General features: G+C 39.6%; 2 protein-coding genes across 2 annotated transcripts; both read left to right on the top strand.

Annotated features, from left to right (window-relative positions):
- Nucleotides 1-27,833: 27,833 nt before the first annotated feature.
- Nucleotides 27,834-31,430, top strand: LOC118482629. The gene is made up of 3 exons (XM_035978197.1): nucleotides 27,834-28,083; nucleotides 30,431-30,745; nucleotides 30,846-31,430. Exons 2-3 carry the CDS (start codon nucleotides 30,431-30,433, stop codon nucleotides 31,428-31,430), a joined length of 900 nt encoding a protein of 299 aa, XP_035834090.1. The 5' UTR covers nucleotides 27,834-28,083.
- An 846-nt stretch (nucleotides 31,431-32,276) lies between these two features.
- LOC110882017 lies at nucleotides 32,277-32,969 on the top strand. Its single transcript, XM_022130128.2, has 2 exons — nucleotides 32,277-32,394; nucleotides 32,467-32,969. Exons 1-2 carry the CDS (start codon nucleotides 32,286-32,288, stop codon nucleotides 32,943-32,945), a joined length of 588 nt encoding a protein of 195 aa, XP_021985820.2. The 5' UTR covers nucleotides 32,277-32,285; the 3' UTR covers nucleotides 32,946-32,969.
- Nucleotides 32,970-288,358: the final 255,389 nt, after the last annotated feature.

Genomic DNA, 288,358 nt, shown 5'->3' with positions numbered 1-288,358 from the left:
AGAAATTTAAGGTGTACCAGATGGATGTCAAAAGTGCTTTTCTACACGGAGTAGTCGAGGAGGAAGTATATGTCGAGCAACCACCGGGGTTTGAAGATCCATTACATCCTGACAGGGTTTTACTTCTAAACAAGGCGTTATATGGTCTTCATCAAGCACCTCGGGCTTGGTATGAAACGTTGTCTACCTATCTGCTCAGCAATGGCTTTAGACGGGGTTTGATCGACTGTACCCTCTTCATCAAAGAGAATGGTGAAGATCTTCTGTTGGTACAAGTGTATGTCGACGACATTATCTTTGGTTCTACCGATGATAAGTTGTGTAAAGAATTTGAAAAGGTGATGCAAGATCGATTTGAGATGAGTGCGATGGGTGAAATGACGTTTTTCTTGGGTTTGCAAGTAAATCAATCCGAATCTGGAATTTTTATTCATCAAACCAAGTACGTCGGGGACATCTTGAGCCGGTTCCAGATGTCCGATTCGAAGCCAATTTCTACTCCTCTTCCTCAGAATCATGGAATTACTCCGGATGACGAAGGAGATGCTGTGGATTCTTCGCTCTATCGTGCTATGATTGGATCTTTAATGTATCTCACCGCATCAAGACCCGACATTATGTATCCAACTTGTCTTCTCGCTAGGTATCAAGCGAATCCGAAGGTCTCTCACTATGCTGCTGTCAAAAGGATCTTTCGTTATCTGAAGACTTACCCTGACACCGGGTTATGGTATCCTAAGGATGATAACTTCGATCTTAAAGCTTTCAGTGATTCTGATTTTGGTGGCTGCAAAAAGGATGGAAAATCAACTACTGCAGGATGTCAGTTTTTAGGCAATCGCCTAGTCACTTGGCAATGCAAGAAGCAGACATGTGTGGCCACGTCTACATGTGAAGCAGAATACATTGCTGCATCTAGTTGCTGTTCACAGGTTCTATGGATCCAACAACAGATGCGGGACTACGGTTTTGAATTTCTAACTACTCCTATTTATGTTGATAATGAGGCTGCCTTACAGATCACTAGAAATCCTGTACAGCACTCGAAAACGAAGCACATCGATATTAAATATCACTTCATACGTGATTGTTTTGAAAAGAGACTTATCGATGTGGTTCATATTCATATCGACCACCAACGTGCCGACCTTTTTACCAAAGCATTTGATAAATCAAGATTTGATTATTTACTTTTGGTAAACGGCATTAAGGTGAAGCAAGAGTAACCGACATCAGGAAATCGTTTTTGTAAATATTTTTCTAAAAACCAAAAATACAAAAATATTTTTCATTTTCTTTATTTTTGAATTTTAGGGGGAGAAAGTTTCAAGAAAAATACAAAAACATTGAAAAACCACAAAAATACAAAAATATGTCTTTAATTTATTTACTTTCTGCATTTAAGGGGGAGAAAATTCAGAAAAACACAAAAACAATAGAAAAACAAAAATGAGTTTCTTGGCAATATAAGAGAAAGTGATATTACATCAGAGGTCGGTTGAAACATGTTTCCAGAAATCAAAAGAAAAAGAAAATGATAAGTAGCTCTACTAATGATGTACCGGTAGACTCACGATCATTTTAAAGTATGCAGGAGATATAAACATAACAGACTGAAAACCGCGTGGGAACCGTTCATTGGCATATGGTCTTGGTACTGAAATTTCGTTTGATAGATTGCCGAGGTTCTGAGATATTCGGGGTTTATGCTGTTTATCATCTGGGTATCATGGTTGTTTCTATAAAAGACAAAGTCTAAGTTCTTCCATGATACCATACATACGTGTACATATCTCATACTGCATTCGACCTCAATAAGTGATCAACAATCACATGTCCCAAAATAAGTGATAAAATATCACATTTATCCGGGAGTCAAGTTCGTCTCTCTGCTGTACGGAAGTACTGACCTGTTCACGGACTTGCTCCTGTGCCCTCATGCATTGAAACTCAAGTTCCTCATCAATAAGTGATTCTATCACATAGGGCTTGTTTTCAAACTCAAATAAGTGACTTGTTCACATTGTATATATATACGTCAAAAACGGATGATAAATGGTATACTCCCCAGTATGATGAATTCTCGTGCATACCTTGATACGGGAATGTGTCGTGAGTGGATGAACACCGGTCGGTAAGTATAAATCATACCTTAAACGTATCTCATTGTATTATGATTACACCTGATCGTTGAGTTTAAGTGGACAACAATATCGGTAATTGTGGTAGAATACTTATCCGCTTCTGTAAAAGAATTTTTTTTTTTTAAAAAAAAAAGGAAGTGTGTTTTGACAAAAGACCGCAAGCTGATATGATTCTCTTCGCCAGAAACTCGCAAAAATATTGTTGTGTTTGTACATATTTACTTTCTACTTAATTTACTGCTTTAATTTTAAACAGTTTTTGTCGTTTGGTGCATATCAGCACGACATTAGCGGTGATGTCGTTTGATAACATTCAAAGGATTTTAAAATTGTTGCCTTTTATTTTTATCAAACTTCAAAATCCAAAAGGATTTTCATCTTAACTTTATTTTTGATTGAATGATGTTGGTGCTCGATCCGATACCTGACAAGCCGAATTACTTCATAAAATTAACCTTGCTAAACTTCATAACGGACAACTTTTCAAAATGGTCTTTCATGAAAAACCTCAAAATTTGAAGGGTTAAATTGGAAATTCCCCAAAAATCCAAGTGTTGGTGGAAATCTGATCCTTCGAGGAAGCAATGGCCCTCGAAAGATCAGATGGTCAAAGGAAGTCTTTGAAAGTCAACAGTCTCCATCGAAAGATGCTTGGTCAACGAAAGATTTGACCAAGTGATCCTTCGAGTTGACCAAACTTTTTGAAAGATGGCTTTATATCGAAGGATATCTTTCGAAGAATTCATAAATATCTGGGATCTTTCGATCCAGATCCTTCAAATATCTGGATCTTTCGAACCATATATGGATCCTTCGAACAAATCAGTTATCCTTCGTGACAGCTGTCCATCTTTCGAGTAGGTTGAGTCCTTCGAGACGGTTCGATTTTCGAGGTCAGAGTATAAAAGGGTTTCATCTTCTTCATTGTTCATTATCAGTTTTCAAAAATCCTCAAAATCCTCTCGAAACTCTGCCGAAAATTTCAAAATCACTTGTTTGTTCATCAGTTTTCTCATAACACATTTGGTAGGATGTTTATATCTCAATATGTTAACAAACATCAAAACAATAACATCTTAAACATGTCATTGATCGTGTTCTTGTTAGATTATTGTTCTTGTTTTGCTTATGTAAAATCCGAATGTTTTGTGTGAATCAGTGATATTTGTTGATGTTCATGTGATGATCTTGAAACTGTTAGTGCAGGTTCTAACTGTTAGTTTTGAATCATAACAGGGGTTTTTGTCTATGGGTAAAACAGGGGAGGTTAGGGTTTGGGTAAAGCTGAAGTGCTTGGTTTGTGATCAGGATCTGGTTTGGTTTAAAATGATTGATGTTTTGAAATGGTGATGATGTTAGTCTTGTTTGACATAAAACTCACTTGAATAAAGTGTGTAACAAATCGCCGGAAAAACAATTAAAATCACCGGAAAACCCACCGGAAATTTCAACAGATGAACAGTCACCGGATCAGATCGAAGGAAGATGATGAGTCATCACCTCGAGAGATGTGCTAAACAGCATCCTTCGAGGTGAATTTCGAAAGATTTCGAAAGATAATGGATATCCTGAAAGATCATCCTTCGTTGGATCAGCCTTCGAAAGATCAAGGTATCTTTCAAAATATCTTGATCATTCGAAAGATGATCTTTCGATAAGTTTGACATCTTTCAAAATAAACAGCATCTTTCGAGCTGGATCAACATCTTTAGAATGTGATCATCATCCTTCGGACTGTTTTTCATCCTTCGTGCCACATTTCATCCTTCGATGGACATAGTGTATCCTTCGATAGTTTCAACACTTAGGAAATTTTCAAGAAATTGAAAATTTTTCTAAGTGTGAAACTCAATGTTGACTGTTTGACCCGTGCTTATTACGTGCAATTGTGATGTGCAGAAATGGCACCAAAAGTTAAGTTTGAACGGGCCAAACCCACCAAGAAAGTGAAATCTGAACTGGAAGCTATGTCTGAATCTAGACATAATATGGTGGCGTACTTACAACCAGAAGGAGGCATCAGTCCTGAGTTTGCTGGGATTATGGAATATCTTCATCGGGCGCGAATCAACTATGCTATCACCACACAGCATGTCGCCTATCAATCACATATCAAGGCATTCTGGAATACAGCTAGGGTGGAAACAGTGGATAATCAGGAAGTAATCAGGGCAATCGTCGCTGAAAAGCCAGTAGTTATTACTGAGAATTCTATCAGAGAACGTCTTCGTTTTGGTGATAAATCTGAAGACCCAACCTCTATAGACTTGCAGTGTCAACGTGGGTTATTGTTAAGGATCAAGTACAGCCAGAACGTCCTTACCAATCAAATCAACAAGAAATACCTACCGCTTAAATACAAGTTTCTTCTGCACATCCTCATTCATTGCCTAAGCAACAAGCGCTCTGGGTATGATTTGTCTCCTATTGATCTGACAGGATTGTTTACGGCGCTGATTCTGAACAAGCCGTTCAACATTTCTCGGTATATTTTCAACAATCTGAAGGAGAACTCTCAGAGGCCACTTCCGTCCGATAAGCAGCGAACTAACACCAAGTTTTGGTTATATCCTCGCTTTCTGCAAATGTTGATAGACGATCAGATTCCGGATCTTGCTAAAGCCGAGGCAGATGTATTTCCAGTGAATCCTATGAACGAGCGCACACTTCTAATTGTCAAGTCTATGGGGGTTTACACGGGAACGCATCCGGATAGGAAAATGATTGGTCATCTTGATGCTCCTGAATATGAGCCTCCACAGAACAACAGATGGCGACGTGAAGGAAGTGTGTCTGACGATGAAGAACCAAAATTGATTGCTATGGCTGATGAGCAACTCACAGCAAAGCATGGAATCAAAGCCACTAGAAGATCTGCTGGCAGTTCTGGTGCAGCAGCTAGTGCTAAGGTTGATGTGAATGTGACTGCTGAAGTGGCTCAGGATATGCCTGTTGATCCTGATGTTCAAGCTGTTTCTGGTGGTGATGGTGGTGCTGGTCAGTCAAGTGTTGCTGCTGCGACTGACAAAGGAAAGGGTAAGGTTGATCAGCCGGGAAAGCTTATCGATGAAAGCAGTTCATCTTCTGAAGATGAAGCAGGAGGTTCTGGTGATGATGATGGTGATTCTTCGCCTGATGATAATGATGCTACTCCTCCGGGGTTGAGGAAATACAAGGATAGTCGTGGGAATCCCAGGTTTGAAAAGATTAAGAAGACAGGAGATACTGGAGATTCTGATAAAGATGAGGATTATGTTCTTACTTCTCCAGGTTTCATCAGGAAAAGGAAGGCTCAACGACAGGGTGGTCGTGGATCAAAGAAATCTACTGCTGACACTTCTGTTCCAGTGTCAGTTCAGCCTTCATCTGATCCTGAGCAGCAGCTTCCTCCAATTGGCGATCAGTTAACTGCTTCTGAGACAATTGATCTTATGTCTTCTCCACAGAGGTCTTCGGGAGCTCATCAGGTGTCTGTTGATCAACAGCCACCTGAAACTCCCACCACAGGTACACAACCTCGACCTACTCTTGTTATAACTGGTCCTTCAGGTGGTTCGAGTCAGGCAGGTCAATCTGGTTCATCGAGACCTGAGCCCTCCAGGCCATCTCTGGCAGAAACCTTGTCAGGTTTCTCTGAAGCTGATAAGGTACAGTTCTTGATTGAACAAATCAGTGAACTGGGTGACATAGTTGGTCGACATACACGAACGATTGAAGAACATCGTGTACAACGAGTGAAGGATGCAGAGGCTCACAATCAGCTGTGTTCTATTGTAAGTGCTCAAAGTATGAAGATCAAAGAACAAGCTGAAGAAATTGATAGATTAAAGAAGGCTAACTTAGCAAGAGATAGAGAGGTGGAGATCATGAAAAGACACAGTACTAATCTGGAAAATTCAGCAAAAGCGTTAAGGGAAACAGTTAGCAGTCGTGATGAAAGACTGAAGATAGCATTCAGACCTATGCAAGAAAACTTTGGTAGGGTTCATAAACAGGTTGGGATATTATGGAGAGAGAGGTGCAACGCTCAAGGGATAGTACTCCCAAGACGTCAAGATGATCAGGATGATGATTCTGCTAATCCAGATCAAACAGCAGCCTCAGGCTCCGGTGCAGCTGCATCCGGTGCTGCAGGCGGATCTGGCACTTCTCAAGAGACTCCGTCTGCTCCTCCTACAGTCTCTACTGGTCCAACTGAACAGACTGAAACATTGGAAACGTCTGTAGATCCTTCACAGATCAGCCTAGAACCAGAAACTTTTACTGAAGATCCTCCTGAATCCTCAAGTGCTCAAAAGTTTCATCCTATCACGGGTGAACTACTGGAAGAGGGAGAGTTTGTATCTGGGATGACAGATGAACAGTTATCAAGGTTGTTTGAGTTGGATGACGTTGCTGAATGTTTGATTGATGCTACTCCACTGGTACAGGATCAGACTGATTTCTCCTCAATTGATGAAATCTTCATCAGTTCTGATCCTGAACGTCCTGTCTATGTTCGAGAGGACGATGCTGAAATGAATACTCTGGATGATAACTTTGTTGCTGAGAAGACAGCAGAGTTTGAAAATCTGTCTTCTGATTCGCCAACTGCTCAAGAAAGCCGTGAGAGAACTATTAATGAATGGCGAGCGGATTTCCTGGCTAGGAATCCTCCTCCGCTTGCCCCATTGGAACAGGCTAACTACATGTTGTTGGAGAAAAATCAGGCAAGGGGTCGCATCATCAGCTGGATGTTTGTGAAAGACTTACACTGCATGGTTGTGAAGAGAGAATCTGGTCTTCAATACTTCAGAACTCTCCTTAGTATTCTCACACTTCCATATTATGATGTGGCAGTGTTGGCGCAGCTTGATGTAATCAATCGAGCTAAAGAATCGATGGTAGATCTCTTTGCGAAGAAAATCAGGCTAGAAAGGCGTTTGGGTTGGAAGGATCCTCTATACAAACCTCAATTTCCAAGATACGAGCAGATCAAGTTCACTCTTAATCCAGAGACTAACACCGCTCGTTATCGTCTGGTATATGATCCTCCTAGGGTGATGAAGAAGATTCCGTTGTTGAAAATGAAGACCGACTTTCTTGGGAATTTCCGCTGCTGGGTTTATGATGCTGACACTGGTGAAGCTGTGATCTTGTTCAGAGACAATGCAGAGAACTTCAGGATAATCGATCCGATGTGGATTACAAACATGTCCAGATCGGATATCATTGTGTTGAAGGATCATGAAATCAATTACCTAGTTCAAGATCGAGATCAAGCCATGAAGTTTCAAAGGATGGCTCGATACTGCTTCAACTTGTTAATCAATGCAGGAAGTGCATGGTCGTCGCATCATTTAGCCGTGGAAAGGGCGTTAGAGACTTAAGACTTGAAGACGAAGACAAAGCTACAGCCAAGGGGGAGTTTGTTGGTGCACTTTGTGTCTGTACTTTGTCTATATTTTGTAATGTATAAAACGATGTCTTTTGTCGGTTGTGTTTACGTCTTTTATGTGTTGTAATATGTGTTGTATTATGTGTTTGACCAAGTCAACCATCCTCCTGGTTTGACTTGGCCAAACTTCAACACTTAGTAGTTGAAAGATGACATGTTTCGAAGGATGTCATCGAAGGATGTTTAGTATCCTTCGATGACTTCGAAAGATGTCTTTCGAAGTATCTTTGTGGACCTCGAAGGATATACCATCCTTCGAGGTATGCTTAGATCCTTCGAGATCTTTCGTTAGTCTTTCTGGTCGACAGATGATCCTTCGACCAGGATCTCTATCCTTCGTGCATGGTAATCTGTGATGGGTATATATACCCATGAGGGTTTCACTTTACAGTTAGTTCTGTCCAAAGTTTGTATTCACAGTAGAGAGCTTTTGTGTGTGAAACCCAGGTCTGTAATAGAGAGCATTTCAGTTTGGTCAAGGTCTGTAACCGTGTCCACTGAAATACAAGAGAAAACTTTGATATCTTGCGTGTCTATCTTTCTCTTTGTAATCTTTGCTTTCATCTAAACTCCGGTTGCACTCTAGCTTGGATTCCGCACTTGCTAGAGTGTTGAACATAACAAGGAATAGGTTAAACCTCAACCTCCGAGGGACCTACACCGTATACACAGAGAAAGTCCAATGTTTAAACAAAATAAGAAAAATAAACCAAGTTGAAATTGTTTAGGCTTTAACCACCAGGTCGATACTCCCGTATACGCAGAGGTGATCCAAAGCTTAAACGAAACACCGAAGAAAATAAAGCGGAACGTTTAGGCAATAACATCCAGGTCGATACTCACGTATACGCAGAGGATGTCCAATGCTTAAACAAAATAAAGAAATAAGACAAGTTTAAATCTTTGCAAAATAAAATGCACAATCACAGCGATTTTTCAGCAAAGTAGTGAAAGTTCACAAACTTAACCAGTTTTATGTCTTTTGACAATCAGCGATTACTGAGTAGGTACACAATCACGAAGGACAAAACTAAGTACTATGCTTTCAACCATGTTTCCCACTAGAACTAGGCTTTTTCATTTATGTTTGTATCGTTATCGCAAATCTACTAGTCTAGCTGAGCCTATCGTCACATCCTTAGTGAGACCGTTTATCACATTTGACATTTCATTTCTTTAGCGTGATGTGATAGTGTGATAGTCCACTGATGTACTATCATTTCCTTTTTTTACAACAAAACTCATTTTTGATTTTTCAATGTTTTTTATATTTCCAAATTTTCAAAAATTTTTTTTAAATTTTTCTCCCCCTAAAATCAAAATATGTTTCAATTTTGATTTTCTGGGAAAATTTGAAAACAAACTGTACAAGAAACGTGACAAACTGATATCAAATCGCTTCAATTCGTCATTCACTTGGCGTAAACAATCAGAACTCCCCCTGACAACAAACTATTTTCCCATTATGATTTCAAAACACTTAAGTTTGTTTTAATCAAAATGGTTTTTCTGGAAAATTAGTTTTGTTGATTTTCACAAACCATTTGTAGGTTAGGGGTTTACTTCATCACTTTGTTTTCCTTTAATCACTAGTCGAAAAGATAAATCAAGTACAACTTAATGTCCTTGATTAGTCTTTTGTAATTCGAAATATCACAGTTACCAACCTGTGAACTTCTCAAGAAAGATGTCGATACCTGTTCCACACTTACCAACATGGGACCTCCGGCAAGTCAGGTTTTTCATTTAAACAGTTTCACCTAAGCCTGACGGTCCTTGGGTGCTTTTGAATTCTCATTCAACAATGGTGGAAAATTTGCATCATCCATGGTTAAACCAGAATTCTCTACTTTTACCTCATCAACTGGCTCCTCTGGCTTTGATGAACCAGAATCATTGTGACAACTGTGCTCCTTAATCGATGAACAATGCAAAACAATGTTAATTATCAATAATATAATGTGTTTTGGTGATATTATATGTGTTTTATGTGTTTGTTGATTTCACGATTTGATTCGATTCGATTTCAAGCTTTAACTCGCTTTCTGGAAAAGTAATACGCAAACTGGTGCGTAAACACAGTCAATTTAATGCGAAAAACACTTCGGGATAGTGAAATAGGCTTAACATACCTTAAATAACCTTCACATAAATTAGAAATAAGTTTTGGATGGTTTGGTGTGTCGAAAACAAGTTTGTTCGATCGCAGGGACTATTTGTGTCAAACTGCGAAACTATACCGATTCGTATGATGTCGAACAGTCCGGAACTTGATCATAAGCTAAACATACCATAAATAACCTAAACATAGCTTAGACATAAGCTTTGAGGGGTTCGGTGTGTGAAAACATGCTTAATTGATCTTACAGGGGATAAAAGTGTCAAAAACGACGTAAGTTTGCATTTTCGCGCATATCTTACGTTCTGACCACATCTGGACATCCAAAATTTTTGTACACACTAAAATATTTTTATTTTAGTGATCGGCATGCAAAAATTCCATTCGTCGCTTAATTTGGATCATTTTCGCGTTCGTTACGACTTCCGTCGTAATTAACCGAACAACGCGATCGTACGACCAAACAAACCGACATCCGAGATGTTTTTGAGCATTTTTGAGTTCTCAATACTTTAACTTCATTTTAGAGCCTTGAAATGAGGTTAACGGGGCTTAAACGTGTCAAAAATGGGTCGAAATGCATGTTTCTAAGCTGCAGGGACTGAAATTGTCAATCTGCCAAAGTTGGCCAGGCGGCCCGCGTAAACCAAGCCTTACTCTTACACGGCCCGTGTCAGTGTCACAGTACAGAAACATTGAATCTGGTCATTCTGCTCGTTTTTACTGGTTTTGATCTCTGGTTTTCAATACTATGGACTGGTTTGTGTGTTCTCCAAGTCCCCCAATCCTTCCTTGACACTTGTATGGCTTGGATCATGCCCTCCTCTCCAAGGAATGATCCTGACGGTTTGCGAAAAACTATATATAGGCCATCCAATAAACTTGTTCTTCGCTCATTCATTCTTCTCTTCTCTACCATCTAATTTGGAAGGCTCCCTCAAGTGTTAGGAGCTCTCTAATCTGATTGGGAACTTGGTTTTCTTGTAGAAAAGATAGCAAGGAGCCATTGTGAGCATTCTTTCATTCTTTTTATTGTTTTTCTAGTTTGAAAGTCAAATATAGTTTGACTTTCAGCTTTGACCACGAGTTGGTTAACGAGAAGTTCGTTTGAACTTCGCAACGTGAGCGTAATCACCTTGGTTATAGTCCTTAGTGACTATACCCAAAGATTACCACGTTAATTAGGTGTAGTGACGAGTCTAAGTTTCGGTCAAAATGCGTTTTAGCACGCATTTTGCAAAGGAACTACTATTAGGTATCAAAACACTTTGTTTTGATACCAAATCAGTATGTTAAACATGCTTTGACATGTTTAACTCGTCACTTTTAGTTTAGTGCTTGTTTAGAGTCGTAAGTCAAGCGGTCTAAACCACCGCTTAGACTTTCGAACTCGACCCGTTTGGTTGATCTTTAGGATCCGACCAAGCATGTTTAGTAACCATAGTTGCATAGGGAATAATCTTCCGAGGTTATACCTAATGGTCACCGAGTTTAAGTAGTTGTATGATAGGTAGATTATATGCCTTAGGTAAATTACCAAAATGCCCTTTTCATGCATAATTGGATTTTAAGCCTATGTAACCTAAGCTTTTGTCATATAACTGATTATGCAACCTATTTAAACATGTTTAGGCATATAATACTTGTCATAGGACTAGTTAGACATCTCGAACACGCGTTTGCGCGCACGACGCGTTAAAGTAGCGTAAGCTACCTTAATGGGTCGCAATGGGTCGAAAGCACTTAGGTTAGGTTTTAATCTAGGATTTAGGCTGTGTTAAACCATATCACATGAGTTCCAACACTCATTTGGTTTACAAGACCTCATTCTATCCGATCTTCCGATTTGGGCGTTTATTATTTGACTAGTGATTCGATTACTAGGTGCTGCTTGAGTTTCCTTGGTTTGATTGAGCTTGTTGAGTTCTTTAGATTGAGGATACTTTGCACTTCAATGTGAGTACATAGTTCCCCTATTTTACTGTTTTCAATTGTTTTGGGGTGATTCATATGTACGAAACGAATTTCAAGGTTTAAACGATAATTTTAAAAACAATGGTTTATACTAAACTAATAACGATTTCAATAAGGTGAACAAGACTTGTTGGTTGTAATTACATAACGAATGACATTCATTAGCTTTGGCCGAGCCGACCAGTATTAGGTTATGGTACCATAGGATCTGACAAATCCCGTTATCAGACTACACCCATAGTTATGTGTGGGGGTTATGTAGGTAACGACCGAATCTGATGATTGTTAACTTACCCTTTGGTGGTTTGTTAATACGAGAAACGAGGTAGTCGAGTCATGAAGGTTTGAATGTTGTTAGCGAGACGACCAAAAGTAGTTTCACTATTAAAACGAATACGATTTTGGGACGAGATACACGATTTGAAACGAGTTAAACGAATTAAACAATTGATTTTGGGTAGTGATTGGATAATGGGATGGGTGTAGTATGATAGAATCATGTTAGATACGTCGCTGTTACATCTTATATATAAGTGCTTCTAACATATTACATTGTGTGTCATTATTTAGTTCACTGGGGAAACGATTTTGAAACAATGTGACACAACGAGGTTTTCAAAACGATATAAACCATAGGAGTTTTATTAACGGGTTTTTACGAGATGTTTACAAGTTGTTATACTAAAACAAATGTTTTTGGGTTAAGAGTCATGGCTACGAGATTTTATAAACTATAACCATCTTGATTTGAGTTGGTTAATAATGTTGCAATACACTTTTCAAAACGAGGTTTGCATTTTGACTCTTGTAGTCTAACGAGGTACTGCAACATATAAACGAGCCATGAATCCGATATTTCCATAAAACCTATGTACTCACCAGCATTTCTTTGCTGACTTTATTTTTACATATGTTTCAGGTGGTATTGCTTGATGTTGCTTGCTAGGAAGCTCGTGTCACATAGGACCTGGACGAGGCCTTAGTGACTTAAAAACAGTTATAAACAATATGTAGCATGTTTGTTTTGGTTTAAAGACAATGTACATTGCATAATATTTCAATAAAACGAAACTTTTAATTACCATGGTTGTGGAACAATAATTCTGTTGCAACACTCCCCGACGTTTCCGCCACAGTTAGTTGTTTTAACGTGGTCGGGGTGTGACAGAAGAGTTGGTATCAGAGCCAATGGTTATAGGGAATTAGGTTATTAGCAATGCTTTGACCTTGACTATAACTTTAGGACCCTAACACAAGTTTACTTGTGTTTAGAATTTTAAAACAATACCGTCACCTATCCTTAGGTGATAACCACAACGAGAACATAATAACGAATCTGCTTCGAAAATTAATCATCTATCCTTGGATGATTGATTACTAGGTTTTGAACCCTCTGTTATGTGGTTTTGAACCATGTGTTATAAGGTTTTGAACCCTTTTGAGTTTTCAAACTCTCGTCAAAGTTTGGGTCTAAATAATGTGAACACGTGCAAACTGGAAGAGTGAATGCCTGTACCCTGAGTTTTCTGTCTAAGGATAGAGTGTTCGTACAAATCCGCATTATCGGACCAGTCACTCTTACCTGGGAACTCTTAGGGTGAGTGTTCACTTATAGGCGAGCATGTCTTCGCGATACATTATTTTGACCTATTTACTTTGATTTGTCACTGCGTGTTGTTTGTTTGTTCAAGGTAACGAACGAATGATCGCTTTCCTTGTGTTTTGTCGATGTTTTCAATGCCTCTTTTGTTTCTCCAATTGTCAACCTCACTCGTTACCCATGTTTCCTTGTTAGACAATGCCTCCTGGACGCGATGCTCGAACCGATGCTCGAACTTTTACTGCCGAGGAAATCGCAGCTCTTGTCTCTCAGCAGATGGCTGCTGTACTTCCAGGCGTTGTGACCCAAATCCACGAACTATACAATAACAACAATAATAACAACAATAATGCTCAGTGTAATTTCAAGAATTTCAACTCTGCGAAGCCGCTTAAGTTTTCTGAGTCACAAGGAGCAACCACGCTCCTGCAGTGGTTTGAGAGTATCGAGAGCACATTTAGACATGTGTAGTGTCCGAATGCGCGCAAAGATGATTTTGCATCTAGTGTGTTCGAGAAGCAAGCTCTTACATGGTGGAACGGAGTGATGCGTGATAGGGGTGCCGAAGTAGCACTAGCACAAACTTGGGAAGAGCTCCGAGCTCTCATGATGAGAGAATTCTGTCCCCGTCATGAGATTCGAATTTTGGAATGAGAATTTGACGATTTGAAACAAGTCGGGGGAGAACACCGTGCTTATACGGATCGATTTGAGGAGCTCAGTTTGTTGTGTCCCACGATGGTTACCCCGTTGGATAAGGCAATCGAGAGGTATATCGATGGTTTACCCGATTCCATACAGGACATTATGACCGGTGTTAATCCTACTACCCTTCGTCAAGTAATCGAGTTGTCTACTACCCTGACTGAGTCTCAATTCAGGAAGGGTAAACTCACCCGCAAGGGTGATAAAAAGAAGTCAACTGACTCTGATAAGGAAAAGGGTAAGGGTAAGAAGCAGGGTGAGTCTTCGAAAAAGTCAAGGAAGCGCAAGGCTTCCCAAAACTTTGCTGTCACCAATCAAACTGTTCAGAACCCACCGACTCAACCTCCTGTGAAGAAAGCATACGCTAGTACCGCACCTCACTGCACTCAATGTAATGGTCACCATGTTGCCCAACAGGCCTATAAACAGTGTGCTACGTGTGGTAGACTTGGGCATTTGGCCAACATTTGTCGTTTTGGTCAAAATCAGGCTGCTCAGGTTCCAGCACAAGCTCAAGGGAATGCTGCGAGATTCCCACCTGGTTCGTGTTTTAATTGCGGAGAAATGGGTCATTTCCGCAACAATTGCCCAAGATTGGTAAACGCGAATGCGAATGCGAATGTCAATCCAAATGTCAACGCAAACGCGAATGTGAATCCCGCTCGTGGGCGAGTGTTTAACATCAATGAGGCAATCAATGATGCAGCAATGAACAGTTAGTATTTTATAATTCCTCTGGTTGTTATCTTTTAACATTTAAAGACAATGCGGTTGTTATATAAATAAAATTTGTGGTTTTATTTTAAACTACTGTAATTGTATGAATGTCCCATGATCACTTGTGATCTCCCCTAGAACCTTAAACGCTCGTTTCTTTTAAAAACCCACTGTTATTTAAGAAAAGAATTCATCCGTCTGAGTTATTCACCTTGGGGAGCTCCTGTCCTCTTTGTGAAAAAGAAAGATGGATCTTTTCGAATGTGTATTGATTATCATGAGCTTAATAAGCTTACCATCAAGAATCGATATCCCCTACTCCGAATCGATGATCTCTTTGATCAGCTGCAAGGTGCTACCTGTTTTTCCAAGATCGATCTGCATTCTGGGTATCATCAGATTCGTGTATTCGAAGAAGATATTCCCAAAACTGCTTTCCGCACGAGATATGGACACTACGAGTTCACTACCATGCCCTTTGGTTTGACAAATGCTCCAGCTATTTTCATGGACTTAATGAATAGGGTCTGTAAACCTTATTTAGACAAGTTCATCATTGTGTTCATTGACAATATTTTCATTTATTCAAAGTCTTGTGCCGATCACGAGCAACACCTTCGTTTGACTCTCGAACTCATAAAGAAGGAACAACTTTTTGCTAAATTCTCCAAGTGTGAATTCTGGCTTAAAGGATATCAATTTTTGGGGCATATAGTCAACGAGCAGGGTATTCATGTGGATCCATCCAAAATTTATTGCAATTAAGGATTGGAATACACCTACGACACCCACAGAAGTTCGTTCTTTTCTTGGTCTTGCTGGTTGTTATCGTCGTTTCATTACGAACTTCTTTAAGATTGCGATTCGCGAGAATCTATCTGTTGATAAACTCGCAAAGATTTATGTTGATAAGATTGTATCACGACATGGTGTTCCTTTGATATCATTTCTGATCGTGATGCTCGATTTTCATCTCATTTTTAGAGAACCATGCAATCTGCTATGGGAATACAACGAAATCTAAGCATTGCTTATCATCCCCTAACAGATGGACAATCTGAGAGGACGATTCAAACTTTGGAGGATACGCTTAGAGCATGCGTGATAGACTTTGGTGGTAATTGGGATTCTCATCTGCCATTGCTCGAGATCTCTTACAACAATAGTTATCATGCTAGCATCAATATGGCACCATTCGAAGCTCATTACTTGACCTGAGCTCATTCTAGAAACGACAGACAAAAATTAAAAAAAAAAATTCGCGATAATCTTGTGACAGCTAGAAGTCATCAAAAGAGTTTTACGGATTTACGACGCAAGCCCTTAGAATTTCAAGTCGGAGACCATGTCCTACTCAAGGTGTCACCTTGGAATGGAGTGGTGAGATTTGGAAGGAAAGGAAAACTTGCACCACGATACGTTGGACCATTTAAGATTGTCGAAAGGGTTGGGAAGGTTGCCTATCGACTAGAGCAACCTCTAGAGCTTGGAAATATCCATCCGACTTTTTACGTGTCCAATTTGCGAAAGTGTTTAGCTGACGCTGATCTTCACATCCCTCTCACGAGATCTAAATCGATGAAACGATGCACTTTGTCGAGAAACCTGTGGAGATAGTGGACCGTATATTCAAACAGTTAAAGAACAAACGGATTAAATTAGTCAAAGTTCGTTGGGAGTCCAAACGTGGCCCAGAGTTTACTTGGGAACGTGAGGACCAAATAAAGGAGAAATATCTGCAATTGTTCTCACAAGTTTCCTCTAGATAAAAAAATTTCGGGACGAAATTTCCTAAAGTAGGGGAGACTGTGACAACTGTGCTACTTAATCGATTAACAATGCAAAACAATGTTAATTATCAATAATATAATGTGTTTTGGTGATATTATATGTGTTTTATGTGTTTGTTGATTTCACGATTTGATTCGATTCGATTTCAAGCTTTAAATCGCTTTCTGGAAAGTTATACGCAAACTGGTGCGTAAACGCAATCAGTTTAATGCGACAAACACTCCGGGATAGTGAAATAGGCTTAAAATACCTTAAATAACCTTCACATAACTTAGAAATAAGTTTTGGATGGTTTGGTGTGTAGAAAACAAGTTTGTTCGATCGTAGGGACTATTTGTGTCAAACTGCGAAACTATACCGATTCGTATGATGTCGAACTGTCCGAAACTTGATCATAAGCTAAACATACCATAAATAACCTAAACATATTTAGACATAAGCTTTGAGGGGTTCGGTGTGCGAAAACGTGCTTAATTGATCTTACAAGGGCTAAAAGTGTCAAAAACGACGTAAGTTTGCATTTTCGCGCATATCTTACGTTCTGGCCACATCTGGACATCCAAAATTTTTGTACACACTAAAATATTTTTATTTTAGTGATCTGCATGCAAAAATTCCATTCGTCGCTTAATTTGGATCGTTTTCGCGTTCGTTACGACTTCCGTCGTAATTAACCGAACAACGCGATCGTACGACCAAACGAACCGACATCTGAGATGTTTTTGAGCATGTTTTGAGTTCTCAATACTTTAACTTCATTTTAGAGCCTTGAACTGAGGTTAACGGGGCTTAAACGTGTGAAAACTGGGTCGAAATGCATGTTTCTAAGCTGCAGGGACTGAAATTGTCAATCTGCCAAAGTTGGCCAGGTGGCCCGCGTAAACCAAGCCTTACTCTTATGCGGCCTATGTCAGTGTCACAGTACAGAAACATTGAATCTGGTCATTCTGCTCGGTTTTTGCTGGTTTTAATCTCTGGTTTTCAATATTATGGACTGGTTTGTGTGTTCTCCAAGTCCCCCAATCCTTCCTTGACACTTGTATGGCTTGGATCGTGCCCTCCTCTCCAAGGAATGATCCTAACGGTTTGTGAAAAACTATATATAGGCCATCCAATTCACTTGTTCTTTGCTCATTCATTCTTCTCTTCTCTACCATCTGATTTGGAAGGCTCCCTCAAGTGTTAGGAGCTCTCTAATCTGATTGGGAACTTGGTTTTCTTGTAGAAAAGATAGCAAGGACCCATTGTGAGCATTCTTTCATTCTTTTTATTGTTTTTCTAGTTTGAAAGTCAAATATAGTTTGACTTTCAGCATTGACCACGAGTTGGTCAACGAGAAGTTCGTTTGAACTTCGCAACGTGAGCGTAATCACGTTGGTTATAGTCCTTAGTGACTATACCCACTGATTACCACGTTAACTAGGTGTAGTGACGAGTCTAAGTTTCGGTCAAAATGCGTTTTAGCATGCATTTTGCAACAGAACTACTATTAGGTATCAAAACACTTTGTTTTGATACCAAATCAGTAGGTTAAACATGCTTGGACATGTTTAACTCGTCACTTTTAGTTTAGTGCTTGTTTTGAGTCGTAAGTCAAGCGGTCTAAACCTCCGCTTAGACTTTCGAACTCGACCCGTTTGGTCGATCTTTAGGATCCGACCAAGCATGTTTAGTGACCATAGTTGCATAGGGAATAATCTTCCAAGGTTATACCTTTTGGTCACCGAGTTTAAGTAGTTGTATGATAGGTAGATTATATGCCTTAGGTAAATTACCAAAATGCCCTTTTCATGCATAATTGGATTTTAAGCCTATGTAACCTAAGCTTTTGTCATATAACTGATTATGCAACCTATTTAAACATGTTTAGGCATATAATACTTGTCATAGGACTAGTTAGACATCTCGAACGCGCGTTTGCGCGCACGACGCGTTAAAGTAGCGTAAGCTACCTTAATGGGTCGCAATGGGTCGAAAGCACTTAGGTTAGGTTTCAATCTAGGATATAGGCTCTGTTAAACCATATCACATCAGTTCCAACACTCATTTGGTTTACAAGACCTCATTCTATCCGATCTTCTGATTTGGGCGTCTATTATTTGACTAGTGATTCGATTACTTGGTGCTGCTTGAGTTTCCTTGGTTTGATTGAGCTTGTTGAGTTCTTTAGATTGAAGATACTTTGCACTTCAATGTGAGTACATAGTTCTCCTATTTTACTGTTTTCAATTGTTTTGGGGTGATTCATATGTACGAAACGAATTTCAAGGTTTAAACGATTATTTCAAAAACAATGGTTTATACTAAACTAATAATGATTTCAATAAGGTGAACAAGACTTGTTGGTTGTAATTACATAACGAATGACATTCATTAGCTTTGGCCGAGCCGACCAGTATTAGGTTATTGTACCATAGGATCTGACAAATCCCGTTATCAGACTACACCCATAGTTATGTGTGGGGGTTATATTGGTAACGACTGAATCTGATGATTGTTAACTTACCCTTTGGTGGTTTGTTAATACGAGAAACGAGGTAGTCGAGTCACGAAGGTTTGAATGTTGTTAGCGAGACGACCAAAAGTAGTATCACTATTAAAACGAATACGATTTTGGGACGAGATACACGATTTGAAACGAGTTAAACGAATTAGACGATTGATTTTGGGTAGTGATTAGATAATGGGACGGGTGTAGTATGATAGAATCATGGTAGATACGCCGCTGGTACATCTTATATATAAGTGCTTCTATCATATTATATTGCCTGTCATTATTTAGTTCACTGGGGAAACGATTTTGAAACAATGTCACACAACGAGGTTTTCAAAACGATATAAACCATATGAGTTTTATTAACGAGTTTTTACTAGATGTTTACAAGTTATACTAAAAAAAATGTTTTTGGGCTAAGAGTCATGGCTACGAGATTTTATAAACAATAACCATCTTGATTTGAGTTGGTTAATTATGTTGCAATACACTTTTCAAAAAGAGGTTTGCATTTTGACTCTTATAATCTAACGAGGATCTGCAACATATAAACGAGCCATGAATCCGATATTCCCATAAAACCTATGTACTCGCCAGCATTTCTTTGCTGACTTTATTTTTACATATGTTTCAGGTGGTATTGCTTGATGTTGCTTGCTATGAAGCTCGTGTCACATAGGACCTGGACGAGGCCTTAGTGACTTAAAAACAGTTATAAACAATATGTAGCATGTTTGTTTTGGTTTAAAGACAATGTACATTGCATAATATTTCAATAAAACGAAACTTTTAATTACCATGGTTGTGGAACAATAATTCTGTTGCAACACTCCCCGACGTTTCCGCCACGGTTTGTTGTTTTAATGTGGTCGAGGTGTGATAATCATTGCCTGAACGTGGCTTGTCTGACTTTGATGAGCCAGATTCATCGCCGACATGTGGCTCCTTTGTTTCCGAAGAAACAGATTCATCGCCAGTAACTTTCTTCTTCTTCTTTCTCTCTTCTGTCCTCAGATTTGTATCTAATGAATTCATCTTGCTTGACTTTGCAGTCGAGGAAAATGATTCATCAGAACTCTTATTTTTACCAACAGATGAACCCGAGGACAAAATTTTCTCGAGATACTCTCTCGCCTTCTTCCTCTTTTTCCTCAGTCTGTCTTTCTGCCCCTGAGAAAGCTTCACTTTCTTTTCTAGAACTTTAGGTTCTTGAACCTTCTGTTCTTTGGGCTTGACATTGACTGGTTTCTTTTTCATCTACTTCTGAGATTCAGCCCTCGATCTTCTCATTGATCTCATTGAGCAATCTCTAGCAATGTGACCTATGATGTTACAGTTAAAGCATCTTCTCGTCTCAAAATTCCAACTCTGGTAGTTAACAGCAATGTGTCCTTGATAACCGCACCGGTAACACACCCTGTTATCGTACCAATCACCATTGTCAGTCCAAATGCTCAAATCAAAGCACTGTTTGGCTTGGTGATAATCCTTTTTCCTGTTGATTGCTGGATTTGACTTTTGAGCACTGTGGTCCGACCTGCACCACTTATTGCCAACAATTTTTGAATTATTATTTTTTACTTTTTGTAATTTTTCATTTTGATTGGATGATCGATCTGATGAGCTGTTATTTTCTTTTTGTACATTTTTCAAATTTTTATCTTTTTTTTTTCTGTTCCACTTTCTTCTTCAAAGGTTTTTGTTTAGAGCATTCTCCCTTTTCAGTCGATTGTAGAATAGTTTTCTGAAATTTATCTTTTAATTTCAAAAACAATTTTTGTTTTTCAATTTTTTCATTTTCATCATCAGATTTCTCATCGCAATCTTCAATTTTGACTTTGTCAAAATTTGTGACATCGTCACTTATTGGAACTGAATTGACCGGTTCTGGACACACATATGGTGCAGAAATCACAAAACCATTCAACATATTTTCTAATTCAGCAATTTTATTCTGATCACTTTCAGCTTCTTTTTCAAGCTGAATGATTTTAGCAAGATGAGAATTTATTGCAATTTGTTTTTCAAGATTATTTTTTGCCAAAAATATCTTTCTCATCTTCTAAAATCTTTATTTGATTTTGAAAATCTTTTTCTTTTTCTTTTAAAAATTTGTTTTCCAAAGTCAAACTCTCTAAATCCCTCAAGAGTTTGGCATTTTCAGATTTCAGATTTTCACAATTTAAGCACTTCTCGATCATCTTTACAGCTTCAGCCTTCTTCTTAGTCTTGATAGCTGAAATTTATTTAACCGGCTCCTCTACCTCTTGAACATTTTCCTCAGATTTGTCTTTTACTTCATCAGTTGCTACTTCATGATTCTTCTCTCTTGAATCAGACTTCAATTTTCTAATCTTTTGAAATTCAAGTTCTTGAGCTTGAATCTTCTCGACGAAATCGCTCAAATTAAAACTATAATATTCTCCGCTCTTCTTCCAAGCTAACAAATACGTTCCCCACACATCAATTGTTAAAGCATTCGCCAACTTGTCAACCCACGTCTCATCGATTTTTCTAATGTTCAAACGCTCCATCTCTAAATATAACTTGACATACCTTTCGATCAACTCTTCAGTTGATTCTCCCTTGATACCTGTAAAATTATCAAACTTGTTCAGTGCAATATAAATCTCAGAACCCATATTTCGGTATTAAAAGTTTCACAAAAACAGATTTTCAAACAATACAAAATTTCACACAAACAAATGACTATCCGATTGAGTAGCAAAGATCAGGCAATAGTGGATCGAGTAGGAATTCGCTCAGGCAAATATCCGATGCTTCACTAATCACCTCGGATCACGTGAAATCAGTACTGTCACATTTAAAGCGAAATCAGATTTTGAACTTTCAGCGGAATCAGAAGTGATAAGTGATGTCTTATGAGCGAAATCAAACAAGTCCCTATGAGAGAAATTAGAGAATGCATGTTCCTATGAGCGAAATCAATATATGACTGATAAGCGAAATCAGAAGAATGTCACAAAAGCGAAATCAACCAATTAAGTCCCTAAGAGCGAAATTAGGATGTATCTATGAGCGAAATTAGGTGTTCACTCGAGCGAAATCAGCGATTTTGACGCGAAATCGGACCTAAAACCTTCGATTTCTCCTAAACGGCTAGGAGTTTGGATCTGAAACTTGGTAGGGTTATAGATCAGGTGTTTTCGCACAACATATCAAAAAATCAGCCGATTCGGACCGAAAAAACCTTTTCAATTTGACGAAAAATAGTAAAAACGTGAAAGAATGAGTAGAAGATGAAGAAATGATGAAATTTGGATCTGAAATTGCTGAAATCTGGTACGAATCAATGTGTTTGATCAGTGCAATCGAGCTCCTGCTCTGATACCACTTGTAGGACCGGTTTTGAAATCGTACGATTGCGTAACGAACGTTCGACGTGCGGAATCCGTGAACGTGCGTGACCGAACACACAATAACGTACTAGAATCGTGAATCTATTGAAAGATATGACGTGTACGATACAAGAATCACATAGAGAGTACTTTCTCTCTCTAGACTTGAATCTTCTAAATCACCAAATGAGCAAAAGTCTTAAACTTTAAACCTAAGGCTCCTATTTATAGGCCTTGGAATTAATGAGATTTCTCATTAATTACCAAAATGCCACCTTGCTAATTCTATCTAATTATTACAATATAAGCTCGATTTCTTCGATTTCTCGCTATGGCTCGGATTGACGAAGGCGATAGACATTAATGCACTAACACTGTTCAACTTCTATATCCTCAAACCTCTGTTCAATTGACTTCCCGAGCATATTTTCAATCACTTTATTCATCATATACAGCTCATGCTCTTTCATTGCCTTGGCAGCTTCAAGTTCTTTGTTTTTCAACTCAAAGTACTTTTTTTGTTCGTCTCTACATGCCTTTTCTTTCTCCACCTCTGCTATTCTGACCTTTAAAACATCAATTTCAGTCTGATCTGATCTGCTTCAATTTTCTTCAGCAATGACTTATTTTCAGACTCAACTTTCTTAACACGCATTTCAAGAATCTTTTCACGATCTGCCAATCTCTTGTTCTCAACCAACACTGCATCAACATTCTTTTCTACATTCTTTACTTGTACATCACTAGCAAAGTTGAGATCACCAATTTCTTCTAGAGAAATACCTTCTTGTGGAATATTTGGAAAAGATTTATAGCCAGAAGAACCAGGTGTGGTTTGAACATGTGGTTGTGAAGGTGGTGGTGTTTGGAATATTTGTTGTGAAGTAAGTAAAGGTTGTTCTTGTGATGGTGTAGCAGTATGAATATGTGGTGGTGAAAGATGTGGTGGAGATAGATGTGGTGGTGATTGGATAGGAGATGGTTGTCTTGGTGGTGTAGGTTGTTTTGGAGGTGATTGATGTGGTGATTTTGGTGGTGAAGGATCATGTGGTGGTGAAGGAGGTTGTGTAGGTTGCTTGGTTTTTGGAGTATGTTTAGGTGCTCTAAGATTCAACTTTAACTTTTGTCTCGCTGCTCTTGGAGATACACTTTTCCGTGCACCTGCTTTCTTTCTTTCGCCAGAAGGAGGCGTTTGAGACTCTATTACCTCCTCAGGTGATGGAATATACACATCATCCTCTTTCTCCTGTCTTATCCTTTTTCTCAGCTGTTTTTCTTTAGCAATCTCAGCTTGAATTATCTTTTCACGCTCTGTCTCATCAATTTCTTCATCGAATGAACTTGAAGAGCCTTTATCACCATCGTCACCTTCTTTCTCACCAGCTGCCTTTTCTTTCTGAGCATTAAACGAATTAAGCTCTTTCAACAATCTTTTAGAATTAGGAGATAAACGAACATCAACTCCCACATTCACTTCAGTTTCAGCTTCAGCTTCTTTTTCAACTACAACTTCTACTTTTGGTTCTTCTTCATCAGGTTCATCAATAAGCAAAGTCTCAACAGCTTTCTTTCGTCGTTTCTTAGGTTGAGATGAAGAACCTTCTTCAGTTTGTACTTTCGGTGTTGTTTTCCTGCCTTTCTTCTTTTTCTCCTCTTTCAAGAACCATTCACTACCAGATTCTCTAAAATTCTCAAGAACTTTTAGCTCATCAGCATAACTCTGCTCTTTCCTTTCTTCTTCATTCCTCCAGTTCTGGTGATTAACTGGATCTGGATCTTGATAAGTCTTTTCTTTAATGAAGCCAAAAAATTCAACTGCAAACGATGGCTCTGGATGATTCGAATGATATCTTGCCAATTGCTTCAACGATTCATTATCCATATGATACAGTGTCAACAAATCATTCGCCTCATCTCTTTCCAACTGAGGATAAGCATGATCTAAAATCATCTGTATAAAACGTGGATATAACCAAGTCTTAACTTTTGCAGATGCATTCTCAACCATGTAATGAAACACAATCTTCGTGAAATTATACTTCTTGTTCAGTACTAAAGCTGTCACCATGTTCATCTGGTAGTCTCTCATCACGTCGTAACCACCTTTCCTGTGGCTGAGAGCTAATACAACAGAATGAATCAAGAACTTGTACAATCTCGGAAAGTTTTCCTTCAAATAATTTTCCTTGTTGAGATCACCGTTGTAACCCATCAGCAGCATACACCCTTTAACCATCCTCTCAGGAAACTTCGTTGGAGAGTTCTCATCATCAGGAAAATTCATCACTTCTCTCACAAGCTGTTCAGTGATGATAATTGGTTCATCTTTTCCATTCACTTCCTGTAGGATCGTTATTGACGATGAATTGAGTCAATCTGAGCTAAACACCACTGTTTATGCAGCGGAAATACATAAACAGCTTGGATCAAAGCAGAATAGAGTAGAAACAGACTGCAGATTACTTTAAACACGTTTTCTCATTAATCTTTCTCAGAAAAATTCGGCAGCTGTTCGGCTACACAGTCAACATTTAGATACAAAACGAGAAAACACTTACACTATTTATAGGGGCCTGATTTCGCTCCAAATGACATCGTATCATTTCAGGCGAAATCAGAACTTTGTGATTTCGCTCCAAGTGACACAATATCATTAGGAGCGAAATCAGCTCTTAACAACATAAAACTTACAAATCAGCCCCTATACTTTACCAAACATACATATATGACCCCTAGACCCTATACAAGCTTAACTAAGACTAAGACGCAGGCTTTAGACATTCGTGCACCAACAAACTCCCCCTTGGATACAGCCGCAGTCTTCAGTCTTGTCTTCGGATCTTCAGAGTAACTTGAACGTTTCTTCACGCTGCTTAGGCTTCTTCCTTAGCAAATTTCTCACTCTGTCATTCTCTTTCTTCCGTTTCTTCTCCTCTTCAGCTTGAATATTCATCCATTTTCCTCTGTTTTCTTCAAGCTTTTTACGTTCACGATCAGCTTTCCTCTTTTCTTTCTCTTCAAGCGACCACCAGGTTGACTTCCATTTACTTTCAGAATTTATGCCTTTCTGAAAGCAAAGAGTAGCAACTCTTTGAAACTGCATCGCCTGATCTTTATCTTCAGCCTGATAGTGAATCATGTTAATGAATAAACATTCAATATCTTTCGCTGAGCAGTTCACTAACCACATCGGGTCATAAACATGTATCTCTCTTATCTCACTACCAGCACGATAAGTAATGACAGCCTCAGTCGAGATGTAACTGTAAACCCAGCCCAAAAAGCCTTTATAGAAATCCTGCTCCATCTTCGGCACTAGTATATTTTTCATTGTCTTCGGCCTTTTAACATTAAGGATAGTTTCTTCAACCCCTGTTACCAGATCCACCCTTCGCACTCTCTTTGGATAATGCGGCTTCCAGTGTCTAAACTCTTTCAACGATTCAAACTTTATGTATCCCCACATCGGAACATCATTCTTGCGAACAGGATACCCTAAAGTTCTTACTTTCGACAGCTCCTCCACATCCCACCATGGTAATGACATTATGTCATATAAACGTTCAAAGTATTGCACTCCAAATTCCCTTCTGATCGCATATGCATTAACATGAGGCAAGAAACCCCAGCTAATGATGTCACCAAGTGAAATGCTTCGATCCCTCTGATAGAACTTCAACGGCCTTTTGAATTTTCTCTCGTGACTGTCTTTAAACCACTTTTGTCGTTCTTCTTTCTGCATATCCTTTGGAGTACCATCGAAATTTTTATCTTTTAAGATTTCAGCCACTTTCCTTCTTAACTCATCTCTATTCTCTTCAGCAAAGAACTCCATCAGCGTAGGATACTGAGAAGTATCTTCACTTACACTCTCATCATCTATGCAATCCTCAACCTCAACCCTGTCGTACATGTCAACATCCTCTACATACTTATACTTGTATTCTGGTTGGTAGTTGATGTCGAATGCATTTAATTCTTCCTCAAAATCAAATTTCAACTCAGGATCCACCATATGTGTCATTTCTTTAATCTTTTCCAATGTATACATATAAAAGTGTTCACCTTCTTCCCTATAAGTATCCAATCTCAAAATTAGCTTCTCAACATGTTCAACATTTTGAGCATCACCAGACTCCCCCTTTCCTTCAGCTCCCCCTGACTCTTCATTCACAGAACCATTCAGAAAATCATCAAATGTTCTTTCATTGGAAGCTTCAGTTACTTTAATTCCCATACCACCTTGAGCATCGTCATCGTCATTATCAGAACTATGACTGCTAGCAGAAAATACTTTCTCATCATCGTCATCACCCTCTTCCTCATCACCCTCTTCATCTTCATCCTCCTCATCATCTTCCTCATCGTCATCAGCAACAAGATCTTCTAGAGTTACAGGTTCTTCAAAGATTGCTGATATCGAAGATATAGGAACTGGATTCTCAATGACTAGAGATGGAACAATTGATTTCTCAATAGCTGCCACACTGCTTTCAGCACCCTTACCTTTATCTTTCATCTGTTCGTCAATCTCAGCTTGGCGTTTTTCCCTAAGCTCTTCAACTTGAATCTCTTCGAACTTTTGTTCAATTGACGTTCCGAGCATATTTTCAACAACTTTGTTCAACATGTAGAAATCATGCTCGTTCAATGCTTTTGCAGCCTCAAGCTCTTTGTTTTTCATCTCGAAATACTTGTTCTGTTCATCTCTACGAGCTTTTTCTTCTTCCAACTCAGCCACTCGCACTTTCAGAAAATCAATTTCAGTTTGATCAGTATCAATCTTTTTTAACAAGGCTTTGTTGTCAGACTCTAATTTCTTCACGCGCATTTCAAGAATATTTTCACGTTCAGCAACTTTCTTGCTTTCTGCTGCAATAACTTTGTTTTCATTCAACACTTCATCCATCTTTTTCTCTAACTTCTTAACTTGTTCATCATTTGCAAAGCCAAAATCTCCAATATCTTCAAGATTATCTGGAGGAATGTGAACACCTCTGTGGCCAGAAGAACCAGGAGTTAGTTGAATTTGAGTAAGTGGTGGAGTTTGAAATATTTCTTGAGAAGTGTACAAGGTTTGTTGTTGTGGTGGTGAGAGATGTAATGGTGAAAGATGTACTGGTGATGTTTGTCTAGGTGGTGTTGGTTGTTTTGGAGGTGAAGGTTATCTGGGAGGTGTTGGTTGTTTTGGAAGTGAAGGTTGTGGTTGTGGTGGTGATTGTATTGGTGTAGGTTCAGGTGGTGGAGTTGATGGTTTACTGGATTCTTTGGTAGGTTTCTTCTGTCACACCCCGACCACGTAAAACAACAAAATGTGGCGGAAACGTCGGGGAGTGTTGTAACAGAATCATTGTTTCACAACCATGGATTAAACAAATTTCGTTTTATTGAATTAAATGTGTTACAATGTCTTAACAATAAAGAAACATAACACAATTAACTAGTCTTGCATCTTTTAGGGTGTGTTTGTTTTTGCTTAAAATGTCTTCAAAGCTGCTTATGTCTGCGGGCGGGCAGACATAAGGGTTAAAGACTGTTTGTTTTTTAAAAAAAAGAAGACCTGAAAAGGGCTTTTATTAGCTTAAAAAAAGCACATATCTAATATCTTCAGAAACCACCAGATCTTCACATATACGCTCCCTAGACACACGCTCCCCACACGACTCCTTCACTTCTCCTCCTGCTGTCACAGATCGCCGCCACAGATCGCCGGCTCCCACCGTCACCGATCAAACTTCCACAGGTTCGTCTTATCATCTATTGAATCGTCTAATTTGTTCCGATTTTTTTGCGGTTTTCTAGAGAAGGTTTCGGTTTAAATCGTTTTCTAGGGTTAGGTTTTCGATTTGAATCGTTTTCTGCTGTTATATTCATGTGGGTCTTGTTATTTTTTTCATGGGTTATGCTTCAATTTGGTTTGAATCGGTTTGAATCTACTCTTTGATTTGGTGGAACTGTTGTGGAACAAGTCAACACTAACATCATCATTTGATTTACTTTTTTAGAGTTAAATGCTTGGTTGGTCCCCGTGGTTTGCAAAAATTGCAGACTTGGTCCCAGTGGTTTACTAATTACACGCGTGGTCCCAAAACTTGTTAAAAATGCACTCGGTTGGTCCCCAGCCCTAACATCAGTTAAAATTTTCAGTTAAGTCCATGTTAAATGACCAAAATACCCTTGTTTATTAAGAAAACCCAGCCTCACATCATCATCATCTTCATCACCCACAGAAGCTTAAGGTCATGCTCAGTGCTCTCTCTCTTGGGGGGGGGGGGGCGGTTAAGCTCTTGGGTCCGCCCATGCTTGCAGTATACTCAAGGTAATACCACTACCTAAAATAAGAAAAGACCCATAAACAAAACTGATATTCAATGAGGCATTTTCACAAACAGTTGGTAGCATATTCAAAATAATGCTCTACCCTAAACAATAAACACCCACAAACAAAACCGAGATTCAATGAGGCATTTTCATATACAGTTTGTAGCATATTCAAGGCTACTGTCTAAAAAAGACCCACAAACAAACTTGAAATTCACTGAGGCATTTTCACAAACAGTTGGTAGCACAGTTAAGGTAAAGCTACAATCTAAAACAAAGAAGACCTACAAACAAAACCCATATTCAATGAGACATTTTCACATACAGTGTTTATAATGTTAGTCGTAATACTACTATCCGAGCCCCCAGATTTAACCAAAACGATCCGATTGGAGTGACTTCTTTGGCCACCCAGTTGCAAAAGCCTGCATTGAGACCCCTGAGCTGAAATTGGGGCAGAAATTTGGGACATTTTGGAAGATTTGAGAGATGGGTTTGGTGGGTTTGCATTGTGGGGATGTTTGGAAGAAATTGGGGGTAATTTGAGGGGGCGTTTGTGGAGGAGATAGTTGCAGGAAACAATGGAGGATGCGGCCATTGATGGAGTGGTGATGGATCAGGAGAGTGAAGACGAGAAGGTGAAAACATTTTGGAGGTGAGATGGGAAGAGTGGAATAGGATCGTGTGGATGCGAGGAGATTTGATGGGGATGATGATGACTTGTTGAGAGTGAGTTGTGGTGTGTTGACTTTTTTTCAAGTTAACAGATGATGTAATCATCAGCGTGTTCTGTGGTAAGTTGTTTAATCTCCCCTTTTGATGGTAATGAAGATGATGGTGATGAAGAACTTGGTCCTGCTGCTGATAAAGATGATGATGGTAAACAAAAATTATAGAGTTAATAAGCAAGGGTATTTTGGTCATTTAACATGGACTTAACTGAAAATTTTAACTGATGTTATGGCTGGGGACCAACCGAGTGTATTTTTAACAAGTTTTGGGACCACGCGTGTAATTAGTAAACCACTGGGACCAAGTCTGCAATTTTTGCAAACCACAGGGACCAACCAAGCATTTAACTCTACTTTTTTATTTGAATCTAGTCTTTGATTTGGTGGAACTGTTAGAGTTTTTTAGATTCATTCTTTATATTTAATGGCATTTGTGTTATTGACTCATATGTACGTGAATTGGTGGGAATTAAAAAAAAAAGTAGAGAAAAGGATTCAAATCTCCAAAATAATCATCATCAAAACTATCAAAACTAGGAGTGAGTGTATTACATGTAACCCAAAATTACCTCCAACTTAAATCATCTATTCAAACTTGGCTGCAATACTAACACTTGACCCAGCCCCAATTACAGTATACTAAACACAGCCATATCTGATAATTATTTTCCTTACGTAACCTTTGACCCATAAGACTATCAGTAATGGTTAGTTATGGCTGCGTTTTTGGTAAGTTATGGCTGCGTTTTTGGTTAGTTATGGCTGCGTTTTTGGTAAGTTATGGTTGCGTTTTTTGTAATTTATGTCTGCGTTTATTATGGCTGCGTTTTTTGTAAGTTATGACTGCATTTTTTATAGTTATGGCTGCGTTTTTGTTAGTTATGGTTGCGTTTTTTGTTAGTTATGGCTGCCTTTTTTGTAATTTATGACTGCGTTTTTTTATGGCTGCGTTTTTTGATAGTTATGGCTGCGTTTTCTGTTAGTTATGGCTGCGTTTTTTATGGCAGCGACTGTATGTTATTTGTGATTGAATTTTAGATGGAAACTAATGATGGTCGACAACAATGGACGCATGAGGCTATCAAATGCATGTTAGAAATATGTCTTGAAGAAATAGGGAGAGTAGGTAGAAATGGACAAAGCTTGCGTAGAGAGTCTTGGGGTAGGGTAGGAGCGAAACTTAAGGAAGAGTTTGGATTTGTTTTGAATGAAAAGCAAATTAGAAATGCTTTTGATACCATGAAATCAAAATACGTAGGATGGTGCTATTTGAGAAACAAGACTGGAAATCTCTACAACCCACAAACAAATATGTTCACTTTAACGCCTCAAGAATGGGATGACTTTAAGAAGGTGTGATTTTTAGAATTTCAATATCTTGTTATATATTAATATTAATAAGGATAATGAGAATAAAAAAGTATTTATTATAGTCCCTGTTAATTTGGCGCAGGGTCACCCAAGGGCAATGTCATTGAGAACACGACCATTGCCTCATCCTGACCTTTTCATAGCTGTGTTTGAAGGCCTTAGTGCAACTGGTGGTAATCAATGGACATCCACCCAAACATCTGGGGTTTCATCATCCACACAAGTCCAAACACTTCAGATAGAAGGTGCTAGTGTTCATTTAGAAGATGATGATGGAGACTCTCATGAACAAAGTTTTCCAATGGGTGATGAAGATCCTATCAATAATGAGGGACCTAGTGTTCAACCCAATGATGATTCAGAAGTTAGGCCCAAGAAAAAGGCTAAAACATCTAAAAACTCCATTACCCTAGATGACTTGGCTAGTGATATGCGTGATGCACTTAAGCATATGGTGAAAAACATGGAAGGACCATCGATTGATGAATGTTATGAAAAGTTGAAATCAGTTGGGTTAGAGCCTATAGATCCCTTGTTTTTGGGAGCATTTAACATCTTTGGTCAGTCAACATACATGAGACAAGCATGGATGACATTGCCATCAGACCCTGAGGTGTTGAAAGAGTGGATTAAAATGACTGGGACGACACTTGGGATGTTCAAGTAGGGAGGGATATGGGTATTTGTTTTTGGTTGTTTTGGTATGACATTATGTGTGTTTGGTGCAATTTGAACCATTATGTGTTTTGTTTTTGGTTGTTTTGGAATGACATTGTCAAAAAATTATGTAATTTGAACCATTAAATGTTAAGTAAAATGGTAGTTTTTGAGTCTTTTTGCTTGTTTTTGACAGGTTTCTCATGGATTATAATCAAAGGTTATTGCTCCTCATTGTGATGTTCTTTTATCTTAGATACTTTTGGCCGAGACATCTTAAAAGAAAAAGAGATAATACATCGGTTATGTCTGGACACCATTTTACTTTAGAGTTGTTGCAAGGGAATGATACGCAATGCATTGAACTCCTACGTATGTCACGTGATTTTTTGTTCGACTTTGCACACATTTTAGACTAAAAGGTTGGCTAAAAGATAGTAAACATGTATCCCTTCAAGAAAAAATGGCTATGTTTTTTATGATGCTTGGTCATAATCAACGTTTTTCGGTCGTTAAGCGTAGATTTCAACACTCGAAACAAACAATTCATAAGTATTTTCATGAAGTATTGTCAAGAATGATGGAGTTTGCTAAAGAGGTTATTGTACCAACATCTTTTAATCCTAATCCAAATATTCCGGGGCATCATAAGAGATTACGAAAAGTTTTTAAGGTACGTTATACAAATACTTTTGTGATTTCCTTCCACGTATATTAGTAACTATTAAATTCTACATAGGGAGCGATTGGTGCACTTGATGGTACTTTGATAAATGCTATTGTCCCTGTTGAGAAACAACATTTATATAGGGGAAGAGGAAAAGGCGATTGCTATCAAAATGTTTTGGCTATATGTGACTTCAACATGATGTTTACGTTTCTCGTGGCCGGATGGGAAGGAGTGGCACATGATTCTAGAATATTGTCCGAATCTTTAACAAATGCAAATGCACCATTTCCATTTCCTCCTCCGGGTATATATCTATGATTCCAACTTTATTTTTTATATTATATAGTTTGAAGATTGAATTATTTTTTTTTTTCAGATAAATATTATCTATGTGATGCTGCTTATGCACACACTCGAGGCTTTATGGCGCCATATAGAAATGTGAGGTATTGGCTTGGAGATTTTCGTCGAAATCGTGCATTAAACGACAAGGAAAAATTCAACCACGCACATGCAAAGCTTAGAAATGTTATTGAACGTGCGTATGGTGTACTAAAAGCACGTTTTCCAATATTAAAGAAAATGGCTCCCTTTTCGTTGGTTACGCAACGAAATATTACCGTTGCATGTTTTGCGCTTCATAATTTTATACGAAAAGAGGGTTTAAGCGATGACCTTTTTGATGAATATGATCACCCAAATGTACGCCTTCAAGATGGAGATGAACATGTACAAGATGGTGGTGAAAATAGGGAAGAAGAAGTACCACGACATGGAAGTTCAGCGGACCGTGAATTTATGAGTCAACTTCGAGATCAAATAGCACAAGAATTAATGCAAAACAATGTACTTTGAGTTTATTTTACTATTGTTTAGGTTATTGATCCTTGGTGCTATTATGGTTTTTTTTTATGTAACTTGAATGTTGAATGACTTTTATCAACTGTGATAAGTATGATAGTTAAATAATTTTCAGCTTATACAGACGATATCCAGTTTATAAAACAAACAGTATTATATTTTCAGTTTACAGACCTTCAGACCATATCTTCAGTTGCAGACATAAAATCAGCTGAAATCAGACTGCAGACAGTTTTTGTCTGCAAAAACAAACAGCTCCTTAATGTCACTAAGGCCTCGTCCAATCCTATGTGAGCATGCATCAATAGTCATCAACTATAGTACCTGAAACACATGTGAAAATACATCAGCATAAAAATGTCGGCGAGTACACAGGTTTTATGAAAAATAGGATTCATGACCTAGGTTTGAGAAAATGTTTAACAAAAACTTGTCATGAATCCAGTTTAAGTGTTTGCTTTTATAAAATGTTTGAAAATCGATGATTTATATGTATAGTTAAAAAGAATGATGTAAGGTTAAATGAATAACCAAGTAAAAATGAGTTTCTATAAAACAAACTGTCTTGTAAAACAATGTCTTGTGAAAAATATGTTATTTGTGTAAAAATGTATAAATCCAAATGAATGATTCAAATAACGCTGCGCCATGTAATATAATACAAGCACTTATATATAGGAAGTACCGGCGGCGTATCCACCATGCTTGTATCACATCACACACGTCTCGTTACTCAAATCACTTACCCACATAAACCATCAATGTAAATTGCCCATGTCTAAACCGTTGTCAAATGTTAATCAAGTAATGTGTAAACAAAATGTCATGTATGGCAAGTGAAATATGTAACAACCAAACCATAAGTAAGAATGCACAAACAATGTACTAAGTATGCGACGGATGGACATACATAGCATGATACCAAGTATAAGATGTCTTTGTAAAACGATGTACTAAGTATGCACACAATGGGCATACATAGCATGTGATGTAAAATGTACTAAGTATGATGAACATACATAGCATAGAATGTTATGTAAAACGATGTACTAAGTATGCACACAATGGGCATACATAGCATGTGATGTAAAATGTACTAAGTATGATGAACATACATAGCATAGAATGTTATGTAAAACGATGTACTAAGTATGCACAGAATGGGCATACATAGCATGTGATGTAAAATGTACTAAGTATGATGAACATACATAGTATGGAATGTTATATAAAACGATGTACTAAGTATGCACACAATGGGCATACATAGCTAAAACATAATGAAATCATGTACTACTAGCGTACTAATGAACATAGCATGTATATGATATGAAATCATGAAAAGCATGAAAGTAACAAGTAGGCACATGTGTTTCACCCCAAAATGTTTGGAAAACAGTAAAAGAGGGGACTATGTACTCACATGAGATTGCTTAGAAGTCCTAGGATAACCACCAAGCAATGCTAGAGGATCACGGAATCAAACGACACCTATATAGGTATCTACATTAATAAACGGACCTGTCGGAGGATCTGGTAGTACGAGGGTTTGTAAACCAAATAAGTATGGGAACTTATATAATATGGTTTAACAAAGCCTACTTACTAAAACGAAACCTATCCTAAGTGCTTTTGACCCATTACGACCCGTTTAGGTAGCTTATGCCACTTTAACGCGTCGTTTGCGTAAAACGCATTCGGAACGCCTAACTAGTCCTATGACAAGCAAGTATGCCTTAACATGTTTAATATTGTTGTTAAATCAGTTTAGATGTCAAAAATTATGTTAGATATGCTTAAAATGAATTTATGCGCAAAAAGGGCATTTTGGTAATTTACCTAAGGCATAAGAACTACTTATCATACAACTACTTAAACGACGTGACCATAAGGTATAACCTCGGAATGTTATTCCCTATACAACTATGGTCGCCTAAAGTGTTTGGTCGGATCCTAAAGATCGACCAAATGGGTCGGGTTCGAAAGTATAAGCGATTGATTAGATCGCTTACCTTTACGACCCTAAACAAGCACAAATCTAAAAGCGACGAGCTAAACATGCTAGAACATGTTTAGTAAAGTTAGAAAACTGGTTTGGTTTCAAAACAAATGGTTTTGATACCCTAGAGTAGTTTGGTTACAAAATACGCGAGAAAACGCATTTTGGCCGAAACTACGACTCGTCACTGAGCCTAGATAACGTGGTAATCAGTAGGTATAGTCACTAGGGACTATAACCATCGTGACTACGCTCACGTTGTGAAGTTCAAACGAACTTCGCATTGACCATAAACTGGTCAAAGCAGAAAGTCAAACGCAGTTTGACTTAAACGCTAAAACGAATAAAAAACGCGAAAGAATACTTACAGAAGGTCCCCGCAAGCTCTTGATCCGATTTACTCTCAGGTATGAAGCATAAAATTCAACTTAGAGAGCCAAAATCCCCGCAAGCTCTTGATCCGATTTACTCTCTTGATCCGTACAAGTGGGCACATGGTATTTGGATACCATGGGCACTTAAAAACTATCAAAAATAGCCCATAGATTGATGAAAAACCATTAGCAAAGGTGTGAAACAGCTGGAACAAGCTGGAAACCAATTCTGCTGATCTGGGACATGCTTACGGACCATAAGCAAAGGTCCATACAGACCGTAAGGACCTTGCAGGTCAGCATCTTTTAAAATTGGCAGTTTTGGTCCCTGCAGCCCTAAAACATGGTATTTGATGCATTTTTGACACGTTTAAGCCCCGTTAACCCCATTTCAAAGCTCTAAAATGAAGTTAAAGTATAGGGAACTTAAAATGTGCTCAAAAATATCTTGGATGTCGGTTCGTTTGGTCGTACGGTTGCGTTGTTCGGTTAATTACGACGGAATGCGCATAAACGCGAAAAACGATCCAAATTGCGCGACGAATGGATTTTTCTTATGCCAAACACTAAAATAAAATATTTTAATGCTTACATAAATTTTTGGATGTCCGGATATATTCAGAACGTAAGTTATGCGCGAAAATGCAAACTTATGCACTTTTTGACGCTTTTAGTCCCTGAATGAGCATAAAGTTTATTTTTGCGCACCAAACACCTCAAAGCCTATTTCTAAGCTATGTAAAGGATATTTAGAGCATATTTAACTTATGATAAAGTTCCGGAAGGTCTGTTACAGTACAAATTGAAATACTTTCGCAGTTTGTCGAATTTAGTCCCTGTAAGCGAATAAACTTGATTTCGGCATACCAAACCATCCAAAACTTATTTCTAAGTTATGTATGAGTTATCTAAGGTATGTTAAGCCTATTTCACTGTTCCGGAGTGTTTGTTGCATTAAACTGGTTATATTTACGCATCAGATCGCGTATAACCATCCAGAAAGCGATTTAAGGCCCGAAATCGAACAAGAGTCAATATGTGCAAACGATACACATATTTATACAAATCCCAAGTATGAAATACAATATTTCATTGGTTTGGTATTTGTTTGATGGTTGTGGTGACACAGGTGTCACAGTCTCCCCTACTTTAGGAAATTTCGTCCCGAAATTTATTCGTAGGAGTCTATTTTGTGACTCTGGGTCAAATAGCCACCAAAGATATGCAAGGCAATATCCTGTCATTTCCTTAACAGAGACTTTTTAGAAATGGAAATGAAGGAAAAATCAGGGATATTCATTTCCCTTCGATGGAAAATTTTCAGAAACGAAAATGCACAGAATGAGTCATTTTCCTTAGTGGGTATCCTTTAGAAATGAAAATGCACGGAATGAGTCATTTTCCTTAATGGGTATCCTTTAGAAACGAAAATGCAGGGAATGAGTCATTTTCCTTAGTGGGTATCCTTTAGAAACAAAATGCACGGAATGAGTCATTTTCCTTAATGGGTATCCTTTAGAAACGAAAATGCACGGAATGAGTCATTTTCTTTAATGGGTATCCTTTAGAAACGAAAATGCACGGAATGAGTCATTTTCCTTAATGGGTATCCTTTAGAAACGAAAATGCACGGAATGAGTCATTTTCCACAATTTCTTCAGAAACGAAAATGAACGGAATGAGTCATTTTCCACAATTTCTTCAGATACGAAAATGAACGGAATGAGTCATTTTCCACAATTTCTTCAGAAACGAAAATGAACGGAATGAGTCATTTTCCACAATACGAAAATGAACGGAATGAGTCATTTTCCACAATTTCTTCAGAAACGAAAATGAACGGAATGAGTCATTTTCCACAATTTCTTCAGATACGAAAATGAACGGAATGAGTCATTTTCCACAATTTCTTTAGAAACGAAAATGAACGGAATGAGTCATTTTCCACAATTTCTTCAGAAACGAAAATGAACGGAATGAGTCATTTTCCACAATTTCTTCAGATACGAAAATGAACAGGGTTAACTCTAGATACACGACAAAACTTGCTGTGGTTTCTGTGCACTAAATTCCATAATTATGTATGCATCCATAATTACTTAATTCCTTGCACAGTCCGCACAGTTTGTTTTGTAATGTTTTGGGGAAGAAAATATCAAACTTGTGATGAGGGTGACTAGACTACCATAGGGTCCTTTTAATTAGATCAATATATGATCTCTTTAATTAGACCACCTATGGAGTCCTTTCAGCTATATCATCACATGATATTCCTAACTAGATTTTTGGATCAATCTGTTTAACTAGCCTACTCAGGGGGTCTAATTATGGAATAGTACAATATAATTCAAGGGTCCTTACTATCACGTAAAAGCCCATTGAGGATATAGTACCTTTGGATATCCTACTATGAATCCCTTATACGAAGATATGGAAGATTCTACGAGGATTTGGATAACAAAAAATTGGATCACAAAAACATAAAAGGGAACACATAAGCACATAATCACATAGTTGTTTAACTTGGTTATTAATTTGTTATTAACTTGTTATTGATTGAAAATGGATATGGAAACCAGTAGATGGACTTCAATGTCCTCTGGGATCTATCTGAAAAGATAGGAAGATATTCCAAAAATTTCGATTTTCGTTTCCAAAGAAACGTAATATTCGAATTAAGGAACACATAAATTTTTGGATTTATCGAAATACCCTTAGGTACCCTATTAAGGATTTATAGTGGTACTTTGGGTATTCATCCAGTGTTGTAACTTGTGCCTTGTACTTCGTTTTTCTTAGAAGAAACGAGTACTAAGGAACTTCATGGAAACGCAAGATATCATAAAATGGAAAAAATTTGGGTGGTAGTTTGCTTTTCAAGGAATACGATTCCTTAATTGTCGGTATTGAAGGGGATACATTGTTTATACATGCCATCACATTTGCACATTGCAATGTAAAATAAAAAGATTTATTTATAAACAATGATAACAACTGTTTCATGGACCTTGACAACAAAAGAAAATAATACACAAGACATGATTATTTCTAAAGGGTGTTGTCTTCTAGTCGGTCAGATGCTCATCACTGTGCTAGATTAGCATTAGCAAGCTTTGGGCAATTTCTTCAGAAATGACCCATCTCGCCACAATTGTAGCAAGAACCTGGTGGAAAGCGAGCTTGAGCAGGATTGTTGTCAGCTTGATTTGGTGCAACTGTAGTTCGGCAAACCTTTGCTGTGTGACCTTTAAGTCCACAAATTTGGCATTCGCGACACTTCACCCTAGCATGATGATGAAGGTTACATTGGTTGCACAAGGGTGAATTTCCATTGTATGGCTTCCTAGCAGGGGGTTGAGCTGGTTGGTTGGGGACGGCTTGATCATTGTGAGTAACCATGGCGAAGTTCTGAGAAGCCTTTCGCTTCTTTGACTTCTTAGGGGATCCAGTCTGTTCATCCATGGTCTTTGATTCCTCGATTGGTTTCGATTCCTCGACCGGTTTCTTGTCACCCTTTCGGTAAAGCTTACGTTTCGTGATCTGAGATTCAGTTAGGGTAGCAGATAATTCAATGGCATGTCTAACTGTGGTAGGATTACTACCAGTAACAATGTCCTGAACTGAGTCAGGGAGACCATCAATGTATTTCTCGATCGCCTTATCCAAAGGCGTAACCATGGAAGGACACAACAGACTCAGCTCCTCATATCGATCGCTGTAGGCTCGATGTTCACCACTGTCTTGCTTAAGATCGTCGAATTCCCTTTCCAGGGCCCTAATCTCATGACGAGGACAGAATTCCTTCATCATTAGAGCTCGAAGCTCTTCCCATGTTTGAGCTAGTGCCACATCGGCACCCCTATCTCTCATTACACCATTCCACCATGTTAGAGCCCGCTTTTCAAAGACACTAGATGTGAAATCTACCTTTCGCTTGTTTGGGCATTGAACATGCCTGAAGGTGCTCTCTAGACTCTCGAACCATTGCAGAAGTGCAGTCGCTCCTTGAGATCCAGAAAACTTTGATGGCTTAGCTGAGTTGGACGTCTTGAAGTTGCAAGGGGCATTATTGTTGTTGAGAGCTTGGTTGCATTGAGCAACGATGTTCGGGATTGCAGCAGTCATTTGCTGCGTAATGATAGCTGCCAGTTCTTCGTTAGGTAACGGATTGTCGCGTCGTGGAGGCATTCTAAAAGGGAAACAAGAGAGAGAAACAAGTGAAATGGCATTGGGTAAGAATAGGAAATTACCGACCAAAAGCATGGGTGATGGTCATTTGTTTGAACCACGAAGCAAACAAACGACACACAAAGGCTGAATCAAAGTAAATAGGTCTCCATAATGTATCGCGAAGACATGCTCGCCTATAAGTGGACACTCACCCCAAGAGTTCCCAGGTAAGAGTGACTGGTCCGATACTGCGGATTTGTACGAACACACCAGCCTTAGACAGAAAACTCAGGGTACAGGCACCCACCCTTCCAGTTTGCACGTGTTCACATTATTTAGACCCAAACTTTGACGGAATTTTGAAAACTTAAAAGGTTCGAAACCTTATAACTAAGGGTTCAAAACCTAGTAATCAATCATCCTAGAACAGATGATTAGTTTTCAAAGCAGATCAAATTTATGTTCTTGTTGTGGTTGTCACCTAAGGATAAGTGACGGTATTGTTTTATGACTAAACGCAAGTAAACTCGCGTTAGGGTCCTAGGAAGGTTATAGTCTAAGTCAAAGCATTACTAATAACCTAATTCTCTATAACCATTGGCTCTGATACCAACTTTTCTGTTACACCCCGACCACATAAAACAACAAAACGTGGCGGAAACGTCGGGGAGTGTTGTAACAGAATTGTTAGTGCACTACATCTGTTGATTACGTCTAGGTGTCTAGAATCAGGTCTTATATCGTATTGTATAGCATAGGGCACGAAATACGAGAAAACAGGAGTCTGTATAGGTTTTATATGTTAGGGTCGCTCATAGGGACATAGAAGTCTTGGGTCGCTTTTGTGTCAAGTGTGGATCGCTTATATGGACTTACCTGGTACGCTCATATGAACATCTGACAGATGAGCGGATCCAGTGGCCTATATATAGTTGTTGTTAGAGCGATCCTCAAAAGATGTATGTGAAATTCCACGCCGAAGCTCTGCCGGTGTGACGATCGAGCTGTAAAACGTTTGATATCAATAAAACAAGCAGTTAGAAAGGAGAACAAGCTACTTCTACTTGTATTTCTTATTATTCCGCATCTGAAACGCAAGAGATATCCTCTAAACGACTCATTCGGGTCAGCAATCGATCCTACAAGTGGTATCAGAGCTTGGGAGGAGGTTTTCTGCAGATTGTAGCTGTTTTTCATCGTATCTTCTCACTTCTACACCTTATTTTCTCATTTCCAGGAGATTTCACGGTTGAATTTCGTTCAAAAATTCACAGACTGTGTATAATCATACTTAGACAAACCCTTGAAAGATTCAGGTCGAAATACAGCTTAAAAACATATCAAATCATGTTCGTAATGTGGACCGCTCGTAGTGACGTCATCATGGATCGCTCATAGATCACTGTCTGGATCGCTCATCCGTACACATTTAAGTTTGGACCGCTCAAAAATTGATAGTCTGGTTCGCTCGAAGTGTATATTTTGTGTCTGGACCGCTCTTAGAACAATCTCTGGACCGCTCATTTGAACATTGTCCAAGTTCGCTCGAACGAACATTATTTCTGGATTGCTCCAAAATAATTTCTGGATCGCTTATTTGGATCAACCCGGTCCGCTCCAAAGGACATTTCTGGTTCGCTGTTCTGTCATCTTCATTGAAAAACGTGCTAAGTCAACATGGATTCCGAATTTTACAACGCATTTGCAACATCGACTACTCCAGCCGCAATTGTTCAAGCAATGAACTTAGAAAATGAGACGGGAACGACTCAAAAGCCTCCTAGATTGATGAGCATTGAGGAATATTATGGGTGGAAGGATCGGTTTGAAAACTGGGTTCAAGCAAACCATCTTAGATCGTGGGAGTGCATATTGAAGAAGTACACTTTGCCTAGAACAGAGTTGCAAGTTGTTAAAGAGATATCCGAGTTTACTGAGCAAGAACGAGCAATGTATAGAGCCGAGAAAATGATGATCAGTTTGTTGCAGCATGCTATAAAGGAGGATATATTCATCCTGTTACAGCACGACAAAACTGCTAGGTCAATATGGGATGCTCTTAAGGTTAAATTTGAGGGAAGTGAAAACATGATCAAGAGCAAGAAAGCACTGTTAAAGAAAGAATTCGATTTGTTTAGTAGTTTGCCGGGAGATGATACTAAAAAGCTAATCGAGAGATACTGTCATTTGGTGCGATCGTTATCGATGTTGGGAGTTAAAAAAGGTCGTGAGGAATGGGTGGATAAATTGGCTGACGCGTTACCTCAAAAAGAGTGGGGAACATATTTGATGATTTTAAAGAATACTGGTGTGTATGACAGGCTGACTATTTCACAGTTCATTGAGAAAATTGAGAGTCAGGATCTTGAACAGCAAAAGATTGCGAGGACGAATAGTCCGAGTGGTCAACAGGATGTGAAGATGTATTACAGGGGTCGTGTTCCAGTTACTGAATCTGAAAGAAGTCCGAAGATACAAACTGCATTCAGTGCTGGTGATTCATCTGAAAAGGCTGATCAGGATTCGAACAAGAGTAGCAGCGGGTTTTCATTGTTTCCAAGTGTGAATCCGAAAGAGACTAACACGAGTTTTCAGTCTCAGAGCACAAAAACCGGAAATGGATATGTAATTCAGTGCAACATAGCTCTTAACCTTCCAGAAGGCCAAAGTTTCTCTAAAGACACTGCGAAAGACCACATGGCACTTCTGGGTTCAGTTCTGTTATCCTATGAAGGTCTTGTTGCTGGTCGGATCGGAAATCCTATGCTTACCAAAGAAGATTATGATCAAATAGACGCTGAAGAAATGGAACTCATGGATATTAAATGGTGTCTTGCTAGTGTTCTTCGACGAGCTGAGAAATTCAAAACCATTACCGGGAGAAATGACTTTCTTGATGCACATGTTTCTACTTTAGGTTTTGATAAATCTAAAGTTACTTGTTTTCGATGCAGGGAGAAAGGCCATTTCAAGCAGGAGTGCAAAGGAAGAGAAGCTAGCGGAGCACAGAATCCATTCGGGAAAGCTGACTACTACCGTAAAGCTATCTATCAGCAAGTCGGCCAATCCCAAGAACCTCAAACAGCTCATGGGAGAAAGATTGAAGATCCCAAAAGAGCATGTTTGGTAGATTTCAGCTGGAGTGATTACATATCATCTGAAGCCACAGCAGCACGCATTATCGATCAAGATGATGAGAAACTACCAGAAGGTTTCAGTTGGGATATGTTTGTGGATAAAAAGGGAGAGTTCAAAGCTTTCATTGCCAAGATCGTCCGAGAGCCAGATTTGTTTGCTACTTGGATGAAATCTATTGGAGAGACTGTGAAAAGTGAAGAGGAAAAATCTGTGTCATCTGATGAAAGCTCAGACAATACTGATAAACTTTCAGAACATTCTGGGAGTGTTTCAGAAAGTTCAAATGAAGGTTTACAGGGCTCAGATGAAGATTTACAGAGTTTTGATGAAAATGTACAAAATGAAAATGTTCCAGAAAAGGATGTTGTTTTTGATAAAACACCGACTGATTCTAATATATCGGATGGTGATTCTGATAAGTCTGTAAAATTTGATCAATCACTAGATCACAGTAGCAGTGATGATGAGGAAGAAAAACATATAAATATTGCAAAAACTCATCTATCTCCTGAAAGTTTTCATTTCTATTTTGCAGAAAGAATGGAGAAACTAAAGGAGAAACGAGCTGCTAAAGAACAACAAGCTAAATCTGAAGGTGATAGTCAAAACGCTGAGAATGTTGCTGAGAAGATTACTGAGGTTGTGAAAGAAGAAGAAAAGGTGATTGAAGTTGAAAAAGTGTTTGAAGTTGTTAAAACAATCGAAGTTGAAAAGATTGTTGAAGTCGTCAAGCCGTGTGAGAAGTGCTTGGAAGCTTGCAAGGATTGTGCAGATAAAGACGACATCATAGCTGAGTATGAGAAGAAGAAGGAGCAGTTACTGTTCAACCTCAACTATGTGAAAGAATCTTACGATGTTTTAAATAAAACAGTAACTGGTCTTCAAAAGACAAACTCAGAGAGAGAACAAGCACTGACGATGTTGAATGCAGTTTAATGACAAAACAAAAAGCAATAAACTTCTACATCGAAGAGAGTGCTAAGTGGAAGCAAGAGTTGGAGACAGAAAAAATAGAGAATGAGAGAATTAGATGCTTATTGCAAAGTTATTCTAGTTCTGATTATCTCATTGACCGTATTTACCCAACTGTTGCAGGTATGGAAGCTTTCAAAGATGAGAAGCTAAAAGACAATAAAGACTGTGGTAAGAAATCAACTGTTAGTTACAACAAATGTCCACCTCCGATTTGGGATGGTTATTCACCTAGGAGACCAAATGAGGAGCAATTGGAAAAAGCAGTCAATATAAAGCTTAAAACTGACACAACTGATGGTTTACCAGATAACATAGATATCACGTATACCTTGTCCGATACTGATCATGAGTCTGTTCTAATCAAAAAGGTGGTCGATCAAGTGTTGGACACTGATGAGGAGTCTGAGTTGAAATCTGGGTCTGGAAAGTCAAAGTCATCAGTCAACAGTCAAAATTCATTGGAAAAACGGTCTTATAGTAAAGAATTTTTATTGTCAAAGGCAGATTTGAATGATGAAACATTCGAAGTTGTGTATACTTTGAATGGTTCGGACAAATTATATTACAATAAGGAGTTCCCAATAATGAGTATTAAAACGGAACTAATAAACAAAACTTTCAAACTTATAGAGGTGAATATTCCAGAATTAAAAGTGTTGAAAAGTTTTGAAAAATCTAAAAAATATACTTCTAGAGTTCAGCAACGTTTAAACAAGAAAAAAGGTTACAAATCTGGTCCTGGTTTTCCAAAGAAACCTAATCAGAATCGTAGCTACAAAAAGAAAGGTCTTGGTTTTATTCCACAAGAAAATGATAAAAATATGAAAAATTCTAAAACAAAATCTGAATTTGTGTCAGGTGGAAGTGCTGAGGAGGAACAGCAGAAACCGTTCTGGAGACAGTCTAATAAAGAGTTTCTTGCTGAGAAAAGGAAGAATGGAGAGGATATATGTTATCAAAGAGAGACTAGAACCTGTTATAGATGCAATGAAGCTGGTCACATTGCATGGAATTGCTCAAAAAGTGTCCAATCAAAACAGGGAGTTTCTCAGAAGTTGAAAGAGAAAGTTGTTGATGTTGACACACCAACCAATAGACCTAAAATTTTGAAAATTTAAAATTTGAGGTTGGCGAGTGTTCGGAAAAGAATTTTTACAAAAAGAAAGGAAAAGACAACCAGGTGTGGGTTGCGAAAAAAGGTGAAGTAAATGTCGGCAATGAATCTGGTTCCACAAAGCCAGAAGAGCCACAGGTTGAGGAGAAAATTTCAGTAAATGATGAGGAGTTTCCATCATTGAAATTTGAAGAAGTGAAAAAGAAAGTTGGAAAAACTGAGATTTCGAATCAGTTCTACAAAGAAAAGAATGATTTTGATGTCGAGAAAACATTCAATGGGAATGTTAAGAAGATATTTGGGAAGATGTTGAGTGGGAGAGCTAAAGGGGTTAAAGATTTTTATGCTACTAAAAAGGAAACATATAACCCTACAGCTCAAGAACTGAAAGCCATCAAGTCTGAGAAGACTTGGATGGAAGTCTGCTTTCCATGATAGTCGAAGGACTATGCCGGAGATCCCAAGTTTATATCGTGGATCAGGAATCGGCATCTTTCTAGTATTTGATAAGTTTGTTTGAAAAATTTTGAATAGTGTTTTGGATTTTGCAGGTGAAATGACTACGCCGGAGCTTCCAGGTTGGTAATTGCGAAGCAGGAATCGGCATCCTGATTGGTAAACTGGTGATGTAGACGTAACATTCCTACAAGTGGTAACCTTGATCTTGCAAATGGTATTTGTGGTTAAATTTTTGAGATGTTTGTATACTTTGAAGAGGTTACATTTACAAGTGGTACAGAAGGTTCTTAAATGAAAATGATAAATCAGGGACATTAAATTGTACGTGATTTATTATTCATGGCAAAAGAAGCACAAGATGATGAACCACATCCCCATTTTTAAAAGATAGACCTACAAGTGGTTGTTATCAACACAAATTCATTTTCCGGAAAAATCATTTTGATTAAAACAAACTTAAGTGTTTTGAAATCTAAATGAGAAAATGATTTGTGATAAGGGGAGTTCAGATTGTTTATGCCTAGTGAATGGCGATTTGATGTGATTTAGTGTCAGTTGTCAAGTTTCTGTATAGTTTGTTTTGCTTCATATGTTTCTAGTGGATTAAGAGTCTAGAAGTTTTTAATTTTTCTTTAAAATGTGTTTGCATTTTAGGGGGAGTAGGGAATCAGAAAATCCAAAAACATTTGAAAATTTGAAAAAGCCAAAAACATGATAAAATTCAAAAATGAGTTTTGTTGCAAAAAGAGGAAATGATAGTACATCAGTGGACTATCACGGCACGCTAAAAAATTGAAAAGTTTAAAAAGTGTTAAACAATCTTACCGTGGATGTGTCAGTAGATTTTCGCACATTTAGTAAATTGAAACGAGATATAAACCTAATTCAAACTTGCTTGATTCGTGGGTAACTATTCTTGAATATATGGGTAACCCCCGAAATCTTGTTTGAAAGGTCCCATATTCTGAGATACTAGGTCTTTATGCTTAGTGATATCTGGGGTATTATCCCGGGACTTCTGCTGTATGGAAGTACTGACCTAGTCCCCGGATAATACTTTCTGCAAATGCTTGAAAAAGCGCCACCCTCAGCAATCTGATTAAACAATAAAATTGATAGTCATTGCTGTTGTAATTCAAAAGATCCTCTAAAGGGGACCCACCAAAAGTCGAGCCGTCATCTCTCTTCTGAACGGAAGTTCTGACCTGAGCTCTCACAGTTTCGCACCTAACCCCTTTACAGATATCAGCTATGGTATACTCACCTGTAAGACTGAATATTTGGGATCTGGATACGGGAGTATATTCAAGTGGAGCGATACACAATGAAGTTTAAGTCTCTAAAACATTAATATCGTATCTCGAATCGATTGAAATTTGTGTTGAGAATTTAAGAGGACAAACATTCTGACAATCTAGGTAAATTGTTTAAAACTTAAAATGAAATCAAGCTTAACGGTGTTGGTGATTTGTCTCATAAACTGATATGATCCTCTTGCACGAACTCACAAAAATATTGATTGTAAATATTACATTTTTTTTGGAGTGTCAGGTAATATCTCTCAGAAAATCCAAAAAGATTTTGTGTGTGTTTTAGCATAATTTTTTTTTTTGAAAAAGTCAAAAAGATTTTCGACAACTGACGTTGGAAAACTGATGTTCAAAATTCCGAGTGCTAAACATGATGAGCTGAATTTGAGGGGGAGTATTTGTGTAAATCAAATTGTTTTCGTTGAATCTAACCTTCGTTAAGTGGTTCATCATAGATAGTTGAGAGAGAGTTTGTGTTGGAACACAATTATATGTTTGATTAATGCATATGAGAGTCATGTGATGGTACAAAATTGTTTGAAATATTTGTGAAAGAAATTTATTTCGGGGTTGAGATTGTACAGGTAGCCAAGTTTTGAGTCCTGAAGATCTGTTAGAGCCAGGTTGATCGATCCTGAAAGAATGAGTAGAGACAGATTTTGATCCTGAAGATCACGTTTATTGTTGATGCTAATGAATTTAAGGAATCAAGAGATCTGATCAAGAGAATTAAAGTGTTTTTAGAGCCAGGTTATTCGATTCTAAAAGCCTACAACGATCCTGAAGATGTTACTGAAGAACAAAAGAATGCCAGTAAATCGAGAGGGGGAGTCTGAAGATTGAAAGAAGAGAAAAGCCCAGAGACTGATCTAGGCTGCAGATGTGAAGACACAGTTTTACAGTCAAGGTGTGTTGGCGACTCCATCAACATCTGAGGGGGAGTCTGTTAGTGCACTACATCTGTTGATTACGTCTAGGTGTCTAGAATCAGGTCTTATATCGTATTGTATAGCATAGGGCACGAAATACGAGAAAACAGGAGTTTGTATAGGTTTTATATGTTAGGGTCGCTCATAGGGACATAGAAGTCTTGGGTCGCTTTTGTGTCAAGTGTGGATCGCTTATATGGACTTACCTGGTACGCTCATATGAACATCTGACAGATGAGCGGACCCAGTGGCCTATATATAGTTGTTGTTAGAGCGATCCTCAAAAGATGTATGTGAAATTCCACGCCGAAGCTCTGCCGGTGTGACGATCGAGCTGTAAAACGTTTGATATCAATAAAAAGGAGAACAAGCTACTTCTACTTGTATTTCTTATTATTCCGCATCTGAAACGCAAGAGATAACCTCTGAACGACTCATTCGGGTCAGCAATCGATCCTACAAGAATCATTGTTTCACAACCATGGATTAAACAAATTTCGTTTTATTGAATTAAATGTGTTACAATGTCTTAACAATAAAGAAACATAACACAATTAACTAGTCTTGCATCTTTTAATGTCACTAAGGCCTCGTCCAATCCTATGTGAGCATGCATCAATAGTCATCAACTATAGTACCTGAAACACATGTGAAAATACATCAGCATAAAAATGCCGGCGAGTACATAGGTTTTATGAAAAATAGGATTCATGACCTAGGTTTGAGAAAATGTTTAACAAAAACTTGTCATGAATCCAGTTTAATTGTTTGCTTTTATAAAATGTTTGATAATCGATGATAGATATGTATAGTTAAAAAGAATGATGTAAGGTTAAATGAATAACCAAGTAAAAATGAGTTTGTATAAAACAAACTGTCTTGTAAAACAATGTCTTGTGAAAAATATGTTATTTGTGTAAAAATGTATAAATCCAAATGAATGATTCAAATAACGCTACGCCATGTAATATAATACAAGCATGTTGGTGCACTTATGTCTGTACTTTGTCTGTATTTTGTCATGATACAAAACGATGTCTTTTGTTAGTCTGGGTTACGTCTTAAGTTTGTTAATATGTGTATTTGATGTAAGTTTGACCAAGTCAACCATCCTCCTGGTTTGACTTGACCAAACAGTTAGAACATGGTTGTAACATGTTTGTGTCGAAGGATGAGTCATCGAAGGATTATTTAGATCCTTCGATGAGCTCGAAAGATAAACTTTCGATGGATGTTGATGGACCTCGAAGGATATCATCCTTCGAGGTATATGTGGATCCTTCGATAGGTTACAGATCGATAGATGATCCTTCGATCAGTCTATCTGATCCTTCGACCAGACGAGCTGTGATGGGTATATATATACTCATGTAATGTGTTCACTTAATTGGGTGATAGTGAGAGAGAGTGTGAGTGAACTTAGTCTTGTAGAGAGCATATTTTCAGTTTGGTCAAGGGCTGTAACCGTGTCCACTGAAATACAAGAGAAAACTTTGATATCTTGTGTGTCTACCTTTCTCTTTGTAGCTTGTGTTCTCATATAAACTACCGGTTTGCATTCTAGCTTGGATTCCGCACTTGCTCGTGTGTTAAACATAACAAGGATAAGGTTTAACCTCAACCTCCAGGGGACCTACAAGTGGTATCAGAGCCGTGGCTCTTTTCCTTGTTAAAAACCGAGTTTATACAAGACTTTGGAGTGTTTGAACAAAACTTACATGGTTTAGCACCCGTTTTTAGTGTTCTTCTCGCATTTCTAGACGTAAAAACGTGTTCTAAACTAACCGGGTGTGTTAAAGGACGGGTTGGGTAACTTAAAAACTTGTTTTTAAGAAGTTTGGTAATTTCCGGCCAAATTCCGGCTTACTCCGGTGACCGGTTGTCTGGATAAGAACCTTCCTTTTTAAGTAATATTTTATTAGGTCAAATCTGGTTTGGTAAAAGGTATGGTTTGAACATACCTTTTGCCGAAAGCTTTCTACCAACCAATCACCTTTTCACCAACCTGTCACCTTTTGTCAACTGTGTCAGTACAGATCGAAGGATATCCTTCGAAGTCGAAAGATCATCTTTCGATCAAAGGAAGTTCGATAGATATTCATCCTTCGAACATCCTCTGTGACTTATCCTTCGATCCAAGGAATCTTTTCGAAGGATATATCTTTCGATCTACAGTTCTTATTTGAAAGATAAGGATCTTTCGATTGGAGAATCTTTCGAAATCATTGTTCGAATTTCAACAGTGATCTTTCGAACAATGTTGATCCTTCGAACAAGTATTGATCCATCGATCCTAGTCTGTTTAAGTTTAACAAGTTTGTGTTTTTCAGGTCTTTCGATCAGGGATCCTTCAGCTGGTTGTTATCATTCGAGATATTAACATAGTTTGTGAAAATTAATTTTTTTTAAAAAAAAAAGGGAAAACTTGTTTTTCAAATTTTAAATCAATTTTCACTTAATATATTAATTTTTATAAAATGGGAACAAACGGTCAGTGGGATCCAACTGCATGGACTCAAACAACTTTGACTCCACAATCATCAGCTACGCAATCTGCGTCAGATTTCGACAAAACGGCATGGATGCGAGCTATTGCCCCACCTCAAGCTGCAATGATAATTGCAAATCAATGGGCATTGGTCACAAATCAAAGCAGCAGCATTCAAGCAATGATGCAGAACGACAGTGAAACTGGTACAAGCACAAAACCGCCAAAACTAAATCACATCAATGATTGGGGATGGTGGAAAGAAAGGCTGAGAACTTATGTTCAGGGGCAAGGTCAAGATCTATGGATGTGCTTCTTCACCGCATTTGACAATGATTTGGAAGTTGCTGGATCTAATCCAACAACTTACAGCACTATGTCTGATGATGATAAGAAGAAATTTGAGTTAGAAAAGAAAGCATTCATGATTCTCACACAAGCTCTTCACAGAGACATTTACCACCAGTTTGTTTACTGCACGACTACAAAAAGCTTGTGGGATATGCTCACGTTACGATGTGAAGGAAATGCTCAATCTAGAAAGATCAAGCAAGAATTACTGAAGAAAGAGTTTGAAGGATTCACGTGTATGGAGAATGAGACTTTGGCAGAGTTATCTACAAGGTTCCATCACTTGTTGAGCGAGATGTTTGCTTTTAGAGTCACTGCCACTCTACAAGAAATGGTGCAGAGACTCGCTGATAGCTTACCAGCAAAGTGGAGCTGTTTTCTTGAAATTCTCAAACAAAATGGTGTTCTAGACACAATCACCGTCTATGAGTTAATTCAAAAATTGGAGAACAAGGATGTAGAAGAAAAGCTTAAGGCAAAAAGAACACTAACTCCTCAAAATCCAGAGATGTACTATGGGATTGCAGGAGGTATCAGTGGAGAAACACCAGCCTCTCAACACGCGAAGCTTCAAACAGCTTTCATCTCAAACACCGGACTTTCCACAACAAATCAGTTTGATCCTTCAGCATACACGAAGATGTATTCAAGACCAGATTCTTCTTCTTAACAACAGTATGTGCAACCGACAGCTCAGCAATTCACACCACCGCCTTTCTTAGAACCAAGCAGAGCTCAGCAGCAACAACCGCAACAGCAAGGGTTTTATGGAAGCTCTTCAAACTTTCAAGCCACTTCCAATCCGAACACAGTCAGATTAGACACTTCCAACTTTTCCAAAGTCAGTGTCGAAATAGCCAAGGAGCATATGGAGGTGTTGAACACCTTGGTTAGTGCTTATTGTGGATTGGTCGCAGGTCAAATTGGGAATATCAATCTAACCAATGAAGATTATCAGCAAGTGGATAGAGAAGAGTTTGAAATGATGGATATCAAATGGGCTCTTGCTAGTGCAATTCGAAGAGCAAAGGAGTTTATGGAAAGGACGGGGAGAACCAACTTGGATAGCAACAACAACACCAAGTATGGTTTTGATAAGAATGCTGTCACTTGCTTCAATTGTGGTGAAAAGGGTCACGTCAAGCGGGAGTGTGAGAAGCCTCCTAAGGTAGGAAATCAGAATCCCTTCAGGAATCAAGGACAGCCACAACAACAACTGAACAACAATTCTGCAAGATCAATAGTTCCCGTTGGAGGAAATGCATCTGGATCCACAAACACTAATCCCCACAGAGGATTGGTTGTTCAAGCTGATGAAATCTGCAACTGGAACCTTCAGCTGGGAGAAGGAGGAAATGGTGGAACAGCATGTTATGCTAAAGTGATTGAGAAGGTAGTAGAACCCGTGTCTGCTGGTGAATCTTCAGAAGATGAAGATAGTTCGGGTTATAGTGGGAGCATGGATGGGGAATCACTTGATGCTGGTGATTTATCAAGTGATGCTTTAGATTTGGAAGTTGATGAGCTTTTGGCTGAAGCTGAAGCATTATGCAAGAGGAGATCTATTCTCTGCCAGAAATCTGTTGGAACTTCCGAGAAGCTTGCTAAGTTCTTCTCTGAAGATAGATCTTTTTCTTTTCATACAGCCTTTATGGCTCACGTAGAAGGTCAGACTTCTCAGGTATGTGATACTAATTCTGACTCTATTTCTGTTCCTATTGAATGTGCAAAGTGTTTAAAATATGCTGAAAAGGAAAGTCAGTTTGAAATCACACACAAACACAATCAAGAATTGATTGTAGATCTTTCTAAAGCAATCGAAGCTAACTTGTTTTTAACCAGAAATGAAAAGGAATTTAAAGCAACAATTGCGTCATTAAGACATGATGTTTCAGAATTACAAAAGGCTGTTTTGCGAAAACAACATGCTAACAATAATCTTATTGACACTATTGAAAAGCAAATGGTAGAGCTAGCAACAGCTCGATGTGAATGTGAGACAATTAAGCAGAAACTGGAAAGCTATTCCAATTCCCGCTATGTATTGGATCACATCATTGACGTTCAAAAGAAAAAAGGGGGATGCAAAATGTATTGGATTCAAATCATGTCCTCCCCCAATGAATCACAATTACTCCAAATTGCCTGATGACGAGGATATGCCCCGTTTTGAACCTACTGTGCCACTCGGTCTAGATGACTTTGCAGCAGGCCTAGTGTTCACAACTGGTACATCATCCTCGGGTCAATCAGAATCTGAGAATGTGACAGATTCATCGTGTGTTAAGGAACAGAGTCCTCCCATTGTTGAGGATGCTGACTCTTCGGACGATGAATATGAAGAAATTGTGAAACAACAGTCTAACTCGGTTACAACAGATATTCCAATCGAGAATCACATCCTGTGTGATCCACCAGTGAAACCGAGTAAGACTGAAATGTCAAAAGCAATGGAGTCCCTTGTATCTAGCCTTGAAGGGAATAATTTGTTGTACACGCTCAAAGGTGATAGCAAAATCTACTCTAACAAAGATTTTCCAATTAAAAATGTAAATCAAGATTTAATTGAGAAAATTTTTGAAGGATGCACTGATAAGTTTTTGGGGAACAAAAGTGGCAAAGTTACCGTCACTCAATGTGATCCAATTCCGTGTGAACAAATTAGAAAACAATACGGAAATCAAAAACTACCAATTGAGCGAAAACAACAAGTCAACTCCGGAAAGGGTAAGGTACAGGGAAAGAAGGCTCAAAACAAGAATATTCAAGCACCTAAAGTTCAGCAGCCTAAGACTGAACAACCAAAGGTTCAACAACCTAAAGTTGAACAGTCTAAGGCTACTCAACCTAAGGCTGCACAACCTAAAATTCAACAATCAAAGGTTGAGCAACCTAAAGTTCAACAACAAAAGGTGCAAAACAAAAGACCTCCTGTTAAGAAACGAGAACCGAAAATGAACTTTGTTGGATCCACGGGTTCAGACAAACTTGAAACATTTCAGGATAAATCTAACGTTGATTTTGTAAAACAAGTCAGAATTTTAAAACGAAATGATCAGAATAATTACACCCAACACACCAACGGATGTGATTTAGGTCCAAGTACGTCTAGATCACAAAGTTCATTGTCTGGTTCTCCGTCTGGTCATCAACATGTTTCTCCGAAGTTTGTAGAGCGGAGAACATGTTTTGAATGTGGCACAGTTGGACATATTGTAAGATATTGCCCACACGTGCAAAAGCTGAAGTCAAAAACGAGTGCTCCCCAAGAAATCGATTACCAAAAACGATCAGTTTCCGCGAAACAAGACCCACGTGTCTTGAAAGAAAGGGAAAATAAGTTAAAGCAAAAGAATCAAAAGGTAATTGAAAAGGCCTTAAAATCAGAGGTCAAAGAAGAAAAACCTGTACAAGCAAAACCTGAAACTGTAAAACCAGTAAATGCTAAAACAATAAATTCAAATACTGGTAAAAGACAAACAGCTTGGAAGCAAAAGCAGGTAATTCAATCAGGGGGAGCACCACAGGTTCTTTTTCCTAATCATCAGGTGATTGAAATCACTTTCCTTGATGATCAAGGACGACCCAAGTCCACAAAGGCTTGGGTCCCCCTCTCAAACTGATAAGTTAGTTGCATGTGCAGGCGGCTCTAGGAGGAACTATTAATAGTCATTGGATTGTTGATAGTGGGGCTTCCAGGCACATGACGGGCGACTATCGTCTTCTTTTTGATGTGCGAAGTATAAGAGGAGGATATGTCGCGTTTGCTGGAGACAAAGGAGGGTATATCACCGGCGAGGGAATGATCTCAAATGGAGTTGTGAGTTTTGACAAAATCAATTATGTGCAACAGTTGGATCACAATCTCCTGAGTGTTTCTCAGATCTGCGACAAGAAGTTCACCGTGCATTTTGATGATGCCGGTTGTTATGTGCTGAAGCCAGGATTCAAGATTCCCGAAGAATGGATTCTCTTATCAGCACCAAGAGTTAATGATTTGTATGTCCTCGATATGAGCCAAGCAATAACTAAGTCCAAAGAAGTTACTTGCTTTATTTCAAAAGCCACTGAAAAGGAGACGATCTCGTGGCACAGACGGATGGGTCATATTCACCTCAGAAAAATGAATCACCCTATCAAAAACAATCTGGTGAGAGGTGTCAATGTAAAGAATTTTCAACTTCAAGATGTCTGTGTGCCGTGTCAGAAAGGGAAGCAGATCAAGAAATCACATCCATCGAAGAAGGTTAACACTGTAAGCATGCCACTCGAACGTCTGCATATGGACCTTTTCGGCCCAATCAAACACAAGAGTGTGCACGGGGAGGTTTTCTGCTTGGTAGTCACTGATGACTATTCAAGATTTTCATGGGTTGCTTTCATGGTCCACAAGAGCGAGACTCCAGAAATTCTAAAGAATTTGATCACCTTGTTGGAAAATCTTTATAATCTAAAGGTGAGGCGAATTCGAAACGACAACGGAACCGAGTTCAAAAACAGGGTTATGGATGAATTTTGCACTGCAAAAGGAATCCTGCATGAATACAGCACTCGGTACACGCCACAACAAAACGGAGTCGCTGAAAGAAAGAACAGAACCTTAATTGAGACTGCAAGAACCATGTTGGTTAAGTCTCAGCTTCCAGTTCGATTCTGGACTGAAGCTGTTGCCTCGGCTTGCTACACGTTAAACAGGGTTCTCGCAGTGAAAAGACATGGCAAAACGTGCTTCGAACTCCTACACAAGAAGACTCCTGACTTGGAATATCTAGAACCTTTTGGTGCACCATGTACCATGATTGAGCCTGACGAGAAGTTTGGTGCCAAAGCTATCGAAGGTTACTTTCTTGGGTATGCTACTCCTAATCTGCGAGTATGGAACCTGACTACCAAGAAGAATGAAGAGTGGGGTGAAGTACAAGTTCAAAGATATTCTAATCCACCGAAGCCTTCTGGAGATCCATGGATGTTCGATTATGATGGTCTTTTCGACTCATTCAATCTGCCGACATTTGATGATGACAATGCAATTGCTCAAATGTTGTCTGAAAGCGAGAATGCGACTGGCTCTCAGTTAGTTCGCCCAATCATTGTTGACTCACAAGCATCTTCTTCTGTCAACAATCTCGTTTCAAATGAGGTGTTTAATGATGCTGTCGACTACAATTTGTCATCGGAAGATGAGGAGTATGTTGATGCAAATGATGGTGAAGCACCGAGTCCGGTTCAAGGTACTTCAGAAGCAACGGATCCAGTGTCTGCGCCAATTGTGCAAGAAGAAAATGCATCATCTTCTACAACTCAACAGCTTAAGAATGATATCGGGAATTTAAATATCAATAACTTGAGGACCAATGTTGAAATTCCTCCAGTTTCTGAAACCCGAATTCATAACATTCATCCTCAGCAGAATATTATAGGTGATGTTCTCAGTGGTGTAAGGACAAGGAATCAAATCAGAAATAACGAAAATGCTGGCTTGTATGCTGAGATACGAGAATCGGGACAACAAAATGATTGGTCTTTCGCCTGCTATGTTAGCCAAGAAGAGCCTAGATCTTGGAAGGAGGCATTGAAAGATGATTCCTGGGTGGAAGCAATGCAGGAAGAACTGCAACAATTCCAGAAGCTAGGTGTCTGGAAACTCGTAGAGAAACCTGCTGGTTACAAGAAGATTGGTACCCGTTGGGTGTTTAAATGCAAAAAGGATGACCGCGGAGTTGTTATCCGGAACAAAGCACGTTTAGTCGTTCAAGGTTTTCGTCAGATTGAAGGGATCGACTACAACGAAGTGTATGCACCTGTTGCACGTCTGGAAGCAATTCGGATCTTTCTGGCTTATGCCTCATTCAAAGGATTCAAGGTTTACCAGATGGACGTCAAAAGTGCATTCTTACATGGTGTGGTTGAAGAAGAAGTGTACGACGAACAGCCTCCAGGTTTTGAAGATCCTATTCATCCCGATCGGGTTTGGTTGCTCAACAAAGCTCTCTATGGTCTTCATCAAGCACCGCGAGCTTGGTATGCAACCTTATCTAATTACTTGCTGGAGAACGGTTTTCGAAGGGGTCTTATCGACTGTACTCTTTTCATCAAAGAACAAGATGGAGATCTTCTTCTGGTACAGGTATACGTCGATGATATTATTTTTGGTTCTACTAATGATGTCTTGTGTAGGAATTTCGAGCGCATTATGCAGGATAAATTCGAGATGAGTGCTATGGGGGAAATGACCTTCTTTTTGGGCCTACAAGTACAACAAACGGAGTCTGGGATATTCATTCATCAGACTAAATATGTTGGCGACATCTTGAGCCGGTTCCAGATGTCTGATGCAACGCCCATTGGTACCCCATTGCCACCAAATCACGGAATTACTCCAGACTTGAAGGGTGAAGCTGTTAACCCCTCATATTACCGCGCAATGATCGGATCTCTTATGTACCTCACAGCATCAAGGCCAGATATAATGTACCCAACGTGCCTGCTTGGCAGATATCAAGTTAACCTGAAGGCCTCACATCTTGCAGCTGTAAAAAGGATTTTTCGTTATTTGAAGGGTTGTCCTGACACCGGTCTATGGTACCCTAGGGATAATAACTTTGACTTGATCGCTTTCAGTGATTCTGATTTTGGCGGATGCAAAATCGACGGCAAATCCACAACGGCTGGATGTCAGTTTTTAGGAAATCGCCTAGTCACATGGCAGTGCAAGAAGCAAACGTGTGTCGCTACTTCAACATGCGAAGCTGAATACATTGCTGCCTCAAGTTGTTGCTCCCAAGTCCTTTGGATCCAACAACAATTACGCGACTACGGTTTTGAATTCCTAACTACTCCTATTTACGTTGATAATTCTGCTGCATTACAGATCACTAGAAATCCTGTGCAGCACTCAAAGACCAAACACATCGATATCAAATATCACTTCATACGTGATTGCTTTGATAAAAGGCTAATCGATGTTGTTAAGGTCCACACCGATGACCAACGTGCCGACCTATTTACCAAAGCGTTTGACAAATCAAGATTTGACTTTTTATTATTGGTAAACGGCATTAAGGTCAAGCAAGAGTAAACCAACATCGGAAAATCATTTTTGTAAATACCTTTGTGTTTTAAATTTGTCTTAGTTTATTGATTTTAGGGGGAGTAAATCCAAAAATCTGAAAATCCAAAAACATCAAAAAATTTCAAAAACACAAAAACAATAGAAAAACAAAAATGAGTTTCCTGGCGAGCAAAAGAGAAAATGATAGTACATCAGTGGTCTATCCAAACCTCTTTAAACCTTAAATGAAAAATGATAAGCAGCTCTATATAAGATGTATCGGTAGGCTCACAATCATTTTAAAGTGTGCAGGGTGATATAAATCTTAAATCGATTGAAGACCAGGTGGGAACCATTCATTGGCATATGGTCTTAGTACCGAAATTTCGTTTGAGAGATTGCCGAGGTTCTGAGATATTCGGTCTTTATGCTGCTTATCATCTGGGTATCATGGTTGTATCTTTTACCGAAAAATAACGGGGACGCAAGTCTAGATCTTCCATGATACTATACATACGTGTACATACTGCATTCGACCTCAATAAGTGATAAACAATCACATGTCCAAACAAATAAGTGATAAAATATCACATTTATCCGGGAGTCAAGTTCGTCTCTCTGCTGTACGGAAGTACTGACCTGTTCACGGACTTGCTCCTATGCCCTCATGCATATGAAAATCAAGTTCCTCATCAATAAGTGATTCTATCACATAGGGCTTGTTTTCAAATCAAAATAAGTGAGAATCTCACATCATATACGGTCAAACAGATGATAATCGGTATACTCACCGGTAAGATGAATCCTCGTGCATACCTTGATACGGGAATGTGTCGTGATGTGGATGAACACCGGTCGGTAAGTATCAATTATACCTTAACGTATCCCCTTGCCATGATTACATCTGATAAGTTGAGCTTATGTGGACAACAATACCGATAATTGTTATAGGATGCTTATCTTAATGTTAACTAACTGAACAAAGAGAGTGTTTTGGCTTGACCGTGCACTGATATGATTCTCTTACCCTCGAAACTCGCAAAAAGAATGTCTGTATATATTTATTTACTGCTTTCAGTCTTTACATTAAAAAAAAATACCAAAAAGATTTTAGGTGTGTTTTAATATAAACTTTATAAAAGCCAAAAAGATTTTATTTCTACTTTATTTTCGATCGGACGATGTTGGAACTCGAGTCTTCGTTGCCTGAAACCTGAACGAAAACCGAATTGACTAAATCTTCATAAACGGTCGAAATTTGCAAGTTTTGAAAGTTAGAAACTAAAACTGACAAATTTACTAAACTTTCAAACTGTCGGACGGTGTTTGATTGTGACATGGTCATTCGTGTGTCATTTGTTTATATAAACTATATTCCAAGCAGTTGTTCTCATTACGCGTTTAGATTTCTTGCATGTGCAGATTATAAAGGCAAGGAGAACATGGTCGATGACAAGCTTCGGAATGAAGACACGACGTGAAGGCCCTCAAAAGATGAAAATGATCGAGTTGCCACTGACCATCATCAACACCACAAGGATCTCAAGCTATAAGGATCAAGTCTTTCACGAGCATAACTCAAGGGGGAGCTTATGTTAAGGGGGAGTTTGTCAACACACTTCATACATGAAACGGGGAGTTTGTTGATACACTTTATGCTTTCAAGACGTGAAGACTTTGAAGATCCTCCGACATTGAAGACTTGAAAGGACGTCAGAGACTTGAAGACACGAAGATCGAGACAAAGCTACAGCCAAGGGGGAGTTTGTTGGTGCACTTATGTCTGTACTTTGTCTGTATTTTGTCATGATACAAAACGATGTCTTTTGTTAGTCTGGGTTACGTCTTAGGTTTATTAATATGTGTATTTGATGTAAGTTTGACCAAGTCAACCATCCTCCTGGTTTGACTTGGCCAAACAGTTAGAACATGGTTGTAACATGTTTGTGTCGAAGGATGAGTCATCGAAGGATTATTTAGATCCTTCGATGAGCTCGAAAGATAAACTTTCGATGGATGTTGATGGACCTCAAAGGATATCATCCTTCGAGGTATATGTGGATCCTTCGATAGGTTACAGATCGATAGATGATCCTTCGATCAGTCTATCTGATCCTTCGACCGGACGAGCTGTGATGGGTATATATATACTCATGTAATGTGTTCACTTAATTGGGTGATAGTGAGAGAGAGTGTGAGTGAACTTAGTCTTGTAGAGAGCGTATTTTCAGTTTGGTCAAGGGCTGTAACCGTGTCCACTGAAATACATGAGAAAACTTTGATATCTTGTGTGTCTACCTTTCTCTTTGTAGCTTGTGTTCTCATATAAACTACCGGTTTGCATTCTAGCTTGGATTCCGCACTTGCTAATGTGTTAAACATAACAAGGATAAGGTTTAACCTCAACCTCCGGGGGACCTACAAAGCACTTATATATAGGAAGTACCAGCGGCGTATCCACCATGCTTGTATCACATCACACACGTCTCGTTACTCAAATCACTTACCCACATAAACCACCAATGTAAATTGCCCATGTCTAAACCGTTGTCAAATGTTAATCAAGTAATATGTAAATAAAATGTCATGTATGGCAAGTGAAATATGTAACAACCAAACCATAAGTAAGAATGCACAAACAATGTACTAAGTATGCGACAGATGGACATACATAGCATGATACCAAGTATAAGATGTCTTTGTAAAACGATGTACTAAGTATGCACACAATGGGCATACATAGCATGTGATGTAAAATGTACTAAGTATGATGAACATACATAGCATAGAATGTTATGTAAAACGATGTACTAAGTATGCACACAATGGGCATACATAGCATGTGAAGTAAAATGTACTAAGTATGATGAACATACATAGCATAGAATGTTACGTAAAACGATGTACTAAGTATGCACACAATGGGCATACATAGCATGTGATGTAAAATGTACTAAGTATGATGAACATACATAGCATGGAATGTTATATAAAACGATGTACTAAGTATGCACACAATGGGCATACATAGCTAAAACATAATGAAATCGTGTACTACTAGCGTACTAATGAACATAGCATGTATATGATATGAAATCATGAAAAGCATGAAAGTAACAAGTAGGCACATGTGTTTCACCCCAAAATGTTTGGCAAACAGTAAAAGAGGGGACTATGTACTCACATGAGATTGCTTAGAAGTCCTAGGATAACCACCAAGCAATGCTAGAGGATCACGGAATCAAACGGCACCTATATAGGTATCTACATTAATAAACGGACCTGTCGGAGGATCGGGTAGTACGAGGGTTCGTAAACCAAATAAGTATGGGAACTTATGTAATATGGTTTAACAAAGCCTACGTACTAAAACGAAACCTATTCTAAGTGCTTTTGACCCATTACGACCCGTTTAGGTAGCTTATGCCACTTTAACGCGTCGTTTGCGTAAAACACATTCGGAACGCCTAACTAGTCCTATGACAAGCAAGATATGCCTTAACATGTTTAATATTGTTGTTAAATCAGTTTAGATGTCAAAAATTACGTTAGATATGCTTAAAATGAATTTATGCGCAAAAAGGGCATTTTGGTAATTTACCTAAGGCATAAGAACTACTTATCATACAACTACTTAAACGACGTGACCATAAGGTATAACCTCGGAAGGTTATTCCCTATACAACTATGGTCGCCTAAAGTGTTCGGTCGGATCGTAAAGATCGACCAAATGGGTCGGGTTCGAAAGTATAAGCGATTGATTAGATCGCTTACCTTTACGACCCTAAACAAGCACAAATCTAAAAGCGACGAGCTAAACATGCTAGAACATGTTTAGTAAAGTTAGAAAACAGGTTTGGTATCAAAACAAATGGTTTTGATACCCTAGAGTAGTTTGGTTACAAAATACGTGAGAAAACGCATTTTGGCCGAAAGTACGACTCGTCACTGAGCCTAGATAACGTGGTAATCAGTAGGTATAGTCACTAGGGACTATAACCATCGTGATTACGCTCACGTTATGAAGTTCAAACGAACTTCGCATTGACCATAAACTGGTCAAAGCAGAAAGTCAAACGCAGTTTGACTTAAACGCTAAAACGAATGAAAAACGCGAAAGAATACTTACAGAAGGTCCCCGCAAGCTCTTGATCCGATTTACTCTCAGGTATGAAGCATAAACTTCAACTTAGAGAGCCAAAATCAGATCAAGTTTGAGTTGGAGGAATGAATGAGGGTGGGTATTTATAGGAATTCAAGAGTCGTTAAGATCGTTTCTCGAAGATTGAGCTTCGATCTAAGCCGTACAAGTGGGCACATGGTATTTGGATACCATGGGCACTTAAAAACCATCAAAAATAGCCCATAGATTGATGAAAAACCATTAGCAAAGGTGTGAAACAGCTGGAACAAGCTGGAAACCAATTCTGCTGATTTGGGACATGCTTACGGACCGTAAGCAAAGGTCCATACAGACCGTAAGGACGTTGCAGGTCAGCAACTTTCAAAATTGGCAGTTTTGGTCCCTGCAGCCCCAAAACATGGTATTTGATGCATTTTTGACACGTTTAAGCCCCGTTAACCCCATTTCAAAGCTCTAAAATGAAGTTAAAGTATAGGGAACTTAAAATGTGCTCAAAAATATCTTGGATGTCGGTTCGTTTGGTCGTACGGTTGCGTTGTTCGGTTAATTACGACGGAATGCGCATAAACGCGAAAAACGGTCCAAATTGCGCGACGAATGGATTTTTCTTATGCCAAACACTAAAATAAAATATTTTAATGCTTACATAAATTTTTGGATGTCCGGATGTATTCAGAACGTAAGTTATGCGCGAAAATGCAAACTTATGCACTTTTTGACGCTTTTAGTCCCTGAATGAGCATAAAGTTTATTTTTGCGCACCAACACCTCAAAGCCTATTTCTAAGCTATGTAATGGATATTTAGGGCGTATTTAACTTATGATCAAGTTCCGGAAGGTCTGTTACAGTAGAAATTGACATACTTTCGAAGTTTGTCGAATTTAGTCCTTGTAAGCGAATAAACTTGATTTCGGCATACCAAACCATCCAAAACTTTTTTCTAAGTTATGTAAGAGTTATCTAAGGTATGTTAAGCCTATTTCACTGTTCCGGAGTGTTTGTTGCATTAAACTGGTTATATTTACGCATCAGATCGCGTATAACCTTCCAGAAAGCGATTTAAGGCCCGAAATCGAACAAGAATCAATATGTGCAAACGATACACATATTTATACAAATCCCAAGTATGAAATACAATATTTCATTGGTTTGGTATTTGTTTGATGGTTGTGGTGACACAGGTGTCACATCTTCTTCAAGACAATCTTGGGCTTCGTAATCTTTGTAGTAACTTTCTTGATTTTCGGAGATACAATTCTTTTCTTTGCACTTGCTTTCTTTTTGCCGCTTGAAGGTGATTGCGATTCAGAAACATGCTCAGGTGATGGGACATAAGCAGCATCATCTTTTTCTTGTCTCTTCCTCGTCACTAATTGTTTATCTTTCTCTGTCACTTCCTGAATTCTTCTTAAACGTTTAGTCTCATCTATCTCATCATCTGAAGAACTAGAAGAACTTGTTGTACTTTTATTGACATCATCACCTTCGACATCATCAATAACTTTTTTCTTTCTGAACTTCTACATTTGCTGCTTGATCAGAAACTAAATCATCAACGTTCAACATCAATTGATCAATATCAGCATACGGGTCTTCTTCCGCAGCAGCCACCGGTTCTTCAACCTCAGGCTCATCAACCAATAACGTCTTCGCCGCTTTCTTTTGTTTCTTCTTCGGCTGTGACGACGACTCCTCACCCTCTTGTGATTTAGGAGTAACCTTCCTACCTCTCCTCCTCGTTTCTTTGAAAAACCAGTCATTTCGGGTAGTTTTGAACTCCTTAAGAGTTTTTAGCTCTTCAGCATATGCTGCTTCATTTCTTCTTCGTTTCTCCAGTTTTGATGATCAACTGGATCAGGATCAACATAGTTTGCATCCTTTATAAATCCGAAGAACTCAGCAACTATCTTTGGTTCTGGATGGTTTGGATGGTATCTGGCAAGCTGCTTGAGATAATCATTGCTCATGTGCGATTGAACTAACAAATCATTCTTCAAATCACGTTCAATCTCTGGATATGCATGATCGATCAGCATCTGTACAAATCTTGGATACATCCAAGTCTTGCTCTTTGTTGTGATATTCCCAGCCATGTAGTGAAAGACAATATGCGAGAAATTATATTTCTTGTTCAGAACTAACACAGTGACCATGTTCATCTGATAATCGCGCATTGTATCGTAACTTCCCTTGGTATGGCTAAGTGACATCAATATATAATGAATAATAAACTTGTAGGGTTTCTGGAACTTCGACTTCAAATAATTTCCAACATTCAATGCACCCTGGTAACCCATCCTAAGCATACAACCCTTAACCATTCGTTCTGGAAACTTTGTTGGCGATTCGGCATCGTCCGAAAAGTTCACAACCTCACGAATAAGCGCCTCAGTAATCACAATTTCCTTCTTCTCATTATTCACCTTCACAATTGACTGAATTGCTTTGTTTGCTTCATCATACTTTGAATGCTTCCAGAATCGTTTGATATGTGACTTGTACAATGGACGTTGATCAGTCAAAGCTTTCTGAATAGGAATCCGACTCATGAACTCCAGAATGCTGCTAAATTTTGCCAACTCTGAATTCTTTTGCACATTAAAATCACAACAGCTGTTGTGAATTGGATCAAAAATTACACTTGAACCCTGCAAATCAACCAAATACATACTGAGTCAAACACTTAGAAAATTTCAGCATTAACACAATTACAAGTGAAAACACATGTAATGACAAAGCATTACAAGAGAAATCACCCTAATTGATTTGGAGCTTAATCACATAAACAACAAATGCACTCAGGAGCGAAATCACTAAGTTGTATTAGAAGCGGAATCAAATTAGGTGACATAGAAGCGAAATCAGACATGATACATAGGAGCGAAATCTACCAAATCATGCTAGGAGCAGAATCAGGATATACACTTAGAAGCGAAATCAGCTAACTTCTCAGTTTGGGGCGAAATCATGTTCAAACTCTCAAAAACTCATCTAATCATGAAATTGAAATCATTAACCTGTTAATATGTTAATTCCGATCAAAGGGTTATATTTTGATTTTATTATTGACCCCAAACAAACCCTAGATCTAAGTCTGCAACACCCTCACTTCGTCAAACATGAAATCTGTACAAATCTGATACAATCAACACACAAATTCAAGATCTACACCCTAAACCGACAACATATGACTGATTTCATGTTTAGATTTAACAGATAAAGCACTAAAACTATGTTTCGTTCAACCACAATCGCCGACAGTTATGTTGGAACCTGAAGGTTTATTCATGTAGGTTAACAATGTTTAGGGGTTGATCTTGTAATTAGTTTGTTTATGTTTTGGGTTAAACACTTGTGGGTTGGGCTAGAATGGTAGTCGCATGGGCCTAGGTTTCGGCCTACATGTTTAGTATTTAAACACCCTTAATCTATTGATTAAGGGTTGTTGACATCGAGTAGAAGGCAGGCGACACCAAGCAAGTGGAACCGAGTTCCATCCGATCTTGTATCAGTCATCGTTCAGTTGAATGCAAGTTTCGGTTTGTTTTGTTATTCATTGTTTGTTATTTGATCTTTGATCTTAATATTACATCTTGAATCGCCTTGTGTTTGATTTCCGCGCTCTCACAAGGTTTAGATTGATATCATTGTGATCCTCACGGGTTTTACAATTGGTATCAGAGCCATTGAAGCCATTCAAGGGCTCGGTTTTGATATCAATCGGATTCAAGAAATTGCTTATATTACTGATCCGGTTTGTTGAAGTGTGTTTGCAGATTTGTTCATCGACTATTCTTAAAAAATTCATTGAAAAATCACTGATTTTGGTTCTGTTGATTTCAGCATTGGTGTTTGCTGATTTTTCGGGATTTCGGTGCAACAGATTCAAAGATTACAATATCTTTGAATTTTGGAAATTGCTGAAAAGTCGGGATTGCGAGTAAACAGTTCTTATCACTTTTGTTTTGCAGGTTACGACTCGCAATCTCTTAGTTGCGGTTCATCACGTTTCAGTTACGACTCGCAACAGTTGCTGGTTTCGGTTCATCCTGCCCAGTTACGACTCGCAATCAGTCTTGGTTTCGGTTCATCTTGCCCAGTTACGACTCGCAACCGGCTTGTTTGATCTTCACTCGCAATCGTGGTTTCGGCTCATCCTGTCTTGTTACGACTCGCAACCATTCCGGTTACGACTCGCATCCAAGGTTGACTTGACTCGCAACCATCTTCAATCACGACTCGCAAATTCGACTCGCAACCCCGTTTCGACTCGCAACGACACATTGTGACGGACATTTGGACTGTTGACTTTGGACTAAATAAAATTAATTAATTAATTAACTGATTAATTAGCAATGTCAACCACCAACAGTGAATTGTCTACCCTAACTCAGCAACAAGAACTTGATTCAAAGCTTGGGACCACATCACGCATTCCTAGGCTAACTGATGCCAACGACTTTCCCGAGTGGAAGTGGCGCTTTGAACAGCATCTTAAGGTTAAAGATTACAAGCTATGGCGCAGCATCTTGAGGGGACCTAGGGAAATTATGATGGAAAGTCCTACAGAACCTGATGTTAAAATAAAGAAGCCTCGAGAACAATACACTGAAGATGATTTGCTTATTGTTGAAGAAGATGATCGAGCTTTCTCTTACTTGACCATGGGTTTGGGTCCTAATATTGCCATGGGCTTTCGCACCTGCAAATCTGCCAAGGAACTTTGGGACTCTCTGGTAGAAGTGTATGAAGGTAACGAAGATATGAAAGAAAGTCGAAGGAACTTGCTGCAACAAAATTTCAACAATTTCAACCATATTTATGGTGAAACAGTAGATAATCAGATCCAAAGGTTTGTCAAGCTGGTGACTCAAATGCAGATGGAAGAAATTCATACCACAAACGCCTCCACCAACAGACAACTTCTCAATGCTTTGCCCAAGAGTTGGGATCATCATGTTGCTATGATCAAGAAGACCAAAGATCTTGCAAGATGCACCCTGTCTGAGATGATCTCGCATATCAAAGCTTGTGAATTGGATGACAAGCAGAGAGAGACTAACTACAAGAACAGCATGCTGGCTGCCGGTTTCTCAATAGCTCCAACCACGTCTAGCGACAGCAACACAGCTCTTCTATCACAAGGAGGATTTCAGATGTTTCGCAATAATTCCTCTGTCTCTCAATCTGGATCCTCAAATCAAATCGTCTCTCCAGCTTCTCCAGCTTCAGTTCAAAATGCTGGAAAGGCATCTGCTGCTGCCTCTGCTTCTGCTCACTCTACGAACAATGAGATGATGGCATTCTTCGCAAGTCAGTCAAAGGAAAAGCTAGAGATAGCAGCTTCTGTAATCAACTGTTTAAATGCTTTTCTTGCAGGGAAGCTTGATCCACCAAAGTGGAGTCAAGATGATTTGTCGCAGATTCATCCAGATGATGTTGAAGAAATGGATATCACCTGGCAAATGGCGATGGCGGCATTCAGAGCTCAAAAGTTTGTGAAGAGAACGGGTAAAAACAGGTGGGGTAACGCTTGGAATGGAGCTTCTAAAGTGCCATTCAATCTTCGCTGTTTCAACTGTCATGAGGAAGGACACTATGCTAGGAACTGCCCGAAGCCACCCATGAACAGAGATCAGAATCCTACAACTTCTGCACAACCAGCTACTCCTAATCGAGAAAGGGCTCTTGTGTCCACTACAAGTATAGCAGATGCAGCTGCCTCTGGAAGTCCACAGCCGCAGGGATTAGCACAAGCGCTGGTGGTGCAGCCAAATGTCAACTTTGACTGGTCTTCTGAGATTGAGCGTCTGAACATATCAGCTCCAGATAATCAAGCTGCAACTTCTAACATTGCTTTCATGACCTCAAACGAGCATGACCCTGAGCCACAGGAAGAGACTGCTGCTGACGATTTCGCTTTCATGACTCAAATCCTGTCAGCACCTGTCAAAGGTCTCACCAAAGAAGAGGTAATTTCAGTTTTCTGCACTCCTGAATGTAGGGAACGTGTTGAGGCTTATAGAATACACAACGCTGAGCTAATCGAAGATTACAATGAAATTAAAAGAAAAAATTTCACTTTAACGAATAATGAAAAACTTTTCAAAGAGAAAGTCGAAGCTCAGCGTAAGGACATCGTTCAACTAAAGGACGATGTCAGTGTAGCTAAAGCCCAACTCATGATAGTCAAAGAAAAATTATGTGAAGTAACTAAGGAACTGGAGAATGTAAGAGACAAATACCAAATCAATCAATTAAACATCAAGAAATTTGATTCCTCCAGTAAGTTAGTAAAAAATCTGTGTGATGAACAATTGGCTTACTCTAAAAAGAAAGGGTCGGGTTTGGGTTACAATCAGACTCCTCCTCCATACAATAACAATTACACTTATTTGCCAATGTCTCAGGAGGAGATCTTGAATGAAAGCAAAATGACTTATGGCTCATCTAGCAAATCGTCTGTTCACAACAAACCTGTTGAGCCACAAAAGTCCTCGCCTTTAAAGTTTATTCCTAAAGGCACAATTGATCCTAACATCTCGTTGTCATGTGCAGATGATAGCTCTGAAGTAAGATGTGATGATGTTCATGGGAGTGAACCAGTTATTGTTTCAAACGTTTCTGAACCTTATTTTGAACATTATTCTGAACCAACTGAGTCTGACATTGCTTTTACTAATTCTTTGTTTGCGTCGTTTTCTGCGTTTGTTTCGTCTTGTGAGCCTGCTGTTTTGGGCAAAACTGATAATGTTTGTGTGGATGATTTGAACAATATGTGTGGTGATGATTGTTTTTCAGCTAATGCTTGTGATGATAACATATCAAATGTTTCAGCTTGTGATAATGTTACAGGTGCGGTCCCCAAGGATGCATTCAGTGAAACCACTGAAACTATTTCTCAAGAAAATCAAGTGTATCCTGATTTTTCTTCTGAATCTGTCTCAGTGGGTGTCCCTAATGTTGAATCTAGTGGGACCCCATTGGAAACCGAATTACCAAATGAATCAGAATCGGTGTCACAAAGTAAATGCTCTGAGGAAATGCATGTTGATGAAACTTCTTCAGGATCAGAAAGTGAACCTGAACCAGTTTCACTCGAGAAATGCATTAAGGAAGTGCATGTTGATGAAACTTCTTCAGGATCAGAAAGTGAACCTGAATCAGTTTCACTCGAGAAATGCATTAAGGAAGAGCATATTGTTGAAACTTCTTCTTGCTCGGAAAGTGAACCTGAATCAGTTTCAGATGATAAATGTGTTGATAAAACGCATTTGGATGAAGCTCATACATGTTCAAATTCGGAATCAAGAGTAAGTGAAAAGGAAAAGGGGGTTGGTAAAAAGGTGAAATCATCAGAAGAAAAGTTGATTAAAGAAAAACCACAAGTCAAACATGGTCAGAAAACTAAAACGTTGAATCACAGGAAATCGAACAAGCAGAGACCTAATGTCAAAAATGTTCAAAATGTGAAGCGTCAAACATGTTTTAACTGTGGCATTGCCGGCCACATTGCCAGAAATTGTGGTAAACTCCCAAGGACACCAGACAAGAAACCATCAGGGCGAAATCAGAAAGTTACGTCTAATCGATCTAAATGTTCGGAGTCTATGAAGTCTGCTCGGACTAAGGCGATGAAGAGCAACGATCATCATAGGACTAGACCTTCTGATCAGGATTGGAATGCAGCCAAACGCCATAATCAGAACCGACAAACAAATTTTCAGCGTAATCGGAGAAATTATTTTGGTAACGCATTTGAAAGTTTAAATTCTAACTGGTCAAGACAGTTTTGGAAACCTAAGGTCAATGGCATGCAATCCAATCCAATGAAGTCATATCATCAAAAGGCCGCAAACAGAAATGTTTCAAAATTTCTAAACAAAGAGAATTTAGTGTGGCAGAGAGTAACGTATTTCGATGCTCAAGGGAAACCCAGATCCACTATGGGCTGGGTTCCTAAATCTAACTAATCCCGCTACTCGTGCAGGAACAGCTGTGGAGGACTACCGTGCGCCTCTGGTACATGGATAGTGGCTGTTCCAGGCACATGACAGGAGACTTATCCCAACTTGTGAATGTCAAAGAATTTAATGGTGGATATGTCTCATTTGCGGGAGGTGAATCTGGCAGAATCACTTTGAAAGGAACTGTTCAAAACGGTGTTCTCAGCTTTGAAAATGTCAATTATGTTCCAGAACTGAAACACAATCTGTTGAGCATTTCGCAAATTTGTGATAGAGGGAATTCAGTTCATTTTACGAAGAAGGGATGTCATGTTCTGAAGCCTGGGATCGTTATTCCAGAAGACTGGTTCTTGATGACTGCTGAAAGAAAAGGAAACGCCTACGTCATTGATATGAACAAGAAGCCGTGTGAAGAGATCACCTGCTTATTCTCGAAGATTTCAGAGCATGATGGTTTATTGTGGCACCGTCGACTCGGGCACGTGAATATGAAAAATCTGAATCGTCTAGCTAAAGGTCAATTGGTACGAGATCTTCCGATCAAGGATTTCATGTTGGTGGAGAAGTGTGTTGCTTGTGCGAAAGGGAAGGCTCATCGAAAACCTCATAAGTCTAAACCAGTACCCTCGACAAAAGCTGTACTCGAACTACTTCACATGGATCTTTTTGGTCCAGTGAATGTGCTGAGTATCGGGAAGAAAGCCTACTGTCTAGTAATCGTCGATGATTACTCTCGCTACACTTGGGTGTATTTTCTCAGTCACAAAAACGAAACTGCTGCACTGGTGAAACAGTTCATTACATTGGCTGAAAATCAAGCGAGTACTAAGGTGAAGGTTATTCGATCAGACAATGGGACAAAATTCAAGAATGTTACTTTGGATACGTTCTGCAGTGAAAAGGGAATTGATCGACAGTTCAGTGCGCCTCGCACTCCACAACAGAATGGAGTGGCTGAAAGAAGGAATCGTACTCTAATTGAGGCAGCACGTACAATGCTGGCTGATTCAAAGCTTCCTAGCTTCTTTTGGGCCGAAGCTGTTAGCACGGCTTGTTATATCCAGAATCATGCTTTAGTTAATAAACGTCACATGAAAACCCCTTATGAGATTCTGGAAGGACATAAACCTTCGGTTTCACACTTTCGTATTTTTGGTTGTCCATGTGTATTATTACTAATGGACTCAAATGGAAAGTTTGAAGTCAAAGGTGACGAATGTTACTTTGTTGGATATGCTAAAGGCTCTGCTTATAGGGTATACAACAAAGTAACTAGGAAAGTCGTTGAGTCGTGCAACATCGAATGGCTTGAAGAGAATGCTACGGACGCTAGAGTTGGTCCAGATTGGTTATATGATTATTCTGCTCTGTTTAAATCATTTAACATTTTGTCAAGTGATGTTTCAGTTGCAGGTGAATCAGTTCCAAAACAACCATTGTCGTTTGAAGATACAGAGGACGAAGTACAGATGGAAGAAATTGTGAAGCATCATACTGTTGATCCACCGGGAATGGTGTTCACGCAACATCCTACACCGACACCGATGGTCAATCAATTCCCTGAAGGTGCATCAACCAGTGACTCTGCAATGTTTCCTGATCCAATCCCTGAGGATTGTACAGTCACTTCTCCTGTAATTCACACTACAAGTGCACCTGATGAGGGGGAGTGTAGCAACACCACCACTGAAGAGGAGACGGTACCAGATTTGGCCATACCGACGAGCGTTCAACGCAATCACCCAATCGAAAATGTGATTGGTCCTGTAAATGCAGGAATTTTGACCAGGAGTCAATCAGGGACCATTAACACTTGCTTATATTCTAGTTATCTTTCTCAAATCGAACCTAAAACCATTGATATAGCTTTGTAGGAACCTGGCTGGGTAGATGCTATGCACGAAGAGCTGAACCAGTTTGAAAAACTTGGAGTATGGAAGCTTGTCAAGTTGCCAGCAGGAAAGCGTAAGCTTGGAACTAGATGGGTATTTCGAAACAAGCAGGATTCTGCAGGAGTCATCGTTCGAAACAAAGCAAGACTGGTGGTTCAGGGATTTAGGCAAATCGAAGGACTGGATTATGATGAAGTATATGCTCCGGTTGCACGACTTGAAGCCATCCGGATCTTTTTGGCGTACGCGTCATACATGGGATTCACTGTTTATCAGATGGATGTCAAGACCGCGTTTCTCTATGGAGATGTGAAGGAGGAAATTTTTGTCGAGCAACCGCCAGGATTCGTGCATCCAGATCATCCTGATTATGCCTACAAGTTAGACAAGGCACTGTATGGGTTACACCAGGCTCCTCGAGCTTGGTATGCCACCCTAACAGAACATCTGTTGGCTCATGGATATACACGTGGCACTATTGACCAGACTCTGTTCATCAAGAGGGTAGGCAGTGATCAAATCTTGGTTCAAATCTACGTTGATGATATTATTTTCGGATCAACAAGCGAGGATCTATGCAAGGAATTCGAGAGCGTTATGAAGAAAAAGTTTGAAATGAGTGCTCTGGGGGAGATGACTCTGTTTTTGGGCCTTCAAGTCAAGCAGAGTTCGCAAGGAATTCTGATTCATCAAGGGAAGTATGTGGATGATATGCTGGCAAAGTTCAAGTTCACGGATGCAAAGCCTGCTGAGACACCTATGGCTGAGAGACCATTGTTGACTGAAGATGACGAAGGAGAGTCTGTAAATCAACGTCAATATAGGTCAATGATCGGGTCATTGATGTATCTCACTGCTAGCCGTCCGGACATCATGTTCGCTGTTTGCAACTGTGCAAGCTATCAGGCTAATCCTAAAACTTCTCATCTTATTGTTGTTAAACGGATCTTTCGGTATCTAAAAGGCCGACCTCGGTTTGGTCTGTGGTATCCGAGAGATTCCAATTTTGACTTGTTTGCTTTCTCTGACAGCAATTTTGGAGGTACTGACAGTGACAGGAAATCCACTTCTGCGGGATGTCAATTTTTGGGTGATCGGCTCATTTCTTGGCAGTGCAAGAAACAACAAACGGTAGCGATATCCACAGCTGAAGCTGAGTATGTTGCTGCTTCTGCTTCTTGCTCTCAAGTGGTGTGGATGCAACATCAATTGCAGGATTATGGTTTGACATATCTTAACACTACTATTTACTGCGATAATGATGCTGCAATACAAATTGTTAGAAATCCTGTTTTTCACTCCAAAACCAAGCACATTGATATTAAAGTTCATTTCATTCGAGACTGTTTTGACAGAGGTCTGATTACGCTTGAACAAATCGACACAGATGCAAATGCTGCCGATTTGTTCACTAAACCTGTCAGCAGCTCGAAATTCAGAGTGCTTGTGGATTTTCTAAAAATGATCCGTTTTACTGATTGAGCATATTTTGTTTTGTTTTGTTTTTCGTAGGTAAATTTGTTCATAAAGTTTTCTATTCTTAGGTAGTTTTTATTTATGCACAAATTTAGGGGGAGAAAAATCGAAAAATACAAAAAAAAAAAAATTAAAAAATCGAAAAATACAAAAAGAGTTTCAAAAGGAAGTATGGCTGGACTGGGAAATGAAATGAATTTTCACTTTATGGTCAAGGGCTGACTCATGTAAGACCAGTATCGAAATTGTTTGACTCTAGTATGATGTGTTGGTAGGCTCTATCCTTAAGATTGGAAACAATGGCTGTTTCTGTTCAGAACTAAACCAGTACATGACCTCAGAAAAGAAAATCACTTGGAATTAGCTCATGTCTATTTGAATGTTTGTATGCTTTTCCCGATACACACAATTTCGGTCTGATTCTGAAATCTTATCTGAAAAAGTCGTGTACCTCCTCTGCTGCATCCAGATACATGCTGACCTGGAGGTGCTAGGCAACGTCAGCTTCTGCTGCATCCAGATACATGCTGACCTAGCTGTACGTTGTCGATTTGTAGATCAATTAACACCCGAAAGAGGCCCTCTAGTGCCCAAAAGAAACCCAATAAACCTATATCAAATTGAGAAAACTCATTTGATCTGTATATTATATCATCTCATTCTAAGATCTATTCTGTTCTTTTCTCAACCTATTCCCAGTTAAGATTTCAGAAATTTGGATTGGGCTTGTGAAATATGTGGTAGGGAAACTGCTTGCATGATAGAGTGAGCTGTGCATAATTCCGGGATTTGATTAGTATTTGTTTGGGTGCTCATTATTAAAATATCAAAACATGATAAAAAGAGATACAGGCAGTTATATGGAAAAGATCTAGGGAGATGAGTTTAAGAGGACAAATATACTGGCAATTGTCTAGATCATCCTCTAGTAGATCAGTGTTGATAAGTGAAGTCATGCCCGAGACCCTGTGATTTGATCCCTGAGCATCTATGCAAATTTCCTGTTTTATTTTGTAAATAATATTTATTATTTATTTTTGTTTAGGTTTTGTGTTGCAAGATAATGCTCAATGGGTTTGATGGGTTATTATTTGAAAATCAAATTTTAATTGGAATTGGGTTTGTTTAAATTACTATTGAAAAACATTTTATTAAACCCAAAATGCCGAAAATATTTTGCAAAGCCCAAGTCCATGAGGCCTAAGCCCAACAGACTTGGGCCCATGAGAAACAGTGGTCATATAAAAGGCTGATTACGAGTCATAACCTCATTATTCACTCGCAATCTTCTCTGAATTCTCTCTCGAAATTCCGGCCGTAATCAGATTCCGACTCAAATTCCGGTTGCGACTCGCAATCAAGTTAGATCATCAACAGGTAAATGTGACGTCATTCTTCAAGATTTTGCAGGATTGTTGAAGATTCCGGCGAATCTATGAAGATTCCGATGAAGATTTGATGTTTCCGATGAATTTTCCGATGACATGTTGAAGTTTCCGATGAAGTTTCCAGTCGCAATCAAGAACAACAGGACTCGAAACCAATGATTACGACTCGCAACCTCGAGATTGCGACTCATAGTTGCGACTCATTTTGGCCTGTTGCGACTCATGGTTGCGACTCGCAATCTCATGGTTGCGACTCAGTTATCCTGGTTGCGACTCATGGTTTCGACTCGAAACCTTGGGTTGCGACTCATGGTTACGAGTGAACAGTAACAGTGTTTGTTTTATTTTTAATTTTTATCACTGTGCTATTGGAAACTTATACGTTTTGTGTGGTGTGCAGAAAAATGGACCTAAAGTTTATTGCTTCTCACAATCAAGTTGCGTATTTAGCACCTCCACCTGTAAAGCACAAGCAGTTGTACACGTCTTTGATTAAAGGCTTAAATACTTGCCGTATTGTTCACGCTCTTCGAGACAATCCGGTTGTGTATGAAAGTCTTATACGAGATTTCTGGAAGACTGCAAAGGTGGAAATTATTGAAGGAAAGGGAGCGATAGCTGCTGAGATCGACGGAACGAAGATTATTGTGACAGAGCAGGTTATCAGGGAAGTGTTGCAGTTTAATGATCAAGAAACGGATCCAATCGAGCTTGCTGCTGGAGCGATTGAAGCTATCTTGCCACGTCTAAGCTATGAAGGAAGATTTCCTCCCCTGGTCAAAAAGTTTGTTCATCCATACTGGCGTTTGTTATTGCACATGTTCCTATTGTGCATGACAGAGAACCGAGGGGGAATTGATCAACTAAACTCAACGCAGACGGCTGCATTGATTTGCGTGATTACAAATGAGCCGTTCAACTATTCACGATACATTCTAGAAGCAATGAAAAGGAATGCTATTGGGCTACGAAAGGATAAGTTTTTGATGTATCCTAGATTTGTGCAGATGATTCTAAATGCTCGTTATCCTGAATTGAAGAGATTGGGTAACACGCTAGAGTTAAAGCCCATGGGTCCTTCCTGCTTTGGTACCCTTACAACAAAGAAAGGAACAGAGAAGAAGTTTGAGGGTTTGATTGAGTTAGAAAAGTTCGGTCAGTTTGCAGAGACCGAAAATGTTGTTGAAAATCCAGTCAGGGCACTAGCCGTACCTGCACGTGCCATAGTTGCTGAAGAACATGACATTCAGAGGAGTACTGAAAATGAGCCAGAGCCAGAGCGTATCACTATTAACTCTGACGATGAAGGTGTTGAGATTGCATGTGATTCTGATGATGATGACTTTGAACTTCCTCCTGAAGTCAATGCTGATGCTGTTTCTACTGTTAATCCGGTGATTTCTGCAGAGAATTTGGCTCTGTTGTTAAAGAAAGTGGCTGACACGATGGGTAATCCTCCTACCAATCTGTCAGTGTCTACTGAAGAGCCTGAAGAAAGCCCAAGGGATTCTGATGATATTCCGCTAAAAAGGAAAAGACGGGATCCTAGACCCGGAATGTTTATCGAACGAAGCAAAGATCAATCCGTAACTGTTGCTGATGATGCTGAAGGTTTATATAAGTTTGATTTCGAAACAAATGTTGATGACACCACCACTACTACAGATAATTTCTTTGAGTCTGATGCTGGAATTCAAGGTGATGATACAATTATGGCAAATGTTGAAGCTCAAAATGAAGCTGTGCCTAATGTTGAAGTTCAAATTGAAGCTGTACCTAATGTTGAAGCTCACACTGAAGCTGGGCCTTCTGAAACTGTTAGTGCTGGACCTTCTGGTACTATTCATGAAGAACCGGGTAGTTCAAGTGGTAAACGGCCTATTGAACCACTTAGAATGCCTTTCGACAGTGATTCCAGTGATGATGATGAGTTTATAAGTATGAGAGAAATGAAGAAACGTTTGGTTGTGCTCGAACAAGATTCTATTCATAAAGATGCAAAGATCATACAACTTGAAGACACCATTGTGAAGAAAGATCAACAGATTGAGCAACTGCAGGGAGATGTTGGTCTATTGTTCAATATTGTTTATGATCTGCGAGGCAAGCTTGAAAAGAAATTTGGTCAAGAGTTTTCTGATCCCACTGATGTAGAGAACAGAAAGAAAGCTTTTGAGAAAGATAATGCTGAAAAGGCTGCTGCTATGGAAAAGTACTTTGAAAGGGTTACTGATCCAGAAGCAGAGAAAGCGAAAGCAGAGAGGTTGAAGAAGAAGAGAGAGTTTGTAATTCTGAAGAACAAAAATGCAAATCCTGATGATGAAGATGCACGTGCTACACATCATTTGATGGATGTTGGTGAAACTCTCTACGACAAGAAAGGGAATCGATCTGGTGTTGTTAGCTGGGGTTATGATCATGATCGTAACAGGTGGTGGATTAAGAGAAAAGTTGGACCGGTCGAATGGTACAAGCGTTCAGGGCAATTTCAGTCATTCACTAAGGTAGATTTAACAGATTTGGTAAATAAACCTTATGTGGATGATAAGCTTAATGGACCTGGTCATATGTTCTTCGAGAGATTGAAAAGGGAAGTTGCAAAAGGTTTTCCCTCGATGCGTACAGCAGATACCACTGTTAAACCAGCAAAAGGGATCAGGGATCCATATACAAATAAGCGGATGAAGATAGTACACTGGCCCGCTAGTGACAAAGAAAAGACGATTCCTTTGGTAAGAAAGATTCCGAAAGGGGCGCTGAAGACAATGCACTTTTGGGCGTATAATGAACGTCTTGGTCAAGCTGTGATTGTTTGTGATGGAGATGAAAGCTACTGTTTGGTCGATCAGATTGATTTGTTGAATCTTGCAGTTGAAGATATTGAAGTACTGGCAAGCAACCAAATCAGAGCCACTGAAAAGTATGAAGAAATTGCTAAGGGGTGGACGTCTGCAGTAGCCTCTGTTATGCATATTCATAAGCGGGGATTTGGTGGATACAAGGACAATATGAGTGGTGGTCATCAAAACAGCTGAAGACAGAAGAACCTGCATGCATAAACCTAGGGGGAGATTGTTGGAACCTGAAGGTTTATTCATGTAGGTTAACAATGTTTAGGGGTTGATCTTGTAATTAGTTTGTTTATGTTTTGGGTTAAACACTTGTGGGTTGTGCTAGAATAGTAGTCGCATGGGCCTAGGTTTCGGCCTACATGTTTAGTATTTAAACACCCTTAATCTATTGATTAAGGGTTGTTGACATCGAGTAGAAGGCAGGCGACACCAAGCAAGTGGAACCGAGTTCCATCCGATCTTGTATCAGTCATCGTTCAGTTGAATGCAAGTTTCGGTTTGTTTTGTTATTCATTGTTTGTTATTTGATCTTTGATCTTAATATTACATCTTGAATCGCCTTGTGTTTGATTTCCGCGCTCTCACAAGGTTTAGATTGATATCATTGTGATCCTCACGGGTTTTACAAGTTAACATAATACATGATTTTGGTCTAATTAAGTTTCAAACTACCTTGCCCATGATTAAAAGTTGTGATTGACAACTAATAACACAAAATCTGAAGAAAAACGGGCAGCAATTCGTTTAGAAAACGATGAACAAGAGGTTTCGCTTTTAATCGCTGAGAGAAATCAGTTGGGGCGAAATCCGACAAGTGACGGTAGGAGCGAAATCAGTTGGCTTTTAAAGCCTGGCTGATTCCGTTCGAAATGGCCCATGTGTCCTCTCGAGTGAAATCAACAATAAAGCTACGAGCGAAATCAGATTTGAAAGCAGCTATGAGCGAAATCAACTTTTAGTGTGTTTAGGAGCGAAATCAGAATTTTTTTTTTTAATTTTTAACTTTTTAGCAATTTCTGATTGTTCACCGACACACCCAGTTAACTAAGTCCAATTTAATGACCTTGGTCAACTGCTTGACCAACCAAGTTCAAGTTAATGACCTTGGTTGACCAGATTATGAAGTACGCTGATGTTTAGATTTGAAAACAGTTCAAATTAATGAACTTTCGAACATTTTGAGCTTTCAAACACTTTTTCATCTGTCAAACATGTACCAATCACAGTTAAGCATCTCCTACTTACCCAACCCTCATCAAACATACATGATCTGCACAAGGCTTTGATCGTCTGATTCCCAACATCGGTTGTCGAAAGTAAGATGAAAAATTAAAATCTTTTTGGATTTTGAGTAGGATAAACAGAAATATGTACACACAATCTTTTTGTGAGCATGTTAGGGGATCATATCAGCATTTGACAAGACACAATCACCATTAAGCTACAATTTCATACCAATCCTTAAACAATTCGCGTAGATTGCCGATATACTGATCCTCTTAAATTTTCACAGAACTTTCAATCTGTCCGGGATACAGATCCCAATATTCAGTCTTACAGGTGAGTATACCTAGATGATATCTGTAATGGGGTGAATTGCGAGGGCCGTGAGAGCTCAGGTCGATACTTCCGTATACTCAGAGAGATGACGGCTTCGAGTTTTGGTGGGTCCCCTTTGGGGATATTCTTTACAACAGCACATGATTTTCATTTTGCAATGTTTAATCATTTTTTTATGCCGAGGGGAGGCTTTACAAGTAAAGCAATGCGTAAAGCATTATCCGGGGACTAGGTCAGTATTTCCATACAGCAAAAGTCCCGGGATAATACCCCATATATCACTAAGCATAAAGACCTAGTATCTCAGAATAAGGGACCTTTCAAACGAGATTTCGGGGATTACCCATATATCCTGGAGGTGTTCCCCACGTAAAAGCAAGTAAATTTTAGGTTTATATCCCAAACTGGTCTACTGATTTTGCAAAAACCTATCGGCACATCTTTAGCGAGACTACTTAATTGCATTTTAAACGTTACATTTCTTTAGCGTACTGTGTCCGTCTAGCTGATGTACTATCATTTCCCCTATTCGACACAAACTCTTTTTGAGGTTTTCTAATGTTTTTGGATTTTTTCATTTTATCATGTTTTTGTATTTTTCTGTGAATTTCTCCCCCTAAAACTAAAACATATTTTTGTGTTTTTGTTTTTATCAAAAACCAGAAAACAAACTATACAGAAATTTGACTACACAACATGGTTCACGTTTGATCGCCGCCCTCCTCGGCTTCACATTCTACTACCCTCCTAGAACTCAGATTTTTTAACCCATTCAATTTTAGAAGATAGTAAAATCTCTTTTTGTCTAAGGGTTTTGTATAAAAATCAGCTTTCTGATCATCGGTGTTTATGTGTTCAATCCGAATTAACTTCTTCTCCTGACAATCACGGATGAAGTGGTGACGGATTTCAATATGTTTCGTTTTTGAATGGTGAACCGGGTTTTTAGTGATGTTTATAGCTGCTTCATTGTCCACATAGATAGGTGTATCCAAGAAGTGCAAACCAAAGTCGCGCATTTGCTGTTGGATCTATAAGATCTGTGAGCAACAGCTGGAGGCTGAAACGTATTCAGCCTCACACGTAGAAAGCGCCACTGCAGTTTGTTTCTTGCACTACCAGGTAACGAGTCGAGTTCCGAAGAACTGACACCCAGTAGTGGTGGACTTTGCATTCTGCTTGCAGCTTCCAAAGTCAGAATCAGCGAAACCTGATAAGGAGAAGTCACTCGAGCGAGGATACCACAAGCTGATGCTTGGGCAGCCTTTCAAATACCGTAAGATACGTTTGACTATGGTCAGGTATGACTGTTTCGAGCTCGACTGGTATCTGGCACAGAAACATGTCGGGTACATGATGTCTGGACGGGAAGTAGTGAGATACATCAAGGATCCAATGATTGACCGGTACAGTGTCTCGTCTACTTTTGCTGCACTTTTGTCTGGACAAATCCCGGGGTTCTGTGCAAGGGGGGTTGCTGCAGGACTGCATTCAGTCATATCGAACTTGTCAAGCACGTCCTTCACGTATTTCGTTTGGTGAATGAATATTCCATTGGGCATCTGCTCCACCTGCAGCCCGAGGAAGAACTTCATCTCCCCCATCGAACTCATCTCAAACTTTTTCTTCATCACTTTCTCAAACTCTTTACAAAGATCGTCGTTGGTGGAACCGAAAATGATATCGTGAACATAAATCTACACGATCAACAAATTTCATGCCACTTCCTTTGTGAACAACGTACTATCTACTGTCCCTCTGATGAACCCATTGGATAACAGATATTGGGAATGCATCTCGTACCAGGTTCTCGGGACCTGGTGTAGTCCGTAAAGCGCTTTGTCTAGCAGATAGACCTTGTTTTTGTGCAGTGGATCTGTGAACCCAGCGGTTGTCCCACATACACCTCTTCTTTGATTTTTTCGTAAAGGAAGGCAGATTTGACGTCCAGCTGGTACACTTTAAAGTCTTTCCATGACGCGAACGCCAGGAAGATCCGAATTGCCTCAAGTCGAGCAACAGGTGCGTAAACTTCATCGTAGTCGATGCCTTCTTGCTGACTAAAGCCTTGTACCACCAGTCGTGCTTTGTTTGTCACCACGACTCCTCTGTCATCCCGTTTGCACTTAAAAACCCACTTTGTTTTGATTAACTTTTGATTTTGTGGCAGATCAACAAGTCTCCAGAAGGGCCAGCTTTTCAAACTGTAACAGCTCCTCCTGCATCGCATTTACCCAGCTATCCTCAGTCAACGCCTCTTTATAAGTTCTGGGCTCGATCTACGAAATAAAACACTTTAATGAGAATTCTTCTTGCAAATGAGCAACAGAAGAATAGAAACATGTAAGAGCTCGGTTTATTTGGTCTTGGGTTTTGACACCACTTTGCAGGTCACCAATTATTTGCTCTGACGGATGGTAAGACAAAGTTCTAGGCATCATGGTGTCAGGCACATTCACTTCCGATTGCAAGTTGGATATATCAAGATCAACGGTTTGATCCTTAGCTTCCGTCGAAGAATCATTTGGTTCCTCGTCAAAGGTCAGAGCGGGTTCCACCTCTGAGTTGTCAGAATCGTCAAATGATGGAGCTGGTTCCTCTGGTGGTTCGTGAGCTGTTCCACTCGGTCCTGCTTCATCATTGTGAGAACCCTCGGTGGGTGGAGGAACCACTAGCGGTCTAGGCACTTGCTCCTGTGACATATATTGCTGGTACTGGTACAGAAGTGCTAGTTCCTCGTCGCTCGGCTGAACCGGTAGATGAAACGACTCCCAGAGCTTGTCATAATCGAACAGGAATCTTTGTCCGAGAAGTTTTGGAGATGGAGTGTGCTTCTGACAATCCACATGCTGAACTTGTATCACTTTCCCCAAGCATGGTACGAAAACCCTCTTCAGCGGGCTTGCGTAACCTACAAAGAAACCCTCATTTGATTTAGCACCAAACTTTCCATTCTCATCAATAAAAGTACACGGAGACCCAAATGGCTCCAGAAATTCAAGATTCGGCTTATATCGGTGCAGCAGCTCAAAGCATGTCTTTTTGTACTTTTTGACAGTGAGTACAGGATTCAATGTGTAGCAGGCTGCAGATACTGCTTCGCTCCAGAAGAAGATTGGTAGTTTGGAATCGGCCAACATTGTGCGAGTTGTCTCTATTAGGGTCCGATTCTTTCGTTCAACAACGCCATTCTTGTCACACCCCCAAAATCCACCGGCGGAGTATCACCGCTTGGGAGCGTGACTGACCAGGATCAAGCCACCAATCATATAGAACAATATATAGTAAAAGTAATTGCTATTAAACCAAACCAAATCCATATGAAAGGTGTTCCAAAACATAAGTAAGTAATCATTGTTTAGCGGAAGCGTATAAATAAAACCCATCATAATAATGTATCAAATGTCATAAGTGTTTAACAAGACAATCACGATCCAAGCCCACAACGACCAGCTCCTCCCTATGCAAGCTCCATGTATCTAACGACCTGCAAGGCATGTAACAGAGGATCAACAACTAGTTGAGCGAGTTCACAGAAAGTAAATGCGTAATAGTAAGTTCGTTTGTAACATGTGGCTCTACTGGGCCGATAATACGTTCTATTGGTGGGGGCTTCCCATGTTGTATAACCACTAAACTATTCGTAACCATAAGTGTTCTACATATCCCGAGAACAGTAACACGTACAAGTTTACGTAGGTTTTACGTAAGTAATACTTCACAACCGAGGATAGGGGTACGCGGGGGTTTACGTAGGTTTTACGTAAGTGCCTGACACAACCGAGGCAGTAGTGAGTATAAGTTCACGTAGGTTTTACGTGAGTGTCCTTCGCAACCTGAGGACAATGAGCAATACAAGTATACGTAGGTTTTACGTATGTGTCCTGCACAACCGAGGACGATGGTATGGTAGTCTAGTAACAGTGTATGTACGAATCTATTCAATCTCATTCCTTCAATCCCATTCCCAAGCCCTGGGAATCCCATGCCTTAGTAAGAGTGTGAACTCACCTTGGTTTGCTCGGTATGTTATGCCCTAGGGTTTATCAAATGTCTAAGTTCGTTACACACGACCTAGGATATGTTGCACATGATACGATATAAGTGTTTGCATCAAATTAGGGTTTACACATCTTTGATATCCAAGCAATTGTGTTTTGTGTGTTTATTGTGTACAGGATCATACAGTTGCATTCAAAATCATACAATCATATATCGAATCATTCAGTTATAAGCAGACATGAACAGTTGCATGAAACTATATATAGAAGCATACAGAAAGCTTAATTACTGGTGTTTGTCATAACCCAGAACCCTTGTTTACTTATTCATTACATAAAATCAACAAACTTGGACTCCTTTGCATCATTAAAAAGGTCGGACAGGGCCTTGCCCTTTAAAAACCCGGACAAGTGTGTGGGGGGGGGGGGTACCCCTATTCAAAAGTCAGACAGGAAGTGTGGGGGCTTTAAAGGTCGGACAAGGGATCAAGTCCCAAAACTCGGACCCCCCTACATGTATAAAGCTCGGACAGGGATAAAGTCATGAAAGTCGGACCATGGGTTAGGGTTTGGGGGTTCAAAACTCGGACCAAAAGAGGTAGGGGTTCAAAAGGTCGGACATGGGGGTTTCTCATGAAACTCGGACCCCATGTCTTGTGTCAAAACTCGGACAAAACTCCCACCCCTCAATAAAGCTTAGACAACATAAGGGGGGGGGGGGTTAAACTCGGACATAGTGCAAAGGTCGGACACATCAATATATAAGAACTCGGACCATGTGTGAATTACTTAAAGTTTGGACCACAATCCTGTTTAAGAAACTCGGATCCCTTTCATCTTATAAAACTCAGATAACACATAAGGGTCATGAAACTCAGACAATGTCAATAAGCAAAAACTCGGATCCCTTTCATAGGGTTTAAAGGTCGGACAAGCTTAACAATTACAAAACTCTGACAAACATTTATCATACGTTCATTGTGATTATTGCAGTTACGTTTTCTATATTCAGCAAACCCTAATTTCTTTCATATCGACGGCAGAACCATAATTAATCAACCTATGATCAACAACAACAATCATTACAGGAACAATCTATCAATCATACAACTAATCATCATCATCAATAATTCAGAATCAAATCAAAATCACAGAAGTATCATATGAGAGCTAGGGCTTTTCACATATTACAAGCATCTAGAATTGATAAGAATCAAGCAATCAATAAATAATAATCATTTACCTTGTGTTGATTCTAGTGAAATGTGAAATCGAAAGTGATGAATAGCTTGCCAATGATGATGTGATGATTGCCAGAGAACCAAAGAAATGAAAGTACGTGCTTGGATTTTTATGTGAGGTTTAGTGAATGATTTAGGGTTAAGTATGATTTAGGTTTCACTAATAACTCTTTACACCCTTTATTATTATATTTTACACAAGCACACAATTTCACAACAATTTCACAGTTTCACCACCCAGTTCACATATTTGACAAGTCTTTCACAATTAACACATAACCATGCATAATCACACAATACACTTCATTGTATCAAAACGTTACAGTTCCATAGCCAATTATTTGTGCAATTATACAACCAAACAATACATGAACGTGCAATAATTGCGAAATAGGAATCTTGGAAATTCGAGTTGTCACATTATCCCCAACTTGAAAGAAATTTCGTCCCGAAATTTAGCATGCGGTTACTGAGGAAGCTAGGTAAGTTGTATCGTTTACTGATTTTCCTGGGGTGTCACATCATCCCCCCGTCGATTTGGAATTTCGTCCCGAAATTCCGCAGTAGTAGCTTCAGCCTCAGTAGTGGTTGCGTTGGTTTCGAATAACTGGGGGTACTTTTCTGTCATCTAGTCTTCGCATTCCCAGGTGTACTCTGGGCCAAGTTTGGAGTTCCAACGAACTCGAACAAGAGGGATTCTCTTGTTTTTGAGGACCTTAACATCCCGGTCCGTGATTTCAACTGGCTCCTCGACGAACTGCAACCGCTCGTCGATAGTGAGTTCCTTAAAAGGAACTATGAGGGTCTCATCTGACAGGCACTTCTTCAGATTCGACACGTGAAATACATTGTGAACTGCACCGAGTTCAGCCGGTAGGTTTAGCTTGTAGGCCACTTTGCCTATTTTCTCAATGATCTCGAACGGTCTGACATACCGCGGATTTAGTTTGCCCCGTTTGCCAAAACGAACCACACCCTTCCAGGGTGAGACTTTAAGTAAAACCCGGTCCCCGACCTGAAATTCCAACGGTTTTCTACGCTTATCCGCGTAGGCTTTCTGACGGTCGCGTGCTGCCGCCATGCGTTGTCGTATTTGTGCAATCTTTTCTGTGGCGTCCACTACAATCTCTGGACCCGTGATCTGACTATCCCCCGCCTCTGCCTAACAGAGAGGTGACCGGCATTTACGTCCGTACAATGCCTCAAATGGAGTGGCTTGTATGCTGGTGTGATAGCTGTTATTGTATGAGAACTCCACCAAAGGGAGGTGCTTTTCCCAGCCGTTGCCGAAATCAATAACACATGCCCGAAGCATGTCTTCAAGAGTTTGGATCGTTCGCTCAGACTGCCCATCCGTCTGAGGGTGATACGCTGTGCTCATGTTTAACAGTGAGCCGAAAGATTTATGCATCGCTTGCCATAGCTCTGACGTGAATCGTGCATCCCGATCCGAAATGATGGAGGTGGGCACCCCGTGCCTCGAAACAACTTCTTTAAGATAAACATCTGCGAGAGTGGAGAACTTATCCGTTTCCTTAATAGCTAGGAAGTGTGCAGACTTGGTGAGTCGATCCACGATCACCCATATAGTATCATTCCCACGCTGGGATCTGGGTACGCCTGTAACAAAATCCATGGAAATTTCTTCCCATTTCCATTGCGGTATCTTGGGCTGTTGAAGTAGGCCCGCTGGTTTCTGATACTCCAGTTTGACCTTTGCACATGTCAAACACTTGCCGACGTAAGTAGCGATGTGGGCTTTCATGCTAGGCCACCAGTATGTAGTTCTGATGTCGTGGTACATTTTATCCGACCCTGGATGTACCGAGTAGCGGGACTTGTGAGCTTCGTCCATTGCCAGCTCGCGTAAACCGCCAAAAAGTGGGACCCAAATACGCCCCGTTACATAGTAGGCGCCGTCTTCCTTTTGTTCCATTCGTTGCCTTGAGCCGCGTAAGGCTTCAGCTTTGATGTTTTCAGGCTTTAATGCTTCCATCTGAGCAGTTCGTATCTGTGCAGGAAGACTGGACTGAATAGTGAGCTGCAAGGCTCGTACGCGTCTAGGTAGAGTGTCTTTCCGACTGAGAGCGTCAGCCACAACATTGGCCTTGCCTGGATGGTACTTGATGGCGCATTCGTAATCGTTGAGTAACTCGACCCATCTTCGCTGACGCATATTCAATTCCTTCTGCTTGAAGATATGCTCGAGACTCCTGTGATCGGTGTAAATTGTGCACTTGATACCGTACAGGTAGTGTCGCCATATCTTAAGTGCAAAAACAACAGCTCCCAGCTCTAAATCGTGCGTCGTGTAGTTCCGTTCGTGAACCTTGAGTTGACGAGAAGCGTAAGCAATAACCTTATCCCGCTGCATCAGTACACAACCAAGTCCCTGTATCGACGCGTCACAATATACTACAAAATCGTCTGTGCCCTCTGGCAGTGAGAGAATAGGTGCGCTGCAAAGCCTATCTTTTAGGTACTGGAAAGCGGTTTCCTGGAAATCTCCCCAACGGTAGGTGACACCATTCTGTGTCAGTAGCGTTAGCGGCTGTGCGATCTTCGAAAAGTCTTTAATGAATCGTCTGTAGTATCCCGCCAAACCCAAGAATTGGCGTATTTCTGTTGGTGTACGGGGTGCAGGCCAGTTCCGTATCGAATCTACCTTGGATGGATCGACATGAATCCCATCCCTGTTCACCACATGGCCTAAGAAGTGGACTTCACGAAGCCAGAAGTCGCAATTTGAAAACTTGGCGTACAATTGTTCTTTCCGAAGAAGTTCCAAGATAAGCCGTAAGTGCTGCTCGTGCTCCTCCTGACTCTTGGAGTAGATCAGAATGTCGTCGATGAAGACAATGACGAACTTGTCAAGATAGGGTTTGCACACCCTGTTCATAAGATCCATGAAAACTACAGGCACGTTCGTAAGCCCAAATGGCATGACTAGGAACTCGTAATGGCCGTAGCGAGTTCTAAATGCTGTCTTGGAGACGTCCTCATCCCGGACTCTCAGCTGATGATAACCAGACCTTAGATCAATCTTTGAATAGTAACTCGACCCTTGCAACTGGTCGAATAAGTCGTCAATGCGAGGAAGAGGATAACGGTTCTTCACTGTGACCTTGTTTAGTTCGCGGTAATCAATGCACATTCTGAAAGTGCCATCCTTCTTTTTCACGAATAACACTGGAGCTCCCCAAGGCGAAGAGCTTGGACGAATGAAGCCCTTATCCAAGAGCTCTTGTAGTTGCTTAGACAGTTCTTCCAGTTCAGTTGGAGCCAAACGATACGGTGCGCGGGCTATAGGTGCTGCTCCTGGGGCTAGCTCGACTTGAAACTCGACCTGGCGATGAGGCGGTAGACCAGGTAAATCTTCAGGAAACACTTGAGGAAAGTCGCGTACCACTGGGATGTCCTCAATTCTTTTCTCTTTCGTCGATGCATCAGTAACTAGTGCCAAAATGGCAGTATGACCCTTTCGTAAACATTTCTGAGCCTTCAAGAAAGAGATGATGCCAACCACAGCACCACTCTTGTCGCCTTGAACTTCGAGAGGTTCCTTACCCGAACGAGGAATACGAATGATCTTCTCCTTACAAAGGATCTCTGCCTGCTGCTTGGATAACCAATCCATGCCAATGACGATGTCAAAACTACCCAGAACTATTGGAATAAGATCAATCGAGAAGGCCTGACCCGCTAGAACGATGTTACAACCCTTGACTACATGCGTGGCTTCTACACTTTTACCATTTGCTAGTTCTACGACATGTTTGGTGTTTAGAGGTGTTGGTGTACGTTTTAACAATTTACTCATTTTCAAAGACATATAACTCGTATCCGCACCCGAATCAAACAAAACAGTAACATAAATATCGTCGAGAAGAAACTTACCCATAACGACGTTGGGGTCATTTCTGGCATCACCCTGCCCCAACACAAATGCACGACCCCTTGCTTCATTGCCGTTGTTGTTCCCACCATTGTTGTTGTTGTTGTTGCCATTTCCCTGATTGTTGTTATTGTTGTTGTTGTTCTGGTTCCTGTTTAGCTGAAGGCAGTGCCTTTTGAAGTGACCTTCAGCACTGCAATGAAAACACCCCTTGTTGCCCTGTTGCTGATTCTGCTGCGCTTGAAGCTGCTGCTGATTCTGGTTAGCAGGCCGAGGGCTTCTACAATCCTTGGCCTCATGACCCATCTTGAGGCATCTTTGGCAGCGACCCTTGTTACACTGGCCACTGTGGTGTCTGTTGCAGTTGTTGCACTTTGGGAGGTTCCCTCGATATCCGCCCTGCGTGTGACTACCTGAAGAGTGCTGACTGGGACTCTGATAACTGTCAGTCTTCCGCTGCTGAACCTGAGACTGAACTGAAGCTGATCCTTTGCTAGAATCCCCATCCCATTTTCTCTTGTTGTCGCTGGGAGTAGCATGTGTAGCAGAGGTAGTAACGGTAGCAGTAGCGCTGATACGTTTAGGCAGCCTGTTCTGTTCCACTGCCTGATATGTGAGACGATACGCAAGGCGTTGAATAGCCTGGATATTATCAAGATTAGCCGATGTCACATGGCTCTGTATCTCTGGCGCTAATCCCTTGAGGTACAACTCAATGCGCTTGATTGGAGGGTCCACCATAGTTGGGCACAGCACGGCCAGCTCGTTTGACCTTTTGGTATAAGCTTCAATTTTTGATCCAGTCATTTTCAAATGATAAATCTCGTCTTCCAGCTTATGAATGTCTTCCCGAGTGCAGTATTCCCTTTTGATCAGTTCCTTGAAATCATTCCAAGGGGTGGCGTTAGCAGCCGCCAACCCTAAGATCTGCACTTGCGCGTTCCACCAAGTTAGAGCAATCCCCTTTAAAGTACCAGTGGCATACTTGACCCTGCGAGCCTCAGGGCATTCACACATCTCGAACACAGACTCGAGCTTTTCAAACCAGTGGAGGAGTCCAACCGCTCCTTCAGTGCCACTAAATGTGCTAGGACGACAATCCATAAAGTTCTTGAAAGTGCAGACGGGCTGCTGAGCGTGTTGACCTATTGTGTACGAATAGGACAAGGTTAAACACAAGAGTTAATATAGGATCTAAAGATCCTAGTGTGAGTCTAAACTGCAGGGTATACTACCTGCTTGAGCAGCTGCAAGTGCCGCAGCAACTTGTTCATTAACGAAAGCCGTCAACTGGGCTTGTGTCATGTTAATTCGTCCGGCCATTGATCTTCACATCAAAGGCAACATAAGTGAGAAAGGTTCACGAATAGTGCGATGACAGAAGAGTGTAAGCACATAGGTGTTCTCATGTAATAACGAATAGCAAGTAATGTAATCTAAGCATACCACGAGCAAAGTTCTTTATATTTCTAGCAAGCATGTAATAAACATAAACCTTATTACCTAGGATGTTGAGTCTTGCACGTGGAGCGAAGCGTCATTGTGGATCGTTGAGAGCACTGTTTCGGTTATAGTCTGGTTTTAATAACAACGTTTTCCCATATTAAAACCAAGTTCTCTATAACCAATGGCTCTGACACCAATCTGTCACACCCCCAAAATCCACCTGCGGAGTATCACCGCTTGGGAGCGTGACAGACCAGGATCAAGCCACCAATAATATAGAACAATATATATATAGTAAAAGTAATTGCTATTAAACCAAACCAAATCCATATGAAAGGTGTTCCAAAACATAAGTAAGTTATCATTGTTTAGCGGAAGCGTATAAATAAAACCCATCATAATAAAGTATCAAATGTCATAAGTGTTTAACAAGACAATCACGATCCAAGCCCACAACGACCAGCTCCTCCCTGTGCAAGCTCCATGTATCTAACGACCTGCAAGGCATGTAACAGAGGATCAACAACTAGTTGAGCGAGTTCACAGAAAGTAAATGCGTAATCGTAAGTTCGTTTGTAACATGTGGCTCTACTGGGCCGATAGTATGTCCTATTGGTGGGGGCTTCCCATGTTGTATAACCACTAGACTATTCGTAACCATAAGTGTTCTACATATCCTGAGAACAGTAACACGTACAAGTTTACGTAGGTTTTACGTAAGTAATCCTTCACAACCGAGGATAGGGGTACGCGGGGGTTTACGTAGGTTTTACGTAGGTGCCTGACATAACCGAGGCAGTAGTGAGTATAAGTTCACGTAGGTTTTACGTGAGTGTCCTTCGCAACCTGAGGACAGTGAGCAATACAAGTATACGTAGGTTTTACGTATGTGTCCTACACAACCGAGGACGATGGTATGGTAGTCTAGTAACAGTGTATGTACGAATCTATTCAATCTCATTCCTTCAATCCCATTCCCAAGCCCTGGGAATCCCATGCCTTAGTAAGAGTGTGTACTCACCTTGGTTTGCTCGGTATGTTATGCTCTAGGGTTTATCAAATGTCTAAGTCCGTTACACACGACCTAGGATATATTGCACATGATACGATGTAAGTGTTTGCATCAAATTAGGGTTTACACATCTTTGATATCCAAGCAATTGTGTTTTGTGTGTTTATTGTGTACAGGATCATACAGTTGCATTCAAAATCATACAATCATACATCGAATCATTCAGTTATAAGCAGACATGAATAGTTACATGAAACTATATACAGAAGCATACAGAAAGCTTAATTACTGGTGTTTGTCATAACCCAGAACCCTTGTTTACTTATTCATTACATAAAATCAACAAACTTGGACTCCTTTGCATCAATAAAAAGGTCGGACAGGGCCTTGCCCTTTTAAAACCCGGACAAGTGTGTGTGTGTGTGGGGGGGGGGGGGTTCCCCCTGTTCAAAAGTCGGACAGGAAGTGTGGGGGCTTTAAAGGTCGGACAAGGGATCAAGTCCCAAAACTCGGACCCCCCTACATGTATAAAGCTCGGACAGGGATCAAGTCATGAAAGTCGGACCATGGGTTAGGGTTTGGGGGTTCAAAACTCGGACTAAAAGAGGTAGGGGTTCAAAAGGTCGGACATGGGGGTTTCTCATGAAACTCGGACTCCATGTCTTTTGTCAAAACTCGGACAAAACTCCCACCCCTTAATAAAGCTCGGACAACATAAGGGGGGGGGGTTAAACTCGGACATAGTGCAAAGGTCGGGCACATCAATATATAAGAACTCGGACCATGTGTGAATTACTTAAAGTTTGGACCACAATCCTGTTTAAGAAACTCGGATCCCTTTCATCTTATAAAACTCAGATAACACATAAGGGTCATGAAACTCAGACAATGTCAATAAGCAAAAACTCGGATCCCTTTCATAGGGTTTAAAGGTCGGACAAGCTTAACAATTACAAAACTCTGACAAACATTTATCATACGTTGATTGTGATTATAGCAGTTACGTTTTCTATATTCAGCAAACCCTAATTTCTTTCATATCGACGGCAGAACCATAATCAATCAACCTATGATCAACAACAACAATCAGTACAGGAACAATCTATCAATCATACAACTAATCATCATCATCAATAATTCAGATTCAAATCAAAATCACAGAAGTATCATATGAGAGCTAGGGTTTTTCACATATTACAAGCATCAAGAATTGATAAGAATCCAGCAATCAATAAACAATAATCATTTACCTTGTGTTGATTCTAGAGAAATGTGAAATCGAAAGTGATGAATTGCTTGCCAAAGATGATGTGATGATTGCCAGAGAACCAAAGAAATGAAAGTACGTGCTTGGATTTTTGTGTGAGGTTTAGTGAATGATTTAGGGTTAAGTATGATTTAGGTTTCACTAATAACTCTTTACACCCTTTATTATTATATTTTACACAAGCACACAATTTCACAACAATTTCACAGTTTCACCACCCAGTTCACATATTTGACAAGTCTTTCACAATTAACACATAACCATGCATAATCACACAATACACTTCATTGTATCAAAACGTTACAGTTCCATAGCCAATTATTTGTGCAATTATACAACCAAACAATACATGAACGTGCAATAAATGCGAAATAGGAATCTTGGAAATTCGAGTTGTCACAATTCTGTTGTGGAGTATACGGCGCACTAAATTCATGAAGAATTCCCTTTTCATTGCAAAACTCGTACATCTTGTGGTTTTTGAATTCCGTTCCATTGTCACTACGAATTCTCCGGATTGGCAGCTTATACACCGTTTCCATCTTCTTGAACAACACCATCAACGACTCGAAAGTTTGATCTTTTCTTTCTAAGCACACGACCCACGAGAATCTTGTAAAGTCATCAGTCACCACCAAGAAGTACAAGTCTCCACTGATGCTCTTTACGTTGACAGGCCCGAAAAGATCCATGTGTAATCTCTCAAGAGGTAACCTGATCGTATTAAGTATCTTCGGTGGGTGTGACTTCTGAGTCTGCTTCCCCTTTTTACATGCAATACAATCATTATACAAGTGAAAATTTTTTAGATTTACACCTTCTACCAAATCATTGTGCACTAAAAAATTAATTTTACGAACATGAATGTGGCCCATCTTTCGATGCCACATAATTGTTTCTTTTTCTGTTGCTTTTGATTTTGATACAAAACATTGTTTTTGATGAGTTGTTGGTGTTGCAACGCTCATATCAAGAATATAAAGGTCGTAAACCCGTGGAGCGCGCAACAACACCACCTCATTAGGGATTTTAAACCCTGGTTTTAAAATCACACACTCATTCTTTGTGAAATGTACAATGAAAGATTTATCACATATTTGCGAAATACTAAGTAAATTGTTTTCCAACTCTACGATATAGTTCACTTTGTCGAATGAGATGACACCATTCGTCAACGTTCCCTGTCCAACGATTCTCCCACCTTGATTTCCGGCGAAGCCCACATAACTTCCATTTATTGATTTGACATCATAAAGAAGAGCTAGCGTCCCTGTCATATGTCTCGATGCACCACTATCCATGATCCACTTTGAAAGTATAGACTTGGGGAGCCCTTGCAATCATCAAATCAACTTATTCAAACAATGACGCCCATGATTTCTTAACCTCAGAAACACTGCCAAACACTACATCCACTTCTCATCTCTTTTAGGAAAGTTAAATGTGACATTAGAAACATCATTTTTCACAATTGATTTAACTTTGTTGTTAATCGGGGGAACCTCAGCAAGAAATTTATCATGTTCATTTTCAAACTCAATAACATCATCTTTTAAAACCTTTGTTCCATTTTTCAAAGCATTTTCCATCTTTTTGACCTCAACAGATGGTTTCGACTTCGCAACCCATGATTGGTTCTCAAAAATTTTTGCTTTAGGAAGATTTTTGAAGTCTTGCGAGACTTGGAAGATTCGCCAACCTCGAAGGTAGATTTTGGCTTATCCTTGGACTTTAAAGACTCTCCTCTTTTGAGAATGCGAATCGGAGAAACCATTGGTTTTTTACCTTTTGTATCAACCGGTGATTTTGGTCGAGGTTTTTGAACAGTTGGTTTTTGAACAGTTTGTTTTTGAACAGTTGGTTTTACAAAAACTGGTTTCACAAACACTTTCTTGCAATGTTTAGCCATGTGCCCGATTTCATTACAGCGATAACAGACTCTTTTGTCATATTCGACAAAAGTTGATTTGACTGTCTCCTCCTTCAGCTTTTTCGCTGCATTGAAATCGTCCACAACTTTTTGACAAAAGATGTAGTCCTTTTCATCATCTACACTCGGTCCAGCAACAAAAATATCATTCATTTTCTCTTTCGGTTTAACCACCTGCTTAGCCGTTTTCTTCTCAAAACCGATCCCTTTGTTTTTAAAGTTGTTCTTCTTGTTATTACCCTTACCTTCCCACTCTTTCTTTCCCGAACTGGTAGGACGTGATGTAACAAAAGATTTTTTAGGTTTTGAAAAGAATTCTTTGTTGTTAACCTCATCAATGTTCATTTCAACCAACTTGAAAACTTTCTCAACATTCTCAATCTTCACGTTCTCAAGAGGATACTCGAAATCGGAGTAAAGTTTGTCTGTTCCAATCATAGTGTATACCACCATAATCAGATCATCATTCGCACTCTTGTCCGATTTCGGTATGAAACGATCCAAGAAGTTACCCTCATCTTCAGACTCACTAACAGCTTTCTTAGATTGAGATTTTTCAGAGTTATCACTCTCCTCATCTAACACTTTATCGACAACGGTTTTGATGATCTGTGATTCGTTGTCGGTGTCGGATGCAGAGAATGTAACATCAATGCTTTCAGGAAAATCATCCTCAATCGATCTCAACTTGAGATTCAAAGCAGCTTCCACCCCATCTGGATATTTCTGTGTATAATGACTCCACATTAGGGGTGGAACGCTCTTAAAGACTGGTGCAGCATGTGGCTGCTGTGGAACAATTTGTTCAAGAACATAAGATGAAGCCACATAACTCATCAATTTTTTGTCAATCCTCTCATTTTCAATTTTAACTAATTCAAGCTCTTTCTTTAGTGAAGCGATCGTGTCAAGATGAAAGTTAACCTCAACTTGTTTATCAAAAAGTGTTGCTTTAGCCAATTTTGTTGCTTTGTCATTTTCAACACTCTCTTATCGGATCATTTTAATTGACCTGGCAAGAGTATCATAAGCCTCTTTGACTTGTCCAAGGTCAAATTTAAGCATATCAGCATGATGTTTCAATTCCTGATACTTAGTGTCTTTCTCAAGACACTCCATGCACGGTTGTAAACACTTCTGCCATGGTGTTTCAGGGATTGAAACAACTTTCTCAACAACAACCTGTTCATCACACACAATTTTCACATCTTGTTTACCGACATTTTTCAATTCAGACTCAGACACTTTGACCTCCTGAACTCCAGATTTCTGATCAGACTCATGTTTGACTGACACGGTACTGACAGAATCTGACTTCTCAGGTTCTGTGTCTACCTCTTTTATCTTTCCCATGAGAGCTTTATCTGCAATGTCTTTCAACTTCTCTCCAGTCATCTCTTGGGTCACGTCTATTATTTCCTCGACAACTTCTTTCTTTTCTTCGTATCTTGGACACAAACCAGTCTTCGGTTCTTTGAAATAACCTGCAAAAGATTCAAACACGTTAGGAGGCATTATTGATTTCATAGAACTTGCCAATACCTCCTGTTCTGACTGGTAATAGTAAACTTCTATACCGATTTCTTCAATGTCAATCACGTTTTCAACAAGAACATCCTCAACAACCATTTCTGGCTCAGTTACCATCTCTGGTACTTCAACAATTGTCACACCCCGACCACGATAAAACAACAAAACATGGCGGAAACATCGAGGAGTGTTGTAACAGAATCATTGTTTCAAAACACACGAAAATATAAAGTTTCGTTTTATTAAACATAAAACATTTACATCGTCTTGAAATCTAACAAACAAGTTAAACATAGTCTATCATTGTTATTAAGTCTCTAAGGCCTCGTCCCGTCCTATGTGCGCATGCATCCTAGCAATTAACATCATTCAACAATACCTGAAACATATGTGAAAACAAAGTCAGCAAAGAAATGCTGGCGAGTATATAGGTTTTATGAGAGTGTCGGATTCATGGCTAGTTCGTATGTAGTAGTACCTCGTTAGACTCCAAGAGTCAAAATACATACCTTGTTTTGAAAAGTGTATTACAACATAAATAGCCAACTCAAATCAAATTGGTTATAGTTTGTTATAAAATCTCGTAGCCATGATTCTTAACCCAAAACATTTAGTTAAATCAATTTGTAAAAATCTCGTAAAAACTTGTTAACAAAACTCGTATGGTTTATATCATTTCAAAAACCTCGTTGTGTGATATCGTTTTAAAATCGTTTCCCCCAGTGAACTAAATAATGACTCAAAATGTAATATGATAAGAGCATTTATATATAAGATGTACCAGCGGCGTATCTACCATGCTTTTATCATGCTACACCTGTCCCATTATCTAATCACATCCCAAAACCAATCGTTTAACCAAATTGTTTATCTCGTTTAAGTCATTTCAAATCGTGTAACTTATCCCAAAATCGTTTAACTCGTTTTAATAGTGAAACTACTTTTGGTCGTCTCGCTAATAACATTCAAACCTTCGTGACTCGATTACCTCGCCTTTCGCATTAATAAACCACCAAAGGGTAAATTAACAATCACAGATTCGGTCGCTACCCACCTAACCCACACATAACAATGGGTGCAGTCTGATAACGGGATTTGTCAGATCCTATGGTACCATAACCTAATACTGGTCGGTTTGGCCAAAATTAATGAATGTTATTCGTTATGTAATTACAACCAACAAGTTTGTTCACTTTATCAAAATCGTTACTAATTTAATATAAACCATTTCAATCGTTTTCAAAAATCATCGTTAAAACATTGAAATCATTTAACACATATGGATCACCCCAAAGCAATCGAAAATAGTAAAATAGGGGAACTATGTACTCGCCTGAGAATGCTTAGCGGTCTTTGAACAACAACCAAGCAAAGCTAGAGGGAGCACGGAATCAATCGGCAACCTAATAACTATATAAATAAACCGGACCTAAGTCAGAGGATCGGATAGGATGAGGTCTTGTAAACAAAATGAATTATTGGAACTCATATGACATGGTTTATCAATGCCTACATACTAAATTGAAACCTAACCTAAGTGCTTTCGACCCGTTATGACCCATTAAGGTAGCTTACGCTACTTTAACGCGTCGTTCACGCAAACGCGCGTTCGAGACGTCTAACTAGTCCTATGACAAGTATTATATGCCTAAACATGTTTAAATATGTTGTCTAATCAGTTAAGTGACAAAAATTTTAGGTTACATATGCTTAAAATTCGATTATACATGAATAGGGCATTTTGTTAATTTACATAAGGCATATAATCTTCCTATCATACAAGTACTTAAACTCGGTGACCATAAGGTACAACCTCAGAAGGTTATTCCCTATACAACTATGGTCACTAAACATGCTTGGTCGGATCCTAAAGATCGACCAAACGGGTCGAGTTCGAAAGTCTAAGCGGTAGTTTAGACCGCTTAACTTACGACTCTAAACAAGCACTAAACTAAAAGGGACGAGCTAAGCATGTTAAAACATGCTTAACTAAGTTAGAAAACAGGTTTCGATATCAAAACAAAGTGTTTTGATATCAAGAGTAGTTTGGTTGCAAAATACACCTAAATGCGCATTTTTACCGAAACTACGACTCGTCACTACACCTAGTCAACGTGGTAATCAATTGGTATAATCACTAAGGACTATAACCAATTGATTACGCTCACGTTGCGAAGTTCAAACGAACTTCTGGTTGACCATCTCATGGTCAAAGCTGAAAGTCAAACAAAAATTGACTTTCGAGCTAGGAAAGCAATAAAAGAATGAAAGAGGACTTACAAAGGTCCAAAGAGATTTGGTTCCAAGTATTATCAGGTAGGTAGTGAAGTATCACAACCACTTGGAGAAATCTCAGACCAAATGCAAGGAAAATAGAATGAAAGCATGGCCTATATATAGTTTTTCGCAAACCGTTAAGATCATTTCTTAGAGAGGAGGGCATGATCTAGGCCATACAAGTGTTATGGACTGATTGGGGGACTTGTTCCCCACACAAACCAGCCCATAGCATGAAAAACCATTGATCAAAACCATCAAAATCGAACTGAATGACCAGATTCAATGTTTCTGTACTGTAACACTGACGCGGGCCGTGTAAGGGTAAGGCTTGGGTTTACGCGGGCTGCCTGGCATCTTTGGCAGATTGGCAGTTTTGGTCCATGCAGCCCAAAACTTGTATTTCGGCCCATTTTTGACACGTTTAAGCCCCGTTAACCTCATTTCAAGGCTCTAAAACGAAGTTAAAGTATTGAGAACTCAAAACATGCTCAAAAATATCTCGGATGTTAGTTCTTTTGGTCGTACGGTTGCGTTGTTCGGTTAATTACGACGGAAGTCATAACGAACGCAATAACGATCCAAATTAAGCGACAAATGGAATTTTATCATGCCAATCACTAAAATAAAATATTTTAATGATTACATAAATTCTTGGCGGATATATTCAGAACGTAAGATATGCGCGAAAATGCAAACTTGTGCACTTTTTGACGCTTTTAGTCCCTGAATGACCAATAAGTTTATTTTTGCACACCAATCACCTCAAAGCCTATTTCTAAGCTATGTAAAGGATATTTAGGGAATGTTTAACTTTTGATCAAGTTCCGGAATGTTCATTACAGTACGTATCGGCATACTTTCGCAGTTTGTCGAAATTAGTCCCTGTAAGCGAATAAACTTGATTTCGACACACCAAACCTTACAAAACTTGTTTATAAGTTATGTATAGGTTATTTAAGGTATGTTAAGCCTATGTCACTATTCTGGAGTGTTTGTCGTGTTAAACTGATTACGTTTACGCATCAGTTCGCGTATAACTTTCTAGAAAGCGATTTAGAGCTCGAAATCGAACGAGAATTGATATGTGCTAATGATACACATATTTATACGAATCCCAATTATGGATACGATATTTCATTGATTTGGTATTTGTTCGATGGCCGTGGAGGCACAGACGTCACAGTCTCCCCTACTTCAGGAAATTTCGTCCCGAAATTTTAACTAGAGGAAACTTTGTGAGAACAATTGCGGATGTTTCGCCTTCATTTGGTCCTCACGTTCCCAAGTAAATTCTGGGCCACACTTAAATTCCTAGCGAATCTTGACCAAACGAATCCGTTTGTTCTTCTATTGTTTGAATGTACGGTCCACTATCTCCACAGGTTTCTCGACAAAGTGCATCGTTTCATCGATTCAGATTTCGTCGAGAAGAATGTGAAGATCAGCGTTAGCTAAACACTTTCGCAAATTGGACACGTGAAAAGTCGGATGAATATTTCCAAGCTCTGGAGGTAGCTCTAGTCGATAGGCAACCTTTCCAACTCTTTCAACAACCTTAAATGGTCCAACATATCGGGGTGCAAGTTTATCAGCAGATAGATCTTCGCGAGTCGGAATAAAATGAGCTGTCTTCGTTAATCGATCAATAACAACCCATAGAGCAATGTGACCTTTAGATGTATGCGGTAATTTAGTGATGAGATCGCTAGCAACGTTCTCCCACTTCCAAACCGGTATCTCTGGTTGTACAAGCAAACCAGAAGGTCGTTGATGTTCAGCCTTGACTTTGAGATAAGTTAGGCATTTCGAAACATGAAGTCGAAAAGATAAAACAACACTGGTTAGGGTTCTGAACTTCTAGTAACTTTAATAACATTATGCTTGCAATATAAGAGGGACACTTATATACAATTATATGAAGCGCCATTGGCGCGTCCGCCGTACCTCCATTACATTGTTCACGTTCCGTTATTGTTGCCACTGTCGGTTCTTACACATGATAATCTTACTGTGGTTTATGTGCACTGAATTTCATAATTATCTATGCATCCATAATTACGCAATTCCTTGCATAGTCCACACAGTGCACTTTATAATGTGTATGGGAAAACCCAATAAACAAACCTGTGATGAGTGTGACTAGACCACCATAGAGTCCTTTAGATCAATAAATGATCTTTTAAAACAGACCACTAAGGAGTCTTTCCAACTATATCATCACATGTCATTCCTAACCAGATTTGAATCAATCTTTTTACTAGACCACCCAAAGGGTCTTTTCCAAATTATGGATTGGTACTATAAAATTCAAGGGTCTTAACTACCACGTAGAAGCCCATTAAGGATTTAAGGTAGTACCTTTGGATATCCTACTATGAATCCCTCATATGAAGATATGGAAGGTTCTACGGGGATTTAGATGACGAATAACTCGGATTACACAAAAACATTAAAGAAACACATAATCACATAATCGTTTAACTTTACCTTTAATTTGTTATCTTTGGACACGGGTATTTAAAGCATACCAGGAATCCAATCCGTAGATTTCATTTGGCACTTTAAACACCTTCAAAAATCTAACTATGAAGATAGAGAGATCTTGATAGGAATTCGGCTTGTTCTTATTGAGTTGTAATGTACGTATTAAGGCGTACAAAGAATCCAATCAAGGGTTCCGATTTGAGCGATAATCATCCACAAGGATCTAATTGCAAAGATAATAAGATCCTATATGGATTTTGGAATTCAAATAGCAGGAGACGCTTTGAAACCTTGCACTAGACGTGCTTAAGTCGACACACGAGGTAGAATCCTCATAAAGTTGAGGTGCTAGCTATGCCAAGGCGACATATGAAGCAGAATTCGGAGGTTGGGTATAGATCGAAAAATACTCTTAGTTATCTAACCAAGGATTTAAAGTGATTACTCAAAATGTCACTTATATTCGGTACTTCGTTTTCTTGAAACGAGTACTTAGAATTTTTTAAGGAAATCATGAGCGATCACATGAAAGGGAGAAGTACAAGAGTAGTTTGTAAAGAACATAGTTCTTTGGTGTAGGTATTATAGGCGTATGCCATACACATGTCACACCCCCAAAATCCCACACGCGGAGTACCACCGCTTGGAGGCGTGACATGACCAGGATCAAGCCATCAATCATATCAAACATAGTATTTAATAATCATAAGTAGTTAATATAATTCATAAAGATATGACTGATGTTTCAAAACCAACATTGTTTAAGTAGCGGAAGCATAGTAATAAAATTCTCAAATGTAGTTATGAGTTCAATTAACGTTCGCGATCCAATTCCCACAACGACCTGCTCCCTCCTTGTGCAAGCTCCAATATGTACCTAAGGTCCTGCAAGGCATGCAGCAGATAATCAACATACTAGTTGAGCGAGTTCACAGTTAATAGTTTAGTTTGGGTAATAGTGCGTTTGTTAAATTAAGTTTCATATCGTATCAGTTCCATCGCGGCCTCCCAGGCATGTGTGCGAAGATTAGGTTCGTTAGTTCGCGACCGTAGTCTTTACCGACCAGGGTGTGTGCGAAGGCAATTGATCAGTTCGCGACCATAGTCTTTACCGACCAGGGTGTGTGCGAAGGCAGTTGAGTAGTTCGTTCGCGACCATAGTCTTTACCGACCAGGGTGTGTGCGAAGGCAGTTCGACAAGTATCATTTAAGCATGCACAAACAATCATCCAACCCATTCCCACCCTGGGAACCCATGCCTTGGCTGTGTGAACTCACCTTGGTTTGCTCGGTAAGCTAGGTTATGCACTCACAAGTAATTAATCACGTCCTATTGTATGCACGTATAACAAATCAGTTCATGTTCGCAATGATAAGCATGCAATTTAATGTTCACATAACAGTCAGTTTGCATATCGGCACAACACGTATTGTTTCACATCAAATCATCAGCTAGTGTACACGAATACCAATGTTAACATTCATCACCAAGCATGGCATGCCAAATAAATCAAGCATACATTCAATCATTCAAAGTATGTTCATAACCATATATCTTTCGATCCACTCTTATCTTTCGACACATTAGTGATCTTTCGACAAACAGTTATCATAGTTATCTTTCGGACCGAATGTTATGTTTCGAACCAGTGTCATCTTTCGGTCAATGCTATCCTTCGGTCAACACTACTATGGTTCGGTCAAAGCTATCCTTCGGTCAACACTACTATGGTTCGGTCAAAGCTATCCTTCGGTCAACACTACTATGGTTCGAATAACTACATCTTTCGACAAATAACAGTTACGTTTATTCCAAGTTTCCAAGTTTGTCCGATTATCAATTAACACCAATTTCACAAATCAGCTAACATCAACAAGATCAAACAAGCATAATTCCCATGTTTATCAAGAACCCTAATCTGAATAACAAGATCATTCAAACTATCCGATTTACACATAGGTGCCGATTACATAAACATGCCCGATTACAACATTCGGCCGATTATAAACCTGATTAACATAAACATCTTAACAACCATGACAATTCAATTCGTATATTATCCGATCATCGTGCAAATAATGTCCGGTTCTAACAACATTCTAACGATTAACAAGCAAGTCCGGCCGGTTATCAGGCATATCCGACCGATCAGCAAAGCTAAATTAACATGTTATCATCAAATCGTATTATCAATCACCCATTTAACAAACATCAATTCCTATCCGGTCGATCACCCTGACCTGATTAACTAGCCGATTAACAAACCAATTCGTAACATTGAACATGAAATCATTTAATCAATCAAAACAATACAATTAAACACTAACCGGAAATCTGGATTACGGAATGAAATCCTTCGAACAGGGAATGGGTCTGCTATGCCGTCACACACACACAAGGAAACTAGGGTTTTTGGAAGTAACTATCGGTTTACATGCATTCACGTATATAAACGTATCACAGGAATGGGCCAAGCCCATTAGAAAGACTGGGCCGAAAGATGTCGAAGGATAGAGTCCTTGGTCGAAGGATATGTTTCGTGATCCTTCGAACCGAAAGTTGATCCTTCGAATCGAAGGATATGTTTCGAGATCCTTCGAACTGTAGGTCATGTTTCGTGATCTAGACTAAGTGTTTTAATAATAATTCTAATATTATTTTCCACCACAGCAAGTAATCACATGCAGGCAAAACGACAATACGTTTCATTAAAACACAACGCGTACAATTTCAAGTCCACAATCCAAACAACTAAACAGTCAAAGTCAACGCGCATTTAATGCGAAAGTGAAAGTCAGAAACTCGAGTTGTCACATTATCCCCAACTTAAAAGAAATTTCGTCCCGAAATTTGGTACGCACTCACTGAGGAAGCTAGGTAAGTTACATCGTTCACTGGTTTTCCTGGGGTGTCACATCATCCCCCCGTTGATTTGGAATTTCGTCCCGAAATTCAGTAGTAGTAGCTTCAGCCTCAGAAGTGGATGCATTGGTTTCGAATAACTGGGGATACTTTTCTTTCATCTGATCTTCGCGTTCCCAGGTATACTCTGGACCACGCTGGGAGTTCCAACGAACTCGAACAAGAGGGATTCTCTTGTGTTTGAGGACCTTAACATCCCGGTCCGTGATTTCAACTGGTTCCTCGACGAACTGCAACCGCTCGTCGATAGTGAGTTCCTTAAAAGGAACTATAAGGGTCTCATCTGATAGGCATTTCTTCAGATTCGACACGTGAAATACATTGTGAACTGCACCGAGTTCAGCTGGTAGGTTTAATCTGTAGGCTACTTTGCCAATCTTTTCTAAGATTTCGAATGGTCCGACGTACCGCGGATTCAGTTTGCCTCTTTTACCAAATCGAACCACACCCTTCCAGGGTGAAACTTTCAATAAAACCCGGTCCCCGACCTCAAATTCCAATGGTTTTCTACGCTTATCCGCGTAGGCTTTCTGACGGTCGCGTGCTGCCGCCATGCGTTGTCGTATCTGCGCAATCTTTTCTGTGGCGTCCACTACAATCTCTGGACCCGTAATTTGACTATCCCCCACCTCTGCCCAACAGAGAGGTGACCGGCATTTACGTCCGTACAATGCCTCAAATGGAGCGGCTTGAATGCTGGTGTGGTAACTGTTATTGTATGAAAACTCCACTAAAGGGAGGTGCTTTTCCCAGCCGTTGCCGAAATCGATGACACACGCTCGAAGCATGTCTTCTAGAGTTTGGATAGTTCGCTCAGACTGCCCATCCGTCTGAGGATGATATGCTGTGCTCATGTCTAAACGTGAGCCGAAGGATTTGTGCATCGCTTGCCAAAGCTCTGACGTGAATCGTGCATCGCGATCCGAAATAATGGAAGTGGGCACTCCGTGCCTCGAAACAACTTCTTTCAAGTAGATGTCTGCTAAGGTAGAAAACTTATCCGTTTCTTTGATAGCCAAGAAGTGAGCAGACTTTGTGAGTCGATCAACGATCACCCAAATAGTGTCATTCCCACGCTGGGATCTAGGTAAGCCCGTAACGAAATCCATGGAAATTTCTTCCCATTTCCATTGAGGTATCTTGGGCTGTTGAAGTAGGCCTGATGGTTTCTGATATTCAACCTTGACCCTCGCACAGGTTAAGCATTTTCCAACATACGTAGCGATGTGAGCCTTCATACTAGGCCACCAATAAGTAGTACTGATGTCGTGGTACATTTTATCCGACCCTGGATGTACCGAATAGCGAGACTTGTGAGCTTCATCCATTACAAGTTCGCGTAAACCGCCATAAAGTGGGACCCAAATACGCCCCGTTACATAGTAGGCGCCGTCTTCCTTTTGTTCCATTTGTTGCCTTGAACCGCGTAAGGCTTCAGCTGTGACGTTTTCGGGTTTCAGAGCTTCCATCTGAACAGCTCGTATCTGTGCAGGAAGACTGGACTGAATAGTAAGCTGTAGCGCTCGCACGCGCTTAGGTAGAGTGTCTTTCCGACTGAGGGCATCAGCCACAACATTGGCCTTGCCTGGATGATACTTGATGGCGCATTCATAGTCGTTTAGAAGTTCAACCCATCTCCGTTGACGCATATTCAAATCCTTTTGCTTAAGAATATGCTCGAGACTCCTGTGATCGGTGTAAATCGTGCACTTGGTACCGTACAGGTAGTGTCGCCATATCTTAAGCGCGAAAACAACAGCTCCCAGCTCTAAATCGTGCGTCGTGTAGTTCCGTTCATGAACCTTGAGTTGCCGCGAAGCGTAGGCAATAACTTTATCCCGCTGCATCAATACACAACCAAGCCCCTGTATCGATGCGTCACAATAAACCACGAAGTCATCCGTGCCCTCTGGCAATGAGAGAATAGGTGCGCTGCAAAGCCTATCCTTTAAGTACTGAAAAGCGGTCTCTTGCGTATTACCCCATCTGTAAACGACACCTTTCTGTGTTAGCATAGTAAGTGGTTGCGCGATCTTTGAGAAGTCTTTAATAAATCGCCTGTAGTAACCCGCCAAACCCAAGAATTGGCGTATTTCAGTCGGTGTACGTGGTGCTGGCCAGTTTCTGATCGAATCAACCTTGGATGGATCGACATGAATCCCATCCTTGTTCACCACATGGCCTAAGAAGTGGACTTCACGAAGCCAGAAGTCGCATTTTGAAAACTTTGCGTACAGTTGCTCCTTTCGAAGAAGTTCCAAGATAAGACGTAAGTGCTGCTCGTGCTCCTCCTGACTCTTGGAGTAAATCAAAATGTCGTCGATGAAAACGATAACAAACTTATCAAGATAAGGTTTGCACACCCTGTTCATAAGATCCATGAAGACTGCAGGCGCGTTCGTAAGCCCGAATGGCATGACAAGAAACTCGTAATGACCGTAGCGAGTTCTGAAAGCGGTTTTGGAGACGTCCTCATCCCGGACTCTCAGCTGATGATACCCTGACCTTAAATCAATCTTGGAATAGTAACACGACCCTTGCAACTGGTCGAATAGGTCATCTATGCGTGGAAGAGGATAACGGTTCTTCACTGTGACCTTGTTCAGCTCGCGATAATCGATGCACATTCTGAAAGTGCCATCCTTCTTTTTCACAAATAACACTGGAGCTCCCCAAGGCGAAGAGCTTGGACGAATAAAGCCCTTTTCCAAGAGCTCTTGTAGCTGCTTCGACAGTTCTTCCAGTTCGGTTGGAGCTAAACGATACGGTGCGCGGGCTATTGGTGCTGCTCCAGGAGCTAACTCAATCTGAAACTCGACTTGACGATGAGGAGGTAAACCAGGTAAATCTTCAGGAAACACTTGAGGAAAATCACGCACAACTGGTATATCCTCCAGCTTCTTTTCCTTTGCTGATGCGTCAGTGACAAGTGCCAGAATGGCAGTATGTCCCTTTCGTAAACATTTCTGCGCCTTTAAGAAAGAGATGATGCCAACCACAGCACCACTCTTGTCACCTTGTACTTCGAGAGGTTCTTGACTGGAGCGAGGAATACGAATAACTTTTTCTTTGCATAAGATCTCCGCGTGATGTTGGGATAACCAATCCATACCGATGACGACGTCGAAACTACCCAAAACTATGGGTATGAGATCAATCGAGAAAGTCTGACCCGCTAGAACAATACTACAACCCTTGACTACCTGTGCGGCTTCTACACTTTTACCATTGGCTAGTTCTACGACGTGTTTGGTGTCTAGGGGTGTTGGTGTACGTTTTAATAATTTACTCATTTTCAATGACATATAGCTTGTATCAGCACCCGAATCAAATAAGACAGTAACATAAATATCGTCGAGAAGAAACTTACCCATAACCACATTGGGATCATTCACTGCGTCACCCCGACCTAGCACAAAAGCACGTCCACGAGCTTCATTGCCGTTGTTGTTGTTTCCCCCGTTGTTCTGGTTATTGTTGTTATTTCCGTTGCCCTGGTTGTTGTTGTTGTGGTTGCGATTCTGGTTCAACTGAGGGCAATCGCGTTTGTAATGACCTTCAGCCCCACACTGGAAACATCCCCGATTTCCACGCTGTGGCTGCTGCTGCTGATTCTGTGGAGCTGGCGGTGGAAGTTGCTGGTTCTGGTTTACTGGTCGCGCGCTTCTACAATCTTTGGCCTCATGGCCCATCTTGTGGCATCTTTGACAGCGATCTTTCCGACACCTTCCACTGTGGTGTTTGTTGCACCTGTTGCACCACGGATGATTTCCCTGATAACCACGTTGTCCCTGACTTCCCGATGATTGCTGACTCGGACCCTGGTAATCGTTGGTGCGACGTTGCTGAGTTTGGGACTGAACAGACACCGATCCCCTGCTGGAATCCCCATCCCATTTTCTCTTGTTGTCGCTGGGTGTAGCAGAAGTAGCAGCTGGAGTGACTGTAGCAGTAGCGCCGACACGCTTTGGCAGTTTATTCTGATCCACTGCCTGATCGGTGATGCGATGAGCGAGACGCTGTATTTCCTGGATATTGTTGAGGTTAGCCGAGGTAACGTGGCTCTGTATTTCTAGCGCCAAACCTTTGAGGTACAACTCAATACGCTTGTATGGAGGGTCCACCATAGTTGGACATAACACAGCCAACTCATTCGATCTCTTGGTGTAAGCTTCGATTTCCGAACCAACCATTTTCAAGTTATACAACTCGTCCTCCAACTTGTGAATGTCTTCTCTAGTGCAGTATTCCCTCTTGATCAGTTCTTTGAAATCATTCCAGGGTGTGGCGTTAGCAGCTGCCAACCCTAAGATCTGCACTTGTGCGTTCCACCAAGTGAGCGCAATCCCTTCAAGTGTGCCAGTGGCGAACTTCACCCTGCGAGCCTCAGGGCATTCACACATTTCGAAAACCGACTCGAGCTTTTCAAACCAATGGAGGAGTCCAACTGCTCCCTCCGTGCCACTGAACGAGCTAGGACGACAATCCATGAAATTCTTGAAGGTGCACCCAGGTTGTTGCTGAGCGGGTTGACCTATTGTGTACGAATAGGGCAAAGTTAAGTACGAGAATTAATGTAGGATCTAAAGATCCTAGTGTCTATACTGCAGGGTATACTACCTGCTTGGGCGGCTGCAACTGCCGCAGCAACGAGAGCCTCTAGCTGGGCTTGAGTCATGGTAATTCGTGCGGCCATTGATCTTCACATCAAAGGCAACATAAGTGAGAAAGGTTCGCGAATAGTGCGATGACAGAAGAGTGTAAGCACATAAGTATTCTCATGCAATGACAAGTTGTGAGCAAGGTAATGTAAGCATACTACGAGCAAAGTTCTATGCAAATTCTAGCATGTAGGCAATAAACATAAACCTTATTACCTAGGAAGTTGAGTCTTGCACGTGGAGCGAAGCGTCGTTGTGGATCGTTGAGAGCACTGTTCTGGTTATAGTCTGGTTTTAATAAAAACGTTTTTCCATATTAAAACCAAGTTCTCTATAACCAATGGCTCTGATACCAATCTGTCACACCCCCAAAATCCCACACGCGGAGTACCACCGCTTGGAGGCGTGACATGACCAGGATCAAGCCATCAATCATATCAAACATAGTATTTAATAATCATAAGTAGTTAATATAATTCATAAAGATATGACTGATGTTTCAAAACCAACATTGTTTAAGTAGCGGAAGCATAGTAATAAAATTCTCAAATGTAGTTATGAGTTCAATTAACGTTCGCGATCCAATTCCCACAACGACCTGCTCCCTCCTTGTGCAAGCTCCAATATGTACCTAAGGTCCTGCAAGGCATGCAGCAGATAATCAACATACTAGTTGAGCGAGTTCACAGTTAATAGTTTAGTTTGGGTAATAGTGCGTTTGTTCAATTAAGTTTCATATCGTATCAGTTCCATCGCGGCCTCCCAGGCATGTGTGCGAAGATTAGGTTCGTTAGTTCGCGACCGTAGTCTTTACCGACCAGGGTGTGTGCGAAGGCAATTGATCAGTTCGCGACCATAGTCTTTACCGACCAGGGTGTGTGCGAAGGCAGTTGAGTAGTTCGTTCGCGACCATAGTCTTTACCGACCAGGGTGTGTGCGAAGGCAGTTCGACAAGTATCATTTAAGCATGCACAAACAATCATCCAACCCATTCCCACCCTGGGAACCCATGCCTTGGCTGTGTGAACTCACCTTGGTTTGCTCGGTAAGCTAGGTTATGCACTCACAAGTAATTAATCACGTCCTATTGTATGCACGTATAACAAATCAGTTCATGTTCGCAATGATACGCATGCAATTTAATGTTCACATAACAGTCAGTTTGCATATCGGCACAACACGTATTGTTTCACATCAAATCATCAGCTAGTGTACACGAATACCAATGTTAACATTCATCACCAAGCATGGCATGCCAAATAAATCAAGCATACATTCAATCATTCAAAGTATGTTCATAACCATATATCTTTCGATCCACTCTTATCTTTCGACACATTAGTGATCTTTCGACAAACAGTTATCATAGTTATCTTTCGGACCGAATGTTATGTTTCGAACCAGTGTCATCTTTCGGTCAATGCTATCCTTCGGTCAACACTACTATGGTTCGGTCAAAGCTATCCTTCGGTCAACACTACTATGGTTCGGTCAAAGCTATCCTTCGGTCAACACTACTATGGTTCGAATAACTACATCTTTCGACAAATAACAGTTACGTTTATTCCAAGTTTCCAAGTTTGTCCGATTATCAATTAACACCAATTTCACAAATCAGCTAACATCAACAAGATCAAACAAGCATAATTCCCATGTTTATCAAGAACCCTAATCTTAATAACAAGATCATTCAAACTATCCGATTTACACATAGGTGCCGATTACATAAACATGCCCGATTACAACATTCGGCCGATTATAAACCTGATTAACATAAACATCTTAACAACCATGACAATTCAATTCGTATATTATCCGATCATCGTGCAAATAATGTCCGGTTCTAACAACATTCTAACGATTAACAAGCAAGTCCGGCCGGTTATCAGGCATATCCGACCGATCAGCAAAGCTAAATTAACATGTTATCATCAAATCGTATTATCAATCACCCATTTAACAAACATCAATTCCTATCCGGTCGATCACCCTGACCTGATTAACTAGCCGATTAACAAACCAATTCGTAACATTGAACATGAAATCATTTAATCAATCAAAACAATACAATTAAACACTAACCGGAAATCTGGATTACGGAATGAAATCCTTCGAACAGGGAATGGGTCTGCTATGCCGTCACACACACACAAGGAAACTAGGGTTTTTGGAAGTAACTATCGGTTTACATGCATTCACGTATATAAACGTATCACAGGAATGGGCCAAGCCCATTAGAAAGACTGGGCCGAAAGATGTCGAAGGATAGAGTCCTTGGTCGAAGGATATGTTTCGTGATCCTTCGAACCGAAAGTTGATCCTTCGAATCGAAGGATATGTTTCGAGATCCTTCGAACTGTAGGTCATGTTTCGTGATCTAGACTAAGTGTTTTAATAATAATTCTAATATTATTTTCCACCACAGCAAGTAATCACATGCAGGCAAAACGACAATACGTTTCATTAAAACACAACGCGTACAATTTCAAGTCCACAATCCAAACAACTAAACAGTCAAAGTCAACGCGCATTTAATGCGAAAGTGAAAGTCAGAAACTCGAGTTGTCACAACACACATGTAGCTACAATTGTACATCAGAATTGTAAATAACGATTTATTTAAACCAAACAGGTTGTTTCAGAGTTCAACAAAGGAAACAAAAGCATAAGTTTCCAATAATTTCAAGCAGCAGCTTCTTCTATTCAGCCTAATGCTCATCCGTGGGTCAGATTTTCATTGACAAATTTTGGGTATTCGTCCCTAAAATGACTCGTCTCGTCATAGAAGTAGCAAGTTCCAAGAGGAAAACGAGCTTGTGCTGGATTTGCTTGAAGTTGAACAGGGTTCTGAATAGTTTGGTTTAACAAAGCGACTGAACGATAGTCTCTTGCCAAATGACCAACAAGTCCACACTTGAAGCATCTTTGGCATTTGACACTAGCTTGGTGATGGAGGTTACACTGATGGCACAAAGGGGCTCTTCCTTCGTATGGTGCTCGAGCAACAGTAGGACCTGCAACAGCTTTGTTTTGGATGACAAAGCGGCACATGTTAACCAAATGTACCCATCACCCGCAGTGGGTACATTTGAAACAAGGTGCTTGATTCGGATGATGGCCATTGCATTGATTGCAGAAAGGAGCAGTTCCCAAGTACCGCTTCTTGGCTGGTGGGGTTGCCACCTGACCAGGTCCTGCTTGATTTGGTGCAACGGCTGGAGGATTCTTTGAGGTTTTACGCTTCTTTGACCTTTTTGAAGACTTGGCTTCTGCTTCCTTTGATGCTTCTCGGGTGGTTTCATCCTGGAGACGGGACATGGCAACAGCTAATTCAGCAATCTTCAGGATTACTTCGCCTATTCGTTGGGCAACTTTAGTAGCCTGTCCGGACATTTGAGCATCGTTGCGATGAAGTGACATTCTAGAGGAAATGGAAGACATAGGGAGAAATGAATGAAATGCTATCGGGTAATCAAAACAGAACGATAACGCATAAAAATTGCGATCATTTGTTTGTTACCTAAGGCAAACAAATGAGATGGTTATTAATCAAAGTAAATGGGTCATATTAATGTATTACTGAAGACATGCTCGCCTATAAGTGAACACTCACCCCAAGAGTTCCCAGGTAAGAGTGACTGGTCCGATACTGCGGATTTGTACGAGCACTCTAGCCTTAGACAGAAAACTCAGGGTACAGGCATTCACTCTTCCATTTTGCACGTGTTCACATTACTTAGACCCAATACTTTGATGAGATTTTGGAAACTCAGAAGCCACAAGGCCAATGATGAATCAAATTAGAAGGGTTCAAAACCATATAACAGAGGGTTCAAAACCTAGTAATCAATCATCCTAGAACATATGATTAATTTTCGAAGCGGATTTATTATTGTGTTCTCGTTATGGTTATCACCTAAGGATAGGTGACGGTATTGTTTTAAGATCTAAACACAAGAATCTTGTGTTAGGGTCCTAGGAAGGTTATAGACTTGGTCAAAGCATTACTAATAACCTAATTCCCTATAACCATGAGCTCTGATACCAACTTTTCTGTCACACCCCGACCACGATAAAACAACAAAACGTGGCGGAAACATCGGGGAGTGTTGTAACAGAATCATTGTTTCAAAACAAACGGAAATCTGAAGTTTTGTTTTATTAAACATTAAACATTTACATTTACATCGTCTTGAAATCTAACAAACAAGTTAAACATAGTCTATCATTGTTATTAAGTCACTAAGGCCTCGTCCCGTCCTATGTGAGTATGCATCCTAGCAATTAACATCATTCAACAATACCTGAAACATATGTGAAAACAAAGTCAGCAAAGAAATGCTGGCGAGTATACAGGTTTTATGAGAGTGTCGGATTCATGGCTAGTTTGTACGTTGTAGTACCTCGTTAGACTCCAAGAGTCAAAATACATACCTTGTTTTGAAAAGTGTATTACAACATAAATAGCCAACTCAAATCAAATTGGTTATAGTTTGTTATAAAATCTCGTAGCCATGATTCTTAACCCAAAACATTTAGTTAAATCAATTTGTAAAAATCTCGTAAAAACTCGTTAACAAAACTCATATGGTTTATATCATTTCAAAAACCTCGTTGTGTGATATCGTTTTAAAATCGTTTCCCCAGTGAACTAAATAATGACTCAAAATGTAATATGATAAGAGCATTTATATATAAGATGTACCAGCGGCGTATCTACCATGCTTTTATCATGCTACACCTGTCCCATTATCTAATCACATCCCAAAACCAATCGTTTAACCAAATTGTTTATCTCATTTAAGTCATTTCAAATTGTGTAACTTATCTCAAAATCGTTTAACTCGTTTTAATAGTGAAACTACTTTTGGTCGTCTCGCTAATAACATTCAAACCTTCGTGACTCGATTACCTCGCCTTTCCCTATACAACTATGGTCACTAAACATGCTTGGTCGGATCCTAAAGATCGACCAAACGGTGGAGTTCGAAAGTCTAAGCGGTAGTCTAGACCGCTTGACTTACGACACTAAACAAGAACTAAACTAAAAGGGACGAGCTAAGCATGTTAAATCATGCTTACCTAAGTTAGAAAACAGGTTTCGATATCAAAACAAAGTGTTTTGATATCAAGAGTAGTTTGGTTGCAAAATACACCTAAATGCGCATTTTGACCGAAACTATGACTCGTCACTACACCTAGTCAACGTGGTAATCAATTGGTATAATCACTAAGGACTATAAGCAATTGATTACGCTCACGTTGCGAAGTTCAAACGAACTTCTGGTTGACCATCTCGTGGTCAAAGCTAAAAGTCAAACAAAAATTGACTTTCGAGCTAGGAAAGCAATAAAAGAATGAAAGAGGACTTACAAAGGGTCTAAAGAGATTTGGTTCCAAGTATTCTTAGGTAGGTAGTGAAATATCACAACCACTTAGAGAAATCTCAGACCAAATGCAAGGAAAATGGAATGAAAGCATGGCCTATATATAGTTTTTCGCAAACCGCTAAGATCATTTCTTGGAGAGGAGGGCATGATCTAGGTCATACAAGTGTTAAGGACTGATTGGGGGACTTGTTCCCCACACAAACCAGCCCATAGCATGAAAAACCATTGATCAAAACCATCAAAATTGAACTGAATGACCAGATTCAATGTTTCTGTACTGTAACACTGACGTGGGCCGTGTAAGGATAAGGCTTGGGTTTACGCGGGCCGCTTGGCATCTTTGGCAGATTGGCAGTTTTGGTCCCTACAGCCCAAAACTTGTATTTTGGCCCATTTTTTACACGTTTAAGCCCCGTTAACCTCATTTTAAGGCTCTAAAATGAAGTTAAAGTATTGGGAACTCAAAACATGCTCAAAAATATCTCGGATGTTGGTTCTTTTGGTCGTACCATTGCGTTGTTCGGTTAATTACGACGGAAGTTGTAACGAACGCAATAACGATCCAAATTAAGCGACGAATGGAATTTTATCATGCCAATCACTAAGATAAAATATTTTAATGATTACATAAATTTTTGGAAGTCCGTATATATTCAGAACGTAAGATATGCGCAAAAATGCAAACTTGTGCACTTTTTGACGCTTTTATTCCCTGAATGACCAATAAGTTTATTTTTGCACACCAAACACCTCAAAGCCTATTTCTAAGCTATGTAAAGGATATTTAGGGAATGTTTAAGTTTTGATCAAGTTCCGGAATGTTCATTACAGTATGAATCGGCATACTTTCACAGTTTGTCGAAATTAGTCCCTGTAAGCGAATAAACTTGATTTCGACACACCAAACCTTCCAAAACTTATTTATAAGTCATGTTAAGGTTATTTAAGGTATGTTATGCCTATGTCACTATTCTGGAGTGTTTGTCGTGTTAAACTGATTACGTTTACGCATCAGTTCACGTATAACTTTCAAGAAAGCAATTTAGAGCTCGAAATCGAACGAGAATTGATATGTGCTAATGATACACATATTTATACAAATCCCAAGTATGAAATACGATATTTCATTGATTTGGTATTTGTTCGATGGCCGTGGAGGCACAGATGTCACAGTCTCCCCTACTTCAGGAAATTTCGTCCCGAAATTTTAACTAGAGGAAACTTTGTGAGAATAATTGCGGATGTTTCGCCTTCATTTGGTCCTCATGATCCCAAATAAATTCTGGGCCACGCTTAGATTCCCTGCGAATCTTGACCAAACGAATCCGTTTGTTCTTCTATTGTTTGAATGTACGGTCCACTATCTCCACAGGTTTCTCGACAAAGTGCATCGTTTCATCGATTCAGATTTCGTCGAGAAGAATGTGAAGATCAGCGTTAGCTAAACACTTTCGCAAATTGGACACGTGAAAAGTCGGATGAATATTTCCAAGCTCTGGAGGTAGCTCTAGTCGATAGGCAACCTTTCCAACTCTTTCAACAACCTTAAATGGTCCAACATATCGGGGTGCAAGTTTATCAGCAGATAGATCTTCGCGAGTCGGAATAAAATGAGCTGTCTTCGTTAATCGATCGATAACAACCCATATAGCATTGTGACCTTTAGATGTACGCGGTAATTTAGTGATGAGATCCATAGCAACGTTCTCCGACTTCCAAACCGGTATCTCTGGTTGTACAAGCAAACCAGAAGGTCGTTGATGTTCAGCCTTGACTTTGAGATAAGTTAGGCATTTCGAAACATGAAGTCGAAAAGATAAGACAACACTAGTTAGGGTTCTGAACTTCTAGTAACTTTAATGACATTATGCTTGCAATATAAGAGGGACACTTATATACAAGTATATGAAGCGCCATTGGTGCGTCCACTGTACCTCCATTACATTGTTCACGTTCCGTTATTGTTGCCACTATCGGTTCTTACACATGATAATCTTACTGTGGTTTCTGTGCACTGAATTTCATAATTATGTATGCATCCATAATTACGCAATTCCTTGCATAGTCCACACAGTGCACTTTATAATGTGTATGGGAAAACCCAATAAACAAACCTGTGATGAGTGTGACTAGACCACCATAGAGTCCTTTAGATCAATAAATGATCTTTTAAAAAGACCACCAAGGAGTCTTTCCAACTATATCATCACATGTCATTCCTAACCAGATTTGAATCAATCTTTTTACTAGACCACCCAAAGGGTCTTTTCCAAATTATGGAATGGTACTATAAAATCCAAGGGTCTTAACTACCACGTAGAAGCCCATTAAGAATTTAAGGTAGTATCGTTGGATATCCTACTATGAATCCCTCATATGAAGATATGGAAGGTTCTACGGGGATTTGGATGACGAATAACTCGGATTACACAAAAACATAAAAGAAACACATAATCACATAATCGTTTAACTTTACCTTTAATTTGTTATCTTTGGACACGGGTATTTAAAGCATACCAGGAATCCAATCCGTAGATTTCATTTGGCACTTTAAACACCTACAAAAATCTAACTATGAAGATAGAGAGATCTTGATAGGAATTCGGCTTGTTCTTATTGAATTGTAATGTACGTAGTAAGGCGTACAAAGAATCCAATCAAGGGTTCCGATTTGAGCGATAATCATCCACAAGGATCTAATTGCAAAGATAATAAGATCCTATATGGATTTCGGAATTCGAATAGCAGGAGACGCTTTGAAACCTTGCACTAGACGTGCTTAAGTCAACACACGAGGTAGAATCCTCATGAAGTTGAGGTGCTAGCTATGCCAAGGCGACATATGAAGCAGAATTTGGAGGTTGGGTATATGATCGAAAAATACTCTTAGTTATCTAACCAAGGATTTAAAGTGATTACTCAAAATGTCACTTATATTCGGTACTTCGTTTTCTTGAAACGAGTACTTAGAATTTTTTAAGGAAATCATGAGCAATCACATGAATGGGAGAACTACAAGAGTAGTTTGTAAAGAACATAGTTCTTTGGTGTAGGTATTATTGGGGTATGCCATACACACATGTAGCTACAATTGTACATCAGAATTATAAATAACGATTTATTTAAACCAAACAGGTTGTTTTAGAGTTTAACAAAGGAAACAAAAGCATAAGTTTCCAATCATTTCAAGCAGTAACTTCTTCTATTCAGCCTAATGCTCATCCGTGGGTCAGATTTTCATTAACAAATTTCGGGTATTCGTCCCTGAAATGACTCGTCTCGTCATAGAAGTAGCAAGTTCCAAGAGGAAAACGAGCTTGTGCTGGATTTGCATGAAGTTGAATAGGGTTCTGAATAGTTTGGTTTAACATAGCGACTGAACGACAGTCTCTTGCCAAATGACCAACAAGCCCACACTTGAAGAATCTTTGGCATTTGACACTAGCTTGGTGATGGAGGTTACAATGATGGCACAAAGGGGCTGTTGCTTCGTATGGTGCTCGAGCAACAGTAGGACCTGCAACAGCTTTGTTTTGGATGACAAAGCGGCACATGTTAACCAAATGTCCCCATCGCCTACAGTGGGTACATTTGAAACAAGGTGCTTGTTTCGGATGATGGCCATTGCATTGATTGCAGAAAAGAGCAGTTCCCAAGTACCACTTCTTGGCTGGTGGTGTTGCCACCTGACCAGGTCCTGCTTGATTTGGCGCAACGGCTGGAGGATTCTTTGAGGTTTTACGCTTCTTTGACCTTTTGAAGACTTGGCTTCTGCTTCCTTTGATGCTTCTCGGGTGGTTTCATCCTGGAGACGGGACATGGCAACAGCTTATTCAACAGTCTTCAGGATTACTTCACCTATTCGTTGGGCAACTTTAGTAACCTGTTCGGACATCTGAGCGTCGTTGCGATGAAGTGACATTCTAGAGGAAATGGAAGACATAGGGAGAAATGAATGAAATGCTATCGGGTAATCAAAACAGAACCATAACGCATAAAAATTGCGATCATTTGTTTGTTACCTAAGGCAAACAAATGAGATGGTTATTAATCAAAGTAAATGGGTCATATTAATGTATTACTGAAGACATGCTCGCCTATAAGTGAACACTCACCCCCAGGAGTTTCCAGGTAAGAGTGACTGGTCCGATACTGCGGATTTGTACGAACACTCTAGCCTTAGACAGAAAACTCAGGGTACAGGAATTCACTCTTCCAGTTTGCACAAGTTCACATTACTTAGACCCAATACTTTGATGAGATTTTGGAAACTCAGAAGGCACAAGGCCAAAGATGAATCAAATTAGAAGGGTTCAAAACCATATAACAGAGGGTTCAAAACCTAGTAACCAATCATCCTAGAACAGATGATTAATTTTCGAAGCGGATTTATTATTGTGTTCTCGTTATGGTTATCACCTAAGGATAGGTGACGGTATTGTTTTAAGATCTAAACACAAGAATCTTGTGTTAGGGTCCTAGGAAGGTTATAGACTAGGTCAAAGCATTACTAATAACCTAATTCCCTATAACCATGAGCTCTGATACCAACTTTTCTGTCACACCTCGACCACGATAAAACAACAAAACGTGGCGGAAACATCGGGGAGTGTTGTAACAGAATCATTGTATCAAAACACACGGAAATTTGAAGTTTCGTTTTATTAAACATTAAACATTTAAATCGTCTTGAAATCTAACAAACAAGTTAAACATAGTCTATCATTGTTATTAAGTCACTAAGGCCTCGTCCCGTCCTATGTGAGTATGCATCCCAGCAATTAACATCATTCAACAATACCTGAAACATATGTGAAAACAAAGTCAGCAAAGAAATGCTGGCGAGTATATAGGTTTTATGAGAGTATCGGATTCATGGCTAGTTTGTATGTTGTAGTACCTCGTTAGACTCCAAGAGTCAAAATACATACCTTGTTTTGAAAAGTGTATTACAACATAAATAGCCAACTCAAATCAAATTGGTTATAGTTTGTTATAAAATCTCGTAACCATGATTCTTAACCCAAAACATTTAGTTAAATCAATTTGTAAAAATCTCGTAAAAACTCGTTAACAAAACTCGTATGGTTTATATCATTTCAAAAACCTCGTTGTGCGATATCGTTTTAAAATCGTTTCCCCCAGTGAACTAAATAATGACTCAAAATGTAATATGATAAGAGCATTTATATATAAGATGTACCAGCGGCGTATCTACCATGCTTTTATCATGCTACACCTGTCCCATTATCTAATCACATCCCGAAACCAATCGTTTAACCAAATTGTTTATCTCGTTTAAGTCATTTCAAATCGTGTAACTTATCCCAAAATCGTTTAACTCGTTTTAATAGAGAAACTACTTTTGGTGGTCTCGCTAATAACATTCAAACCTTCGTGACTCGATTACCTCGCCTTTCGCATTAATAAACCACCAAAGGGTAAATTAACAATCACAGATTCGGTCGCTACCCACCTAACCCACACATAACAATGGGTGCAGTCTGATAACGTGATTTGTCAGATCCTATGGTACCATAACCTAATACTGGTCGGTTTGGCCAAAATTAATGAATGTTATTTGTTATATAATTACAACCAACAAGTTTGTTCACTTTATCAAAATCGTTATTAATTTAATATAAACTATTTCAATCGTTTTCAAAAATCATCGTTAAAATATTGAAATCATTTAACACATATGGATTACCCCAAAACAATCGAAAATAGTAAAATAGGAGAACTATGTACTCGCCTGAGAATGCTTAGCGGTCTTTGAACAACAACCAAGCAAAGCTAGATGGAGCACGGAATCAATCGGCAACCTAATAACTATATAAATAAACCGGACCTAAGTCGGAGGATCGGATAGGATGAGGTCTTGTAAACCAAATGAGTTATTGGAACTCATATGACATGGTTTAACAATGCCTACATACTAAATTCAAACCTAACCTAAGTGCTTTCGACCCGTTACGACCCATTAAGGTAGCTTACGCTACTTTAACGCGTCGTTCGCGCAAACGCGCGTCCGAGACGTCTAACTAGTCCTAATACAAGTATTATATGCCTAAACATGTTTAAATATGTTGTATAATCAGTTAAGTGACAAAATTTTAGGTTACATATGCTTAAAATCCGGTTATACATGAAAAGGGCATTTTGGTAATTTACCTAAGGCATATAATCTTCCTATCATACAACTACTTAAACTCGGTGACCATAAGGTATAACCTCGGAAGGTTATTCCCTATACAACTATGGTCACTAAACATGCTTGATCGGATCCTAAAGATCGACCAAACGGGTCGAGTTCGAAAGTCTAAGCGGTGGTATAGACCGCTTGACTTACGACTCTAAACAAGCACTAAACTAAAAGTGACGAGCTAAGCATGTTAAAACATGCTTAACTAAGTTAGAAAACAGGTTTCGATATCAAAACAAAGTGTTTTGATATCAAGAGTAGTTTGGTTGCAAAATACGCCTAAATGCGCATTTTGACCGAAACTACGACTCGTCACTACAACTAGTCAACGTGGTAATCAATTTGTATAGTCACTAAGGACTATAACCAATTGATTACGCTCCCGTTGCGAAGTTCAAACGAACTTCTGGTTGACCATCTCGTGGTCAAAGCTGAAAGTCAAAGAAAGTTTGTCTTTCGAGCTAGGAAAGCAATAAAAGAATGAAAGAGGACTTACAAAGGGTACAAAGAGATTTGGTTCCAAGTATTCTCAGGTAGGTAGTGAAATATGACAACCACTTAGAGAAATCTCAGAACAAATGCAAGGAAAATGGAATGAAAGCATGACCTATATATAGTTTTTCACAAACCGTTAAGATCATTTCTTGGAGAGGAGGGCATGATCTAGGCCATACAAGTGTTATGGACTTATTGGGGGACTTGTTCCCCACACAAACCAGCCCATAGCATGAAAAACCATCGATCAAAATCATCAAAATCAAACTGAATGACCAGATTCAATGTTTCTGTACTGTATCACTTACGCGAGCCGCGTAAGGATAAGGCTTGGGTTTACGCGGGCCGCCTGGCATCTTTGGCAGATTGGCAGTTTTGGTCCCTGCAGCCCAAAACTTGTATTTCGGCCCATTTTTGACACGTTTAAGCCCTGTTAACCTCATTTCAAGGCTCTAACATGCTCAAAAATATCTCGGATGTTGGTTCTTTTGGTCGTACGGTTGCGTTGTTTGGTTAATTACGACGGAAGTCGTAATGAACGCAATAACGATCCAAATTAAGCGATGAATGGAATTTTATCATGCCAATCACTAAAATAAAATATTTTAATGATTACATAAATTTTTGGAAATCCGGATATATTCAGAACGTAAGATATGCGCGAAAATGCAAACTTGTGCACTTTTTGACGCTTTTAGTCCCTGAATGACCAATAAGTTTATTTTTGCACACCAAACACCTGAAAGCCTATTTCTAAGCTATGTAAAGGATATTTAGGGCATGTTTAACTTTTGATCAAGTTCCGGAATGTTCATTACAATACGAATCGGCATACTTTCGCTTCCAGGGATGTATTTATTCCAAGTGAAACCTTCAGCTACTCTTTCATCATCTTGATTCACAATAAGAGCCTTCTCCGGTTTGTTTTCTATTTGCGGCCTCTGAAAAGCAGGTTGTTGGTTAGGTTGATGATAGATCGCGTGCCTGTAATAGTCATTTATGAATGGGTTCTGATGGTTGTTCACTTCACGGTTCGGGCATTCTCTCTTTAAATGGCCACGTTCCTTACACTTGAAACAGGTAACCTTTGATTTGTCGAACCCTAGTTTCTGATCAGGACCTGAGAGACTGTTTCTGCCTGTTATCTCCATAAAGCATTGTGTCCTTCTAACCAAACTTGCCATGCACCATTTTATATCAATCAATTCAAGCTCCTCGGGGTCGATCTGGTCATAATCCTCTTTTGTCATATCGGGATTACCAATCCTGCCCGCAACTAAACCTTCATACGCCTCTAAAATGGAAGCCAGTAAAGCAATGTGTTGTTTCACGGCTGTTTCAGTAATTTCATTTCCATTCTTAATATTCACCGCGATGTTACACTGCACCCCAGTAATGTAAGCCTGATTGTTGGAACTTGTGGAGCTTTGAGGTGATGACTGCTCCTGAGCTTTGAAGTTTGGATCATAGTTTGCAAACGGTGAGGGCTTGCTTGATTGTGGAGTGTTTGTAGAAGCACTTGAATTTGTATCAGCACTAAAACCCGTCTGTATCTTTGGACTTTGATTTGTTGCAACAGGAGTGCTTCCTTTGTAGTAAAGAGATACGTCTTGTTGTACATTTGCTGAATTCATCTTCCTGATCTTCAACAATTCCAATTCATGAGCTTCTATCTTTTCAATGAATGCACTGAGATTCCAATTCACAAAATCTGAGTTGTTTTTCAATATCATTAAGTACGTGCCCCATTCATCATAAGGTAATGCGTCGGACAACTTGTCGATCCATTCCTCGTCTGTCTTTTTAATATCCAATCTTCTCATTTCTACCACAAGATGGCAATATCGTTCAATCAACTGCTTCATCGTCTCACCCTTCATTCCAGTAAAGATGTCAAACTCTTTCTTGATTAGGGCTTTCTTGCTTTTGATCATAGAAACACTGCCTTGGAACTTCAACTTTAATGCTTGCCACATCGATTGTCGTCATCATGTTGTAACAACACAAGAATATCTTCTTTTATGGCCTGTTGGAGAATACTGACCATCTTCTTCTCCGCCTTAAAATCATTCTGTTCAGTCTCAGTCAAACTTCCAATGCCTTTCGGTAATCCCACTGCATCAATAGGTGGAGCACATTTTTTCTCTATCTTCGTCCAACACTCAAAATGGTTGGCTTGTACCCAATTCTTGAACCGACCCGACCATCCAGCATACTCGTCCAAGTTCATAAGCGTTGGCGGTTTTTGCATTGTTCCTAGCTCGTTCTCCATGTTGACATTTTGAACTATGCTTGCCGGACTTTGTGTTGCCGTCATGCCGCTACCTGCGAAAAAATTGTAAAAATCTAGATTTTCCATTTTAGGTGACAAATTCTGAAAAGTTTTTAACTTTTGACAAACAGGTTATTTTTACTGACAAACTTTCTACACAGACTGAATTCCCAACACGATATCACGAACGAAACGGACTTAAACCCTCAAACCATGTTTTTACACTAAAAATGAATTTTAGAGCGAAATCAGACTTTAAATTTCAGGAGAAATCAGTTATGTGAATTTGGAGCGAAATCAATAGTTGCTCTCTGGAGCCAAATCAGAAAGTTTTTCACTCGAGCGAAAGCACAACTTGACTTTTGGAGTGAAATCAGTAGGTAATCCTGAGCGGAATCACCTTTGGAGGGAAATCAGTGATGAATCTCGAGCGAAATCACTGATTTCGCTTCTACTGCTCGAGCGAAATTAGTTTTTTGGAGCGAAATCAACCAAAAACCTCCTGGAGCGAAATCAGGTTTCGAGACATTTTCTACCAATTTTAAGCCGTATTTTGATCTGAAACTCTCAAGGGTTTGTTAATTGTCAATTTTACACAATATATCCAAATTTTAGTCCATTTTGTCCGTGGCAATGTCTAGAAACTCAAAAAGTGTAGTAAAAAAGCTTTGATTCTGGTATTCTAGCTCATAACTGGCTCTGATACCACTTGTAGGATCGTTATTAACGATTAATTGAGTCAATCTGAGCTAAACACCACTGTTTATGCAGCGGAAATACACAAACAGCTTGAATCAAAGCAGAATAGAGTAGAAACAGACTGCAGATTACTTTAAACACGTTTTCTCATTAATCTTTCTCAGAAAAATTCGGCAGCAGTTCGGCTACACGGTCAACATTCAGATACAAAATGAGAAAACACTTACACTATTTATAGGGGCCTGATTTCGCTCCAAATGACATCGGGTCATTTCGGGCGAAATTAGAACTTTTTGATTTCGCTCCAAATGACACAATGTCTGTAAGATCGTTGTTGAACCCGAATGAGTCAATCAGAAGAGTTGTTTATCCGATTCAAAGGCGGAATCAATGAAACGGACGCTCAAACTAATTATAATGCCTCTTGGATTGATATACCACTGATTACAACCTGAGAACAATTTGGCAGCACTTTGTTACAATTTCTGAATCCGTGCCAAATGAACAAACGAATGCACTATATAGAGTTGAGATGATTTCGCTTTTATGACCTACCTTATGAGCGAAATCAGTAGCTTCTGATTTCGCTCCAAGGGACCAATATGCACTTTGAGCGAAACCATCATCTTAAACTCTAAACTTCGATTCTCGAACCTCGTGCACTGGTTATTCTAACCTATCCTATTACATTACATGCTACAAGACGAAGTCAATAAACGTAATGCACTAACAGACTCCCCCTCGGATATTGACGAAGTCTTCAGTGACAATCTTTATCATGACACCTCTTCAGTCTTGATCATTTTGCCTTCTTTTTCAGATTGTAACATTGTAAGCATCCATCACTTTCTTGATCAGCTTCACACTTTTGAATGTTATACCAGGATCTCATCACTGGCTCTATCATCAACAGCTTCATCATCATCAGGCTCCCCCTTTCCCCAAGCTTCCGTGCTTTTAGGGATCGACACCTAGCTTTTCAGCTTGTCTTCAGACTCCCCCTTAGACTCTGCTCTTGGGATCGTAGTCTGGACTCTTCCTGCAATCACTCATACAACTATAAGTAACAACATTTTAAACTTCCAGATATTGTAATCTGACAATTTCAAACTTTCTAACTCACTTCTCATGAATTTGGCAGTTTCATCGAAACGTATCGGAAACTAGCTCTATAACAATATAAGCATCCAAATCCCCCACAGTTAATCATCCAAGTCCAAATTAATGACCTTGGAGATATAACAAACTGTTTTTGAATTTTTGTTTTTTATATCAAGTTTCAAATTAATGAACTTGTTTTATTTACAGAAACACAAACAGCTTACTTAGATTTTGAAACTCAGCATCTCATACATTGGTTGTCGAAAATAAAGCAGAAATCAAAATCTTTTTGTATTTTCTGAAAATATAAAGCAGTAAAGAAATATGTACAAACATATTTACAGACAATATTTTTGTTTTGAATATGCGTCAGAAGATCATATCAGTTTTGACAAGTCACAAGTACCGTTGAGCTTAATTTCACTTTAAGAATTAAACAATTCACTTAAATTGTCAATATATTGGTCCACTTAAATATTTATACAAATTTCAACCGATTCAGGATACCATTTAGATGTTTTAAGAACTTAAACTCATTCATGCGTCCCACCTCTTGAATATACTCCCGTATCCAGAATCCCAAGTATTCAGTCATACAGGTGAGTATACCACAAATGATATCTGTAAGTGGTTAAAACCAGACTATAACCAGAACAGTGCTCTCAATGATCCACAACGACGCTTCGCTCCACGGGCAAGACTAAACATACTAGGTAATAAGGTTTATGTTTATTGCCTACATGCTAGAACTGCATAGAACTTTGCTCGTAGTATGCTTAGATTACATTGCTCATTACTTGTTATTGCTTGAGAACACCTATGTGCTTACACTCTTCTGTCATCGCACTATTCGCGAACCTTTCTCACTTATGTTGCCTTTGATGTGAAGATCAATGGCTGGACGCATTAACATGACTCAAGCCCAGTTGACGGCTCTCATTAACGAACAAGTTGCTACGGCACTTGCAACCGCACAAGCAGGAGGTATATCTTGTAGTCATAGTCCACACTAGGGTCTTTAGATCCTACACTCCTAAATTAACTCTCGTGTTTAAACTTAGCCCTATTCGTACACAATAGGTCAACCCGCACATCAACCTGTTTGCACATTCAAGAACTTCATGGACTGTCGTCCAAGCACATTCAGTGGCACAGAAGGAGCAGTGGGACTACTCCATTGGTTTGGGAAGCTCGATTCAGTAATCGAGATGTGTGAATGCCCTGGGGCTCGCAGGGTCAAGTACGCCACTGGTACTTTGGAAGAAATCGCGCTAACCTGGTGGAACGCGCAAGTACGAATACTAGGACTGGCAGCTGCTAATGCCACTCCCTGGAACGAATTCAAAGAACGCATTAAAAAGGGAATACTGCACGCGTGATGACATCCACAAGTTGGAAGTGGAGCTTTACCATTTGAAAATGACGGGGTCAGAAATTGAAGCTTATACGAAACGGTCGAACGAACTGGCCATCTTGTGTCTAACCATGGTGGACCCTCCAAGCAAGCGTATCGAATTGTACCTCAAGGGTCTAGCCTCAGAGATTCAGAGCCATGATACATCGGCTAACCTCGACAATATCCAAGACATTCAGCGTCTTGCTCATCGCCTCACGGATCAGGCAGTGGAACAGAACAGGCTGCCTAGTTGTATCAGCGCTATTACTACCGCTACCACTTCTTCTACTCCCGCTACTCCTAGTGACAACAAGCGGAAATGGGATGGGTATTCCAGTGAGGGTTCCGCTACCGTTCAGTCTCAAGCACAGCAGCAGCGCAAGAATAGTGATCACCAGAGCCCGAGTCAGCCAACTTCTGGTGGTCAAGGGCAGGGTGGATATCGGGGAATTCACCCAATGTGTAACAAATGCAACAGACACCACGGTGGTTAGTGCAACGAGGGACGTTGCCAGAGGTGTCTCAAGATGGGCCATGAAGCAAAGGATTCAGGAGCCCACGGCCTACAAATCAGAATCGCCAGCAGCAACAGCAAGCAGAAATCCTATGCAAAGAAAAGATTGTTCGCATTCCTCGTTCTGGCCAAGAACCTCTCGAAGTTCAAGGCGACAAGAGTGGTGCTGTGGTTGGCATCACCTCTTTCTTGGAGGCTCAGAAATGTTTGCGGAAGGGTAACAACGCAATTTTGGCTCTCGTTACTGACGCATCAACGAAAGAAAAGAAGTTGGAAGACCATCCAGTTGTACGCGACTTTCCTCAAGTGCTTCCTGAAGATTTACCTGGTCTACCGCCTCATCGTCAGGTCGAATTTCAAATCGAGCTCGCTCCAGGAGCAGCACCCATAGCTCGAGCACCATATCGTTTAGCTTCAACCGAACTGGAAGAACTGTCAAAGCAGCTACAAGAGCTCTTGGAAAAGGGGCTTTATTCGTCCAAGCTCTTCGCCTTGGGGAGATCCAGTGTTATTTGTGAAAAAGAAGGACGGTACCTTCAGGGTGTGCATAGACTACCGGGAACTCAACAAGGTGACGATGAAGAACTGTTATCCTCTTCCGCGCATAGACGACTTATTCGACCAGTTGCAAGGGTCGTGTTACTACTCCAAGATTGACCTAAGGTCAGGTTATCATCAGCTGAGAGTCTGGGATGAGGACGTCTCCAAGACAGCATTCAGAACTCGCTACGGCCACTACGAGTTTCTTGTCATGCCGTTCGGGTAAACGAACGCGCCTGCCGTATTTATGGACCTTATGAACAGGGTGTGCAAGCCCTACCTGGACAAATTTGTGATAGTGTCTATTGACGACATCCTGATCTACTCCAAGAGTCAGGAGGAACACGAGCAGCACTTACGTCTTATCTTGGAACTTCTTCGAAAGGAACAACTGTACGCAAAGTTTTCAAAATGTGACTTCTGGCTTCGTGAAGTCCACTTCTTAGGCCATGTGGTGAACAGGGATGGGATTCATGTCGACCCATCCAAGGTAGATTCGATCAGAAACTGGCCTGCACCGCGTACACCGACGGAGATACGCCAATTCTTGGGTTTGGCGGGATATTACAGACGATTCACCAAAGACTTTTCGAAGATCGCACAGCCGCTTACTATGTTGACACAGAAAGGTGTTACCTACCGTTGGGGTAATACGCAAGAAACGGCTTTTCAATATTTGAAGGATAGACTATGCAGCGCACCTATTCTCTCATTGCCAGAGGGCACAGACGATTTTGTGGTCTATTGTGATGCATCGATACAGGGGCTTGGTTGTGTATTGATGCAACGGGATAAAGTTATTGCCTACGCTTCTCGTCAACTCAAAGTTCATGAACGGAACTACACGACGCACGATTTAGAGCTGGGAGCTGTTGTTTTCGCGCTCAAGGTATGGCGACACTACCTGTACGGTACCTAGTGCACTATCTACACCGATCACAGGAGTCTCGAGCATATCTTCAAGCAGAAGGAATTAATCATGCGTCAACGACGATGGGTCGAGTTACTTAATGATTACGAATGCGCCATCAAGTACCATCCAGGCAAAGCCAATGTGGTGGCTGACGCTCTCAGCCGGAAAGACACTCTACCTAGGCGTGTACGAGCTTTGCAGCTCACTATTCAGTCTGATCTTCCTGCACAGATACGAAATGCTCAGGTAGAAGCATTGAAACCAGAAAACGTCAAGGCTGAAGCCTTACGCGGATCGAGGCAACAATTAGAACAGAAGGAAGACGGCGCCTACTATGTAACAGGACGCATTTGGGTCCCACTCTATGGCGGTATACGCGAACTTGTGATGGATGAAGCGCACAAGTCTCGCTACTCGGTACATCCAGGGTCAGATAAAATGTACCACGATATCAGAACAACGTATTGGTGGCCAAACATGAAAGCTCTTATCGCAGTTTACGTCGGCAAGTGTTTGACTTGTGCGAGAGTCAAGACAGAGTACCAGAAACCCTCAGGCCTACTTCAGCAACCCAGGATACCACAATGGAAATGGGAAGAAATTTCCATGGATTTCGTTACAGGCCTACCTAGATCCCAGCGTGGGAACGACACTATTTGGGTGATCGTGGATCGACTCACCAAGTCTGCTCACTTCCTGGCAATCAAAGAAACAGACAAGTTCTCCACCTTAGCAGACGTATACGTAAAGGAAATAGTCTCGAGGCACGGGGTGCCCACCTCCATTATTTCGGATCGGGATGCACGATTCACTTCAGAACTGTGGCAAGCAATGCACAAAGCTTTTGGCTCTCGTTTAGATATGAGCACGGCTTACCACCCTCAGACGAATGGGCAGTCTGAGCGCACGATTCAAACTCTAGAAGACATGCTTCGGGCGTGTGTTATCGATTTCGGAAACAGCTGGAAAAACACCTCCCTTTAGTGGAGTTTTCGTATAATAACAGTTACCACACCAGCATACAAGCCGCTCCATTTGAGGCATTGTACGGGCGTAAATGCCGGTCACCTCTCTGTTGGGCAGAGGAGGGGGATAGTCATATTACAGGACCAGAAATGGTAGTTGATGCTACTGAACGAATAGCACAAATACGACAACGCATGGCGGCAGCTCGTGATAGCCAGAAAAGCTACACGGATAAGCGTAGGAAGCCATTGGAATTTCAGGTCGGGGACCGGGTTTTACTTAAAGTCTCACCCTGGAAGGGTGTGGTTAGATTTGGTAAACGAGGCAAGCTCAATCCACGGTATGTTGGACCGTTCGAGATCACTGAAAGAATAGGCAAAGTAGCCTACAGACTAAGCCTACCAGCCGAACTCGGTGCAGTTCACAACGTATTCCATGTGTCGAATCTGAAGAAGTGCCTGTCAGATGAGACCCTCATAGTTCCTTTTAAGGAACTCACTATCGACGAGCGGTTGCAGTTCGTCGAGGAACCAGTTGAAATCACGGACCGGGATGTTAAGGTCCTCAAACACAAGAGAATCCCTCTTGTCCGAGTTCGTTGGAACTCCAAACGTGGCCCAGAGTACACCTGGGAACGCGAAGACCAGATGACAGAAAAGTACCCCCAGTTATTCGGAACCAATGCAACCACTACTGAGACTGAAGCTACTACTGCGGAATTTCGGGACGAAATTCCAAATCAACGGGGGGATGATGTGACACCCCAGGAAAACCAGTGAACGATACAGCTTACCTAGCTTCCTCAGTGAGTGCGTACCAAATTTCGAGACGAAATTTCTTTTAAGTTGGGGATAATGTGACAACTCAAATTTCCAAGATTCCTATTTCGCATTTATTGCACGTTCATGTATTGTTTAGTTGTTTAATTGCTCAAATAATTGGTTATGGAACTGTAACGTTTTGATGCAATGAAGTGTATTGTGTGATTATGCATGATTATGTGTTAATTGTGATAGACTTGTCAAATGCATAAACTTGGTGGTCAAACTGTGAAATTGTTGTGAGATGGTGTACTTGTGTAAAAAGCTAATACTTGAGGATGTAGAGGGCAATTAGTGAAATCCTAGTAATACTTAACCCTAAATCATTCACTAAACCCCACACTAAAATCCAAGCACGTACTTTCACTTCTTTGGTTCTCTCTGGCAATCATTACCATCATCATTGGCAAGCTATTCATCACTTTCGATTCCACATTTCTCTAGAATCAACACAAGGTAAATGATTATGGTTTATTGATTGCTTGATTCTTATCAATTCTTGATTCTTGATTGTGTGTTCATGAAAACCCTAGTTCCTCATGTAATATTCTGTGATTTTGATTTGATTCTGGATAATTGTGATTATGATGATGATTAGTTGCATGCTCGATAGATTATTCTTGTGATGATTGTTGTTGTTAAGCATTAGTCGATTTGTTATGAATATGTCGTCGATAAGTTTGTAATTAGGGTTTCACGATCATAGGAGAACTGAAACGTAACTGATACAATCTCATTGAACAGGAACATTCGTATGTTTAATTAGTTGTCTGAGGTTTGTGAGTGAATGTTTGTCTGAGTTTTATAATAACATAATGAGGTCCGAGTTTATGGATGGTCACATGTCTGAGTTTCAATGTTGATTGTACATAGCTATAGTCCGAGTTTTAGTGTTGAATTACTATGTCCGACCTTTATTAGGACATTCATATGTCCGACTTTTAAACAAAACATGGGGTCCCACATAGGGCATAAAGGGGTCCGAGCTTGTTCAACATATAGTGGTCCGAGTTTTGCTTGTTTAAGTTATCCGAATTTCTTTAATGGGAGGCTTATGTCCGAGTTATAAAGGGGAGTCCCCTTGTCCGTCCTTTAACACAATATAAGGGGTCCGAGTTTCCTTTGTGACATGTGTTGTCTGAATTTTGGCCCCCCAAACCCCTTGGTCCGAGTTTCACCCCTCCCCTTTTGTCCTTGTCCGAATTTTAAGGTAAGGAAGCCCCACCCTAGGTCCGACTTTCATGTTGTAAGGACCCTTGTCCGACTTTTGAACAGGGGAAACCCCCCCACACACTTGTCTGAGTTTTAGAAGGGCAAGGCCCTGTCCGATGTTGTGTGATGATCTCTTTGAATCAATGAACTGCATGTTATATAATGTAAATCTGTTAAGCTGTGTTTGACACTTTGTTAAGTCCCTAACTTCGTTAAACTTGTGAAGTTTAATAACGCTGCTAAATGTGCTAAGTATCTTAACGGTGACAATTAGGTTATTATCCACGTTAGATTAAACTGTGTAATAAAAGACGCGACGCATGAATTATGTGAATACGATTAACTGTTTACGTGATGTATGCTTCTGTATATAATCGTATGATACTGAATGCAACTGAATGATCTTGCATGTATGAATCATTCTATGTGATATCATTCTGTACACAATAAGCACACAAAACACCGTTGCTTGATTTCCAATAACTTGCAAACCCTAATTGGATGCAAACACTTATATCGTATCATGTGCAATATATCCTAGGTCGTGTGTAACGGGCTTAGACGATTAATAAACCCTAGAAGCAATAACATACCGAGCAAACCAAGGTGAGTTCACACAGCCAAGGCATGGGGTTCCCAAGGTGGGAATGGGATTAATTTATTTATTTATTTATACTTCTCTAGATAATGGAACGTAGTGATATGATCCTCGGGTGAGGAAGGTGATTGGTTAAGATACTGCTAGACTAGTGATGCTTATAGAACTGATCATCGCACACACGCCGGAGTTGGCTGCGATAATATGACTGATCTTCGCACACATGCCATGGTTGGCTGCGATAATATGACTGATCTTCGCACACATGCCAGGGTTGGCTGCGATAATATGACTAATCTTCGCACACATGCCTTGGAAGGCTGCGAACTGTACACTAAAACTTCGCACAGGTGCCGGGTGGCCGCGATACAAACATACCTAGTCTAGAATACTTGAGAACTTTCCCTAATCTTCGCATACATGCCTAGGTGGGCTGCGATACGAACTATTACGATACATGACTTAATGAACGAATACAGGGCTTACTATACTACTACAATTACTGAACTATTAACTGTGAACTCGCTCAACTAGTTGTTGACTATCTGCTGCATGCCTTGTAGGACCTTAGGTACTTATGGAGCTTGCACAGGAAGGAGTATGTCGTTGTGGAGCATGGATCGTGGATGTGATGTTAAACTTTATAACACTTGAACTTATTACTTACATTGGGTTTTCATACTTTTGCTTCCGCTACACTTTGAAACTATAATTACGTTTTGAACACCTATCGTATTGAATGATTGGGTTGCATTTATTCTACTTGATATTAATTACATGTTCAATATGATTGGTGGCTTGATCCTGGTCATGTCACGCTCCCAGGCGGTGATACTCCGCAGGTGGATTTTGGGGGTGTGACATAAAACACCTGCATACTGCTGATATTGAAAAGAGAGAGAAAAACTTTAGTCAAATTCTCTCATGTGTTCAAAGGCAAGTTGTGTACCTTCAAAAGGACCAAATCAACCTTGTCTAACACATATTGAAAAAAATATATAAAAATGTCAAAATAGTCCTAATCATAAGTAATGTGAGATCTGAACTAAAACATGCTCAAACATGGTCAGATTTCTTAAAACATTGCCTCAAAGTGATTATGGACAAGGTATGTTCAAAATATAATCTCCTAGTGAGTATTTCTGAACATATGAATAATAAGGATAAAAAGGGAAATAAAGAATCTCAAAGTGTGGCTATCTCAAAACTTTTGAAATCAAAAGAAAAGAGTATTAGCATAAAACATTTTTTAGGTTAAAATTAGATCATCAGTGGTCATCATACAACTGTGTGCATTCATCAATACAGAAATTGTTCTGGTAACAATGGCATAATCAGTGACTGTGCTTAAAAGAAATTTACAATCAATTGACAAGAAAATGACCCAAACAGTGGTCAGAATAACTTGAGAATAATTTGATCATTTACTTGAAGAAAAAAAAACTGTCAGATCCTTTTGATTGTCTCCAAAACATCCTTATTTTTTTAAAGGTGTTTTCCTTTTAATAAAACCAGATGCATTTTAATTTCTAAAATGTATTTTGTACTTTTACTCATTTTTAATAGTGAAAGTTCATCTCTGGTCAGGATGTAATCTCCTTATTTTTGTGTGAAATTGCTATCCTTAAAATTGGTCAAAAGGAAATGACTCACACATCAAGGTCATGTTAAGCTCAAGTTTAGTTTGTCACAGATCAGAAATTGATTGTAAATTCATTTTTTGAACTACTAAGACACTCATGTTCTAGTAATTAGACATAAAATGAGTTGTTCTAAGTAGAGCAAGACTTCATCATCTGGGATGCTAAACCACTGTCTGAAAAATAGACAGATGGCAAAACCTTGAACAAATTTCTGAAAATGACTGCTGACAACTTAATCTTGATATGATACATCTAAAATGTATCTTGTTAAGAATAGCATTTCTGTAAACAACAGATGATAGACAAGATATTGTGTTTTCACAAAGACAAAAATCAATATCTACATCTAAACCAACAGATGCTAAAATTATTTGTCAAATGTCAAAACACTGATGCACAAGCAGTTGCTAAAAATGATTTCTATCCACTGCTGTTCTTTAAATGTTGTTGTGCCTTAACATCTGCTCTCTAAAGTCTGTCCACTGTTAAAGTGTCAACCTCTGTTCTTCAAAAACACTGATGTTTAAAATCATTGTTTCATCCACTGTTACAACCACTGCTTCATTTTATTACCGTTTTAACTACTGATGCTTGATTCATCAGTAGTTGTCAAAACAACTGTCTTCCATCATTTTCCATTTCATCAGATGTTTGACACGTGGTCAGTTTTTAGCCTTCAGATCAAAATAACCGCTGCCACATCGGCAATCACTTTTTCCCTAAATAAAACCCTGATTAAATCCAAACAGAGGATTACACTGTCGAATTGAATTCCAAACATTCTCTTCACAAAACAGTTTCCCTCTCATAACTCCAAAAAAAATCTTCTTCGATATACATCATCAAAAATGACGAAGCCAAAATCGAAATCAAAAACAAAACCTTTATCATCTTCCTCCAAAACAGCAGAAGCCACTGAAATGGCCGCTGAAACCATGGAGATACGCTACAAAGCTCCACACAATTGTGTGGGTACACTCACAAAACCCACCGATAACCACACATTCGACTCCATCCTTGACATTCTCTCTGCATCAAAGTACAAAAATTTGATAACAGCAGACGTTCCTATTTACCTTGATACCCAGAGAGAGTTCTAGAAAAATGCCACCCTTGAAAAACAAGGAGATATCACCGCCGCTATCAACTCCTCGATACAGGGTAAGAAGGTAAAAATTTCTCCGAAATCCATCTCTGAAACCTTTAAACTCGATGATCTAAATGGAAAAACCTCTTTTACAAAAGACGAGTTGGTAAAGGATTTCATGAACAAGGGTTATGCAGTACAACCAAAGGTAGATACCCTACAAAAGGGTTACTTCCCTTCTGCACCCAGTTTTTTATTTCACACACTGCTCATGTGTGTTTCAAATAAAACAACGTCCTTCAATGAGATACCAACAAAAATCCAATGCCTGGGGTATGCAATTTTAAACGACAAAAACTTTAACTACTCCCAGGTAATATTTGATGATTTGGTAAAGAACGTTGATAATAAAGCTTTTCTGCTCTTTCCGAGATTTCTAAGCTACTATTTTGAACAAACATTTGTAGAGAAAGAAGCAGAACTACCCAAACAAGGTGTCTCATTCAAAATAAACTTTTTAATAAAAGAAACTTTTTCAAGAATGATGGCACCAATAAAATTAAAAACAAAAGAGGCAGAGCAGGTTTTAGAAACTGTGACTGACCCTGAAGCAACCACTGCTGAGCCCACTGCTCCAGGTGATCAAAGTAGCACACCCACTGCTTTGAAACCAACAACTGCCACCAAAAAGACCAAAAGAAAAACATCCAGAAAACCCACCAAACCCAAACCAAAGGCAACTCTGGAAGATGAGATCCCAGAGACAATGCCAGTGACAACACAAAAGTCACAAGAAACCACTGCTGCTACTTCCTCACAGCAGTTGGAAGAAAGATCTCAACCCCTGCCTAAAACTCCTCCTGCATCCTCACAAAAGGGTCAGGTTGTAAGCACAGGGACACCACATTATGAAGCTCTGTATCCACTCGGATCCATCTTCCACAGTCCTAATCCCAAGGACATGTCTCTTTCTACCCCCACACCCTCACCAATAATATTACCACAATCAATAATGCCCTTGTTGCATGCAGTTCATATGGCACAGACACAAACCAGTTCCTCTCAATCACCTATTACTGAGAGTATACCTCCACAAGTGACTGGGTCTGATGTGCATACCTCTGCTATCCCAGCAACAGTTGAGGATGTTACACCCCTTGAGTTACAAGTAACTCTTGGTGGTAGTTCAAGTGGAGCAGCAACTACAACTGATGGATAAACAGATCTTCAGTTGGACAGTTGTTTCATAACTAAGACTCCCTTGAAGGCAATTTCTTCCATGGCAACATCGGTAACCACCAGTGAGTTAAATATAACCACTGGTACCATCAAAGGTTTATCGATTGCTGAAGAAAGAAGTCCCCAGTACCAAGAACAAGGGGCATCAATGGATGATTTTTGGGATTCACTTCCTAAGTCAAACATTGATACAACCACTGCTGGTGGGGATTCAGATGATCCTGTTAATTCAGGTGATGATTCAAGATATAATGAATTGACGGCCAGAGTTGAAAACCTGGAATCTTCAGTTGCAGAAATAAAAGATATGGTGCAGCAGCTGTTACAAGCTCAAATAGCCCAATCATCTGCTCCTCCTGCTCAAGCACCTGCTCCACAAGCATTTGCTGCAAATGAGCTATGGAACATCCTCCAACCACTGCTTGAACAGCAACAACATATGGCTGCAAAAAAGCATGCTCTTCAAGTGCAAATGTTGACCAACATGGTTGAATTTCGGTTCAAAGATACTCAAGCTGATATCGAGGCTATAAAGGCCAGCATTCAACAGAATGCTCAAAGTGAGAAAGCTCCATCTGCCATTTTCTTCATGGATACACCCCTAGCAGATAATGCCAAAAAGGGGGAGAAAAACAGGTTGAAAAAGAAAGGTATAGAAGATGGGATGCACATTGAACCTGAGAAACCCAAGTCTTCAACAGCTGATAATACAGTAGTTTCAAAAACTGCTGTCAGTAGCCAAACAGCTGCCATCTCATCAACACACACACCTCCAACACACACCATCACAACTACCGTTCCACCATCATCTATGTCTACAACACAAAAATCCTCATCAAAACCAAAAACCACCAAACCACCATCATCCAAAGCCACACCACCACTGCCTCCTGCCATAAAGCAGAAGACAGCAGATGTTACAACATCTGCTGTAGTGACAACAGTGATTGAAGCACCAGTTGTTTCAACCACTGTTAGTCAATCACAATCCACTGCCATCCAATCTCAAACCACTGATCCACCCAAAACATCATCAGCCTCTTCTTCAAAAAGGAAAAGGGTCTTCATTCCTGATGATGAGTCACCATCACCATCACCACCTTCAAATACCATTTCACATTCTCCAACCCCTGCTCAAAAGCAGAAGACATTTGCTGACATATCAGCAGTTGTAATGACAACAGTGAATGAAACACCAGTTGTTTCAACCACTGTTGGTCAAAAATCCACCACTGATCTTATCACTCCAACACCAAAACCTACAAAGCTTCTCAAAAGAAAAAGAGAAACAGCACAGGCTACTGATGAAAAGTATGATCCTGTTGCGGCTAAGTATCCAATGGAATTAGAAGCTGTGAAAAATGAGATGAAGCAGTTTTACACCATAGATGATCTTACAAAAACTGCTGTCAGTAGCCAAACAACTGCCATCTCATCAACACACAAACCTCCAACACACACCATCACAACTACCGTTCCACCATCATCTGTGTCTACAACACAAAAATCCTCATCAAAACCAAAAACCACCAAACCACCATCATCCAAAGCCACACCACCACTGCCTCCTGCCATAAAGCAGAAGACAGCAGATGTTACAACATCTGCTGTAGTGACAACAGTGATTGAAGCACCAGTTGTTTCAACCACTGTTAGTCAATCACAATCCACTGCCATCCAATCTCAAACCACTGATCCACCCAAAACATCATCAGCCTCTTCTTCAAAAAGGAGAAGGGTCTTCATTCCTGATGATGAGTCACCATCACCATCACCACCTTCAAATACCATTTCACATTCTCCAACCCCTGCTCAAAAGCAGAAGACATTTGCTGACATATCAGCAGTTGTAATGACAACAGTGAATGAAACACCAGTTGTTTCAACCACTGTTGGTCAAAAATCCACCACTGATCTTATCACTCCAACACCAAAACCTACAAAGCTTCTCAAAAGAAAAAGAGAAACAGCACAGGCTACTGATGAAAAGTATGATCCTGTTGCGGCTAAGTATCCAATGGAATTAGAAGCTGTGAAAAATGAGATGAAGCAGTTTTACACCACAGATGATCTTACAAAAACTGCTCTCAGTAGCCAAACAGCTGCCATCTCATCAACACACACACCTCCAACACACACCATCACAACTACCGTTCCACCATCATCTATGTCTACAACACAAAAATCCTCATCAAAACCAAAAACCACCAAACCACCATCATCCAAAGCCACACCACCACTGCCTCCTGCCATAAAGCAGAAGACAGCAGATGTTACAACATCTGCTGTAGTGACAACAGTGATTGAAGCACCAGTTGTTTCAACCACTGTTAGTCAATCACAATCCACTGCCATCCAATCTCAAACCACTGATCCACCCAAAACATCATCAGCCTCTTCTTCAAAAAGGAGAAGGGTCTTCATTCCTGATGATGAGTCACCATCACCATCACCACCTTCAAATACCATTTCACATTCTCCAACCCCTGCTCAAAAGCAGAAGACATTTGCTGACATATCAGCAGTTGTAATGACAACAGTGAATGAAACACCAGTTGTTTCAACCACTGTTGGTCAAAAATCCACCACTGATCTTATCACTCCAACACCAAAACCTACAAAGCTTCTCAAAAGAAAAAGAGAAACAGCACAGGCTACTGATGAAAAGTATGATCCTGTTGCGGCTAAGTATCCGTTGGAATTAGAAGCTGTGAAAAATGAGATGAAGCAGTTTTACACCATAGATGATCTTACAAAAACTGCTGTCAGTAGCCAAACAGCTGCCATCTCATCAACACACACACCTCCAACACACACCATCACAACTACCGTTCCACCATCATCTATGTCTACAACACAAAAATCCTCATCAAAACCAAAAACCACCAAACCACCATCATCCAAAGCCACACCACCACTGCCTCCTGCCATAAAGCAGAAGACAGCAGATGTTACAACATCTGCTGTAGTGACAACAGTGATTGAAGCACCAGTTGTTTCAACCACTGTTAGTCAATCACAATCCACTGCCATCCAATCTCAAACCACTGATCCACCCAAAACATCATCAGCCTCTTCTTCAAAAAAGGAGAAGGGTCTTCATTCCTGATGATGAGTCACCATCACCATCACCACCTTCAAATACCATTTCACATTCTCCAACCCCTGCTCAAAAGCAGAAGACATTTGCTGACATATCAGCAGTTGTAATGACAACAGTGAATGAAACACCAGTTGTTTCAACCACTGTTGGTCAAAAATCCACCACTGATCTTATCACTCCAACACCAAAACCTACAAAGCTTCTCAAAAGAAAAAGAGAAACAGCACAGGCTACTGATGAAAAGTATGATCCTGTTGCGGCTAAGTATCCGTTGGAATTAGAAGCTGTGAAAAATGAGATGAAGCAGTTTTACACCATAGATGATCTTACAAAAACTGCTGTCAGTAGCCAAACAGCTGCCATCTCATCAACACACACACCTCCAACACACACCATCACAACTACCGTTCCACCATCATCTGTGTCTACAACACAAAAATCCTCATCAAAACCAAAAACCACCAAACCACCATCATCCAAAGCCACACCACCACTGCCTCCTGCCATAAAGCAGAAGACAGCAGATGTTACAACATCTGCTGTAGTGACAACAGTGATTGAAGCACCAGTTGTTTCAACCACTGTTAGTCAATCACAATCCACTGCCATCCAATCTCAAACCACTGATCCACCCAAAACATCATCAGCCTCTTCTTCAAAAAGGAGAAGGGTCTTCATTCCTGATGATGAGTCACCATCACCATCACCACCTTCAAATACCATTTCACATTCTCCAACCCCTGCTCAAAAGCAGAAGACATTTGCTGACATATCAGCAGTTGTAATGACAACAGTGAATGAAACACCAGTTGTTTCAACCACTGTTGGTCAAAAATCCACCACTGATCTTATCACTCCAACACCACAACCTACAAAGCTTCTCAAAAGAAAAAGAGAAACAGCACAGGCTACTGATGAAAAGTATGATCCTGTTGCGGCTAAGTATCCATTGGAATTAGAAGCTGTGAAAAATGAGATGAAGCAGTTTTACACCATAGATGATCTTACAAAAACTGCTGTCAGTAGCCAAACAGCTGCCATCTCATCAACACACACACCTCCAACACACACCATCACAACTACCGTTCCACCATCATCTGTGTCTACAACACAAAAATCCTCATCAAAACCAAAAACCACCAAACCACCATCATCCAAAGCCACACCACCACTGCCTCCTGCCATAAAGCAGAAGACAGCAGATGTTACAACATCTGCTGTAGTGACAACAGTGATTGAAGCACCAGTTGTTTCAACCACTGTTAGTCAATCACAATCCACTGCCATCCAATCTCAAACCACTGATCCACCCAAAACATCATCAACCTCTTCTTCAAAAAGGAGAAGGGTCTTCATTCCTGATGATGAGTCACCATCACCATCACCACCTTCAAATACCATTTCACATTCTCCAACCCCTGCTCAAAAGCAGAAGACATTTGCTGACATATCAGCAGTTGTAATGACAACAGTGAATGAAACACCAGTTGTTTCAACCACTGTTGGTCAAAAATCCACCACTGATCTTATCACTCCAACACCAAAACCTACAAAGCTTCTCAAAAGAAAAAGAGAAACAACACATGCTACTCATGAAAAGTATGATCCTGTTGCGGCTAAGTATCCATTGGAATTAGAAGCTGTGAAAAATGAGATGAAGCAGTTTTACACCATAGATGATCTTACAAAAACTGCTGTCAGTAGCCAAACAGCTCCCATCTCATCAACACACACACCTCCAACACACACCATCACAACTACCGTTCCACCATCATCTGTGTCTACAACACAAAAATCCTCATCAAAACCAAAAACCACCAAACCACCATCATCCAAAGCCACACCACCACTGCCTCCTGCCATAAAGCAGAAGACAGCAGATGTTACAACATCTGCTGTAGTGACAACAGTGATTGAAGCACCAGTTGTTTCAACCACTGTTAGTCAATCATAATCCACTGCCATCCAATCTCAAACCACTAATCCACCCAAAACATCATCAGCCTCTTCTTCAAAAAGGAGAAGGGTCTTCATTCCTGATGATGAGTCACCATCACCATCACCACCTTCAAATACCATTTCACATTCTCCAACCCCTGCTCAAAAGCAGAAGACATCTGCTGACATATCAGCAGTTGTAATGACAACAGTGAATGAAACACCAGTTGTTTCAACCACTATTGGTCAAAAATCCACCACTGATCTTATCACTCCAACACCAAAACCTACAAAGCTTCCCAAAAGAAAAAGAGAAACAGCACAGGCTACTGATGAAAAGTATGATCCTGTTGCGGCTAAGTATCCATTGGAATTAGAAGCTGTGAAAAATGAGATGAAGCAGTTTTACACCATAGATGATCTTACAAAAAGAAAATTTCCTTCCTCATAGGCTTCATAATTCCAGAAAACATGAATGAATATCTTGAAACAAAAGCAAGACAAGCAAGGATAAGAGCCAAAGTTGAATGCAAGGATCAAAGCGATGAAGCCATTCTGGAATGAAGAGAATTCCTGCTCAACAAGGTCAAACAAATAGCAGAATATGCAAGTGAATTGAACAAAGAGGTGTCAAGCTTATTTCCTGAAGCAGAACAACAAAATGAATTAAGAAAGGAATATCTTGCATACATAATGAAAGAAAAGTTCTATTCTGCTAAAGAAACAGAGTTCAAAGACTGGCCACTCATTGCATTGAAGCTTGAAGCTGACAGAATTGAAAAGATTAAACTTGATCCACGGAAGAAAAAGACAGCTCCAAATTGGAATAAATACAACAAATTTATAGCTGATCTTATTTCCGAGCATAAAAGAAAGAAGCATGAGTTGGTGGATGGAAAGGTGGATACTGCGGAAACCATAGCAAAATGGACAAAGCAGCAAATTGAAGAAGCTTATGAAATACTTGAGAAGCAGAGGTTGAAAGCCTCTAACCCTCCCAAAAAGTCTGACTACAAAAAGCTTCAAGAGCAAGTCAAACTTTTCGAAACACAGATCAGCACAGCAGAAGATTTTGTCACAAAGTTGAGAAACGAAAAGAAGGAAGTGCTATCTGCTGGAGTAGATAAAAAGAATGAAGCCGAACAGATTGAAGAAGCTATGAAGAAAATAGCTTCAGCTAAAGAATGATTGGCTGAACTACAAGCCCTTGCTAAAAAGGTTAAAGTAGTAAGCCAAAAGTCATCAGCAGGCATCACAAACAGTGAGCTGATTGACAAAGAAGTTGAAGCAGACATAGCTGCAGCCAACAAGATCATTGACCAAGCATTCATACGAGTGTCTGAAGCTCATGATACTGCTCTGCACTTCTTCTCTAGGCCATTCACTTCAAAATCATCAGATAATAAAGCTCTCCCAAGAAACCCATTGAGTTCAAAAATACTAAAGTGGATGTCTGATCAAAAGAGCCACGTATTGACTTTGCTCAGATTCAATGCTGAAGTGAATCATATATCAAGGAATCAGGCACTAGGCCTAAGTGCTGAAGATCTACAGGATCTCCTTGAGCTTACACTCTGCAGGGATGAGGATGATACAAGTTCCAAGGATTTTGAGAAAGAATTTAAAAGAAAAGCAATGGAACTTCTGATGAAAAATAAAGGTCCTGAATAAGGAAGGGTTTTGGCATTATCTGTTCCAGGGGGAGATTGTTGGGATTGAACCCTAACAGAGGAACAGATAATGTAAAGCCAAAACCGGATCCCATCAGTGGACTCCTAATAAGCAGCAGTTTACTCTAATCTCTCCTCTTGACAGTGGTTATCTAACAGCTGATAAATGTTAAGTGCTGCTCAACTACAACAACTGATAAACCAAACTCTGATGATTACCTAACAACTGCTGAAGACAAACTCTGTTGCTCTATCTACTGCTGTTTCCTAAGTGCTGCTGAAGATTCAAGCACTGCCCTCTCAAAGACTGATCACCTTTGAAGAAAGCACTGAAGACTCAACATCTGTGCTAAGGCTACAACAGTGGAACGTGAAGCAGTAGTTTTCCTTAGGTTTTGTATGTTAGTGAATATCAGATGTTACATAACAGTAGTTTGTATAGGAAAATATTTGTAGTTTGTTAGGTCGTTAGATGTCACTATCATGGTGACGTCAGATGAAGTATATCAGTAGTTTGGTTTTCCTATAAGTATGACAGTACTCTGTACTGTTACACTTGATCGTTTTGAGTGAGTTCTTCTCCTCAATTCATCCTTTCATCTTGCGCAACCAACTCTGGTGTATCAGGCTGAGGGGGAGTTTAGATTGTAAGCTTTTACTGTAATCATATGCTTTGTATTTCAATCATTTGACTCAATGAAAAGCAATTGTTTATCAATCTATACTTTCCTTTGCTTGTGTTTACTTTGTTTGCAACTCATTTCCGCTGCACTTATTAGTTTTATGCAAACAAACACGAATCATGACAGCCTCAGATCCTAACAACTGTTCCACTGCCTGGTCCGTGAGGCGATGAGCGAGGCGTTGAATAGCCTGGATGTTGTAAAGATTAGCCGATGTCACATGGCTCTGAATCTCTGGTGCTAATCCTTTGAGATACAACTCGATACGCTTAATTGGAGGGTCCACCATAGTTGGACACAGCACGGCCAACTCGTTTGACCTCTTGGTATAAGCCTCGTATACGGAAGTATCGACCTGAGCTCTCACGGCCCTCGCACATAACCCCTTTACAGATATCACATGTGGTATACTCACCTGTAAGACTGAATACTGGGATCTGGATACGGGAGTATATACAAGTAGTGGGATACACGAATAAGTTTAAGTAATTAAGACACTAATTGCATATATCGAAACAGTTGAACTTTGTGTGAAAATTTAAGTGGACAAACATATTGACAATCTAGGTAAATTGTTTAAAACTTAAAATGAAATCTAGCTTAATGGTGTTAGTAATTTGTCTCATAAACTGATATGATCCTCTTGCACGAACTCGCAAAAATATTGTTTGTAAATATTTCGTTTCTGCATTTACTTTCTTTCAGAAAATCCAAAAATATTTTAGTATGTTTTAGCATAAATTTTGAAAAATCCAAAAAGATTTTCGACAGCTGGTATTGAAAAGCTGATTTTTGAAATTTCAAGTGCTAAACATGAAGAACAGGTTTGGAAGAGAGTGTGAAAATGTTTTGTATCTACAAGTGGTTTTCAGAGATCAAATCGTTTATAAAATGTCTGACATAGTTTCTAAATTGTTAAAAGATTTAATCTTTAAAGAAACTTATGTGTGGGTAGAGATTGTGCAGGTAAATGAGTGTTAGGTGATGATCCTGAACCAGATGAGAGCCTGATCACGATCTTAGAATGAAGGAGAGAATTCCAGACTACGATCCCAGCAGATTGAGAGGGGGAGTCTGAAGACACCATGATATTCAACATTCGAGAAGAGAGGAGTTTGTTGATGATAAAGATAGAGAATGAGGATTCTTGCAATGACAAATACTTCAGAGGAAGATTGAAGACTGATAAAGACTGTAGGTTGACAATCGAAGACTCGACACTGAAGACTCCGTCAACATCCGAGGGGGAGTTTGTTGGTGCATCCGTCTGTCGACTATGTCTTGTATCGAGTCTTGTGTTGTATAGGTTAGGACAGGGCACGGAATCCAAGAAACATGTGTTAAGAGGTGATTTCGCTTGTGTGTCATAGTGATGATTTCTCTTGTGTGTCAAAGCCCTATTTCGCTCATGTGTCAAAGTTGTGATTTCGCTCATGTGACATGTATGAATGAGCGAAATCAGTGAGGCTATATATAGGGTGTATGAGCGAAATCATTCACATAGTTGTAGGTGTTGTCTTCCGGTGAGCCACGAAGTGCTGCCGAAGTGTTGTCAGAGCTTGTAATCGCATTCGTGATCAATACAACAACAGTTTAAAGTGAATACTGCTGAAATCGCACCAAAGCATTAGTTTCCACCTCTTGTTTTGGATAGGAATTCTTCTGATCGACTCAATCAGGGCCGAAAACGATCCTACAAGAGGTATCAGAGCTTGTAATCGCATTCGTGATCAATACAACAATAGTTTAAAGTCAATACTGCTGAAATCGCACCAAATCATTAGTTTCCGCCTCTTGTTTTGGATAAGAATTCTTCTGATCGACTCAATCAGGGTCGAAAACGATCCTACATTTTCCTTTCAATTTCCTTCTCTATTAATGCTTTCTAAGTAGATTTTGACAGAGTTTCGTCACCTAGCACAAGACCTGATTTCGCTCCAATGGTTACAAATGAAATTACAAGTCAAGTATTTATAGGCGTGGTCGTATAAGCGAAATCACCAGTTAACCCTATGAGCGAAACCCCCTTGCTAACCTAATAAGCGAAACCTACTCTAAAGTGTACATATGAGCGAAATAACAACTTGTTGGACCGTTCTGGTGACCTTAATCGTCAGTAAAAGTAGTTCATCTTAGTTTACAGAGGCGGAATCAAAGTAAACCAAGTCAAAAACAGCTTGTTCCTTTCAATCTTTCTTTCTATTACTGATTGTGAGCTTTTACAATGATTTTGACAGAAATCCGGCAGCACCTTCGCTCACACACACATACATGCATACTCTAACCGTTTGAAATGATCTCCTATTTATAGATACAACCCCTTCCGTTTGAATATGACGTGTTGTTCAAACGGACACTAGTTCAAACGACCAGACATGCTTCAAACGATCAGCATGTTTCAAACAGACAGGTGTATTTCAAACGGCTAGAACCATTTCAACTCTAAACAACCCTAATCTAAACACTTTTGAATTCTAATTTAACTAATCTAAACATAAGACTTGATAAGACGTAGTCAGCAGTCATATCATGCATCAACAGACTCCCCCTTGGATGTTGACGTAGTCTTTGGCTCCGAGTCTTTAGTCTTTGTCTTTGTCTTTGACATTGTAAAGCATCCTGTCTTCACAGACTTCAGTATCACATCCTGGCTCTAACTTCAATCTTCCCTTTAATCGCTGATCCAGACTCTCCCTTTCACAGACTCCCTCTCTCAGTATGCTAGAATCTGAGGTTTCTGGTTCAAGCTTTGATATTTAGCTTCCGTTGGGAATAATGAAGTCCAAACTTGTTACTCAACAAATAACATTACAATCTATCTATTCAAAAATTAAATCACAAACTCAATCAGCTTTAGAAATCCACTCAAGTATTCAGGTCCAAGTTAATGACCTTGATCACTTGATTAATCTACCAAATTCAATTTAATGACCTTGGTTGATCATTTGACGAATCAAACTGAAAAAAAACATTTTTCAAGCAATTTTTGAAAATAACAAGTATCAATTTAATGAAGTTGTTTTGATCTTTTGAAAACATTTTCAAACTCCAACAAAGTAAGCTCTCCTCATTCTTCAGCTCAGAATCTCCTGCGTCTGCTTCAAATCTCGAGAATCAGACAATCAACTTTCCACTCTGGTTTGTCTAAACCAAAACAGAATTTGAAAAATCTTTTTGGATTTTTAATGATGTGATCTAAACTAAGAAATGAAATACAGAAAAATTAAATTGCAGAAATTAAACTATTTACAAATTTATTTTTGGCGAGCATGTCAGGGAATCATATCAGCTTTTCAGAAAAATTACTAGTACCGTTAAGCTTAATTACATGCTCAGACTTAAACAATTCACCTCGATTGTCAATATACTTATCCATCTTAAATTCTCACACAGATTTCAACCTATTCAGGATACAATTTAGATGATTTATGAACTTAGCTCAATTCATGTGTCCCACCTCTTGAATACACTCCCGTATCCAGAATCCCAGTATTCAGTCTTACAGGTGAGTATACCACAGATGATATCTGTTAGGGGTTAAATGCGAGGGCCGTGAGAGCTCAGGTCGATACTTCCGTATACGCAGAGAGATGACGGCTTCGACTTTCTGTTGTGTCCCCTTTAGAGGATCTTTTAGTTTCAACAGCAGCGACTATCAATTTTATTGTTTCATCAGCTTGCTGAGGGCGATGCTATGTTTCAAGCATTTGCAGAAAGTATTATTCGGGGACTAGGTCAGTACTTCCATACAGCAGAAGTCCCAGAATAATACCCCAGATATCGCTGAGTATAAAGACCTAGTATCTCAGAATATGGGACCTTTCAAACGAGATTTCAGGGGTTACCTATATATCCAAGTAGTGCTCCCCACGAATTTCACAAGTTTGAAATTTTAGGTTTATATCCCAAATAGATTTACTAAATGTGTGAAAACCTATCAACACATCATTAGTGAGACTGTTTAACTCATTTAGACTTTACAAATCTTTAGCATACTGTAATTGTCTAGCCGATGTACTATCATTTTCCCTATATACACAAGCTCTTTTTCAATTTTATCATGTTTTTGTAATTTTTCATTTTTTACTGTTTTTGTATTTTTCTGAAAATATATCTATGTACATTCTACCTATACTCCCCCTAAATACCAAAACACGTAAAAAATCGACAAACCATTGCAGATTGTATCTCGTCTTCATCCGCAACAGTACTCTCATCAACGCTCACAATTCCATCCGACACCGAAAGCAATTTCATACCACTAAGTTTTAACACATATTGAAATCGATTTTTATCAAAAGTTTTGGTATGCAAATCAGCTTTTTGTTCGTCAGTGTGGATTTTCTCAATTCGTATCAACTTTTTCTCGAAGCAATCACGAATAAAGAGATGACGAATTTCTATATGTTTAGTTTTAGCGTGAGGTACTGGATTCTTTGTTATATTTATTGCAGCCTCATTATCAACAAACAGAGGTGTGTTAAGAAACTGCAAACCGTAGTCGCGCATCTGTTGCTGTATCCACAGGATCTGAGAGCAGCAACTGCTAGCAGAAACGTACTCCGTTTCACATGTAGATAACGCCACAGACGTTTGTTTCTTACACTGCCAGGTAACCAATCTAGGACCAAAGAACTGGCATCCTGCAGTTGTTGATTTAGCATTAACTTTGCAGCATCCGAAATCCGAATCGGAATACCCTTCGAGCGTAAAATCACCTTTTCTAGGATACCACAACCCCAATGTGGGTGTTCCTTTCAAGTAACATAATATCCTCTTGACAATGATCATGTGCGAAGCTCTCGGGTTAGATTGATATCTTGCTGCGAGGCACGTTGGGTACATGATATCAGGACGTGAAGCAGTTAAATGCATCAAAGAACCTATCATGGAACGGTAGAATGTTTCATCAGCCCTGTCTCCGGTGAGATCTGGGTGAATCCCATGATTAGTCGCAAGTGGGGTAGCAGCAGGAGTAGAACTTGTCATTCCAAATTTCTCTAGAATATCATGCACGTACTTCGTCTGGTGAATGAAAATTCGCTCAGGAAGCTGTTCAACTTGTAAACCCAGAAAGAATTTCATCTCCCCCATTGATGACATTTCGAATTTCTGCTTCATCACCTGTTCAAAATCTTTGCACAATTTCTCATTCGTTGACCCAAAAATTATATCGTCTACATAAATCTGAACGATCAGAAGATGGCCGTCGACCTCTTTAGTGAAGAGAGTGGCATCCACTTTTCCACGTATGAACTTGTTAGCGAGTAGGTGTTGAGACAAAGTCTCGTACCAGGCCCTCGGTGCCTGATGTAGACCATACAACGCTTTATCTAGCAGATAAACTTTGTTCTTGTGGATTGGGTCAGTAAAGCCCGGTAGCTGACCGACATAAACCTCCTCTTTGACCTTCCCATAAAAAAACTCCAATTTAACATCCAACTGATAAACTTTAAAGTTCTTCCAAGATGCAAATGCTAGGAAAATTCTGATTACCTCTAGTCGTGATACAGGAGCATAGACTTCTGTAAAATCAATCTCCTCCTGTTGACTAAAGCCCTGAACAACGAGTCGAGCTTTGTTCCTTACAACCACTCCTCTGTCGTCTCTCTTACACTTGAATACCCATTTTTTATTGATTTTCCTTTGACCATCCGGCAAATCCACTAACTTCCACACTCCCAACTTTTCAAACTGACTTAACTCTTCTTGCATCGCTATGACCCAAGAGTCTTCAGTAAGCGCCTCTTTATAAGTTCTCGGTTCGACCTGCGAGATAAAACAGCTTAATGAAAATTCAGTTTGTAAAGGTGCCACTGTAAAATAAAAACATGTTAAGCCCTGGTCTATTTGACGTCTTGTGCGAACGCCTGAATGCAATTCTCCTATGATCAACTCCTCTGGATGATAAGAAAGAGTTCGCGGCATCACTTCACTTGGAACATCTACATTTCCCTCCAGATTAGTAACATTTTGATCTGCATCTTGTTCACCAACTTGGTTTGTTTGACTTGATAACTGGATCTGCTCCCCCTCAGAGTCTGAATCACCATGATCAAAAACTGGCATGTTTTCTGCATCTTGATTATCATTCACCTCCGACTGATTTCCAGGAGCAACTTTATCATTATTTTCACCAGCATTGCTAGGACCTGCTTCATCATCATTTGAAGTTTCCTGAGGTCTTCTAGAATACTCCGCTGGGAACCTGAGCTGCGACTCATACTCTCGCAAAATATCCAGCTCATCAAAGAAATCTTCATCTTCCTCTGATTCTTCTCTCATGTCAAACGAATCCCAAAGTTTGTCATAACGATAACGCCATGAATCACCAGGATTCTGTGGCGGCATAGTGTAACCTTGACATTCAACATCCGCTGCTTCAATAATCCGCTTCTCACTTGGAACGAAGACACGTCGCATTAGATTGGCACAACCAACAAAAATTCCCTCGATGCTCTTCAGACCAAACTTTCCATGAGGCTCTATAACTGTACAGGGTGACCCGAACGGTTCTAGATACTTCAAATTCAGCTTGCGGTTATTGATCAGCTCAAAGCACGTTTTGTTGAATTTCTTGACAGTAAGAACTCTGTTGAGCGTATAGCATGTGGCGGAAACAGCTTCAGCCCCAAAATGAGTTGCTAACTTAGAATCTGCGAGCATAGTTCTAGCCGTTTCGATTAGCGTCCGGTTTTTGCATTCTGCGACTCCATTCTGCTGCAGAGTGTACGGAGCACTAAACTCATGCAGTATACCTCTTTCATCACAAAATTCTTCCATATTACTGTTTTTGAATTCAATACCATTATCACTTCTAATTCTACTAATAGGCCTCTGGTACAGATTCTCAATTCTCTTAAACAACGCCATCAAACTGTCAAATGTTCCGTCTTTCGATTTCAAGAATGAAACCCACGAAAATCTGGAATAATCATCAGTCACGACCAAACAGCAGTAATCTCCTGTAATACTCTTGACATTCACTGGACCAAACAAATACATGTGAAGTCTTTCCAAAGGTCTCGAAACTGAATTGACTTGCTTTGTAGGGTGTGACTTTTTCTTCTGTTTGCCTTTGACACAACTAATGCACTCCCCTTCCAGATGAAAACCTTTGACATAAACTCTTGTAACCAAATCAGTATGCGCCAAGTGATTCATCTTCCTTAGGTGAATATGCCCCATTTTCTGGTGCCACAATCTTGATTCTTTGTTAGTTGCTCTGGACACAAAACAATGAGCCTGACCCGTGGTTGTAATAGCTACGCTCATGTCCAACACGTACAGATCATTGACTCTTGGTGACCTCATGATGATCCATTCCTCAGGTATCACAAATCCCGGTTTCAAGATCAAACATTCTTTGTCGGTGAAGTGAGTAGTATACATCATGTCACAAATCTGGGAGATACTCAGCAGGTTGTTTTCCAGCTCAGCGATGTAGTTAACTCTCTCAAACGTTACGATTCCATTGGATAACGTTCCTTCACCTATAATCTTTCCTCCTTGATTACCAGCAAAACCTACGTAACCACCGTTGATATTCCTCACATCATACAGCAACGCGGTCTTCCCTGTCATATGTCTTGATGCTCCACTATCCATGATCCATCTGGATACAAGTTTTGGAAGATCCTGCACATAACAAATCATCACTTAAACAACTTCAAGAAAGATGCCGATTCATGTTTCGCGATCCAGGAAGCTCCGGCAATTCAAATTGTTTAGTCAAACATGGAGTCCACCCAGGCCTCATCAGCCTTAGGTGTAACTTTGACTCTCGCAATTTGAATTTTGAAATTTTTAGCCATGAGAGGTGGGAAATTTGCATCATAATCAACCGTAATTGATTCCTCAGCCTTTTTCACCTCAGAAGTTGAAATTTTCTTTTCACTTTTTGGCTTCCAAACTTGTTGAGATAATGCAACCCTTTTGTAAAATTTTTCGTTTTTAGCTACCAGCTTCTTTACAGGTTCATTTTTCACATTCTTTTCCTCAACAACGATTGGTGTTTTATCCTTCACATTAACTTTCTTCTGTTGAGTCTTCACAGTTTCAGTCTTAGACTTCACATTAGTACACTTTCGTGCAATGTGACCAACTTGATTACATCTAAAGCAAATTCGAGTATCAGCCATTCGACTTGTGCCTTTAGATTGAGACTGAGAAGCTTTTGTCTCAAAGAACTCTTTATTAGATTTTGAAAAAATTTCTTTTTCTTCATCAGCAAGTGAACTCGAACTGTTCACAAACTTTTTCTTTTCAGCAAACCTTTTGTTTGAAACATTTCTACTAAATGTGCGAAAACCTATCGACACATCATTAGTGAGATTGTTTAACGCATTTAATCTTTACAATTCTTTAGCATACTGTAAATGTCTAGCCAATGTACTATCATTTTCCCTTTTTACACAAGCTCTTTTTCAGTTCTCTATTGTTTTTGGATTTTAAAAATTTTATCATGTTTTTGTATTTTTGCATTTTTTACTGTTTTTGTATTTTCTGAATATAAACTATTTACATCTACTCCCCCTAAATACCAAAACAAGTAAAAAATCGACAAACCATTGTAGATTGTTTCTCATCTTCATCCGCAACAGTACTCTCGTCAACGCCAACAATGCCATCCGACACCGAAAGAAGCTTCACACAATTCAGTTTTAACAAATGTTTAAATCGGTTTTTATCAAAAGCTTTGGTATGTAAATCAGCTTTATGTTCGTCAGTGTGGATTTTCTCAATTCGTATCAACTTTTTCTCGAAACAGTCGCGAATAAAGTGATGACGAATTTCTATGTGTTTAGTTTTAACGTGATGTACTGGATTCTTTGTTATATTTATTCCGGCCTCATTATCAACAAAAATAGGTGTGTTAAGAAACTACAAACCGTAGTCACGCATCTGTTGTTGTATCCACAGGATCTGAGAGCAGCAACTGCTAGCAGAAACATACTCCGCTTCACATGTAGATAGCGCCACAGACATTTGTTTCTTACACTGCCAGGTAACCAATCTAGGTCCAAAGAACTGGCATCCTGCAGTTGTTGATTTTGAATTGACTTTGCAGCATCCGAAATCCGAATCAGAATACCCTTCGAGCGTAAAGTCGCCTTGCCTAGGATACCACAACCCCAATGAAGGAGTTCCTTTCAGATAGCGTAATATCCTCTTCACAATAATCATGTGCAAAGCTCTCGGGTTAGATTGATATCTTGCTGCGAGGCACGTTGGGTACATGATATCAGGACGTGAAGCAGTTAGGTACATCAAAGAACCTATCATGGATCGATAAAATGTTTCATCAGCCCTGTCTCCGGTGAGATCTGGGTGAATCCCATGATTTGTTGCAAGTGGGGTAACAGCTGGAGTAGAACTTGACGTCCCAAATTTCTCTAGAATATCATGAACGTACTTCGTCTGGTGAATAAAAATTCCCTCAGGTAGTTGTTCAACTTGTAGACCCAGAAAGAATTTCATCTCCCCCATTGATGACATTTCGAATTTTTGCTTTATCACTGATTCAAAATCTTTGCATAGATTGTCATTTGTTGACCCAAAGATTATATCGTCCACATAAATCTGAACTATCAGAAGATGACCGTCGACCTCTTTAGTGAAGAAAGTGGCATCCACTTTTTGTTAGTGCACTACATCTGTTGATTGCGTCTAGGTGTCTAGGATCAGGTCTTATGTCGTAATGTATAGCATAGGGCACGTAATACGAGAAAACAGGAGTCTGTATAGGTTTTATATGCTAGGTCCGCTTATATGGTCTTTGCATTCTAGGTTCGCTCGTATGGCATGTTGGTCCGCTTATGTGGACTTGACTGGTCCGCTTTTATTGTCATACGACACATGAGCGGACCCAACTGCCTATATATAGGAGTCGTTTGAGCGGATCTCAGGAGGTTGTTGTTGAATTCCATGCCGAAGCTCTGCCGGTGTGAAGATTGAGCTGTAAAACGTTTCAAATCAATAAAACAAGCAGTTAGGAGGAAGAACAAGCTATATCTACTTGCATTTCTTATTATTCCGCATCTGAAACGCAAGAGACAACCTCTGAACGACTCGTTCGGGTCAGCAAACTATCCTACAAGTGGTATCAGAGCTTGGGAGGAGGTTTTCTGCAGATTGTAGCTGTTTCTCATCGTTTCTTCTTACTTCTACACCTTCTTTTCTTATTTCGGAGAGTTTTCATGGTTGAATTTCATTCAAAAGCTCACAGATTGTGCAAAATTGTTCAAAGACAAACCCTTGAAATTTTCAGGTCCAAATACAGCTTAAAAACAGGTCAAATCATGTTCGTTATGTGGTTCGCTCGTACTGACGTCATCAAGATCCGCTCTTAGGTCACAGTCTGGTTCGCTTTTCTGATCGAGGTTGGTTCGCTTATTGGTACACGTTTTAGTCTGGTTCGCTCCAAATTAGTAGTTTGTTTCGCTCGAGTGTACATTTTTGCTTCTGGTTCGCTCCAAAATCAAGACAGGTCCGCTTATTTGTCAAAACTGGTCCGCTCTAAGGAAGTTTTTAGGGTTCGCTCCAAAGTACATTGTCGATTCGCTTTTGTGACCAAGTTAGGTTCGCTCCAAAGAACATTGTCGGTTCGCTTTTGTGACCAAGTTAGGTTCGCTCCATAGTGATTTGCTGGTTCACTTGTGTGTTGGTCTGCTCCAAAGACCAAGTCTAGTTCGCTCAAAAGTACATTTCGCTTTTGTGAACATCTAGTTCACTTATTTGGGTCTTTCTGGTTCGCTTTTTCTGTGATTTTCCTTGAAAAACATGCCAAGTCAATATAGATTCCGAGTTCTACAACGCTTTTGCTACATCGACTACTCCAGCCGCAATTGCTCAAGCAATGAATTTAGAAAACGAGACGGGAACGACCCAAAAGCCCCCTAGATTGATGAGCATTGAGGAGTATTATGGGTGGAAGGATCGGTTTGAAAACTGGGTTCAGGCAAATCATCTCAGATCGTGGGAATGTATATTAAAGAAGTACACATTGCCTCGAACAGATTTGCAAGTTATCAAAGAAATATCCGAATTCACAGATCAAGAACGAGCGATGTATAGAGCTGAGAAGATGATGATTAGTTTGTTGTAGCAGGCGATAAAAGAAGATATATTCATCTTGTTACAGCATGACAAAACTGCTAAGTCAATATGGGATGCTCTTAGGGTTAAATTCGAGGGAAGCGAAAACATGATCAAAAGCAAAAAGGCATTGTTAAAAAAGAGTTCGATTTGTTTAGCAGTTTGCCGGGAGAGGATACTAAAAAGCTAATCGAGAGATATTGTCACTTGGTGCGATCGTTATCGATGTTGGGAGTTGAGAAAGGTCGTGAGGAATGGGTGGATAAATTGGCTGACGCATTACCTCAGAAAGAGTGGGGAACGTATTTGATGATCTTGAAAAATACTGGTGTATATGATGGGTTGACAATCTCACAGTTTATTGAGAAAATTGAAAGTCAGGATCTTGAGCAGCAGAAGATCGCAAGGATGAATAGTCCGAGTGGTCAACAGGATGTAAAGATGTACTACCGAAGTAGTGTTCCAGTCACTGAGTCTGAAAGAAGTCCGAAGATTCAAACTGCGTTCAGTGCTGGTGATTCATCTGAAAAAGCTGATCAGGGTTCAAACAAGAGTAGCAGCGGGTTTTCATCATTTCCAAGTGTGAATCCGAAAGAGACGAACACAAGTTTTCAGTCTCAGAGCACTAAAACCGGAAATGGATATGTGATTCAGTGCAACATAGCTCTTAATCTTCCTGAAGGTCAAAGTTTCTCTGAAGACACTGCGAAAGACCACATGGCACTTCTTGGTTCCGTACTGTTATCTTATGAGGGTCTTGTTGCTGGTCGGATCGGAAATCCTATGCTTACCAAAGAGGATTACGATCAGATAGACGCCGAAGAGATGGAACTCATGGATATCAAATGGTGTCTCGCAAGTGTTCTTCGACGAGCTGAAAAATTCAAAACCATTACCGGGAGAAATGACTTTCTAGATGCTCATGTTTCAACTTTAGGTTTTGATAAATCTAAAGTTACTTGTTTTCGATGCAGGGAGAAAGGCCATTTCAAACGGGAGAGCAAGGGAAGAGAAGCTAGCGGAGCACAGAAGCCATTCGGGAAAGATGATTACTATCGCAAAGCTATCTATCAGCAAGTTGGTCAATCCCAAGAACCGCAGACAGCTCACGGAAGAAAGATTGAAGATCCCAAGAGAGCATGTTTGGTAGATTTCAGCTGGAGTAATTACATATCATCTGAAGCCACAGCAGCACGCATTATCGATCAAGATGATGAGAAACTACCAGAAGGTTTCAGCTGGGATATGTTTGTAGACGAGAAGGGAGAATTTAATGCCTTCATTGCTAAAATTGTCCGAGAGCCAGATTTGTTCGCTACTTGGATGAAATCTATTGGAGAGACTGTGAAGAGTGAAGATGACAAGTCTGTGTCATCTGATGAAGGTTCAGACAGTACTGATAAACTTTCAGAAAGGTCTGGGGAAATTTTAGATGAGTCAGATGAAAGTTTACAGAGTACTGATGATAATGTACAAAATGAAAATATTCTAGAAAAGGATGTTATGTTTGATAAAACACCGACTGATTCTGATGTATCTGATGGTGATTCTGATAAGTCTGTAAAATTTGATCAATCACTAGATCACAGCAGCAGTGATGATGAGGAAGAAAAACATATAAATATTGCAAAAACTCATCTATCTCCTGAAAGTTTTCATTTCTATTTTGCAGAAAGAATGGAGAAACTGAAGGAGAAACGAGCTGCTAAAGAACAACAAGCTGAATCTGAAGGTGATATTCAAAACGCTGAGAATGTTGCTGAGAAGATTACTGAGGTTGTGAAAGAAGAAGAAAAGGTGATTGAAGTAGAAAAGGTGGTAGAAGTTGTTAAAACAATCGAAGTTGAGAAGATTGTTGAAGTCGTCAAGCCGTTTGAGAAGTGCTTGGAAGCTTGCAAGGATTGTGCATCTAAAGACGACATCATAACTGAGTATGAGAAGAAGAAGGAGCAGTTATTGTTCAATCTCAACTATGTGAAAGAATCTTACGATGTTTTGAATAAAACAGTAACTGGCCTCCAAAAGACAAACTCAGAGAGAGAACAAGCACTGACGATGTTGAATGCAGTTTTAATGACAAAACAAAAAGCAATAAATTTTTACATCGAAGAGAGTGCTAAGTGGAAGCAAGAGTTGGAGACAGAGAAAATAGAGAATGAGAGAATTAGACGTTTATTGCAAAGTTATTCTAGTTCTGATTATCTCATTGACCGTATTTACCCAACTGTTGCAGGTATGGAAGCTTTCAAAGATGAGAAGCTGAAAGAGAAGAAAGACTGTGGTAAGAGATCGACTGTTAGTTATAACAAATGTCCGCCTCTGATTTGGGATGGTTATTCACCTAGGAGACCAAATGAGGAGCAATTGGAAAAGGCAGTCAATATAAAGCTTAAAACCGACACAACTGATGTTTTACCAGATAACATAGATGTCACGTATACCTCGTCCGATACTAATCATGAGTCTGAATTAATCAAGAAGGTGGTTGATCAGGTGTTGGATACTGATGAGGAGTCTGAGTCGAAATCTGGGTCTGAAAAGTCGTCAGTCAACAATCAAAATTCGTCGGATAAACGGTCTTATAGTAAAGAATTTTTATTGTCAAAGGCAGATTTGAATGATGAAACATTCGAAGTTGTGTATACTTTGAATGGTTCAGACAAATTATATTACAATAAAGAGTTCCCAATAATGAGTATTAAAACGGAACTAATAAACAAAACTTTCAAACTAATAGAGATTAATATTCCAGAATTAAAAGTTTTGAAAAGTTTTGAAAAATCTAAAAAATACACTTCTAGAGTTCAACAACGTTTAAATAAGAAAAAGAGCAACAATTCCGGTTCTGGTTTTCAAAAGAAACCTAACCAGAATCGTAGCTACAAAAAGAAAGGTCTTGGTTTTGTTCCACCAGAAAATGATAGAAATATGAAAAATTCTAAAACAAAATCTGAATTTGTGTCAGGTGGAAGTGCTGAGGAGGAACAGCAGAAACCGTTCTGGAGACAGCCTAACCAGGAGTTTCTTGCTGAGAGAAAGAAGAATGGAGCTGATATTTGTTATCAAAGAGAGACTCGAACCTGTTACAGATGCAATGAAGTCGGTCACATTGCATGGAATTGTAAAAAGAACGCTAACACAAAACAGGGAGTTTCTCAGAAAATGAAAGAGAAAGTTGTTGATGTCGAATCACCAACCAATAGACCTAAAATTTTTGAGAATTCAAAATTTGAGGTTGGTGAGTGTTCAAAGAAGAACAAATATGAGAAGAAAGGAAAAGACAACCAGGTGTGGGTTGCAAAGAAAGGTGAAGTGAATGTCGGCGATGAATCTGGTTCCACAAAGCCAGAAGAGCCACAGGTTGAAAAGAAGATTTTAGTAAATGATGAGGAGTTTCCATCATTAAAGTTTGAGGAAGTGAAGAAGAAAGTGGGAAAAACTGAGATTTCTAATCAGTTTTATAAAGAAAAAGATGAATTTGACGTCGAGAAAACATTCAATGAGAGTGTTAAGAAGATATTTGGGAAAATGTTGAGTGGGAGAGCTAAGGGGGTAAAAGATTTTTATGCAACTAAAAAGGCAACATACAACCCTACGGCTCAAGAGCTGAAGGCCATCAAGTCTGAGAAGACTTGGATGGAAGTCTGTTTCCCATGATAGTCGAAGGACTACGCCGGAGATCCCAAGTTTATATCGTGGATCAGGAAACGACATCTTTCTAGTGTTTAAACAGTTTGTTTTGAAAGATTTTGAATAGTGTTTTTAATGTTTTGCAGGTTGAAGGACTACGACGGAGCTTCCAGGTTGTTAATTGAGAAGCAGGAATCGGCATCTTTCTGAATAATTCGACAAAATGGTAAAAAGGTTTCTGTACAAGTGTTATTCCTACAGCATAACCTACAAATGGTAGTTTTTGGGTATCTTCAAGTGGTAATCTTGATCTTACAAGTGGTATTTGTGGTTATATTTTGAGATGTTTGTATTTTTACAAGTGGTACAGAAGGTTCTGAAATGCAAATGGTAAATCAGGGACATTAAATTGTACTTGATTTACTATTCATGGCAAGAGAAGCACAAGATGATGAACAACATCCCCGTTTTAAAAATGATAAACCTACAAATGGTTTTTATCAACACAAATTCATTTTCCGGAAAAATCATTTTGATTAAAACAAACTTAAATGTTTTGAAATCTAAATGAGAAAATGATTTGTGATAGGGGGAGTTCAGATTGTTTATGCCTAGTGAATGGCGATTTGATGTGATTCGATGACAGTTGTGAAGTTTCTGTACAGTTTGTTTTACTTTTCATGTTTCTATTGGGTTAGAGTCTAGTTGTTTTCAAATTTCCTTTGAAACGTGTTTGCATTTTAGGGGGAGTAGAAATTTTAGAAAATCCAAAAACATTTGAAAATTTGAAAAAGCCAAAAACATGATAAAATTCAAAAATGAGTTTTGTTGCGAAACAGAGGAAATGATAGTACAACAGTGGACTATCACGGCACGCTAAAGAAATGTAAAGTCAAAATGTGATAAACAATCTTACTGCGGATGTGTCAGTAGATTTTCGCACATTTAGTAAGTTGAAACGAGATATAAACCTAAATTCAAACTTGCTTGATTCGTGGGTAACTATTCTTGAATATATGGGTAACCCTCGAAATCTTGTTTGAAAGGTCCCATATTCTGAGATACTAGGTCTTTATGCTCAGTGATATCTGGGGTATTATCCCGGGACTTTTGCTGAATGGAAGTTCTGACCAAGTCCTCGGATAATACTTTCTGCTAAAGCTTTGAAACATAAGCTTCGCCCTCAGCATGCTGATGAAACAATAAAATTGATAGTCGCTGCTGTTGAAATTCAAAAGATCCTCTAAAGGGGACCCACCAAAAGTCGAGCCGTCATCTTTCTGCTGAACGGAAGTTCTGACCTGAGCTCTCACGGTTTCGCACCTAACCCCTTTACAGATATCAGCTGTGGTATACTCACCTGTAAGACTGAATATTTGGGATCTGGATACAGGAGTATATTCATGTGGAGTGATACACAATTAAGTTCAAGTCTCTAAAACATTAATACCGTATCTCGAATCGATTGAAATCTGTGTGAGAATTTAAGTGTACAAACATACTGACAATCTAGGTAAATTGTTTTAAACTTAAAATGTAATCAAGCTTAATGGTGTTAGTGATTAGTCTCAGAATCTGATATGATCCTCTCGGACAAACTCACAAAAATATTGTTTGTAAATATTACATTTCTGTATGTTTTTGTCTACTTGTAGTGTCAGATAATATCTCTCAGAAAACCCAAAAAGATTTTTTTGTGTGTTTTAGCATAAGTTTTGATAAAGTCAAAAACATTTTCGACAACTGACGTTAGAAAACTGATTTTCAAAATTCCGAGTGCTAAACATGATGAGCTGAATTTGAGGGGGAGTGTTTGTGTAAATCTAACTGTTTTTATTAAATCTAATCTTCTTCAAGTGGTTCATCATAGATATTTGAGAGATAGTCTGAGTTAGTGCAGTTATATGTTAGTTGGTGCTTATGAGGGGAGTCATGTGTTGATGCATAGTTGTTTGAAATGTTTGTGAAAGAAAGTATATTTCGGGGTTGAGATTGTGCAGGTAGCCAGGTTTCGATTCCTGAAGATCTCTGATGGAAGAGAGTCAAGTTTCGATCCTGGAAATCAATCCTGAAAGCATGAGTAGAGCCAGTTTCTGATCCTGAAGATTTCTTCAACCGTTGATGCTGATGAAATTAAGGAATCAAGAGATCTGACCAAGAGAATTAGAGTGTTTTAAAGCCAGACAACGATCCTGAAGATGTTACTGAAGAACAAAAGAATGCCAGTAAATCGAGAGGGGGAGTCTGAAGATTGAAAAAAGGAGAAAGCCCAGAGACTGATCTAGACTGAAGATATGAAGACATAGTTTCGCTGTCAAGGTGTATTGGCGACTCCATCAACATCTGAGGGGGAGTCTGTTAGTGCACTACAACTGTTGATTGCGTCTAGGTGTCTAGGATCAGGTCTTATGTCGTAATGTATAGCATAGGGCACGTAATACGAGAAAACAGGAGTCTGTATAGGTTTTATATGCTAGGTCCGCTTATATGGTCTTTGCATTCTAGGTTCGCTCGTATGGCATGTTGGTCCACTTATGTGGACTTGACTGGTCCGCTTTTATGGTCATACGACACATGAGCGGACCCAACTGCCTATATATAGGAGTCGTTTGAGCGGATCTCAGGAGGTTGTTGTTGAATTCCACGCCGATGCTCTGCCGGTGTGAAGATTGAGCTGTAAAATGTTTCAAATTAATAAAACAAGCAGTTAGGAGGAAGAACAAGCTATATCTACTTGCATTTCTTATTATTCCGCATCTGAAATGCAAGAGACAACCTCTGAACGACTCGTTCGGGTCAGCAAACGATCCTACACTTTTCCATGTACGAAACTGTTGGCTAGTAGGTGTTGAGACAAAGTCTCGTACCAAGCTCTCGGGGCCTGTTGTAAACCATACAACACTTTGTCCAATAAGTAGACCTTGTTTTTGTGGATTGGATCGGTAAAGCCCGGCGGCTGACCGACATAAACCTCCTCTTTAACCTTCCCATAAAGAAACGCCGAATTTACATCTAGCTGTTATACTTTGAAGTTCTTCCAAGACGCAAATGTAAGGAAAATTCTGATTGCTTCTAGTCATGCCACAAGAGCATATACTTCAGTAAAATCAATCCTTTCCGATTGACTAAAGCCCTGAACAACAAGTCGAGCTTTGTTCCTTACAACAACTCCTCTGTCGTCTCTCTGACATTTAAATACCCATTTCGTATTGATTTTCCTATGACCATCCGGCAAATCCACTAACTTCCACACTCCCAACTTTTCAAACTGACTCAACTCTTCTTGCATCGCAATGACCCAAGAGTCTTAGTAAGCGCCTCTTTGTAAGTTCTCGGTTCGATCTGCGAGATAAAACAACTTAGTGAAAAATCAATTTGTAAAGGTGCTACTGTAGAATAAAAACATGTAAGGCCCTAGTCAATTTGACGTCTCGTGCGAACGCCTGATTGCAATTCTCCTATGATCAATTCCTCTGGATGATATGAAAGAATTCGCGGCATTACTTCGCTAGGAACATCCACATCGCCCTCTAGATTAGTAACATTTTGATTTGCACCTTGTTCACTAATTTGGTTTGTTTGACTTAAATCCTGAATCTGCTCCCCCTCAGAATCTAAATCTCCATGATCAAAGATCGGCATGTTCTCAGATTCTTGATTATTATTCTCAACTGACTAATTATCTTGACCAACTTCATTCTGTTAGACATCATCGTGTTCACCAGCAGTACTCGGACCTGCTTCATCGTCATTTGAAGTTTCCCGTGGTCGCCTCGAATACTCAGCTGGGAATCTTTGCTGTGACTCGTACTCACGCAAAATATCCAACTCATCAAAGAAATCTTCTTCTTCTTCTTCTTCTTCTTCTTCTTCTCTCATATCAAACGAATCTGTTGGACCAGTTTTGAATCCGAAACGATTGCGAAACGTACGTATAACGTGCGGAATCCGAACACGAACGCGACCGAACACACGTGATGTAATATAAATGTGATTCTATTACTCAAATCTGAAAACGTACAAGAACCTTGAATCACGATGTCACTTTCTCTCTCTAGTTTCTCTCTCTAGCTCTAGAAACCTCCAAGTGACAAATGAAGCAAAAGTTCTAAATGAGAACCCTAAAGGTTCTATTTATAGGCCAAGGAGTTTAATGAGGAATCTCATTAATTACAATTATGCCACCTTGCCTTTTTCACTAACTATCACTAAAATAACAATATAACTCTCGTTTTCTTCGGTTTCTGCTACGGACTAGATTGACGGAGGCGATAGACAGATAATGCATTAACAGACTCCCCCTTGGATATTGTTGTAGTCAATCCGTAGTCAACTCGTAGCATCTTTTCTTTCTCTCTTTGAGTCTTCTTGAAAGTTTAACACGTCTTCATCAACGTAGACTCTCTCTTGTTTGAACAGAATCCCCGTGGATCTGTTTTTAGCTTCAGCTCCCCCTTTCGGTAAACTCTTCACTTCATTAGGCTCCCCCTTTCGTCAAGCTTCCGTGCTTTTGGGATCGACACCTTTCTTTCCGGTTACAAGCTCTTTTCAAGAATGATACGTGATCGTATTACAAAATTTGAATTATTTGATGCAATTTTTGCAATCAACATCCCCATTAAATTTCTTACCTGATTCAGTCGTTGACGTGTTTGAACTGACCTGGCTTTTAGACTCAGAGACGGATTTAGAATCTACCTCAATCGCCTTAGCTGCCAGCACCTTGTCAGCCATCTTTCCGAGATTTTCAGCAGTCAACTCCTGAGCAGTGTCAACGATCCCAGTATCAACCTTCTTTGAATTCTCTTTCTCTTCTTTCTCCTTCTTCTCTTTCTCTTCTTTCTCTTTCTCGTCTCCAGTTCCCCACCATTTGTTCTACCAGTAATCATCATCATCTTTTAACTCTTTGATTATGGCCTCTAAATCAAGAGTGTTGTGATCAATAGCAATGTTTCCATATGGGTCAAGATAACACTCCCTATCTGGATCCCATCTATTTGCTCTTTTTGCCTCTGAAAAGATACCAGATATTCTGATCATTCTGTTTGTGGCCAACAACCTTCTATAATTATACTTCTCTTCTTCAGTTCTGTTGTCTTTCCACGGAACAGGTTCATTCTTTGCTATGAAAGCGTAACCAACCGCATCTTCCTCCGTTAACAGTTCACCCAGTCATAACCCTCATCATCATAAATCACCGCAAGAGCTCTAGATTTCTCTTTGTTCTCTTCAATCTGCTTCATTCTTGGCGGCTCCGATTTGTTTTGATGATATATCGCCTTCTTGTAATAATCTTCCCTGAACGTGTTTTCAGACTCATCAGCATACGCGTTTCTGCACTCACGCTTGAAGTGACCTTTCTGCTTACACTTGAAGCATGTCACCTTGGACTTGTCAAACCCCAACTTGGTAGATGGTCCACCAATTGACTTCCTGCCGGTTATTTCCATGAAACGTTGTGCTCGATGAACAACACTGGCCATGCACCACCTTATGTCAATCAGTTCCATTTCTTCAGGATCTATTTGATCATAGTCCTCTTTTGTTAGGTTTGTGTTGCCAATCTTCCCAGCCACAAGACTTTCATAGGATTCTAAGACCGACGCTAGGAAAACCAACTGCTGCTTAGCCGACTCCTCGCTAAAATTCTGAGCATTCTTCATGTCTACAGCGATGTTGCAGTGAAACAAGTTCTTTGCGTCAGACTGGTTTGAATTTGATGAAGATCCACTGTGATAACCACTGTGATATTCACTTCTTTGACTTTCTTTGTTCTTTGTGGAGACATTCTCAGCAGAAAACGCAGTTTTGGGAGAATTGTTCTTTGCCATCATGCTCTTTGGATAATACAAATCCAAGTTCTGCTGGTACGATGAGTGATTGACTTTGTGTGTCTTCTTTAGTTCCAACTCGTGACTCTCGAGTTTTTCAATTAGCAAATCTACAGTCAACTCTTCTGGCGCTTTGATAGTATTTTTCAGCATCAGCGCATAATATTGCCAATCCATCTCATCTTGCAACGAATCAAACAATTTGTCTACTAGCTCATCTTCAGGATACTTAATTCCATGTCTAGCTAGTTCCAACTTTAGGTGTCCAAACCTCTCAATCATTTTTGAAACTGATTCATTCTTTAAACACCCAAACAAATCAAATTCTTTCCTAAGAAGTTTCTTTTTGTTTTTCACGATTTCAGTACTTCCTAAACATTTCTTTTCTAACTTTGTCCAGAGGTCTTTTGCACTAGAAAATTCGATCAGAGAGATTATATCTTCACGAACAGATTGAAACAACAACGCAATACATTTCTGCTCAGCAACAAACGACTCTATCTCATCAGATGTTGATAAAGTTTCACCCTCTTTGCCTCCATTATCGTATCCATTTTTGAGACTCTTCCAGCTTAGAAACACAAAAGCCATCAACCAATCTTCGAATTTCTTTGCCCACCGACTATACTCCTCGATAGCCATCAACTTCGGTGGTTTGTTGTAAGTTCCGAAAGCACTTTCAACCTCCAAAGCATCCGATAATTTCTTCTTGGCGTTTGGCGGGTTCTCATTGTTGTTGCTTGTAGATGTATCATCTCCCGAATTTCCAGTCAAAGCGTACATGTCGCTAAACGGGTTCATGAAAATATCATCCATCTTCAATGTACCTGAAAAATCAGCGAACACTTAGAAAAATTTTTGAAATTTTGAGAAACAGTGATTTCGAGCGAAATCACCTATGAGCGGAATCAGAAAATGACTTTATGAGCGAAATCAAACACTTAAATCCCTAACAGCGAAATCAGAATGTCTCTAAGAGCGAAATCAGATGTTTATGTCCTTATGAGCGAAATCTTAAGAACGAAATCAGAACTTATGTTCCTAAGAGCGAAATCAGACAATGTCTCTATGAGCGAAATTAGGTTTCGCTCCAAATGGCCAATGACTTTTTGAGCGAAATAAGCAGTTTTCAAGCGAAACCCCTCGATGTCCGTAAAAGCGAAATCATGTTTTTAGCTAATTTTCACCATTTTTAGTCCGAATTTTAACCTGATTCTTTCTAGGGTTTGTTATTTCGATGTTTTACACGTTATATTCGAAATTCAAGTCATTTCAACCATAGGAACCAGTTCAAATCAGAAAAGTATGAGAAGAATTGAGTAGAAGTAAGAGAATTTGGTAGAATCAAGCTGTAGTAGTATGAACTCCTCGTCCTGAGCTCTGATACCACTTGTTGGACCGTTCTATGACCCGAAAAAGTCAGTTAAGGCAGTTCATCTTTGTGTAAAAAGGCGGAATCAGTGTAGACAAAGTAACAACAACTTTTCCTTTCAATTTCCTTCTCTATTAATGCTTTCTGAGTAGATTTTGACAGAGTTTCGTCACCTAGCACAAGACCTGATTTCGCTCCAATGGTTACAAATGAAATTACAAGTCAAGTATTTATAGGAGTGGTCGTATAAGCGAAATCACCAGTTAACCCTATGAGTGAAACCCCCTTGCTAACCTAATAAGCGAAACCTACTCTAAAGTGTACATATGAGCGAAATAACAACTAACTGATTTCGCTTATAATGACACATATGTCATTATGAGCGAAATTAACATTCTAAAACCCTAATATCTGATTTTCAACTCCGTACAATCTATCTAGACCTAAGACTCAATACAAACGTAGTCAACAGACATTTCATGCACCAACAGGAATTACCTATGGTAATTCCGTGCGGAATTAGACAACACGGCTTTCATGCGAAATTACAATAAAACCCTTAAACTATACAACTTTGACACATTAGACCCCTAGACTTAAGACGTAGGCTTTAGACATCGTGCACTAACAATTATTATAATTATTATTATTATTATTATTATTATTATTATTATTATTATTATTATTATATTATTATTGTTATAAGAAAATTGTTTTGGTCAAAAATTACCTAAGCAATTAAGTGATCAAATTAGTTTTGTGAGGTAGTGTGCTAGTAATATGTGTTGGAAATATGCTAGTTAAGTTATTTGCAAAAAACAGTTTCAGGATACGGCTCAGGATATAGAGCTATATCTATGATCAAACAATGAGCGAAAATGTAATGGATGACACAGGATGTACGAGGAAAGCCCTTGATCAATCTAGATCGCTGGCACAAAACCTCGGGAGCTGACAATCGCAGCTGCCTTGTTCTTCGATTACTTCAAATATCAGGATACAGTGTAGGATATGATGCCAATCAAATAGGTGTTACAATGTAGTTTGAGTACAAGTGTTCGAGTGCAGTGATTGTTTGCAACATGAGAGTAAAAGTGTGCGTAAGAGTGTGTGTGCCTTAACCTGATCCGATCAATCTATTTATAGTAAAACGAAAATAACTAACTATCCTATTAAACCGGGATGCTTCGAATATTCCTCAAGTGAACGTTGTAGTCCACTTCTTCCGGGTTCAACGTCTACAACCTACTGATTTCCCTGAGTCTCGAGGGGAAGAAGTCCTCCTGACCGTTAGAGACTTGTTACAATAATCTGGACGTGAGCTAATTGGTTAGTACCAGGATATCATATCAGGATGTTACCAATATCCTGATCCGGTATCCTGATCGCAAATTGTTAGTGCATTAATGTCTATCGCCTTCGTCAATTCGAGCCGTAGTTAGAAACCGAAGAAATCAAGCTTATATTGTAATATTTAGATAGAATTAGCAAGGTGGCATTTTGGTAATTAATGAGAAGTCTCATTAATTCCAAGGGCTATAAATAGGAGCTTTAGTTGTAAAGTGTAAGACTTTTTGGCTCATTTGTGATTTTGGAGATTCAAGTCTAGAGAGAGAAAGTCTAGAGAGAGAAAACTCTCTCTACGTGATTCTTGTATCGTACACGTCATATCTTTCAATAGATTCACGTTTCTAGTACGTTATTGTGTGTTCGGTCATGCATGTTCACGGATTCCGCCCGTCGAACGTTCGTTACGCAATCGAACGGTGTCAAAACCGGTCCTACAATTGGTATCAGAGCTAGGAGCTCGATTGCACTGATCAAACACATTGATTCATACCAGATTTCAGCGATTTCAGATCCGAATTTCATCTATTTCTTCATTTTTTTTTCACTTTTATCACGTTTTTACTGTTTTTCGTCAAATTGAACAGGGTTTTACGGTCCGAATCAGCTGATTTTTTGATATGTTGTGCGAAAACACCTGATCTATAACCCTACCAAATTTCAGATTCAAACTCCTAGCCGTTTAGGAAAAATTTGAGTTTTTTGGTCCGTTTTCACGTCAAAATATCTGGTTTCGCTCGTATAGTTCCGCTCATAGTGACATTAAAGGGTTTCGCTCGTATAGTTTCTCTTTTATGGTAGGGGTTTCGCTTTTGTGGTGGAGGTTTCGCTCAAGTTGACACTTGAGGTTTCGCTCATTTGGACATTCTAAAGTCTGAGGTTTCGCTCAGTTGAACATCATCAGATTTCGCTTGTGATTTTGCTCCAACGGTCCAATTATTTGATCAATTCTATACTGTAGGCCCACTCAGTTTCTAACATGTTGGGATTGAACCCTACCAAAGGAACAGATAATAAAAGCCAAAACTGGATCACAACAGTAGATTCAAAATAAGCAGATGTTTGGTTGCAAGTCTCTCCCCTTGAAAGTGGTTTCAACATCTGCTGGCCTCCTATCCGCTGATCATGCAATCTGCTGACCTACAACTACTGACCAAGACAAAGTCTGATAGAAGAACTAAAGATCTGCTGCTCAATCTACTGCCTTGGATCAAGCACTGCTGATCATGACAACATTTGCTGAGCTCACAGCAGTGGAAGGATGCAGCAGCAGTTCATATTTGGTTTATGCATTCTAATGTAATATCAGTAGTTAGCATAAGCAGTATTTGTATAGATCATTTGTTAGAGTTTGTTAGGAGGTTAGATGTCACTTTCATGGTGACGTCAGCTTAGATGCTCAGAGGTTTGCAAGTGCCTATAAATAGAACAGTACTCTGTACTGTTATGTTTAGCTCATTCACCATCTTCTTTCTGCACGAACAAACACTAAGCTCAGGCTGAGGGGGAGTTTGCATATCATACACACATTGTAATCAGAGTTTAAAAATAAATTTAATCATTTGATTCAGTGTTAGAAAATGTATGATTGATAGCATTTCTTCTGTTTGATTGTGAAAAGTTTGGTTCCATTAAATTCCGCTGCACTACTCTTTCATTTGTCCATCTAAATTCAAACACAAATCACAATCAATCCAAACTCAGATCCTAACAATTGGTATCAGAGCTAGGACAGTCAAACTTGATCTAACAATCATTTTGACGTAAATAGTTCAGCTCGAAATTGTTGATACTGATCATTTATTCGTTGTGTTGAAAAACAGAGTAAGGTTTAATCACCGATAAAGTTGATTAATCAGTACCTGTAAAATAACCGGAAAGATGTCGCAATCTCAAGATGATAAAAATAACATTGGCTCTTTGTTTAAACCACCTATGCTGAAAAGAAATGAGTACAACATCTGGGAGCGAAGGATGCGTCACATCCTCACTCAACAAAACACTGGATGTTGGAGGTCTGTCGTTTTCAGTCCTCATGTTCCTATGGTGCCAAGAGCAGAGGACGCCAAAAAATCCGTAACTAAACCATCTGAAAATTACACTGAATTGGATTTTCAAAAGTTTGAACTGGATGCCAAAGCGTTTAGCATCATAGCCTCTGCACTCCCCAACGAAATCTATGCTGGACTGTTACATTGTGACAGTGCAAAAGAATTGTGGGATGCATTGAAGGAACAGTTCGGAGGAACAGAGGAGGTTATCGAAAACAATAGGGAAATTCTGAATCAGCAGTATGAAACGTTTTGTCACATCAAAGGGGAATCACTAACCCAACAATTTGAACGTTTCATCTGTCTCATCAGTGAACTAAGGCTTGTTAAGGTTACATTTCCAAATGCAACCCAAAATAGCAGGTTCCTTAGATCACTGCCAGAAAAATGGGACACAATCGTTTTTGTCACCAGGAATTCAGCTGAATTCAAAGATCTGACCCTGACCCAACTCCATGGTAGACTCCTGACCTACGAAAGGGAGTTGAACCAAAAAAGGAGGTTGCAAGAGTCTGGTAAAGTTGCTGATGATTATTCATTCGGCAGCACTGCTCTGTTTGGTCAGGAAGAATCTGGCAGTAGTAGTAAGGATCAGAGTTATGATCATTTTATTGACATAACAGCTGGGGGAAACTTCGTCAACTCTGATTCTCACTCTACAAATTATGCTTTCACAGCAAATACTGAGAACCAGATGTCAGATAATTTATGTTTTGAGCTGAATGATTTGCAACATTTTGATCCCACTGACTTAGAGGAGATGGACATATTGCATCAGTTGGCCTTGCTTAGTGTAAGGACAAGCAAGTTCTATAAAAGAACAGGGAGAAAATTTCTAGGGCTTCATGGAAGTTTAAGGGTGGGGTTGGATAAATCTAAAATCAAGTGTTACAAGTGTAGTAGGCTAGGTCACTTTGCTAGAGAATGTAGGAGTCAAACTACTGGTCGCATAATAACTCACCCTAGCACAAATCCTAGACCACAACAACAAAACACTGTGCACTATACCCAATATGCCCCTGCAGCACATGTTAACACTGCTCATTATGCTGCAACCCCTGTGCTGGTGCATTATGTTCAAACCACTATTCCACAAATTCAGTATGTTCAAGCCCCTGTCCCTCAGGCACAAGTGAAACCTGCTGCACCTCAAACAACTGCTCCAACTGTGACACAACCAGATCAGCAAAGCTTTTTCACACAAGGCTTTGTTGATTGGAGCAGCATGCCTGAGGAGCTTAGTGATGAAAATTTTGCTCTATATGCTTCTAATGATGCTTGTAATGATGAATTTTGTTTGATGGCATTAGAGTCAATATCAGAAGGGGATGAAGCTGAAGGCGAACAGCTAAGTGCTGAAACAGTGGATGAAGTTGCTGAAGGAGTGGTTACTGCAGTTGCTGGTGAACTACTGCTGGAAGAAAATTCAGAAATCCTGATTGAACCACTGACCGACCCCTGGTCCAAAGAAGACAAAGAGGAAGAAGAACCAAAGGAAGCTGGTGATGAAGAAGAGAGAGCTGATGAAGAAGATAACCATCGATGTGATTGTGCCATGATGGCTGCTGCTAAGGTATCACCTCAAGTTCTTGAAAAACTGTGTTCAGACAACTGTATTATTGCATTTGCTAACATTAAAGAGGTGAATGAAAAACTTAGAGATAAAATCTTGTCTGATGAGGTCAAATTTGAAAAGTCATTGAAAGAACTGAAAAATAAATTGACTGAAAAAGATAAAGAGATCAGCAGTTTGAAAGAAGAACAAAGCATAACCAAAAATCAACTCCAAACTATGGTAGAAAAATACCAAGTTTGCAAAAAGGAGTTAGAGTCTACCCAGATCACCTGTGAAAGGTGGGTGGAGTCTTGCAAAGGGTATGAGGTTATGCTTGAGAAACAGCTTAAAAGCAATGTCAAGTTTGGTATAGGTCATAGAAAATATGATGACATTGTAAGCACTGCTGCAATGCAAGCTGTTTCTTCTGAAATCATACGAACCAACAAAAATGGCCAAGAGGTTAAAATAACCGACAAACTTGGTAACAAAATTACTCTGGAAAGATCTGTGGGATCCTCAACTTTTGAGGAAATTGAGAAATACCAATTTAAACCCACATGGTCTGATGAGTGTGATATCCTTGAAAATTTCAAACCAATGGATTTCACAACCACTGATGGTGTCAAAGCTCCAAAATCAAGAGTCATTCCTATCAAAGATATCCCAACAGAGGTTCAAAACTCTTTTGCAAAGGAATCTGAGAAAAGGAAGAAAAGAGAAAAGATCCAAAACTTGTTTTGTGAATTCTGTGAAAAGAAGAATCATCTAATAAAAGATTGTTTTCATCTAAAAGCATATGATATAAACATTGATTGAGGCTGCCAGAACCATGCTTGCAGATTCAGGTTTGCCATTAACTTTTTGGTCAGAGGCAGTAAACACTGCTTGTTTTGTGAATTCTGTGAAAAGAAGAATCATCTAACAAAAGATTGTTTTCATCTAAAAGCATATGATATAAACATTGATTGAGGCTGCCAGAACCATGCTTGCAGATTCAGGTTTGCCATTAACTTTTTGGTCAGAGGCAGTAAACACTGCTTGCTATGTCCAAAACAGAGTGTTAATCAACTCCAGGCACAAAAAGACTGCTTATGAAATTCTGTATAAAATAAAGCCATTAATCTCATATTTCAAAGGTTTTGGTTGCCCATGCTTCATTTTGAACTTAAAAGATTCTATCTCGAAATTTGCAGCCAAAATCGATATGGGATATCACTTGGGATACTTATCCACTGCTAAGGCCAACAAAGTGTTTAATACACGGACCAAAGCAGTGGAAGAGACTTTGAATGTAAAGTTCAATAAACTTTCATCACTGAAAATCCCTGCAAATCCTGCAGAATTGTTTGATCTTGAAAAATTCACCTTTGAAAATAATGTTGTCAAGACTAACACTGCAGGTCCATCAGAGGATATTCATCACCAGACTATGGATATGAAATCATCATTCCTCAAAAGTCTGCCTCAAGAGGGGGAGCATCAGTTGTTCAAAACAATTGTCAAAGCTCAACCACTGCTACCTCAACAGTTGTTGACCAAAGTAGCCCCTTAACCACTGCTTCCACCTCATCAAACACTGCTGACAAAAGTCCTCAAACAGTGGATCATAGTCAGCAGATGTTCACACCTTTACCTCCAATGCCTCCACCTTTTGAAGCCACTGCTGGGTCATCAAAGTCACCAGCAGTGGTTAGCTCAGATGATACACATCTGCAGCCTTCACCATAAAATGCCATCATTCCCTACCAAGGAGAGCTAATCTTCTTGAAATCTCATCCACCAGATCAAATCATTGGCAACATCAATGAAGGGGTGCTCACAAGAAAGCAGTCCCAAAACATTTGTCTTTTTGCTGGCTTTCTATCACTCCATCAGCCAGTCAAGTACCAAGAGGCACTGAAAGACAACAGCTGGGTAGAGGCCATGCAAGAAGAACTCCAACAGTTCAGAAGACAACAAGTATGGGAGCTTGTACCACTGCCAGAGAATGTAAGTCCTATTGGCACAAAGTGGGTCTTCAAAAACAAAACTGATGAAAGGGGTATTGTTGTCAAGAACAAAGCCAGGCTTGTGGTTCAAGGCTACAGACAAGAAGAGGGAATTGATTATGATGAAACTTTTGCTCCTGTTGCAAGACTTGAAGCAATCAGACTCTTTCTGGCCTTTGCTGTCAACCACAATATCAAGGTGTATCAAATGGATATAAAATGAGCATTCCTCTATGGTAAGATTCAAGAAGAGGTATATGTCTGTCAACCTCCAGGTTTTGAGGATCCATTTTATCCAGATCATGTCTACAAGCTAAACAAAGCTTTGTATGGCTTGAAACAAGCACCCAGAGCCTGGTATGAAACACTTTCCACTTTTTTACTTTCCATTGGTTTCACCAGTGGCAGGATTGATAAAACACTGTTTTTAAAATGGAGAGGAAAGGATTTGATGATTATCCAGATTTGACATCATTTTTGGAAGCACATGTAATAAAATGTGTGAAGAGTTCAGACAACTCATGACAGCTGAGTTTGAAATGAGTGCAATGGGTGAACTTCAGTGCTTTCTTGGTCTCCAAGTAAGGCAGCTGCAAAATGGAACTTTCATCCATCAAGGCAAATATGCCAAATAGCTCTTAAAGAAATTTGATATGGATGATTGTAAGCCATGTTGTACACCCATTGCAACAAACAAATTGGTCATGTCTGAAGACAAGGATGATTTGGTTGATCAGACCTTATATAGAAGCATGATTGGGTCTTTATTGTACCTAACTGCATCTAGACCAGATATCATGCTTGCAACATGTGTCTGTGCAAGATCCCAATCAGCCCCTAGAAAGTCAAACCTTATTGCTGTAAAAAGGATATTCAGATACCTCAAAGGTGTTCCCACACTTGGTATCTGGTATCCAGCTGATGGTAAAATTGAGCTTTCAGGTTTTTCAGATAGTGACTTTGCTGGATGTGATAAAACAAGGAAGTCCACTTCAGGAGGGTGCCAATTCCTAGGCAATTGCTTAGTATCTTGGTAAAGCAAAAAGCAAGCAGCTGTTTCCACATCCACTGCTAAGGCAGAATACATAGCTGCTGCAAGCTGTACAGCCCAACTGCTCTGGCTTCAGAATCAGTTACTGGATTTTGGTATCACTGCCTTGAAGACACCACTCATGTTGGACAGCCAGGCAGCAGAAAATATCATCAAAAATCCAGTTTCCCATTCAACCACCAAACATATCGACATCAGACATCACTTTGTGAGGGATTGCTATGAAAAAAGGTTTGATTTCTCTGCATCATGTTCCAACTAAAGATCAGCTGGAAGATGTGCTAACCAAAGCATTAGACACATCTACCTTTGAAAGCTTGATCTCTAGGATTGGTATGCTCAACATGGAATAACAGGCAAAATCCTGTTTTTCTATGAATAAAAGCATCAAAATGTTTTCAGAAAATCAAAAATCCATCCTTAAAAATAGCTAAAAATGAATTTTTCATTAAAATCCTAAAAGTCTACCATAACCACTGATTGGCTTCAAAAGTCTGTGCTACTACAAAAGTCTGTCTACTGCTGCAAGTCATCCCCTGTTCTCATTTCTCTTGATAACCACTGATGATCATAATTAGTGTTGCATACACTGCTGAGCTATCTACTGATAGTGAAAAGCATCCACTATCCTCCATTCCCATTGTAACTACTGCTTTCACCAGTTGTTTTCACAAAAAGTACTGTTCAAAAGTACCGTCCTTCACTTCACCAGGGGATGGCATGCGGACAGTACTTAGTGATCAGACCTTTTGTAACTGCTGCCACGTCAGCATTCACTCTTCCTCTATAAAACCCCCTTTCTACACCCAAACAAGGTTTCACTGTCGAATTGAATTCTCAAAAATTCTCTTCTTAAAGCAGTTTTCATCACATTTCTTCAAATCACTCCACAATCTCATCTTCGATCCTCATTTTCAAAATGACAAAATCGAAATCTTCCGCTTCAAAAGGTGCCTCTCAAAAGGCTACCTCCACCGACATCCCACACAAACCATCTCACAATCTACTGGGTCTTCTCACAAAACCCGGCAATATCGATACATTTGATTCCATCCTCGATATTATCAACGCTTCAAAGTACAAAACTTTGTTGACCGCTGATGCACCAATTTACCTGCAAACTCAGAGAGAGTTTTGGAAAAATTGCATCCTTGAAAAACAAGGAAAAGCTGTCATAGCCATTAACTCTTCTCTGCAGAAGAAAGCAGTCCGAATAACACCGCAATCCATATCTGAAGTCTTTTAACTCGATGATCTGCAAGGTAAAGACTCTTTCCTTAAAAACGAGTTAAAAATTGACTTCATTGAGAGAGGTATGCAGACACAATGATGAAGAGGGATACCTTAGAAAAAGGTTTCTTCCCTTCTGCAACCAGATTTTTATTTCATACCCTTCTCATGTGTGTTTCAAATAAAACCACTTCTTTTAATGAAATACCAATGAAAATTCAAAACTTGGGGTATGCTATTTTACAAGGCGAAAATCTTAACTACTCCAAGGAAATTTTCAATGATTTGGTTAAAAATGTTGAAACAAAATCATTCTTGTTGTTCCCAAGATTTTTAAGTTATTATTTTGAGAAAAAGTTCAGTAAGGATGATATTGCGGTAATAAACCAAGGTGACTCTTTTCAAATGAACAGCTTAACTGCTGAAACTTTTTCAAGAATGTCAACACCTTGTAAAACACGAGTAGAGGTGCCTGAGCAGATTTTAGCAGCAAACACTGCTCCTCAGGTATCTGCTGCTGAGCCCACTGCTCAAGGTGATCAAGGCAGTCAAACAACTGTCTTGAAACCCACACCTAAAATCACCAAACAGCCACAGAAAAAGAAAAATCAAAAACCCACCAAACCCATCAAAAAGGCAACTCTGGAGGATGAGATACCAGAGCAACTGCCTCTGATTGCACAAAAATCACAACAAACCACTGCTGCTACTTCCTCACAGCAGTTGGTAGAAATATCTCCACCCATACCTGAAACTCCTCTTGTCTCTTCACAAAAAAGAACAGGTTGTATAAACAGGGTCACCACATCATGAGGCTCTGGAAGCACTCGTTTCCATCCTCCACAGCCCAATACCCGGGGCAATTCCGCTTTCTAAGCCTACCCTCACATCCCCATTTCCATCAAACACCAAACTACTGTTGGATGCAATTGATTTGAACCTAGCACAAACCAGTCCTTCTCAATCACCTGTTTATGAGAAAATACCTTAACAAGAGACTGGGCTTGATGTATCAATCTTTGCTAACCCACCAACACAACCTGAGGAGGTTACACCCCTTGAGTTACAAGTAACTCTTGGTGGTATTCCAAGCGAAGCAGCCACTACAAATGTTGAACCTACAGGTTTACACTTGGACAGTGGTTACATCAATAAGAATTCCTTGGAGGCAATTCCTTCTATAACACCTCTGTTATCTGCCAGTGAGTTTGTACTAACCACTGGTAACATCAAAAGATTATCAAGTGTTGAAGGAAGAAGACCCCAGTACCAAGAAAAAGGGGCATCAGTTGTTGATGTTTGGAGTACACTCCCTACCTCAACTTCTGATAAAACCACTGCTAGTGGGAAATCAGATGATCCCATTAAATTGGGTGATGGTTTAAATTACCAAGAATTGACGGCACGTGTTGAAAAATTGGACACATCTGTTGCAGAAATTAAAGAAATGCTGCAATAGTCGTTAACAATTCAAAAGGTACCATCCACTGCTGTTCCATCTCAAACACCTGCTCCACCACCAGCAGATGTTACAAATGAGCTCTGGAACCTCTTTCAACCTTTTCTCCATCAACAATTTCAATTGGCCGAGCAACAACATGAAAAACATGTTCAAGAGCTCAAAAGGAAATGGAGTCTAGGTTCCGGGACACAAATGATGACATCAAGGCTCTTAAGGCCCAATTGCTAACAACCACTGGCACTGCTCCTCCTATTGTACTTTATATTGATGACCTCCCTGCAGATAATGCCAAAAAGGGGGAGAAAATTAAGGAGTGGGTAAAGAAGGGGATTGATAATAGGCTGTATCTTGATACAACAACATGTGCAATGCTCAGAGATATTCCTTTGCCAGATGGTAGTAAAAAGGTTGATGTTACCCGGAATGCACTTGATGATGCTGTCATAAGTGTAAAAAGGGATAGAATGGCAAAGGCCTTGTCAAGGTGGAATGAGGAGAAGAAAGCTTTCATGAAGCTGAATGTGCAGGGTTGTTCTGGTGAAAAGGATGATCAAAATCCGATTCAAAAAGGAAAGCTTACTAGAAAAGTAAGGAAACCCAAATCCACACCATCCAGCCTTTCAAAGCACTCTCCAAAAACACTGTCCAAAAGCCACCTACATCAAACCTCCACCCAAATAGTTGTTACAACAACTGCTCCCATTCAAACACACACCACTTCAACATACACCACCACCACTGCCTTACCATCACCATCTGTCCCTGCCCTAAAGCAGAGGACAGCAGATGACAAAACATCTGCTGTAATGACAACAGTGGTTGAAACACCAGTTGTTTCAACAGTTGTTAGTCAAACACAAACCACTGATCCACCTAAAACATCATCTGCCTTTCCTAAAATAAAAAGGAAAAGGGTTTTCATATCAGATGATGATTCTCCATCTCCACCACCAAAAGCTTCAAAATCCCAAGCACTTGTCACAGTTTCAAAACCCATTCCTCTCTCTTCAGCTCAACTATACAAACCCTTACCTCCTGCAGGTGTTCAATTTCCTCTTGAACTTGTAACAGTCAGAGAAGAGATTAAGTCCTTGTACTATGAGGATGACCCTGCCAAAAGGAGTTTGCCATCGATTGAAGGATATCCCAGGCCAACCAATATTGAAGAATACTTGAAAATCAAGGCCAAGCAAGCAGAGGATATCTCAATAAAAAACAAACAAGGGAAATCTGATAGAGAGTATCAACAAAACTATCAGTTTCTATTTACACAGGTTAAAGCTTTGGAACAGTTTGCAAAGAATGTATGTCAGCAAATCTCAGAAAAGGCAGATGAGTCCTTGAGAAAAGACTACACTGAAAACATCATGACCTACAAGACATACAATGTGACACCCCTCACCAAACCAGGTATCCGTATGACTTAATTAATATTTAATTACTGCTTAATTACTGTGCTTGCTTGAAATTATGGATAAACTGCTACCTGAATACTGATACATGTACTTACTTGCATCATACCTTAATTGTTGTCACTCCATTATTTACATACAGAACTCTAGTGACAACATTGATGCATAAAAAACACAGTAGCACAATGAACGGATAACCCATTAAACATGCTGATATAGCCAGCATCAGGCAGACACTGCCCCTACGGCCTGTACGAGCCAGAGATAGTTTACTACACTAGTAGAGAGTGTAGGGATAAGAGGGTTGTAGAACTGCGTCACTAGGTGATAGTTATAGTGACCGGATGTGCCTAAAACGTACTTTATGTACAAAATTCTGCACTTTAAATAAAAATTCAGCAGTTAGCTAACTAGTAAAGTGCCAAAACATGAGAAAAATATTACTAGACACTTTCCAAAGTGTCGAGAATAAATTGTGTCACTAAAAATAATAATAACGACACTTTAAATGCTTATCAAGCACTTTATCGGATTAATATCCAACCGTACAACCGGGCTTAACCCGGAACATAAAAATATTGTCAATGACACTATTTTTCTTTTTCTGAGCCAGTTAGGGTCCCCGAATACCCTAACACCCGTTATATTTCACTACACACAAATGACTAAACATAATTTCTAACTAACTAACTAACTAGTGTAACTAGCTAGTTAAGTTCTTATCACAAACACCCCTCAAGAACCATTCGGTTCCCTCCTAGGGAACCACCATTCGTACAAGTTTAATTATTTAATTCATGTGCTTCATATCATTCTAGCATATTACCTAATAGATAATATATGTGATTGGTTTATAAATAGAAATAGTGGATCACATCCACTTCATAATTCACTACAAAAAAAAAATCATCTTCCTCTCCTTTCCATTGTTCACTTCGGCCTAACATAGCCCACCCCCAACATCATTTTTCAATCTTGATCAAAGCAACCTATTGTCATACAAAGGTGAAGGATCACGCACAAGGAAGCTCGGTGCATACGGAATCGCAAGGACCTCACTACATTGCTTTTAACCACCTATTTTTCGACTAGTTCTTCCCTAGCCTCGAGCTAGTAGTAAGTGACTCTAAATGCCTTTTTGATCTATTCAAAAGTGGTTAATAAGAATTTTGTCGGTTGAAAATTATGAACACTTGAGATCAAGTTTAAAGTCAAAAAAAATAAACAAAGTGGTTAATAAGTAAATAATAGTGTAAAACTTATAACTCTAGTTTTAATATGATTATTTATTGTTGTTGATTGCTAGTATGGGAATGGATCGTCATCGAACCACGCTAGAGCTTGTTCACAAAACATGAACTAGCCTTATGTTTAGTCGTAAAGTTTTTAGATGACGAACCCTTTCGAACATAAAAATGAACTTGTGTAAAAACAATTTTTCTTATGAAATAGTGTTCTACACTAGTAGATCTAAGGATCTACAAGTGGTATTTTCGAAGAACCAAGTGTAAGGTAAAATCATATTTTCAAAGCCGGATCTTTCCTAAACAAAGGTGATTTTTATGAACACACAAGTGCATATACACTTGTGTAACAAAAAGTTTTAACAAAAAAAAATTGTTTTTTTGTAATATTTGACAAGAAGTTGTAGAGAAGTATCTTCTTTAAAAACAAGATTCTCAAGAAACCGAGTTTATTTATAAAAAGATGTACTAAAATTATGGGGAAAGTTACTACATATTTTACACAAACCACAAGTTCATATGTTTTACGATTTATATCTATTTTGACTAGTTGTGTTGATGGAATATTGTTTGTTAATGTTGGGAACATTGTTGATGCGAATCTTTAAAAGAAAATGATACGCTAGAAAGCGTGGTCACCTCCAGTTACAGGGGAAACTCTGGCGAAATTTTCCAAAAATCTAACACTTGTAAATATTTTTATCACAAGTGTTATGGATACATTTTTTTTACTTTTTTCCCAAATAACTTTCGCCACGATTTTTATTTACAACATTTCTAAGTGTCGGAGGTGGGATTTTCACAAAATAAAACTTGATAAATATATATTTGATATATATATATTTTTCATAACAACACTTGTGAGATTTTTATGATTATTTTGTAAACTATACAAATATTATTTTTAGGGTAAAAATAATATTACCGAATGTTAACGATTCCAAAATAATACGAACGCCTTCACAATAAATATTTAGTTACAACAGTATTATTAATACCACCCGATCTTTAAACGTAACTTACGCATTTTCGGAAAAATACTAGTGAACGCTTATTTTGACAAGAATATTATTTTGGGGAAAAATTATATGTAATGAAATATAATATTTTTGGGAAAAATATTTATATTTTGGAGAAAGGATTAACATATATTTTTAAGTGAGACTTAATAATATATTTCGAAAATTTACAAACGCACATGTATTGAAGCCCCCATCCTTGGGAGGGAAAATATTTACCAAATATTTGCAAAGTGTAAACACGAAATAGTTGTCTAACTATTTCCCAAAGACATTAAACCTTAAGCTAAGGCACGGCCGTCCGTCTAATAGAAGTTAGTACGTGTAGGTCGTCGGACAGCAGATTGACCAAGAGATTTTCTTGTTAGAGACGCACCACTGTGAGTTCATGCCCCCCCCTTTTCTCTTTACTGTTTTCAGTTTTCTAAACTGCGGGGGTGAAATACATGTTACTATGATTACAAGTACTTTTTACATGGTATGGATAGCGTAAGGAGGGTTATTACCTAGATCATGTGAATAGGTAGGCTATTATCGTAAGACCATTAATCCTTGTATAAGGACCGAGAGGCATGAGTGATAGATCTATCGGGTGTTGCGAGCCCCACACATGAGCCAGCGTGTGGCTGCATGTGGTGACTATGTCGTTCCGCCGGAAGGACCGGTATGAAATACGCGTTACAGGTTTGAGTGCTTCCTAGGCCATTTCACTTATTAACGTATTACCTACACATTAATTGATCTCTTTTTCCTTATTGCTACATACCAGGAATTTTCATACATACAGACATTTTACAATGGTTTATATCAACTCACATACACATGAACTCGCTCAACTTTATTTTGACTTTTCAAACTACATGTATTTCAGGGAACTAAAGATCTGGCGCGGTATGCTACGTTTTCCCGCTGCATAAGAGTTTCGAGGTCATCCAAGTTTTGGGGATGTGACTTTTACCTGGACGAGTCACAGTCCTTAAACTGTGTTTATTTCATGTTGGTGTTTGTGTCTTTCAAACAATGTTTTTGTGTTATCAGGTTGTAGTGTCCGTTGCGTGAGTCAATGCCGTAAGACAATGTTGTGTTACTTATGTTTTAAAACTTAATTCAATGGATGATCTTGCATGGTTGTATTTTCATATAGCTTTGTTATGATTAAGCTATGGTATTAAGAACTCACACCAAATTAACCACGCTTTCGCAAAGCCAGGGTGTGACAGCTTGGTATCAGATAGCGAACTAGGATTCTTTCTCGAGTCTAGACTATGATCACTAGGGCTCTCACGAAAATAATTTTTACATTGCATACCAATTAAGTCCATATCCAAAACATTTTTACAAACAAATGTTGAGCACATTTTATTTGTTAGTTATGGCTCAGTCTGGGAGGCTGAGGCTCGGTCTGGGAGGCTGAGGCTCGGTCTGAGAGGCTGAGGTAGTAGGCTAGTGGGACTAGGAGGCTCAGTCTGAGAGGCTGAGGAAGCAGGCTAGTGGGACTAGGAGGCTCAGTCTGAGAGGCTGAGGAAGTAGGCTAGTGGGACTAGGGAGTCAGTCTGGGAGGCTGGGAGGCTAGTGGGACTAGGAGAACTATTTGATTGCTTATTGTTGACTAATATGTCTATATGATTATATGATTGATTGTTATACGTATGTGTGTTTGTGTTACAAACGTCATGCCTTCATCATGTACTAGAAAGATGGACACTACGAATCCCATGGCCATAGTATCAGACGAAATAGTTTCATCGGAGCACGAGGTGTACATTTCCGATACTACCGGCATAGACGATGATGACTTTCAGCCCTTTGCGCTGCCTGATGTCGTAGCAGAGCCTACTGATGGCCATCTTGTTGGGAATTTGCCACTCGCGGTGATCCCTGCTCCTGTGCCCCTTGCCGCTTATCCCGTTGTTGATATGCCCCCCGACGTGGTCTCTGACGATGATAACGATCTATTAGAGGAGGACCCATTTGAGGGCGAGGCCCTATTGCTGCTGGTGATAGCCTGCTGCTTGCTGATGCTCCTGCAAGAAGAGGCTCATGCCCATTCACCTGTCCCTATCGACACTATGTTTGTTGATCCAGCTGATTTTGAGATGGAGTTTGTTGATCCGGAGCCGGCTGTGGCCCCTGGGCCAGGCGTTGCTCCCGACCCCGCATTGGAGCATGAACCTGTTCATGCCGATGCACCTGCTGTTGCTCCTTGATTGATCATCTGCTTGGACGAGAGAAAATTGGGGTAAGTGTGCAAGACAATTTATTATTATGGGGGCCCACGTAATAACGACTTGTAGTGCACAGAAATCCTGGTGGACTCTGCGGGTCAAGCTAATGAAAACCAATGTAGCAGGAAATAACTAAAACACGAATGACTAAGCCGATGTAGCCTCGAGTTCATTCTATTACAAGCAACAAGCCAAATTGGCAAGCCTATGTGAAGGCTCAGAAAATTTATTTTCCCCACTCATACATTGAGTATAATTACGTGTAAAATTAGGTGATTAGATGATGGCTTATGGTGCTATGTATCTCATAGACAATTGAAATGTTGTCTAGCCCGCTTCATACCACTTCGACAGAAGAGAATGCCACCCAGACGTGTCACAGACACCAGTACACTGCCAAGGACAGAAGCCGAGCTGCAAGAACGCATCTCACAGGCAAATGCACGACATGAAGCCCTCCGCTCTAAGCACAACGATGGCATTACTGGAAATAACCCTCCAACTGGCTGCACCTATAAGCAGTTCCTGAACTGCAAGCCTTTGAACTTTGACGAAACAGGAGGCGCCGTGGCATTTGTTCGTTGGTCCGAAAAGATAGACTCCATTCTAAGAATGAGTAACGGTTATCCCCAACAGAGTGTTCCCTATACCTCGGGGTAATTCCTAGATGACACACTCTCATGATGGAACCTTCAGGTTCAGACCCTTGGTACAGATGCTGCTTATGCACTGAGTTGGGACGAGCTCAAAGAAATGATGGAGAAGAAATACTGTTTTAGGGCCGGAATCCAGAAGCTTGAGGTGGAGTTCTGGAATTTGAAAATGGGCAAACCAAAGATTCCTGAATACGTCTGGCAATCGCACGACTTGTCTAGGGTCGTCCCCTACTTAGTCAAACCGGAGTTCAAAAGGATTGAACGATTCATTTGGGGACTTGCACCCCAGATCAGGGGCATGGTTGCTACCTCGAAGCCCTCAACCATTACAGAGGCTATCGATATGGGTGATTTATTTATAACATGAGATGTTATGTGTTGATATTGTTGAATACAAACGCACACTCTACTTACTATGACCTAACCAACGTAAACCATCTTTTAGAAGATGCCATCAAGACGTCAGACACGCATGCCTACCAACGAGGCAGAACTTCAACAAATCATCGCTGCCGCCATTACACAGTACGCAGCCTCACAAGGAGGAACTAGCGGAAGTAATTCTAACAATAACGGCAATAACAATCCACCACATGGGTGCACTTACAAGCAGTTCCTAGATTGCAAGCCCGTAAACTTCGACGACACTGTAGGTGCTGTTGCTTTTGTAAGATGGGCCGAGAAAAAAAACTCTGTTCTCCGAATGAGCAAGGGCGCTCCAGACCAGCAAGTTACCTACATTTCTAGGCTATTCTTGGACGGAGCCCTGTCCTGGTGAAAATGCGAACTCTTGGTGAAGCCGCTGCTTACGCATTGACCTGGGCTGAGTTAAAGGAGTTGATGAGAAAGAAGTATTGTTCTCGTGCTGAGATACAAAGGTTGGAGACTGAGTTTTGGCATTTGAGGATGGACGGTTCCAAAATCGCGGAGTACGTTCAGAGATTCCACGACCTACCTCATGTGGTACCTTATATGGTGACACCGGAATTCAAGCGAATTGAGCGCTTCATTTGGGGTTTAGCTCCTCAAATCATAAGTATGGTGACATTCTCAAAGCCAACAACAATCACTGAGGCGATCGATCTGAGCGTGGCTCTCACTGAGGAGGCTATCCGCTTAAACAAGTTTTCTGATGTTGAGCAAAGGAAGAAGGATACTCACGTAGAGTCGTCCGAGGGTAATAAAAGAAAATTCTCGAACTTCAAACAAGGCACAAGCAGTGACGGCAGGAAAGGAGAACCAAGTGCACCGGTTCAAGCTACAACCGGTGGCGGAAAGAAAGGAAAAGGGTATATGGGTACCCATCCCAAGTGTCACACCTGCCAGGGTCACCATTCAGGCCGGGGCGGTCCAAGGGTGTGCGAAGCTTGTGGAAAAACCGGACATTTGAAGGATAACTGCTGGGCTAACGCTGGCCGGGGAGGCCAAGGAGGATTTGGGAATAGAAACAATAATCGGGGTGGATATGGAAATCGCCCACAGGGAAACAATGGAGGAAATGGCATTCGAGGCAACAACGCGAATCAAGCTGGTACTGTAAACCGAAACCAAAACAACAATCAAGCTGGGAATGAAGGTGGAAACGGGCAAAGACCAGGTTGTTTTAACTGTGGTGACATTGGGCACTATAAGAGGAACTGCCCAGAATTGAACCAAGCACGGGGAAGGGTTTTCAATATCGAAGAGAGGGAAGAGCGCCAAGATCCCAATGTTGTAACTGGTACGTTCCCCATAAACCAACGCTTTGCATCCATTTTATTTGATACTGGTGCTGATTATAGCTTCGTATCGTTAGAGTTTAAGTATATGCTTGGTTTAGCCGCTAGTAAATTAGATATTACCTACTCGATTGAATTGGCTAATGGAAAGCTGGTTGAAGCCAATGAAGTGGTCAGAGGTTGTGTAATCGAGTTGGGAGAGCGTGAGTTTGCTTTGGATCTACTGCCAGTCAAGTTGGGAAGCTTCGACGTGGTAGTAGGGATGGACTGGTTATCAAGCAACAAGGCAGAAATTGTTTGTCACGAAAAGGTCGTTCGTATCCCGACCAAAGATGGAGAAACAATTGTGGTTTGTGGGGAGAAGCGGGATACGCGAAAGTGTTTACAAAAAGGGATGTGCTGCCTTCCTGGCACACATCGTGGATAAGAAAGCTGCTGAGCCGAAAATCAAAGACATCCCTATCGTGAGGGAATATCCGGAAGTCTTCCCAGAGGACTTGCCAGGATTGCCACCCCAGAGGCAAGTGGAGTTCTGCATTGACTTAGTTCCAGGCGCCGCACCTGTAGCTAGGGCACCTTATAGACTTGCACCGTCAGAGATGCAGGAGTTGTCGACACAACTCTAGGAGTTACTAGACAAAGGTTTTATCCGACCAAGCTTCTCACCTTGGGGAGCTCCAGTCTTGTTTGTTAAGAAGAAGGACGGTAGTTTTCGTATGTGTATCGACTACTGGGAATTGAACAAGTTAACGGCCAAGAATAGATACCCTCTGCCAAGAATCGACGATTTATTCGATCAACTTCAAGGTTCAAGCTTTTACTCTAAGATCGATCTTCGATCTGGATACCATCAGCTAAGGATACAAGAGGAAAGTATCCCGAAGACAGCCTTCAGAACTCGTTATGGACACTACGAGTTCCTAGTTATGCCGTTTGGGTTAACAAACGCACCTGTAGTCTCTATGGATTTAATGAACAGAGTTTGCAAGCCGTACTTGGATAAGTTCGTGATTGTGTTTATCGACGATATTTTGATTTATTCAAAGACAAAGGCTGAGCACGAACAACATTTAAGAGCCACTTTGGAGCTGCTGAAGAAAGAACAGTTGTACACTAAATTCTCTAAGTGCGAGTTTTGGCTACGTGAAGTCCAATTCCTTGGATGTGTAGTGAATGGGGATGGAATTCATGTTGACCCCACCAAGATCGAAGCGATCAAGAATTGGGAAACGCCAAAGACGCCAACCAAGATTCGACAATTCTTGGGTTTGGCTGGCTACTATCAAAGGTTCATTGAGGACTTTTCAAAAATCGCTCAACCACTGACACTCCTCACGCAAAAAGATAAGAAGTTTGATTGGGGAATCAAACAGGAAGAAACATACCAGCTATTGAAAGATAAGCTTTGTAATGCGCCAATCTTAGCACTACCGGAAGGTACTGATGATTTTGTGGAATACTGTGACGCCTCGCGTCAAGGCTTGGGTTGCGTGTTGATGCAACGCCAGAAGGTTATAGCTTACGCGTCCCGCCAATTGAAAGTGCATGAAAAGAATTATACCACACATGATTTGGAACTCGGTGTAGTGATATTTGCGTTAAAGATCTGGAGACACTACCTATATGGTACAAAATGTACAATTTTTACAGATCATAAGAGCCTACAACACATATTTGACGAGAAGGAGTTGAATATGAGACAAAGGCGGTGGGTTGAGTTGTTAAACGACTACGACTGCGAAATTAAGTATCATCCGGCGAAGGCGAATGTGGTCGCCGACGCCCTAAGTCGAAAAGAAAGGATCAAGCCCATAAGGGTTAGGGCTTTGGAAATGATTATCTAAACCGATCTTTCCTTGCGCATTCGTGCCGCGCAGAAAGAAGCTCTTAAGGAAAGAAACCTTGAAGAAGAGTACCTCCATGGGATGGAGAAGCAATTAATACCAAACGAGGAAGGAACATTATGTTTTATGAAGAGGATTTGGGTCCCTCTGTTTGGTGGTTTGAGGAAAGTTATTTTTGATAAGGCACACAAATCGCGGTACTCTATCCATCCGGGAGCGGATAAGATGTACCAGGACCTTAAGGATTATTATTGGTGGCCTAGAATGAAAGGCGATGTTGTTGTTTATGTCGGCAAATGTTTAACGTGCGCTAAAGTTAAAGCAGAATACCAGAGCCTTCAGGACTTCTGCAACAACCCGAGATTCCCAAGTCGAAATGGGAACAAATCTCAATGGATTTCATTACGAAGTTGCCTAGAACGCCAAGAGGTCACGACACTATTTGGGTAATAGTGGACCGATTAACAAAGTCTGCGCACTTCTTACCGACCAGGGAGAGGGATAACACGAGCAAATTAGCTGAAATTTACATGAGAGAAATCGTTACGCGCCATGGAGTACCTCTCTCAATCATCTCTGATAGAGACGGAAGGTTCGTATCAAGGATTTGGCAATCCTTCCAAGAAGCTTTTGGTACACAATTGAATCTGAGCACTGCATTTCACCCACTGACCGACGGACAAAGCGAGCGAACGATACAGACTTTGGAAGATATGCTGAGAGCATGTGTTATGGATTTGGGCGGTAGCTGGGATAAACATTTGCCATTGGTCGAATTTTCATATAACAAGAGTTACCACACCAGTATCGGTGCCGCGCCATTTGAAGCTCTATATGGCCGCAAGTGCAGATCACCGCTTTGTTGGTCTGATGCAGGTGATAGACAATTGGTTGGTCCTGATGTGGTATAGGAAACCACTGACAAAATTGCACAGATCCGGGATCGCATCAAGGCGGCCCGCGACCGTCAGAAATGTTACGCGGACCGAAGAAGGAAACCTCTGGAGTTTGAGGTAGGTGATATGGTTTTGTTGAAAGTATCACCCTGGAAGGGTGTGGCACGCTTCGGGAAGCGTGGAAAGTTGAATCCGCGATATATTGGTCCGTTCAGAATTTTGGAAAGAATTGGGTTAGTAGCATACAAGTTGGATTTGCCTGCCGAACTGAATGGTGTTCACGATACATTTCATGTATCAAACTTGAAGAAAAGTCCAACTCAAGATACCGTTGTCATTCCCATAGACGAGATCCATATCGACGACAAGCTCCATTTTGTCGAAGAACCGGTTGTGGTTACAGATTGGAAAGTGAACAAAACACGCCGGAGCAGTTTGCAAAGAATATATGTCAGCAAATCTCAGAAAAGGCAGATGAGTCCTTGAGAAAAGACTACATTGAAAACATCATGACCTACAAGACATACAATGTGACAACCCTCACCAAACCAGGTATCCGTACGACTTAATTAATATTTAATTACTGCTTAATTACTGTGCTTCCTTGAAATTATGGATAAACTGCTACCTGAATACTGATACATGTACTTACTTCCATCATACCTTAATTGCTGTCCCTCCATTATTTACATACAGAACTCTAGTGACAACCTTGATGCACAAAAAGCACAGTAGCACAATGAACGGATAACCCATTAAACATGCTGATATAGCCAGCATCAGGCAGACACTGCCCCTAAGGCCTGTACGAGCCAGAGATAGTTTACTACACTAGTAAAGAGTGTAGGGATAAGAGGGTTGTAGAACTGCGTCACTTGGTGATAGTTATAGTGACCGGATGTGCCTAAAACGTACTTTATGTATAAAATTCTGCACTTTAAATAAAAATTCAGCATTTAGCTATCTAGTAAAGTGCCAAAACATGAGAAAAATATTACTAGACACTTTGCAAAGTGTCGGGAATAATTTGTGTCACTAAAAATAATAATAACGACACTTTAAATGCTTATCAAGCACTTTAACGGATTAATATCCAACCGTACAACCGGGCTTAACCCGGAACATAAAAATATTGTCAATGACACTATTTTTCTTTTTCTGAGCTAGTTAGGGTCCCCGAATACCCTAACACCCGTTATATTTCACTACACACAAATGACTAAACATAATTTCTAACGAACTAACTAACTAGTGTAACTAGCTAGTTAAGTTCTTATCACAAACACCCCTAAAGAACCATTCGGTTCCCTCCTAGGGAACCACCATCCATACAAGTTTAATTATTTAATTCATGTGCTTCATATCATTCTAGCATATTACCTAATGGATAATATATGTGTTTGGTTTATAAATAGAAATAGTGGATCACATCCACTTCATAATTCACTACAAAAAAAATCATCGTCCTCCCCTTTCCATTGTTCACTTCGGCCGAACATAGCCCTCCCCCAACATCATTTTTCAATCTTGATCAAAGCAACCTATTGTCATACAAAGGTGAAGGATCATGCACAAGGAAGCTCGGTGCATACGGAATCGCAAGGACCTCACTACATTGCTTTTAACCACCTATTTTTCGACTATTTCTTCCCTAGCCTCGAGCTAGTAGTAAGTGACTCTAAATGCCTTTTTGATCTATTCTAAGGTGGTTAATAAGAATTTTGTCAGTTGAAAATTATGAACACTAGAGATCAAGTTTAAAGTCAAAAAAAAAATAATAAACAAAGTGGTTAATAAGTAAATAATAGTGTAAAACTTATAAATCTAGTTTTAATATGATTATTTATTGTTGTTGATTGCTAGTATGGGAATGGATCGTCATCGAACCACGCTAGAGCTTGTTCACAAAACATGAACTAGCCTTATGTTTAGTCGTAAAGTTTTTAGATGACGAACCCTTTCGAACATAAACATGAACTTATGTAAAAACAATTTTTCTTATGAAATAGTGTTCTACACTAGTAGATCTAAGGATCTACAAGTGGTATTTTCGAAGAATCAAGTGTAAGGTAAAATCATATTTTCAAAGCCGGATCTTTCCTAAACAAAGGTGATTTTTATGAACACACAAGTGCATATACACTTGTGTAACAAAAAGTTTTAACAAAAAAAAATTGATTTTTTGTAATATTTTACAAGAAGTTGTAGAGATGTATCTTCTTTAAAAACAAGATTCTCAAGAAACCGAGTTTATTTATAAAAAGATCTACATTTCTAAGTGTCGGAGGTGGGATTTTCACAAAATAAAACTTGATAAATATATATTTGATATATATATATATATATATACATATATATATATATATATACATATATATATATATACATATATATATATATATATATATTTTTCATAACAACACTTGTGAGATTTTTATGATTATTTTGTGAACTATACAAATATTATTTTTAGGGTAAAAATAATATTACCGAATGTTAACGATTCCAAAATAATACGAACGCCTTCACAATAAATATTAAGTTACAACGGTATTATTAATACCACCCGATCTTTAAACGTAACTTACGCATTTTCGGAAAAATACTAGTGAACGCGTATTTTGACAAGAGTATTATTTTGGGGAAAAATTATATGAAATGAAATATAATATTTTGGGAAAAATATTTATATTTTGGAGAAAGGATTAACATATATTTTTAAGTGAGACTTAATAATATATTTCGAAAATTTACAAACGCACATGTATTGAAGCCCCCATCCTAGGGAGGGAAAATATTTACCAAATATTTGCAAAGTGTAAACACGAAATAGTTGTCTAACTATTTCCCAAAGACATTAAACCTTAAGCTAAGGCACGGCCGTCCATCTAATAGAAGTTAGTACGTGTAGGTCGTCGCACAGCATATTGACCAGGAGATTTTCTTGTTAGAGACGCACCACTGTGAGTTCATGTCCCCCCTTTTCTCTTTACTGTTTTCAGTTTTCTAAACTGCGGGGGTGAAATACATGTTACTATGATTACAAGTACTTTTTACATGGTATGGATAGCGTAAGGAGGGTTATTACCTAGATCATGTGAATGGGTAGGCTATTATCGTAAGACCATTAATCCTTGTATAAGGACCGAGAGGCATGAGTGATAGATCTATCGGGTGTTGCGAGCCCCACACATGAGCCAGCGTGTGGCTGCATGTGGTGACTATGTCGTTCCGCCGGAAGGACCGGTATGAAATACGCGTTACAGGTTTGAGTGCTTCCTAGGCCATTTCACTTATTAATGTATTAGCTACACATTAATTGATCTCTTTTTCCTTATTGCTACATACTAGGAATTTTCATACATACAGACATTTTACAAAGGTTTATATCAACTCACATACACATGAACTCGCTCAACTTTATGTTGACTTTTCAAACTACATGTATTTCAGGGAACTAAAGATCTGGCGCGGTATGCTACGTTTTCCCGCTGCATAAGAGTTTCGAGGTCATCCAAGTTTAGGGGATGTGACTTTTACCTGGACGAGTCACAGTCCTTAAACTGTGTTTATTTCATGTTGGTGTTTGTGTCTTTCAAACAAAGTTTTTGTGTTATCAGGTTGTAGTGTCCGTTGCGTTCGTCAACGCCGTAAGACAATGTTGTGTTACTTATGTTTTAAAACTTAATTCAATGGATGATCTTGCATGGTTTTATTTTCATATAGCTTTGTTATGATTAAGCTATGGTATTAAGAAGTCACACCAAATTAACCACGCTTCCGCAAAGCCAGGGTGTGACATACAAGGGGGAGAAGCACATGTTCAGAAACTGGACTATTCCAGAGCTTGAAAAGGAAGTAGCCAGGATTCATGAAATGATCAAAAATAAAGTCAAGCAGACTCCCCCAGAAAAATTCAAAAAGGTTGAAGCTGATAAAGCTTTAGAGCTGAAGAGAATGAAAGAGGAGCTGATAATTGCTGAATATGGGTCAAAGAACTCTGTGTCTAAGTGGGGAGAAGCGAGGGTCAAGGACACCTAGAAGAGTTTGGAAGAGCTAAGGAAGAAAGATCCAAAAGCTCCACAAAAGCCTGACTACTCCAAAGCAGAGGTTTCGAAAGGATCATCAAAGCCACATCTCAAAAGAACCACTGCTCCTGCTGGTACTGCCATCTACAAAAGAAGGAGACAAAGCCAGTTAGGTTTCTGAAACAGTTCAAGAAATTCTTACTGGAAAAGCCATTGTGTAAACGGGCGCGTTGGTAATATTGAAAGAAGAATTTGAACTGGAAAAATCTGCACATACTGCTCAGCCAGTTATGAATAGGCCAGCCTCACCAAACTCCTCTACAAATAAAAATCTCCTAAGAACCCCATCTCGCCTAAAAATACAAGAGTGGAAAACTGACAAACAGAACCACGTATTGACTATGGTCAGGGCAGATGGCGAAGTGAAGAAATTTACAAGGGAATAAGCTCTTGGCCTAAGACTTGAAGATTTGAAGGATCTCCTTGATCTTCCACTTAGCAGGGATGAAGATGATACAGATGCCTTAACCTTCGAACTACAATTCAAAGGGCAAATAAGGGAATTGTTGTTGAGGCAATAAAAATCTACAATAATGGAGAGTTTCGGCATTATCTGTTCCAGGGGGAGATTGTTGGGATTGAACCCTATCAAAGGAACAGATAATAAAAGCCAAAACTAGATCACAACAGTAGATTCAAAATAAGCAGATGTTTGGTTGCAAGTCTCTCCCCTTGAAAGTGGTTTCAACATCTGCTGGCCTCCTATCTACTGATCATGCAATCTGCTGACCTACAACTACTGACCAAGATAAAGTCTGATAGAAGAACTAAAGCTCTGCTGCTCAATCTACTGCCTTGGATCAAGCACTGCTGATCATGACAACATCTGCTGGGCTCACAACAGTGGAAGGATGCAGCAGCAGTTTATATTTGGTTTATGCATTGTAATGTAATATCAGTAGTTAGCATAAGCAGTATTTGTATAGATCAGTTGTTAGAGTTTGTTAGGAGGTTAGATGTCACTTTCATGGTGACGTCAGCTTAGATGCTTAGAGGTTTGCAAGTGCCTATAAATAGAACAGTACTCTGTACTGTTCTTTTTAGCTCATTCACCATCTTCTTTCTGCACGAACAAACACTGAGCTTAGGCTGAGGGGGAGTTTGCATATCATACACACATTGTAATCAGAGTTTAAAAATAAATTTAATCATTTGATTCAGTGCTAGAAAATGTATGATTGATAGCATTTCTTCTGTTTGATTGTGAAAAGTTTGGTTCCATTAAATTCCGCTGCACTACTCTTTCATTTGTCCATCTAAATTCAAACACAAATCACAATCAATCCAAACTCAGATCCTAACATAACACAAGTTAAAATTGTCAGTATATGTGTTAAATTTGTCGGTTAAGTGGATTGGGTGGCCAACTTAAAGTCTCTGGTGATTCTAAATTGACGGTGCATATTGAAGGCCCAATGAGAATTTGTTTGAAAGAAATAGATTGTCGGACCATGTGAATCGATTTTAAAATGTGTCAGTCTATTAACAGCCATATATTGACAAAGGAAATTCGGTGTTCAATCATGTTATTTTGACCATTAATGTTGTCGAGTTAGTGGGTATTGAGTGTCATAGTGGTCCAATTAAAATTTGAGGTTAAAAGCTGATTCATAATATTTGCATGTGAAAGATTAAGACAATTTATTCATATTTGTTTAAATCAAGTTTGCATGTGAATATATCACATTTGTCGGCCACATTCAAAGGGAGATTCAATAAGAGTAAAGTGTGTTTACTGTCCAATTTGTTCGGCCCAATTGAGTTTTAAAGTGTCAGCACATTAGTATTCGCGGCCTAATAGAATTTGATCTCAAATAATTTTTTTCAGCCCATCTTATATCACGGCCCAATCACATTTTACATAACAACTGTTTGTCGGCCATTACTTAAAATCCCATGTGATGATATGATATATTAATGTAGCCCAATCAGAATTAATTTGAGTGTTAAAAAAATGTCGGCCATCTTCTATTAAGTTTGCATGTGTTGATTATCTAGTCCATTTAAATTGATATCAGTATAACAATTTGAGGGTTAAATAGAATTGTGATTTGATTGTGTCGGCCACTGTTTAAATAAAGAAGACAAAGATAAAATTGGTTAGTCAAAGTTGACTTTGTTTGGTTCACTTGATAAGGTCACAATCCAATTTGGGAATTTTATTTGATTCAAAAGTTTAAAGTGCAACAAATCGAGTGGAAATCCGAACCAGTTGTCACCCGATCCTAAGATCCTAATGAATTATGTTTGTCTGTGTTTCAGGAGGTTTTTGTGAAGCATCGAATACACGCACGAGCGAATCCTCATCTGATTCGTTGTCACCTGTTTGTTGCCATTCAATCGGATAGTCATCTGACTGTGTGAACTTTCGTATCGTTTGAAAAACTGCCTTTGTAAATCTTTTAATACCGAAGCATGGATTCTGAGATTTATATTGCACTGAACAAGTTTGATAATTTTACAGGTATCAACGGAGAGTCTACAAAAGAATTGATTGACATGTATTGCCTTCTAGTTGTGAAGATGGGGAGATTGAAGATAACCAAGACCAATGAGGAATTGAAAGACAAATTGGCAAACGCATTGCCATATGATGAGTGGAGTACTTACTTGATGATGTTGAAGAACAATTCGAACTATGAATTTGTCAACCTTAGTGACTTCATCGAGAAGATTCAAGCTCAAGAACTTGAGTTACAAAATATTAGAAAATTGAAGACTGATTCAAGAGAGAAGAGTAAAGCAACAACTGATGAAGCAAAATTCAAATCTAAGGAAATTGTTCAAGAGGTAGAGGAGCAGGTTAAAGAAATTTCAGCTATCAAGGTGGAGAAGAAAGCTGAATCTGAAAAGATGACCGAGAAGTGCTTAAATTGTGAAAATCTAAAATCTGAAAATGCCAAACTCTTGAGGGATTTAGAGAGTTTGTCATTAGAAAATGAAAATCTTAAAAAATCATAAAATGTTTTGAAAAGTCAAAAACAAAATGTAGAAAATGAAAAAGTAAAAATTGAGAAAGATTTTCAAATTCAAATATAGATTTTAGAAGATGAGAAAGATATATTTGGTAAAAATAATCTTGAAAAACAAATTGCAATAAATTCTCATCTTGCTAAAATCATTCAGCTTGAAAAGGAAGCTGAAAGTGATAGGAATAAAATTGCTGAGTTAGAAAATAAGTTGAAAGGTTTTGTGACTTCTGCATCATATGTTTGTCCAGAACCGATCAATTATGTTCCAATAAGTGACGATGTCACAAACTTTGACAATGTCAAAGTTGAAGATTGCAATGAGAAATCTGATGATGAAAATGAAAAAATTGAAAAACAAAAGTTGTTTTTGAAATTAAAAGAAAAATTTCAGAAAACTGTTCTACAATCGACTAAAAAGGGAGAATGCTCTAAGCAAAAACCTTTGAAGAAGAAAGTAGAACAAAAACAAAAGAGTAAAAATTTGAAAAATGTTCAAAAATAGAATAACAGCTCATCAGATCGATCATACAATCAAAATCAAAAATTACAAAAAGAAAAAAATGAAAACTCAAAAATTGTTGGTAATAAGAGGTGCAGGTCGGACCACAGTGCTCAAAAGTCAAATCCAGCAATCAAGAGGAAGAAGGAATATCAACACGCCAAACAGTGCTTTGACCTGAGCGTTTAGGCTGAAAATGGTGATTGGTACGATAACAGAGTGTGTTACAGATGCGGCTATCAAGGACACATTGCTGTTAACTGCCAGAGACAGAGATTTGTGACGAGAAGATGCTATAATTGTCAGATCAAAGGTCACATTGCCAGAGATTGCCCAAGGAGATCAAATGAAAGATTGAGGGCTAATTCTCATAAATTGGCAAAGATTCCAGTCAAAGTCAAGCCCAAAGAACAGAAGGTTCAAGAACCTAAAGTTCAAGAAACGAAAGTAAAGCTTTCTCAAGGGCAGAAAGACAGACTGATGAAAAAGAGGAAGAAGGCTAGAGAGTATCTAGAGAAGATTTTGTCCTCGGATACAAAAGGAAATTCAGATAAAAGTTCTGATAAACCAATTTGCTCTTCAAAGACTGATAAATCAAGCAAAATGAATTCATCAGATGCAAATCTGAGGACATAATGGAGTGTGAAGAAAGGAAATGTTCCTGGCGATGAATTTGTTTCTTCGGAAACAAAGGAGCCACGTTCAGGCAATGATTCTGGTTCATCAAAACCAGAGGAGCCATGTGTTGAGGTAAAAATGGAGAATTCAGGTTTAACAATGGATGATGCAAATTTTCCACCATTGTTGAACAAGAATTCAAAATCACCCAAGGACAGTCAGGCTTGGGTGAAACTATTCAAATAGAAAAACCTGACTTGCCGGAGTTCCCAGGTTGGTAAGCGTGGAACATGAATCGGCACATTTCTTGAGATATTCACTTTGGTGATATTTCGACTTTCAAAAGACTAATCAAGGACATTAAGTTGTACTTGATTCATCTTTCCTACAAGTGATTAAAGGAAAACTATGTGATGAAAAAACCCCGAGTTTATGAAACGAAACACAAAACTAATTTTCCGTAAAAAACCATTTTGATTAAAACAAACTTAAGTGTTTTGAAATCATAATGGGAAAATAGTTTGTTGTCAGGGGGAGTTCTGATTGTTTACGCCAAGTGGATGGAGAATTGAAGCAATTTTCGTCAAGTTGTCACTTCACTTTGTACAGTTTATTATTTTCAAATTTTCCCAAAAAATCAAAATTGAAATATATTTTGATTTTAGGGGGAGAAAAATTTAAAAAAAAAATTGAAAATTTGAAAATGTCAAAAACATTGAAAAATCAAAAATGAGTTTTTGTTGCATAAAAGAGGAAATGATATTACATCAGTGGTCTATCACAACACGCTAAAGATATGTAATGTTTAAATGTGATAAACAATCTTACTACGGATATGTCGGTAGATTTTTGCACACTTAGTAAATTGAAATAAGATATAAACCTAAATTCAAACTTGCTTAATTCGTGGGTAACTATTCTTGGATATATGGGTAACCCCCGAAATCTTGTTTGAAAGATCCCTCTTTCTGAGATACTAGGTCTTTATACTCTGTGATATCTGGGGTATTATTCCAGGAATTCTGCTGTATGGAAATACTGACCTAGTCCCCGAATAATACTTTCTGCAAAATGCTTTGAAATATAAGCGCAGCCCTCAGCAAGTTGATAAAACAATAAAATTTATAATCATTGCTGTTGTAACAAAAGATCCTCTAAAGGGGACCCACCGAAAGTCGAAGCCATCATCTCTCTGCGTATATGGAAGTATCGACCTAAGCTCTCACAGCCCTCGCAATTTACCCCTTAACAGATATCATTTGTGGTATACTCACCTGTAGGACTGAACATTGGGATCTGGATACGGGAGTATATTCAAGTGGAGTGATACACATTTAAGTTGAAGTTTCTAAAACATTAATATCGTATCTCGAATCAATTGAAATTTGTGTGAAAATTTAAAGTGGACCAATGTCACACCCCGACCACGTAGAACATACGAAACATGGCGGAAACGTCGGGGAGTGTTGTAACAGAATCAATTGTTTCAAATCCATGGCAATTGAAGTTTCGTTTTGTAGGATCGTTCTCGGCCCTGTTTGAGTCGTTCAGAGAAGTTCGTATCCGAATTAAGAGGCGGAAACTAATAATCCGGTGCTATTCAAGCTGTATTCACTTTAAAGTTGCTGTTTTATTGATATTGAACTCGATTACAAGATTTGAGAGCACTTCGGCAGCATACCGGAACAAACACCTTCAACTATGTGTTTATGGTTCGCTCATATGTACCTATATATAGACAAGCTGGTTCATTTATACGTACATGTACGTATAAGCGGACCTACATCGTGACAGAAAAGCGGACTACATTCAGAACCAAATAAGCGGACCTAACCTAGTGACAAATAAGCGGACCTATTACAAACTCCTATTTCTAGGTTTCCGTGCCATGTTTGATCTGTTCAACTTCAAGACTCGATGGAAGACGTAGTCAGCAGACGTAAGTGCACCAACAGACTCCCCCTCGGATGTTGACGGAGTCTTCACAGAGTCTTCGCACATGTCAAACTACAATCTTCATCAGTCGACAATCAGCCTCTGAAATATCTGTCGTTCCAAGAACCCTCGTTCACTATTTTCATTATCAACAAACTCTTCTCTCTTGAATGTTGATACGGTGTCTTCAGACTCCCCCTTTCACACAGCTGGGATCGTAGTCTGGAATTCAAACTTTCACTGGTTCTAAGATCGTAATCTGGCACTTCTACACAGAATCTGTCACACCCTGGCTTTGCGGAAGCGTGGTTATTTTGGTGTGACTTCTTAATACCATAGCTTAATCATAACAAGCTATATGAATTTAAAATCATGCAAAGTCATCCATTGAAAATAAGATTGTCAAACATTGTCTAAATGGGTAAACACCCAACAACCATTACTTGTCTTAAACAGTACAACCACTACCATAATGCAACAAAAATAAACATGGTTCAGGGGCTATGGCTTGTCCAGGAAAGAGCCATAAGCCTTGAACCCGGATGACTCTGAGTCTAAATGCAGCGGGAAATCCTGCTAAACCGTGCCAGATCCTTAATTCCCTGAAATACATGTAAGTTGAAAAATCAACAATAATGTTGAGCGAGTTCATGCGAAAATGAGTAAATAAACCTTTATCTTTATCAAAAACCCTGGTATGTAGCAAATAAGGAAATAAAAGAGATCACCAATGGGTTGCAAGTCCAATGATATGTGTGAAGTGCAAGTAGGGATGACTCAAACCTAGCGGATTTATGCGTCGGGCACTAAGTCACCCCGAGGTCCGTTCAGCTGGACCTGGGGCTGGGCTCGCTACACCCAGATAGATCTACCGCTCCTGTCCCTCGGTCCTCAACGAGGATTAATGGCCTCAAGTTTCTGCCTACCCACTCACATGATCTAAGTAATAACCCTCCTTATGCTAACCATACCATGTATAACATATCCATAATCATTGTAACATGTATTTCACCCCCGCAGTTTATAAAACTGAAAACAGTTAAGAGAAGAAAAGGGGGACATGAACTCACAGTGAGCGCGTCACAAAATCAAGCAATCCAATATCCAAGTGCTGTGCAACGACCTACATATGCTAATTCTATTAGACGGATGGCCGTGCTTTAGCTTCATAGTTTACATTTTTGGGAAACAGTTAGACAACCGTTCCGTGTATATTTTTGATACGCATTCTCCTTCCCAAGGATGGGGGAATTAAATACATGTATACTTGTATTATTTTATTAAGTCCCACTTAATATATTTTATTTCTTATTCCAAAATATATTCATTTTTCTCAAAAATAATATATTTCCTTTTTCTCATAATATTTTCCCAAAATAATGTATTGACAACACACGCGCTTATGAATACTTCTGAATAAGGCGTAAGTTACGTTTTAACGATTAAGTGGTAATGATAATTACCGTTGTAACTTATATGTTTGCCGTGAAGACGTTTGTATTATTTCGGGCTTGGCAAAGTTAGTAAATATTATTTTTACTCTAAAAATAATATTTATACATTTTCACAAAATAATCATAAACAGTGAGGTGGCAAAATATATTTACCGATTATATACTTATCTCGTTTATTTTTGTGAAAATCCCATCTCCGATTATTTGTAAATAAAGTTGTGGCGAAATATATTTTGAAAACATGTCAAAGTAGTCTAACACTTGTAAATAATTCTAAGTGTTAGATTTTTAGAAAATTTCGCCAGAGTTTCCCCTGTAACTGGAGGTGGCCACGCTTTCAAGCGTATCATTTTCTTTTACAAAATCATCTCAACAATTTATCAAATCAACCGAATCAATTTTCAACACTTCAAATAGAAGACTAGTATGAAAAACCGCGTTGTTTTATGAACTTGTAGTTTTTACAAAAACTACGGTGTAGATCTCGTTATTTTTAGTGGATCTATACATAACATAACTTAGTCTTGCAAAAACCTCGTTTTTGGAACAAATCACTTCTTACAACTTCCCGACAATTTTTGTAAACATTGTTATTTTGTCGGATCTTTTATTCTACAAGTGTTTCTATACTTGTAGTTTATAAAAATCATATTTGTTAACACTTTATCCACTTTTATAAAAACATGATTTTCTCGACACCCGGTCCTACGAATATACCACTTGTACATACGTAGATCGGCTCGTTTTAAATACTATTTTTCACGTTAAAACATTTTTACACAAGTTCATGTTTCCCGTGTGGTGGAGTTTCACCTTTTAACCCTTGTACCAAAGAAACAAGTGTATGTCAAGATACGTGATCCTAACAAAGTCGGGTTAAACGATGATGAGAGCCACCACATCATAGATCGGGCCATTTTAATCAACCTGTTCAAATACTACGACTTTTACACGCGTTTTGAGCTTTTATCCAACAATATACACGTTTTAGTAGACTTTAAAGTTCCATTAAGCGGGTTACCGACATTCAACCGACAAATATCCTTTTAACCACTTTAGACATGACCAAAAATGAGTTTTAAACGTTATACCTCTAGCCCGGGGCTAGGGAAGAAACTAGTCGAAAACCGCGTGGATAATAGCAAACCGTAGAGGTCCTCCGCGTTCCGTTTGTTCCGAGCTCCGTTGTACGTAACCACCAACACTTGAGTATACTTGGAATGTCAAGACTTGAACCGAAAAACGGGTGGGTGGTGGTGCTAGTGTTCGGCCGAGAGGGAGAGCAAGGGAGGGAGAGAGAGTGAAGGTGAGGTGTGTGTGTTCAAGTGTGTGAGAGATGAGGGTTTTTATAGACAAAAGTGCCTCGTTCTTCGCGTAATCTAATTTAATATAATAAAGGGCGTACTCCCCCGGGTCCCACTAGTTGGCCGATCCCATTGGGATGTAATGGTGCTCGGTTCGTTTCCAATCGTTCAGTTACGGTCCAGTTTGGTTAAGTGCGTTAAGTGCGAGGTCTAACCCCGTTAGTTGTTTAAGTGCATTAAAAGCGGGTGTTAGGGTAATCAGGGACCCTAACTGGCTCAGAAAAGTACCAATATTAATTTTGGCAATATTTTTATGTTCCGGGTATTGTCCGGTTGTTCGGTCGGATAGTAATCCGTTAAAGTGCTTAAGATATCCGTTAAGCGTCATAAATAATATTTTTAGCGACACAATTTATTCTGCAAAGTGTCGGGAATAATTCCTCATATTTTGGCACTTTATTAATTAGCTTGAAGCTAGTGTGTTGATAAAAGTGCTGTGTTTCGTGCTTAAAGTATGTTTTAGGCACATCCAAATCTCTATATCTTATTCCTAGAGACGTAATCATACAACCCTTGTATCCCTACACACACTATGGGTGTAGTAACATAATTCTGGCTCATTCAGGCCTTTAGAGGCAGTGTTTGCCTGATGCTGGCTATACCAGCATGTTTAATAGGTTATCCGTTCAATGCTACTGTGCTTTTGTGCATCATGTTTGTCACTAAGGTTCAGCAAATAAGTAGTGTAGTGACAGGAATATCAAAGTATGATGCAGATATGTACAAGTATCAACAATCAAGTAGCAGTTTATCAGCAAACTCAGTAAAGCACAGTGATTAGGCAATAATTAATAATTAATTAAGTCGTACGGATACCTGGTTTTGAGAGGGTTGTCACATTCTCCCCCCGTTAAATAAATTTCGTCCTGAAATTTAGGTTCTGCTTGAAGAAGCAGGGTTCTTAGGAAACAGGTGGGGGTATTTCTCTTTCATCCGGTCTTCACGCTCCCAGGTGAATTCAGGACCATGTCTAGCATTCCAGCGAACTTTGACGAGCTTGACACTGCTCCGGCGGGTCTTGTTAACTTTCCAATCCGTGACCTCAACAGGTTCTTCAACGAAGTGGAGCGTGTCATCAATATGAATCTCGTCGGTAGGAATGGCAACGTTAACTTGAGTTGGACTCCTCTTTAGATTGGATACATGAAATGTATCGTGAACGTTATTCAGCTCGGCAGGTAGATCCAACTTGTATGCTACTGTTCCAATTTTCTCCAAAACCTTAAAAGGACCAATGTAGCGTGGATTCAACTTCCCACGCTTCCCAAAGCGTGCTACACCCTTCCAGGGTGATACCTTCAACAAAACCATATCCCCAACCTCAAACTCTTGAGGTTTCCTTTTCAGATCTGCATAGGTCTTCTGGCGATCACGGGCCGCGCTAATGCGATCTCGGATTTGCGCGATCTTATCTGTAGTTTCCTGAGCTACATCGGGACCTACCAATTGTCTATCACCTGCGTCAGACCAACAGAGCGGCGACCTGCACTTGCGCCCATATAAAGCTTCGAATGGCGCGGCACCAATACTGGTGTGGTAGCTGTTGTTGTAAGAAAACTCAACCAGGGGTAAATGCTTATCCCAGCTACCGCCTAAATCCATCACACATGCTCTCAGCATGTCTTCCAATGTCTGAATCGTCCGCTCACTTTGGCCGTCGGTCTGCGGGTGAAATGCGGTGCTCATATTCAGCTTCGAGCCAAAAGCTTCCTGGAAGGATTGCCATATCCTCGATACGAACCTTCCATCTCTATCAGAAATAATCGAGAGAGGTACTCCATGGCGAGTGACAATCTCTCTCATGTAAATTTCAGCCAATTTGCTTGTATGATCCTTTTCGCGGATCGGCAAGAAGTGTGCTGATTTCGTCAAGCGATCCACTATCACCCAGATAGTGTCATGGCCCTTAGGCGTTCTTGGAAACTTTGTAACAAAATCCATGGATATTTCTTCCCACTTCCATTGGGGAATTTTTGGTTGCTGCAGAAGTCCCGAAGGCTTCTGGTATTCTGCCTTAACCTTAGCGCAAGTCAAACACTGGCTCACATAAATAGCAACATCGCCTTTCATCCTAGGCCACCAATAATAATCCTTAAGATCTTGGTACATCTTATCCGCTCCCGGGTGGATAGAGTACCGTGACTTGTGAGCTTCATCAAAAATAACCTCTCTTAAATCACCAAACAAAGGAACCCAAATCCTTTTCTCAAAACATAACGTTCCTTCCTTGTTTGGAACCAATATCTTCTCCATCCCACGGAGATATTCTTTCTCAAGGTTCTCCTCCTTGAGAGCTTCTTTTTGCGCTGCTCGAATGCGCGAGGAAAGATCGGTTTGGATAATCATTTCCATAGCCCTAACCCTTATGGGCTTGATTCTCTCCTTGCGACTTAGGGCATCGGCGACCACATTCGCCTTCCCCGGATGATACTTGATCTCGCAGTCGTAATCGTTCAGCAACTCAACCCATCGCCTTTGCCTCATATTCAACTCCTTCTGGTTGAATATATGCTGGAGGCTTTTGTGATCTGTAAAGATCGTACACTTTGTCCCATAAAGGTAGTGTCTCCAAATCTTCAAAGCAAAAACCACTGCGCCTAGCTCCAAATCATGCGTGGTATAGTTCTTTTCGTGCACTTTCAGTTGGCGTGATGCGTAAGCGATAACCTTTTGACGTTGCATCAACACACAACCCAATCCTTGACGCGAAGCGTCGCAGTATACCACAAAATCGTCGGTACCTTCCGGTAGAGCTAAGATTGGCGCGTTACAAAGCTTATCCTTCAACAACTGAAATGCTTCATCCTGTTTGATTCCCCAATCAAACTTTTTATCCTTTTGCGTGAGGAGCGTCAATGGCTGAGCGATCTTTGAAAAATCCTCAATAAATCTTCGATAATAGCCAGCCAAACCCAAGAATTGCCGGATCTCGGTTGGCGTCTTTGGCGCTTCCCAATTCTTGATCGCCTCGATCTTGGTTGGATCCACATGAATTCCACTTTCATTTACCACGTGCCCAAGGAATTGCACGTCTCTCAGCCAAAACTCACACTTAGAAAATTTGGCATACAACTGCTCCTTCTTCAGTAGCTCTAAAATAGTTCTGAGGTGTTGCTCGTGCTCTGCCTTCGATTTTGAGTAGATCAAGATGTCGTCGATGAACACAATCGCGAACTTATCCAGATACGGCTTACAAACTCGGTTCATCAAATCCATGAACACTGCAGGTGCGTTTGTTAAACCAAACGGCATGACAAGGAACTCGTAGTGCCCATAACGAGTTCTGAAGGCTGTCTTCGGGATACTTTCCTCCTGTATCCGAAGCTGATGATATCCAGATCGAAGATCGATCTTTGAGTAGAAACTTGAACCTTGAAGTTGGTCGAACAGATCATCAATCCTTGGCAAAGGATACCTATTCTTGATTGTCAGCTTGTTCAATTCTCTGTAGTCAATGCACATACGGAAACTACCATCCTTCTTCTTGACAAACAAAACTGGAGCTCCCCAAGGCGAGAAGCTTGGTCGAATAAAACCCTTATCTAACAACTCTTGAAGTTGCGTTGATAGCTCTTGCATCTCAGACGGGGCAGGTCTATAAGGTGCCTTAGCCACAGGCGCGGCGCCTGGAACTAAGTCGATGCGAAATTCCACTTGCCTCTGAGGCGGCAAGCCAGGTAAGTCTTCTGGAAAGACTTCCGGATATTCCCTCACGACAGGGATGTCTTCGATCTTCGGCTCAGCGGCCTTTTTATCCACAATGTGTGCTAGAAAAGCAACACACCCTTTCTTCAGACACTTCCTTGCTTTCAGACAGCTGATAATCCGCAACGGCGTCTCACGCTTCTCTCCATGAACAACAATGGTCTCACCATCGTCGGTCGGAATACGGATAATCTTCTCGCGACAAACAATCTCTGCTTTGTTACTTGCTAACCAATCCATCCCTACTACCACGTCGAAGCTCCCCAACTGGACTGGTAGTAGATCGAGAGCAAACTCACGCTCTCCTAACTCGATTACGCAACCTCTAATTACTTCATTAGCTTCTACTAACTTCCCATTTGCTAGCTCGATCGAATAAGGAATATCTAACTTACTAGTGGCTAAACCAAGCATGTTCTTAAATTCTAGCGATACGAAGCTATAATCGGCACCAGTATCAAACAAAACAGACGCATAGCGTTGGTTTACAGGGAACGTACCAGTAACAACATTGGGATCCTGGCGCGCTTCCCTGGCCTCCATGTTGAAAACTCTTCCACGAGCTTGGTTCAATTCCGGGCAGTTCCTCTTGAAGTGCCCTTGATCTCCACAATTAAAACATCCGGGCCTCTGCCCGTTTCCACCATTGTTCCCAGCTTGGTGGTTTCCCTGGTTTCGGTTCACGGTGCCTGCTTGGTTAGCACGGTTTCCATCTCCTCCTTGATTTCCTTGTGGGCGGTTCCCAGCACCACCACGGTTGTTTCTATTCCCATTTCCTCCTTGGCCTCCCCGGCCAGCATTAGCCCAACAGAAATCTTTCGTATGACCAGTCTTCCCACAAGACTCACAAACCCTTAGACTGCAGCGACCAGAGTGATGTTTTTGACATGAGTTGCACTTGGGCTGTGCACCCATGTATCCCCTGCTCTTCTTTCTATCACCAACTGAATCTTGAGCTGGTGCATTCGATTCTCCCTTCTTGACCACCGTCCCGGTGCTTTGCTTGAAACTCGAAAACTTCCGCTTATTACCACCAGAGGACTCCACATGAGTCTCCTTTTTCTTGGGTTCAATCTCATCGAACTTGTTTAACCGAATCGCTTCTTCAGTTAAAGCCACACTCAGATCAATGGCTTCTGTGATGGTTGCGGGTTTGGAAGAAGTCACCATACTGATTATCTGAGGAGCCAGTCCCCAGATGAAGCGCTCAACCCTCTTAAACTCGGGTGTTACCATATAAGGTACCACGTGAGACAGATCGTGGAATCTCTGAACATATTCCGCTATCTTCGACCCTTCCATCTTCAGGTGCCAAAACTCGGTTTCAAGCTTTTGAATCTCCGCGCGAGAGCAGTACTTCTTCCGCATAAGCTCTTTCAATTCGGCCCAAGACAGGGCGTAGGCGGCAGCTTCGCCTAGAGTTTGCACTTGAAGGTTCCACCAAGATAGGGCTCCATCTAGAAACAGCCCTGAAATGTAAGTGACCTGCTGGTCGATCGCACATTTGCTCATACGGATGGTGGAATCAGTCTTCTCTGCCCAATGAACGAAGGCAACAGCACCGCCCGTGCCGTCGAAGTTTGTGGGCTTACAGTCCAGAAACTGCTTGAAGGTGCACCCTGCACATTCGTTTTAATATAGGAACTGTATTAGCAATTGCTACAGGAATCCAATTAGACCATGGTACGTCGCCATGTGGCTGACCCGCCAAAATAGGATCAACAGGAACATCAGCATGCGCCAAACCATGCTCATGTGCGGGATCGAAAGCAGCGGCCTGCTCTGGAGCTACTGCAGGCTCGGGATCGACAAACGCCATATCGAAGTCAAAGTCCGGATCGATAGGATCAAAAGGGTCGGCGGGGTCAACGGGGTCCTCTACAGGCTGGTCCATATGAACGAACTCAATATCACGGTCTGGATCAAATCCAGGAGGAAATACAGGGTCAGAATCCTCGATATCGTCATGCTCAAAAACAAAGCTCGGCATAGGGGCGGCAGATGACGCCTGGTCAGGATCCGAGTCATGAACGAAAAGCTGCGTGCTCGCCACATGTGATGGAGCAGATGCCACAGACTCAAAGGAGTCTGGGGCTGGAGAATGAACAGGCGAGTCTCCGACAGGAGCACCGGCGATCATCAAAAGACCGCCAGCGGGCAAAAGAGCTGGGTCAGGAACCTCGTCCTCATATAGCTCATCATCGAAAAGATCAATATCGCCACCAGCCTCGGCATCAAGCATAAGCTCATAAGCTGGGTAGGATGCAAGAGGAATCGGGGCGGGAATCACAGCGAGAGGAAGATCCGCAGCAGGACCACCAACGATGGGCTCAACGACGCCGTCAGGTAGTGCGAACGGCTGAAAGTCGTCGTCGTCTGTACTGGTATAATCCGAGGTGTGCACCTCGTGCTCTGATGACATCATCTCGTCTGACTCCATGGGTCGGGGTCCAGTAGTGTCCGAGTCTCCAGTATCTGAGGTGTCCATGAGTCTGTAATACAATCACAAGTATGCACAAATTTCAGCAAATCAGGTAATCACACAAGTTACCACATAATAATCACATATTCCTCCTAGTCCCACTAGCCTCCCAGCCTCCCAGACTGTTCTTCCTAGTCCCACTAGCCAACTTTTCTCAGCCTCCCAGACTGACTCCCTAGTCCCACTAGCAAACATCTCCCAGCCTCCCAGACTGACTCCCTAGTCCCACTAGACAACTACCTCGATCCGTTAGATCGAGCCTCGGCCTCCCAGACCGAGCCTAAAATAATAAAATGTGCTCAACATTTGTTTATAAAAAGTTTTGGATCTGGACTTAAGTGGTATGCAGAAAAACATTTTCGTGAGAGCCCTAGTGATCATAGTCTAGACTCAAAATGAACCCTAGTTCGCTATGATCAGAGCTCTGATACCAAGCTGTCACACCCTGGCTTTGCGGAAGCGTGGTTATTTTGGTGTGACTTCTTAATACCATAGCTTAATCATAACAAGCTATATGAATTTAAAATCATGCAAAGTCATCCATTGAAAATAAGATTGTCAAACATTGTCTAAATGGGTAAACACCCAACAACCATTACTTGTCTTAAACAGTACAACCACTACCATAATGCAACAAAAATAAACATGGTTCAGGGGCTATGGCTTGTCCAGGAAAGAGCCATAAGCCTTGAACCCGGATGACTCTGAGTCTAAATGCAGCGGGAAATCCTGCTAAACCGTGCCAGATCCTTAATTCCCTGAAATACATGTAAGTTGAAAAATCAACAATAATGTTGAGCGAGTTCATGCGAAAATGAGTAAATAAACCTTTATCTTTATCAAAAACCCTGGTATGTAGCAAATAAGGAAATAAAAGAGATCACCAATGGGTTGCAAGTCCACTGATATGTGTGAAGTGCAAGTAGGGATGACTCAAACCTAGCGGATTTATGCGTCGGGCACTAAGTCACCCCGAGGTCCGTTCAGCTGGACCTGGGGCTGGGCTCGCTACACCCAGATAGATCTACCGCTCCTGTCCCTCGGTCCTCAACGAGGATTAATGGCCTCAAGTTTCTGCCTACCCACTCACATGATCTAAGTAATAACCCTCCTTATGCTAACCATACCATGTATAACATATCCATAATCATTGTAACATGTATTTCACCCCCGCAGTTTATAAAACTGAAAACAGTTAAGAGAAGAAAAGGGGGACATGAACTCACAGTGAGCGCGTCACAAAATCAAGCAATCCAATATCCAAGTGCTGTGCAACGACCTACATATGCTAATTCTATTAGACGGATGGCCGTGCTTTAGCTTCATAGTTTACATTTTTGGGAAACAGTTAGACAACCGTTCCGTGTATATTTTTGATACGCATTCTCCTTCCCAAGGATGGGGGAATTAAATACATGTATACTTGTATTATTTTATTAAGTCCCACTTAATATATTTTATTTCTTATTCCAAAATATATTCATTTTTCTCAAAAATAATATATTTCCTTTTTCTCATAATATTTTCCCAAAATAATGTATTGACAACACACGCGCTTATGAATACTTCTGAATAAGGCGTAAGTTACGTTTTAACGATTAAGTGGTAATGATAATTACCGTTGTAACTTATATGTTTGCCGTGAAGACGTTTGTATTATTTCGGGCTTGGCAAAGTTAGTAAATATTATTTTTACTCTAAAAATAATATTTATACATTTTCACAAAATAATCATAAACAGTGAGGTGGCAAAATATATTTACCGATTATATACTTATCTCGTTTATTTTTGTGAAAATCCCATCTCCGATTATTTGTAAATAAAGTTGTGGCGAAATATATTTTGAAAACATGTCAAAGTAGTCTAACACTTGTAAATAATTCTAAGTGTTAGATTTTTAGAAAATTTCGCCAGAGTTTCCCCTGTAACTGGAGGTGGCCACGCTTTCAAGCGTATCATTTTCTTTTACAAAATCATCTCAACAATTTATCAAATCAACCGAATCAATTTTCAACACTTCAAATAGAAGACTAGTATGAAAAACCGCGTTGTTTTATGAACTTGTAGTTTTTACAAAAACTACGGTGTAGATCTCGTTATTTTTAGTGGATCTATACATAACATAACTTAGTCTTGCAAAAACCTCGTTTTTGGAACAAATCACTTCTTACAACTTCCCGACAATTTTTGTAAACATTGTTATTTTGTCGGATCTTTTATTCTACAAGTGTTTCTATACTTGTAGTTTGTAAAAATCATATTTGTTAACACTTTATCCACTTTTATAAAAACATGATTTTCTCGACACCCGGTCCTACGAATATACCACTTGTACATACGTAGATCGGCTCGTTTTAAATACTATTTTTCACGTTAAAACATTTTTACACAAGTTCATGTTTCCCGTGTGGTGGAGTTTCACCTTTTAACCCTTGTACCAAAGAAACAAGTGTATGTCAAGATACGTGATCCTAACAAAGTCGGGTTAAACGATGATGAGAGCCACCACATCATAGATCGGGCCATTTTAATCAACCTGTTCAAATACTACGACTTTTACACGCGTTTTGAGCTTTTATCCAACAATATACACGTTTTAGTAGACTTTAAAGTTCCATTAAGCGGGTTACCGACATTCAACCGACAAATATCCTTTTAACCACTTTAGACATGACCAAAAATGAGTTTTAAACGTTATACCTCTAGCCCGGGGCTAGGGAAGAAACTAGTCGAAAACCGCGTGGATAATAGCAAACCGTAGAGGTCCTCCGCGTTCCGTTTGTTCCGAGCTCCGTTGTACGTAACCACCAACACTTGAGTATACTTGGAATGTCAAGACTTGAACCGAAAAACGGGTGGGTGGTGGTGCTAGTGTTCGGCCGAGAGGGAGAGCAAGGGAGGGAGAGAGAGTGAAGGTGAGGTGTGTGTGTTCAAGTGTGTGAGAGATGAGGGTTTTTATAGACAAAAGTGCCTCGTTCTTCGCGTAATCTAATTTAATATAATAAAGGGCGTACTCCCCCGGGTCCCACTAGTTGGCCGATCCCATTGGGATGTAATGGTGCTCGGTTCGTTTCCAATCGTTCAGTTACGGTCCAGTTTGGTTAAGTGCGTTAAGTGCGAGGTCTAACCCCGTTAGTTGTTTAAGTGCATTAAAAGCGGGTGTTAGGGTAATCAGGGACCCTAACTGGCTCAGAAAAGTACCAATATTAATTTTGGCAATATTTTTATGTTCCGGGTATTGTCCGGTTGTTCGGTCGGATAGTAATCCGTTAAAGTGCTTAAGATATCCGTTAAGCGTCATAAATAATATTTTTAGCGACACAATTTATTCTGCAAAGTGTCGGGAATAATTCCTCATATTTTGGCACTTTATTAATTAGCTTGAAGCTAGTGTGTTGATAAAAGTGCTGTGTTTCGTGCTTAAAGTATGTTTTAGGCACATCCAAATCTCTATATCTTATTCCTAGAGACGTAATCATACAACCCTTGTATCCCTACACACACTATGGGTGTAGTAACATAATTCTGGCTCATTCAGGCCTTTAGAGGCAGTGTTTGCCTGATGCTGGCTATACCAGCATGTTTAATAGGTTATCCGTTCAATGCTACTGTGCTTTTGTGCATCATGTTTGTCACTAAGGTTCAGCAAATAAGTAGTGTAGTGACAGGAATATCAAAGTATGATGCAGATATGTACAAGTATCAACAATCAAGTAGCAGTTTATCAGCAAACTCAGTAAAGCACAGTGATTAGGCAATAATTAATAATTAATTAAGTCGTACGGATACCTGGTTTTGAGAGGGTTGTCACAGAATCGTTATCTGGTTCAAGGCCTGCACAATCTCTACCGAACCATAAGTTTCTACAAAGATTAAAACTTTTCGACAATTTAGAAACTATGTTGAACCAAAACAATAATGATTTTGCATTCAAGAATTTATTACTGGTTCTTATCAAAACAACTTTACCATCTACACACAAACACTCCCCAAACCAGTTCTTCAAGTTTAGCAATTTAATTTCGAAAATCAGCATCTCAACACCAGTTGTCGAAAATCTTTTTGATTATTCAAAATTTATACTAAAACACACCAAAAATCTTTTTGGATTTTCTGAATGGAAGTAAATGCAACAAACGATTATTTACAGACAATATTTTTGTGAGTTTGTGCAAGAGGATCATATCAGTTATGAAACACATCACAAGCACCGTTAAGCTTCTAATCGTTTTAAGTTCTAAACGATTCACGTAGATTGACGATATAGTTGTCCTCTTAAATTTTCATATAATTTTCAATCTATTCAAGATACTTTTTAAGTGTTTTATGAACTTAGTTCAATTCATGTGTCCCACCTCTTGAATATACTCCCGTATCTAGAATCTCAATATTCAGTCTTACAGGTATGAATACTACAATGATATCTGTACATAAATTAGGGGTTAAATGCGAAAACTGAGGGATCTCAGGTCAGAACTTCCGTTCAGCAGAGAGATATCAGTTTCGACTTAGCAGTGTGTCCCCTTTAGAGGATCTGTTCAGCTACAACAGATGATTATCAATTTTATTGTCTAATCAACTGAGGGCTTTATGCTATATTTCAAGCATTTTGGTGAAAGTATTAACAAGGGACTAGGTCAGAACTACCGTTCAGCAGAAGTCCCGGAATAATACCCCGGACATCATAGAGTATTAACACCTAGTATATCAGAATACGAGATCTTTCAAACGAGATTTCAGGGGTTACCTATATATCCAAGTAGTGTTCCCCACGAATTTCACAAGTTTGAAATTTTAGGTTTATATCCCGAATAAATCTACTAAATATATGAAAACCTATCATCACATCATCAGTGAGATCGTTTACCACATTTGACATTACATTTCTTTAGCGTGCTGTGAAAGTTCACTGATGTTCTATCATTTCCTCTTTTATGCAACAAAAACTCAATTTTCTGTTTTATCATGTTTTTGATTTTTTCAAATTTTCTGATGTTTTTGGATTTTCTAATAAATTCTTACTCCCCCTAAAATTCAAATACATCTAAAGAAAATTGAAAACAAAACTGTACAGAACATGACAACTGATATCGAAATACTTCAATTCTCCATCCGTTTGGCTTAAACAATCAGAACTCCCCCTCACAACAAACTATTTTCCCATAATTATTTCAAAACACTTAAGTTTGTTTTAATCAGAATGGTTTTTCCGAAAAATAAGTTTAGTTGCTTTTACCTTTTGTAAAAATGGGGCAAAATCATCACATTGTTTACCAATTTCATGAATGATAGTTAAGTCAAGTTCAATTTAATGACCTTGATTTAACCACTTGTAGAATTAACAATTAAGCTTTTCAAACCTGTTTTTCAACCAATTACCATCTTTTGGTTGAATTCTCAAGGTGCCGATTCCTACTCCTCGCTTACAAACCTGGGAGTTCCGGCAAGTCCTGCAAAAAACTGTCACACCCCGACCACGTAAAACAACAAAACGTGGCGGAAACGTCGGGAGTGTTGTAACAGAATCATTGTTTCACAACCATGGATTAAACAAATTTCGTTTTATTGAATTGAATGTATTACAATGTCTTAACAATAAAGAAACATAACAAAAAAATCAACTAGTCTTGCATCTTTTAATGTCACTAAGGCCTCGTCCAATCCTATGTGACCATGCATCAATATCATCATCAATAGTCATCAACTATAGTACCTGAAACACATGTGAAAGTACGTCAACATAAAAATGCCGGCGAGTACATAGGTTTTCTGAATATAGGATTCATGACTTGGGTTTAAGAAAATGTTTAACCTAAAACTTGTCATGAATCCAGTTTAAGTGTTTGCTTTTATAAAACGTTTGAAAATCGATGACAGATATGTATAGTTAAAAAGAATGATGTAAGGTTAAGCGAATAACCAAGTAAAAATGAGTTTGTATAAAACAAATTGTCTTGTAAAACAATGTCTTGTGAGAAATATGTTATTTGTGTAAAAATGTATAAATCCAAATGAATGATTCAACTAACGCTACGCCATGTAATATAATACAAGCTCAAAAACATCTCGGATGTCGGCTCGTTTGGTCGTACGGTCGCGTTGTTCGTTAAATTACGACGGAAGTCGTAACGAACGCAAAAACGATCCAACTTAAGCGACGAATGGAATTTTTGCATGCCAATCACTAAAATAAAAATATTTTAGTGTGTACAAAAATTTTGGATGTCCAGATGTGTCCAGAACGTAAGATATGTGCGAAAATGCAAACTTACGCCGTTTTTGACACTTTTAGTCCCTGTAAGATCAAATAAGCATGTTTTCGCACACCGAACCCCTCAAAGCTTATTTCTAAGCTATGTTTAGGTTATTTATGGTATGTTTAGCTTATGATCAAGTTCTGGACTATTCGACATCATACGAATCGGTATAGTTTCGCAGTTTGACATAAATAGTCCCTTCGATCGAATAAACTTGTTTTCGACACACCAAACCATCCAAAACTTATTTCTAAGTTATGTGAAGGTTATTTAAGGTATGTTAAGCCTATTTCACTATTCCAGAGTGTTTGTTGCGTTTAACTGATTGCGTTCACGCACCAGTTTGCGTATAACTTTCCAGAAACCGATTTAAAGCTTGAAATCGAATCGGATCGAATTGTAAAATCATCAAACACATAAAACACATATAATAACACCAAAACACATTGATTTATTGATAACTAACATTGTTTTGCATTGTTCATCGATTAAAGAGCACAGTTGTCATAGTCTCCCCTACTTTAGGAAATTTCGTCCCAAAATTTTAACTAGAGGAAACTTGTGAGAACAATTGCGGATATTTCGCCTTCATTTGGTCCTTACGTTCCCAAGTAAACTTTGGGCCACGTTTGGATACCCAACGAACTTTGACTAATTTAAATCCGTTTGTTCATCAACTGTTTGAATGTACAGTCCATTATCTCCACAGGTTTCTCGACAAAGTGTATCGTTTCATCGATTTGGATCTCGTCGAGAGGAATGGGAAGATCAGTGTCAATTAAACACTTTCGCAAATTGGACATGTGAAAAGTCAGATGAATATTCCAAGCTCTGGAAGTAGCTCTAGTCGATAGGCAACCTTTCCAACTCTTCCAACAATCTTAAATGGTCCAATCGTATCGAGGTGCAAGTTTTCCTTTCCTTCCAAATCTCACCACTCCCTTCCAAGGTGACACCTTGAGTAGGACATGGTTTCTGACTTGAAATTCTAAGGGCTTGCGTCGTAAATCCGCATAATTCTTTTGTCGTAAATATGTTATTTGTGTAAAAATGTATAAATCCAAATGTACTAAGTATGCTAAGTAAACATACATAGCAAAAACACAATGAAATCATGTACTAATAGTGTACTAATGAATATAGCAAGTAGATGATATAAAAGCATGAAATCATGAAAGTAACAAGTAGGCACATGTGTTTCACCCCAAAGTGTTTGAAAAACAGTAAAAGAGGGGACTATGTACTCACTTGAGGGTTTTTAGAAGTCTTGAACAACAACCAAGCAAAGCTAGAAGATCACGGAATCAATGGCACCTATATAGGTATCTACATTAATAACCGGACCTATCGGAGGATCGGGTAGTACGAGGGTTCGTAAACCAAATAAGTATGGGAACTTATGTAATATGGTTTAACAAAGCCTACGTACTACAACGAAACCTATCCTAAGTGCTTTTGACCCATTACGACCCGTTTAGGTAGCTTATGCCATTTTAACGCGTCGTTTGCGTAAAACGCATTCGGAACGCCTAACTAGTCCTATGACAAGTAATATATGCCTTAACATGTCTAATATTGTTGCTAAATCAGTTTAGATGTCAAAATTTAAGTTACATATGCTTAAAATGAATTTATGCGTAAAAAGCGCATTTTGGTAATTTTCCTAAGGCATAAGAATTACTTATCATACAACTACTTAAACGACGTGACCATAAGGTATAACCTCCAAAGGTTATTCCCTATACAACTATGGTCACCTAATGTGTTTGGTCGGATCCTAGTGATCGACCAAATGGGTCGGGTTCGAAAGTATAAGTGATTGATTAGATCGCTTACCTTTGCGATCCTAAACAAGCACAAATCTAAAAGCGACGAGCTAAACACGCTAGAACATGTTTAGTAAAGTTAGAAAACAGGTTTGGAATTAAAACAAACAGTTTTAATACCCTAGAGTAGTTTGGTTACAAATTACGCGAGGAAACGCATTTTGGCCGAAACTACGACTCGTCACTGAGCCTAGATAACGTGGAAATCAGTAGGTATAGTCATTAGGGACTATAACCATCGTGATTACGCTCACGTTATGAAGTTCAAATGAACTTCGCGTCGACCATAAACTGGTCAATGCAGAAAGTCAAACACAGTTTGACTTTAACGATAAAACGAATGAAAAACGCGAAAGAATACTTACAGAAGGTCCTCGCAAGATTTGATTCCAAGTAATCTCAGGTAGGAAGTGCACAAACACAACCACTTAGAGAAAACTCAGATCAAATGTGAGGTTAAATCTCATCCCAAATGGGCAAGGTGGGTATTTATAGATAAACAAGAACCGTTAGGATCGTTCCTTGATTCCCGAGCTTAAATCTCATCCCTACACTTGTACCCACTGATTTGCAATACAATGGGCACCCAAAACTAGCCCATAGATTGCCCAAAACCATTTGCACAAGTGAGGAACAGCTGGATCAAGCTGGAATGCATTTTCTGCTGTCTGGCACCTGCTTACGGACCGTAAGAAGAAGTCCATACGGTCCGTAAGGACCCTGCAGGTCAGCAAGTTTGAAATTTGGCAGAACAGGCCCTTGTGTTCCCAAACTTGATTTTTGATGCATTTTGGCACGTTTAAACCCCGTTAACCCCATTTTAAGGCTCTAAAATGAAGTTAAAGTATAGGGGACTTGATATATGCTCAAAAATATGCCGGATGTCGGTTCGTTTGACCGTACAATTGCGTTGTTCGGTTAATTACGACGGAAGTCGTAACGGACGCAAAAACGGTCCAAATTGCGCGATGAATGGATTTTTGACAAGCTAATCACTAAAACATAATATTTTAATGATTACATAAATTTTTGGATGTCCGGAAGTATTCAGAACGTAACATATGCGCGAAAATGCAAACTTATGCACTTTTTGACGCTTTTAGTCCCTGAATGAGCATAAAGTTTGTTTTAACACACCAAGCACCTCAAAGCCTATTTCTAAGCTATGTAAAGGATATTTATGGTATGTTTAACTTATGGACATGTTTCGGAATGTCTGTTACAGTACAAATTGACATACTTTCGCAGTTTGTCGAATTTAGTCTCTGTAAGCGAATAAACTTGATTTCGGCATACCAAACCATCCAAAACTTATTTCTAATTTATGTAAGGGTTATTTTAGGTATGCTAAGCCTATGTCACTATTCCGGAGTGTTTGTTGCATTAAACTGGTTATATTTACGCATCAGTGCGCTTATAACTCTACAGAAAGCGATTTAGAGCCCGAAATCGAACAAGAATTAATATGTGCAAACGATACACATATTTACACAAAATCCCAAGTATGAAATACAATATTTCATTGGTTTGGTATTTGTTTGAGGGTCACGGTGACACAGGTGTCATAGTCTCCCCTACTTTAGGAAATTTCGTCCCGAAATTTATTCGTAGGAGTCTATCCGTGACTTTGTGTCAAATAACCACCAGAGATATGCAAGGGATAATCCTATCATTTCCTTAACGGACATTCTTCAGAAACGAAAACGAATGGACGGAGTCATTTTCAACAGATGCTTCCTCAGAAACAGAAATGAAAGGATAATCAAACGGATATCCATTTCCTTCAATGGATATTCTTCAGAAACGAAAATGAACAAACGGAGTCATTTCCAACGGTTGCTTCTTCAGAAACGGAAATGAAGGGATAATCAAACGGATATTCATTTCCTTCAACGGATATTCTTCAGAAACGAAAATGAACAAACGGAGTCATTTCCAACAGTTGCTTCTTCAGAAATGGAAATGAAGGATAATCAAACGGATATTCATTTCCTCAACGGATAATCTTCAGAAACGAAAATGAACAAACGGAGTCATTTCCAACGGTTGCTTCTTCAGAAACGGAAATGAAGGGATAATCAAACGGATATTCATTTCCTTCAACGGATATTCTTCAGAAACGAAAATGAACAAACGGAGTCATTTCCAACGGTTGCTTCTTCAGAAATGGAAATGAAGGATAATCAAACGGATATTCATTTCCTCAACGGATAATCTTCAGAAACGAAAATGAACAAACGGAGTCATTTCCAACGGTTGCTTCTTCAGAAACGGAAATGAAGGGATAATCAAACGGATATTCATTTCCTTCAATGGATATTCTTCAGAAACGAAAATGAACAAACGGAGTCATTTCCAACGGTTGCTTCTTCAGAAATGGAAATGAAGGATAATCAAACGGATATTCATTTCCTCAACGGATAATCTTCAGAAACGAAAATGAACAAACGGAGTCATTTCCACCGGTTGCTTCTTCAGAAACGGAAATGAAAGGATTAAACAAACGGATATTCATTTCCATCAATGGATATTCTTTCAGAAGTGAAAAATGAATAGCTAGTTCATTTTTCTTCAACGGGTGCTTCATCAGAATTGGAAATGAACAGGGTTCACTCTAGACTCATGACAAAACTCGCTGTGGTTTCTGTGCACTAAATTCCATAATTATGTACGCATCCATAATTATGTGATTCCTTGCATAGTTCGCACAATGCGTTTCATAATGTGTAGGGGAATAAAATCAAACCTGTGATGAGTGTGACTAAACCACCATAGGGTCCTTTTAATTAGATCGATAAATGATCTCTTTAATTAGACCACCTATAAAGTCCTTTCAGCTATATCATCACATGATATTCCTAACCAGATTTTTGGATCAATATGTTTAACTAGACCACTCAAGGGGTCTAATTATGGAATAGTACTGTATAATCCACGGGTCTTAACTATTACGTAGAAGCCCATTAAGGATTTAAGGTAGTACCTTTTGATATCCTACTATGAATCCCTTATAGAAGATTCTACGAGGATTTGGATAACAACAAAGAAAATTGGATCATACCAAGAACATAAAGGGAGAACATAAGCACATAATCACAAAGTTGTTTAGTTTGACTTTTAATTTGTTATCTTTGGACGCGGATACTTAAAGTACACCAGGAATCCAATCCGTGGATTTCATTTGGCACTTTAATCATTATCAAGAATCTATCTATAGAGATAGAATGATCTATCAAAAATTCGATTTCGTTTTCAAGAAAACGCAATATTCGAATTAAGGTATGAAAAAAATTTAGAGTATACGGAAATACCGTTGGGCACCCTATTAAGAATTTATAGTGGTACTTTGGGTATTCGTATAGAGTTGTAACTTGCGCCTTGTACTTCGTTTCCTTGAAAGAAACGGGTATTTAGGAAAACGCAAGAGATTATAAATTTGAAAGGATTTTGGGGGTAGTCTGTTCTTCAAGGAATACGGCTCCTTGATTGTCGGTATTGTAGGGGATACGTTGTTTTTACATGCCATCACATTTGTACATTGCAATGTAATATAAAAAGATTTATTTATAAACAACAATCAACTGTTTCATAGATCTTTGACAACAAAAGAAAATAATACATAAAGCTTGATTATTTCTAAACAGTGTTGTCTTCCAATCGGTCAGATGCTCATCCTTGCGCTGGATTCGCATTAGCATGCTTTGGGCAATTTCTCTGGAAATGGCCTATCTCGCCACAGTTGAAGCAAGAACCTGGTGGAAAACGACCTTGAGCAGGATTGTTGTCAGCTTGATTTGGTGCACCTGCAGCTGGGCAACTTCTTGCTGTATGGCCTATGAGTCCACAAGTTTGGCATTTGCGGCACTTTATATTGGCATGATGATGGAGGCTACATTGGTTGCACAAGGGTGCAGTTCCATTGTAGGGCTTTCTAGCAGGGGGTTGAGCTGGTTGGTTGAGGACGGTTTGATCATTGTGAGTAACCATGGCGAAGTTCTGAGAAGCCTTTCGCTTCTTTGACTTCTTAGGGGATCCAGTCTGTTCATCCATGGTCTTTGATTCCTCGACCGGTTTCTTGTCACCCTTTCGGAAAAGCTTACGTTTCCTGATCTGAGATTCAGTTAAGGTAGCAGATAATTCAATGGCCTGTCTAACTGTGGTAGGATTACTACCAGTAACAATGTCATGAACTGAGTCAGGGAGACCATCAATGTACTTCTCGATCGCCTTGTCCAAAGGCGTAACCATGGAAGGACACAACAGGCTCAGCTCCTCATATCTATCGGTGTAGGCTCGATGTTCACCGCTGTCTTGCTTAAGATCGTCGAATTCCCTTTCTAAGGCCCTGATCTCGTGACGAGGACAGAATTCCTTCATCATCAGAGCTCGAAGCTCTTCCCATGTTTGAGCTAGCGCCACATCGGCACCCCTATCTCTTATTACACCATTCCACCATGTCAAAGCCCGCTTTTCGAAGACACTAGATGCGAAATCTACCTTTCGCTCGTTTGGGCATTGAACATGTCTGAAGGTGCTCTCTAGACTCTCGAACCATTGCAGAAGTGCAGTCGCTCCTTGAGTCCCATAAAACTTTGATGGCTTAGCTGAGTTGAACGTTTTGAAGTTGCAGGGGGCATTGTTGTTGTTGAGAGCTTGGTTACATTAAGCAATGATGTTCGGGATTGCAGCAGTCATTTGCTGCGTAATGACAGCTGCCAGATCTTCAATAGGTATCTGGTTTTCACGTCGAGGAGGCATTCTAAAAAGGGGAAACAAGAGATGAAACAAGTGAAACGGCATTGGGTAAGAATAGGATGTTACAAACACCGACCAAAAGCATGGGTGATGGTCATTTGTTTGTACCATGAAGCAAACAAACGACACACAAAGGCTGAATCAAAGTAAATAGGTCCCCATAATGTATCACGAAGACATGCTCGCCTATAAGTGGACACTAACCCCAAGAGTTCCCAGGTAAGAGTGACTGGTCCGATACTGCGGATTTGTACGAACACTCTAGGCTTAGACAGAAAACTCAGGGTACAGGCACCCACTCTTCCAGTTTGCACGTGTTCACATTATTTAGACCCAAACTTTGACGGAATTTTGAAAACTTTAACGGTTCGAAACCTAATAACAAAGGGTTCAAAACCTAGTAATCAATCATCCTAGAACAGATGATTAATTTTCAATGCAGATCAAATTTATGTTCTTGTTGTGGTTGTCACCTAAGGATAAGTGACGGTATTGTTTTATGACTAAACGCAAGTAAACTCGCATTAGGGTCCTAGGAAGGTTATAGTCTAGGTCAAAGCATTACTAATAACCTAATTCTCTATAACCATTGGCTCTGATACCAACTTTTCTGTCACACCCCGACCACGTAAAACAACAAAACGTGGCGGAAACGTCGGGGAGTGTTGTAACAGAATCATTGTTTCACAACCATGGATTAAACAAATTTCGTTTTATTGAATTGAATGTATTACAATGTCTTAACAATAAAGAAACATAACAAAAAAATCAACTAGTCTTGCATCTTTTAATGTCACTAAGGCCTCGTCCAATCCTATGTGACCATGCATCAATATCATCATCAATAGTCATCAACTATAGTACTCGAAACACATGTGAAAGTACGTCAGCATAAAAATGCCGGCGAGTACATAGGTTTTCTGAAAATAGGATTCATGACTTGGGTTTAAGAAAATGTTTAACCTAAAACTTGTCATGAATCCAGTTTAAGTGTTTGCTTTTATAAAACGTTTGAAAATCGATGATAGATATGTATAGTTAAAAAGAATGATGTAAGGTTAAGCGAATAACCAAGTAAAAATGAGTTTGTATAAAACAAACTGTCTTGTAAAACAAAGTCTTGTGAGAAATATGTTATTTGTGTAAAAATGTATAAATCCAAATGAATGATTCAAATAACGTTACGCCATGTAATATAATACAAGCACTTATACATAGGAAGTACCAGCGGCGTATCCACCATGCTTGTATCACATTACACACGTCTCGTTACTCAAATCACTTACCCACATAAACCACCAATGTAAATTGCTCATGTCTAAACCGTTGTCAAATGTCAATCAAGTAATGTGTAAACAAAATGTCATGTATGGCAAGTGAAATATGTAATCACCAAACCATAGGTAAGAATGCACAAACAATGTACTAAGTATGCGACGGATGGTCATACATAGCATGATACAAAGCATAAAATGTCTTGTAAAACGATGTACTAAATATGCACACAATGGGCATACATAGCATGTGATGTAAAATGTACTAAGTATGATGAACATACGTAGCATGAAATGTCATGTAAAACGATGTACTAAATATGCACACAATGGGCATACATAACATGTGATGTAAAATGTACTAAGTATGATGAACATACGTAGCATGAAATGTCATGTAAAACGATGTACTAAATATGCACACAATGGGCATTCATAGCATGTGATGTGAAATGTACTAAGTATGATGAACATACATAGCATGAAATGTCATGTAAAACGATGTACTAAGTATGCTAAGTAAACATACATAGCAAAAACACAATGAAATCATGTACTAATAGTGTACTAATGAATATAGCAAGTAGATGATATAAAAGCATGAAATCATGAAAGTAACAAGTAGGCATATGTGTTTCACCCCAAAATGTTTGAAAAACAGTAAAAGAGGGGACTAGGTACTCACTTGAGGGTGCTTAGAAGTCTTGAACAAGAACCAAGCAAAGCTAGAAGATCACGGAATCAAATGGCACCTATATAGGTATCTACATTAATAACCGGACCTATCGGAGGATCGGGTAGTACGAGGGTTCGTAAACCAAATAAGTATGGGAACTTATGTAATATGGTTTAACAAAGCCTACGTACTACAACGAAACCTATCCTAAGTGCTTTTGACCCATTATGACCCGTTTAGGTAGCTTATGCCATTTTAACGCGTTATTTGCGTAAAACGCATTCGGAACGCCTAACTAGTCCTATGACGAGTAATATATGCCTTAACATGTCTAATATTGTTGCTAAATCAGTTTATATGTCAAAATTTAAGTTACATATGCTTAAAATGAATTTATGCGTAAAAAGGGCATTTTGGTAATTTTCCTAAGGCATAAGAATTACATATCATACAACTACTTAAACGACGTGACCATAAGGTATAACCTCCAAAGGTTATTCCCTATACAACTATGGTCACCTAATGTGTTTTGCGACCCTAAACAAGCACAAATCTAAAAGCGACGAGCTAAACACGCTAGAACATGTTTAGTAAAGTTAGAAAACAGGTTTGGTATTAAAACAAACAGTTTTAATACCCTAGAGTAGTTTGGTTACAAAATACGCGAGGAAACGCATTTTGGCCGAAACTACGACTCGTCACTGAGCCTAGATAACGTGGAAATCAGTAGGTATAGTCATTAGGGACTCTAACCATCGTGATTACGCTCACGTTATGAAGTTCAAATGAACTTCGCGTTGACCATAAACTGGTCAATGCCGAAAGTCAAACACAGTTTGACTTTAACGATAAAACGAATGAAAAACGCGAAAGAATACTTACAGAAGGTCCCCGCAAGATTTGATTCCAAGTAATCTCAGGTAGGAAGTGCACAAACACAGCCACTTAGAGAAAACTCAGATCAAATGTGAGGGAAAATGGGCAAGGCAAGGTGGGTATTTATAGATAAACAAGAACCGTTAGGATCGTTCCTTGATTCCCGAGCTTAAATCTCATCCCTACACTTGTACCCAATAATTTGCAATACAATGGGCACCCAAAACTAGCCCATAGATTGCCCAAAACCATTTGCACAAGTGAGGAACAGCTGGATCAAGCTGGAATGCATTTTCTGCTGTCTGGCACCTGCTTACGGACCATAAGAGGAAGTCCATACGGTCCGTAAGGACCCTGCAGGTCAGCAAGTTTGAAATTTGGCAGAACAGGCCCCTGTGTTCCCAAACTTGATTTTTGATGCATTTTGGCACGTTTAAACCCCGTTAACCCCATTTTAAGGCTCTAAAATGAAGTTAAAGTATAGGGGACTTGATATATGCTCAAAAATATGCCGGATGTCGGTTCGTTTGACCGTACGATTGCGTTGTTCGGTTAATTACGACGGAAGTCGTAACGTACGCAAAAACGGTCCAAATTGCGCGATGAATGGATTTTTGACAAGCTAATCACTAAAACATAATATTTTAATGATTACATAAATTTTTGGATGTCCGGAAGTATTCAGAACGTAACATATGCGCGAAAATGCAAACTTATGCACTTTTTGACGCTTTTAGTCCCTGAATGAGCATAAAGTTTGTTTTAACACACCAAGCAACTCAAAGCCTATTTCTAAGCTATGTAAAGGATATTTATGGTATGTTTAACTTATGGACATGTTCCGGAATGTCTGTTACAGTACAAATTGACATACTTTCGCAGTTTGTCGAATTTAGTCCCTGTAAGCGAATAAACTTGATTTCGGCATACCAAACCATCCAAAACTTATTTCTAATTTATGTAAGGGTTATTTTAGGTATGCTAAGCCTATGTCACTATTCCGGAGTGTTTGTTGCATTAAACTGGTTATATTTACGCATCAGTGCGCTTATAACTCTCTCCAGAAAGCGATTTAGAGCCCGAAATCGAACAAGAATTAATATGTGTAAACGATACACATATTTACACAAAATCCCAAGTATGAAATACAATATTTCATTGGTTTGGTATTTTTTTGAGGGTCGCGGTGACACAGGTGTCACAAAAACCTCACAAACAGATTTAGAAAGATGCCGATTCATGATCCACAATACCATCTTGGGATCTCCGGCAAGTCAGGTTTTTATTCTTGAAAAAATATATCCACCCAAGCCTGACCTTCCTTGGGTGTAACCTCATCTTTTTCATCGTTCCTTTCAACTGACTTGTAAACCCATCCTTTGGAAGCATAAAAATGCTTAATGCTTTGGGCCTTACCACTGACCATTTTTCCAAAGATGCGTTTTACATTTCTGTTGAAAGTTTTTTCAACATCAATTTTCTTCTTGTCAGAATAAAATTGATTTGAAATTTCAACTTTTCCGATTTTGGATTTGTAATTTTTAGCATTCAGTGGCGGAAAATTTACATCGTCCACTTTCAGAACTTCTTTTCAACCTTTTTCTCAACACGTGGCTCCTCTGATTTTATGGCATCAGATTCATCACCAGAATAATTACCTGAACCTTTCACAACCCATTTCTGATTTAGCACACTTTATTTCTTTTTTGAAGCACTCTTTGAACATTCTCCTTTTTCAAAAATTGAATTTTCAAAGCCTGTGAACTTCCGGGTTGACAGTTCAGTTTTCTCAACAATTTTTTCTTTCATTTTTCTTGAGACTTCTTGTTTTGGTCGAAATGTCTTTGGACAATCTCTTGCAACATGACCCACAGCTTTACACTGAAAACAAGATCTCTTTTCAACCTTCTTTGGATCTTCCTTCTTCTTCATGTCCTCCTGCTTTTTAGCAAGGAATTCTTGATTCGTCTGATTTCTGAATGATTTTTCTTTTTCAGCTTCTGTAGTTTTTCCTGCAACAAACATTGTTTTTGGTTTATAAACTTTTTCATTTTTATAGTTTTTCTGTGGAACAAAACCAACACCTTTCTTTTTGAAATTACGATTATGGTTTGGTTTCTGTCGAAAACTATAACCACAATTGTAACCCATTTTCTTGTTGATTCTTTGTTGATCTCTTGAAGTGTACTGTGTGGGTTTTCCATTAAGATTTAAATCTTTTATTTCAGAAATATTAATTTCTGTTATTTTGAAAACCTTTTGAATCATTTCAAGTCTGACACTTCTTATTGGAAAACTCTCGTCAGAATATAATTTATCAGAACTTTTCAAAGTATATGCCACTTTGACCGATTCATCATTCAAATTAGACTTTGAAAGTAAAAATTCTTTATCATATACCCGTTTGTCCTTTTTGACTGTTGGCTTTGACACACTGGACCCAGACTTTGACTAGGGTTTTGACTTCGGTTTTGATTCCTCATTGTCATCTGTGTCTAACACCTGATCGACCATACTTTTTATCAACTTTGACTCATGATCAGTATCTGATGACGTATATGTGACATCAATACTTTCTGGTAAATTATCCGACGACCCAGACTCCCATTTCAAATTGATCGCTTTATTGACCCTTTCTGAGTTTGGATTTCGAGGTGAATATCCATTTTCGACCGGGGCGGACATCTATTGTAAGATACACTCGGTTTCTTACCAGAAGCTTTCAACTTTTCTTCAACATTTGTCACACACTTTTCTTCATCCGATGTCTCCTCTTCTTTGAACGTCTTTAAATCTTTCACCACCGGATAAATCCTGTTAACCACAAAAGTAGAACATGAGTAACTATCTAATAATTTCTTGACTTTCTCAGTTTCTATCTTTTGTGTTGCCAATTCCAGCTCGAGATCTGCACATTTCTTTATGTTAAAGTTCGCCGTATCAAGCTGTCTCAGATAAGCTATCTTCAAAGTATTCATAGCTTCAACTTGTTCACCATCAGAATCTGTATATTTGTTGATTTCTCTGTTCCTAGTATCATACGATTCTTTCAACTTGTGAATGTTGTGCAACAACTCATTGTTTTGTTTGATTAACGAATCACAGTTTAAACACTTTTCAGAAACTTCAACTCGTTCTGCATCAATCTTCACTTCATATTCTGGAATTTCTTTGACACTTCTGCTTGGTTGTAAAAACTCAGCTCTTCTTCTTTTCTCAGCTTTAGCTTCTTCCTTCAATCTCTCTTCCTCTTCTGCCTCTTCTCTGTTCCTTCTTCGTTTTTCTTCAGCAGCTTCCATGACTTTTTTGCACCTTTGTGCACATTTCAAATCATAAGCATTAGCAAAGAAAGCATGAGAAGTGTTTTTGGACATCTCTTTGGCTATAAGATTTTGATCTGGACAAAAATCATCCCAGGTAAAACCTTCAGCCAACTTCTCATCATCTTGTTCAGCCAAACACACTTTGCTGTCTTTCGGAAGATACTTTTCCCAGGTAAAATCATCATATTTTCCCTGACTAACAATACATGCTCTTTTATCAACCACATCTCTTCCATGAACTGTTTGTGCATGTTGTTGTGATGGTGGCGTGATTTGATGATAGATGGCCTTCTTGTGATAGTCGTTGTTTCCGAAAGGGTTCTGAGCTCCGGTAGCTTCACGGTTTTTGCACTCCCTCTTGAAATGCCCTATCTCCCTGCAACGAAAACACGTAACTTTAGATTTATCAAAACCTAAAGCTGAAACGTTTGCATCACGAAAATCATCACGGCCGGTAATTTGTTTAAACTTTTCAGCACGTCTCATCACACTCGCCATACACCATTTTATATCCATCAATTCCATTTCCTCAGCATCAATTTGATCGTAATCCTCTTTCGTGAGCATTGGATTTCCGATCTTTCCTGCAACAAAACAACTATAAGACTCTAAAATCATCCCTAACAAAGACATTTGATTTTTTGCAATTTCTTCAGTGTAGTCTTGATCATTTTCAAGGCTTAACACAATGTTACACTGAAGTTTTCTACCATTCTTTGTTACAGAGATGTTAGGATCATAAGATGAAAATCTTGTGCTATTTGATCCTTGAGATGCCTTCTTCTCAGGAGAATCTTTAACACTGTAAGCAGTTTCGATCTTTGGAGAATACTTTGTAGAATCAGTAGCACCACTCTTGTAGTATAAACTGATATCCTGTTCTCCATCATAGTTCTTCATCCTAGCGATCTTCCTCTGCTCCATCTCCTGAGCCTCCAGATGTTTGATAAAATCACCCAGTGTCATTTTCTTATATTCTGCTTTGTTTGCTTGCAGCATCATCAGAAATGTTCCCCATGTTTCATATGGTAATGCATCTGCAAGTTTTTCAATTAATTCATCAGTATCTTTCTTAACACCAAGTTTCGTCATATTTCTAACCAAGTTACAATATCTATCAATAATTTGCTTGGTATTTTCATTTTTCAATCCTCGAAACAAATCAAATTCCTTTTTCATGAGAGACATTTTATTTCTGTCCAAATAGAATATGCAGTTCCATCATGTTGAAGTAGTATCAGAATATCTTCTTTTATAGCTTGCTGAAGAAGACTCACCATCAATTTCTCATCACGATATTTCTTTTTATCTGCTGTACTCATCTCTCTAAGTGTTAACGGAGTACCATTCACAACATCATTCTTTGTGGGTTTAACATATGGTTCCTCAGTGTGTTCCCACGCATCGAGATGATATGCTTCGACCCAATTTCCAAAACGTTCAGACCACATGTTATAATCGTCAATATCCATGAGTTTCGGTGGTTTCTGAGACGTTCCGGTTTCGTTTTCAATCAAAGCCCTCTGAGTAATCGAGGCCGGGGTTGCAAAAGCGTTATAAAATTCAGTATCCATCATTCACAATTTTCAAAATTAGTCAAACTGTTCAAATAAGCGAAGCGTCTCAAAAGCGGATCTCTAAAACTGATCAGATAAGCGAACCAAACTAAGTGTCGTTTAAGCGAACCAGACAAACTGTTGTATGAGCGAACCGGGTGAACTGACTAATACGCGGACCGTTCGAGCGGACCGACCAATAGGCGAACCAAAAAAAAAAAAAAAACTTTGACCGGATGAGCGAACCACTATTCGACCGGATAAGCGAACCCAATCAATGTCCGTTCGAGCGGACCATAAGCTATTCGTTCGAGCGGACCCACTGAAATTTTAGAGCGGACCAGGATGCTGATGTCACTTTTTGAGCGGAACCGTATAAGCGAACCCCCTAAAAATCAACTTTCTAGATCGATTTTAGTTCTGAAAACTTCAAGGGTTTGTTAGTTCATGATTCCGAGTGCACTGTGTGATTTTGAGCTTATTTTACCATGAAAATTTTTGAAAACGTGAAGAAAGTGTAGAAAATCAGAAGAAATGCAGCTAAAATGGCAAGAACTCCTCCTCCTGAGCTCTGATACCAATTGTAGGATCGTTCTCGGCCCTGTTTGAGTCGTTCAGAGAAGTTCGTATCCGAATTAAGAGGCGGAAACTAATAATCCGGTGCTATTCAAGCTGTATTCACTTTAAACTTGCTGTTTTATTGATATTGAACTCGATTACAAGATTTGACAGCACTTCGGCAGCATACCGGAACAAACACCTTCAACTATGTGTTTATGGTTCGCTCATATGTACCTATATATAGACAAGCTGGTTCGTTTATACGTACATGTACGTATAAGCGGACCTACATCGTGACAGAAAAGCGGACTACATTCAGAACCAAATAAGCGGACCTAACCTAGTGACAAATAAGGGGACCTATTACAAACCCCTATTTCTAGGATTCCGTGCCATATTTGATCTGTTCAACTTCAAGACTCGATGGAAGACGTAGTCAGCAGACGTAAGTGCACCAACACGTTTTATTAATCAAACATGAAAGTTTACATTGTTTAAACAAGAACCAAAGAGTACATAACATAAATTAACTAGTTCTTGTCTCGTTTTAAGTCACTAAGGCACAGGTTCGCCTAAGTATATCTTAATAAGTCCTATGCATCATCTCCTGAAAACACATGTGAAAATAGGTACGTCAGCATGAAAATGCCTGTGAGATACATTGGTTTTGTGAAAACGGAATTCATGACTTATGTTTGAGAAAATGTTTAGTCATGAACCTTGTAATTTGCTTTGTCTTGTAAATCATTTGAAAAACGATAAGATCAGATGATATGTATAAATAAGAGAACACTGTATGGTTAAACGGATAACCATGTAAAATGAGTTTGTATAAGATAAGTCGTTTGTAAAACAATATCTCGTGAAAAGTGTGTTATTTGTATAATATGTCATATGTCTCAAATTGAAATGATTCAAATAACGCTACGATATGTAATACCATACAAACACTTATATATAGGAAGTACCAGCGGCGTATCCACCATGCTTGTATCATATTACACACGCCTCGTTACTTAATCACTTACTCAAACCAAACCATCAAGATGAAGTGTTTAACAATTGTAGAAATGTTCATGTATAGTCAAATGTCTATTGTCAAATGTAAATCATGTCAACAGATACAACTGGTTCACACGGTTCAACGGTTACAGACGGTTCATGTAATCAAACGGGTTTAGACGGTTCACATAGTCAAATGGTCACAACGGTTCAAAATGTAGCATAATGTGTTCATATGCGGGATGAGCATATGCAATAGAAATGCAATGTAAAACAATGTACTAAGTACGCACACAATGGGCATACATAGCATGTAATGTAAAGCAATGTACTAAGTACGCACATGATGGGCATACATAGCATATAATGTAAGGCAATGTACTAAGTACGCACACAATGGGCATACATAGCATGAAATGTATTGTAAAGTGATGTACTAAGTATGCACACAATGGGCATACATAGCATAAAATGTATTGAAATCAAGTACTATAAATGTACTAATGAACATAGCAAGTATATGATGTGGAAACAGGAAAGCACGAAAGTACAAGTAGGCACATGTGTTTCACCCCAAAACAGTTTGGAAAACAGTAAAAGAGGGGTTCAATGTACTCACCTGAGATGTCTTTGAGTTCTTGTATAATAATCAAACAATGCTAGATCACGGAATATCAAACGGCACCTAATAGGTAGCTATGTTAATATACCGGACCTAAATCGGAAGGATCGAATAGCATGCGGGTTCGTAAACCAAACGAGTATGGAGACTCGTGTAATATGGTTTAACAAAGCCTACATGCTAAAATGAAACCTAACCTAAGTGCTTGCGACCCATTACGACCCGTTTAGGTAGCTTATGCTACCTTACGCGTCGTTCGCATAGAACGCGTCTGGAACGCCTAACATCGTGACCACAAGGTATAACCTTGGAAGGTTATAGCTATGGTCACCTAATGTGTTTGGTCGGATCCTAATGATCGACCAAATGGGTGGGGTTCGAAAGTATAAGCGATGGTTTAGATCGCTTACCTTACGACCCTATATAAGCACTATGCTATAAGTGACGAGCTAAGCATGTTAGAACATGCTTAACAAAGTTTAGAAAACAGGTTTGGCATCAAAACAAACGGCTTTGATGCCCACGAGTAGTTTGGTTACAAAATACTCAAGAATGTGCATTTTGGCCGAAACTACGACTCGTCACTGAGCCTAGATAACGTGGTAATCAGTAGGTATAGTCACTACGGACTATATCCATCGTGATCACACTCACGTTATGAAGTTCCAGCGAACTTCGCATTGACCATAAACTGGTCAATGCAGAAAGTCAAACATAGTTCGACTTTCGGACTTGAAAAGCGAATAAAAGAACGAAAGAATACTTACGGAGGGTCCCCGAATGCTAATCTAGATCAAAATGGCTTAGGTATGAAACAATGGTTCCAACTTATAGCCTTTAGATCAGATTGTGTGAGTTTTTAGCAAAATGGGGGGGGGGGGGGTATTTATAGTAAAGGCAAAGCCGTTAGGATCGTTTCTTGATTTTCGTGCCACTATCCTAAGCGTCCACTTGTCAAAATGTTGTGGTTACGGAAAATGGCCCTTGGCTCTTGATTGGGTGAAAGGGCATTGCCCCTTGAACGAACGAAAGGCCAGCTACAAGTGGATTCAATGAATCTGCTGTACTGGGGACTCCTTACGGACCGTATGGCTTATGGCTTACGGTCCGTAAGCCCTCACTTTGGCAGATTTACAGTTTTGGTCCCTCCAGCCCCTAAACTTGGTATTTGAAGCATTTTTGACACGTTTAAGCCCCGTTAACCCAATTTCAAAGCTCTAAAATGAAGTTAAAGTATAGGGAACTTAAAATATGCTCAAAAATATCTCAGATGTCGGTTCGTTTGACCGTAAGATCGCGATGTTCGGTTAATTACGACGGAATTCGCATAAGCGCGAAAGACGATCCAAATTACGCGACGAATGGATTTTTCTCATGCCGTACACTAAGGCATAATATAAGGATGCTTACATAAATCTTTGGATGTCCGGATGTATTCAGAACGTAAGTTATGCGCGAAAGTGCAAACTTGTGCACTTTTTGACACTTTTAGCCCCTGAATGATCCAAAAGTTTGTTTAACATACCGAACCCCTCAAAGCCTATTTCTAAGCTATGTAAAGGATATTTATGGTATGTTTAACTTATGGACATGTTCCGGAATGTTCGTTACAGTTCAAATTGGCATACTTTCGCAGTTTGTCAAGTTTAGTCCCTGTAAGCGAATTAACTTGTTTTTGCCATACCAAAGCCTTCAAAACTTATTTCTAAGTTATGTAAGGGTTATTTAAGGTAGGTTGAGTATATGTTGATGTTCGGGAGTATTTATCGCATTAAACTGAGTACGTTTATGCACCAGTTTGCGTATAATTCTCCAGAAAGCGATATAAAGTTTGAAATTTAACAAGAATTGATATGTGCAAAAGATACACATATTTGTACAAGATCCCAAGTATGAAATACAATATTTCATTGGCTTGGTATTTGTTTGATGGTCGCGGTGACACAGGTGTCAGAGTCTCCCCTACTTTAGGAAATTTCGTCCCGAAATTTATTCGTAGGAGTCTATTTGTGACTTTGCCAAATACCCACCAGCGATATGCAAGGCAATATCCTGACATTTCCTTAACGGTCATTCTTCAGAAACGAAAATGAACAGACGGAGTCATTTTCCTCAATGAGTATTCTTTAGAAATGGAAATGATGGAATAAGCAAACGGATGTTCATTTCCTCAACGGACAAATCTTCAGAAACGAAAAATGAACAGACGGAGTCATTTTCCTCAACGAGTATTCTTCAGAAATGGAAATGAAGGATTACACAACGGATACTGATTTCCTCAACGGATAAATATTCAGAAACGAAAATGAACTAACGGAGTTATTTTCAACGGTTGCTTCATCAGAGTTGGAAATGAAGGATTACACAACGGATATTCATTTCCCCAACGGATAAATCGTCACAAACGAAAATGAACTAATGGAGTTATTTTCAACGGTTGCTTCATCAGAGTTGGAAATGAAGGATTGCACAACGGATATTCATTTCCCCAACGGATAAATCGTCAGAAACGAAAATGAACTAACGGAGTCATTTTCAACGGTTGCTTCATCAGAGTTGGAAATGAAGGATTTCACAACGGATATTCATTTCCCCAACGGATAAATCGTCAAAAACGAAAATGAACTAACGAAGTCATTTTCAACGGTTGCTTCATCAGAGTTGGAAATGAAGGATTTCACAACGGATATTCATTTCCCCAACGGATAAATCTTCAGAAACGAAAATGAATTAACGGAGTCATTTTCAACGGTTGCTTCATCAGAGTTGGAAATGAAGGATTACACAACGGATATTCATTTCCTCAACGGATAAATCATCAGAAACGAAAATGAACTAACGGAGTCATTTTCAACGGTTGCTTCCTCAGAGTTGGAAATGAATAGGGTTAACTCTAGACACATGACAGAACTTGCTGTGATTCCTGTGCACTAAATTCCATAATTATGTATGCATCCATAATTACGTAATCCCTTGCACAGTCCACACAGTTTGTTTTGTAATGTTTTGGGGAAAGATATCAAGCTTGTGATGAGGGTGACTAGACTTCCATCGGGTCCTTTTAATTAGATCCACAGGGGATTTTCTTAGTTAGGCTACCAAGGAGTCCTTTCAGCTATATTGTCACGTGATATCCCTAACCAGATTTTTGGATGAATCTGTTTAGCTAGACCACTCAAGGGGTCTAATTATGAAGTAGTACTTTATAACCCAAGGGACTTAACTGTAACGTAGAAGTCCATTAAGGATTTTAAGTAATACCTTTGGGTATCCTACGATGAATCTCTTGTACAAGGATGTAGGATTCTACGAGGATTTGGATAACATAATTTGGATCACACAACAACACATAAGGGAACACATAAGCACAAAGTGTCACACCCCGACTACGTAGAACATATAAAATGTGGCGGAAACGTCGGGGAGTGTCGTAACAGAATCAATTGTTTCAAATCCATGGCAAACGAAGTTTTGTTTTATAAATCAAACATGAAAGTTTACATTGTCTAAACAAGAATTAAAGTGTACATAACATAAATTAACTAGTTCTTGTCTCGTTTTAAGTCACTAAGGCACAAGTCCGCCTAAGTATGTCTTGATAAGTCCTATGCATCATCTCCTGAAAACACATGTGAAAATAGGTACGTCAGCATAAAAATGCCTGTGAGATACATTGGTTTTGTGAAAACGGAATTCATGACTTGAGTTTGAGAAAATGTTTAGTCATGAACCTCGTATTTTGCTTTGTCTTGTAAATCATTTGAAAAACGGTAAGATCAAATGATATGTATAAATAAGAGAACAATGCATGGTTAACTGAATAACCATGTAAAAAAAAGAGTTTGTATAAGATTTGTTGTTTGTAAATCAATGTCTTGTGAAAAGCGTGTTATTTGTATAAAATGTTCTATGTTTCAAATTGAAATGATTCAAATAACGCTACGATATGTAATACCATACAAACACTTATATATAGGAAGTACCAGCGGCGTATCCACCATGCTTGTATCATATTACACATGCCTCGTTACTTAAATTACTTACTCAAACCAAACCATCAAGATGAAATGTTTAACAACGGTAGAAATGTTCATGTATAGTCAAATGTCTATTGTCAAATGTAATCCATGTCAACGGATACAACTGGTTTACACGGTTCAATGGTTACAGACGGTTCATGAAATCAAAGGGGTAAGACGGTTCACATAGTCAAATGGTTACAACGGTTCGAAATGTAGTGTAATGTGTTCATATGCTGGATGAGCATATGCAACAGAAATGCAATGTGAAACAATGTACTACGTATGCACACAATGGGCGTACGTAGCATGAAATGTATTGTAGAGTACAACGGTTCAAAATGTAGTATACTGTGTTCATATGCTGGATGAGCATATGCAACAGATATGCAATGTGAAACAATGTACTACGTATGCACACAATGGGCGTACGTAGCATGAAATTTACTGTAGAGTACAACGGTTCAAAATGTAGAATAATGTGTTCATATGCTGGATGAGCATATGCAACAGATATGCAATGTGAAACAATGTACTACGTATGCACACAATGGGCGTACGTAGCATGAAATGTGATGTAAAGCAATGTACTAAGTACGCACACAATGGGCATACATAGCATAAACACAATGAAATCATGTACTATATATGTACTATCGAACATAGCAGTATATGATGTGAAAACCGGAAAGCATGAAAGTAGCAAGTAGGCACATGTGTTTCACCCCAAAACAGTTTGGAAAACAGTAAAAGAGGGGTTCAATGTACTCACCTGAGATTGCTTTGAGTTCCTTGTATAATAACCAGATAATGCTAAAGATCACGGAATACCAACGGCACCTAATAGGTAGCTTATGTTAATATACCGGACCAAATCGGAAGGATCGGACAGTACGCGGGTTCGAAAACCAAACGAGTATGGAGACTCGTGTAATATGGTTTAACAAAGCCTACATACTAAAATGAAACTTAACCTAAGTGCTTACGGTCCATCACGACCCGTTGAGGTAGCTTATGCCACCCTAACGCGTCATTCGCGTAGAACGCGTATGGAACGCCTAACATTGCGACCACAAGGTATAACCTCGGAAGGTTATAGCTATGGTCACCTAATATGTTTGGTCGGATCCTAAAGATCGACCAAATGGGTCGGGTTCGAAAGTATAAGCGATGGTTTAGATCGCTTACCTTACGACCCTATATAAGCACTATACTAAACGTGACGAGCTAAGCATGTTAGAACATGCTTAACTAAGTTTAGAAAACAGGTTTGGCATCAAAACAAACGGCTTTGATGCTCACGAGTAGTTTGGTTACAAAATACGCAAGAATGCGCATTTTGGCCGAAACTACGACTCGTCACTGAGCCTAGATAATGGGGTAATCAGTAGGTATGGTCACTACGGACCATAACCATCGTGATCACGCTCACGTTATGAAGTTCCATGAACTTCGCATCGACCATAAGCTGGTCAATGCAGAAAGTCAACAAAACGTTGACTTTCGGACTCGAAAAGCGAATAAAAGAGCGAAAGAAGACTTACGGAGGGTCCCCGAGTGCTAATCTAGATCAAATAGCTCAGGTATGAAACAATGGTTCCAACTAAGAGCTTTAGATCTGATTCTTGTGGGTTTTTGGAACAAAGGGGGGGGTATTTATAGGAAAAGTGGAACCGTTAGGATCGTTTATCGAATATCGTGCCGCGATCTCGAGCGTACACTTGTCAAAATATTGTGGTAAGTCAGATATTGGCTCTTGGCTCCTGATTGGGTGAAAGGGCATTGCCCCTTGATCGAACGAAAGGCCAAACTGCATTAAATGCAAAATATTTTCTGTCTGACAGTCTCACGCGCCCCGCGTAAGGATTTGGGCAATCTTTACGCGGGCCGCCTGAAGTCCTCTGATCTGCACCACTTGCAGAATTTACACTTTTGGTCCCTGTTGCGTAATTAAGCCATTTTCAGCCCTTCCAAGGCCTGTAAAGCCAACTTTAAGGCCCTAAAATGATGTCTAAACATTGTGGACATGAAACATGCCCAAAAATATGTCGGATGTTGGTTCGTTTGGTCGTACGAACGCGATGTTCGCTTAATTACGACGGAATGCGCATAAGCGCGAAAAACGATCCAAATGACGTGACGAACGGATTTTTCTCATGCCAAACACTAAGGCATAATATAAGGATGCTTACATAAATTTTTGGATGTCCGGATGTATTCAGAACGTAAGTTATGCGCGAAAGTGCAAACTTGTGCAGTTTTTGACACTTTTAGTCCCTGAATGATCCAAAAGTTTGTTTTAGCATGCCAAACACCTCAAAGCCTATTTCTAAGCTATGTAAAGGATATTTAAGGTATGTTTAACTTATGGACATGTTCCGGAATGTTCGTTACAGTTCAAATTGGCATACTTTTGCAGTTTGTCAAGTTTAGTCCCTGTAAGCGAATTAACTTGTTTTTTGCTATACCAAAGCCTTCAAAACTTATTTCTAAGTTATGTAAAGGTTATTTAAGGTATGTTGAGTATATGTTGATGTTCCGGAGTATTTGTCGCATTAAACCGAGTACATTTACGCACCAGTTTGCGTATAATTCTCCAGAAAGCGATATAAAGTTTGAAATTGAACAAGAATTGATATGTGCAAAAGATACACATATTTGTACAAGATCCCAAGTATGAAATACAATATTTCATTGGCTTGGTATTTGTTTGATGGTCGCGGTGACAGAGGTGTCACAGTCTCCCCTACTTTAGGAAATTTCGTCCCGAAATTTATTCGTAGGAGTCTATTTGTGACTTTGCCAAATACCCACCAGCGATATGCAAGGCAATATCCTGTCATTTCCTTAACGGTCATTCTTCAGAAACGAAAATGAACAGACGGAGTCATTTTCCTCAACGAGTATTCTTCAGAAATGGAAATGAAGGATTACACAACGGATATTCATTTCCCCAACCGATAAATCATCAGAAACGAAAATGAACTAACAGAGTCATTTTCAACGGTTGCTTCATCAGAGTTGGAAATGAAGGATTTCACAACGGATATTCATTTCCCCAACGGATAAATCGTCAGAAACGAAAATGAACTAACGGAGTCATTTTCAACTGTTGCTTCATCAGAGTTGGAAATGAAGGATTACACAACGGATATTCATCTCCTCAACGGATAAATCTTCAGAAACGAAAATGAACTAAACGGAATCATTTTCAACGGTTGTTTCATGAGAGTTGGAAATGAAGGATTACACAACGGATATTCATTCCCTCAACGGATAAATCTTCAGAAACGAAAATGAACTAAACGGAATCATTTTCAACGGTTGCTTCATCAGAGTTGGAAATGAAGGATTACACAACGGATATTCATCTCCTCAACGGATAAATCTTCAGAAACGAAAATGAACTAAACGGAATCATTTTCAACGGTTGTTTCATCCGAGTTGGAAATGAAGGATTACACAACGGATATTCATTCCCTCAACGAATAAATCTTCAGAAGCGAAAATGAACTAAACGGAATCATTTTCAACGGTTGCTTCATCAGAGTTGGAAATGAAGGATTACACAACGGATATTCATTCCCTCAACGGATAAATCTTCAGAAACGACCCGTTTTCGCGTAGAACGCGTCTGGAACGCCTAACATCGTGACCACAAGGTATAACCTCAGAAGGTTATAGTTATGGTCACCTAATGTGTTTGGTCGGATCCTAATGATCGACCAAATGGGTCCAGTTCGAAAGTATAAGCTGTGACAACTGGCACCAAACCGGTAACTTCCGTACACTTTAATTATTATTTAATAACTACAATTATGTGCTTAATTGTCAGCAATGTCCGAACACATGTTAAACAAGTGAATTCATGCACGTTGTATACTACAAAATATTGCTTTATGCATAAACGAGAGCGTTGCGTCAAAAAAAAATACTAAGCAAACTCACCGGTACGACACAATGTGTCAACAGAACTGCAGAAAGCAGTCAGACATTAGAATGGAGGCCTAGGTGTAGGTCCTACGACAAGAATACATTAAAACCCAAGAATACATATAAGGGTTTAATTTATAGACATTGCGAAAGCAAAAATAAGCACTAAAAGCACCTGAAACACACTTTAAGAGCAGAACTAATTACGACAAAACTGCGAAACGAACGTTGATGGCCGCCCGGATAATATTTAATCCCACAAATATTCTGTTATGATTAAAATTTAATTTTAATCAGGTTCGTGTTGAAAAAAATAAGTTAAAACGCTTAAAAACGTTATTTTTTTTTCATGTTTAAGCGCGTACCGTGTGTTCCTACGCGACACAGTGCTTACACTGCAAAACGCAGACAACGCAGAAAACCTAGGAATATGTTAGGAATATTCCAGGAATATGCTAGGAATATTCCAGGAATATGCTAGGAATATGCTAGGAATATTCCAGGAATATGCTAGGAATATTCCAGGAATATGCTAGGAATATTCCAGGAATATGCTAGGAATATGCTAGGAATATGCTAGGAATATTCCAGGAATATGCAAGGAATATGCTAGGAATATTCCAGGAATATGCTAGGAATATTCCAGGAATATGCCAGGAATATGCTAGGAATATACTTGGAATATGCCAGGAATATGCTAGGAATATTCCTGGAATATGCCAGGAATATGCTAGGAATATGCCATATGGAATGTCTATAAATACCTTGAGATGGCACATTAAACAATTCACCACCCAACACCATAAAACTACTCTCTCCTCTCCCTCAAAACTTTCGGCCAAACACCCCTTGATCATCCATCATATTTTTCGATTTTGTTCTTCACATTCCAATATCATACAAGTGTCAAGTGTCACGCATAAGAAGGCTTGGTACACTCGGAGATCGAAGGACCTCATCCTCTAGCTTTTATCCACTTCATTTGCGCTTAGATTCCTCCCTAGCCTCGAGCTAGTGGTATGTTACTTAATACACCTTCTAGAACTATTTTGAAGTGGTTAATGTGATGTGTAATGATTAAAACTCGAAATCTTACAAAATGGTTCATTAAAGTCTACTAAAAACATGAAAAACGATGGTTAAAAGCTCACTAGTTGTGTAAATGTTGTAGTAATTGAAATTTGTGATTATTTAGACCCGATCTATGTTGTGGTAGCTCGGATCATCGTTTAACCCGGTTTGGTCGTGATCATGAATCATGACATAAGGTTGTTTTGAATGAAACAAGGGTTAAAGGGTGAAGCTCTACCACATACGAATCATGAACTTGTGTAAAAGCGTTTTACTTGTGAAATAGTGTTTAAAAGTAGCCGATCTATGTATCTACAAGTGGTATTTTCAAAAGACCAAGCGTCAAAAGAAATCACATGTTCTAAACCGGATCTTACACAAACAAAAGTGATTTTTGTGAACAAACAAGTGTGTGGACACTTGTGTAACAAAAGTTTTTAGCAAAGAAATAATTTTCATAAAAACTGACTAGAAGTTGTGAAACTTCATATTCTTTAAAAATAAGGTTTTTAAGAAATCAAACTTATTTATAAAGATAACAAGACTTACTAAATGTGCTAGTAAGTTACTACACAATTTTGGTAAGTATTCAAGTTCATGAAATGGGGAAAATTAGTGATTGTTGTTGATGATTATTGTTGATAATTGTTGTTGATGATTGTTGACGATTTAAAAGAAAATAAACACATGTTTTGAAAACATGGGAAACCTCCATTTTTAGGGGAACTCTGTCAAAATTTTTATAAATCTTGACACTTAGAAAAATATAAGTTTTTGAGAAACTTATTCCCTAAAAATGTATTTAAGAGTATTACCAAGGTTTCCCTAATTTTTGGTGATAAGAAATGAGGATTTCTTCAAGCATAAAAAGGGATATAAGTATGCATTTTTGAAAGAAAAATATATATATTATTTATCACCAACTTTTGTGCTAAGTGTATACCATATGTGTTATACATGCTAGCGTATTAAGACGTAAAAAAATACACTAAATACTCATGAGGAGTATAAACATGAAGATACACATACAATATACTAGACACATAATTTGGGTGCAAAGTACAAAACACAAAAGACTTATATTTATTTGTGAGAAAATAATATAAGTAAGACATTTAGTTAAAAATATAAAATATTTTTAACACAAGAAAATATACACAAAAGTGAGTGACTGAACTTGTGCGGCGCAAGTCTAGTGACTAACGATAAGAAAACGCGTATAGGTTACGACGTTAATTAAGCAAATCCGGTGAAGTTTACGACGCAAGGAACGCAAAGTTGTGAGTTCATGCTCCCCCTTTTCTTTAACTGTTTTTGTTTTACACTTCGGGGGTGAAATACATGTCACAAATTGAATATTGTTTGCATATGTTATGATGGGTACAAAAACATTCAAGTGAAACATTCCAGACCATGTCTCGAATAGGGTACCATAAGCACCATTAATCAACGTATACATTCAGACCGCGGAACAAAAGGTTAGATCTAATGGGTTTCAGGCAACCCCACTCTTGGCCTACTTCTACCAATGAGTGCTTCTGTGTCTCAGTCAAGTCGACAAAAATGCCTAGGTTTGGTGGCTTCCTATGTCGTGACATATGTTAGTGGCCTTGCAAACCACTAGCAAAACTCACACATTCAAACAGTCATAGTACCCAGTTATACATACGTTTTACGAGTTACATTCAAACATTCATTCATTCTACCAGTTTTATACTATGTTTTCATTCAAGGATATTAAACATTCAAAAACAATCACTGCATGAATTCACACCAACATTATGTTGATGTTTTTCCAAAACTCACATGTATTTCAGGTAACTAAAGGTGGATGTGCGCGTGGTCCTACGCATGCTCGTGGATGTCGCTTTGTTTATCGTTAAATAAAGTTGTAACTTTTAAGACAATATGCTATCATGTGTTGTAAACACTTGACTTATGTTTTCGGTAATGTAATGTTTAAAGTTATTTTTCGAGCATATAGTATGTTTACCTTTCGTATGCAATGAGAACCTTTCATGATCACACCTCGTGCTTCCACCGCAGAAAGGGGTGTGACATAAGCGATGGTTTAGATCGCTTACCTTACGACCCTATATAAGCACTATGCTAAAAGTGACGAGCTAAGCATGTTAGAACATGCTTAACTAAGTTTAGAAAATAGGTTTGGCATCAAAACAAACGGCTTTGATGCCCACGAGTAGTTTGGTTACAAAATACACAAGAATGCGCATTTTGGCTGAAACTACGACTCGTCACTGAGCCTAGATAACGTGGTAATCAGTAGGTATAGTCACTACGGACTATAACCATCGTGATCACACTCACGTTATGAAGTTCCAACGAACTTCGCATTGAACATAAACTGGTCAATGCAGAAAGTCAAACATAGTTCGACTTTCGGACTTTAAAAGCGAATAAAAGAACGAAAGAATACGTACGGAGGGTCCCCGAATGCTAATCTAGATCAAAATGGCTCAGGTATGAAACAATGGTTCCAACTTAGAGCCTTTAGATCAGATTGTGTGAGTTTTTAGCAAAATGGGGGGGGGGTATTTATAGGAAAGGCAAAGCTGTTAGGATCGTTTCTTGATTTTCGTGCCACGATCCTAAGCATCCACTTGTCAAAATGTTGTGGTTACTGAAAATGGCCCTTGGCGCTTGATTGGGTGAAAGGGCATTGCCCCTTGAACGAACGAAAGGCCAACTGCAAGTGGATTCAATGAATCTGCTGTACTGGGGACTCCTTACGGACCGTATGGCTTATGGCTTACGGTCCGTAAGCCCTCACTTTGGCAGATTTACAGTTTTGGTCCCTGCAGCCCCTAAACTTGGTATTTGAAGCATTTTTGACACGTTTAAGCCCCGTTAACCCCATTTCAAAGCTCTAAAATGAAGTTAAAGTATAGGGAACTTAAAATGTGCTCAAAAATATCTCGGATGTCGGTTCGTTTTGTGACAACCGGTAATTAACGGCCTCTAATTACGCGATTAACAAATGATTAAAGCGATAATAAACAGTTTTTACGACGCAAATTAACTTAATTAGGCCGTTGGAGTTTCTTGGAACGCCTAATCGACTTTATAGCGCGTGTATGACAACCTGCAGAGAAATTGTTGGATATTAAACGAAAAAGAATAGAAACCAAACAAAATACATACAACGCCGACAAATATGATATTTTTATGAAATATTTAACCTAGTAATTAAATTTTAATAAACACGGTCGAAACCAGATTAAAAACGAAGAGCAACGCCATTTTACGCGATTTATACCGTGATCGACGAACAAACGTGCATACATCGACTATCGACCGTAAAATTACGCGTTTAACACTAAAATTTTATTCTATGATATTCCGACAACTTCGGGTTTCGAAAACGGGTTCATAAGATTTGGCGGGCCACTTAAAACACGATATTGGGCTTGTGGGCCTTGGGCCCAAGCCCAAAGTTCACTACCCAAAACCCTAGGTATATATACTAGTGTTATACCTTATCCACATTTTGAAAACTCAGATCAACTACACGCCCCCACCGTGATCTCTCTTCACCTACACCTAAAAACCCTAATTCAATCTTTGCACATCTGATCACATATCCACAAGATTACATCTCCTTCACAACATGTAACCACACACCTCCACTCCCTTCCCTCCCTCTCTATAACTGACCGGCGTCGGAGCCGATTTACCGGCGGCCGGTGATGGTCGTTCCAGCCGAAGACACCTCAAACACCCCCCCCTTCAAATCGACAAAGCGAACGACCACCACCACCGTCCGGTGGTGGTGCGGCGGCGAAAACAAGAAGACAGAGAGGATAAATCAGGACAGAGAGAGAGAGAGAGTTGCTGAGAGGGTGAAGCCGAGCCGATCTCTGGTGATGAGTTGCCGGCGACGAGAGGCGGCGGTGGTGCCTCCTTTTTTTTTCGACGAGACTTCCGGTAACCCCCCTAACTCTCTCGTTTTTTTTATATATTTCAAAAGTTCCTGTTAGTAATCGGCATACGACTTATTTCTTATTTTTCGTTTCCGATGATGATGATTTTTGTGATGATAATGTAGTGGTGGCGGTTATGTTTCGGGTCATGTTCAAGCCAGGATTCAAGACTCGGTTAAAGTTTCAGGTGTCGCGGTTCAGTTTATTTTTGGCTCGGGTCATGATGCGGGTCAACTCGATGTTCGGGTCAGCCATTATTCAACAGCAAGTTCACGTTTCGGCATTCGGGTTAACTATGGTAAACAAGTCAACGTTGGTCAAAGCTTGGTCAACCTGAGTGAACTCGGTCAATCCGAGTCAACTCAGTCAATGACAGTCAACTATTGGTCAACACCGGTCAACAGAAGTCAAGGATGGTCAACTGGTTATAGAAGACCCGGTAAAGTTTTAACAATGCGTTAAACTTTATATATAGATTCGTTAGACTTTTACTTTACGCGACCGAGCTCGACCCGACTAAACTAGATACTAGCTTACGTTTTGGTATATTTAACGAGAATTTTATATATATACATATATATATATATATATATATATATATATAGTGATTATTGGTTGAATCATTGTTGAATTTTGACAAAAGACGACGACTTTTATTGTCGGGTTATTCGAAAAACAGAGGAAGCCCTGCTCGATTTTCGTAAAAATCCGAAATACAAAACATAATTTTATTGTTTAAACGACACTTATTGAAATTCAGGCTTTCCTTATAGTAAAAATAAAAAGACGTATTTACTTTTACGACGTTATAAGTTAATGAAAACCGATACTTAATCGAAAATAAATATAAATAATTATATTTGTTTCAAACGCTCAAACCTCGGAAGCTTTTACAACAAAACTATAATTAGTTATATTCCGTTCAAACGTCGTTATTCGTATAATTTTTTTTATAAAATAAATATAATTATGTATATTTATTTCAAAGGTCGTTTATATCTACAAATATAATCGTTTTATATTTATTTTAATAACGGAATCCGGAATTTATATTCCAAACATTTAGTATTCGATAAGCCGAGTGTCTTTATAACATAAATATAATAGTTTATATTTATTTAACATATTGCGGATTCGAATATTTATTTCACACGTCAAGTTTAAACGCTTTTGTGAATTGAATATAGTTGTTATATTTATTTCAAGCATCGACGACTCGAATATTTTCGAGTGTTTTTTATAACAGTAGTATATTGTTTATATTCGTTTCAAACATCAAGTTTTTGAATATATATGTATATATATAGATATTTGTATCCATCCTATGAAAAGTACAACAGTGTATTACTGAATCATATATAACATTTCGAATACATACCACCATCGATCTACGTCCTACTAATTCACGACGACTAGCACGACTATGTAAATATATTTATATTTATATATGAATATACATATATCATAAACCATACGGAATACTAAGTCGTTTTCGAGACTTAGTATTTATCCCGATTAAACGGGATCAAATAACCATCGATTGGTTATTCTAAGTCAAAATAACACCTTTGGTAGAGTCGTTTCATTAACGAATCGGTAGAGCTCGGACACGTAGTTTAGCTACGTTTAACTAGAAACTTATAATTATTCCTTGATTAGGAATGCTTTAGTTGCACGCTAGCGAGTTCACATTCTTGGAACAACACTACGGAAACACGCTAGGCTAACTTTGCACAGGAATGTCAAGGTGAGTTCATAACCCCCACTTTTTACGGTTTTACATTTTTAAAAATGTTTTCGGGGGTGGAAAGACATGCAACTTTTTGCAAAAGCAACCACTATTTTAATGAAGGAAAACACATATTTATAAACCATGTTGCAAATGAATTTCAATGAACTTGAAAGGTTTACGAAAGGTTTATACTAAACATACCGGTTTTACATAACAAACACGTATTTTCGCAAACGTGCATGATTTTCATGACTAGTGGCGGGAATGTCCTAGTTACTACAACGGGACTGGGTTGGTCTGCGTACGAACAACGAGACAACCCAGTGGGTTTATGTCCCACTTTTTCTTTTGAAATACATATTAACTAGGGTATGATTAAGCTATGGAATGAACTCTTGGATCACCTGCGAATAGGCGCTAACTTAGGCACCATTAATCCTTTTAAGGACCACGGAACAGGGGGTAGATCTATCGGGTACGGGCGAGCCCCACTCACGGTCCTTGTGCGGCCACTTAGAGTGCTTTTGTGTCCCTGTCGAAGTGAATCGACACTTAAATCGTCTACCGGGTTGAGTGCTTCCTATGTCGGCACACATATTAATGTCTTAGCTACACATTAATGATCAACATGTTCATAGACGCATTACATACCTACTTATGAACTGAACTTTCAAATGTTTTTAAGATTCATTTGATGTAAACTCACAAATACATGGATTTACAAACTTTGGTAACGTTTTTCAAATTATACCTAAGTAAGAGGACGCGCTGATCCTGCTTACAAAGGTTCGTTTGGGCTCGGCCCATTCTCTCTCGTGCAATGCACAAAGACTATTGTGGGCTAGACTCACAGTTTTTCGTATATCATGCCAAGAAGATAATTTTACTATGCTTTCTCAACAACCTTTAAACCGGTTATCAAAAAGATTTATTTTAAATCTTTTCAAAACGAACTATGAACTCGCTCAACTTTATGTTGACTTTTTCGCATGTTCTTTCTCAGGTTGCATTTTTCAAAACTATGGAACGGTTGGAATAGGAGAACCCACGGGATTTCGAGTACTTAGTGGGCGTTCACTGTTTAGAAGTCTTAGTCTTTTGCTTCCGCTGTGCAATGAAGATACCGGTCCAGTCACGCCAAACTCTGATATTTCGGGGTGTGACAGATTGGTATCAGAGCTATAGGTTTCAGCGAATTAGGTTTCTGTAGAGATACCTAGGCTTTAACATCACTATCCTCTGGGGACTTAGATATCAAGAATTGAACACAGACAGAACGCCTAAGACTCGAATATGGGTTCCAACCGTTGCCAAGAACAATGAGTCAACTATTTCGACTTTAAACATGCACAAGAGTTGCGTTTGATACACAATACATGAATGATTACATACAGTAAGCAAAACCTTAAGAGTTTTGAAAACATGCATCTAGGACCTTTGGAGAATTTATGTTAAAATCCATTAAAGGTCATTACGTAGAAACTGCGACTATTAACCCGGGCAAACGCCATCTTATTATGTCGTCGATGCTATTTCACTTACCCGAGCAGGTAACCTACGCGAAACGAAGCGCTAGTGCGCAAGTATACATGAAACTTAAACTATACGTCAGAGGACGCCGAAGTATATCACACACGACTTTCGAGACAAGCCTTGGGGAAAACACACTTGGGCACGACAACAATGATGTTAATTCTGTCAGCAAGAGCTTTACTGATCGAAATGCGGCAAATTACCACGTGATCCTGCAAATGACACTAAACACGCTGAGGTATGTTTAACTGGGATTTCACAACAATCTATACTTACTCCGAAGAGACTCACAATTATTGGCGCTGTGAAGGAAGTCACATGTCTTCGCATTCCCCCTACTTCATTAAGGCGATTATTACACTAAGTTCGACATTCCATGGAAATGTCATCTAACAACTGGTCAGCACACGATATTTCAGGTAAAGTCCTTAAATCCCTTTTGTTGAAATTTTGACTTTTACATATAATGAGTAGATTTTCGCATTTCTACTCCCCCTAACGGTCATTGCATCACGAAGATTTCATTTCTTGATAGCGAACACTCAATTACTTCATTTCTTGACAAATTCATATGTTACGCATGTTTGGTCTGTTACACATGCGGTTAAATTGATTCGTGAAGACCATCGGTTTCTTCACTCGAAATCGTTGCTTTACTAACGTTCAATATTGTTTTGCTATGTTCGTGTTTTGCATTGTAATTTGGATCACTGCATTATTGCAAAGTGTTGACTCTTTGGCATCAAGTCAACGAACTCGTTGAAAACTCCTTTTCTTTTCAAGTTACATACATGGTTTGTTTGTTGTAACCATGTGGAAACTTTCTTATTGATACATGAATTCACTGTTGGAATATGACTAAACCAAGTTCAATTGGTTGAACTTGCTCGTAATATATATTCGATTCAAGATTCCATATGATGGATTGAGACATCATATTCGAAATAATCCCAACAAGCACTTCATTTGCTTTGAACCATAACATGCTTGTTTGGTCTTTGACTTCATTGAATCATTTCTTTGATCACGATCACCTTGTGGTGGTGTTTTTTCACAAGTTTGAAGCTTGCGCTAATCTCGTTGCTCACCTCATGTACGGATTTAATAATTTATTTATTTGTTTATTGATATTAAATCCACTTTGTTGGTTATCAAGTTGAATCAGTCTTAATACAATCGTGTATTAAGATAATGGTACACAAGTTCATGTCATATCTCGGTGTACCTCTTGACGGTTCTTTCACCATCGAGCGAACAATTTGTGATATTCATTGATTCTCATCTTCGCTCGAAAACAATGTTTATTTGTTTCATTTTCAATTAAAAATCCTATGAGATTTGTTTTTACTTCGTTGAACCTTGCATCTGATTTCAAAACACAGGTGATGCTTCTTCGGTCACCACTATTATTGAATTATTTCGATCACTACGACACCTTGTGGCGTCGGTATAAACTTGTAGCTTGGGCTAATCATAATCGAGCATTTCATGCGAAACACATGTGATAATTGTTTGATCACCGCTATTATTGAATTGTTTCATTCACTACGACACATTGTGGCGTCGGTATAAACTTGAAGCTTGCGCTAATCACGATCAGCTATTTCTTGCGAACTATTTATGCTTTTCGTTTGACACATCATTTAAATAATCTTAATGCAATTATGTATTAAGACGATGATACACCAGGTTCGGTTGCATTTCATTTCAGTGTATCCTTGCAATTCAATAATGTCAACATGTTGATTTTATTCATTTAACGGTTCGATTGTTGACAAATCATTTTGTGATACTATTCATTTGAGTTTGTTGATTCAAGTTTCTATCATACAACAACCAATGCAAGTTTTCGTCGGTAGTAAATTCTGTTGCTTCAAAAAAAAATTGATTTGTATATTGTGAATGTTCATTTGGAATTCTATTGGTTGAAATTTCTCTTTTGTTGAGCCCAGTAAACCTAGTCACATTGGTGATAGTATCACAACATCTCGTTCACCTGGCATCGATTTCTAGAACAAACTCGGTTGAACCGTTGGGTTCCTATTGATGCAAAATATTCTTGCAATCACGTAATCCGCACAAGTTTTGGTTCGATTACACGGTCATTCACTTTGTTATCATTCGGACTTACCTAGGAACGTCATAACTGTAAAGACATAACATAGTCTAAATTTCGAGGACGAAATTTCTGCAACAGGGGGAGAATGTGACAACCGGTAATTAACGGCCTCTAATTACGCGATTAACAAATGATTAAAGCGATAATAAACAGTTTTTACGACGCAAATTAACTTAATTAGGCCGTTGGAGTTTCTTGGAACGCCTAATCGACTTTATAGCGCGTGTATGACAATCTGCAGAGAAATTGTTGGATATTAAACGAAAACGAATAGAAACCAAACAAAATACATACAACGCCGACAAATATGATATTTTTATGAAATATTTAACCTAGTAATTAAATTTTAATAAACACGGTCGAAACCAGATTAAAAATGAAGAGCAACGCCATTTTACGCGATTTATACCGTGAACAAACGCGCATACATCGACTATCGACCCTAAAATTACGCGTTTAACACTAAAATTTTATTCTATGATATTCCGACAACTTCGGGTTTCGAAAACGGGTTCATAAGATTTGGCGGGCCACTTAAAACACCATATTGGGCTTGTGGGCCTTGGGCCCAAGCCCAAAGTTCACTACCCAAAACCCTAGGTATATATACTAGTGTTATACCTTATCCACATTTTGAAAACTCAGATCAACTACACGCCCCCACCGTGATCTCTCTTCACCTACACCTAAAAACCCTAATTCAATCTTTGCACATCTGATCACATATCCACAAGATTACATCTCCTTCACAACATGTAACCACACACCTCCACTCCCTTCCCTCCCTCTCTATAACTGACCGGCGTCGGAGCCGATTAACCGGCGGCCGGTGATGGTCGTTCCAGCCGAAGACACCTCAAACACCCCCCCCCTTCCGATCGACAAAGCGAACGACCACCACCACCGTCCGGTGGTGGTGCGGCGGCGAAAACAAGAAGACATAGAGGATAAATCAGGACAGAGAGAGAGAGAGAGAGAGAGAGAGAGTTGCTGAGAGGGTGAAGCCGAGCCGATCTCTGGTGATGAGTTGCCGGCGACGAGAGGCGGCGGTGGTGCCTCCTTTTTTTTTTCGACGAGACTTCCGGTAACCCCCCTAACTCTCTTGTTTTTTTTTATATATTTCAAAAGTTCCTGTTAGTAATCGGCATACGACTTATTTCTTATTTTTCGTTACCGATGATGATGATGTTTGTGATGATAATGTCGTTGGTGAGGGTGGTGTTTGGCTGATGACGACTGTAGTGGTGGCGGTTATGTTTCGGGTCATGTTCAAGCCAGGATTCAAGACTCGGTTAAAGTTTCAGGTGTCGCGGTTCAGTTTATTTTTGGCTCGGGTCATGATGCGGGTCAACTCGATGTTCGGGTCAGCCGTTAGTCAACAGCAAGTTCACGTTTCGGCATTCGGGTTAACTATGGTAAACAAGTCAACGTTGGTCAAAACTTGGTCAACCTGAGTGAACTCGGTCAATCCGAGTCAACTCAGTCAATGACAGTCAACTATTGGTCAACACCGGTCAACAGAAGTCAAGGATGGTCAACTGGTTATAGAAGACCCGGTAAAGTTTTAACAATGCGTTAAACTTTATATATAGATTCGTTAGACTTTTACTTTACGCGACCGAGCTCGACCCGACTAAACTAGATACTAGCTTACGTTTTGGTATATTTAACGAGAATTATATATATATATATATATATATATATATATATATATATATATAGTGTTTATTGGTTGAATCATTGTTGAATTTTGACAAAAGACCACGACTTTTATTGTCGGGTTATTCGAAAAACAGAGGAAGCCCTGCTCGATTTTCGTAAAAATCCGAAATACAAAACATAATTTTATTGTTCAAACGACACTTATTGAAATTCAGGCTTTCCTTATAGTAAAAATAAAAAGACGTATTTACTTTTACGACGTTATAAGTTAATGAAAACCGATACTTAATCGAAAATAAATATAAATAATTATATTTGTTTCAAACGCTCAAACCTCGGAAGCTTTTACAACAAAACTATAATTAGTTATATTCCGTTCAAACGTCGTTATTCGTATAATTTTTTTTATAAAATAAATATAATTATTTATATTTATTTCAAAGGTCGTTTATATCTACAAATATAGTCGTTTTATATTTATTTTAATAACGGAATCCGGAATTTATATTCCAAACATTTAGTATTCGATAAGCCGAGTGTCTTTATAACATAAATATAATAGTTTATATTTATTTAACATATTGCGGATTCGAATATTTATTTCACACGTCAAGTTTAAACGCTTTTGTGAATTGAATATAGTTGTTATATTTATTTCAAGCATCGACGACTCGAATATTTTCGAGTGTTTTTTATAACAGTAGTATATTGTTTATATTCGTTTCAAACATCAAGTTTTTGAATATATATGTATATATATAGATATTTGTATCCATCCTATGAAAAGTACAACAGTGTATTACTGAATCATATATAACATTTCGAATACATACCACCATCGATCTACGTCCTACTAATTCACGACGACTAGCACGACTATGTAAATATATTTATATTTATATATGAATATACATATATCATAAACCATACGGAATACTAAGTCGTTTTCGAGACTTAGTATTTATCCCGATTAAACGGGATCAAATAACCATCGATTGGTTATTCTAAGTCAAAATAACACCTTTGGTAGAGTCGTTTCATTAACGACTCGGTAGAGCTCGGACACGTAGTTTAGCTACGTTTAACTAGAAACTTATAATTATTCCTTGATTAGGAATGCTTTAGTTGCACGCTAGCGAGTTCACATTCTTGGAACAACACTACGGAAACACGCTAGGCTAACTTTGCACAGGAATGTCAAGGTGAGTTCATAACCCCCACTTTTTACAGTTTTACATTTTTAAAAATGTTTTCGGGGGTGGAAAGACATGCAACTTTTTGCAAAAGCAACCACTATTTTAATGAAGGAAAACACATATTTATAAACCATGTTGCAAATGAATTTCAACGAACTTGAAAGGTTTACGAAAGGTTTATACTAAACATACCGGTTTTACATAACAAACACGTATTTTCGCAAACGTGCATGATTTTCATGACTAGTGGCGGGAATGTCCTAGTTACTACAACGGGACTGGGTTGGTCTGCGTACGAACAACGAGACAACCCAGTGGGTTTATGTCCCCCTTTTTCTTTTGAAATACATATTAACTAGGGTATGATTAAGCTATGGAATGAACTCTTGGATCACGTGCGAATAGGCGCTAACTTAGGCACCATTAATCCTTTTAAGGACCACGGAACAGAGGGTAGATCTATCGGGTACGGGCGAGCCCCACTCACGGTCCTTGTGCGGCCACTTAGAGTGCTTTTGTGTCCCTGTCGAAGTGAATCGACACTTAAATCGTCTACCGGGTTGAGTGCTTCCTATGTCGGCACACATATTAATGTCTTAGCTACACATTAATGATCAACATGTTCATAGACGCATTACATACCTACTTATGAACGGAACTTTCAAATGTTTTTAAGATTCATTTGATGTAAACTCACAAATACATGGATTTACAAACTTTGGTAACGTTTTTCAAATTATACCTAAGTAAGAGGACGCGCTGATCCTGCTTACAAAGGTTCGTTTGGGCTCGGCCCATTCTCTCTCGTGCAATGCACAAAGACTATTGTGGGCTAGACTCACAGTTTTTCGTATATCATGCCAAGAAGATAATTTTACTATGCTTTCTCAACAACCTTTAAACCGGTTATCAAAAAGATTTATTTTAAATCTTTTCAAAACAAACTATGAACTCACTCAACTTTATGTTGACTTTTTCGCATGTTCTTTCTCAGGTTGCATTTTTCAAAACTACGGAACGGTTGGAATAGGAGAACCCACGGGATTTCGAGTACTTAGTGGGCATTCACTGTTTAGAAGTCTTAGTCTTTTGCTTCCGCTGTGCAATGAAGATACCGGTCCAGTCACGCCAAACTCTGATATTTCGGGGTGTGACACGTTTGGCCGTACGATCGCGATGTTCGGTTAATTACGACGGAATGCGCATAAGCGCGAAAGACGATCCAAATTACGCGACGAATGGATTTTTCTCATGCCATACACTAAGGCATAATATAAGGATGCTTACATAAATTTTTGGATGTCTGGATGTATTCAGAATGTAAGTTATGCGCGAAAGTGCAAACTTGTGCACTTTTTGACACTTTTAGCCCCTGAATGATCCAAAAGTTTGTTTTAGCATACCGAACCCCTCAAAGCCTATTTCTAAGCTATGTAAAGGATATTTATGGTATGTTTAACTTATGGACATGTTCTGGAATGTTCGTTACAGTTCAAATTGGCATACTTTCGCAGTTTGTCAAGTTTAGTCCCTGTAAGCGAATTAACTTGTTTTTGCCATACGAAAGCCTTCAAAACTTATTTCTAAGTTATGTAAGGGTTATTTAAGGTAGGTTGAGTATATGTTGATGTTCCAGAGTATTTGTCGCATTAAACTGAGTACGTTTACGCACCAGTTTGCGTATAATTCTCCAGAAAGCGATATAAAGTTTGAAATTGAATAAGAATTTATATGTGCAAAAGATACACATATTTGTACAAGATCCCAAGTATGAAATACAATATTTCATTGGCTTGGTATTTGTTTGATGGTCGTGGTGACACAGGTGTCATAACCAATATACTGACAATCTAGGTAAATTTTTTAAAACTTGAAATGCTTAAAAGCTTAACGGTGTTAGTGATATATCTCAAAAACTGATATGATCCTCTTGCACAAACTCACAAAAATATGTTTGTACATATTTCATTTCTGCATTTAATTTCTGCTATTGCATTTATGTTTCATAGTATGAAAAATCCAAAAAGATTTTCGACAACTGATGTTGAAAAGTTGATATTCAAAATCTCAAAGGTTAAACAAGATGAACAATTGGTTTGGTTAAGATGATGAGTAGTTGGAAGATAATCCTCAAATGTTTAGATGATTCAGTAATTTGAATCACAATATTGTGTGTTATATGTTTGAGAATATTCAGTGAATTCTTTTAGAGTCAAAATTATTTTGTCTTACGAGGGGATGAGATGTGTAGGTTTCTGATTCTGTTGCTACGGAAAGCCAGACGTCGATCATAAAAGCACGGAAGCTTGACGAAAGGGGGAGCCTGAAGAAAGAGACTACCAAGAGGGTGAGCAACTGAAGCTAAAGACAGATCCACGGGGATTCTGTCCGAGAAAGAGAAAGACAAGACGCTACGAGATTGACTGCGGCAATATCCAAGGGGGAGATTGTTAGTGCATTAATGTCTATCGCCTTCGTCAATTTGAGCCGTAGCGAGAAATCGAAGAAATCAAGCTTATATTGTAATATTTAGATAGAATTAGCAAGGTGGCATTTTGGTAATTAATGAGAAGTCTCATTAATTCCAAGGGCTATAAATAGGAGCTTTAGTTGTAAAGTGTAAGACTTTTTGGCTCATTTGTGATTTTGGAGTTTCAAGTCTAGAGAGAGAAAACTCTCTCTACATGATTCTTGTATCGTACACGTCATATCTTTCAATAGATTCACGTTTCTAGTACATTACTGTGTGTTCGGTCACGCTCGTTCACGGATTCCGCACGTCGAACGTTCGTTACGCAATCGAACGGTGTCAAAACCGGTCCTACACAAATAAACAATCAAATCCAGAATATTAATCAGGATATATAAGCAGAAAATGACCCATAACAATTGTCCCCAAAATATATCTGTTGGAATTCCGAATTCAAACGGATATATTTTAAACTTTATCACCTGGATCGAGGCAATCAATACGACTGGACTCCTAAAATGACTATGTGCAACTTCCAATGCGATATTTACTCTTTGCCCCCTACACTGAGCCTATAATTAGCTGAAATACTTTTCATTGTGATCATTACTCCTCAAGCAAATCTCAGGTACTTCTCTTCTCTTCTCTTTTCTTTTCAGTTTTTCCTTTCTTTAAATTTCTTGTTTCTTGGTCGATACACCTTATGGCATCTCGAACAAGATCATGGTCAAACGAGCCGATCACGGCCCTCACGAGTCAAAACCTCATCCGAGAACCGCAAAATGAGATTTGCTCTTTCAACAACGCCGATATCGTCGCTTTGAAGGATTCCGGTGCCTTTCCCGCTGGAGTAGTTATTCGTCCTATCGATCAGGAGGTCCGATCAGATGCGTCATCAGCCGAGTGGGTCTGCTTTTTTGCCTACCCCTTCTCTTTGGGACTCCAGTATCCATTTCCACCTTTTATTTCTCGTTTCTTCGAGCTTACCGGCCTCAGCTATGCTCAAACTATGCCAATGGTCTGGCGAGTTTTAATGGTGTTAAACTAAATTAAGTCTCATCATTGCCCTGGCCTGTGCATCGAAGACCTTCCCATAGCATACCGACTGAGATCCCATGGCAATAGCTGCTTTCTTTTGTTCTCCAATTCCAAGAACCCCCTAATCCTTAAGGCCACCAAGAACGAAGATCAGTGGCAACGAAAGTTCTTTTTCGTTAAAAGGGACTTTATTGACAAGGGTTTTGATCTGCCAGTTAGATGGTTGACCAAGGGTAGGATTTAGGGTTTTAGGAATATCCCCAAATATATCCTTAACTGTATCCTTGACTGATATCCTAATACTTGTGCAGCGAATTTCAGAGATCTAGCACCCCCAAGCGCAGAGTCGCAGTCCAGGATCAAAGAGGTTTACTGACTTCCTGCCAGTGAATGAACTTTCTCCCTGTCACTCACAAACCCAAGTCAGAAATCTAGTTCAGAAATTAAGTATTGTAGGGTCGTTCGTGCGACCTATATGAGTCAATCAGAAGAGTTCGGATCTGAATCAAAGGCGGAATCAGTGAAACGGACTTGGAAACAGCTTGATATATATACAATTGTCTCTATTATTGATTTAACAGTGATTTACAACCTGGAGACAGTTCGGCAGCACTTCGTTACCGAATTAGAAAAATTAACAATGAATGGAGAACAAGGTATTTATAGGAGATGTAATTCCGTGCGGAATTAACAAGATGTCGGTTCATACAAAATTAGCTAAGCTAATTTCGTACGGAATTAACCTTGTTCCTTTCATGCGGAATTAACCTTCATGCGGAATTACCTAAATCCACATAAAACCTGTTTTCTCGTACTACGAGCCCTGATCTACCAATCCTATTACATGACATGATACAAGACGAAGTCAACCATTTATCAATCTCAACCATTTTGAAAACTTTCAACGACTTTACCTACCACCTCTGAATCACTAGAATCATCAGATTTGGAATAGGTTACGTCAATGTTATCTAGCAATTGATCTACCATGTTGAAAGCTTTTACGACCTTTTCATCATCATAAAATGCAAACTTTTTCGGTGGTGGAACTTGATGAAACTCTGAGCCAATTCCATTTTTGTTTTGCTCAGAATCTTTGCCATCCGGTTTTATGTTGAAAATTCTTTCAAGCACATATGACGACACATGGTAACTTTTTAATTTGTTATTATCCTGCTCCAAATCAGCAATCTGACGCTTTAGCTTAGCAACATCCTCAATATAGGAATTTACAACATGTTGCTTATTTTAATACTGTCGCTTTAGTTCAGTTGTTGTTTCAGAACAATAATTCAATCTTGATTGAGCAAATTTCATTTCACTCTTCACCTTTTCAGATGACTCTTTTGTAATGTGATATGCCAATTTTATTGAATCATATTCTTTCTTCATTTCCTGACAAACATTTTCTTTTTGAAAACATTCTTCTGTCATTTTCAAAACATTTTCTTTCAAAACTTCATTTTCTTTTTCTAGCTTTTTACATTTTTCTAAAAGTTTTTCATCATTATCTTTAAAAATATTTTCATTTTCTAACATTTCTTTGTATTTGTTTTTTGGAAACCTCTTCGATTTTTGTGATTTCCAGATCTCTTCTTCTGAACTTTTCGTCTTTTTCAGTACAAGCACTACATGGTCCCATGCATTTCTTGCACTGTTCAACAGTTTTTAAGATTTCAGAATCTGAATTTACCTCAGTGATTGGCACCTTGGCGTTTGCTTCTGTCTGCTCAGCACCACTCTTCTTTTCTTTATCAGTACCAGCATCACCAACAACTAAAATCTCATTCTTCACTTCAATCGAACATTCAACTTTCTTCAACTTGCTGTTCTTCGGTAACAACTTCTTTTCTAACAACCTTTTCATTCACAACTACTTTTTCTTTCACTTCTTTCTTCTTCTTCTCTTCTTCATCAAACTGTTGTTTTTCAACAACTTTTTCTTTTTCCTTCACATTCATTACACTCACATCTTCAGCTACCTTCTTCAATTAATCAACCAGCTTTTCAACATTCTTCTTTATTCTTTCTTCATCCCTCTTCTTCAAACTTGAAATCATGACTTCTCTTATGAGTTTTTCCAGCTTTTTATTATATGTTTTATCTCTTGTAACATTTGAATAATATTCACTGGATCGAGGAACTACTAAAAGAACATCATCATAAACTATGTCCTTCTTGGGAACAACCGGTTCACCTTGTCTGTTGGCATAGCACTCTCTCTTCTTATCCCATCTTTTATTGATCACAACACTTTCATACTCTTCTTGCATTTCATCAATTCTGTTGTGAGCAATGTTTCTTTCTCTGTACGTTTTCTCACTCAGAATTTCTTCTCTGGTTTTCTCTTTGATTTCAGCTATAACCTTTTCTTCTTTGTTTTCCTCTTTAATTTCAGCAACAAAAACATAATGTTTGTTCTTTGATGTGTTTCTGCCATGGGTTGTAATCTATTTATCCAAACGATCTTCTTCTGGAAGAATCTGACTCCAATCGTATCCTTCGTCATCATGGATTACTGCACAAGCTCTTGATTTCTCTTTGGGATGATTTTCAATCATTTTTGGCTCTTCTTTGCTTCGGTGGTAGATTACCTTTCGGTAATAATCATCATTGAACGGATGTTCGTTTCCACCGACTGCAGAATTGTTGCATTCTCTCTTGAAATGACCTTTTTGCTTACATTTGAAGCAGGTCACTTTGGACTTGTCAAGTCCAAGTTTTTTAGATGGACCACCGATTGATTCTTTCCCAGTAATCCCCTTATATCTCTGAGCTCTGCGAATGCAACTTGCTAAGCACCAGCGAATGTCTATGAGTTCCATTTCTTCTGGATCAATCTGGTCGTAATCTTCTTTGGTCAATTCAGAATTTCCAATTTTGCCTGCAACTAGACCTTCATAGGATTCAAGAACTGATGCAAGAAAGCTCATTTGTTGTTTAGCAGAGTTGATGCTCATTGACATAGGATTTTTCAACTTTAGAGCTATATTGTAAAGTATCTCCTCTGATTCTTCAGAATTAGCTTTCAAAGATGATGAATGATAACCCAGATTGTAGCTTGATGAGCTCGTCAGAGGTTCTTTTGTTCTTTCACCACTGAATGCTGTCTTTGGTGATTCACCAGCTTTCACCGAAGGTATACTGCCTTTGTAATAAAGACCAACATTCTGTTGATGTGACAAACTGCTCATCTTGTTTTGTTTCTGCAATTCAAGCTCATGAGTTTCAATCTTTTCAATTAACATATCGAGAGAAATTGTTTCATACAATGCATCATTTTTCAATATAAACACAAACGTTTGCCACTGATCAGCTCGTTGTAACGCTTCTATGATCTTGTTAATAATTTCTTCTCTCGTTTTTTCAATCTTACATCATTTAAGTTCAATTTTTAGATGACATAAACGTTCAATCATTTGTCGAACTGGTTCATCTTTTTAGCTATCAAACAAATCAAATTCTTTCTTTAATAAAGCAATTTTATTTTTCCTGATTTGTTTACCCCCCTCTTCTTTAACCCGTAAAGCTTCCCAAATAGATTTTGATGTTCCGTCATGTTGTAATAAAGCAAACATGTCATTTCTGATTGATGATTGAATCAAGGCAATCATTCTCTGTTCGGCTGCAAAATCGGATTTGTCTTCTTTGGATAAGCCTTTTTGAGGAAGATCTTCTCCTTTATCATTCTTTGGTCTTTCATATCCAAACTCTATACAGAACTAGCTTTCATGCGCGTATGCTTTTTTCCAGTTAATGAAACGTTCTTTCCACCATGTGTAATCTTCAATACTTTCAAGAGTTGGTGGCTTTGAATGTATTCCGTAAAAGTTATCATGTTTAATATTTTCATTGATCGCTTTGGTTATAGTTTTAGGTGTAACAGTTGGGGTTTCGGAAGATTCGGATGTAAATGCGTTGTAGAACGTGTTGTAGAATTCTTCGGCAATGATGTGAACTTCTTGAATTATCTGGAGACAGCAAACAAATAAACACAATCAGTTTACACAATATCAAACAATCTTGAATCAAACTAACACTCGGTTGACGTGAAATGATCTTGATATGAAATGTTCACTTTCAAACGAAATAACCCTTGGTGCGGAAACTCCTTTTCAAACGAAATAACGATTCAAACGAAATCAGTAGGTTCAAACGAAATACTAATTTCGCATGGACTGCCCAAACGAAATATGATTTTGTATGGAATTAAATTGCACTCAAACGAAATTAGGTCCTTTGGTACGAAATTATAATTTCGTATGAAATAGTTCAAACGAAATTAAATTCTGTGCGAAATTAACTGCAAATTCAAGCGAAATTAATCCAAAGTATCTAATTTCGTGCGAAATTAAGAACCAATTTCAAGCGAAATTATGCTGATGTCATTATGTCCGATCAGATTTTCAAGCAAAATTACTGATTTTGCCAATTTTAGATCAGATTTTAGTCCAATTCTTTCAAGGATTCATTAAAATACTGTTTCGCATGATATGTATGAAATTCAATCCATTTTGACCGTGAAAATTTGTTCAATTTAGAAAAGAAGTTGTAGAAGTTAGAAAATCTGATGAAATCAAGCTAAATTTGATAGAACTCCTCCTCCTTTGCTCTGATACCACTTGTAGGATCGTTCGTGCGACCTATACGAGTCAATCAGAAGAGTTCGGATCCGAATCAAAGGCGGAATCAGTGAAACGGACTTGGAAACAACTTGATGTATATATAATTGTCTCTATTATTGATATAACAGTGATTTACAACATGGAGACAGTTCGGCAGCACTTCGTTACCGAATCAGAAAAATTACCAATGAATTGGAGAACAAGGTATTTATAGGAGGTGTAATTCCATGCGGAATTAACAAGGTGTCAGTTCATACGAAATTAGCTAAGCTAATTTCATACGGAATTAACCTTGTTCATTTCATGCGGAATTAACCTTCATGCGGAATTACCTAAATCCACATAAAACCTGTTTTCTCGTACTACGAGCCCTGATCTATCAATCCTATTACATGACATGATACAAGACGAAGTCAACAGACATAGTGCACTAACAAGTATATACGAGTAAATTGATTATAGAATATAAATGACATGAATTAAACATTTCTCCCTTTACACAGTGCCGGTCATCAACCTTGAAGGCTTCCAACTCGATGAGTTGGATAGTTATTCCAGCCTCGCGCCTGTCAAACAAGAAATCAATCCGAAGCCAGCTGATACTCCAAAGCCTAGTAGCTCAAAGACTGCTACCGCTCCCAAAGCTCCTCCAGCATCCAGGACCCGGGCCTCCAGCTCCTGGAAGAGGAAGGAAGCAGATCATCCTGCTACACCTCATGTATTCCCATTTGAGAATCACGGGTTTACGGAATCCAGCAATTTCATGACAGGCTTCCTTAACCAGGTTAGTATCCTTGACCTATATCCTGCACCATATGCTGATTACAAATGTTAATTTAGGCTGATACCTATTTCCTTACCTTGCAGGGTCTTGAACGCCTGGTGTTCCTCTATGAGGATGCATGTGGCTCGAATGTAATGCTATAAGTAAGCTGAAAAAGGCCGAAGCCATTATTGCAGACCAAGCAGCGATTGCCACCGCTAAATCAGAACACTTCGAAGCCAAATACAAGGCAATGGCCCAAGAGCATCAGTCTGCCATCCAAAAGATCACCCATGTATCTCAGGCTAGGTTCGACGCCACACAAGTTCAACACGAGCAGGCTATGGCTTCATACCGAGAGAGTCTCAAGAAATCTGTCGTCATCTCCCTTCTTCAGGCCAGACTGAAAATGGCCTATGAGGCAATGGCCTTGGGCTTTCAATGCTCATCTTGGAACACCAAGGCCTGGGAGGCGATATTGAGAGATCTTGGGGGGAATCCTGTGGAGCCTCCTGTCAAATCTGCTGCGGAAGAGCCTGCCCAGGTGTTTGATGCTAGTGCTTCAAAGGATGCTGGTGGTGATGCTGGGACAAACACTTGAGAGGATGCTGCTGGAGAGGATGCTGCTGATGATGCTGGGATAAATGCTGGAGAGGATGTTGCTGGAGAGGTCACGATGGAGGAGGGAGCTGCCCCCTAAGTGCAGCGATGTGGGCGACGATGGATGTATGTGCCAAGGCCGGAGCCTACTTCTTAGATTTGATTGTTGTGGCTTGTTGAACAATTTACTTTTCATGTCTTCGAACAATTTACATTTCTTGCACTAGAACAATTTGATGACCAAAGGTTGATGGGTCCTAGGTTTCAGGATAAAGTCCTTGGTCATCAATTAGTATAATCTGTTTTGAATGATGCAACGGTTGGAGGCGGATGGGTCTCGTTTTGAGATGAAACCTTCAACCGTTGCGTAAATATGGTAAAAAACTAATTGTGCTTTTGGCGGATTGGCCTCAGTTTGAGGTGAAACCAAAAGCACCACTTTTGACATGTTAATAATATAACCACCTTTTGACTTATTTGCTGTTGCTTTTTAATTTTTTGACATGCGTTGCTCAGTTTAGGTTTCAACTTTGCAAAATTATTTATTGAAAATATCCTAATCAACATACTCGGCGGTATCCTACGAAGACTTTCGTCAAAAATTCAAACAATTTAGATACGGTCCTTAACGAATAAAGGATAGTTTATTTTTCAAAATCCGTTTTGATAACACTTGTTTAACCAGAGTACTAGTTTTCAACCCAGGTATTATTTCCTAGATATTCCAATCAAATATCCTGAAACATATCCCGAAAACACATTTTGAGAATATATCCTAAAGATATATCCTAATCAGGATATTTAAGCCTTAAACATAGTTTCAAAAGTTCAAACAACTTATGTAAGGTTCACAAAGGAAAGATCATACCAGGAATAAAGTGTAACCCTTGTATCGAACTTCAATCCTTTTGCAACTTCTTCCACTAAGATGTCCCCAGTCTTAGTACACTAGGTTCAAATTTGATTCTTTAAGCCTTACACAATCGCCTTAGGAGGACTGTCCCCTGTGTATAAAGTCTTCGAACACTTAGAAATTAGTCTCAATCGTCTGAACAATTCTTATGTTACAGGGGGTAAACCCTAAAGTATACTAGAGATAATTCCTTAGTATCCTGGAGATAAACCCATAGGTATCCTGGGGAAAATCCCAAATTTTCATGCGCTACAAGCGGGAGTGTATAAACTCCAAGACTTAGAAAGGTGAAAACCTTTAAACCTTAGAGAGTATGAAAATACCCTTTCGCGAGAGAGGGTGATCAATCCTCATATACCTTAAGGATCCAGGATATAGCCAACAGTGACGAAATTGTCAGCCACTTTTACATGAACTGGTCCCGCCACCTTGAACTATCCCTGGACATATTGCGCTCCAGGTGGGGTGTTTAAACCCAATTCGTGAGAAAGGTGAATACCTTTAAACATGTGAAGGGATCAGAATCCCTTAGACGTGAGAGAGGGGGCCAATCCTCTAATCTCTCGAAGTATCCTGAATGTGTATCTTGGAGCTATATCTCGAAGCATATACTGCAAAACAATTGTAAGCTAAGGTGGGTGTTAGCCTGGCTAACACCCCTCCGATGCTTAAGTCAGTAATGGGTTCAAAACAATAAATAATATACTAAAAGAGATAGATCCATACCATTCTGAGTTAGAATTTAAATTCCAAACTCACTTGAAATAGAGCTTTAGATGTATAGCATTCCAGGATCTTGGTAGCATATCCCCCTCCATATTCTTGAGTCGGTATGCTTCTTTTCCTGATTCCGATTCAATCTCATAGGGTCCTTCCCATTTCGGAGCCAACTTTCCATCAGCAAGATTAATAGTATTCTGAAAAGCCTTTCTCAATACCCAATCTCCAACCTGGAACCTTCTAGTTCTTATATTCTTGTTATATGCTTTAGATATCCTCTGTTGATATGTTGCCATCCTTAGTCTTGATGTGTCTCTTGTCTCATCAATAGTATCCAATTCATGGCACAGGACTTCAGGACTCTTCTCAGGATCTCGGAGGCTGGATCTTGCTGTAGGTATTACCATTTCTGTCGGGATCTCCGCTTCCGCTCCAAATACCAAGGAAAACAGGGTTTGGCCAGTTGCACTTTTCACCGTCGTCCTATCAGCCCATAAAACAAAGGGTAGTTCTTCTGGCCATCTCCCCTTCTTAGCTCCAAGCCTTTTCTTCAAATTGTTGACAATTATCTTGTTTGAGGATTCTGCTTGTCCATTTGCTTGAGGATGTACTGGTGTGGATGTGATCATTTTGATTCCCAACTCTTGCAAAAGTCAGTAGTCCTCTTACTTATAAACTGAGATCCATTGTCACAAATTATCTCAGCTGGTACACCAAACCTAGTCAGGATATTCCTTTTTATGAAGGATACCACTTCTTGATCTCTAACTTAAACAAATGCTTCAGCTTCGAGCCACTTAGAGAAATAATCAGTCATTTCCAGCATGAAGACCTTTCCTTCTAGAGCCTTTGGCAATTTTCCTACTATATCCATCCCCCACTTAATGAATGGCCAAGGGGAAGCTATAGGATAATGTGGCTCGACCGGCTGATGTAATATATTACTATGTCTTTGACATGCATCACATTTTCGAGCGTATTCTACGGCATCTTTTCTCATCGTCGGCCAATAATATCCTGTTCTCAATACCTTTGAGAATAACGACCTACCCCAGTATGGTTACCACAATCCCCTTCGTGTATATCCTGAAGCACTTCTTTGGTTTCGGGATCCTCTAAGCACCTCAGATATGGTCCTGCAAGAGATTTCTTATACAAGACATTATTTATAACAGTGAATCATGATACCTTCATTCTAAAGGCCTTAGGATTCTCATCCTTTGGGATGTGTCCTTCCTTGAGATATCTCATGATTGGAGCCATCCAAGACTTAGGATCCTCTTCAGGATACTCATCATCAAGATCCTGAACACTTACTACTTACTTATCCTGAGGATCCGTCACAGGATATAGGATATGTAATGTCGGTATTCAGGTTCCTTCTGGTATCCTGACTGATGATCCCAGATTTACCAAGGCATCAGCTTCAACATTATCATCTCTTGGTACCTGTTCAAGTGTGAAAGTATCAAAATATCCTCCTAATTTTTTGAGAATTTCGAGATATTGGATTAACTTCTCTCCTTTAACTGCATAGGTTCCATTAAAATGGTTAGTGATTAACAAGGAATCAACAAATACTTGTAAACTCTTGATATTCATACTTTTAGCCAATTCTAATCCTGCAATTAAAGCTTCAGATTCTGCTTCATTATTAGTGGCAGGAAACTCACATCTAATAGCCTGGGGTAATATGTCCCCCTGTGGCGATTTTAGTAGTATACCTAAACCTACACCTCTTACATTAGATGCACGATCAGTATATAACGTCCAGGATTCTAAGTTTTCTCCTAGCTGTTGTACTTCTAGGTCTACTTCATTTTGAATATCACTACTGAAATCAGCCACAAAGTCAGCTAAAGCCTGAGACTTTATGACATCTCAGGTTTTCTAAGCACACTTTTTACAGGATAGTTCGTTTTAACATGAATCCTATGCGTTTCAAAGTAATGTCTAAGCTTTGTTGATGCCATAACTAGTGCTAATATCAGTTTTTCTAAATGAGAATATCTAGTCTAAGCATCTAATAAACTTTTACAAACATAATAAATAGGATACTGCTGACCTTCATGATCCTTTACAAGGACAGCACTTACTGCATTCCCTGATACTGCAAGATACAGGGATAATGGTTCCCCATCCTCAAGCTTCATTAGTAGAGGTGCGGTTGAGAGATACTACTTTAAATTCTGCAAGACTGCTTCATGCTTCTCCCCCCATTCAAACTTCTTATTTTTCTTTAGGATATCATAGAACTCCTTGCATTTCTCCAAGGATCTTGAGATAAATCTGTTTAATGCCGCTACTCTTCCCGTTAATCGTTGAACATCTTTCATATTTGAAGGTGACTTGATATCCAAGATAGCCTTAATCTGCTCAGGGCTTGCCCCAATCCCTCTTTTCGTCACCATGTATCCTAGAATCTTTCCTGCCCCCACTCCAAAATGGCACTTAGCAGGATTTAGCTTCATGTTATACTGATCCAGGATATCAAATGCTCCTTTAATATCCTGGAGGTGATCCTCAGCCTTCTTAGATTTTACTACCATGTCATCGATGTATACTTCCATGGTGTCCTCCAGTTTGTCTTTAAACATCATGTTCACCAACCTTTGGTATGTCGCACCTGCATTTTTTAAACCAAAAGGCATAGCAGTATAACAATAAAAACCCGTTGGTTTCATGAAGGCAGTATCCTCCTGATTAGAGGGTTCCATCTGGATCTGCTGAAATCCTGAAGAGGCATCCATGAAGGTTGTTAGTGCATGCATCTGTCGACTTCGTCTTGTATCGAGTCTTAGTCTAGGATTGTTAGATCAGGGCACAGTGTACGAGAAAATGTCAAAGTTTAGGCTGTTAAGATGCTAATTTCGCTCCTAAGGGTAATTCCGCCCGAAATGTCATGAGGACAATTTCGAGCGGAATCATATGTTTGCTATTCAGCTCCAAACGTTGTTGTGTGTTTACAAGCGGAATCAGACTAGTATAAATAGTCTTTATGAGCGAAATCGGAAGACGGAGGTCTTGTATTCCATATAGAAGTGTTGCCGGTGTGACGTTTGTGTGTAAACTGTTAAAATCAATCCAAAAGTGTGTTAAAAGTAAATTGCTAGCTGTTTCTACGTCACTTACTTGTTTTCCGCACCTGTAACTGATTAAAACTCCTCTGATAGAATCGTTCGGGTCAGGAACCGATCCTACAAGTGGTATTAGAGCACAGAAGGAGGAGTTCTGCAGAGATTAGTTGGATTTCATCGAGATTTCTTGTTTATACATCTTCTTTCATAAGTTCAGCAAGTTTTAACGGTCAAAATCGAACAAATTTTTCACAGACTATGTATAAGTGCCTATTATCAAATCCCTGAAAGTTTGAGACCAAAATTCGCAGTAAAAGGGACAAAAATGGACCCCGAAGTGATTTCGCTCGAATGGACCATTTCTGATTTCGCTCGAAATATTGGACTGATTCCGCTCCAGGATACTACTGGTTCTGAGTGATTCCGCTCGAAAATTTTTCCTGATTTCGCTCCAAGCTGCCACACTACTGATTCCGCTCCTACAAAACTTCTAATTTCGCTCCAGGCTGCCACACTGCTGATTCCGCTCTAGAGACTTTGCTGATTTCGCTCCAGAGTACCAAATAGCTGATTCCGCTCCAAAACACTTTGCTGATTTCGCTCCTAAAGGAATTTGTGTAATTTCGCTCGAAATTGCATTTGGGTTAATTCCGCTCTAAAGCTACTGTTTTGAAAAACGTGATAAGTAAACATGGATTCTGAATTTTACAACGCATTTGCGACAACCCCGACTACTCCGGCTAACATTGCTAAGAACATAAACATGGAGAATGAAACCGGAACAATGCAGAAACCCCCGAAACTTATGGGAATTGAAGATTATCATGGATGGAAGAAACGTTTCGAGAATTGGGTTCAGGTGAACCACTTAAAAGCTTGGGAAAGCATTGAAACTGAATATGGGAGGCTACAAAACTCAGTGGGAGTTGGTAAAATAATTTCAGAATTCACAGAGCAAGAGAGAGAAAGTTATAAAGGAGAGAAAATGATGCTCAATCTATTACAACAAGCTGTTAAAGAGGATATATTTGTGTTGCTTCAACATGATGACAGTGCTTATCTATCTGGGAAGCTCTAAAAAAGAAATTTGAAGGAAGTACAGAAATGTTACAGAGTAAAACAGCTTTGTTGAAAAAGGAGTTTGAATTGTTTACCAGTATGCCTGGTAAGACAACAAAGACTCTCATTGAGAGATATTGTCATCTTGTACGCACCATGTCACAGTTGAAGATTACAAAAACTCCAGCAGAATGGGTAGAAAAGCTTGCTGATGCATTACAACAAAAGGAATGGGGTACATATCTGATGATTCTAAAAAATTCTGGACAGTTTAGCAGATTATCAATTGCTCAGTTTATTGAAAAGCTGGAGGCACAGGATATTGAACAGCAGAAAATTGCCAGAATGAACAGTTCAAGCAATCAACAAGATATCAAACTGTACTATAAAGGAAATGTTCAGACAGTTGAAGCAAGTCCAAAAATCCAAACAACATTTAGTGCAGGAAATTCATCCGGAACAAGCAGTCAAAGCTCAATCAATACTAGTGGATTTTCAAATGTGAATCCTCCAAGTGTTCAAAGTGCATCTGTTGGAAATGGGCATCTGATTCAGTGCAATGTGGCTTTACAACTTCAAAATGGACAAAATTATTCTGAAGAAGTTGTGAAAAGTCATATGGGATTACTGGTCACTGCATTAGAATCTTATGAAGGGTTGATTGCCAGAAAAATTGGTAATCCGATGCTCACGAAGGAAGATTGTGATCAGATCGATGCAGAGGAGTTGGAACTAATGGACATTAAATGGGCCTTAGCTAGTGTTTTGTGGAGAGCAGAAAAATTTAGAATGATTACAGGAAGAAGTGATTTCTTGGATGCAAATCTTTCTAATTTAGGTTTTGATAAATCTAAAGTTGTCTGTTTTCGTTGCAGGGAGAAAGGCAATTTTAAAAGAGAGTGCAAGAATCAGGAGCCGAGAGGAGCAAAGGATTCTTTTGGAAAAGATGATTATTATAAGAAGTCCATATATCAACAAATCACTTACCAACCGCATCAGCAAAAGGAGTCACAAACTGCTCATGGAAAAATGATCGAAGATGCAAACAAGAAGGCTTACTATGGCATCATTAATCAAGAAGATGAGAAAATGTTGAAGGATTTGCCTGGGACAAGTACATTCCAGCTGATTCAAATGTTCAAGCTTTTATTTCTCAGATTGTGCAAAAGCCAGAGTTGATGAAGGAATAGATGGTTGTGATGTCGGATGATGAGGAGAGTCAAGATGGAAAATCTGTATCTTCTGAAAGTAGTGATGATGATGAGGAAATTGAACAGATAAATCTTGGAAAAACTCATTTATCTTCTGACAGATTTGAATTTTATTTTGCAGAAAAATTAAAGAAACTGAAAGAGAGGAAAGCTGCAAAGAATTGAAAGAAGTTAAAGTGATTGAGAAGATGGTGGAAGTGGAAAAGATAGTTGAAGTTGAAAAGATTGTGGAGGTCGAGAAGATTGTTGAAGTTATGAAACCATGTTTCACATGTTTGGAATCTTGCAAACAGTGTGAAGTAAAAGACGAGTGGTTTTGTGAATCAGAAAAGATGAAAGAAAAATTGTTGTATGATGTGAAGAATTTGAAAGAATCATACGATGTTTTGAACAGAACAGTGAATAGTTTGGAAATGACAAACACTGAAAGAGAAAAAGCGTTGAAAATGTTGAATGCAATAATGATGTCAAAGCAAAAAGAGATAACTTTCTACAATGAAGAATGTGCGAAATGGAAGCAAAAGTTGGATGGTGAAAATGTTGAAAATGAAAGAATCAGACCTTTGCTGAAAAGTTATACATGTTCTGATTACTTAATTTACAGAATTTACCCTACTGTTAAAGGTTTTGAGGCATTTAAAGATGAACAGCCAAGAAAGAAGAAGGATACTGGTAAGAAACCGTGTGTTAGCTATAACAAGTGTCCGCCTCCGATTTGGGAAGGGTACTCGCCTAGAAAACCTAACGAGGAACAACTAAAAAAGGCGGTCAATATAAAGTTAGAGTCCGAGATAACCGATGTTTTACCCGACAACATTGACATTACGTTTGTTGGTGCATATTTGTGACAACAGCTTAGATTTGGTCTTTGGATATCTTGTAATTAGTTTAACGATAAACGGTTAGCGGGTTTAGCTTTGTATTAGTGAGATTATAGAGTTTGGGCTAAACTAAACCCAGTTTGGGTCTAGGGAACGAATTGGGATTGCCCAAGTAGTAAACCCTAGTCCAACTTGTAAACCTTGTGTTATATAAACAAGGTTAGACATTAGGGTTTAGGTTAATCAGTTAATCAGCCAAAAAAGTTGTTAGAGAGAATTTCGTGAGAGCTTAGTGTCTTGGACGAAATTTGTGAGGGTTAGGGTTTTGATTGATTGTAATCAGTTGTGATAGATAATCAATAAAAACTCGGTTTGATTGAATTGCTGTTTCTGTTCATCTACACGATTTCTGCTATAATCTGATCTAGAGGATTCCGCACTCTAGGTTAGATAGACAATTCTGTGAAGATCCATACACATCAAGGGGACCTACAATTGGTATCAGAGCATTAGGCTCTTGAAGGCTCGGTTCAGAACTGGCTGCTGCAGAAAACTAGGGTTTTGGATTGTGGTTAAAAAAAATCAAAATTTTTGTGTTTGTTCCTGGGATTTTCAAAATCTTTAGGGTTAATTTGATCTGTTTGCGTATTTAATTTTGCTGTTTAAGTGTTTTTGGTTGCAGGTTTGGTTGACTTTTGAAGGATTTTGGCAAGAAAGTCTTGAAGATTCGAAGATTGTTCTTCGTGTTCTTCGTTTTCTTCGTATTTTCTTTAAAAAATTTGGCTGATTTGGTGTTTGATTTTGCAGGAAACTGTTAGAAGAATCTGGAAAATCTTTAGAAATTTCGAACAGATTGAGTTTCCAAAATTTTCTAGCAAATTTGCTGAAATCGGATAAATACTCTGACAGACCAGTGAAATTGTGATCTAGTAACTCGGTGACCGGCGAAATTAAATCTAGTTGACCGGCGAAAATAAATCCAAAGGCGACTTTGGTGACCGTTTTAATTGTTCTCAGCGACATTATTACGGTGATCGGCGAAGTTACTAGACGTCGTGCTAGCGAAATTATTTACCAGCGAATTTGATCAGCTAGCATAATTACCCAGCGAATTTAATTAATCAGAGGAATTACCCAGCGAATTTAAGTGACCAGAGGAATTACCCAGCGAATTTAAGTGATCAGAGGAATTAATCAGCGAATTTGTTCCAGCGAATTTAAAAGTCAGCATAATTATATCTACTCTACCAGCAAATTTATAGTTTCTCTATCAACATATTTAACTTGGCTTGCCAGCATAATTAGCGTAACCCGGCGACATTAACTTGGTTTGCCAGCAAAATTAGCTAGAGGAATTAAAAGGTAAAAAAAAAAAAAAACTCTGGAAAATCCCGAATTCGGTGTTTGACATTATATATCATTGGATTCGTTTTTTCGAGACGATTCTAGAGGTGTAATTTGGTTACCACTGTTTTCGGAGATATTTTGTACGGTTTTATCAGTCTGCAACGGTTAAAATGTCGAACATGAAGAGTTTGAATGCTCCTAATATGATGAAGGTGGAGAATTATCTTACATGGAAGGACAGCTTCAAATCCTTCAATAAATCTCAGGATGCACGTATGTGGACATGTATTGAAGATGGGTACATAAACCCAACACATGATTTTGAGGGCAGACCACGAGTAACAGCCTATGCGAACATGAAAGAAGATGATAAGAAAATGTATGAAGCTGAAAAGAGCGCATTGGCTGGAATTAAAATGTCGTTACATGATAGCATCAAGCATACATTCAAAAAGTACACAAATTCAAAGGATATGTGGGATGCATTACAAAAGCGATATCAGGGAAATGAGAGTGCCACTCAGGCATTCATGGCAGAGATAGTGCCAGTAGATGTGGCTGAAACTACTGTGAGTGATGCTGAATCTGAAGTGGAAAATGCTGAATCAAAAGTGGATGCTGAAGTAGAGAATGAGAGTGAAGCTGAACAGGTTAGTGATGATCAAACTACAGAAGTTCATGAGAAAGATGTACAATCTAATTCTGTTTGTTTGAGATGTCGTGAACTACAGGGTGAGGTTGACAGGTTGTCAATACAAAATCAAAGTCTGGTGAGTGAGATGTCTAGCATAAAAGAGTCAAACTTTTTTGCTAAAAGAAATGAATCTCTATACTTGAAGAAGATAAAAGGTTATGAAAGTGAAATCGAAGCTTTAACATGCAACTTAAACGAAAAACTTCAAGTAATAGACTTAGCTCACGAAATGATGGCTGAGAAAACAAAAGAGATTTCTGAAAAATGCAAAGAGTTGTCAGATGCACAACTCAAAATTATTGAACTTGAACAGAAATTAAGTCAATTCAGAGATTCGTCTTTTGTTATGAAACACATGATGGGTAGGTTAAAGAAAAGTAATGACAAGACCACTATGGGCTTCCAGGGCTTTAATGAAGTCCCACCTCCTCTTAGTCATGACTATTCTTTCCTGCCTGATGAAGATGAGCTAGCAGCCTATATGTCAACTGCACCAAGTAGTTTCGCATCCACATCAAGTCAAGGTGAAGGGTCTGAGAGTGATGATGCCAAGAAGAACAATAACAGGGAACATTTGAAAAAGCAAAATTCACCTCCAAAGGGCAAAAATCAAACTTTTGTTAAAAAGATTAATTTTGTTCAAGGTAGTGATATGAAAAATGAAACCGCTGTTATTGAAAAAGAATCAAATGTAGAGTTTGCTAAAAATAAAAACCAAGAAATATCTGAATCAAAGCAAACTGAACAAAATTCTTCCAAGGCATCATCACCATCTGATAAGGTGTGACAACTCGTATTTCCAAACCGATCTTTGTACCTTGACGTAACGTATGTGCACGATATGTGATCTTATGCAAGTGAATGATTGTATGAATGTTATGTGAATTGTATTAATTGATTTAAGGCATGTTATGTTATGTGAATACGCATGTGTTTTCTTGAACCGAACCACACGACACACACCCGATCGCACAAACCATTAGGGCTTTACACTTGCACTCGGACCAATGGGGCAGCCCAAGTATGGGTTCGGCCCAACCCTTTATGAATGATTAACACCTAGAGTGTTGGCAACCTTCTCATTTGTTACCAAACATCCTAACACACACACAAACCCTAGAACACACACACCCTCTATCTTTCTCTCTTGACCGGAACTAAGGCAACCGAATATCCCTCCACTATCGAAGATCTTGGTTCGGATCATTCTCTTAATCGGTTAGTGTCATATCTTTGCTTGATTCTTGTTTGTTTTATGCTTGGTGTTCGATAGATTGAATGATGTTTATGTGATGATCTAATTCGGTTAGGGTGTATGCATGATAACTGGTTGTGATATTTTGATTTGTAGTATGGATTGATTCATTGTACACATGGCTTAGGGTTGCATGATAGTTTATAATTTGATTAATCACATGAATCCAATCATATGGTCTGCATATTGGTAAATAGTTGTTCTTGATAGGATATGAACGATTATGAACATGATTGATTTCTGAATAAGTTGTTGCTTGATCTGGTTTATGAAACTGCCGAATATGTTAGCTGAAATCACAGAATGATGGTTGCTGATAATTAAGGAAGTCTGTTACATGCTTAGTCTCGACACAGGTTGCGAGTCGAGAACCCTCAGTCTCGACTCGAGACCACCTTGCCAACACACATCAAGCACAACTCGAGACCACGGTTGCGGGTCCGGTTGCGACTCGTGACCGTGTAGTCTCGATTAGAACGTGACAACTCGAGACTACCCTGTTGCGACTCGAGACTGTGAAGCCAAGACAACCCGAGACCGCCTAGTCTCGACTCGAGAGCTTAGTCTCGACTCGAGACCATTTACACGTACACTTTGTCATTGGGCCTGCACACTGTTACGAGCCCATCTGATTGGGCCGTATAATTGGACTTTGTTTATGTGAAGCTACTGTTGAACTGCTATGCTTATACGTGAATACAATGGTCAATACTTGTACACAACTTGTTGTGCGACGTGTAGAACATACGTGAAATACTTGTATACAAACCTGACTTGTATGATGAACATGCTAGGACGCAGTTGATCACATTTTAGCTTAACTGAACCTTTTCGAGTATCATACCGAGCAACCCCAGGTGAGTTCACTGCATTTCTCAAGCATGCGTCCCGGTGGTTTGGGACAACTAGTAAACATTTGGAAGGGAAACTTTGGGTAAACAAATAAATCGGTTTTGGTTATAGAACATGGAATCTATCATCATCAGATTGCCTGTAGGGCAATGGGGGTAATTAGTTGATAGCGCTATTAGGTGGGAGACCTCACCCGGGCCGTAAGGACGGGAGTGAACTAATTATCTGGGTATCGCTATGGTTGTTAAGAGGCACACTCCTCGGTTACATATGGGCACACTCCCTAGGGTAACTAGCATAAACAACATAGCATCGGTTGCTAAGAGGCACACTCCTCGGTTACATATGGGCACACTCCCTAGGGTAACTAGCATGAGCAACATCGTAACGCAACATTGAATTGAATTAACATACATGTGGTAACAAAACCTTGAACTCACCAGCGTAGTCTGACACACTTGTTTGCATGCTTGTAGGTCGTAAACCTTGGAACATGGACTTGCTATCTGGGAGTGCTGGAGTGGTCATGAATCGAGGCTCTGGGATTAACTTACATTTGATACATTGGTTTTAAGTATTATTATGAAACAATTGCTAAACGACTTATTACATGCTTCCGCTACACAACCTCTTGAGAATTGATATCATGTTTGACAATTTCTATTGGTAATTAATGGCATGTTTTATTAAGTATTTACCATTGGTTCAATGTGATTGGTGGCTCGAACTCTGATGCGTAACACGCCTCGCCGGGTTTCTGCAGGTGGATTTTGGGGGTGTTACAGTTTGGTATCAGAGCCACTGGTTATAGTGAACTAGGTTTTAAAACATTTTGTAAAACCAGACTATAACCGAACACCTTCGAAAATCGATCATGACACTCAGCTCCAGATTGCAAGGTTTGTTTCTCTCTCACTTTATACATTACTTGCTTAGTAATCACACACTCACAACTCGCATGAAATGAAACATTAAACACCATAGTGACTTGATAGTGTGACACTACTCTTCGACTCATGTGAATCATAGACTGTGATACCATCCGTTGTGTTGTTTGAACGGGGGAAACTTTGAGCGCAAGCTAAGAGGCACTGAGATAAGCATGCAAATTACCTTATTATTATGGGTGCACACTTAATAATAACGTGGGGTGCATGCAAGTCTCAGTGAGGCTTATTGAGCGTGAGAAGGGCTCTGCCTTATTATGTGTGAATTTGGTAGTACATAGATATCGACACGATACTTGATTTCCATCTCGTTTCGATTTCCTGAATCGGTTCATCTCTATATATAGAATCATGAGTGGACGAGGACACGGACATGGCAACATCAACATGACTCAGGCTGAGTTGACAGACTTAATCAATACCCGTGTGACTGAGGCCTTAGCAGCCTATCAAGCTGGTCAGCAAGTGCAACCTCAACCTAAACAGCCTGCGTGTACGTTCAAAATGTTTATGGACTGTAAACCACAGACCTTCACCGGGACTAAAGGGGCTGTGGGACTTCTGAGATGGTTTGAGAAAGCAGAGTCCGTGTTCGCTATCTGTAACTGTCCTATGCTGCGGGTACCCTAGCGGATGGTGCCCTAACGTGGTGGAATGCCCAAGTGCAATTGTTAGGCATCAAGGCAGCGAATGCCACAACTTGGGATGACTTTAAAGAACTGATCAGAGAGGAGTACTGTCCACGGGATGAGGTTCAGAAGTTGGAAAACGAGTACTATGACCTGAAGATGGTTGGATCTGAGGTCGAAGCGTATGTGAAGCGATCGTATGAATTGGCCGACATGTGCCCGAACTTGTCCCGGCCTATGTCTCGGAGGATTGAGTTATTCATCAAAGGGTTGCCTCCGCGTGTGAAGAGTTTGGTCACTGCAGCCCATCTCAATGATTTGACACAGATTGTTCGTCTGACTCATAAGATTGTGGACCAAGAGGTAGAGAGCAATTCGTTACCCCCGCGCATTTCAGCCACTACTGCTGCGGCACCCACTACTACTACATCTGCTAATGATAACAAACGGAAGTGGAGCGACTACGACAAAGCATCCAGTACTGGTCAGACTCAGAAAAGGCCAGACAACAACAACAACCGTAGCATCAGCCAGTCGTCTTCCATCAATCAAGGCCAAGGGAGTGGCCAAAGCCAGGGTTCGTATGCAGGGAGGAAGCCACGGTGTAACAAGTGTGGCTATCATCATTTTGGGCCGTGTGGCCGGATGTGTAACAGGTGTGGTAAGGCGGGCCATGAGTCCAGGGATTGTAGGGCCTCACAGCCCAAGCACCAGCAACAACAGAACCAGCAGAATCCGAGACAGCAGGGATAACCACCCCAGCAGAATCAGGGCTTCAGAAAGGGGTGCTATCAGTGTGGGGACGAGGTCACTTTAAGCGGGATTGCCCTCAGCTAAACCAAAACGCAAACGACAACAACCGCCCGAATAATAATAATACTGGCAACAACAACAACAACAATGGCAACAACGGGGGTAATGGTGCTCGGGGCAGAGTGTTTCAGCTTGGGGCAGGGGATGCTAGGAATGACGGCAATGTTGTCACCGGTACGTTTCCTGTAAACAATCATATTGCTTCTGTATTATTTGACTCTGGTGCCGATTGGAGTTATGTGTCCCTAGAATTTAGTCGACGATTGGGGATAACCCCAACACCTTTAGAAGTTAAACAAGTAGTAGAATTAGCAGATGGTAAAACTATAGAAGCCTCGAATGTCCTTTTTGGATGCAAACTAGATCTCGTGGGTCAAGTGTTTGATATTGATCTCTTTCCCGTTACGCTCGGTAGTTTCGACATAGTAGTAGGCATGGATTGGTTGTCTAAGCACCAAGCGGAGATTTTGTGTAAGGAAAAGTTGTGTGTATTCCCCTCCCAGACGGGGAGTCATTATCAGTCCAGGGACATCGTAGTGGAACGATGGTTGGTATTATCTCGGCCATGCATGCGCAGAAGTATCTGCAAAAGGGGTATCCTGCAATGTTAGCGTTAGTTACCAACGCTCAGTCTGAAGAGAGAAAGATCGAGGATCTACCAGTGGTGCGAGAATTCGCTGATGTGTTCCCAGAGGAGCTACCAGGGCTACCTCCTCACCGTCAAGTAGAATTTCAGATTGATGTTGCGCCGGGAGCGGCTCCAATTGCTCGAGCTCCATATCGGTTGGCCCCTGGGGAGTTGCAGGAATTGTCTAATCAACTACAGGAATTATTGGATAGAGGTTTGATTCGACCCAGTTCTTCACCTTGGGGAGCCCCAGTTTTGTTCGTAAAGAAGAAAGACGGGTCATTCCGTATGTGTATCGATTATCGAGAGCTCAACAAGGTAACCATCAAGAATCGATATCCATTACCACGCATCGACGACTTGTTTGACCAGCTACAAGGGTCAAGTTTCTATTCCAAGATCGATTTAAGATCGGGGTATCACCAGGTAAGGGTTAGGGAAGAGGACGTTCCCAAGACGGCTTTTCGAACGCGCTACGGACACTATGAGTTTTTAGTCATGCCATTTGGATTGACTAATGCACCAGCGGTCTTCATGGATCTCATGAACCGCGTATGTAAGCCATATCTCGACGAGTTTGTTATAGTGTTTATTGACGACATCTTGGTTTATTCAAAGAACAAAGAGGATCATGAGCGCCATCTACGTCTTATCTTGGAACTTTTGAGAAGGGAGCAACTGTACGCGAAGTTTTCTAAGTGCGATTTTTGGATTCGAGAAGTACATTTCCTTGGCCACGTTGTTAATGAAAAAGGGATACATGTTGATCCTGCAAAAGTGGATGCGGTTAAGAATTGGGCGGCACCAAAGACTCCCTCTGAGGTGCGCCAATTTCTTGGTCTTGCTGGATATTATCGGAGGTTTATCAAAGATTTCTCAAAAATCGCACAACCTCTCACCTCGTTGACACAGAAGAACACGGTATACTCTTGGGGAACGAAGCAGGAAGAGGCCTTCCAGTTGTTAAAACAGAAACTATGCAGTGCACCGATCTTGTCGTTACTAGAGGGTACCGAAGATTTTGTGGTTTATTGTGATGCTTCGATTCAGGGTCTCGGTTGCGTGTTGATGCAACGCGAGAAGGTGATAGCTTATGCTTCTCGTCAGTTGAAGGTGCACGAGAAGAACTATACGACTCACGATTTGGAATTAGGAGCGGTGGTGTTTGCGTTGAAGATCTGGAGGCACTATCTGTACGGTACCAAATGCACCATCTACACCGACCATAGGAGTCTTCAGCATATCTTCGACCAGAAAGAATTGAATATGCGGCAGCGACGATGGGTTGAACTGTTAAATGATTATGAATGTGCCATCAAGTACCATCCGGGCAAGGCGAACGTCGTAGCTGACGCCCTCAGCAGAAAGGATAATGCACCTAGGCGTGTACGAGCATTGCAACTCACGATCCAGTCCAATCTTCCTTCCCAGATACGAGACGCTCAGTTAGAAGCGTTGAAACCAGAGAACGTTCGAGCTGAAGCTTTACGCGGCTCAAGGCAACGATTAGAACGAAAGGGAGACGGTGCTTACTACGTAACCGGACGCATCTGGGTCCCACTCTATGGCAACTTACGAGAACTTGTAATGGAGGAAGCACATAAATCACGCTACTTTGTACATCCTGGATCAGATAAGATGTACCACGACCTGAAAACTACATACTGGTGGCCTAGCATGAAGGCTCATATAGCAACCTACGTCAGCAAATGCTTGACTTGTGCTAAAGTCAAAGCCGAACATCAAAAGCCCTCAGGCCTACTGCAGCAACCAGAGATACCCACATGGAAGTGGGAACAGATCGCCATGGATTTTGTGACAGGATTACCCAGAACTCAGGCTGGGAACGATACCATTTGGGTGATTGTTGATCGCCTCACGAAGTCAGCACATTTCTTAGCAATTAAGGAGACAGACAAGTTTTCGCAACTAGCAGCGGTTTATCTTAAGGAAGTCATCTCTAGACATGGAGTACCAACTTCCATCATCTCAGATCGAGATCCACGTTTCACTTCTGATCTTTGGCAATCAATGAATAAGTCGTTCGGTTCACGGCTCGACATGAGTACCGCTTATCACCCGCAGACTGATGGTCAAAGCGAGCGCACCATTCAGACACTTGAAGATATGTTACGAGCATGTGTAATCGATTTTGGGAAAGGGTGGGAGAAACACTTGCCATTGATAGAGTTCTCCTACAACAACAGCTACCATACAAGTATTAAGGCAGCTCCGTTCGAAGCACTGAACGGACGGAAATGTCGTTCACCTCTCTGCTGGCTTGAGGTGGGTGATTCAGATCACAGGCCCTGAGTTTGTGCTTAAGGCATCAGAAAGCATTGTGCAGATCCGAAACCGTATGGCCGCAGCTCGCGACCGCCAGAAAAGCTACGCTGACAAGCGTAGTAAACCGTTGGAATTTGAAGTTAATGATCGCGTTATGTTAAAGGTTTCACCCTGGAAGGGTGTGGTGCGTTTTGGGAAACGCGGCAAACTAAACCCTCGTTATGTAGGACCATTCAAAATTTTAGAACGGATTGGAAAGGTGGCCTACAGGTTGGAATTACCCGCTGAGTTGGGTAATGTCCATGATGTGTTTCACGTATCGCAGTTAAAGAAGTGTTTGGCTGATGAAACACTAGTTGTACCATTTCAAGAGCTGAAGATAGATGACAAATTGCAGTTTGTCGAAGAACCAATTGAGATTAGGGATCGGGAAGTTAAAGTTCGTAAACACAGCCGCATACCGATTGTGAGAGTTCGTTGGAACTCAAGACGTGGTCCAGAGTTCACGTGGGAACGCGAGGACCAGATGAAACTTAAGTATCCACATTTGTTCCCCAAAGACCAGGCAAAACCTAGCAAACTTAATGTTGATGCAACTAGTGAATTTCGGGACGAAATTCCCATTCAAGTTGGGGATGATGTGACACCCGCGGAAAATGCACAACCATCTTGAATTAGCATCGCACCGTTTTGTTATTTACTTCTGTTTGTGAGTGCGTATCCAATTTCGGGACGAAATTTCTTTCAAGTTGGGGATGATGTGACAACTCGTATTTCCAAACCGATCTTTGTACCTTGACGTAACGTATGTGCACGATATGTGATCTTATGCAAGTGAATGATTGTATGAATGTTACGTGAATTGTATTAATTGATTTAATGCATGTTATGTTATGTGAATACGCATGTGTTTTCTTGAACCGAACCACATGACACACACCCGATCGCACAAACCATTAGGGCTTTACACTTGCACTCGGACCAATGGGGCAGCCCAAGTATGGGTTCGGCCCAACCCTTCATGAATGATTGACACCTAGAGTGTTGGCAACCTTCTCATTTGTTACCAAACATCCTAACACACACACAAACCCTAGAACACACACACCCTCTATCTTTCTCTCTTGACCGGAACTAAGGCAACCGAATATCCCTCCACTATCGAAGATCTTGGTTCAGATCATTCTCTTAATCGGTTAGTGTCATATCTTTGCTTGATTCTTGTATGTTTTATGCTTGGTGTTCGATAGATTGAATGATGTTTATGTGATAATCTAATTCGGTTATGGTGTATGCATGATAACCGGTTGTGATATTTTGATTTGTAGTATGGATTGATTCATTGTACACATGGCTTAGGGTTGCATGATAGTTTATAATTTGATTAATCACATGAATCCAATCATATGGTCTGCATATTGGTAAATAGTTGTTCTTGATAGGATATGGACGATTATGAACATGATTGATTTCTGAATAAGTTGTTGCTTGATCTGGTTTATGAAACTGCCGAATATGTTAGCTGAAATCACGGAATGATGGTTGCTGATAATTAAGGAAGTCTGTTACATGCTTAGTCTCGACACAGGTTGCGAGTCGAGAACCCTCAGTCTCGACTCGAGACCACCTTGCCAACACACAGCAAGCACAACTTGAGACCACGGTTGCGGGTCCGGTTGCGACTCGAGACCGTTTAGTCTCGACTAGAACGTGACAACTCGAGACTACCCTGTTGCGACTCGAGACTGTGAAGCCAGGACAACCCGAGACCGCCTAGTCTCGACTCGAGACCATTTACACGTACACTTTGTCATTGGGCCTGCACACTGTTACGAGCCCATCTGATTGGGTCGTATATTTGGACTTTGTTTATGTGAAGCTATTGTTGAACTGCTATGCTTATACGTGAATACAATGGTCAATACTTGTACACAACTTATTGTGCGACGTGTAGAACATACGTGAAATACTTGTATACAAACCTGACTTGTATGATGAACATGCTAGGACGTGGTTGATCACATTGTAGCTTAACTGAACCTTTTCGTGTATCATACCGAGCAACCCCAGGTGAGTTCACTGCATTTCTCAAGCATGCGTCCCGGTGGTTTGGGACAACTAGTAAACATTTGGAAGGGAAACTTTGGGTAAACAAATAAATTGGTTTTGGTTATAGAACATGGAATCTATCATCATCAGATTGCCTGTAGGGCAATGGGGGTAATTAGTTGATAGCGCTATTAGGTGGGAGACCTCACACCGGGCCGTAAGGACGGGCGTGAACTAATTATCTAGGTATTGCTATGGTTGTTAAGAGGCACACTCCTCGGTTACATATGGGCGCACTCCCTAGGGTAACTAGCGTAAACAACATAGCATCGGTTGCTAAGAGGCACACTCCTCGGTTACATATGGGCACACTCCCTAGGGTAACTAGCATGAGCAACATCGTAACGCAACATTGAATTGCATTAACATACATCTGGTAACAAAACACGTTAACAAAACCTTGAACTCACCAGCGTAGTCTGACACACTTGTTTGCATGCTTGTAGGTCGTTAACCTTGGAACATGGACTTGCTATCTGGGAGTGCTGGAGTGGTCATGAATCGAGGCTCTGGGATTAACTTACATTTGATACATTGGTTTTAAGTATTATTATGAAACAATTGCTAAACGACTTATTACATGCTTCCGCTACACAACCTCTTGAGAATTGATATCATGTTTGACAATTTCTATTGGTAATTAATGGCATGTTTTATTAAGTATTTACCATTGGTTCAATGTGATTGGTGGCTCGAACTCTGATGCGTAACACGCCTCGCGGGGTTTCCGCAGGTGGATTTTGGGGGTGTTACATAAGGGATCTACCTCAGAGACTCCAGCTAAGAAGTCTTTGAAAAGGAGATCGTGCTTCAGGTGTCACATAAAGGGACATGTAGCTAGCTGCTGTCCTAGCAAAAAGACTGAAGCACAAGTGAGTGAGAGAAAGAAAGAGAAGTCATCAGAGAGGAGTGTTGATAGTGAGGAGAAAGGTTCAAATTCTCCAAAGCAATCTGCTCCTAAGCAACCAGAGAATGTTGCTGTTGGTGTAGATAGGGCTGGAACAGGAACTCCACAAGTTCCACGTTTTCAAAGAAATCAACAAAGATTTCAGCCTAAATCTCCACCAGGAAGATATCAGAGACCTAGAAGCAGTTCACCTAGAATGAACAATTATAATTTAAATAATTTCAGAAGTCAAGGTCAATATCAAAATCGATACCAAAATAATGGTAGTCGAAATTTTTATAACAATGGCTTTAGAAATTACAATAATAATGCTTCATGGAATCAAAATTCAAGGTTTCAAAATCAAAATTTCCAAAGGTCAAATTGTCCAAATGTATATAGGAACCCTCAGGACCAAAGACCTGGTGGAAATCAAAATCAAATTCCAACAGGTCTGAGATCCAAGACTCCAGTTAGGAGTAATGGATATTGGATGGATGTTCCGGTGGTTGGTGAATTTGGACGACCCAAGACCATTAAGGCTTGGGTCCCCCAATCTAACTAATTTCTTAAGTTAGTGTGTGCAGGAGCTGCTAAGGAGGATTATCAACTTATGTTGATAGTGGCTGCTCTAGGCACATGACGGGGGATGTGAGATTGTTGATATATGTATATTAAACGATTTAAATTAAAGTTCAAAGTGTTGAGTCGACACAGAAGATAACCTGGCAGATCTTTATACTAAAGCATTTGACAGGGCTCGCTTTGAACATTTAGTCGAACTCAACGGGATGAGGAATCCTGAATAACCGGTTTTTCATAAGAATTTTGTAAATAGTTTACTGCTTTTCTTAAAAATCAAAAATAAAAAAATTGAAAAATCAAAAACATAAAAAAAAATAGAAAAAACAAAAATGAGTTATCACTGTGTGAAAAAGAAGAGCTGATAGTACATCAGCAAGTTAGACTTTCACACTCAAATTGAACAAATTGCTTAAGTGTGATAGTAGCTTCATCATACGTTGTACCAGTAGGCAAAAGCATGAAATAATCAACTTACCAATGTGATATAAACATAAATGAACTGAATATGAGTGGGGAACATATCAGTGGTGTATGGTTTAATGACCTTAATTCTTGCGTTGATAGATTGCCAAAATCTGAAGTTTTGGGTCTTTATACTGTTGTTTCAACTAGGGATATCTTGGTTGTCTGTCTGTTAGAACTAAAATTGTACATGACCCCAGGAAAGATAGTCACTTGGAATTAGCTCATTTCTATTTGAATGTTTGTATATTTCCCGATACACACAATTTTGATCTGATTCTGAAATCTTCTCTGAAAAAAGTCGTGTACCTCCTCTGCTGCATCCAGATATATGCTGACCTGGAGGTGCTAGGCAACGACAGCTTCTGCTGCATCCAGATACATGCTGACCTAGCTGTACGTTGTCGCGCTATAGATCTAATACACCCGAAAGAGGCCCTCAAGTGCCCAAAAGAAACCCAACAAACCTATATCAAACTGAGAAAATCTCATTTGATCTGTATATTATACCATCTCTACTAAAGATCTATTTTGTTCTCTTCTCAACCTATTCCCAGTTAAGATTTCAGAAATCTGGATTGGACTTGTGAAATATGTGGTAGGGAAGATACTTGCATGATAAAGTGTGCTGTTTATATTTTCAGGATTTGATTAGTATTTATTTGGGTGTTCATAGTTAAGCAATCAAAACATGATAACACATATTATATGCAGATCTAGACACCGTCATGATATCTTAAAGGATGACTTTAGTATACTCACCTACTATGATGAATCTTTGTGCATACCTTAATCACAGGGGTATATCCTGTTGTGGGACACGCTCGTATTTCAGAAAATAAAATTACCTTTACGTATCATATGGTAATGGTACTTGAAATGTTCATGCATTTTGTTTGAGCGGAAAAACATACTGGTAATCGTCTTGAACTGTTTTTCACTAAAATTACATAAAGAATAATTTAATTGTTATTGTGCTGATATGATCTTCTTACCAGTGATTCTCACAAAAATATAGTGTTATTGTTTTTGTTATTTACTTGCTTTCAGAAAAATATAAAAATCCAAAAATAGTGTCTTTTTCTGTTTAAAATTCTTAATGTACGGAAAACTGTTATTCTTGGAGGAATTGTTACTGATAGGGGGAGACGGTGTTAGAAAGTGAGTTCAAAATTTTCAATCAGGCAGGTTCTTATGTGTTGGATAAAAAGTTTTGCGTGTTGGTGAATTTGAAAATGCTTAATCTGTTATACAGTTTAACTAATCTCTTGAAAAGTAATAATTTATTTAACTTATGTTGAAAAATTCTTATGGTTTCTCGAGATGTTTGTTTTATAGTATACAGATTGAAGCGGTTTGTTGCTGCGAAGTTGCTGTGAAGTGTGAAGATGAGAGTTTGATTGGATGCATGGTAGATGTCACACCCCAACCGATGGCGGAATCATCGGTGCGTGGCACTGAGCGAAACAGATTGTTCAGAAGTTCCCACAACAACTATCATACAATTCAGTTATATAACACGTCCCATACCGTGTCCCAAATAATAACAAGTTATCATAGAAATCAACCAAACAATATGGGAACTGTTCCGACAACTCAAATTCTTAATTATTACAGACCGAAAGTAAATATCGTTCTAAGACTTCTAGACGGCTATCCGTAAATCTTACTGACTACAGGTGCCAGTACAAGATCTACAGATAATTATGGCCCTGGAACAGATACGTGGGCACTGTCCTAAGGTCACAGGCTCCTAGAAGCTTATTATTGCCTCGCTTCCCTAGCACGCTAGTAGCTTAAACACCTGTCACACACGTTAAAATAACAGTCAATACATATAATGTAAAGGTGAGTACACAAGTTTGATATAGCATATAGAGTTCGAATAGTTTACGCATAACCAAGCACGTACACAAGGGCAAACGATGCATGTAAATTATCAACATGGGACCATCGATACCAACGACTTCGAGTTGACTGTCCGAGACAGTTCGCAATACATGATTACCACCGTAATCCATGCAAGTAATTGTCCTTAGCAACCCCCGTGTGAACGGGTGCTGAGTCCAAACTATAGTACTACGTTGCTAAAGCAGGTAGATAGCACTCCACGTGTGAACATAATAAACAGCAATCATTTAGACAAGTAATACATGCAAGTAGGTTAGCGTTCAAATAGTTTGTGTTGTTTGTGAATTTGATAGATTACGTATGTAACACCCAAAAGTGCTGAAAGCAAAAAGGGATCGAGTATACTCACAGTGGTTGATTGTGGATTGAAGGGAGCACTGAGAATAGGTTAGCCTGAATAGTTCGATAACACAACGATGAGTAACGCGGAAAAGTAAACAGAGGAAATTGGATCGGATAGACCAATCGATCGGACAGCTGTTCGATCGAGTGGGCTGTTCGATTGGTTTGAAAGTCCGTTCGAACATCCATTCGATCGGCTGGCTGGCTCGATCGGCTGGTTCCTTCAAGTGGATTGTTTCTTCCTTTGATGTGAAGGATGTGTTTGTGTATGAGGGTTTGTACTACCCTTCAGGTTGGTCGATCGAACAACTGTTCGATCGGTTAGCCCAACCGATCGGCTAGCATTGCAGACTGGGCAAGATGTCACTCGATCGGTTAGCATGCTCGATCGGGTGACATTCCATTGTTTCGAGAGTCTAAGTGTTTAAGTGTAGTATCTCATGATTCGAGCAGTAATGATTACAATCGAGTAGCGTAGTCGATCGAACAGTACCTCGTCAATATTACACCTTGTGAGTTTGGGGGCCTAAGTGCTAGTCGATCGGTTAGCCTAGCCGATCAGCTGGCATAGTCGTTCGGTTGGGCTGTTCGATCGAACAGCCTAGCCGTTCGGCCAGCTTCTCGATTCGGTTAACTTTTCACCTAACACTTGGTTATTCCCGTTAATTGTTGATGTTTTAGAGATATTTTGACTACGAGTTGAACCACAAAACTGAAGTCCCCATTTAGCCTACTGACTTAAGCAGGAATCACCCAAACTCGGTCAGAGACGGTTTGGAACCCAAGTTTAACGTTTAACCCGGAATCGGTATATCTCTCGGTAGAACCCGAATCTTGAACCATGTGTTTGTTTAGAATGGTTTATAAATCGGTTCAAGCCTCGTTTTCACCGGTTTGAGTGTAAAAGAGTTGAAAGATAGATGAAAACCCATCTTCCAATCCTTTCCCACCGTGAAATGTTAAGATCTTTGGAAGATTTTAGGTTATTTATGTGGAAATCGGTTAGATCTAGCTTATTCATGGTTGAATGAAGTCAAGAACATGAAGTTCTTGATGAACACCAAGAACACCATGATGACATCACTCAAGAACACCTAGATCTTGGTGATTTCATGGATGAAATTCAGATTTTGAAAGATAGAAAGATGGAGAATCGATTAATGAACAAAAACGTACAAGGATTAGAGTGAAATACTTACCGGGTTGAGAGAAATCTGAGATTTAGTGAGAAGAAGAGGCTGGTCGGTCAGAGCTTTTCCAAAAGTGGAAAGGTTGACAAAGACAGCCCTATTTATAGGCTTCCAAAAGAGGAAAGGGTCAGCTGATCGAACAGCATTCCTGATCGAGCAGCTGTCCGATCGAACAGCCTGTTCGATCGGCTAGCCTGTTCGATCAGGTTGCCCTGTTCGATCGGCTAGCCTGTTCGATCAGGTTGCCCTGTTCGAACGGCTTGCCTAGTCTTGAGTGTTTTGCGACGATTTTCGATATTCCGACTTAGAACGATGATTTGAGGATGATAGAATCCCTAATCAAATTACTTTTAGTTCCAACTACTATAACTAACATACAAGCATCCTTACAACCACAATTTGGATTCGATTTCCATTGAGTTTGATTCACCTTTGAGTCTTGATTGATTTGATTGATTCACCACACATTTTGACTTAAAAATAAACATGCACAAGTAACACATAAGGCACACACACACGTATAAAAGTACCAAAATCCCCACACTTGAGTTTTGATGATTGATCTGATTAGCTTGATTATTGATTGACTAGCTTTATTGCATTGTTACTTCCTATCATTCACAGTCGGTCGTTGATTCACAATTCGATTATCGGTCGATTAGTTTGATTATACAACACTTACTCCAAATAATACGAAAATCAAAATGAAACTAAAATGAAATTAATCTTTATTAATCTTTAATTCCAATAACAGTCAACACTTGACTTTGACTTTGACCTTGGAAAACACGGGGTGTTACAGTCTCCCCTCCTTTAGGGAATTTCGTCCCGAAATTAGGCCGAGAACCGTACATCGCCGTGTGATTTTACCTATTTGATGCTTCAGATCTATCTGAACAACTGCGGGTACTTGGCCTTCATGTCACTTTCGAGTTCCCAAGTGAACTCTGCGCCTCGTTTGCCTTCCCATCGTACTTTTACAATAGGAATGCGCGAGCGTCTGAGTTGCTTGGTCTGTCGGTCCATGATTTCGACAGGCTTTTCCACGAAGTGTAGAGTCTCATTGACCTGAAGATCGTCGAGTGGTATTATTGCGTCGTGGTCGGCTACGCATTTTCGAAGGTTTGAAATATGGAAAGTCGGGTGGACATTGCTGAGTTCCTCCGGTAATTCGAGTTTGTAGGCAACTTTACCGATCCTTTCCAGAATCTTAAAAGGTCCAACAAATCGAGGCGCAAGTTTCCCTCTTTTGCCGAATCGGACTACTCCCTTCCAAGGTGATACCTTTAGGAGCACGTAGTCGCCAACTGCAAATTCGCGGGGCCTGCGTCGTTTATCGGCGTACATCTTTTGTCTATCCCGGGCCTTTACCAAATTTTCCCTTATCTGGTGGATTTTGTCAGTCGTTTCTTGCAGAATCTCGGGCCCAGTCAATTGGGAATGACCGACCTCGTGCCATACAATAGGCGAGCGACATCTCCTACCATACAAGGCTTCGAAAGGTGCCATTTCGATGCTGGAGTGATAGCTATTATTGTACGAAAATTCGACCAACGGTAGGTGTTTGCTCCAACTACCACCAAAATCGATAACACACGCACGGAGCATGTCTTCAATAGTACGAATTGTTCTTTCCGTCTGCCCGTCGGTTTGCGGGTGGAATGCGGTACTCAAATTCAGCGTCGTACCAAGAGCCGCTTGAAAAGTTTCCCACAATCTCGATGTAAACCGAGCATCGCGATCCGAAATGATGTCTCGAGGCGTACCATGATTCTTAATGATCTCGTCGGTGTAGATTTGGGCTAGCTTGGCCACCTTATAGTCTTCTCGTATTGGCAGAAAGTGGGCTGATTTGGTTAGACGGTCGACTATAACCCAAATACTGTCGTGACCTGATGGCGTGGTCGGAAGCTTAGTTATGAAATCCATAGCTATGCTTTCCCACTTCCATACGGGTATCGGCGGTTGTTCGAGTAAGCCTGAGGGTCTTTGGTGTTCAGCCTTGACTCTTGCACAAGTTAAACAGCTACCAACATATAGAGCAATATCCCTTTTCATCCCAGGCCACCAGTACTTGTAGCGAAGGTCCTGGTACATTTTGTCCGCACCGGGATGAATGGAATATCGGGATTTGTGGGCTTCGTTCATGATAATCTTTCGCAAATCTGTCCTCCTCGGAACCCAGATTCGGTCCAGATAATAGAATATCCCATTGGCCTTGCTCACGAGCTGAGTTCCATCGTGATAAATTCGTTCTTTCTTCAACGTACGCTCGTTAAAGCATGCGTGTTGTGCTTCGCGGATGAGAGCTTCGAGGTTATACTGAGCCTGGATGTTTCGAACACCTATCACGTAATTCTTTCTGCTGAGGGCGTCTGCAACTACATTCGGCTTGCCTGGGTGATAACGGATCTCACAGTCGTAATCGTTGAGAAGTTCTACCCATCGGCGTTGACGCATATTGAGTTCTCTCTGGTTAAAGATGTGTTGTAGGCTCTTGTGATCAGTGAAGATCGTACACTTTGTACCATACAGGTAGTGTCGCCAAATCTTTAAGGCAAAGACAACTGCGCCTAGCTCGAGGTCATGGGTTGTATAGTTCTTCTCGTGAATTTTGAGCTGTCGAGATGCGTAAGCTATAACCTTGTCTCGTTGCATGAGAACACAGCCAAGTCCAAGGTTTGAAGCATCACAATAGACAACGAAGTCATCGCTTCCGTCCGGCAGTGTAAGAACTGGTGCATGGCACAGCATGTGTTTGAGGGTTTGGAAAGCAGTTTCCTGCGCGGTTCCCCACAAAAAAGGCTTGTCTTTATGAGTAAGGGAGGTAAGCGGTACAGCAATCTTTGAGAATCCTTCTATGAATCGCCGGTAGTAGCCAGCTAATCCGAGAAAAGAGCGAACTTCTGACGGATTCTTTGGCGTAACCCATCCCTTGACTGCCTCAATCTTTGCAGGATCAACGTGTATACCCCGACTATTCACAATGTGACCCAGAAATTGAACCTCCTCTAACCAGAACTCACACTTGGAGAATTTGGCGTAGAGTTGGTTTCCCTGAAGCAACTCGAGAACCAATCGCAAATGCTGCGCATGTTCGGCCCTCGATCTGGAATAGATCAGGACATCGTCGATAAATACAATGACAAAACGGTCTAAGAACGGTTTACACACGCGATTCATCAGATCCATAAAGACCGCGGGTGCGTTGGTCAAACCAAAAGGCATGACAACAAATTCGTAGTGGCCGTATCGGGTTCGAAAAGCGGTTTTGGGTATATCTTCCTCTTGAATCCGCAACTGATGATAGCCTGAACGTAGATCAATCTTGGAGAAACACTGAGCACCTTGTAGTTGGTCAAACAGATCATCGATTCTTGGTAAGGGGTATCGGTTCTTGATGGTCAGCTTGTTCAATTCTCGGTAATCGATGCACATTCGGAACGACCCGTCCTTCTTTTTGACGAAAAGGACTGGTGCGCCCCATGGAGAAGTGCTCGGGCGAATGAAGCCTTTTTCAAGTAACTCTTGAAGTTGGTTTGAGAGTTCTCGCATCTCAGATGGAGCGAGTCGATACGGAGCTTTGGCCACTGGGTTGGCTCCTGGAATAAGGTCGATTCGAAAGTCGATATCACGGCTTGGAGGTAATCCAGGAAGATCATCAGGGAACACCTGAGGAAATTCTCGGACAACGGGGACATCCTTGACTTCAACTTTCTTTTTCTTGTCCGTCTCTGCTACAACAATGTTGGCCAAGAAGGCTCGATATTCCTTGCGGAGATATTTGCGAGCTTGAAGACAGGACATGAGCTTGAGATCTTTCGCAGTAGTTTCACCATAAACACATAGAATATCACCACTAGCTAGCACAAATCGAATCATCTTATCGGCACACACAACTTCAGCATGGTTTTCACGTAGAAAGTCCATGCCTACTATGACATCGAAACTTCCGAGTTGCATTGGAATGAGTTTAATCGGGAATATATGATTGTTGAGCTTGAGGGTACAATCACGGAGCACAGAATTGACAGCAATGGTTCTTCCGGTAGCGACTTCTACTTCGAAGGGTGTCGAAAGATAAGAGCGCTTACGTCTAAGAAGTTTCTCGAATTCAAAGGACACAAAGCAGTTATCGGCTCCAGTATCAAACAAACATGATGCATATATACCATTCACAAGGAACGTACCATTGACCACGTTGTTATCAGCTTGAGCCTGGCGTGCATTGATGTTGAAAGTTCTGGCGTGAGCGGCTTGTTGCTGAGGCTGTTGTTGTTGTTGCTGGGGCTGTTGAGCTTCTTGTTTCACCACCCTGTTCGGGCACCGGTTTGCGAAGTGATTAGGGTCACCACATGCAAAGCAGGTCCGAACATTGTTTGCTGGGGCCTGTGCAGCTTGAGGAGCTTGAGGAGCAGGGAGTAGAGCCTGGTTGACAGCGGCTTGAGCTTGAGCTTGACGGGGACCATAGCGACAACTCGCAGTGAAATGCCCGTAGACGTTGCAGTGAACACAGAAACGGCAGGCCACACCCACCGGGTGATGATAAGAACATGTAGCACAGAGCGGGTGGGGGCCGGTGTACGCACGCTTCGCTGGCGGCGCATTGATCACTGGCGCAGTGCGCTGTGGTTGTTGCTGTTGTGCTGGCACAGACTGAATGGGAGCAGCAGTGGTTGCGGCAGCGCAACTCTTGTTCTTCTTTCTCCTTCTTGAGGACTTGGAGGCTTGAGCAGTAGGGTTGTCGGTTGATGCGGTAGTCACTTGATGCAACGACTTGGATGGCTTATCCCAGACACCAGCTTTAACTCGCTTGTCGTTAATCTCAGCAGCGAGTAGGTAGGTTTCCTCGATCGTTGCGGGTTTGGCGGCGTGAACAAAATCTGCGACACAATCCGGAAGAGCACGGATGTATTTCTTGATGGTCATGTCAGAAGTCTTGACCTGGTCGGGACATATGATACTCAATTGCTTGAAGCGAGCAGTGAGGCCAGCATTGTCTCCCTCCTTTTGCTTGATACCCCAGAACTCATCCTCCAACTTTTGGCGTTCGTGGGGAGGACAGAACTCGTCCATCATGATTGCTTTCAATTCCTTCCACGTCAGCTCGTATGCAGCGTCGTTCCCGCGCTTGTTCCTTTCTGCGGTCCACCAGTCCAAAGCTCGCGACTGGAAGACACCGGTAGCATTGAGAGTACGGAGGTGATCTGGGCATCCGCTTTGACGAAGGGTGACTTCTACCGAGTCAAACCAATGAAACAGAGCCGTAGGGCCATCTTCACCGGTAAACTCTTTTGGCCCACAAGCCTTGAATTGTTTGAAGCTAAAAGTAGCTTTGTTGGAGTCTTTGGGCGTGAGGGTTCGGGATTCCTCAGATGACTTGCTTGCGTTCTCGAATACTTCACTCACAGCCTTTGCTACTGTTTTAGAGAGGATAGCAGCAAGACGACGATCTCTCTTCTCCCGACGAGTAAGACGTTGACGAGGCCTTGATGATGACGACATGGTCTGCAATAGACATCGCCATAGGGCTCAACACAACGAATTCGAGTCTCGCACGTCTTAGTTTACTAAAGCTTAGAATCACGTCGCATTTCACGTCACGTAACACATACAAACACATAAGCACAATATCACAGAGGCAATTAGAGCACATAAACAACTAAGCAAATAGAGCACTTAATTTCCTAAACACGTA

This window comes from Helianthus annuus, chromosome 10, assembly GCF_002127325.2.
Source record: "Helianthus annuus cultivar XRQ/B chromosome 10, HanXRQr2.0-SUNRISE, whole genome shotgun sequence".
NCBI lineage: Eukaryota > Viridiplantae > Streptophyta > Magnoliopsida > Asterales > Asteraceae > Helianthus > Helianthus annuus.
Note: the sequence above shows the minus strand (reverse complement) of the source record. Positions and strands in the feature narration are given on the sequence as shown.

Bases quoted from the DNA above. Each gene is read 5' to 3' on its own strand.
- LOC118482629 (XM_035978197.1), top strand. From the start codon at position 30,431: ATGGAAACTAATGATGGTCGACAACAATGGACGCATGAGGCTATCAAA. The intron at 30,746-30,845 runs GTGTGATTTTTA...AATTTGGCGCAG, and splicing joins AATGGGATGACTTTAAGAAG to GGTCACCCAAGGGCAATGTC.
- LOC110882017 (XM_022130128.2), top strand. From the start codon at position 32,286: ATGATGTTTACGTTTCTCGTGGCCGGATGGGAAGGAGTGGCACATGAT. The intron at 32,395-32,466 runs GTATATATCTAT...TTTTTTTTTCAG, and splicing joins ATTTCCATTTCCTCCTCCGG to ATAAATATTATCTATGTGAT.